The 288,358-nt window shown below is 41.3% G+C and overlaps 8 protein-coding genes and 2 long non-coding RNA genes across 12 annotated transcripts; 5 read left to right on the forward strand and 5 right to left on the reverse strand.

Annotated features, from left to right (window-relative positions):
• The first annotated feature begins 3,040 nt into the window (after positions 1 to 3,040).
• On the forward strand, positions 3,041 to 13,284 carry LOC124267926. The gene is made up of 3 exons (XR_006896155.1): positions 3,041 to 3,053; positions 5,717 to 5,721; positions 13,175 to 13,284. It is a non-coding gene; the product is annotated as an uncharacterized LOC124267926 (long non-coding RNA).
• A 25,806-nt stretch (positions 13,285 to 39,090) lies between these two features.
• Positions 39,091 to 70,976, forward strand: LOC124267962 (ras-responsive element-binding protein 1-like). The gene is given in 22 exon segments (XM_046702961.1): positions 39,091 to 39,193; positions 50,807 to 50,892; positions 52,207 to 52,530; positions 52,962 to 53,169; positions 53,746 to 54,248; positions 54,578 to 55,583; positions 57,320 to 57,449; positions 64,518 to 64,935; positions 65,290 to 65,351; positions 65,801 to 66,006; positions 66,180 to 66,489; positions 66,995 to 67,080; positions 67,527 to 67,606; positions 67,609 to 67,702; positions 68,085 to 68,137; positions 68,179 to 68,229; positions 68,384 to 68,827; positions 68,829 to 68,870; positions 68,905 to 69,046; positions 69,527 to 69,691; positions 70,092 to 70,144; positions 70,345 to 70,976. Coding segments are annotated over 22 exon segments (4,713 nt in total). The 5' UTR covers positions 39,091 to 39,117; the 3' UTR covers positions 70,519 to 70,976.
• Positions 70,977 to 85,649: 14,673 nt separating this feature from the next.
• LOC124267927 (GPI mannosyltransferase 1-like) lies at positions 85,650 to 92,404 on the reverse strand. The gene is given in 7 exon segments (XM_046702917.1): positions 85,650 to 87,125; positions 87,473 to 87,529; positions 87,531 to 87,575; positions 88,268 to 88,526; positions 88,917 to 89,497; positions 90,249 to 90,405; positions 92,280 to 92,404. Coding segments are annotated over 6 exon segments (1,269 nt in total). The 5' UTR covers positions 90,390 to 90,405; positions 92,280 to 92,404; the 3' UTR covers positions 85,650 to 86,939.
• Positions 92,405 to 92,591: 187 nt separating this feature from the next.
• On the forward strand, positions 92,592 to 98,321 carry LOC124267928 (protein asteroid homolog 1-like). Its single transcript, XM_046702918.1, is given in 4 exon segments — positions 92,592 to 92,664; positions 95,756 to 96,044; positions 96,046 to 96,489; positions 96,491 to 98,321. Coding segments are annotated over 3 exon segments (2,268 nt in total). The 5' UTR covers positions 92,592 to 92,664; positions 95,756 to 95,777; the 3' UTR covers positions 98,048 to 98,321.
• A 1,189-nt stretch (positions 98,322 to 99,510) lies between these two features.
• Positions 99,511 to 102,973, reverse strand: LOC124267963. The gene is made up of 2 exons (XM_046702962.1): positions 102,803 to 102,973; positions 99,511 to 102,097 (listed from the first exon to the last, which is right to left on the reverse strand). The coding sequence occupies exons 1-2, from the start codon at positions 102,909 to 102,911 to the stop codon at positions 100,458 to 100,460; spliced, it is 1,749 nt and encodes a 582-aa protein (XP_046558918.1). The 5' UTR covers positions 102,912 to 102,973; the 3' UTR covers positions 99,511 to 100,457.
• Positions 102,974 to 111,082: 8,109 nt separating this feature from the next.
• On the forward strand, positions 111,083 to 112,547 carry LOC124267959. The gene is made up of 3 exons (XR_006896165.1): positions 111,083 to 111,168; positions 111,962 to 112,084; positions 112,439 to 112,547. It is a non-coding gene; the product is annotated as an uncharacterized LOC124267959 (long non-coding RNA).
• Positions 112,548 to 124,945: 12,398 nt separating this feature from the next.
• LOC124267930 lies at positions 124,946 to 164,762 on the reverse strand. 2 transcript variants are annotated; one of them, XM_046702919.1, is made up of 5 exons: positions 164,631 to 164,762; positions 131,800 to 131,962; positions 127,532 to 127,676; positions 126,616 to 126,793; positions 124,946 to 126,180 (listed from the first exon to the last, which is right to left on the reverse strand). In XM_046702919.1, the coding sequence occupies exons 2-5, from the start codon at positions 131,895 to 131,897 to the stop codon at positions 125,552 to 125,554; spliced, it is 1,050 nt and encodes a 349-aa protein (XP_046558875.1). In that variant the 5' UTR covers positions 131,898 to 131,962; positions 164,631 to 164,762; the 3' UTR covers positions 124,946 to 125,551. The 2 variants fall into 2 exon arrangements, with proteins under 2 accessions (XP_046558875.1, XP_046558876.1); XM_046702920.1 differs by lacking the exon at positions 164,631 to 164,762 and adding an exon at positions 142,303 to 142,526.
• A 6,220-nt stretch (positions 164,763 to 170,982) lies between these two features.
• On the forward strand, positions 170,983 to 177,302 carry LOC124267960 (zinc metalloproteinase nas-15-like). 2 transcript variants are annotated; one of them, XM_046702959.1, is made up of 6 exons: positions 170,983 to 171,028; positions 171,989 to 172,018; positions 172,522 to 172,578; positions 174,808 to 174,963; positions 175,591 to 175,635; positions 177,062 to 177,302. In XM_046702959.1, the coding sequence occupies exons 1-6, from the start codon at positions 171,013 to 171,015 to the stop codon at positions 177,196 to 177,198; spliced, it is 441 nt and encodes a 146-aa protein (XP_046558915.1). In that variant the 5' UTR covers positions 170,983 to 171,012; the 3' UTR covers positions 177,199 to 177,302. The 2 variants fall into 2 exon arrangements, with proteins under 2 accessions (XP_046558915.1, XP_046558914.1); XM_046702958.1 differs by lacking the exon at positions 170,983 to 171,028 and adding an exon at positions 171,541 to 171,596.
• A 1,605-nt stretch (positions 177,303 to 178,907) lies between these two features.
• On the reverse strand, positions 178,908 to 183,333 carry LOC124267961. Its single transcript, XM_046702960.1, has 3 exons — positions 183,249 to 183,333; positions 180,916 to 181,207; positions 178,908 to 180,782 (listed from the first exon to the last, which is right to left on the reverse strand). Exons 2-3 carry the CDS (start codon positions 181,205 to 181,207, stop codon positions 179,110 to 179,112), a joined length of 1,965 nt encoding a protein of 654 aa, XP_046558916.1. The 5' UTR covers positions 183,249 to 183,333; the 3' UTR covers positions 178,908 to 179,109.
• Positions 183,334 to 186,779: 3,446 nt separating this feature from the next.
• LOC124267965 (low-density lipoprotein receptor class A domain-containing protein 3-like) lies at positions 186,780 to 193,330 on the reverse strand. The gene is made up of 5 exons (XM_046702963.1): positions 193,321 to 193,330; positions 193,031 to 193,156; positions 192,508 to 192,681; positions 190,028 to 190,117; positions 186,780 to 189,487 (listed from the first exon to the last, which is right to left on the reverse strand). Exons 1-5 carry the CDS (start codon positions 193,328 to 193,330, stop codon positions 189,468 to 189,470), a joined length of 420 nt encoding a protein of 139 aa, XP_046558919.1. The 3' UTR covers positions 186,780 to 189,467.
• Positions 193,331 to 288,358: the final 95,028 nt, after the last annotated feature.

Consider the following 288,358-nt stretch of genomic DNA (forward strand, 5'->3'; position numbering starts at 1 on the left):
AAGCAACACCTATTATTCTGTGAATTAAAAACACAGATATTTTCTGAATTAAACATTTTATATCTTGCTGTATACCATGATTTTTTGTGGACATATCAATGCACATGCAACCGCGTGCAATGCACGTGAACTGCCATACCCATAACATCGTTGAAATCAAGGTTGTACTGATAACATGTCACACTCACTCCTTTCAGTTTGGATTGAATATTCAGCACCATAATTGTTATGGCACGTAGTAAATTGTCAGAGGCTACATTGTGGCAAACTATTGTCATGAAAAATGCAGGAATGTCTCTTAGACAAATTCGACATCAAGTTGGGCGCAATCCTTCCACCATTTCAAGACTCTTGAACAAACACTGGGTTACCAATGATGTTAAAGATCTTCCAAGACCCGGCAGACCCCGCGAGACAACAATAAGAATGGACAGGGCATCGTTGAGACTTGTTAGGCGCCGTTCATGGGACTCAAGCCTATCATAAAGGCAACAAGCCTATCATAAAGGCAACAGTGGTTACAAGGGAGAGCCATTTCCTGCAGGACCATCAGGGCCGAAGACACATCAAGCGTATAAACCTGTCCCCAGCTCACAAAGCAGCACGACGAGTCAGGTGTAATCAACGTGTTCGCTGGAACATTCCGTCATGGCGGAGGGTTCACGTTTCCGATGAGAGTCGTTTCTTACTTCATGTGGTAGGTACAGACAAAGGTACACAGCTATGGTTCACCGCAATATCCAGGAGACGGTTCCCTTTCGGGATTTGTCAATCATGGTATGGGGATGCATTTCCTTGGGTTGCAAGATAGACCTTACCACCATAAGGTAACCTTAATGGGACTCGACATCGACAGGAGATCCTTGAGAGGGCTGTTGTTTCACTTTTTGATAACCATCCTCTAGCTACAAGACCCATCTATATGGATGACAATGTCAGACATCCTAGAGCACGTGCTGTCATCCAGTGCACCAGAATGCTGTTGACACCATCCTATGGCCTGCCACGAGTCCAATAAAGAAATTACAGATCTCAGTCCCACTGAGCATCTGTTTGCTCTAGCAAAATATGTTCAATGGAGATGACATAATGTGGTTGGTGAAGACGTGTAAACTATCGTGCAAGGAGGTCTTCACATTGAAATAGCCTAATGGAAAATGGTTGGAGACTTGTTAGAAGATTCTGGGTGGACTTCAGCACTAACAGAAACAGGTATTGCCTCAAGTGGAACAGCTAAATCTTTTATTTCAGCGTCTCATGTTACAAAGATATACTCATCAAATAGCTGCCATATCACTAGCAAAGCTTCAAAGTTATGCTTACATGTCCTCACTGGAACCGTATGTTCAACAATCATTTGAAAACTGGCTCCACAAATTGGATGTCAGAAAAGAGTCCAACATTCAAATACTGGGATTTGATTCTTCATCTCGACAGAATGCTACCAATCTTTGTGAGGTCCCATCGCGAAAGAACCATGTCTCTGTAAACCCAGATAATGGAACAAATTGTTCCTTGGTTCTTTGCTCTTGATCACACCGACTATGCACGCTGGCTGCCAGTTCACATCAGAGATATGAAAGCCCTTCCTGTTGACAGAAGAGAGTCCCTTCAGAGAGGTTGGGTTTTCAAAAAAACAACAAACACATTTTCTGCCATGCTTTTGGATCAAGCTCATGAACAAAGCAGCAAAGATGTAAAACACTCAGATGGTGCAGTTGGATTAACAGAAAATGTTGCCTTGACATCTGGACCAGAACAAACAAGAATTCTGCAAGTGTTTGAGAAGCAACATGACTAGGTGGATGCAAGAAGGAATGAACAAGATTTTGCTACGCAGCAGAAATTTAAGACTAAAGTCAACAACTTTTGTGGCACAGTTGCTTCGATGGGAAATCCCTTCCTGGAAGTGTCACCTGAACTGATGACCCTTGACGCGCATCACTGTGTTGGTGAAGCTGTCGTAGCATCTATGAAATCAATGGAGAAAACAGGAAAAGACAAATATGAGAAGTTTGTAAAGGATGTTTTTGTGGAAATTAAAGAGTCAATTCACAAGCCCATCAAGAAAAATCACCTCCCTTTTTTTCAAGCGACCACAAACAAAACCTCAGTCTAAACCAAACAGCAAACGAATGACCTGAAAAATGACTACAGTCTCTTCAGTCAGATGTTCATTGATTGTCAGGTACGTCAATCTGATTTAAATCAAATCTTTTCTCATGATAACCACCCGTGGCCACCATCCATATCAATTCATGGAAAATTTCATTTACCAAACTGCAAATCAGAGCACTTAGATTGTCTTGCATCACCTGGGTATGACTCTGTTCTTTGAGACAACATAAGAAAAGCGAAGACAAGGCAGTAGAAGAAAGTTTCCCGTCACACTAGACTACCTTTAATCTTTGCTTCTTTTCTAAAAACCCGTGAAGGTACGGGTTAGAATGAACCTTCAGTAACCCATGCTTGTCGTAAGAGGCGACTAACGGGATCGGATGGTCAGGCCACTGACTTGGTTGACACTTGTCATCGGTTCCCAATTGCGCAGATCGATGTTCATGCTGTTGATAACTGGATTGTCTGGTCCAGACTCGATTATTTACAGACCGCCGCCATATAGCTTGAATATTGCTAAGTGCGGCGTAAAACTAAACTCACTCACTCACTCTTTTCTAAAAGAATCAAAGGACAAAGAAGAACTCTTTGCATTCTTAACAGATAGTGTGTCTAGCAGCTTTTACCAACCAGGAAAGATGGTCTTCATAACAGCTGTGGAGTCAGTGGTGACAGTAGGAAGTGAAGAGGATATGCAGTGCACTAATCAGGAAGAGGCGGATACAAGAATCTGCCTTCGTGTCAAAGATGCTTTGCAAAAAGGTGCTACAAACATCATGGTTAGTAGTCGAAACTGGTTGAACTGAAGTCTGCTGTTCAGCTGTAGGTGTCATTTGGAAAAGGGAAAAACTTCAGATATTATCACATAAACAGACTATTCCAAGATCTTGGTTGTCGTAGATGAGTGGCGCTTCCCTTTTCCCATGCATTCACTGGTTCTGACACAACTTCACAGTTCAGTGGACAGGGCAAGAAAACTGCTTGGAATACTTGGATATACCATGAGGATGTGACTGAGAAATTTCCTTTTCCTGCACAGCATCCATTCCAACCTGTGGACAAAGACTCAGAGGTGTTTTCATCACTTGAGCTATTCACATGCATCATGTCTGACAGCACTACATCAGTGTACATAGTCAACGAACAGCGACAAGAGAAGTTCTGCCACGGCCACAAGATCAAGTTGATGCAGAGCCTCCCCCTTCCTCCCACACAGCAACTCAATGAATACCTGCTGCTTTGCATTTGGAACAGGATTCCTATGAATCAAATCCGGAGATTGATCCAAGGAATGGGGAAACGTCTTGAATCAGTTACTGAGGGCAAGTCAGTATTTGGACTTGCAAGACATTATTCTTCAATAATGTCATGATCTGTTAATTATTCATGTACCTAAAATATAGCCTAAGCCCACTATCGGTTTGCACTGGTTCTCGTTTGGCTAATAACAGAGTGGACGTCGGATGCAGTAAGTGGGGCAGTCGGGTAGCCCAGTGGTTAAAACGTTCGCTCGTCACGCCGAAGGCCCGGATTCGATTCCCCACACAAGTACAATATGTGAAGCCCATTTCCTGCTCCCCCGCTGTGATATTGCTGGAATATTGCTAAAGGGGGCGTAAAACCTAACTCAGACACACATTGATGCTTTACGCGATAAGCATGGCACTGATTTCGAATGCTGTCTACAATATTGTCTCACGTCACTGATTAAATAAACAATATGTATTGTTCATTTAAACACATGATCATGATGTAGTCGTCATCATGCAAAATACTCTTCTTTAAGAGAGATTTCTTGTGATTATGGAAAGGGTTTTGTCGCTATTATCTTTATAATCATCAGTACACTTAAGAAATGTGTAGCGCCTCAACAAATGTGTTCGGGATATATTACCTTACAATGGCGTATAATACATTTTGCTTACAACAATAAATAATTCATAACGACCGGTAATTATTTCCTTCACGGACACACATTAGTTGTTTCATGTGCTTTGTAATGGAAGTAAACTCAAGACCACCTCAAGGGATCCAACTGAAAAGCAAAGTTTATGTTTTCGCTTTATGCTGGATACAATCTTATGGTAGCAAAAAACCCACACAAAAACGAAAAGAACTAAAACAAGGAGTACTCCAGAAGATGTAAGTTATGGGTTACATATACAAACGACCATACTCACGTACAAAATCACTGTAATTGTATATTAGAAGGTTTATGTGACCATGAGCGCCACCTAACCTAAATAGAAGGTGAATAGTAACTGTATGCGGTGTTCACACATATAGTGCGTTTGGCTTAAAAGCGTACCGATGAATTGCTATATAACTCGAAAACTAATAAACATAATCATAATACTCAATGAAACGCTGATCATAATCAAAACATCAGACCAACTCTGTGATTTGTTTGCAGAATTTATGTCCTAAAATTATAAAAGTTGTTTAACAAACTATCATTAAAATATTGACACAGTTCACTATTTGTCACGAGGGAGGAGTGCAGAGAAAGGGACAGCCAGGTGTTCAGAGAAGCACGTGCACAAGTGCCGACGAAGTTATTGATTCATTAACCTGTGCTGTCTCCATCCTTTTTCGCACACCTGGCTGTCCCTTTCTCTGCACTCCTCCCTCGTAACAAATAGTGAACTGTGTCAGTCAATATTTTAATGATAGTTTGTGAAACAACTTTTTTATTTTTAGGACATAAATTCTGCAAACAAATCACAGAGTTGGTCTGCCGTTTTGATTATGATCAGTGTTTCATTGAGTATTTTATGTTTAGAGTCTTTGAAATGCATCCCCTACTTAGACGTGATACATATATAGATGTTTTTGAAAGGCATCCCCTACTTTGAGCCAAAAGGATTATACCGTGAAACACCGTCACATTCCCTGGGAGGAGTAGGGGATTCTCCTGTATTCACAAGGAACAGAACATGACGGCAGGTCGCCATTCTGTGGATTCTTGATATACGCTGCGTTTGGAATATGACGTCACGAGTATGCTAATCTGAAATCTCTCACACAGGTGGGGTATAAACGAAGAGTTGTGCGATAAGAGTGTGACTCGGCAATGCCAAAGTAGCGAAAGAATTCGTGGTGTTATTCCTCAAGAAAATAGATATAATGCTCCAGATAGACGAGAATAGAGCGAGGTGTGAGAGTGGGCTGCTTTCAAGACTACTGTAGCATTATCACACAGATAATGATGCATGTACATGGTAAACAACAGCGCCCATTCCATTCACGTGTACTGTGGCTGGGTAGCCCTGTGTTATTTTGCTGGGATAGAAGGAAAAGCGCCGTAAAATCCCACTCACTCATGCACTTGCTTAATAATCACCCCCTTACTGACGCCTCTACCTCTCATCAACAGCGGCTAATGCCATGCCCCTTTTCAGCCCCAGGACCTAAAATTATGGCACTTGGTGGTTCCTTAATAATTGAGGGTTGTTCATAGAAATATGTTTTTCAAGATTATATTTGAATTTATTTCGAGACGCGTAAACCCTATATATAACCTTCAAAACTCAGTTCGTAGAGAGGCATAGAGTGGCATGAAAGGGGCATAGATAGGCATGATACGGGCACGATAGAGGCCTGGTAGTCAGAATACATAAGTTATGTAAACAAAAGGAATCAAACCGGAATCGTCCTCGTAATAATAAAGCGCATTAACCAATGCACTACCCCGTTACAGCTCCCCACAGCGTACGTGACAAAAGGATAGCGGTGTGAGATGTGACGATGATTCATGCATGTGGAAAGTGGAGCTTCAACCAGGACATAACTGGAAGTTGGTTTCCTAACTCCCGCAACAACCTGCTTCGCTTGGCTAATTTCTCATTTGCTTCACTGGGTCTGGTGTCATATTCTCTTCCTCCTCTGTTAACTAACGGTACAGCGTGTCATCCTTTCAATGTTTGATGAACACGCGAACCACGGGAGATGGTGGTATCAGAGAGCGGGTTTTTGTCATGTCGGTTGAAAACTGATTGTCTATCAAATCTTCAAGAAGACACTGTGAGATATGATTATATATGACTGACCCTTTATTTCACATTTAATCATTGAATAATCGGGAAAACTGATCGTCAAATATAACATTAGGACAGACTTATGTGATGTGAGGTGTCTGTATTTTGTGTTTAATATTTATTGACATAACCATGTTGTGTTTTTTACCTTATGATATGATATACAAGTGTATTACAAGTATACAGTTATGTCGTGTTATTCATCACACATCACATACACCACATGATGACAGTAACTTCTATCGGACATTACAGCTGGGTGTTGATATGGTTGGAGTTTGGAGGGATTGGGAGGTCTCTTTCCTCAAACGTTGCCCCATTGCCCCATGAAATATCACAAGAAATGGACATAAAAAAATATGTTTTCAATTTCATGAAGTTCATTAAAGGAAACTACTCCCCCCGAATAAAGGCACATTTTACACGCATATTTCCTTTCCAAAACTATAAAAAAACCTGGATTATTAACATATTTGTATTTTCCCGATAACAATTTTGCAAGAGCGATGTCTGTCGCGTATAAACCCATCCCTTTATGTTATCTCAGGTATCCGATTTGCATATGAAAATAAATTCACTTTCTATTTTTTTCAACAGCGACAATTCATTTCAGAATTATACAGAGATAAGGCCATGATACCCAAAGCGCATCGATATCAGTTTCAAAACTTTCTATCGCGCGTCAATGTTTGTGAGCGTTGTTGCCCCGGCAACAAACAACACAGGTAAGTACCAGCATCAAGCGAGTCACCTTAATTACCCTCGGCACCCAATACACTGTTAGGCTTCCCGTTTTATCCATCAGCATTCCAAACAAATTCCACAAAGCGTTTTGTTCTATTCTTGAATAAACCTACAGGCTACCATATTGGGGTACCCCATTCCCTTTGTCGCACCATCACCGGTTGGAGCGCGTGTTGCGACGCGCAGACCTGAGCGCGCTGCATGGGACAGAGCTGGTTGACACCGATAGCGGTCTGGGTACAGATCACTTGTCGATAATTATGTTCAGTCACATAGGTGAGGGAAGAGCCATGTTACTTGGCTGACTCTGTTCAATTTGACCAGCAGCTGGAAACTTGTAAACACAAATTGGAATCAGTAGTAAAATGTTCATAAATGCACAAAACGTTACGTCAGAGAGAGAGAGAGAGAGAGAGAGAGAGAGAGAGAGAGAGAGAGAGAGAGAGAGAGAGAGAGAGAGAGAGAGAGAGAGAGAGTTTTGTTCCATGATTGTGTTTCCCCCGTCCCACCCCTTGTTCCATGATTGTGTTTCCCCCGTCCCACCCCATGCAGACCCTGTGCATTTCGTGGAATTCATGAAACCAGTTACCTCTCTATTCGCAAGTCAGTTTCGCTTCCTGGTGATAAATTTAGTAGTAGTGGTAGTAGTCGTCGTCGTAATAGTAGTAGTACAATTGGTAGTGGTAGTAGGGGTAGTGGTCGTAGTAGCAGCAGTACTAGTAACATTATTAGAAATGGTAGTAGTAGTAGTAGTAGTTATAGTAGTAGTAGTAGCAGTGGTAGTGGTAGTAGGGGTAGTGGTCGTAGTAGCAGCAGTACTAGTAACATTATAAGTACTGGTAGTAGTAGTAGTAGTAGTAGTAGTAGTAGTAGTAGTAGTGATGCTGGCAGTGCTGTTACTACAAACAACTACTACTCATCAACATCCTCATCTGCACCGTCCCGGCCATCAGTGGTGTGAATTAAGTGTGTTAATATCCCCGTCAGTAACTAATAATAATATGTGCTCTCAACATTTAAGTAAAGCCGTTATGTCGGCGCCGAGACTTCAAGGGATGATGTCCTTCACGGTTAATACAAATCAGTATGCAGAAAGGTATAATTAAATGCAACCTTTGTTTCTGAGCTAGTAATCGATTTGATGATTGAATTAGAAAATTAATAATTAAAAAGCATCCTTACTTAACATTTCAATTATCCCCACGAGACAAGAGATGTCTTGGATTACAGCTTCACTGTTCGAGTACATTTATATGACGGCTGCTTATGCCATTAATGATAAATATGTAGGTTGTCTCTTATTTCCCCGAATTATATATACTTGGTCCTTTCCGAGTTTTGTTGTGATGAGTGTACTGATAATTTACCTATAAACCTGAAATGACATTCCCTACAAAATATACATTTAAAACTTCCAGCATCAAAAGATTCGGCCTGTCTTTGATATACATGAAATATAAGTCACTGTTTTCAAATGCGTCAAGCACCCCAAATCTGCTTCTCGTCTGATCCCCTTACCTGTCGGCTGCTATAGGTAAGGAAATTGCATGCTGGGAGATGTTGCGCATGCCCAGAGGTAACGAGGAATGAAACTGATAGACAGTCGAAGCTAGCATTTGCCGACAGCATCATGTCGAGGCGTAAGCAGGCCAACCCGAGGCCTGTCAAGTCAGGTAATGTGTTTTATTCAGGTGTGTCATATTTTTACGATTGTTGTTGAATTTATCCGAGATGATGTTTTTGTTGATGATGTGGGTAGACAGGTCGTTCGATTCGTTGATTCATTTCATAGGGAAGTTGATGTGTGAACATCTTTGGGTACAGGCCAGAACTGGCCTCCGAAGTCAGGTAGACGGACTGAACTTGTCACAAAGTTTCTTCAAAGTGATTTATGAATGGATTTGTTCATGAAGTGATTGATTGATGGAGAGTGTGAATGTTATTTGCGATGAAAATGATGATCACGTCTATGTCGAAGCATCCCGAGCATGGATGTGTGAACGAAGGTGAGCGGTGTCGCGTTGCCAAGGTGATATCAACTCTCAGTCGGCCGGGTTGGGTATGCACCCCGCCCACCCCGGCAGTTCTCAGGGATGTGATGTATGGGTTTGGCCTTTGCGGTCAGTACCATTTATCACTTTTCACGTAAAGCACAAAGTCAATATTCACATCGCCATATTACAATACCCAGATCGGGGCTCCCCACTTTTACGATGTTTGCATCCTCCTTAATTTCCTGTGCTTTGAGTGACGGGCCCTTTCATCGCGCCATGCACTGCCCTGATTCATATTTCAGTGCAATATACGCTATCCATCTTCTGGCTCCATCTTATCAGACTGAGTCAAACAAAATTAAGATTTGCTAAGATGCTTTTTTAAATAAAACTTTTAATAAAAGTCGACATACCTAATATTGAGTTGGGAACGTGATTAGTTTTTTATTTGCGGGCCACCCTGATATGGACTGGGTAATGATGTGAGCTTCTATCTCACAGACAAGTTATTTCAGGAAGCTATGACAATCTTGGCATGTGTCCAGATTTTACCTTTTGTATAATGGTGTCTACCAGGCGTGGATGGCTATAGATGCATTTCGTGAGCCAATGACTGACTCCGCACTAGGCCTTTTCTCTAGGGCTCTTTATCATGTCATCATGATCTTCAAGGCTGCCATGAATATGTTCTTCAATCTTCTCAAATGTGGGGCTTCACATAGCTGTTATTGTTAATTTTGTTTTCTTTGTAATTGTTTTTGTTGTAAAACAATATTGATGAAATATTTGATTGCTTTATATTTATAAAATGAATTGTTGTATAATATAAAAAGCAAATCTTTGAACATTTTTTCTTTCATGCAGGAAATCAAATTGTTGAACTTTTGTCAAACATGATGTTACATTGAATTTCCTGTAAGAATTAAATTTTCCTAAATCTTTGTAATAGATGTGATTTTTTGTAAATATTAATATTGTAAGTATTTTTTTATTCATCTATTAGCTATAAAGATTTGTGAAAAATAAATATAACAGAAATATTTAGGCCAGATAAATGATTTGATCAGACCAGAAATAAATTTGAGATTAAGATGCTGTGGTGATATGATACGATCTCCCGGTCTCTCCAAACATACCTCTCGACCCCGGATGCTGACACATCTCTGTGTTGTTTACACATGTATATGCATAGTGTGCAAGCATTTAGGTTTTGCAAATCCACTCTGAGTATGTACAGAAATGGTTCCGATGTAACCTGATATGGAGTTTGACCCTCATCCTTTTAAATCATTTCAAGTACCAGTTTCTGGGTTGCAATAAAAACTACCTGAGATTTATGTGACCTGTCTCAGCTGATAGAGGCCAGAGAAGCTCAGCCCGAGATGGCTGAACATCACGCCTCTGCTCTCCAACCTCCATCTTGAAATTCACCATTAGAAATATAATTTATGTGGCTAACACTAAGGTTGTGCTCAGAGGCCAAGGCTTATATATGCTTGGAAATACTGAGAAAAAGGTCTATTTCTGGCACAGATAATCATGAACATAATTCTAGATGATTTTCTAATATGGAGGGGAGTTTAGTTAAGTATTTTTTTATCAGTTCATTTTTCTTAAGTCAGAACGTATTTGACCCAATTGATGTTTGTGTTTTGAGCTTTTATTTGACTTTAAGTATTCTATTACCTTCTCTTGAGAAAAAAAGACCTACGTTCTAGTGATCCAGACTTTGCTTTATTGATCTTGCAATGGAGTAATGAAGTGTTTTTTAAAATTCCTCCCCTATAAACCCTTTATTCATCTACTTTCACAAGTCATCAAGGAAGCAGAGAATGCCCTGTTTGTTGGTATCCTAGCAACAGCCAATCAGAATCAATAATGAAGCAGTTTATTATCAGAAGGAGGTTTGCATTTGATTTGGCCAAGTCTAGCCTCCACCATAAGCTGGGATATGCTTTGGGATGAGAAGGGAGGGGGGTTTAGGACAGGGAGGGTGCACTGAGGGGTAAGCTGTTAGTCAGGGCAGAAGATGGTACTTGTGGTGGGTTATAGCGGTAGTGGGTGGGTTTGCATACTGTTAATATTGTTATTAATTGTTGGAAGTGTCGAGCTGGGTTTGAGGACAGAAGGTGGGAAAGAGGAGGCTACAGCAATAGATGGTAGGCAGGTAGGACATTAATGTGGGTTGTGAGAGTGGGATGTGAATTGGAAGAGGTGGATGAGAGGGTGTGATGTGGATTGGAAGGGGTGGGTCATAGGGTGGGATATCGGTAGGAGGGGTGGGGTGAGAGGGTGGGATATGGATAGGAGCGATAGGGTAGGTTGAGAGGTTGGGTTGGTTGAGAGGGTGGGATGTTGATTAGAAGGGGTTGGTTGGAAGGGTGGTGTGTGGATTGGAGGGGTGGGAGTAAGTTGACAGGGTGGTGTGTGTGGAGGGTGGGAGTAAGTTGAGAGGGTGGTGTGTGGGTGGAGGGGTGGAGTAGGTTGAGAGGGTGGGATGTGGATTGTAGGGGTGGGGTAGGTTCAGAGGGTGGGATGTGGATTGGAGCCGGGTGGAGTAAGTTGAGAGGGTGGGTGTGGATTGGAGGGGTGGGGTAGGTTGAGAGGGTGGGATGTGGATTGGCCGGGTGTAGCTTGATAGGGTGGGATGTGGATTGGAGGGGTGGTGTAGGTTGAGAGGGTGGGATGTGGATTGGAGCGGGTGGGGTAGGTTGATAGGGTGGGATGTGGATTGGAGGGGTGGTGTAGGTTGAGAGGGTGGGATGTGGATTAGAGCGGGTGGGGTAGGTTGATGGGGTGGCATGTGGATTGGAGCGGGTTGGGTAGGTTGGGATGTGTGTTGGAAGGGATGGGGTGAGCAGAGAGGGTAGAAGTTGAGGAGGTTGTGTGTAGGGTAGGAGGTTTAATGGATGGTGTAGGTGAGCAGAAGGTCAGATGGTAGTGAGTTGAGTTAGGGGGAGGCTAATGGGATGTTAGGTAGTATGTTGGTTGCCGGTAGGGCTGAGAGGGTGTGATGGAGGGTTGAGTTGAGGGTAGGAAGTAGTGCTTTAGTTGAGGGATAAGTCTGACAAGGTGTGGTGGAGGGGTGAGTAGACTGACAGGGTAGGGGGTGGTTGAAGAAGGCAGCTGTATATAGTTGAATAATGTGCACCGAGTGTGCTGATCGATAAACCACTGAATAAACATCTTTGATGTGTTTGAAGTAGATTATGTAATCTGGTAGTTGGGAATAGTCGTTGGTCAGGCTGGAATGAACATATGGCAGGACTTTAGTAAAGAATTAGTGATTTCATTTGACCTCCGTTATGTCAGATATGTTTACTATGAACTAGGTTTCTATGCAATCTTATAATGCATTTTAGTGGGGTAGCCTCTGCCTAGTGCTGCACGAAAGACTTTCAGCCAGTATCCAATATTGGACAATATGCAGTATCAGTCAGTATGCTGTATCAGTCAGTATGCTGTATCAGCCAGTATCCAATATCAGACAGTATGCAGTATCAGCCAGTGTGCCGTATCAGCCAGTATGCCGTATCAGCCAGTATCCAATATCAGCCAGTATGTCGTATCAGCCAGTATGCTGTATCAGACAGTATCCAATATCAGTCAGTATGCCGTATCAGCCAGTATGCTGTATCAGCCAGTATACCGTATCAGACAGTATGCCGTATCAGCCAGTGTGCCGTATCAGCCAGTATGCTGTATCAGACAGTATGCCGTATCAGCCAGTGTGCCGTATCAGACAGTATGCTGTATCAGACAGTATGCAGTATCAGTATGTCAGTATCAGTCAGTATGCAGTATCAGCCAGTGTCCAATATCAGACAGTATGTCAGTTAGTCAGGTTGAAGGATGCTTTTAACCAAGTGGCTGAATTTCTGCAAAACACATAAGTTACCATGAATACTTATTAACTCTTCCACCTAATCCCCTGACACTGAAGACAACAGTTTCCATCCCATTCTACCCTACCTTCACCCTCTTGAAAAGAAAACAAGCCATCAACAAAAACCCACCGCAAACTATGACCAGGATGGCCAGATGTTTGGATAGGTTGACTAAGTGCCCTCTATTCCTGGCCTGTATTCCACATGGACACTGTGTGGAGCTAGTTCCAATTAACATTGGGAGGATTTATTGTTGAAACATTGAAACATCCAACTCACTCACTCATTCAACAATTACAACATAAAGTGAAATCAGTATGTGCAAATTAAGCATGACCTTTTTGAGGCCTGTGTATGATAATATTGAGATATACAATTAAACATTTTTAATTAGCATCAGGGGTGGAAAAAACCCATTACCAGACGTCCGAGTCCAGTGTTTTTTTCTGTTGGGCAAGCAAATTTGTATATTACACTGTACCGGTGTCCAGTTGACTTTCCAACGTTAATTATGTTGTTTATGTAAAAAATCAACAAGAAAACGGCCGGTATAGTGGAAAAATTATCAGGGCAAGTGATTTTACATGTGCCGTTGTACCGGAGTACACTAGCAATTTTGAAGTTATTTTTCACCCCTGAGCATCAAATGACTACCATACTAACACTTCAATGAATCCATAATTATGAAGACCACTGTCTTCAGCTTATGTAAGGAGGTAGAAGTTACTGCATGTAGTGGCCATATTGTGGCCACTGCGATCTGTCTGTAAAATTCCTAGAACTATGCTGCTTCCCAGTGTTGGCCATCTATGGCAAGATAGACGGCTGTAGGATGTTGTCCTACATAGATGCAGATGGCCTCGGAGAGATGGGATTGTGTGGAACACAGCACCTGGCCGTGGGTGTGCTTATCATGCTTGGTGGCGGGACTGATAATACCGCATACATCTGTGACTCTACACGCTGCAGCCGTCTATCAACTCTATCTTGTCCTTCGTCAGACAGCCAGGAGGCAGACCCATGTTGCTGGTTCTCAGACAAGTGGATATAATAAACCTTGTCTTTCTGTAAGCCTGGATGGAAGGGATGAATTGTTATGGGAGATGTTTTGTAGAGTGACGTCTGTCTGTTTAAAGGCTGTATGCAGATCTGTACACATTCAGCTGAATGAAATGATGTTCAGTTATGGATTGACAAGTAGTCCAAAGTTCTTAAAAAGTCATCATCTAGATTTTGTCAACTTCCAATAATATATTTATCTCTGACCAAACTCACTGATGGATAGAAAACAAAGAACACAATACAATAATCTTTAAAAACTTTACACCAGATTTCTCAAAAAGATGTTGGTTTGTTTGATTACGAAACATACTACCTGTCGACAGTAGTTTGAATTGAACATTTCTGGTAGGCTTGATAAGATAGTTTTGTGATGTTTTTTCCCACTTGTGACTTCATAAAGAAACAGCTTTATATGGGAAAAAACAAATACTGTGAGTTTTATGTTTTCTCTGGTTGTTGTCAGAAGATAACAGGTGCTGGTCAGTCATACAAGGCATCCATCATTACTTAAAACTGCCACCCGTGAAGATCCGGGTTAGAATTGGTCTTCAGTTACACATGCATATGCTTGTTGTAAGAGACAACTAACGGGATCTGGTGGTCAGGCTCGCTGACTTGGTTGACACATGTTATCGTATCCCACTTGCGTAGGTCGATGTTCATGCTGTTGATCACTGGATTGTCTGGTTGAGACTTGATTATTTACAGACTGGATATGGCTGGAATGTTGCTGAGTGTGGCATAAAACTAAACTCACTCACTCACTTAATGCTTCATCAGCACACTTTGTAACAAATTGATACAAATGTAACCAAGAACATATGCAACATAGTTCTTTTATGCCCCAGTTTATATATTAGATTAACCACCAACAGACTGACTGACAGAGGGATCAAATGCAAGCACTGAAACACTGTGTCACATGTTGTACCAAATTTGGCAGGGATTTATACCATGCCTCTGGTTATATATACTTTCCAGGTGTAAAGCATCAGGTTATTACACCTCAAATCCAGTTCCCTCTCCATAAAGGAAAGTCGAAACTTTGTTTTGTAACTCTTTCGCATAAATCTTTCTGTTCCGATAAAAATGTGTTTTTACAACCAAAATGGGATTTTCTTTATATGTTGTAAAAGCATTCCTATCAAAATGCTTTTTAAGGAAAGTAACTTAAAAATATACAATATCAAAGTTTCAGAAATAACTTTTGTGAAAACCACTGGCTACAGTGTCACTGAGTTATGGGTGATGACTGCATGAGTATATGTTTGGGGAAAAAATTGGGAAAATTTATGAGTGTGAAACACGGAAATATGTACCTAGGATGCATATTAGTTTCTGAGAGATACAACAGTGTTCTGAACTGGTCACCCCTTTATCATGACATGTTATTAAGAGTCAAACACCATCCTGATCCATCATTGTCCCATTGTTTGGGTAACAGTATTAACTTTCTATGCAAATAAGGCATATAATGTACCGGTACTTTGTTGAACTAGAAACTCATACTGTGACACCACCCCTTTTGAAAGGGAAGCTATACAAAAGATTACCGTTATCAATTAAAGGTGATTTGCAAGCTGGGCTGCGATTTTCAGCATATTATTCCTTCTTCCACTTCCTATTATGCTTTTGTGATGCATGGTTAAATAATCTGTATTGAGTCATCAGGGGTGGGGGAGAATACCTGTTGGGTATTATTGTTATGGTTGCTTGGCGTGAGGCATCTGATGTTAATGTATGAATATCATCCCTTAACGTGTAGCTAACAAAGCAGCTTTGAACAACATACGACTCTTTGGGAGGAGATGAAAAACCTTTTTCAGCAGTTTTCCTCCTCTTTATATGGCTATGAGTGATGTGTTTGCGTGATTTCACGGGTTGTATTTCACGTCATTGTTCTCCCAGCTAACCCATCAGTATTTAGAAATATTGACTTTGTAATAAGGAAGTTTTTAGTCTGCCAACTGCTATACCTTTCCTAATCGATACCGTCATCCAATCTTGGGTGGATGAATTGATCTTGAATACCTTAGCCTGGACTGGTTGTTAACAGCGCCTGATGAAACTTTGACCTCCTCTCCCCCATTTATTACTGCGTCGCTCATAATGTAAATATCAGCCAACACGTATATATACATCAGTAGGTTTCATCCTTTCACAGTGTGGAGCTATACATGCTGTCGTTGACTGTGTAAACGGAGTTGGTACATCATGGACTCTCTGAGTGTTCTGACTTCTGACTGGCGTCACGATATCGGCAACCAACGTATAGGGAGTAGAGTAAAACCTCACTCACACACCACTAGTTAGCCTTATTCACAGATAAACAATAACATCAAGATAATTAATTTTTTTACAATAAGTACAATTAAATATACATTTTTTGTTATGGCTCGGTGTTTGTTGAGAGATTGAACAGCAAGCAAATAAACAAATTGTATACCATAACAACATTAAATACATATATGATACCAACAATATAACACACTTTAAGATGTATGGCATGTATCCTCACCCCAGATATCTGGAAACCTTGGATTTAGACTTGTTATCTATTTTGTTAATATATTTCAAATTTCAATCCAAATTGCTTGTATTAATTTTGGTGAAATCATGATTGATCGACCCGACCCTTTGCACCAACCACTAGCATATTGCCTTTATTTTGCCTTGAAACAAACATTAGTTGATAACAGATAAATGAATCATAAAGGTCATACGTTAACTCATTGAGAGTCAAATTATTAGAATCATGAAAAGTGTATTCCAACGGAACATTTTTGCGATACAACATCAGGGGCGAGGGAAATCACAATGATGTCTGATGAAGCTGTGCTATATGTCTAAGTATATCCGGCAGTAGCTATCAGTTGTACCAAAATGGTACACTAGAGTTATTAATATTTTATATAGACATAGTAAACAGCTAAAATAACATGATATTGGAGTATAATGTTCCTGATATAGTCATGGATACGAAGAAGGGAAAACATGAAAGAGCAAATGTTCCTTCATTTATTTCCAGATTTTCACCCAAAGTGCAATATAAGGCAGGACGAGAAACCTGGAAAACAGTATAGGAACACTTTCGCACTTTCGTGTGTTCCTTTATTCATTTCCATTAACATATATATAATTGTTTCAGATACAATGTATATCAGCCCTTGTGATGAACATCGTTGTGTTATAGTATTATTTTTTTTTCAAATTAATCAGCAGTAGATTGGTTGAAAACATGTCCAGTTGATTGGTCATTTCAGCTTAGTTTTGTCTCAAATTTCAAATTTATACCGAGTATGTTTGTTATCCCTCTTTGGTTCACATGAACTCATTGAAGGGATACAATGTAGATTTGACTGAGAATAATGCATGAATAATATGCATTATGCAGTAGAGGGTGGCTGTTCTGGAGAATGTGTGAACGTTTGGTTGGTGTATTTGTTGTTGAACAATTCAGTAATATTCCTGCTTCAAGACAGGCGGCAGTAATTAAGTCTGAACCAGATAATCCAGTGATTGGCATCATGAGCAGTGATCTTCATCATTAGCATCTGATCATGAACCAGTGAGCCTGATTACCTGATCCCAGTACAGTCATCCCTCGCAATAACGCTCTTAGCGATACCGCGGATTCGGTTAAACCACGGGGTAATCCGTGGCTCCCATTAAAAAAAATGGCCATGTGATCACACATATTCACGTTGTCAAAAATAGCACATCAACAAATCCGCTGTTGAGCTCTGGTTAATCACGTTGGAAACTAGTGAAATTCAGTGCGGATTGCATTTAACAGTGTTTATCGCACATATCCATGGTTTTTCAGATGCTTAAAACATGCAGGGTTTTTTTCAATAATAAAAGATGAACAGCGAAACATTGTAATAACTTTATCATAAAGACATGTCATCAGCCGAGTACTTACAACGTTTACTATGATGCAACACACCGCGTAATTGCGCGGGTAAACACCACCATCCGAGAATGTATGATGTCAGAAAACACATTTTATTTGATTAAATTCAATCCCATTTTCATTCATTAAACTGTTTACAATAACAACGGAGCGAAATGGCATTACCTCATTCCATACAACGCCCGCTTACCACATTCGTGAGGGTCCATTTTTCGCGCCTACCGCGATAGCACCAATTTCACATTTTTCTCAGCAATCACTTGCAATCACAGCCTTGTCATCCATTGACCCCAAGACCCGCGTTATTGACTCATTGAAGTCATATTTGACAATTAATTGCCAACATTTTGTTTTTACAATCAAAGTGGCATGTACCCTGGGAAGTCAGCGGTGACTTGTCAAACTGTCTCCTACGTAAAATGTCTCCTACATAAAATGTATCCAGCCAGGTAACCCAAAGTGCTTAGCAATGCTAATTATTATGTTAAATATGTTCGTAGAAAACATGCATTATATTTATACGATAGCAATATATAAGATCTCTGTTAGAATAACTGCTTGACATATAAATTATTCTGATAATGAAATAGAAATTCTTTGATGTTATATTTTCGGATTGTTTTTAACTGAATCACTGGTACATTGGACCAAAACACTGATCTGTGCCCAGCTGGTTGCTATTTCCGGCTTAGTTGAATAACAGGTAGCATGACAGGAACAACAATTGAATTATTATGTCTTGTGATGTTTGATTGCAAGTTTCATGTACATACATCTATTTTCATTTACAAAGTTTTGTTTCTTTTTCACCTCCAACAATACGATATAGTTTTGACTGGGCACAATACACAAAATAGCAGTTTTGTTATGTCCATGGAAAATACGATTTTACTTGGCCTTTGTTCCACGTTATGTAATCGTTACTATAACGCGGGTGGTCATCCATGGACCCCAAGACCCGCGTTATGGTGAGGGATGACTGTAGTTGCCTCCAACAACATGTATGGGGAGTTTGAGGCCAGTTGTAGCCTGGATCTTCATGGGTATAATTTTGGTAGTGAAGGAAACTGACAACTGATTAGGATATTCAGAAATCTGTGTGTCTGGACAATATTTGATAAGACTCTGGTGCTTGCATAAGTGCGGTACGACTGTACTCCATACAAACTTCTTGCATAAATACAAATTTCTTTCAAATCAAAATTTCACATTTTCATATATTTTATATTTTCATAACTCGGGCACATTTCATGCATCATAATTTACAGCCTGAAATAGATTGTAATTGCACTGATTATTGCCTTTCTTAATTCAGTGATTTCTTATTGATTTGGCGTTTATCTGTATGGGTATGGTTTCTGCAATTGTGCTATCAGTTTAACACACCATAGAATAGCTGTTCCTCCATACAACAAGGTAATGTCAATACTGATACTATATTATCAAATACATCAATATGATAATTTACAATGACAGCTGGGTTTGTGATACATTGTCCTCCACGGCCTTTCGTTCCCCTAATGTTCCCTGGTATAATAGTATTGAGGGTAAAAACTACAACAATATGTTACATTGTCAAGGGGAAAAATAACATGGTCAATACCTCATAGATCATGGTGCTCTACAGTCATCTTTCTTCATGTGTTTTTGCTACCAAGAAGATCACAGGGATCCAGTCCTTTTTCATCTTGGCAGAATTATCATGTTTTGCTGAAAATATTATTATGATCATTCAGCTGTTATTCTGAAATATTCTAGTTACCTGAAAATTAATTTTCTATGCCTTGTCACATTCTTATAAGATTACCTTTTAGAAAGGATAAGTCGGATTGAATGTAAATATATGCCAGGCTCGTTTGCAGGTGTGTTGGTGGAGATTACAGGTAATTACACCTATATTCATACCTTGTTTAGTGTGACTTCAATATGCTATTACCTAACACTGACGGCTTAGATACTTGGCATCTCTGAGTTTGTACTGCTTGTTGATCAGGTTCATGCATGTCAGTGATGGGAGGCCAGTAGGAATGTTTTCTAGATACCAAGATCTTCTTTTAAATCCTAGAGGGTATTTTTCTGTTCAGATAATTAGCATATTTTATTCCTACGGAGTGAAATGGTATTTGAAGAAGCCAAAGGTTAGTGTCTTAAGATAGTTTAAAGTAAAAGCGATGATTGCTTAAAGAAAATACCAATGTTTTATTCTGAAATATTACTTGAATTATATTCAGGTAGAGTTGAAGATCATGAAACATCATACACTAATAGATTTGAATTGAATATGATAGAGCATAGCTTCTTTACTACAATGTGTTGAAAACACACACGCTCTTTTTGTGAAAAGAAGGCACAATTTGAGATGTGCTGTCCTTTGTTTGTGAAAACATGCTTCATTTATATGTTATAAGTTCTAAAATTGCTAAAATGAGTTTTGCTTTTTTGTACCTTGAGAACCAATGTCTCCTGTTCTGGGTTATTGACATAATGTTTTCAGGTAATATGGGTAATGTTTTGTTGTTACCTGTTTATTTTAGTGACTTTGGCTGATCATCATAAACCAGACATCTTAAGACTGACAGTAAACATCAATTATTGATTCTTTAAAATATAATTATAAGCTAACGGTTTTGACAGACCTTTTTTTCCGAACATTTGAAAACCCCTGGTATTTTTCTGTATGTTTATCCTAACACAGACTCCAGAGACAGTTGGTCTCCTCAGGTACTGCAAGGTGCTTGCAGTATAAAACCCAACTCACTCCTGTACTCATAAACACAATGAGGCACTAATTTTCCAACTGGAATTATATTGTTTTTCATAGATATAATTCCGTATAGACACTGTTCAGTGGGCGTATATTCTAGTCAGCTGATTGGAAGACCTCAATAAGGAGGGCCCTACATTACAGGGACTTTGATTGCTTCTTTAAGGCCCCATGTACATGTATGTAATATTTGTTGAACAAAATGAGTGAGACACACACACCCCACCCACACCCCCAAAAAACCGTCACCCACACCTGACTAGCCATAAGTTATGAATGGTCCTTTAGATAATTGAAAACAAATGTTACATTACTGTAAAAGTCATAAAATTTGCAAAATCAAGTGTGAGTGATTTTGAGCAATTTTGAGCATAATTTTGTGAAACAATAAATACTATATGCTACTCAAAAGACGATAAGGAAGTGCTTTGAGCATATCCCTGTGATGTGGAAAGGTGCTATATAAATGGCCTATTATTATTATTATTATTATAACATCTATTTTTTATCATATGTTTGTAATCTACCATATTAAACAATTCAGGTTCTTCCCTTGAGTAGTACAGTATGGCCAACATTCTCAGTGTCAGGGTATTAATGGTTAGAATCCGGATATTTATCATTGTTATTCACAATCTGACAATCATAAAATGTTTCTGTTTGTTTTATGTCTTGTTTTCTGTTTCTTTATACCACTGTTCCATGAACCAGCACCTGTTTCAAACTTGATGGAGAGAGACAAAAGCTGGTCCTAAAGTCCTTGATTCCAGTCCCAGTTTAGTGGGTTGGCTTGGGGTACATGAGGTGTTGTCACTGTTTGTGCAGAGAACGTCTGAAAAAGTTGTTGGTTTCTGGGTTACCAAGTTTTGCAAACCTAAACGTTTTATTGATGCACATAAAATAAATCCTCCTTGACAATCCCAGCACTTCAAACTTAATCCTGTGAACCACAGTTCAGATAACAATCAGTCTGTGAACCATTGAACCAGGTTGTTTAGATGTTTGTTGTATGGTGCCATCACCACCAGCAGTATTCCAGCGAAATGACAGAGGTCTGTAAGCAACCAAGCCTGAACCCAACATGTCCCGGGGATCATTTCACATGACAAGGATACCAACACGTGCAACAACAAAGTCAGGGAGCTTGACCATCTGACCCCATCAGTCTTATGAGAAGCATGGGTTGGTGAATTCTGATTCTGATCCAGATCTTCACAGAAGAGTGGTTGATAAATCTTATGGATGGTCAATAACATTTCCTCTGTATGGTGTTACCAGTTGTGCCAGACGAGCAGGGGCTGATGTTGGACCATGGAGTTACCAGGGGCTGATGTTGGACCATGGAGACGTCCCATCAGACGAGCAGGGGCTGATGTTGGACCATGGAGTTCCATCAGACGAGCAGGGGCTGATGTTGGACCATGGAGTTCCATCAGACGAGCAGGGGCTGATGTTGGACCATGGAGTTCCATCAGACGAGCAGGGGCTGATGTTGGACCATGGAGTTCCATCAGACGAGCAGGGGCTGATGTTGGACCAGTTCCATCAGACGGAGGGGTTCCATCCATCAGACGAGCAGGGGCTGATGTTGGACCATGGAGTTCCATCAGACGAGCAGGGGCTGATGTTGGACCATGGAGTTCCATCAGACGAGCAGGGGCTGATGTTGGACCATGGAGTTCCATCAGACGAGCAGGGACTGATGTTGGACCATGGAGTTCCATCAGCACCATGTTGTTACATTGTCTCGAGGAACATTACGTCATCTTCAGACCCAAAGGTGATTCTGGGTTAGAACTTGTCCCCAGTAGCCTGTGCTTGTCAAGAGGTGGCCAAATGTATTGGAATGTCAGAATCTGGGACTTGGTTGATCATTGTACCATGAGAGCATTGATCACTGCTTGTAATGTTGGTCACTGAATTGCCTGGTTCAGATTTCAACCAGCAACCACTCAGACATACACACATTGTCTTAAAGAAATATATTGAGTTCAAGTAGTTCAGTGTTCACATGCTTCTAATGCTACTATATTTTAGATAAAATATTTTTTCAATCAATTTACATGTAACAAGGATGAGATATTTTTGTTGTCAGATTTAAGTATCATAGTTTTATAGGTAAGGATAGGTGTTTTTGAGCAGTGACAACATAATCAGCAAGGCTTTGTTTCAGGAAATACCTCCTGCCTTGTAAAATAGCTCTATTTAAAAAATACCATGTCATATTAAATTTATATTCACCCAAAATCAACATTTGCCCATCACACTGATGGTGTGATTCCCCACTTTGGTCGACTGGGTGAAGCACACTCCTTGTTTATAGCTGTCAACATATCACTGGAATATTGCACAAAGAAGAATAAAACCCAACTCACTCACTCATTTAACAACTCATGAGGATCTTGATTAGCATCTTCAGCAGCCAATGCTTGTTGTAAGAGACGACTAACAGGATTGGGTGGTCAGGCTCGCTGATTTGGTTGACACACATCATTGTATCCCAATTAAGTCTCTGCTCATGCTGTTGATCACTGTACTGTAATGAACAACATAGATCCACTGTCATTCTGACCTGTTTGCCTTAAGTAGAGTCATTGTTACATCAAATCAGGGACATTGATAGCATTGATTAATGCCATCAAATCGGTGTCTGACATTGATCCCTCTAGCCATCAGGTTTGATTAATGCCTCATGCCATCAGGTTAACACCATTCCGAGTGTCTGTACTGCCTCATTGTATCCCTCTCGATGCCATCATCAGGTCTGTAACCTCATTGTATCCCTCTCGAGTGTCTGTACTGTACTGCCTCATTGTATCCCTCTCGATGCCATCAGGTTAACACCATTCCGAGTGTCTGTACTGCCTCATTGTATCCCTCTCGATGCCATCAGGTTAACACCATTTCGGTGTCTGGTGTCTCATTGTACTCGATGCCATCAGGTTAACACCATTCATTGTATGCCCATTGTATCCCTCTCGATGCCATCAGGTTAACACCATTTTGGGTGTCTGTACTGCCTCATTGTATCCCTCTCGATGCCATCAGGTTAACACCATTTCGGGTGTCTGTACTGCCTCATTGTATCCCTCTCGATCTCAGGTTGCCATCAGTACATATCCCTCTCGATCCATCAGGGTTGGTGTCTGAGCCTCATTGTTCCCTGATGCCATCAGGTTAACACCATTCCGAAAGTGTCTGTATTCATTATATCCCTCTCGATACCATCAGGACCAATATGCCTCATTGTATCCCTCTCGATGCCATCAGACATAGCTGAGGCAGTTTGCAAGTATTTACTCGTTTATCTCATTTACTTTATCTCGTTTAATCCAGTATTTCATTTAAAATGACGTTGCCATATCACCTGGGTGTATTCCCCACTGTGTTCTCTTGTTGACCACCAGATGGTATCAGTAAATTGTCAGTAAATCCTAGACTTTCAAAACATGTTTTAAATTTTTTATATTATTCTACTTTGCATCCTGAATGATTAATTTAAACTTTTCATGAAGTATATGTTCTGTTCTATATATTAGTTTATATATTTTTGTAAATGTTTTTAGAGACATTCCATATATGTACTATTAGTTTGTCCTGCAACTGCTGGAAAAGACATATGTGTTTATCAGTTATTAGAGTAAACTATGTTGTGTTATCAGCTGAGAGCCGGTGAAGTGGTTCGTGCATGTAGTACCCTACAACTGAGCCCTCTCTCACTCCCGTCCTCTTCCCACAATGCCTCTGATGTGCGTGAAGTGACTTGCTGTACCATCGGGAGGGGAGACCCACCCACCCGCAAACCCGCTTGTCACCGCGTGCTGTACGATGTGACTGGGCTGCACACTTTGTTGGTTGCCAGGGACTATAGTGTGGCAGTTGGTTGCCAGGGACTATACTGTGGTAGATTGATGAAAGGTGATTATGGATTCAGGGTTGTAGCTCCATGCAGACCAAGCCCAGGTTGAGGAAGTATGCTTGGTGCACCCTTATAAGTCTGGCTGGTTATACACCTGGACTTTGGTCACAATATATCGAAGTGCATTTGCATGATGGTATTGAGGGTTGAAGAGGACTGTTGTACATATGTCTTCCCCATCCACTCCACAACAGTTTTTATCAGTTCATTGGGTGGAGTTTATTTTCTTAACATTGATCAGTTGGTCATATGTCATTTTTTTGAGACAATTTATTTGTTTGATTTTGTGTTAACACAGACTTTTGTGATAGCTACGCCAAACAAAAAGGAAAAGGACTGGGACAATAAATTTTGTTAGCTTTAACAAATGTTAATGTCCCTGATTAATTTTGTAACATTTCACAATAACAACTGGTTTCCCTTGCATGAATGCCCCTTTTGCCAATTCCTTGAGTTCAGTTCTTCTGTTCTTTCCTTGAGTTTTAATCCTGATTTTTTTTATAATTTTGTCCAAATTAACATGGACTTTCTGTATATATTTGTTTTGTTTTGAACTCATTGACACCAGTAGACAAGAGGGGTACCCCATGGGGGAGGTAGCCTTGTACTCACTCACTCACTCACTCTATAGGTTATTTTATTATTCAAAACTGGCTTCTGGATAAGGTATCTTACAGTGACATCAAGTGATATCTCCCTTGTAGCATCACAATGCTATGCAGACCTGTATGACATCATCCAGACCATTGTGACATCATCTGTTTCTATAATGTCACAATCAAATGCCATTGTTTGTCCATCATGGGAGGCAGTTAGCTCTGTTTCTTACACTCAGGTCACAAGTTATTACTGTTAGTGAACTACCAAAGTTGGAAGAATAAATAGAAACACACGATCACATCTTTTGAGGTCAAACATATCAGCAAAGTTTTATGCTCCTTAGTGTTTGAAACTTAAAATGACTCATTGATATAATTATCATTTGATATCAAAAGACACAGGGGTGAAATTCTCTTTATGGCATCTTTTAGAATTGAACAACCTCTTTGTAAATCCTGTATCTAATATATCAACAATAGCTGTGGCCTTCTCAAGGAATGCTCCCAGTCTGTTCTCTGTAGCCTGACACTTTTATTCTGAGTCTCTATAGATAAAGTTGAATATAGGGCCATTGATACTCCTCTATGGATAATGCTTACAGATAATTAGAGGTGATGTTATATACGTCTGATTCTGTCTTGTTAGATATAAACTCAAGCATAGCATGTTTAAACTAATCAAAACTAACACGTCAAAAGCCATTAAATGATAAAAAATAGCGTCTCTCGTAAAGTCATCATTGTTGGAACACCTCCTTGTAGGGAAGTACAAAGAAATGTTGGTGGCAACTGATACTCCATACAATGAGATAGCTGCACTCCAATATTCAATGGATGATATATGTTTATTTTCCATTTATCATGTTTATTCATGCTATACTCTACACAACTGTCTGTGTTATTCCATGGCAAGTTTTGTCAATGCAGTTACGCATTGCCCTCAAGAGTCACAAATGACTAACGTATCCTCTTGTGTTCTGAATAGAAAGCGAGTAGGTTGGGGTGAAGCTTCTTTCATCAGATATTTGGCAGTGACAGCCTTGTAGCTGATAAGTCCTCCTGTGTCCTCTGTCCGTCCTCAAACATCATGTGTGTTGTCAGATCATCCAGCAGGAGCCGCACCACGGCAAAACGTGGGTCACAAGTTCAATCCAGAATCAATGCTTACTACCCGTTAGATACCCCTCAGCTGAAAAAAAAAAATCAATCGATTTTGAGTAATGATGTCTGCGATTTTTAAGCGTCGGGGTCATGGTTATCCAGCAAGGAGCGGGCTTGACGATTTATGATGGCTTTTCTGCGTGCGTATGAAGCAAGAAAGGGTTGTGAGAAAATTGTCTTGTGTTTGTCGAGTATCCTAACAACAGGTATGCAGGATGTAGTTTCAAGTTTAACTTACTGTCAGCTCTGATTTTATTAGAGTGGGGTGTTTGATCAGGTTTTATTTACCGGTGCTTGTGTTGACTGCAAGCTTGGTGGGCGATGGGAGAATGTATTTATTGCGGGACCTAGCTGGGCAAATATTGCCAGTTCAATACATCTTTAGCTATAGCCTCACATAACTAGGTAGTTTAGGTTGGGATGGGGACCAGGGACCAACGTGCCTAGACATCTCTCAGGGCTGAGCCTTATAATCAGTCAGCTGACATTTGGTAACCCATAGCTAAGACCATTTCAGGATGCAAGGGTACAATGCTCACCCATGATAAATGTAATCTGTCCATGAGCCATACAGTACACTTGATCCTCTGTCTCAGGGCTGTTCTACATGGCTGCCATCTTTATCCAAAGGTTTGGGTGGGAGTGATAGAAGGGGGTGGAGGATGGGGGGTTGGGGTGGTGGTGATAGAAGAGGGTGGAGGTTGGGGTGGGAGTGATAGAAGGGGATGGAGGATGGGAGGTTGGGGTGGTAGCGATAGTAGTGATAGAAGAGGGTGGAGGATGGGAGGTTGGGGTGGGAGTGATAGAAGAGGATGGGAGGTTGGGGTGGGAGTGATAGAATGAGGTGGAGGATGGAAGGTTGGGGTGGGAGTGATAGAAAAGGGTGGAGGATGGGAGGCTTGGGTGGGAGTGATAGATAAGGTTGGAGGATGGGAGGTTGGAGTAGGAGTGATATAAGAGGGTCGAACATTGGAGGTTGGGGTAGGAGTGGGAGTGATAGAATGAGGTGGAGAATGGGAGGTTGGGGTGGGAGTGATAGAAAAGGGTGGAGGATGGGAGGCTTGGGTGGGAGTGATAGATAAGGGTGGAGGATGGGAGGTTGGGGTGGGAGTGGAGGATGGGAGGTTGGGGGTAGGAGTGATAGAAGAGGGTGGAGGATGGGAGGTTGGGTTGGGAGTGATAGAAAAGGGTCGGAATTGAAAAAAGGGTGTCAGAGTGAGATGAAGAAGGGGATGGGGATGAAATCATGTGGGGTGGGGGTGGTAGAGGAGGGTGGATGTTGGGATGATGGTGGGCTTGGGGTTGGGATGATGGATGGAGGTGGAGGTGGATGAAAGTAGGGGTGGGGTTTACGTGATTGAAGGGGGTGGGGTTTACGTGATTGAAGGGGGTGGGATTTTGATGATAGAAGAGAGTAGATTTGTTATGATAGAAAGGGTTAGGGAATGATAGAAATGATGTGTGGTGGGCTGTGAGAGAAAAGGGTAGAAGTTCTGATAATGGTATGTGTCTAGGTTTGGATGATAGTAGGGATGGAGTTTAGATGTTAGTAGGGGTGGAGTTTGGATGATAGTAAGGATGGAGTTTGGATGATAGTAGGGGTGAAGTTTGGATGATAGTAGGGGTGGAGTTTGGATGATAGTAGGGGTGGAGTTTGGATGACATATGGGGTGGAGTTTGGATGATAGTAGGGATGGAGTTTGGATGATATATGGGGTGGAGTTTGGATGATAGTAGGGTTGGAGTTTGGATGATATTGGGGGTAGAGTTTGGATGATAGTAGGGGTGGAGTTTGATGATATTGGGGTGGAGTTTGGATGATAGTAGGGGTGGAGTTAGGATGGTAGTAGGGTGGAGTTTGGATGATATTGGGGTGGAGTTGGGATGATAGTAGGGTGGAGTTTGGATGATAGTAAGGGTGGAGTTGGATGATAGTAGGGGTGGAGTTTGGATGATATTGGGGGTGGAGTTTGGATGATAGTATGGGGTAGAGTTTGGATGATAGTAGGGTGGAGTTTGGATGGTAGTGGACGGAGTTTGGATGATATTGGGTGGAGTTGGGATGATAGTAGGGGTGGAGTTTGGATGATAGTAGGGGGTGGAGTTTGATGATATTGGGGGGAGTTTGGATGATAGTATGGGGTGGAGTTTGGATGATAGTAGGGGGTGGAGTTTGGATGATATTGGGGGTGGAGTTTGGATGATAGTATGGGGGTAGAGTTTGGATGATAGTAGGGGTGGAGTTTGGATGGTAGTAGGGGTGGAGTTTGGATGATATTGGGGGTGGAGTTGGGATGATAGTAGGGGGTGGACTGTTTACCCGAGAAGATCTTTAGCCAGTGACATAAACATGTATAAAGGCATATGCTGACTTACAAATCAATCTCCCTGATGTCACTTTCTGAATGTTACCATGCATAGCAGCCTCTGTGAAGTTTTCTCTTTGCAGTTCAAGCTGTGGTTAACATGTTTCTTAAAGCAATTAAATTGATTATTAAAACCACTATTCTGAATTTCCATCCCAAACTATGTCCAACATTATGTTTCACAAGTATGCCAAATCACCAGCCACCGTCTTTGTTCTAAAGCATGATACAAAAACTTTATAAAGTTTCATACATGCATTGTTTCCCCATAATTGAGTCTTTGAAGAAGCAAGCGTGTAGAGATATATTATCTGGATATGAAGCAGTCACTAGGACAAATAGCAGGGCAGCGAGAAGCCGGGAGATCAGAACTTAATACCCTGGTTGGAAGATGTCTGAACCAGTCATGCCTAGGCTGTATCTAGAACCGTGAGATTAGGGCTCGCCAAAGTCTACCCGCCGACCCAACGCGTATTGGCAAGCGGCTGTCGGGTAGGCCTCAGCTTATACACGAAGGCTGAGAGGATTTTACCATGTCCATCAGCAAAGATTAACCGTACACAATATATTACATACACGGTTCTTTGTCATGGGATGGCTTGTTATCAGAGTCTCCAGGCAGCACTGGCAAATGTTCAATAGACGGTAATGAAAGGCGGACTATTGATGGAGGTGCCCCAACTTAAGGAGGCAGTTGTATGGTGGAACAAAGCCGTGGTCGGGTTCATCGCATACACATGCATGTGTGGTGTATACTAGCACCCAGACGAGCCATGATGACGGCAATTAGGCCTGGGAGCTGCATTCTACCCAGGGCAGATAATCTTTCCATGGCCACGGAAGCCGGTTTTGCTTCAGCGAGCACAATGCGATCCGTTAACCGGGTAGCAGTTACATCGATGAGAAAGCCAGCCTCAACATGAAATCACTATAAATACCGCCACAACAAAGATGTTTTCTTCGCGGTTTATTTCCCCATTGACAAAAGTAACGGGACTTTTCATATAAAGCGCAGCCTGGTGAATAAAGTTTTTACTGCCAGAGCTGTGTACACATCGACAAAAAGATGGGTTTTCGAGTCACAGTTAGATGTTTCATGAATCCCATTTTAATCAAGGTGGTCTGGAGTTGTTTGTTATCAGTAAATCACAAATCCCTGCGTATTATTTAACTTGTATCATGCTATCTGTACGTCCCTCCTGTCATGCCTGACAGCAATTATGTCCTTATCTTCAGGATGATTTCTTCAGTAAAAAACCTCAGCCATATTTCAAAGGTTGAGTTTCAATTGAGGTGGGTGTGCGGTTTGTTTTAAGCATTCAGCTGCGTTCTTGTCATTATTGAATGGATCAAGGATTGAAAAGTAGAAATGAGACAATGGAGCGTCGTTTTTTTAAAATTATGAAGCGGACAGACAGAATGTCAAATATCTTGCTTTGGGTTGAAATGGTCTTGTCAGAAGGAGTATACAAACAAAACTATGCCATTTTACAGCAGAGTGTAATTTTGTCATCTTGTCAGCTGTCCTGGCTGCCTCTCTGTCACGGTAGAGCTTATTTATGTAGGCTTATTATAAGTTCTTACTTTTATTATTGTGCAATGAAAGATATGAGAACATGAATATGAGGAATTTTAGACATGTTGATTTTTAAATAAAGGAAAAAAAAATTCTTAATTTTGTTTGAAAGTGGTTTCATTTTGACCATGATATGCCTGAACAATTATTTTCTGTAGCATGATCTTATATTCACTGAACATGAATGATGAGATTATACTTTATTGAATTTTGTCCTGTATGTTGTAAGAGATTTCTGTGTTCCGTGTGCTGCTTGCACTTACATGAAATTAAGAAGATGTTTTTTGCAAAGATACACATGAATATGTGTATAGACTGTTATTTCAGTTTTGTAGAAGCTTTAAAGTTTCATTACCACCATCACACACAGATGGTAAGGTTAATGACTTTCTGATCCATACAAGCGCATGCACTAGTTCAATCTATAATTCAACAGAGAGGAATTATATATTCCCCGTCTTGACAAATAGCCACCCTGGGAGGTCCAGGGTGCCGAGATTCTGATCTTTGTTTGCGTGCAGCATGGAGGCAGAGGAGACATCTTGCTTCTCTTGGTGTGCCCTTCTCCGTTAGCATCTCAAGTGTGAGTTACAAGATGGTGGAGATGCACCCTGCCACCTGGTGGCTGCTCAGGCGAGACTAGACACGACAAATGAAGATGGATGGATAGATGGGGAGGGGGGTGAGACAGGTCTTGCTCAACTATCTCCTGGTCAGATAGGCCTTTAGGCAGTCTGGGCTGGGGTAGATTCTGCACTTGGATGCTTCTGCATGAAGTGATGGGAGGCTGTCGACTGCTACATACAGGCCTGCTTGGATGGACTTGTGGACAGTTTTGGCTCTAATAGAGTCATATTTTAAAATATGAGTAATGGAAGAACCTGGTTTAACCTTTCTTGTTCACTGTTCAACAAAGGCATTTTGTGGTGTCATTGTTGCAACAGAGTACGCTGAGCAAAGTGGCAGTCTCAGCTGATTTGAAGTTGTTTAAGATTGGTGAATTCAACAGCTAACACAAACTCTACAATGTATCTCTACCTGACAATTAATTATCTAGTTGCAGACAAGGCTATATTTACACCAAGTCCTAAGCTTTAAAATTGGCCCCACATTTTAAACAGTGCTGAACGTTCAGGCCTGAGATGGTGTGTGGAAGTTATGACTTAATACTAACGACACTGGGTCTAGCTCCGCACAGACATCTTAATCCTCTTGACAGTCTAGAAGAGCAGTGACCCACGCTCTGTGAGTTTTTCAGTTCGGGCTGGTACACGTCTTGGTAGTTTTGAATGGAGGAGAGATGATCTGAATAGGTGTGATGTTGGGATGAGAGTGGTGAATTGTTACAGCAACAGCTATGTAAGACTAACATATTGTCCGGAAATAAACTTACACATAAATAAGGTTGAACACAAATAATTGTGAGAAGGAGCCCTAAGGTATTAGGGAACACTTAAGTGTCTCTTAATTCAAGGAGCAGAAGAGGGGAAGAGTATGGCTACAAGAGCTGAAGAGGTGATGAGTAGAGGTGAAAAGAAGATGTGTATGGACTGCTAGGGGTGTCTGTATATAGTATATCAGCAGGTGCCCCTACCCTCCATAAACCTTTAGATATATAGTATATCAGCAGGTGCCCCTACCCTCCATGAACCTTCAGATATATAGTATATCAGCAGGTGCCCCTACTCTCCATGAACCTTCAGATATATAGTATATCAGCAGGTGCCCCTACCCTCCATGAACCTTCAGATATATAGTATATCAGCAGGTGCCCCTACTCTCCATGAACCCAGATATATAGTATATCAAAGCAGGTGCCCCTACCCTCCATGAACCTTCAGATATATAGTATATCAGCAGGTGCCCCTACCCTCCATGAACCTTCAGATATATAGTATATCAGCAGGTGCCCCTACCCTCCATGAACCTTCACATATATAGTATATCAGCAGGTGCCCCTACCCTCCATGAACCTTCAGATATATAGTATATCAGCAGGTGCCCCTACCCTCCATGAACCTTCACATATACTGAGGGGAAAAATAGGGATCACATGAAAGCACAAGTGTTCCCTTATATTTTTCCAGGTTTCTTCACAATGTGATATAACGCTATGTGATACAAAGCTTGTGAAGAAACCTTTGAGAAAATTAAAGGAACACTTGTCTTTTCATCTGATCTTTTACTTGTTTCCCTCAGTATATATAGTATATCAACAGGTGCCCCTACCCTCCATGAACCTTCAGATATAAAGTATATCAGCAGGTGCCCAGATGAGTATAGGCTCTTAGAGCTGAGATGGGATGTGTATAGCTGCTAGAGCTGAAACATGGAGATAGGAATGAAACTCAATGTTTGTATGTTTGGGTCTGTAACTTTGAAGGTTGATAGAACTGTTGACATACTATACACATGTGCACCATACAATGATTGTAGAAATGCATGTGCTATGGTCAAAGGTGAGCATCACATGCAGTAACCGTCATTGAGGAAATATCAAGTTTCAGGAAACTGTTCTTACTGGTCGATTACTTGTAAAATCTGAAGGGGAAGTGGTGGGGAGAGGGATTGGTAATGGTGGGGAGAGGGATTGGTAATGGTGGGGATTGGGAAGTGGTGGGAGAGATTGGGATTGGTAATGGTGAGGGAGGATTGGTGGTGGGAGGGAGGGATGAATGGTGGGGAGAGGGATTGGTAATGGTGGTAATGGTGGGGGGAGGGATTGGTAATGGTGGGGAGAGGGATTGGGTAATGGTGGGGAAGTGGTGGGAGAGGGATTGGTAATGGTGGGGAGAGGGATTGGTAATGGTGGGGAAGTGGTGGGGAGAGGGATTGGTAATGGTGGGGAGAGGGATTGGTAATGGTGGGGGAGAGGGATTGGTAATGGTGGGGAAGTGGTGGGGAGAGGGATTGGTAATGGTGGGAGAGGGATTGGTAATGGTGGGGAAGTGGTGGGGAGAGGATTGGTAATGGTGGGGAGAGGAAGTGGTGGGGGGAGAGGGATTGGTAATGGTGGGGAGAGGATTGGTAATGGTGGGGAAGTGGTGGGGAGAGGGATTGGTAATGGTGGGAGAGGGATTGGTAATGGTGGTGGAGAGGGATTGGTAATGGTGGGGTGGTGGGGGATTGGTAATGGTGGGAAATGGTGGGAGAGGGATTGGTAATGGTGGGGAGAGGGATTGGTAATGGTGGGGAAGTGGTGGGAGGGATTTGGGATTGGTAAGGGATTGGTGGTGGGGAGAGGGATTGGTGGTGGGGAGAGGGATTGGTAATGGTGGGGAGAGTGGTGGTAATGGTGGGGAAGTGGTGGGGAGAGGGATTGGAATGGTGGTGGGGAGAGAGGGATGGTGGGTAAGTGGTGGGGAGAGGGATTGGTAATGGTGGGGAAGTGGTGGGGAGAGGGATTGGTAATGGTGGGGAAGTGGTGGGAGAGGGATTGGTAATGGTGGGGAAGGTGGTGGTGGGGGAGAGGGATTGGTAATGGTGGGGGAGTGGATTGGTGGTGGGGAGAGGGATTGGTAATGGTGGGGAAGGGATTGGTGGGGGAGAGGGATTGGTAATGGTGGGGAAGTGGTGGGGGTGGGGAAGTGGTAATGGTGGGGAAGTGGTGGGGAGAGGGATTGGTAATGGTGGGGAGAGGGATTGGTAATGGTGGGAAGTGGTGGGGAGAGGGATTGGTAATGGTAGGGAGAGTGATTGGGGAGAGGGAGTTGGTAATGGTGGGGAGAGGATTGGTAATGGTGGGGAGAGGGATTGGTAATGGTGGGGAAGGGTCTGGAGAGGGTGGATGTGGATAATGAGGAGAGGGTAGTTGGAGAAGGATTGGAGGGGAGGGGTGGGTAATAAAGGGAGGTGGATGCAGGGGGTGGGTAATAGGAGAGGGGTGGGTAATGAGAAGGGAGGGGACAGGGTGGGGAGATGTAGGGGTGGGTGGAGAAGTAAAGAGGTGGGTAATCAAAGGGGGAGAGGGGGACAGTGGAGGAAGGAGGGAGGGATGTAGGGTGGGTAATGAAAAGGAAGGAGATAGGGGTGGTAATAAGGGGAAGGGTACTGAGGGAGATGTAGTGGGGAGAGGGGTGGGTAATGAAAAGGGATGTAGGGGTGGTTAATGAGAAGGAGGTGGGAGATAGGGGTGGTAGATAGGAGGAGAGAAGGAGGGGTAATGGGGAGATGTAGTGGGGGGGGAGAAGGGTGGTTAATAGAGGTGGGTAATGAGAAGGAGAGGGGTAATGGGGAAAGAGGGGTGTCTGTAATGGGGTGTGTGGGTAATGAGGGAGATGTTGGGGAGAGGGGGTAATGGGGGAAAGAGGGGGTGTCTGTAATGGGGTGTGTGGGTAATGAGGGAGATGTTGGGGAGAGGGGACTGGACAACAATAATGATATGCCTGGCGCCTCCAAACACCACATGAATGTAGGGATGCAGGATTAAAGATTAAACATTTCATGAATGGATTATGTCAGGCAGTCAGTCGAGATGAAATCTACATCAAAGTTGATTTACATTTGATTTGAGTGTGGCATAACAGGAAGTACTGTTTCAGGATGCATCACTGAACTTCAGCGATATACAAATATCTGACGTCTGGATGTTCTGTACTCTACTCAAAAAACATTGAAGAACTCGTTTATTTCATCTGACTATAGATAATCTGCCATGACATGACAGAAAAACAATAGAAATATGAAAAAATCAGGTGTTTGTAGCTTCTTTAAAGTAGTATATTTTGCACTCATTTGATGTTAGCCATGGAGATTGTCTTCCCTTGTGATACCCTCAAGGCGTACAAGAAATCATAACAATGTGGTAATGCTGGTCAACCTCAGGGTAATGAGGTGTGGTCAGCTGATCACAGCTTGGCGATCAGCAAGATAAGATTAGACAATAAGTGTTTAACTTCCTTGATTCAACTGACTTACTGAATGTACATAAAGAGCCATTCCAGGAACCAGTATCGTATTTACGAATCCAGTGATGAATTGATTCATTGTTTATTAATAAGTTAATGTGATGAGTTTACACGGAAGGAGAATGGTGAAGATCGTTTGTTTTTAAGACAGCTAGGTATTAAGCATGATTGATATCGACATGTGTCACCGTGAAGAAACAAATGGATCAGGCACATGCATGGCTGTGTTGTTCATTTCATGGATTTACGATTAATTTCTTCAATGTTTGAATTGTATATAGAAACAACATTAGTGACTGTTCCTTGTCTCATGTACTCAACATGTTACTTAGTATTGCGTAATGCTCACAGCTTATATTTGGTGGTGCTCAAGATGTTTGCAACCCTGCTTTCAGTTTTCTGATTGCCCAGGGGAATGGCCTCATCTGCAGCCTACCTTGGCTTCAGTCTGAAGTTCGGTACAATTCATGCAGTGCATATCTGAGCCAATTTTCAGACATTGAACCCTCATGATTGTATAAATTCATGTTATGATTGATTGTTTAACCCCACAGACAGCTAAATTCCATCTTTGTGACATCGGTCTGTAAATTACCAAATCTGGACCAGACAATCCAGTGATTGACATCATGATCAATGCAGTAGGATATGTTGAAATGCATTGACCATGTAGTCAGTGTGCCTGACCACCATTCTAAATAAACTTAGGCTCAGTATTATTCGTTACACTGCTATACTGAGTCTTAACAAACCCTAGTAGAAGGTCATGTCAGCTAACCTTTGAGCGACCTATGACCGTCCAATCAAACGTGAGACTGCCAAACGGATTTAACCAATCAGACAACAGCTACTATTTAGGGTTTGGCGGGACTTACAAAATTGATTTTCTCTTCCCCGCTGACACTGATCTATCAACAAACGAAAATCCGCACAAAAAAACAGATATTTGACAAGCAGTATATATGCTTAGGTGTGTCTGATGATATGGTTACTATTAGCTTATATTTCCGCAAGATGACATCCTGAAATAGATAAAATAACTGAGGTATATTGAGAGGTCCATTTCAGCACCTGAACTTGGCAACTTGCAGTCTTTCTTAACCTTTCTCATATTACAGATCAAATATAAATAACAAACGCATAAACCAACATTTATACTTTATTATATTTTTACAATTAATGGAAAATGGCAAAATACCAAATTGAGTTTGAGTTTAGTTTAAACATATTTTATTCACAATGTGAAAAGGATGGGGACAAGTTCTGACAACTTATGAACCCCTCTCGTAAGATATTGACAATAACTAATTACATCACAAGCAATTATTAGAAACAGAGACAGAGAAAGATTGACGTGGGTATAATGTATTTGGTTACTCAAAAGAAAATTAGGATACCCAACTGAGATGAACACAGGCAAGTTCATAACTCAATGACACAAAAAGTTATCTGTAGCTCTGTGGTGTGTTTCATGGTATGTTTCAAGCAAGCATCGAGACAGTTGAGACAGTATTCATTATCCAACAGGTCGAATCAATACATCTTCAGGGGTGGTTTCGGTCTTGGTAACTGGTGTGTAAAGGAAGAGACTTAACATACTTGATACAATAACAGGTATGTTTAATTAATGCATGCTCACAAAACCATCACACATGTTAATTGTCAACATGATCAGTGCTCAATAGTGTTTGAACTCTGGGATAGCTTAAGAAAACTATTCCTCACACAATCAGTGAAGAGACTACTTGCCCTAAGCCTACTGATGCATGTAGCAAAAACCTTAAAGAATATATTCACATATTTCATAGTGTGTGACTAATTGAAGAAAAGGTTCATTTAGAAAGACTACCATATGAAGTAGGCGAAGGAAAATAGTCTTGACAAATCAGTAGTAGGAAAAACTAAGGACTAGTTATATAACTGTGTGAAGGGATCAGATGGAATTTGAAGGATCCCTACAAAATATGGGTCTCTTGGTAAGGGACATGAAAGATTACTCCCATATTTGTGGAGGGTTCTGTTAAAGTGGACATTTTATTCAAAACAAAGTGATTTTGTATTATGTCTTTTCAGGAAGGGTCATGAAAAAAATTGTACATGGTCATCCAGCAAATTCAAACTTCTTTACTTCCAGAGACATTCCTCCCCCACCCCTCCATTCCCCTGAAAAAGTGGCCAACCAGGTTTATTTTAATAAATTAGATGTATGAAAATGCAATTACATATTAGTTGAAGACGACAATGGGGCTTTTATAGTTTGTGACACATTCATTGTCTCCAAAGCCATGTCCAAGTGAGCAGCTGAATGAGATGAGCTCATGCAGGAGGATGTGTTTTATCGTGGTATGTGCATTTAGAAGCATGATGCATGCATCTCCTGACGGAAGTTTCAAAGCAGACATGGCAAAACACGCAAGCGACAGTTTGGTGTTGCAGACAGCAATGTATGTTAGCTGATGTAGGGTTTACGATGCTGAGGGTATGAACTACGTGTCAGAGGCAGGAAGTGCTTGTACACAGAGTACCGGTGATAATCTAGACGCAGCGGCCCAAGTTGTCGGTGTTGCACGAGGAGGGAAGATGATGAATTAGGATGATGAGGCCAAGGCAGCTAGGGGGAGCGCACGCATCATGACAGTACACCCTGAGGCAGCTTCTGGTCGGGTGAAGGAAGTCACTGGAGTCAGGGATATGAATCTGCTGCTTCTGCTGCTGTCAGACTGATAACAGTTTATGATGTCTGCCTTCAGCCTGGAGCTGCCAGCAGGCGTCTGATGCGTGAGGATGTCGGGAGTGATGAGAGGAGAAGTGTAGATGGCTCGGGGCACTTTAGGTGGTGACACAGACAGGGTGTAGATCCTCAGAGGAAAGGACAGAGGGTCAGATAGTGTACAGATTGAACATATGTACCAGAGGAGGAGAGTAGATTCAGTTGAAGGAAGATTGCCCGATTGGAGAAACTGGACACTTGAAACGGAACAAGAAGGTCGATGCTTACTGTAGATACAGTATGGACTGTTCTCATTAGATAAACTGGAAGTTTGTACAAGAACTAGGAGGGGACTTGCTGGGATGCAGAATGATGGAAGATTGAGAAACTGGACATTTGTGCTTCCAGGTGTGATCAGGAGAAACATGCTGTAGATTACACACCGGTTGAAGAAGGGGAACTGAGTTGACGGGATTCAAACTGTGGATCAGGAGAAACATGCCTCTTACTGTAGATTACACACCGGTTGAAGAAGGGGAACTGAGTTGATGGGATTCAAACTGTGGATGTATGGATCATTTGGTGAAAGAGATGATGAAAGCCTTATTATATGTGGACTAGGGTGGATCTGATGAAATATTGAAAACAAAAAACTAAAAAAACTTGTGTAATATACAGAGGACAACAGACATTGTGACATTGTAGACACAGCTGGATGAACTGACGTTGAAATGGGATATGTATGATGCACTGTTCTCTGAATAGATAAACCAAGGTGAGAACGTCACTTTACAAGCTGACTTTTTTTAAAGGAAAGATGATAGGGTACAGCTTCATCACATCAGCTACAGAAATGTGAAAAGCAGTCTTTTGAAACGTTCAGTCCGACTTATTCCATCATTGAATCAGAGATGCAGTTCAATGGACTCCAGTGTGCATTGAAACTCCAGGGCATGGCTTTGTGTTCTGGTTTCTGAGCTGCTTTATGAATGTTGTGGGAATTTGAAGGGATGTTTCTGTCACTATTATGAGAAGGGTGCAGTCAAGGTGAGGTCATTGGTGTCTACATCCTTGCTGTACAAGTCCGGGTCTTTCACTTGTCATCCCACTCTTTTCCTCAAGCTCTTCACAGAGAGAAGTTTGTATAAGTGTCTCAGCAGTTGCTGTGTTGTGGTGGAATTGAATCAATTTCAAATACAGCAATATTAGATTAACAGTGACAGTGAATGTTGCAACATATTATCTGTCTCCGGAGACACATGACAAACTTGACACAGTGATGTGACCTGCTCCCCTTGACTTCATCTGTAAGTGATCACTGCAGCATCCCTGTGTGTAGTGACAGTAACCTGGGAGCATGAAGGTAGCTACAGCACAGATACAGATGCATGTCCCCACCAAGAGGAGTCCACGGTTGAGATGGAGATACACAGGTAGGGGGATGTTGACCACACCAGGGTGCCACTCGGCACAAGGGACGGGTTGGGTCACACCCGGGTTTGTGTTTGTCTGCAGGTGTTGTCATATCTTCCTTGTTCCTTCTCACTGTTATACAGGTCACTTTCCCATGTACAACACTCACCCCTTCCATCATCAACACTCCCAGCAACCTCCTCCCTGCCCTTCCCCCTTCCCCTAGTTCCGCTCATCCCCACCCTAGTCCCCTCATCCTCATCCCCACCCCTAGTTTCCCTCATCCCCACCCCTAGTTTCCCTCATCCCCACCCTTAGTTTCCCTCATCACCACCCATAGTCCCCTCATCCCCACCCTTAGTACCCCTCATCCCCACCCTTTGTTCCCTCATCCCCACCCTTAGTTCCCTCTCATCCCCTTTGTTCCCTCATCCCAACTCTTAGTTCCCCCCATCCCCAGTCCCCCTCATCCCCACCCCCTAGTCCCTCATACCCACCCCTAGTCTCTTCATCCCCCTAGTCTCCTCATCCCCCACCCTAGTGCCCTCATCTACATCCCCATCTTTGCTTAGTCCCATCATACCCACCCTATCCCTCACCCCCAGTCCTAGTCTTCATCCCCACCCCTAGTCCCCTCATACCCACCCCTAGTCTCTTCATACCCACCCCTAGTCTCTTCATCCCCACCCACCCCTAGTCCCCTCATACCCACCCTAGTCCCATCATACCCACCCCTAGTCTCTTCATCCCCATCCCTAGTCCCCATATACCCCCCCTAGTCTCTTCATACCCACCCCTAGTCTCTTCATCCCCACCCCTAGTGCCATCATCTACACCTCATCTTTGCCCATAGTCCCTCATACCCACCCCTAGTCTCTTCATTCCCACCCCTAGTCTCTTCATACCCACCCCTAGTCTCTTCATACCCACCCCTAGTCTCTTTTCATACCCACCCCTACCCACCCCCTATTCATACCCACCCCTAGTCTCTTCATACCCACCCCTAGTCTCTTCATACCCACCCCTAGTCTCCTTCATACCCACCCCTAGTCTCTTCATACCCACCCCTAGTCTCTTCATACCCACCCTAGTCTCTTCATACCCACCCCTAGTCTCTCTCATACCCACCCCTAGTCTCTTCTTCATACCCACACCTAGTCTCTCTTCATACCCACCCTAGTCCCCTCATACCTCCCCTAGTCCCCATCCCCCCCCTAGTGCCCTCATCTCATCTACACCTCATCTCTGCCCATAGTCCCATCATACCCATCCCTAGTCCCTTCATCCCCACCCCTAGTGCCTTCATCTCCACCTTATCTTTGCCCCTAGTCCCATCATCCACAAACTAGTCCCCTCATCCCCCCCTATATCCCCCTCACCACACCCTAGTCCCTCATCCCCATCCCTAGTCACCTAATCCCCACCCCTAGCCCCCTTCATCCCCACCCCCATCCTCTTCACACCCTAGTGGCCACCCTCATTCCCCTCCACACCCATGTGTATTGATGGCTGATGGTTCACGAGGAGAGCCCATGTATTTGACATCCTCCATCAACCCATGCATGGTCCTGTCACAGTTACCTACTCCACATCCCCTTGCTCTGCAGCTAGACAGACTCCAGTAGTCAACAAACATCTCCGATTTCACCCTTCTATCTCCATCATGATTCAACACTTTTACCGCCCCCCACCCCACATTCCACTCCACCTGATAACACCCTACACATCCTGTATACTTCAAGCTGTCAGTCACAGTTCTTGTAAGAGCCTATATTCAAGTGATGATACACCAGTCTGTCTGCACCTTTACCTAAGACGATGCGGACATAATGGATGTTGTGTTTATCCACACATAACACCACTTGACAATGAGGAATGCACTCCATCCTGAAACCACTCTCACAGGCAACAAGACTCTCCTACCCATACTAAACCCCTCCCCCATCTCACCATCTCTCTATATAGATGACAACAACCACACCCATCCAACCACGACTCTGGTCAATATGATTGGTTATGGCAAGTTCCTTCTGTACCCCTACTAGTATATACCTTAATTGATTTGTTACTTACCTGTACATATATGACTTTTTAATGTAAAAAAAAATATATATTTTTATATTGCACAATCTTAAAGTTTGTGAGTTGATATTTTTAAAAACGTCACCAAATGGCCTGATATATGTCGTGGAATCTTTCTGTGCCTGGATATGGGAGTGGGGATGAAATATCTGACTGCATGACATCATGCATCACTGCAATACCTGACACAGGTGAGCATTGTGGATGCCAGCCCCACCCACTACCTTTGTTCTGACTGCTGGCTCGAGTGTTTGACTTGTGGATGGAGGGATGTGTGTGCTGACTCTTATCATGTTTATGGCCCCCTCAAGGGTGTTGAAACTATATGTGCACTGCCCTGGATGCTCAAGAGGATCCTGTGTACTGAGTTATGCTGGTATTGTTATGATGCCTATGGATTTATAATCCAGTTGACAGTTCTACCTACTGTAGTGGATGTGCCCTCCTTTAGCATCAGGTTTATGAAGGAAATTATCCCAAGGTGCAATATGCTTTGTAAAGAGAAGCATATAATATTTACAAATAAAAGATAAAACCAAAAATATACCATATTATAAATATATAATTAAATATAAAAATAATTATTCTACATTATTAAAATGAACACAGTTGGTAATGATAATGAGAAAAAAGGGGACTGAATTGATAAACCTTTTGCCTGAGGCATTTGTTCGACAATTAGCAATCCTTTTAATGTAATGATTAATGAGGATTAATTTAATGACGGACAACTGGTAGTACACTTTCAGGTAGTAGAGGGTATCTTTCTGTTGTATGATCTGCAGATTTGAGGTAGTGTCCTGGTAACTCCATAAATATCCTCCCTTATTTACTTGAATTGCGATCCGTATACAACTATATATATATTATGGGCGTGGTGGGCGAAGCTGGCTAAGGCGCCAGGCTAGTGATCCAACGAGCATGAGGTGCGGGATCGAGCCCACCTGTGGCCAGGTGTAAAAACCTTGGAGTCAACTTTGTGTGCAGACTCTTTCAGAGTTGTCACAACCCCTAGTGTACAGTACACAACCCTGTGCATTTAAAAGAACCCACGAATCCATTGATATATGACCAGATGGTGGCCACATGAATATGTGCAAACACCTAGTTGCGGGTACAGCAACGTGCAGTGAACTTGGACAAAGTACTGTGACTATGTGTCCCAGTCCACCCAGGTGTGATTGGGTACCTCGTAAGGATGGGAAAGCCGCAATAAGTTGGTGAGCCTAGTGGCAGCAAGAGTTGTATGCTCTCCAGGGAGCTGAGATTGATAATAAGATGTGCTGTTGAGATTGACATCCAGTGATCAAGGGAAAAAAATACCCGTGCCTTGAGCATGCACTAGTGCGTGGATACGTATGTATATTATCCTCCTGTGACTGAGGGTTATAGGTATGTATATTATCCTCCTGTGACTGAGGGTTATACGTATGTATATTATCCTCCTGTGACTGAGGGTTATACGTATGTATATTATGACTATATGTATGTATATTATCCTCCTGTGACTGAGGGTTATATGTATGTATATTATCCTCCTGTGACTGAGGGTTATATGTATGTATATTATCCTCCTCCTGTGACTGAGGGTTATATATGTATATTATCCTCCTGTGACTGAGGGTTATATGTATGTATATTATCCTCCTGTGACTGAGGGTTATACGTATGTATATTATCCTCCTGTGACTGAGGGTTATACGTATGTATATTATCCTCCTGTGACTGAGGGTTATATGTATGTATATTATCCTCCTCCTGTGACTGAGGGTTATCACGTGATGTATATTATCCTCCTGTTATATTATCCTCCTGTGACTGAGGGTTATAATGTTATGTATATTATCCTCCTGTGACTGAGGGTTATGTTATGTATATTATCCTCCTGTGACTGAGGGTTATCGTATGTATATTATCCTCCTCCTGTGACTGAGGGTTATAATATGTATATATTATCCTCCTGTGACTGAGGGTTATCGTTATGTATATTATCCTCCTCCTGTGACTGAGGGGGTTATATTATCCTCCTGTGACTGAGGGTTATGTATATTATCCTCCTCCTGTGACTGAGGGTTATATGTATGTATATTATCCTCCTCCTGTGACTGAGGGTTATAATGTATGTATATTATCCTCCTCCTGTGACTGAGGGTTATAGGGTTGTATGTATATTATCCTCCTCCTGTGACTGAGGGTTATCATGTATGTATATTATCCTCCTCCTGTGACTGAGGGTTATACATGTATGTATATTATCCTCCTCCTGTGACTGAGGGGTAAGTACATTATCCTCATGTGACTGAGGGTTATACGTATGTATATTATCCTCCTGTGACTGAGGGTTATACGTATGTATATTATCCTCCTCCTGTGACTGAGGGTTATATGTATGTATTATCCTCCTGTGACTGAGGGTTATAATGTATGTATATTATCCCTCCTGTGACTGAGGGTTATACATGATGTATATTATCCTCCTCCTGTGACTGAGGGTTATCGCATATATGTATATTATCCTCCTGTGACTGAGGGTTATACGTATGTATATTATCCTCCTGTGACTGAGGGTTATATGTATGTATATTATCCTCCTCCTGTGACTGAGGGTTATATGTATGTATATTATCCTCCTCCTGTGACTGAGGGTTATACATATGTATATTATCCTCCTGTGACTGAGGGTTATATGTATGTATATTATCCTCCTCCTGTGACTGAGGGTTATACGTATGTATATTATCCTCCTGTGACTGAGGGTTATATGTATGTATATTATCCTCCTCCTGTGACTGAGGGTTATATGTATGTATATTATCCTCCTCCTGTGACTGAGGGTTATACGTATGTGTATTATCCTCCTGTGACTGAGGGCTATACATATGTATATTATCCTCCTGTGACTGAGGGTTATATGTATGTATATTATCCTCCTCCTGTGACTGAGGGTTATATGTATGTATATTATCCTCCTCCTGTGACTGAGGGTTATATGTATGTACATTATCCTCCTCCTGTGACTGAGGGTTATATGTATGTATATTATCCTCCTCCTGTGACTGAGGGTTATATGTATGTATATTATCCTCCTCCTGTGACTGAGGGTTATACGTATGTGTATTATCCTCCTGTGACTGAGGGTTATATGTATGTATATTATCCTCCTCCTGTGACTGAGGGTTATACGTATGTATATTATCCTCCTCCTGTGACTGAGGGTTATACGTATGTATATTATCCTCCTGTGACTGAGGGTTATACGTATGTATATTATCCTCCTCCTGTGACTGAGGGTTATATGTATGTATATTATCCTCCTCCTGTAATTGAGGGTTATACGTATGTATATTATCCTCCTGTGACTGAGGGTTATGCGTATGTATATTATCCTCCTCCTGTGACTGAGGGTTATATGTATGTATATTATCCTCCTCCTGTAATTGAGGGTTATACGTATGTATATTATCCTCCTCCTGTGACTGAGGGTTATATGTATATTGTCCTCCTCAAGTGTCTGTGTTACAAAGGAAATAGTAAGCAATACCATACATTGTATACAATTGTATGCATTGCACAGCCCTTGCAAGAAGCTCTGACTCAAAGCAAGTGTATACTGGTGATAGTGTTTCCTGGAGAATGCTTTCTGTGGTGACTTCAGTGTAGATGTGTAAGTCCTACAGCAGTGTCACCGGGGACAACAGGAAGTGTATAGATGGGATTTCACTGCTGTCACTGACTGTAGCCACTCACAAATAAATTGATCAATTATGACTCTGTAATAGTTTCTATTGTCAATACGAGAGGTTAAACATTACACTTTCTTAGAAAAACACAATGTTCTTCCTGTCTGTTTGTCCACAAACTCTTAATGAGAAGAGTGAGTGAGTGAGTATGATTTTACGCTGCCTTAACAACATTCCAGCAATATCATGACGGATGTATGATATGCTGTACAGAAAAAAGTGGAATAATAAGAAAAAAAGAATGGTAAAAAACAAAAAAAACAAACCCAAAATCATGATGGGGGACACAAGAAATGGGCTTCACACATTGTACCCATGTGGGGAATCAAACCAGGGCCTTTTGGAGTGACAAGTGAACGCTTTAACCACAAGGCTACCCCACCACCCCCTTGATGAGAAGAATCTGACTGTTGTTTTTAAATATTACTGATATGTGACTGATGTGGAACTGCTAGAAAATATATTGCTTAGTTGTAGTTGAGGAGGTGTGAAATTGGGTTCTAGAATATTGCACCAATATAGCAGCATGCATACAAGTGTGTGTGCGCATGTGGACTACTAGTTATATAGTGCTCAGATACCATTTATTGTGGATACCCTACTGTATCCTGTTTCTTTCCTTGTTTTGTCCATTAATGTACCATCCTTTAAGCCTGGTAGTAGGATTGCCATTCTCTGAGTAGATACAGAATACATGTACTTCATAGTCAAGTGTCCATCACTGACTGTTATGTAGCTGATTAAAAAATATCACAAAAAAGATCTTGTTAATGTGGACAGTTACTTTTAACAGTGATTTTAACAGTGATCTTCATGGGTACTTAGGGGCAGTGGGGTAGCCTAGTGATTAAAGCATTTGCTTGTCACGCCGAAGACATGGGTTTGATTCCCACATGGGTACAATGTGTGAAGCCCATTTCTGGTGCCCCCTGGTGTGATATTGCTGGAATATTGCTAGAAGTGGCATAAAACTAAACTCACTTGTGGGTACTTGTGATTGACATGTAGTCATTGTATGGTATAAAGTTTTCTATATCTGAGCAGTTGCAGAAACTGCAGTACTGTTATGTTAAATCTCTTAAAACCAGACTCTGATATGTATCGGTGTGTCTGGTACAGCAGTATGTCACTACAATACAACAGTACCATTGTTGATACTAGTATCAATACCTATGCATCATGAAATTACTCATCCATTGTACCACAACCAAAGTATCACACTACACGTTGGCGACTAAATATCAGACCGGAGTGTGGGTCAGTCCCCAACACATCCCAACACATACATCTCCTGCTCTGACATGCTGATGTACACCCCATTACATGCATGAGTGCTTGTCTGGCGACGTTTTTACACTCCAGCAGGTGCTTGTGTTATCTTGTATCATAGAATAGGTTAACAGACTGATGTATTTATGATAAATCAGCATCTGTGGGTAATTAGCGATGATCTGTCATCGGTTCCCAATTGCGCAGTCGAATGCTGTTGATCACTGGATGGTCCAGATGATCATTTACAGACCGCGATGACAAATGCTGAGCGGCGGACATTCATGTCGATGATGATGACAAAGCGAGGGACATCCATCATGTGGTATTAGCGTATAAGGTCTTTCGTTGACTTGAACAGTGAGGATGACATCCATCAGTTGCTAGATACTTGATGTCAGTAGCATTCTATGATTTTGATCAGTTGAAGCCTGTAAGGTGACAGTTCCTGAGTATTGCTACAGTTCTGGTTTAAGGGGCATACAACGTGGCTCAAAGCTTCCTGTCAGCCTCAGTATTACTACAGTTCTGGTCCCCACATGGGCACACAACCTGTGAAGCTGCCATTTCTGGTCAGCCTCAGTATTGCTACAGTTCTGGTTTAAGGGGCATACAACCTGACTCACCCCAACCTTCCTGTCAGCCTCAGTATTGCTACAGTTCTGGTTTAAGGGGCATACAACCTGACTCAATCCAACCATTCCTGGAATCAGCCTGCTTTGGTATCTGCCAGCTCATGAATTAAAGATTTGAAGACGGAAACAGTTGTAATCTGGAGTGTCATGATATGTTAAACTTTCAGCGAATTGCAATTGTTTGCACTACGTTATCAGGGTGTCAATAGGAGATCCAAAATGCCAGTTTATTGTTGACAGTTAGTTTAATAATTGATAGTTACAATAGTTGCAATTTGTCATAAATAAAACACGTCGTGTAAATTTCAAACATGACTTATGGTTGGCATGGCTAACTAAGCAGATTAGAGTTACTTCCCCCTGGGCACATTGGAGTAGTTGTCAGGCCACATTGGATAAAGATGTGAAAGGGAGAAAATATAGTTGTGACATAGTAACTATCCTCCAGTTGTCCCTTCACACAGTCAGCTGGTGGTATCAGGTGTGTATCAGTTATTTATAAGTAATAAGTAAAACTGAATGTGTGGTACGTCAGCAAATGAAATTAGAATGGTTGTGATTGTTTGAGATACCGTCTGTGTGAAGTCTAATTGGTTGGAATTGTTTTGAGATACCGTCTGTGTGAAGTCTAATTGGTTGGAATTGTTTTGAGATACCATTGTTTCAAATGAAGTCACGTTGACCCTGATTGTTTATCAGATATGGACAAAATGTTTAGTTTGTTATGATTGTTATGATGAATCGGTCTAAAGCAGGCCGCAACTTCAAAGATGAATAATAATAGTAGGTCTTTAATAACAATGAGAAATATCATATACTAAACAAATGTGTCTCTAATGATAATGTACTGTGTTTGAATTCTTTATCAGGAAAAACTATTACGCTGTGTAATAAGCTCAGCAAGGTGAACCTGAGCAGTGATCTTGGGAGAGGTATATGTGAGCCCATCTATTCATCAAGTTGGTATGTCACTCAGTCCCAGGCTGCTGTAGCTGATGTTTGTCCCCGGGGTGCGAACCCCTCCTCAGTCTGGACTGCTGTCATGGATGCATCAATCACAACATCGCTGACGGAGCTTTTTGTCTCTGTACCGTTTGATCATCAGCGATTAGTCTTTTGGTGTCATCTCTCAGTTCAGCAGAAACAGTTTTTATGTAGCTTTGTGTATGATGATTCATCAAAAAGGAAGAGGTTTGAAGGATAATATGATCCTTGAGTGATGGGACTGCTGGGTGCTGGGACAGAGATTGTGTGTTGAGGAGGATGTGTCGGTGGAGGGCGATATGACAATATTGACATAGGAAATGATACGTGTTGTATTTCAACATCCAGATCATATGGAGTACAGCAAATGACTGGTTTCGGGGATGCATCTCGTGGGTAGTTATCTCAAGACACACTGATGCAGAATCGTGTACCATCAGAGTTTACATGGTTTCTGTGCCTTGAGATTAACTACCCACAAGTGATCATGTCAATCATGAAATTGTCTGATCCAGACTCAGTTATGACACAGAAACCATGTAAACGCTGATGGTACTCCCAATGAATCTGCCAGATTGACACGTTTCTGCATCAGTGTATCTCAGCTGTCACTTGAATAGGGTGTTATGTTAATTTGTTTGTCTCAGTGTTGTTTAATACTGCACTCAGCAAAAGTTACATGTCAGTGCTCCGTAAGTAATGCTCTGTATGTAACTGAGTCTGGATCAGACAATTTTGTGATTGACATCACGAACATTGATCTACCCAGTTGGGACGAAATGACATGAATCAACCAGCTCAGCGAGCCCAGTCATGTTAAGATGCTTCTGACAACAAGCATGGGTTGCTTCACACTAGCATGGACCTTCATGTGTTGAGAAGGGTGATAATGAATGTGGGATGTCGTTATTAGATGTATCATACCAGCTGTCAGATATAAGCTTATTGGATGTGAGTGATGGATGGCTGCAAGAAGGGGGTGATGGAGAGTCTCACGCCCTGATGCTTGATGGAGATGAATGTAGAGTTATGATGGATGCCCTTACAAAGGGTAGGAGGAAGAGATCAACTTGAAAGCAGGCTCAATCTAAGTCAGTCAATTAGTAGATGATCGGGAATGTTTCCTTGTTGTCAGGATGAGAGGCTGTTTGACCAGGTGTTGGTACATCCAAAGATAAATCCCTGCAACGTTGATGTTGAGTCAGCCAGATAACAACATTTCACTCCCTACATCATACACTCTTTATAGGTCAACTGTATGATGTATGATTTTGTGTGTGCGCTTGTGTGTGCAGGGTTCATGGATGTAACGATACAGTGGTTGTTTATATGCAGTGGTATACAGCTGTTTATATGCAGTGGTATACGGCTGTTTATATGCAGTGGTATATGGTTGTTTATATGCAGTGGTAAATGGTTTTTTATATGCAGTGGTATATGGTTGTTTATATACAGTGGTATATGGTTGTTTATATGCAGTGGTATGGTTGTTTATATGCAGTGGTATACAGTTGTTTATATGCAGTGGTATATGGTTGTTTATATATGTGGTTGGTATATGCAGTGGTATTGGTTTTATATGCAGTGGTATATGGTTGTTTATATGCAGTGGTATATGGTTGTTTATATGCAGTGGTATATGGTTGTTTATATACAGTGGTATATGGTTGTTTATATGCAGTGGTACACGGTTGTTTATATGCAGTGGTATATGGTTGTTTATATGCAGTGGTATATGGTTGTTTATATGCAGTGGTATGTGGTTGTGTATATGCAGTGGTATATGGTTGTTTATATGCAGTGGTATGTGGTTGTTTATATGCAGTGGTTTTTGTATGTGGTATATGTGGTTATTTATCACGGTTGTTTATATGCAGTGGTATATATGGTTGTTTATATGCAGTGGTATACAGTTGTTGTTGTTTATATACAGGTTGCTTATATGCAGTCATATGTGGTTGTGTATATGCAGTGGTATGGTTGTTTATATGCAGTGGTATTGTTTTATATGCAGTGGTATATGGTTTGTTTATATACAGTTGTTTTTTATGCAGGTATAACGGTTGTTTTTATGTGCAGTGCAGTAGTATGGTTCAGTGGTTTATATACAGTGGTATATGGTTGTATTTTTTATATACATGCAGTGGTATATGGTTGTTTATATACAGTGGTATATGTTTTTTTATGTGCAGTGGTAAATGGTTTTTTATATGCAGTGGTATATGGTTGTTTATATACAGTGGTATATGGTTGTTTATATGCAGTGGTACACGGTTGTTTATATGCAGTGGTATATGGTTCTTTATAGGCAGTGGTATATGGATGTTTATATACACTGGTATATGGTTGTTTATATGCAGTGGTATATGGTTGTTTATATGCAGTGGTTGGTATATGGTTGTTTATATGCAGTGGTATATGGTTGTTTATATGCAGTGGTATATGGTTGTTTATATACAGTGGTACATGTTTTTTTATGTGCAGTGATAGATGGTTCTTTATATGCAGTGGTATACTGTTCTTTATGTGCAGTGGTATATGGTTGTTTATGTGCAATGGTATATGGTGGTTTATATGCAGTGAGTGAGTTTAGTTTTACACCGCACTCAGCAATATTCCAGCGATATGGCAGCGGTCTGTAAATAATCGAGTCTGGACCAGACAATCCAGTTATCAACAGCATGAGCATCGATCTGCTCACTTAGGAACCGATGACATGTGTCAACCAAGTCAGCGAGCCTGACCACCCAATCCCGTTAGTCGCCTTTTGTGGCAAGCATGGGTTGCTGAAGACCTATATTCTACCCTGGATATTCACGAGTCTTTATATGCAGTGTTATACAGTTGTTTATATGCAGTGGTATATGGTTACTTATATGCGGTGGTATACAGTTGTTTTTATGCAGTGTTTTTTTCTTTTCAGTGTGTGCTGATAGGGTTGGCCAGAACGAAGAGGAAGAGTCTGTTGATCCAGTTGTCCTGGCAACCGACAAACTCCAGAACGATCAGGTATTCACCCGAGGAAATGATTCTCATAAAACCATATATCAAACACTTCCGAGTACAAATTGGAATCCTTCTATTTGGCTTTGTCTTAATTGACAGTTTATGTAAAGAACACTTGATGTAAAGCACTTGTCACGTATTCCACACAACAATCAATACTTACAAAGAATGTGATATATTGGATATTGACTTTTATCAGATAGGGAAGTAATACTTAGTGCATACAGACGAAGTACTGTCCATGATTTCCTTCTGTAAAACCACTTCTAGAACAGAAGGAACCGACCAGTATCACTTTTGTAACGTGTACATAACTCTATTATACAGAGAACTGTTTCATCTACGTGACCAGTTGAACATTTAGCTTTATTGATAAGTAAATGAAGACAGATGAACTCAGGATTAGGAAAGTAACAATAAATAGAACTAAAGATGTATTGCAACGTTTCTGCCCTGAGGCTGATTATTCAACAGGAATTGAAAAGCGCTGATGGTATTCTATCACTAGTATGCATAACTATCAATAGTTTCAATAGTTCCTGAAGGTCATGAATATAACATCAATAATGTATGAGAACATTCAGATTTACAATCAAATCCTGCTGCGTACTGAGTTGCAAGCGATAAGATAATTTCAGGTTTGAGTATTGAGAGGGACGATAATGACCAACTGTATTTACATTTTCAGCAGTACTAGTTTTCATTTCTATTACATTGACTTGTATGCTTAACTAGCCGTAATGTCAGTGTATGAAATAGGCCCGTCCGACTGCACGAGACGGTCTAGATTTCTGACGTACGGTCTAAATTTACAGCTAGCCAGCCCGATGGTCTGGTAAATTATTTAGATGTTCCATACATTTGAGTAAATTCACCATATTTGGTCTGGTTAAATCCATTTTGAAGTTACCAGCCCTGATGTCTGGCTGGATTTTTGGCTTATTTCCTACACTGGTAATGTAATACTACCTCATAATAATTGCAATGGTTGACACGGGGTGAGGGTCATTCTGTCAGTTTGGTTGACAATAATCATTTTGCTATCAACTGGCAATGTTGCAGGTTCACTGACATTCAACAGTTTGATAGCTGACTTCCTTCTGGATAACATGGGGACTTAAAATGTCATCAGAGACAAGAACATTCCGCTGTGCAGCAAAAGCTCTCTGGCACACGCAAACTGTTCAAACAAAACATGAAAGACAGCATGTCTTAAACTGAAGCCTTTCTAACAAAGTAACATAACTACTTTTAAGATATACCAAAACTTTCATTTTCTTCACCTTATAACTTAAATGACAATCGTAAATCTTGCAGAGTTCAGAGTACGATGGTGAGAACCCTCTGACAATCAACACTGACTTTCAAGACGAAGACGACGAGAATCCTCACACAAGCAACACAGACTTCCACGATGAGGAGATTGTGAATGAACTGTCCAATCAGCTCAGTCCACATGTTTCGCCAACCAGTATTAACCACCTCGAGTCACACAGCGGCCCTCCCAGCGAGGCAGGGTCGTCACGTCCTCCGTCCCCAAGCAATCCGTCCAGCTTATATTCCCCCAGCCAAAGCTACCCTGTGTTCCCGTCATCTTCCCGGCCCCAAAAGAGGGGGGCAAAGGTCAGCGAAGAACAGAAGGTCAGAAGCATTCTCTTCTCATCCAATCTTGTGTGAAATGATGTCTTGATCACTGTCATATATCTTCTAAATAATAATGTAATAGTGTCATTTTTGTATAGATCTTTACACCATTGTCAAACCAGGTGAAGTACGAGACAAAACAATTATGGATGACAACTTCTTTATTACACTCTAGTAGACCTGGCATAGATCCTTCTTGAAAACTGTATAAGCCTCTAAATATTCCAGAAGTATTTCTATTACAGTATTACAGGTAATAATGAATTTGTTATCCATTTGTCTCCTTTACCATAAACTGAGATGTAAGTTTGACTAAAGTGCTGAACATTTCTTTCTACATCGCACAGACAGTGGAATAGCTGCAATACTGTTCACACCAATGCTAAGCCTCCCTCCCTCCCTCACTCACTCGCTGCCTCTCCTTCCAGATTCTCCCGGTAGCAGGTAAAGATGGCCTTGCCAAGTTCGTGTGCCCCGTGTGCAAGGATGAGATGAGCACACTACATGATCTCACCGTCCACATCCGCCAACACAACTCCACCGCCATCAGCTCCAACTCCGCCAACAGTTGCACCATCTGCGGCAAGATCCTCAGTTCCCAGAGCTCACTGGACAGGCACATGTTGGTCCACTCAGGTAAATAGAATTAACAACATCAATCACATAGTCAGAAGACATATGATTCCATTCTTCAATCTGAGCGCATCGTGAGCAAGTGTTGATGTATGTTTGTTTGATGTTTAATGCTGCCGTCGGCAATATTTGGCTATATGGCAGCAGTCTGGTACTGACAATGCAGTTGATAACATGAGCATCGCTCTACGCATTTGGGAGGTGATGACGTGTCAACAAAGTCCGCAAGCCTGACCACCCAATCCTGTATGTCCCCTCTTATGAGTGAGTGAGTTTGGTATTACGCCGCTTTTACCACTATTCCAGCAATATGACGGCGGGGGACACCAGAAATGAGGTTCACACATTGTGCCCATGTGGGGAATGGAACCTGGGTGTTGGGCGTGACGAGCGAACCCTTTAACCATCAGGCACAAACCTGCACCGCCCGCACGCACGCACGCACACACACTTATGACAAGCATGGGTGGCTGAAGACCAATTCTATCCCAAGTGTTCATGATTCTCAGGCATAGTGATGTTTTAGAGTTTCTGCAGTTTCACAATGTAGATGTGTTTCAACGTAGTTTTCCCTTCCAGGTGAACGTCCATTCTCTTGCCGAGTATGCAAAATGTCATTCACTACCAACGGCAACATGCACAGGCACATGCGCATCCACAGCAAGGAAGCAGAGCTCGGGATGATGCATGGTGTCAAGTCTGGCTCTCGCCGTGGCAAGGGAGGATGGCGCCCTAAGACAGTTGTGCACCCTTCTATGCAAGACCTTGATCTCAGTACTAGTGAAGCTGCCTCAAGATTTCTTGAACGGCCGCCCCCTCAGTTTGCATTTCACATGGCACCCTCCGACATGCCGCCATTTGGTGGTAACAAGAGACCCTCAGAAGAGTCCCAGTGGGACCACCAGTTGTCTCTGAAGATGCCGATGATGTCTGGTGTTGCACTGCATCCTCCGTCCTTGTCAATGACAACCCTTCCTACAGTGCAGCAACAGCAACAGCAGCAGCAGCAGCCCCAGCCCCAGCCCCAGCCCCACCACCAGCCCCAGCGGCAGACTATAGAAAGCACCATTGGCCAGATTCCAGTAAGTGCTACAATGTTCTTGGTGTAAATGAAACTTTGTGATAGAAGTTATGCCAATTTGAAAAGTGTTGCACAATGTCATTGAATTGTAATACAGAATACTGTTTGTCAAAGTTTCAGTACTTGTAAGAAGACATATTTTGACATATTGTCTTTTTATATCATTATTTTGATTTATTGTATTCTCAACATATATGTAGGAATAACTGACACATTATGTGTGCATTTAGCACAAATGATAACATATGAAGGACTATTTACTAACGAAGAAGTTGATGATGATGATGATGATGATGATGATGATGATGATGATGATGATGATGTTTGCAGCTTCAATCTGGCAACGTATGCATGAAGGAGGAAGATGAGCCAGCCTTCCCAGTCATTCCTCAGCCAAACTCTCGGACCCTCATCTACCACAAGATGCTTGACCCAAATGGGGTCAAGGTCAAAGACGAACCCAACACATCCTCCACACCAAATCAAGACACAAATGAGGCTGGAATCTCTGTTGGGTTTTATGATTTGGACTTTGTTGACTTCACAAGCAACAAGTTTCCCCTGATAGCCAAAGCATGGTGCGAGCACTGTACCCGTCAGCCAAGTAGCAAATACCATCGATTTGACTGCACTGTGTGCAAGAAGGCTTTCCCTTGTAAGGCTGCCCTGCTCCTGCACACTCCTGTCCACACTGGGAAACAGTTGACTTCCTGCCCGTTCTGTGACTGTGAGTTCGTGGAACAGGATATCATGCAGACACACATGGTGAAACACATGTCGGAGCGGGGTCTTGAAGACACTCAGGCTGTCAACCCTCACTCTGTCTCACAGCAAGACTTTCTGGCACAGTTCAGCCTGGCCCCGAGGCAGCTAGTTAAGGGCAAAGAATCTCATGCCAAGAAAATTGCAAAGATTGAAAAGAGAGAAAACAATGAATATTTCCCAACACTTGGTCATGCTTTTGTACCATCTGTCATGCCCAAACCTCAAGTGTCATTGGACACCAAAGCCAAACTAGCTAAAGAAGTCGAGGATCTGAAACGTATCTACCCACAAGCTATGTTCGTACCCGACAGGTTCATTTTCTCCCCGGTGAACCAATGTCTGCACTCCCAACAACTGGGTCAGTCAATTCTTGCCGTCCCCCAACAGCCAAGAAGTCACAGCCCCACCCCCATGAGTTCAGTCACCCCACCCCCAGTGGAGTCCAAGCAATCCGAGTCCCCTTTCATTGAAGCGAGCCCTGTGACAACACCTCCACTCTGGGAGGAAGGTCAAGGAAGGTTCCCCTGCAGATACTGTGATCTTGCCTTCAACAACCAGAGAAGCCTGAAGGGTAAGTGAGCCTACCGATGCTTTTGTCAATTTTTATTTATGGAAACATGAAATATCAATGGCCAGTATGTTACATGTTGAAGAATTTCTCAACTTAGGATAGGATGATGTCAGATAATAATCATAGCAATCACAGCTCAACTCATTGTCCAAGATAATCCCCATGGAGTTACTGAAGATAAAACTGTATGGGGGATCGAGTTCCATTTCCCCTGAGCAAGTAACAACAATATTGGAATTCTCACCAAAATGTCACTCCATTTGATGAAACCATGGTTGGCCAAGTCATCTATGGTGCAACAATTCACTGTATTCACTTCCTAAACATGTCAGAAGGCTCTGATTTGGAACTCGAATTATAATTCAACTTAAAAAATGTTGTCTTGGCTTGCCAGCACGACATCTTGAAAAACCTCTGTGGCCTGAGCCACTCTCCTCTTATCGCCTCCTGCTGATAGAGCTGGAATACTGTTCTCAGTGGTGTGAAACCAATACTCACTTACTAACAGCAGTTGAAATCATGGAGTTGATGATGCATACTATTTTATCATTAGAAATATATCAACTTCCCAATACAAGTTGTAAATTTCCCTTAAAATCAATGCACCTGTAAACCCGCATACCAGAGTTTTAAATGTGTGTTGGCTGCAGAACATGTTCTTCATGGAGAGTGGTAATTTACTGTGTTCATTTTTAACTTTGCGGAAGGAGAAAGTCAGGTAAGTGTGTTCGGTGTCTGCACCTTGGCCATGTTTATTCTGTGTAAGTGTGCATGTTGTGCATCTGTTGGTACACCACCCCTATATTCCTCGGATTATACTTTTTTTTATCATTTTACCTTTTTTGTCATTTCAGTTGTGTTTCTTCTTTTAGATTTACTGTGTAGCATGTGCACTGGTCATGAAAAGAATAGCTAGTTGTTAGGAATACATTTGCTTCTTGGATCTACTTTATGTATTAGGTTGATTATCATTTGCATTGGAGTGTATGGTTTGCTTTGCCTGTACGATGTATCCTGGAGTAGACTTGGTGGTGTCTGGTGGTTAAAGCTTTGGCTCCTCACACTAAAGACCCTGGGGTCCCTTCCACAAAGCGATCATAGTGCTACAACCATCATATTTCTGTACTTCACATAGACTTGTGATAGTCATACAGGCAGAATCGCTTTCTGGAATGAGGCCAGGGATACAATGAGTGATGCTATTCTCAGTGTCTCATGCACTCCTTCGCCCAAAGCTGAATAAAAACTCAAAATAATCACAAGTTCACAATTGTTTGTTTTTTAAACTCCCATTTGAAAATGTAGATATTGCACAATATTCTCTGTGTAGTAGTAGATGCATGTATCAAAGAGGACTTGTTCTCAACTACAGTTGATGTTTGACATACCGTTCCATAAATGACTTGTCCCCAGGAATGTCAACTGTCAGTTGTTAGGGAAACCATACAATAATGACATTTGTGTTATATTTTGTGATTAAATTAAACAATCAATATGAACTTATGAATACAGATAAGTGATTTTATACAGAACGTAATGCAGGTCATAACTAATGTTTCAAATTTTCAGAGCAAATGTTTAGAACAATGAGGGTTTTAATGTATTGAGAGTAGCACTGATCCTGATTGCAATGAGGTAATTGGCTGGTACATGACCACTAATGTGGGTGCTCTCCTTGTACAGGACATACACGTTACACACCTGGGTCTGGCTTCTACAAAATGCAACCTGTGCAGCTACTCCAAGCGCCGACAAGAGCACCCTCATCCGACACCTGCGCATTACACAACGGAGAGCTGACCCTTCCAGTGCCTCATCTGTGACTTTGCCTTCACCACAAAAGCTAACTGTGAGGAGGCATGTCAGGTGAGAAGATTTTTCAGACTTACCAGGCCACAGTAAGCAGGCTTTTATTGTCAGTCCTGAGACTCTGCAAAATAGCTGCAACTGGACCATTTCCCACCCTTCACCAGTTAGGCCGCACCAATTTTATTTCTTGTTTTATGGCTTTTTTCCTAAGAAAACCTAAAGGCAGGAGGGAAAAAGTCTAACAATATAAAAATAAAATAAAAACAAAAAGTAATGTTCTTTTTAAGTATTAAAAGTATTTTACTTTTGGCAATTTATGAAGTGTATATGGGGCAAAAACAATCTAAAAAAGATTTTCTTGAAAGTTTACATTTTTGGCCAATAAAACATTAGGATTTAATTTTTGAGCAGGGAAAATTAATAAAAAAATTATTTTTCCTTATCCTGACTCATGCTCTTTTGCTTGTCTTCTTCTTCTTGCGAACATAGTGGAACACTTGTATCTCCTTATTTGAAGCTCCCTTCAAAATAAAATCACTAATTGGTACTCACCACGAGTTGCTCCCCTTTGTCTCCCCTGGCGGGAAAAGGTGTCGCCACCCTCTGGCCATGTGCTTCACTCTCTCCTTCTTCGCCCAGTGAGCAGGATGTGAGAGCGCCTTGTGTCTCCTTACACACATATCCTTTGATAATCTCTTAGTTTTACCTCTCATAGGTTACTATAGAGGTATAGCTAGTATCCTTTATTATTTGTATTGATTAATTATCGTATTTCTACTGTTTATTCACTTGTATTCGTGATTGTTCAGCTAGCTTTACGTTCATGAAAATCTGTACGATTTGTAGATTACGTTTTTCTGCCTCCGATCCACATGTAATATGCCCTAGTTGTTCTACGCGTGTCGTTTAATTCACGTTGCAGTTACTGCATTAATTTATCTCATTCTGCATTTAATAAATATCATCTTTAAGGCGTCTTAAGGCGTGCTGCAGATAGATCACGCAAACAAAGGGCAAAACATGGCAGAGAGTCCAGATATTCCTTCCAGTCAGCTGCTAGCGATCGACTCTCTCCCGCCTGGTGTTCTGCTAGAGACCCCGCGCAGAGGAACGTGGGACGCCAGTCCGTTACCTCGAAGAAAGCGACCGGCCTCCCAGACATCCCGCCATTGCAGACTAAGTCTAAGAGGGCCTCATCGTCCGTCTCAACGCAGATTGAGGACACCCAGGGCAGCGCAGACTTCAAAGGAAATCTCACGAAGACAGCAAGAACTTTCTCAGCCCGAGATCGCTCCAGCAGCAGAGTTGGGCCTCTCACGATGATCAGCCGATAATCATCCCCGACTTACGGCAGAAGAAGCTGACGGTGTCAGCGACTGTGACTTCTGCAGAGATCTCCATGCAGCCTGATGCCTCTACACCGCATCGTCAGACGTCATTGATGTGAACCCCATCGCTTAGAAAGGCGCCCGACTTGACTTCGTCACAGATCATCCCAGAAGACATGATGCGCAGATTATGAACATCATGGAGGACCACTACAAACCGCGCAAGCGAAAGGGTCCGAGAGTTTCGCCGAAGGCTCCAACGTGAACAGCACCCCAGAGGCACCCCCGTCCAACGTAGCAGCCAAGACGATGTCACCTTCGCGAAGGAAGTCCCGCACCACCTTGACGAAGGACCTAGATGTACAGCCTTCGCGAAGGCCAGCCGCTGGCGGGGAGAGATCATCACCATCTTCGATTTCATCTCTAGATATGGACTCAGACCATCAGACATCACGGAAGCCTTCGCGAAGGTCATATCATCGATCCCCCGGACCGGACGCAAATGAAGCTTCGCGAAGGCATTCGCGAAGGACATATGATTCCAGATCTTCATCATCTAGAAGAACATCGAGGGACTGCGAAGAGCTTGAAGCTATCAACATTCACCTCACAAGTCTCTCGAGAAGATCATCCCATAGACGATCTCCACTCCGCTCATCACCAGGTCGATCACCCATCAGATCTCCACATAGAAGCACAAGTCAACTAGATCGCCACAAACCTCATCAGATATACAGACAGCTACACGCAGTCCCGAAGAGCATCTACAATTTATTAATGATGATGGTTTTGAGGATGATGGAGGAATCATATTTTCTGATGCAGAGATACGGTATTGGATGGTCAATAACCTAGATCTCACATCACCATCTAAAAGTGGCAATACAGCTCAGACGTATTTGATGAAGGAAGATGATCCAGATGCAATCACTCTACCCCGATCGACCGATTAGCGGCAGTGCCACAGAATCTAGATGCAGCTTTCCAGAAAGCTCACGAAAGTTCAGATACCACATCTGCCCAACTTTCAAGCCAAAGAAGTTCTCCACGCGATAACATGGACTCCTTCTACAAGGCCCAGGACATCGATGAGAACTATAAGATCATCAGCGATGTAAAGAACAAGATTTACAAGATGGATGATCGCAAGTTGGCTCATATAGAAACCATGACGAGGCATTATGTTCTTTGGGTTAAATAGATCTAGGACGATCAATGAGACTCTTATTACTAGATTCCGGGATTCCACGACGGAAGATGATAGAATGATTTATTCTGCCTTACTTATGCAAAGAAAGATCAGCAGTTTTTAACGGATCATCTTACATCTGTTTCAGCAGCACTGACCTTAGCTCGTCGTCAAGGCCTCCTCGCCTCCTGTAATTGGGGGGAGAACTTTACAGCCCCACTTTATACAGCCCCGTGGTCGACAACATCCATCTTTGACGGAGAAATCGACAAGGTCGCCAAGGAAGTCTCTAAGGATTCCAGGGAAGTCCTTATGATTAGATCGATGGACACACTAGCCAGCGTCATTCGTCAGACTTCACAAAGATACTCAGGCAGATCTAAGTTCACGGGCCTACAAAGAGCAAGAGACAGGAAGATAGCCAGCTCTAGAGGTAAAGATTCTTTTAAATTACGCCAATATGGCAACTATAGAGGAGGATCAGGAAGAGGCAGGACACCCAGAGGTTCCCGCAATTATAGACGCTGAAACACAGGTTCGGAACGACTGGAGTCTTCCACCCCCAGCCGTTCCAGTACAACCAGCTCAAGTGGGTGGACGCCTCCAACTACACTGGGAAAACTGGGGAATACTGCAAGATCCTTACGTCTCCAACATTATTCAACACGGATTTCGTATCCCTCTACAGGCCAAGCCTCCGCTGACAATCAAACCCCCCAAGTTCGATTTACAAGCGCAACAACTACCAAAGATAAAAGAGGCTGTTTCATCACTCCTATCCAAGCAGGCCATAGAAGTAATAGATCAAGCAAACGTCGAACCAGGTTTCTACTCCCCAGTTTTCCTAGTTCCCAAGAAAAACTCCACGGAGAAATACAGACTCATCTACAACATGAGCTTTTTCAACAAGAACTATCCACGCGAAACCACCGAAGTTTCGCGATGATACATTTACCTCAGTTACGCCAGATGATTCGGTCCTATGGACTACATGGGCAGCATAGATCTACAGGATGCCTACTTGCACATCCCCATTCATCCCGATTCCAGGAAATACCTACGATTTACTCTAGAAGGGCTACATTACCAGTGGAAAGTACTCCCATTCGAATATCATCAGCCCCTGGCTATTCCACGAGGATAGCGAAACCGATTATCAAATTTCTACATCGTCAAAGGGCTACGCAGGCGCGTTTTACCTCGACGGACGGGATACAAGTAGATCAAGATCCACTGCGTCTCAAACTACAGTTAAATTACATCATAAAGCTACTAACACAACTAGGTTGGTTAGTAAACTTACGCAAGTCGGACCTAGTACCATCGCAAGACCTACAGTTCCTAGGTATTCGATTCATCACAAATCGCGAACCGTATTATGGTACCAGAAGACCGTTGGCTCAAGATACAACAGACCATTCCACCAGCTCTACTCTCTCCGTTACCACCACTCGCCAATGGCAGAGCCTACTAGGTCTTCTCACATCAGCCCAAGACATGACTGTCACAGGCAGATTACAGTTCACGCCCCCTACAGGTCCTCATCAACGACATCTCAGCGATGTACAACCATTCAGTCTACCGAAACATCTCAGACCACATCTACTATGGTGGACCAAGAAATCGAATGTCTGCGAAGGGATTTGTTTAGCAGAGCAGGAATACAAAACCCATCTGTATGTAGATAGCGTCACTCCAAGGTTGGGGAGCTCATCTCACCAACCACACGATATCAGGGTTATGGAATCAGCAAGAATGCAAACTCCATATAAACAGTCTAGAAATGAAAGCTGTAATCAACGCCATTCTACATTGGAGCACATTTCTACAAAATGGCAGCCTAATGATCCATACAGACAATTCGACAGTGGCGTTTCTACATAAACAAGCAAGGCTCAACGAGATCGATGAACCTTTTGAACCTAAGCTTTCAACTGTTCGATTTAATACAAGATCTAAATCTACATGTCAGAGCAGTGCACATTCGAGAGCCAGAAATATACTAGCAGAAGCTCTCGGCCTCATCTACCATCACCGACAGAGTGGATGATCAACAGGGAAATTTTTGCACAGATAATCAAGCAATTAGGAGCTAATAGACCTATTTCGCCACGCGATTCAACAATCAGCTACCGACATTCGTGTCACCAGTCCCAGACCCCAAGCTTGGGCAACGGACGCTCTAAGTCTATCATGGAAGGCCTCAGTGCATGCAGCGTTTCGCGCCAGCAATAATACCTCAAGTATTACAGAAAATCAGACAAACACAGAGCCTACAACTCACTTTGGTCAGCCCTACTGGTCGGCCAGAGCGTGGTTTCCATACTAATTCAAGAAATCGGGTCAACCAACACTGGAGCTACCCAAGCGCCGCAAACCTGTTAATTCATCCTCACACCAAACAAGTGTGCGGAAACCCAGCAATGTTCCAACTACGCGTATGGACTGTATACAAATGTGTTTAAACAAGAGAGGATATTCTGCCAGGGCGGCAAAAGCAGTCACGCTTTTGCCTTACGTTACTCAACTCGTAACTTATACGACGACAAGTGGCACAGTTTCGGAAAATTATGCAACAAAGAAAGGGTTTACAGCAAGAGAGGCTTCACAACCTCAAGTGGCAGACTATTTGTGTTACCTACGCCAAAACAAACATTTAAAAGGTTCAACGATATCAACATATATCTTGCAGCGCTTAGCTCTGTAATCACCATGAGAACGGGTGTCAAATTGACAAGATCTCCAGAGTTACTGGCCTTACTACTGAGCGTTCGATTGGAGGACCAAAAGCGGAAGTTCCACGCCCCAGCTTGGGATCTGAATGTAGTGTTACAACACCTCACGAAAGTGAGGTCTATGAACCTTTGGAATCGACAAACTTTGAATTTCTCTCACAGAAAACATTGTTTCTGCTATCGCTAGCCACAGCAGCAAGAATGTCTGAAATTCACGCTCTGGATTACGAGGATACAGTTTGATGACAATCATAACACAGCGCACCTCGGATTAAGATGGGATTTCATTGCAAAAATCAACTGCCAGGTCAACCAGACAGATTATTCCACATTCGGCGCTATCCTCTATTCTCGGATCACAAGATACACAAGACCTATCACTGTGTCCGGTAAGAGCTCAAAGTTTATTTCTGACGATCCAAAACAAGGAGAAGATTTCTCAAACGTTTATTCATCCCATTATAAGCCTCTGAATCAAACAGAAGTGTCACGGACCACAATATCTATTTGGATAAGGACTGTCATTCTCCGTGCCTACAAGGCAGCAGGCTTGGACCCACCAACAGCATCAAATCCACATGAGATCAGGGCACTGGCCTCTACCCTCGCCCTACACGGTAACTGTTCCTTGAACACGATTATGGAAGGATGCTATTGGAAATCTAACATGGTATTTGCTAATCACTACCTAAGAGACATCACTACAGAAGATGTCTCTGGCATTCACCATTCGGACCACTGGTCCTCGCTCAGCAACTGACAGTCCCTCAGAGGGCGTTAAAATATTAGCCTCACAAGATTAATATGTATTTTATACACACTCATCTAGCTTATAACTCTAAGGAGTTTTAGGGCTATGTATATATGTTCAGCTTAAGTATTCAACCTTAAGCATATACTTGGATATAGTCAATTTCAGTGCCTCTATCAGAGTCACCTATATATATATATATATAATTTATATGTATTGTTCAATATATTCATAATGTAATTTCCTTTAATGGCTTTATATAACCTATGGTTTTCTTTATACAGGAAACATCCTAAATCTAAGGCTTCATGAAGTTCCCGTAGGGAGATATTACAGTATATCTATACAAAATCACTAATTATAAATCCAAAGTATTCTGTTACCCACCTCCGTTCCATTAGGATGCTACAAACAAAAGAGCATGAGTCAGGATAAGGAAAAATATGTAATTTTTAGAGTAAAATTGATATTTTATACTTATCCTGACTCATGAGGTTAGCTCCCTCCCATCCTCCCACATAACACTTTGGATTTCCCTGTAAATTCAAGTGTTGGGCTCGCTAAATCAGGAGAGAGTGGAGCACATGGCCAGAGGGTGGCGACACCTTTTCCCGCCAGGGGAGACAAAGGGGAGCAACTCGTGGTGAGTACCAATTAGTGATTTTATTTTGAAGGGAGCTTCAAATAAGGAGATACAAGTGTTCCACTATGTTCGCAAGAAGAAGAAGACAAGCAAAAGAGCATGAGTCAGGATAAGTATAAAATATCAATTTTACTCTAAAAATTACATGTTTGTATACTTGAAAAAAACACGATCGGCAGATCCATAAAAAAAGAAATAAATTTGGTCTGGTCTTATTACATTAAACTCCACTTTTTATTGTATGGATTGTTTTCGGCACGATATGGCTGAGATATTGCCGATGTGACGTTAAATAGTAACTCACTCACTCACTATTACATTAAACAATGATACATTGATTCATCCCTACCACCACAATCTGAATTACTTAGTAGTGAAGAAATATGAACCTTATTTCTGGTGTCTCTGCTCCAGGATATTTTAGTATTGCTAACATCAGTGTGAAACGATGAGAACTCATTTAATCACTGACTCACTCACTCTCATGACAGAAAGAAGCATGGCAAGCTAATGAAGGAAGACATTGAGCAGTCCATTGGCTACAACAAGTATGTAATGGACACAGCGTCAAGCATGGACGCCTTCCACTCCCCCGACACGGTCTGCAAGTACTGTGGCATTGACTTCAAGTTCTTCCGAGCCCTCAAGCACCACCTCCGGTCTCACAGCAGCTGCCGACAGAAGCCCTTCCTCTGCCAGAGATGTGATGTTGGCTTCTCCACCAAGGCGAACTGTGTCCGCCACATCCAGAAGCAGCACCTGGAGGTGGGCCAACACCAGATCGAGGGCTTGATCCACGTCAATGAGCCTTCCATGATGGATGACATGGAGAGAGTGACCAGCGACAGTCAGGAGTCGGCCAGCCCAGCTAGTCTCTCCAGTAGTGGTAACTTCCAGGTAAGGAAACGAGATGTTGGGTATACTTGAAGGTACAGCTGGCTAAGGCATCTGTTTGTACAGTCAGGCAGACTTTCATGCCCCACACTGTTCAGTGCCATGTTTGACCAGAAATAGTACTGCGAAAGTGATGTAGGACATCCATACTGACAAGCCTATTAAAATTAAATCTCCCAAAATATCTGTTGTCCTTACTCAAGGCTTTAGCCGACAACATTTCAGAAAACATGTATGTCAAGGTTATTTATCTGTCGTGCGACAATGACTCACTAGTGTAAAGTTATTGAATATTTTCAAGATATATTTGTGTGTGTGATGCTACGATTGTGATGCTGACCTACCTGTGTGTTGTAGGTTTCCCCCAGTCCCCCCGCAGCACACAAGGTGGAGCCGTCCTCCCCCACTCCTCCATGCTGGTGAAGCTGGAGCCACACCTCACCTGCACCCAGCCTCTAGACTTCAGTCTGATGAACTCTCCCTTCACCCCCACCCGGGGGCTCAGTGCATGGCTGACCAGCCTATGGATCTGTCTGTCAAGAAGAGGTCACCTTCACCAAATGCATCTGGGAGTTACGTCTTATGATTCAGTGCTCAAAACTTGCCTCCACATTAAGTATCACTTTTGTTAGACCTGCCTGAGGACCTGAGGAGATGTAGACCTTATCGACACTCACTGCAACATTAAATGAAATTCACTCACTCAAACTCATAACATAAATGGCAGGACATACTACAAAAAATACTGGGTTTTTTGTATTCCATCTTGATGCTCTGCAATATTTTTATAATTCCATCTTGACACTTCGTAATAATTCTATTTGCAGCACTTAAAATCAGCCCTGCAAAGTGGTGAGCTCCCCAACAGGTTCTTGCAGTTTTCCCCTCCAGCATCCGACCACAGTCAGAAGGACGAGTTGGATGAGGATGACTTTGTCCTTGTCAGCGACAACAACAACAACAACGACAAGCACAGCTGGGAGATATCTCCACTGTCCATGAAGGAGAAACGTAACAGGGAGGCCAAGAAGATGGCGTTCATGGCCAAATACAGGATGCACTCCCCCAACTCAGGTACAGCTGCTCATGCCAAAAGATGGATTTTTTTCTTAACATCCGTATCTTTACCTGACCTGATTTACAGGTTGCTGTGATAAAGCTGAAATATTGCTGAATACAGCGTCATGGTTACCATAGCGACTGCATGACGTGAACATCTACTATAAGGAATAATGTCATGTTTCTAGGTGGGGATTCTGTGTCCGACCTTGCCTCAGTCCACAAGATCCTCAACAACACAGGAGCCTACAAGTTCAACATGTTCCTTGGAACCAGCTGTGATGCCGAGGAGGAGGACAAAATGTCAGCCTTCAGGAAGCAGCTAATAAACACTGCAATCCACAAACACACATCCCCATGTGACTCTCCCTCCTCCGAAGCCAACAGGGGTTCCCCTGACAAGGGCTCGGCTGAGTCGGATGTACAACTCCTGGCTCAGTCATACAGGGAAGACGTCAGGAGCAACATGAAAGAACAGCAGCAGCAACAGCAGGAGGGGCGAGGAGGGCGATGAAGAGAGAATGTGGTTGACGAGGAAGAGGAAGATGAAAATGGGGAGGAGTCAGGCTTTATTGATGACCAGGAAGAAATGGATTCCAGCAAGCATGGCATGGATCTCGATGTAGGTTCAGGTTGAATTCATGCTAGCATGATTTCATCAACTGTTGTTTGTGCTAGATCTGAAACATCAATGCCTGTTTCATTTATCTGCTGAAGCAGATTCTGTCATGTGTTAAAGGCAGTATAAGCAGTGGAACAAAAAGTCACTCACTTACTATGAAATAGTTTTGGTCATGCATGTTTAGTTAACTTTGGAGCTTTCTGTAAAACCTAAAGACTATTGTAAATATTCTGTTCCCTTAGTCTGTTCTTCAAACTTAGAAATTTGTCATGGCTTCTTGAAGTGCTGAAGGTTTTAACTTTTCCCCAGGAGGAACATGATCTAAGCAATGGACTGTTCCTGAAACACCAGTGAAGAAGAAGCGTGAATTCCCTCACGCAGACTCCCCCACAAGTTGGCATGTCCTTACTGCCCCCGGTCATTTCCATGGGTCAGCTCACTCAACAGGCACCTACTCACACACACAGGTGAGGAATCCTTCTGTGTAAACTGTGTAAAAAGCACTTGCTCACAAACACACAAAAGTTAGGGATTCTTGTTAACAATGTAACAGGGTCCTGCTCAAACTCAGATAAGGAATCCTTGTTAACAATGCAAAAAGTCTGTGCTCACATCAACAAGTTAGGGATCCACGTTAACAGGGTATCAAGCACCTGCTTTCACAGAGATAACAAGTACCTGCTCACACAGTCCTTGTTAACAGTGTAACTAGCACCTGCCCACACACAGATAAGAAATCCTTGTTAACTAGGTAACATGTACCAACACACAAACACAAATTAGGGTCATTTGTTAGTGTAACAAGCACCTACTCACACACGTGTGGAATTCTTGGTATCTGTGTGACAAGCACCTGCTCACACTCTCCCAGACTACACAGTTCAGTGTCTGTTTTACTATGTTGATCCTCCAGGCCAGAAACCATTCAAGTGTCCTCGATGTCCAGTAACCTTCTCCACCAAGTCCAACCGAGAGCGACACCTCATCGCGCAAACCACGGAGTGAACATGTTGGACCCAGCCTCCCGACAGACCATGGACAGACCATACAAGTGTCACCTTTGTGTCTTCAGCTCCTTCTCAACTGAAAGTAGGTCCAGGAGTAGCTAGATTTGCATTTACATGTAGGAAAAACATGAATTGTATGCATAAAAACACCTATACTGTTTGTATTCTGAGGGGCTTGTTGGCTACATATGTGTCCAGGAACCTCAGATCTGCCATTTTTGCCCAGTATGAACCATAATTATATTGTCTATATGTATTTTTGACTCAGTAAATTGAAATTGCCATACAGATGAAGCTGAGCTTAACATTGATGGCTCTGAAGTCATGTCAGTCAGCAGATGGGTTAGCAGTTAAGAGATTAATTGTAAGAAGCTGGTACATAGTCAGGTGAGCTACAGTGCCTGTGGCATAACTTGCTATTTTAGGTGTTTTGACAAGACACCTCATTGAAGGTCTTGTTCCAGGCAACTTGTTGAAGCACTATCAGGAAAGACACAGCGGAGTGAAGCCCGAGCCAGTGCGGAGGGATACCCTATAGAGGGAATGGAAGTGAAGTAGGCAAAGGTATCGACGAGCGATGATAGCTTCTCTGGCGATGACACAAACATGGTGAGGAGCATATTCAGATAATGCAAAGTATTGATTATTGTTGTCTATTTAACATGGTTCATTCTTGGCATCATTGAAAGATATCAACTCACAGCAAGACTATATTGTCTGTTAATTTGAATTGATCAGAAACTATGTCAAAATAATTTTCCAGATCTCTGTCAAGTCCAATGATGCAATGCCAGGTCCAAGTCCTGGTGACAGCGGTTCCGATCTGGACCAATCAAAAGCTGACATGTCCGACTACAGTTCATTCATCCAACAGTACACTTCAGCAGAACTCGAAGGTCAAGTTCAAGGTGATGATGAGGATGATGATGAAGACATCATTGCCTCAGCAGGATCTGGTGAGCGACAAACAAACCCAGAGCGAGACAATTACAATGTGGACAAAATCAAACATTGCTGGAAATGTGGAAAGTCCTTCCCATCACGTAAGATGCTAGTTCGTCATCTGAAGGAACATAATATCGACCTGCCCTTCAAGTGCTATCTCTGTGATGCCTCATTCGACCACAGGAAGGAGTGCCTGCTGCACCAGGAGAAGCACCACACCCGGGACTGGAGCGTCCTGAGGGGAGAAAAGAACAGCGTGGGCTGACATTGACTGCTTTGCCTCCAAGATGGATGTGGTGGTGGGCGTCACTGCGGGCTGGGAATGGAATCCTGGTGGAGGACAATGACGAGGAAGATGGTGGCGAGGAACCCATTGAGTCTGTCACATCCGACTACAACCAGAGGAAGGTCTACTGCTCTCTGTGTCCTAAACGCTTCTGGTCATTGCAGGATCTCCGGCGACACATGCGCTCTCATACAGGTGAGTCCTCTCAAGCTTTGTAATACAGACATTGGTGGAGGCCTGATGGTTGGAATCTGTAGAGATTTGCTTTGGTACATTTAAGAGTTGAATGTAATACATTGACACATATGCTTATTTTCTGAAGTATTATAAACATTAAGCTTTAACAGGTTAATATTACTTTGTTGCTTATGCAAGGTAACATAAGTTTGACATCTACCATAGATAAATTTCCTGTGGTACTACAATTATCAATTTAAATACAGATATTAAGTAGTATCTGTTGTAGCAAAGTACCACCAATCTTGATTCAGGAAATTTGTTAAGTTGAATATGCCATTCATAATATGTTCTTGTATACCATCCTGTGCTTATCTTCATATAGAAGTGAGGAGTTATCTCCCTTGAAGGTACTTATTATACCAGTACTATTCAATATACACTGGCCTATATATTAGGTATGTACCACCCTGTGACATGAGTCTTGTGCTGCTGTAGGGGAGCGCCCCTTTGAGTGTGACGTGTGTCAGAAGAGGTTCACTTTGAAGCACAGTATGATGCGACATCGCAAGAAGCACCTGCCTGGCTCCCTCTCCCGCTCTCTCTCCCCTGCATTCAGTGATGATGAGGACATTGTCCATAATGAGGAAACTGTTCTGCCTGGTCAGTGTTTATGTGGATTACCAACTCATTCTTTGTAAATTGTGCCCCACTGTAAATCATTGTGCCCACTGTATGTCATTGTGCCCCCATTTTGTGTCTCTGCTACCATGACTGTGTGTCATCTAGACTCCTGCTCACTAGCTTAACTTTCAAACTTAGGACTTTTCTACAATTCCAGTTTTCTGAAATCAAGAGGTATTTTACCATTGCAGTTAAGCATTGCATTCAACACATTGACAGAGCTGTTCCTCACTGTGTTATCAGTGCAATAAAGCTCACCACTTTAAGTCTCTATATGTTTAATTGTTTACATTCCAATTTGGAAGTATTTGCTGAGCTAGTGGACATATATCTTGGAAGTAATAAAAGCCATTATATTTCAGGGCCTGAACAATTAGAGGGAGAAGTGCTCTCCGTTACCATCTGACCACAAACACAAGGAGAGATAACCCTGTCGTACATGTTTCCAGGAGTTACACCTTGGATAAGATGATGAAAGAAGTTCAGAATTTGTGAATAATGAAAATATCTAACAGATGTATTTCTTATCTCATCCTTTGTTACAATGTAGTTTGTTCATAACCTTGATTCTGAGATAAAGTTTCTCAATGCCTCTTTTACAACTGTCATTGTTTACACTGTCTCTGCTACAGGTGTTTGTACCTGAGAGGACCTCCGCCAGCATGGTGCCCCAGATGAATGGGGGGAGTGATGACCATGACAGGGATGATGACATTTTGCACAACCTCCTGGGAGTGGACGAGTCAACCATCAACACTATGCTGGACTCGGCTGATTCTGCAGCCAAGATGCTGGGCTTCAAATAAAATAACATGGACGTGAAGATGCTCCATGTCCAAATATGGAGGAAGGTGTGTCCCTGTGTCATTGTGTGATGTCCTTGAACCTTGTCTGAACTGGCTGAAGTCTGGTTGGGAGGCAGATAACACAAGTTTCATATAACGGATGGCGTCAGGATCCAGTAAATATGCAAATGAGGTCTTCCAGCAGGAACTACGTCCATCCAACGATTCAATGTCTGCTTTATGCAATGTGTCTGCATTGGGGTTTTCTGAGTTGTGGGTGATTTTGTAGACAAACCTGGCTGCAACTCCTATGGGACTATTTGACAGTTGAGCCGCTTTACTCAAGAACTGTATACAAATGTAGTTCTTTGGGTGAAAATATGACTTAAACATTAATCATTGCCTTCATCTGTTTCTATAAAGTCACCATAAAAATTCCAATGCCTGATCTTGGACACATATTTTACGGAGAAGGTTGATCTCTGTATGTCTGGTTGTGAGCCCATGATCTTAATGATTTGTCGAAGCCTGTTTTTGTGACTTATGGTAGCTGTGCTGAGCTGGTGCTATACTATAGGTTACAACACCTTGCTGTCAGCTGACTGACTCGAATGATAATGCCATAATCTACCCTGTTGAATATAGAAGTATTGCTGGCATAATTAAACTGTGGTGAAGATTGAGTGATCAAGGGTTGCCCTTGATATTGCCACCAGTGTACATAGTGAGAGCTGGACATGTGGTGCCATCTTGGAACATCACAAACTTCCATATCCCAGAGGGAATTGTTTAGCGTTAGACCAACTGTGTCCAGATCCCCTACTGATCCCCTACTGACGTTCTATATTTAAACCAAAGCCAGGATATGTATATCTTGCAATATGCAAATATTATCAGCAGTATGCTTTTTACATACATAGTATTTTTGCTTGTACAAGTTGACTTTAGCTGTTTGTGTTTGGGAGGAATGTGTCTTGGAGTAAAAGCTAAATTATTAAAACCAGCATTATGATGTGGTTACAACGGTTATATCGTGGTTGTGTGTGCAGCATTACAAAGTTGTTACAATGTAGTACTGCTGTTGATACAGTTTGTTACTTTATATCTGTTTACTTTTCGGGACAGTATCCTACTTAAGTGGACTTGTCACGTGTGTATATATTTGTATAAACTTGTGAAACATTCCTTGTTTACTACTGGTATAGTGTATATTGTGTTATTATGGTCCTTGTCTCATGTGAATATGCCTTAAATTCGTCCAATTAGAGATAATCATTGAAGAAGTTGTTAATTTATAGACTTGATAATTTCCCAAGGAATATATATTTATTTGGTTATTATCATCATACAGACATCATTCCACAGATTGTGATTTTATTACTGTAAATATTTATTTTATATTTTCATATTTAATGAAATTTGTCATTTTTACAAATATTTTTGTATTCATTACACATATGTTGATGATGCTGAGAGCATCTGGATGTGTCCATGCTAGAGAAATGATCTGAAGAGTAGACTAGGTTGTCAAAGTGCCTTGAGACGTACAGCTGTTTCCCTATACTGTTGCTGTGTTGCTTACACAGAGCAAGACCCTCAGCTGCTTGTCGTTTATTCTGTTTAAGATTGTCTTGAAACATATACATATCTAGTAGGGATTTAGTGCTATAAAGTTATCCCGTCAAATTTCAAATTGATTGACTGTTCCAAGTTTTGCTCTGGTATACAATACATGTGTAGTATGAGAAATGCTTTACATATTTCATATGTAAACTTACCTAGATGTTTTGATTAGCTTCAAAATAGCCTAAAATGGATAGTATGAATTTTCTTGATTTATTTGTTTGAACTACAAGTTTAGGAATTGCTCTAATCATATTTGATGAGTTCAAGCATTATTTGTTCTGCTTCCAGAATTAGTAGTATTGCCACAGAGTATGATTTGCGAATTAGCGTAGTGTAGGATCAGGCCCAAGTATTTCATCAGCATTACAGGAGTATTCACACATGGTTTATAGTTTTAATATTGCTCATATTTTGGGGATGTCAAACTCAGTTTTGCAATAATTTCCTCTTTTTTTCATCCCACTTTCCTAACATTTTCAACTAGTATTACAGTTTTTTACTCCTCCGACGGTCGTTACAGACAAAACTAGATTTAGATGTTTTGCGTTCTATAAATGGCTTGAAGATAGTATTGGAATATGCATAATGTATGGGAGTGTGTTTAACTTATTACACAAGTGTTCAGTGCCTATTGTGTGGCAGCAGATAAGCTTTGTATTGTCAGCATTTACAGCATAAATGAAATTGTTCAATCATAATGAAATATATTTTTTGTTTTATAGAATACTTTTTGATTGAGAAATTCATGTCAATATTTTGCAATATGTGTTTGATCTGTTGTGTATTTGTTGTGTTTTTTTAATGAATTTAGAGATCTGAGACTTAGTATTTGGCAAATGTTCAGTGTCGCCAGTAGACTGTTACTAACGTGTTATACCACCCTGTTATAGCTCAGTCTGTTCTTATATAGCCTGAATTTTAAAAATTGACAGAATGGCTGAGCTGTTTTCTTTCATTTCATATCAAGTAATTTTGTCATGAAATATTTAATTTTCTTTTTAATAACAATTTCCTTAAGAAGTTGAAATTGACAAAAAGTTCTGATTGTGTTAGTGCTTCAATTACAGAATGAACATATGTTGCTGGCTGGAGTGATAGGTTTAAATGATGCATACAGTTGTACAGTATTTGTTATAAGGGTTTATGTACAGTAAATAACTCCAATTGTGTGTCCACTCTTGCCAGGAGCGCAGTTGCCTCAGTCGTCTAAGGTGCCGTGATTTGCTGTGCCGAGATAAACCAGAAACGTACAGTCTTGAGTTCAAATCCCGGTCTGATGTCTAGGTAACCATGCTCAAGGGTTTCACCCCATGGTATTCAACTCGGCGTCAGTTATGGCTTTCCTCTCACATCAAGGCGACATGCTTTAATTTGACAAGAATAATGTTCAACGCAGCATTACACCCAACTCACACAGCAACTGTGATCTGTAAACTGTATGGTATTCCCATTGCAGTTCCACTGTATGATGTGAACAGACTACATCTGACATGTGAGTGGAGGTTGACTGGTGTGTGGGGTGGTATAACAGTAATAGTGTCCTGCTGAGGTTACTGTTCATTGGCTGAGTGTTGGTAGTGTTCTGTCACTACTGTTACCACATACAGCCAACTGAACTATGATTATATAGCACTTTACACACCTATAGATGCTTTATGTTCAGGTTTAATTTAACACATACTAAGAAAGTTGGAAGGTATGATTCTCAACTATTGGTATATGCTAGTGGACTGTTAATGGATAAGGGTAGTATCGCCATGCAACTTAAAATGAAATAAATGACAATTTGACGATGATAGGAACAGTGAAAGCTAAACTATGAAAATAGAAATCAATCACATAATTCATTAAATTGACTTTTTTAAGCTTATTGTGTATAAGGATTGTTTAGTATGCAAATTGAAGTTCATACAGAAGTGGAGGATATGATATTCAGTCACAAAAATTGAAGCCAAGATCTGTTTTATTAAGTGAGGATCAATCTTGACAGTTGTAGTAAAGTGTTCAGTATATCAAGGATATAATCAACTGGACTGTCCAGTGTCAATCACATATCTGTGTTTTGTCTGAAGGATATGTGGGATATAAATCAGTTATCTACCTTCCAGTGAATCAGTGCCAAGCCGTCAACCAAATATGCAACATCTTTATGCCATCATGTGATCTGATCATGTGAGATATTGCCACTATGTATTGTCATAATTCTTTCATTTTTGTCAAATATTTGTGACCAAATCTCCATTAATTCATTTTCATAATCAGGGTTTGAAAAATAACCACAAGATAAGCTAATACCTGAACCTTCTGCATTCAGACCTGTGAACAGTTTTACAAACCAAAGGCCATAAGTATTTTTCTCATTAATTTATGAATAAAACAGAACATTCCCCAGTGATGTATCACTTCAGAGATCTAAATCAGTTTTTAAGATGATTATACAAATTATCTATAATACATTTACTTTTGATTTTCTTTCAACCTACTGACCAAACTTTTCATTGTCCAGCTCTGTAAACCAAATATTCCCATATCACTGGCCTTAGTCATGTGGGCCCGATAACTGCAGGGGAGTTAACTCCTAACATTATATGAGAGAGACTGTTAGGGAGTTTCACGGTGACATATATGACCCTCACAATCAGCACTATATGTGGCTGACACATAACTGATACTGCGCAGGTACCGATTGAGGTATGTTGAAAAATCAGCCCAAATATATGCAATCAGTAAGATTTGACTTTTGAAAGTATTATGCAAACTATACTGCTCAACTTTTGATAAGAATACACAATGTACTGAGATACTTCATGCTACATCATCTATATTTGTACCTTGATGGTGTTGAGTGCTGCTTACAATATATAACACTGGATTGCCAAAACCTGATTGGTCAAAAGTTGATTGGTCAAAAGTTGATTATTTATGGACCTGTCATATAGGTGGAATTCTGCGGTATCTTGTGTTAACAACAACAAAACATGAACAGATGTAAGTGGGTTGCTAACAGAAAATAGTTGGCGTATCTCAGTAAGTTGAATAGTGTATTTAGGCATTTTGTTGTTTATACGGTGATTTTAATAAATGTACATTGTGATATTAAATCTGTGATTTAGGGCAAAGTGAAACCATAATTAATCTCAAGCATGTTTTGTCAACATTATTACCACATACTAAAACCACTTGTTTATGGCTTTTAAAGGTCGTACAGTATTTTAGCTGATTCACGTACAGTAAACTTCTAAAATGAGTGTTCATCTGTTATTCATACTAGGTATTGATAACCTTCCTTAAGTATTCACACCAAAGATATTACTAGAAAACAGTATTAACATTGACCGATGTCAAGTTGTGAAATCAAACTGGGTGCCGTTGTACAAAGCGATCTTAGCACTAAGGTGATCGTAACTCCCTTACCTCCCATCGTAACTCCCATACCTCCCATCGTAACTCCCGTAATTTACGACAGTCGTAGTGCTATTGTTGCTTTGTACAACACCACCCTGATACTTAATGCTTACTACATATACGTCAAAGTATTTCCTATCTCGGTGGGGCGGTGGGGTAGCCTAATGATTAAAGCATTGGCTCATCACGCCGAAGACCCGGGTTCGAATCCCCACATGGGTACAATGTGTGAAGCCCATTTCTGGTGTCCCCCTCCGTGATGTTGCTGGAATATTGCTAAAAGCGGCGTAAAACCAAACTCAGTCAGTCCTATCTCGGTCTACAATGTTCATGAAGTGTATGTTATAAAGGTCGGCACTGTACAGAGTGTCGACAGCAGGTACTTGTACAGGTTCATGTATCCTCAACACAAAATGTTGGATAGAAAAAATATTTTGGGGATATTTTTTTAATGGAGACTTAGCACACAATTTCATAGAAATGTCCCCTAAGATGTCGATGATCCCTTTCTTCAGTATATATAAACCTATACTTTACTGTTCAGTATATGTACTATTCCATGTTAAAGCACAGGTAAGAATTTCTTTTATTGTTAACATCTCAATGTAAGAATCAAGTGTCTAGTTCTGTACAGATTGGTTTCTTTGTGACAGTGTGCATTAACAGTTTGCTTTCATTCTAAAGCTTTATGAATCTATTGAATGTGAAGAAACGGACAAGATTGACATGTACAGAATTTTGTTCGTTCATCAGCAGTGTGAGGCAGCAATTTAGTGGTGTTGGTTGTAGAACTGAAAGATGCTTGTACCAGCTGTAGGCAGGCGTGGAGATGCACAGTTATCTCCCTTCCTCTGTCTGGCAAGCTGCAACTAAGGGCGTCCATCCACCTGCACTCGTCAGGTAGTGATAAATACAATAATCTATCTACAACATAATACCATGATGATGTCTGACCTATTTACATAGTCTTTGCCAAAAGAAACAGAATTTAATGTTTGAATTTAAAATTTCTTTAAAAATTGAAGATTGAGTAGATTTAAGGATTTCAACTTTTTTATTCTTTCAGTTGCTATGGCTTGGTAAAGCGCTAGTACCTTGTTGAGCATGTCTATGCACAGGTTGCATTTTGAAACAATACAGAAGTTGAAAACGTAAGCAAACAATGGGATTAATCTTTTGTTGTAAGAGTAATACATTGAGAAATTCCTGCTATCATCTGTTTTAATAATGTGTTTGTAGTTGTTCATTGACTAGGTTGTTTTTTTCACTTCAATGGAAAGTTTGGTTTGATTAGTTTATTGTTTGTAGCAGGTTTAAATTGTGCAGTCTCCATGATGTGTGTGTTCCTGCCTACCTGCTGTCTGACCATATCGGTGTGATACAATTCTATGCTGTAACACTGTCATATCTCATAGTCCAGTATAGTATAAATGATCATCAGCATTATTGAACCAAACCATAACACCACCAGTGTTGAAATGATGGTCAAGGCAAAACCTTACGTAGTACCAACATAGAATTATTTAACCACGTTTTCTGCTTTTGAATACTGTTCTTCATCTTACGTAGAGGTGTAGTTGTGTGTGTGTTAGATTAACTTAATTTATGTGTATCATTCTGCTGAGTGACCTGTTATTTATTTGTTGGTTGACTAGTCTAGACACAGTATTGTTCCTACGTTGGCTGTAGAGTTAACCAGTGACTGTCATGTTACAGGGAGAGACATTCATAGACACCTGCAGCCTCTGTCTATGCAGGTAGAGCAATGGCTTTTCCAGAACCAGACTTCAGGTGTTACCATGGATACAGGCACTTGATGCTTAAATACTGACCAGATAATACTGTAATGAAGACATAGATAGTGTGATCTCAGGCTGACTTTTTCATGCGTACAGATTGTGAAATCAATCCTAATGACCAAATTTTGATGATGTTTTACACCTTAAAGACAAATTTCAGATACATGGGGACCTTGTAAATATATATATATAAATATCTCTCATTATATAATTTAGGTCATATAAATACTTTTATATTATATTTGCCAGCCGTTTTGGTTCTTTTTCCATTCTGTTTCTCTTTATTATTTGCATCAAGTGCCTCAAGCCAGGTATTGGTCCTGATGGACAATTATATTTGTTCCAAAGCAACATATTTTGTAGATCTTTTGCCACCGCTGTTTTATACTATGAGCTTGACAACATTCCAAGGACAGCAGGATCAGACCATGATGTGTCATATTGTACTGATCACCTACTATTGATGACATGTCTGGAGATGTTGAGTAGGAACATGGAGTAAAGCGACAATTGTTGACTAATGGTCATGCAGGTAGATTATATTGTATTTGAATCACATTCCAAACTATTGTTAGGGTTTATTCTGATTTTTTACTTTTAAAAATTATATCAGTTTTTACACTGATGAGATTCTGTTCCTTCCTGTGTGTATGTTGATGACGTGTGTTACTCCATGGATTGGATCTTCTCTCACAGCAGTATTTTGTACTGTGTTATGCCTGAAATAGACCAATGTTACATTGGAAAAGTGTTCAACCTGTCTTTGTCCAAATCCATTGTCTCTAAAATATCCCAAATCATGAAGTAAATTCTTAATACAACACATTTGCATTTGTTATTTCTTGCTATCAATAGGCTTGTGAAGATCCGGGCTAGAATTGGTCTTCAGCAACCCATGCTTGTGGTAAGAGGCGACCAACTGGATCAGGTGGTCAGGCTCTCTGACTTGATTGACACATGTCATCGTATATATATCTACCATTTGCATTGATCGTTGCTCATGCTGTTGATCACTGGATTGTCTGGTCCAGACTCGATTATTTACAGATCGGTGCCATAATGCGGTGTTAAAGAACACACAAACAATCAAAATCCCGTCAATATGCTGACAAGGAGGGGGCGTCACATGCCAAATGGTCTGATATGACCGTATTTGCTGTATAGAGTTGCATTCTTTGGTGATGACACAACCTTATGATCGCTACCATATAGCTTTAATATTGCTGAGTGCTGTGTTAAACAACAAAACAACAAAGCCCTGTTTATGGTTGTTGGTCTGTGAGCACCATACAAGGCTGGTGTGTTTCACCAAAGTTTTAAACATCTGAGATATCAGTTGGAGTGAGTGAGTTTAGGTTTACGCTGCACTCAGCAATATTCCAGCTATATGGCGGCAGTGGTCTGTAAGTCTGTTGGAGCTTTCCTCTCCATATACTTGGAATATTGTTCAAAGCATTTATGAACCCAACTCACTCACTCACTCACTTTGTCCACACTCACTCACTCACTTTGTCCACCACATATATTTATATTATTTGATTTATTAGGATCTGTCAATCCTTCACAACTCAAATTAAAAAAATAATTTTTTCTTTGATTCTGAACCTTTGGGGAGGAATTTCGGGCACTGCATAGGCAGATCCAGAGTGGGAGTGCAGGGGTGCGCACACACACAGCCCCCCTTTGTCCTGAAATGACCATTGAAACACCAGTGAAAAGGAAGTGTGACCCCCACCCCACCCCTTCTCAATAGTGTGCAAACACCCTCCTCCCCCCTCTCTCTCTCAGTCTCTCTCTCTGCCCTTTTTCTCAAAAAGCTGCATCTGTACCTGCACTGATAGATACAGGTGTTCTTTTTAATGACTCCTTCAAAATGTATGACTACACCACGTATAGTATGAGCAGAAATTATTGAGAGTTTTAGGAATATGTTTAATTGGTTGTCTAGTATAAACAACCTTGACCAGCTATCAAGTGCTTGGTTTCACCAAGAGAGACAACTCCGTTAATCCTTTTTCATTAGTTTGTGAAGAGTTATCCCCCTTTGTTTACTTGCTCGCAGACGCCAGTTTCAGTGATACTCAGTATGGATGATTTAGAGAAGAGGAAGTTGATTATATAACAAGGACATCAGATCAGCTAAAGTGATTTCAAGTAGAACAGGCATCCCTTTGTCCACTGTTTATCGTGTTTTGAAAAATATTGCAAATGGATATGGCATTGAGCACCAGGGGAGGCGCAGGTAGGCCCAGAAAATTGACTGTTGGTGACAGGAGGCGGCTTTGTATTCTTGTTTCTAAAAACAAACGAAGGAGTTTAGAAAACGTAAGGCTGGATATGATTGATAGAGGAACTGTGTCTGTCTGTAAGGAAACAATTAGAACTGAGCTGCATGCAATGGGTTGGCAGAAAAGTCGAGGAATTCCATCACCGATCATGAAACCTGAACGAAAGAAGCGAAGGTTGAACTGGTGCTTACAGCATAGAAATGTTAACTGGGACAATGTGATTTTCTCAGATGAAAGTTTTGTGTGGCTGTTTCCTAAAACACTGAAATTCTTGACCAAACAAACTGAAAAACCTTTGTATCGGCGCCCAAAGTACAGTCCGAAATTTAACGTGTGGGGTGGCATATCTGTGTTAGGGGCAACGCCCCTCTGTGTATTTGAAGGGAATATGAACAGTAAGCGGTACACAGATATTCTCGAGGGACATTTACTTCCATCTGCTCACGTGTTCTATGGAAATTTTTGGATTTTCCAGCACGACAACGACCTAAAACATCGTTCAAAGCATTCACAGGCCTGGTTTCGGACCCAACATATGACATTATTACATTTTTTTTTTATTATTAGCCCTGACCTAAATCCAATAGAAAATGTTTTGGGACTTATGAAGAAAACTGTCAATAAGAAAAATCTGACAAATATTGCTGAAATGAAAGAAGAGGTGGTCCGATATTGGGACAGCATGGACCACGACTTTCTAATTTCTTTGATTCGTAGTATACCCCGCAGCATTGAAGCCTGCATTGCTACCCATGGTGACTTGACAAAATACTAACTGTTCACCTGTCTTTGAATCTGGAGTTATGTTCTGCTAATATTCACATTTAATACGTGAGTAACGAGTGAATTTTTTTTTAAAATTACAATCTTTAAATTCTCAATAATTTCTGGTTGTACTGTATCGTCCCCACTGCAGGTTCGCATGGTTTCAGTAGCTACAGAGGTTGTTGTGTAGCCTTGTGGTTAAAGTGTTCGTTCGTCACCGCAAAGGCCCGAGTACGATTTCCCCACATAATTGCCACGTGTCAGCCCATTTCTGTTGCCCCACCGCCGTGAAACTGATGGAATTGTGCGAAAAGCATCGTTAAACCCAATTATCAGTATCTACACCGGCTTTTGTTCAGAAAGCACTCCATGGTTGACCATGGTAAAGAGGCGCACTGAGTACAGTGATGTTTGTTCAGTGAGAACATCGTCCAGAGCTGACAGTCATAGTGACACGTCTCTAGAGGCAAACAGACCATCGCGCCAACGGGTATTGCTGACCTCTATGTCCAGGTACAGTCTTCTCCATACAACGACTATGCATATACAGGGACACTCTAGGCTACTTGGGTTTCCCGAACTTTCCCCATTGTCGGAATGATTGTGCAGATATTGGATGACTTTTCACGAGAGGTAAATATAGCAGGTGCTTTAGAAGAGAACAGGAGAGGTCTTTACACACAATTAGGTCTATCGTGTCAGATTTGAAGAGGAATCGAATGGTGTATTATATACATGAAATAGCTGTGCGATATTGCTGGAAACCCTGCTCTTCAGACTTTTCTGTTAGAACGATGCATTTAGTAAAGATTTGTCCAGTTTAGTAAGCTCAGCTAGCAATAACATGTTTGTTTTGCAGAAAATGATTCTAAAGGCTGAGCTCAGAAGTCGACTCAAAATCTTTTGGCACAGACTGAACATTATCTGTGACATTAGGACTCGGTGAACAGGGTTTCCTCTGTATCTAGTATTGTATGATATGTAGATAGTCACACTTTGATCTCATGTTGACATTTTGACGTCAGGTTTTTCTACTGTTGTATTTCCTGTATCTTGGGCATATAGATACTTTCTTCCATCCTTGTAGTCTAGTCTGAGACTGACCTCTTGATGTGCCCCTGCATGTGTGTGTTCATGCCCCTATATTGTTGACCCAGCGTCATGATTAGCATGGAATAAGAATTATATAATACATGTACAGGAAATCTGTACATTCAAGGCCAAATCATATTTATTAATGGGTTTCATGCCAGTTTAAAAGAAAAATGTTATCCAAGATGCAACTGTCATTGGATGTGATTGGATATGGTATGATGTCAGGTAGAACACAGTGTTTCATCAAGTAAAGAAAGGCAACACACAAATATATGTTTCTGTATGTAATAACGTATGACAGTGTTAGGTGGTATGCGGGTCAGGGGATGAAAATCGAACAGTTGATGCATCCTGGCCTAGTACTGATGTTTGTTATGCTGGTATCCATATTGTCTGTTATATACTGCAGCAGCTGAACGATAGAGTTAAGATGCAATATGCTTCACCTGGGATTACCACAGGCTTTTGTTTCGTGCCACATATGTCACAGATGATGTAGGATTCTGTAACCAAGGCTCCTGATTGTACTGAGAAACAAATGTTGCTCACAGAAAATAATTTATGTTTTAAGATTTGAAAACTTCGGCTAATTTTGATGCCTGAATTGTTTGCTTGTTGATTTTTTAAAACATTATGTGTTAAGTCACCAATATGAAACATGTGGGTTTGACATTTGCATGAATATTGTGTTCATTTTTGTTAAATTAGGATAATATTTGACATAAATACTTCTACAATTGCAATTGCATACTGAATTAGTGCCTAAACATAGCAACAGTATGTGGACATGATGTATTAATTCTGATGAGCAAACCAAACTTTGTTGTGGCCTTATTTTTTTAATGTTGTCTAACACAATCAATGTAGCATCAATAGTAAGATATGAATGTTCACCAGCTGTTCAGTGTTGAAACATGAGTCTGTAAAGATTGAAGTATATGCTAAAATACCTGTATCAGATCATGGTAATGGTATGGATAGTTGTAAAATACTGACTTTTTAAGAACATCCTACTTTGATCAACACAGCTTCACAAAATATACATTGTGACTCCGACAGATAGTGTAATATAGCTCTACATGTTTTGTTTTCATGTATGTATATTGTCATCTATAGGAGCAGTTTATTTCTGATAAGAACCTTTATTCCGTGTTTTAGATGTACCCAGACTTGCCAACCCCTTTTAAAGAAAATAGTAAGATCAGCTAAAAAAAAATAGTAACGCAGGTGCATTTGATCGTAAGGTATGTTTATGTCAAGAAATAGAGGAAAAACATTGCTGGTTAAAATCTTAATATAGTGACTTATTAGTAAAATGTGGCGCCGATCTAATTAACGGTTTTTAAAGTCTTTCACTTTGAAATAAACTTTACCAGCACTGTAAGATGCAAAGATTATTTATTTATAATGTTTATGATGCGACTTCTGTTTTTCGGTACTTTATGTACTGTAAATGACTCTATAAATAGCATGGGCATGCCTATATCTAGTATTCTACCATTTATTTGTAGAAGTCGTAAGGAATTTCAGTATGATCGTAAGGTCGTAATTAAGCACCAAAAATAGTAAGCCTTACGCCCAAATCGTAGGGATAGGCAAGTCTGTGTACCCGATCCCCTTCTCTATCCCACATCAGATGTGCTTCAGGGGGACAACTCAACCAGTCACTGCTGTGTTGCCACAAAGTATCATTACATCAATATCGCAATACAACACTGACCCTCCAGCAGCAGCTTGCTGTGATCTGTCTGATATGGCCGTCCCAGTGTGAAACTGGTCATGTTTTACTTTGTGATCCCGTGGGACCCTTGTATTGAAGGAACCCAGTTGTCTAAGGGGTGATTTCCAAGTGTTACAAATACTTGACATAGTGATGCAGCAAGAGACAGTGTTGGGGAACCATGGCCAACCTAACTGCCAGTCTGAACACACTTTGTTATCTGCTCACTCAAGACTTATTGACCAGGCTTGTAATGATGATACTAATTACACCTGAAGTGTGTGATAGCATGGTCTCTCTGCATTTACTACTCACAACAGTTAAACAAATGACTTTAATCAATTAGTTATGGCTGTAAAAAGATTAACCAGACCAATTATATATTTTTGACAGTGGGTAAACTGTTATCAGTGATCAGAACAAACTTCCCTTCTCTGTGAGCAAGCACCACTTTTCTGGGCAAGGCAGTTAGAAATTTGTGATGTTTTAGCATAGGATTAGCATATATGAAAAAATATCTGCACCTATTACTAATTAGATGATGAGGCATTTTGCTACCTTAGGATTTTAGAATTACCAAATGATAGAAGAATAAACATGAAGATGAGAGATCAACTTGAGAGTTACCAGGAGTTACACTGGACACATACCAGCATGGCAGGAAAAATAAACTCACTCACTCACTCTAACCGCTGACCAACAACACTCAGTTTGATATTTTACTGTCAATAATTTAAGCACATTACACTCAGACATATGGTGCACAAGAAGTTCCAGTGGGATAATCTCCTAGAGAACACTGTAAGAAACCTGATATAATGTATAGAGCTTGCCATAGCGTGTGTTTGAATGATTGTGACATGAGGCTGACGACTGTAGTATCTGGAAATGATGACCTCTAAGTGCAGATACGATGAATAATCTCTGCAGCAGAGTGGAGACAGAGGGGAATCACTCCATATCGATGTTTAACACAAATACCATGTCTGGACGGTTGGTGGCCAGTGTATCAAAAGCCCAGTTGTTTCTTCATCAATCTTACGTGAATGTTATAGATGATTGTTTGTACCACTTACCATGGTTACTGAATAAATATATTCATATTTTACAGGAAGGTTGTGTGTGTCTTCATTGATATTGGACTGAAGATATGTTTATGAACAGATCGCATGTATGTACAGTGGAACAAACAAACACCTGTAGGGTGAAGCATGAGCAGCCATAACATGGGTCTTGGGGTCCATGGATGAACCCCCTGCATTATGAGACACCCACGTTATACAAAACACAGAATAAAGGCTCAGTAGAATCATATTTTCCACATGAAAAACATAACTGCTATTTTGTATTTTGTTCCCAGTCAAATCTATGTGGTATTGTAAGTGGTGAACAAACAAGGTACAGTTGTAACCAGAGAGAATTTCCCTGTCATGGATATTGTACTTACCCCTTCTACACAGACTTGTATCTGTGTGTGAAGTATCTGTTGTCTCATTTGAATTTCTTCATGCATGTAATCAAAGAGTCACATTTAGTTCCCCACATCCTGGCAAACAGCACAAAAATAGGAGCACTTCAGCTTCATAATATTGTCCAGAAATATGTATGCTTTTAAACAACAAATGGTTCCTGAACAGTTGTCTGTTTCAGGTCAATTTGATAATAAAATCATAATACACATCCAGGTTAGTATAGGTCTCCTTAAACCTGGGAAGGCGGAATTCACTTTATGGATTGGGTGGTCAGATTGGGTGATTGTTTCTTGGAAATCTTTGTACCCAACAACATTTGTCATCAATCAAATGTCACTCACTGGTCAAAGCTAAGAGTGATGCGTAAGACTTTAGAGAACAAGCAAAGAAGAAGGACAACAGTAATAATAATAGGCATAATTATACTGCACAAAGCCCACACACTAAAGCATGTTCAAAGTGGTACGGTATTATCGATTTCCATACTGAGCTGCCTGAATAGTCGCTTGCCTCAGGTGACATGATATGCGCTACAACTGTGTTTCAGTGAGGACCTTGTCTGTGTGCATCTCACAGAACCACAGTGCAACAACTACTGGCAAACAAGGATAAGTTGGACCGGCACAGAGAACACGTTTACGAGAAGTAGCCGGTGCACGGCAATGAGCAAGCCCATTTGGGTTGTGAAAGGTAGAGCAGATGTAGGCTAGTGCATGTGCATTGCATGACGATGAAATTGATATTGCACGTAGCTGCTTACACCTTGCTCATAAGACTCTCACGTCGGCGTAGCAAGTCCCACTACACTTGATCATGGACAGCCTGGGGCCCCTTTGCTACCAATGGCAAGCGCCAGTGGGCGGCACTCATACATGCTAATACGGGTCAATTGTCAGATCGGTGCTCAACTTATCCTTGTTCGCCAGTAGTCTCCCAAGCATCATGAAAGTCCCATGTCAATGATCACAGTCACATGCTCATGTAATGTCTTCTATCTTTATTCTTAACTTCAAAGGAATGCAGACTTAATGATGCTGAATGTTAAGTAGGTGACACTGTCATGATTACACCTAGCACAAAACACAAACATAATAAGTAAAATAAATAGTGATTTACATTATATATGTAAAAGTTCAAATAATGTTATAACACATATTTTAGATAACAGAAGAAGTTCAATACAATCAATCAGTGAACTGAACTCTAAAATCTCTCTGTGTTTAAAATTTACATCTTCATAACGAAAAAGAATGACCTAGAAACAAGTAAGATGTGCCATACATCTTCCATATCTTCATACATCCAGACATAGAGAAGGGCAAATAACATTCTTTTGCAGGCTGATATGTTTCGTTATTTTGATACAACACGTTTTAGAGCTGACATAATAGTTGTCCGGTCTTCTAGGTGCTGATCAGATAATGCAGTACACGGTTATAACAAACATATAACTTAACATCAGTCACAACTAACCATTTCAAAAGCCTGACAGCCTTACGACGTATTTCTTTATGAAAGTTACGGTACTAACAAATCCTGCATAACAAACTAATGGCTTCAAAGAACTGATATCTAAATTTTGAATTCAAACAAATATATATCCTTCTCTTAAAAACACGTGTTTGTGTATTCACAGAGAGAGATAGGTCCCTTCCAGTTTTAATGAAACACATATCCCAAATAATGCCAGTACCTTAGCCTGCATAGAAAGGATCTTGAAATGAATGGCAGTAGCCATACCCCGGGAACTGAAACACACCCATCTAAATTATCGGCAAATATTGTAAATCCAAACAAGATAAGTCCTGTCAGCAAATACATGTACTGTAAAGTTCTCAAGTGTTGTTATACAATTAAGCATGATCTTATGAATACTAGTGAGCAGTGATTTGTTTTCAATAAGCAATGTGTCTGTGTCAGTTGCCTGACATTTTAACTATGTAGTTGAGCACTGCCCATAATCATTCGACAAGTTTCAAGAACAAGAAGCTGACACACATGGTAGGTGACTGTCGTAACCGTGACCAGACTTCCAGAAACACAGGTCAGGCAGTAAATTATATTGTTTATTGGCAGCTTTGTTGTGTGAAGTATGCCCCTAATGAACCAGTCATCAAACTACAATCCAGTGTGACCAGATAAAATGGTGTCATTTTTTGAAGTCATCAAGTGGCACTAATACATTTTGCTTTAAGTTGTTCATGATTTACGGTATTTGACCTCCCCTCTGAGTGTTTGACAAGCAGACTGGGGTCAATACAAACAGATGCAATCATTGAACTTTCATGGGAACTTTGGTTTTAGTCCTAGTTTGACTGTTTACAGGCCTGTAGCATGTGATGAGGATGTAGAGGATGTAGGTGTTGATGGTGAAGAATGACAGTCCAGCAGCCCAGATGTACAGGAAGGTGTTCATGCCTTCAAACTCCAGGTAGTATGCTGGTAAAAGCCAAATACCCTGAAAATAAAGTCACAATTATCAAACTTAATATACCATGCAAATGCTTCAGTGATGGCTCAGTGAAAACTGTACTATATGTACTTGTGTAGTAGAGTTGATGAAACGTCACAAAGTCTGCTGAGTATTACCACCAGACATTAACCACTAAAAATGGTGAACAAACAACAACAGTTTAAATATTTTCTTTGATACATGTATATCACAAGGATAATTTATGTATTTTGTAAGCCAACATTTAAACACTTAGAAATGCATGCCTCATAGTCACACTATCTGATACAATACATAACAAAAAAACACCACCCCAGAAAACAGCATGAGATAGTAATACTAGATGACAGTACCTGGCCAAGGAACCAGAGAGTGGTCAGCACGACTCCCCTGGACACGGAGATGTTGATGGAGGGGGAGAATAAGTGGAACTAGACATAGATACCACAGGAAGTACTGAAACCATAGATAAGGTAGGTTATAATCAGTATTTCATGACTGTCATTAGGTGATATAACACAAATTTGTATATGAGTGAGTGTGTATGTGGTTCTATGCTGATTTTAGCATATTTGAGTTAAATCATGAGGGACACCAAGAAGGAACTTCACACAAGTACCCATCTGGAGAACTGAACTAAGTCCGTAGGGTGTACAGTCAACTCCATAACCACTATGCTAATATACTGACCCTCTGTTTATGCTGTTATTTCTTCACAGACATCCTTTATTTAACTAATGGTCAAATTTTGTTAACAGTTGCAACTAAATGCTTTCAAATTTCCTTGATAAATGTGTTTACAGACATTCCACAAATCTGGTTTGTTATCATAAACTCTGTTCAACCAGTGAACACTGATTTGTAAATATACATGTTACTGATTTTTTTAGGAACAAAGATACATTAATACATAGCTGTGAAAGTCTTCTCACTTGTGACGTACACACTTTATTGAGAGCTACAAAACAAGTGCTATATACCGGTAGCTGTGAAAGTCTTCTCACCTGTGACGTACACACTTTATTGAGAGCTACAAAACAAGTGCTATATACCGGTAGCTGTGAAAGTCTTCTCACCTGTGACGTACACACTTTATTGAGAGCTACAAAACAAGTGCTATATACCGGTAGCTGTGAAAGTCTTCTCACCTGTGACGTACACACTTTATTGAGAGCTACAAAAGCAAATGTAATGAGGAACCAGCAGAAGGGTGGGTCTTTATAAAACTTGATGGCGAATGTGAGAACGAGGAGAAGCTGTGGTAGGAAGGCAAGGATCTTGATCCACGTGGATGAAGGAGCCACACCCATCAGATACAGCATGTAAAAGTACGGTGAGAAGTTGTGGCGTGTGTCTTGCCGAACCACATGATATAGGTAGGTCTCATACAGGAACTCCCAGCCATACCTGCACAGAGGCAAGACGAAAAACAGTGCATGGTTGACTGTTTCAGCAAAAAAAGCATGATCAGTATACTATAATTATGTTTACTAGCATAGACTCTATGTAAACACGTAGATTTTTGTTCTTTATTCAAGTTATGGAACCACTTCTGTAGGTGTGTAATGGATGCAAAATACTATATATAACTGAGAATTGGTTCTAATAATTTCCCAGTAGAATACGGAAAGTTTGAGCCATTCAACATGTTAAAACCAAAACGATTTTAGACTTGTAGATTTCACAGATACAAATTTAGCTGATTTCTTTTGCTCTGTTTGGATCCCCCTTCGCAGCCATGGTATAGTTGTCTACACAATGAATAGATATTAAAGACAAGCAGATTACATGACCCACCACAAGTAGAACACTGCAGTCAGTCCTCCCAGCACAACAGCTCCCACTAACGCAAACACCAGTCTGTTGATATTGGGGACCAAGTCCAGTAGCACCTCCTTCAACACAAATACATCATCTTTTGTCCTTTTCTTCAGCTGAGTAAATTTGGATCTTGGAAATCTCTGAACCTTGTCTTTTTCAAAATCCTTTCCCAGTAACAAGTACAATGGCAGCGCATATGTGACAGGGTAGATTTTAAAGTGAACTGCTAAGGCGTAGGACACTGCAGACAAGAAAATATGGCGGTTTTCTAACAGCTGAAGAGTTGCAAGCACGAGAAAGGACATAATACTCTCTGCATTTCCTCGACTAGACACAGCCATCGGGAGGGGGTTGAACAACCAGAGACAGGTACAGATAACTGCTGTCTTGTGACTGTGGCCTTTGGAGGATACGATGGAATATGTCAGAGCTCCAGTCAACACATCAAATATGATGAAAAGTATTTTCCCAAAGCTGTGAAACCATTTGTTGGGTAGGAGCATGAAGGCTAACAATGGGGTGTAGCGGTAGGTGGCTCGTTCATATGGGGATTGTCCCTGAAACAGGAGCAAAACAAAGATGTATGGTTCAAGGGAGATAACTTGTGACATGCAAACGTGTATTCTGAATAGCATATTTACTTTTCCTAATGGATCAGTCACATCTTCTCTAACCAAATGGTAAAGGAGGAGTGAGTGAGTATGTTTTTACTCTGCTTTTAGTAATATTCCAGCAATAATATGATGGCAGGGGACACCAGAAATGGGCTTCACACGTTGTACCCATGTGAGGAAACAAACCCGGGCCTGAAGTGTGACGAGCAGACATTTTAATAATCAGGCTACCCACAGCCCCGGTAAAGGATGAGTTAAGATCAGGTTCCCTTTTGGCTCAAATGAAAATGCGTAAAAGTCAGATATCTTTGAAATATAAGCATGAAGACCTTCCAACACATAACCAAGGTTTGACAGTCTTATTCCTTCAACATGCAAGTCTTTGACTTTTATATCTTCAAATACATCAATACAACTAAACTGAATAGAAAAGGTGAACTGTTCGCACTTCATGAGAAAATGCAAGTCTGACGTCTCTGTCCCAACATTCAAAAGTAACCAATACATCAATAGCAGATAAAATTATGACATCCTTACTCTATAGTATTTGAAATTCAGACGGACCATCATGCAGTCCTTGTAACAGTACTCATGTTACAATAAAGGGGGGTCGACATATGGAGATCAAATACTGTAATATTAGTGTATTTTTTCCATAATGTTTTTTTTTTATGAAAAATTTACACACATTTACCTCATTAACAAAAGATGCTGCATCATCGAAAACAAAGTAGTCGACATCTGTAAATTTGACCTCCATGGTGCGGTCCTGCCATTCTCCATACATCAAGAGAGCAAGTCTTGCTACTAGGCCGAGGATACAGTACTTCCACATCCTTGCTTGGAGGAATCTAGCAATGGAAATACAGTCAGCATGGATATCTTAACTGCATATCTTTACTGACTACAAACACCTGGCAACATACTTGTGACTGACATTGCAATTGCAGACTCAATCAGGCAAATGTTTGGGCCATTGGCTCGTTTAAATTTCTGCAAAGTGTGAACACTTACAATTCTTGAGTGACATTCCTTTGAGAGTCATGGTTTTTGTGTGAACTCCCAGAATATTTCAAGGGCTTGGACAAAGGGAGATAATTTCAGAAGAAACTGAATCATAATTATCTCCCCTTTATCTCCAACCCTGGAGAATGTGGTTTCTTAGCATGCATGACTACCACATCAGTGAAAAGGTAGTGGCTTAGATATAATTTCTGTGAAAGATATAAAAGTAATTTTTGAGGCTGTACAAAATTGTGAGGAAAATTTTATTGAAAATTTTGAATTGACTTTATCTTCAATGAAACATTCTGGTCAACCTATAATCTGTAGTTTGTGAGGTGAGGTGAAATTGGGTTTAACGTCGTGCTTGAGAATATTTCGCTCATATGACGACGTGCATGCATGTGTATGTGTATGTGCGGCTGCTTGTACTAGCTCAGACTGAAGTTGGTTTTATAGTGATAGCCTACTGAGATACCATGCCGCAGTGAAGCATGAATACCCCACTGAGACACATTATACTGACTCCGAGCCGACCAGTCCTTGATGTACCCATTAATGCCGAGTGCCAGGCAGGCACCAACAAGTACCATATTTTAACATCTTTTGGTATGACGCGGTCGGGGATCGAACCCGCGACCTTCCGCTCTCCGGGCAGACGCTCTAACCACTACACCATGGAGGCAGTTTGTAGTTTGTAATCCACTATTATATATGTAAACCTTTCCATTTGGGTACAAAAATCTGTAGAAAACATCTGTATCGAAATGTCACATCAGATTATGCAGGAAGGTGCTATACATAAAACATAGAGGGACGGGGCACAGAGGCGTGCAGCATTGCGTCCTTGTCAATTCATCTCAAACTTTGCCTTCACATGGATAAGTGATTTGTTACACCTCTGTAAACTAATTTGTTTGTTTGCAAAAGTTTGAAAAGCTTTTAATTAATTTCAAAGTACTGGATAGAAACAATATCAAATTATCATGATTTGTTTGATAAGTATTTGGTCTCATTTAACAACTATAAGGTTTTTGAGTTTTATTAATTTTCTCCTCTTTTCCAGAGGTTTTACCAAATAATGTAAGTCTACATCAATAAACACCAAGGAAGTATAATATAACACACATTCTTGGTGTTACAAAGCAGTTGCACTACATTTTATTATTACTGTTTTTCAAACACATGTGAATGTAATGAGCATAAGGTCAGTGCTCGGTACCTTGCAACGGTCAGCATTATAGATATTGTAGTATAGTTGTAACTTGTATAATCAAGAAGATCTGTGGTATGCGCTGCTACTTTTTATTTTCAAATGTTTATTCTTCTACCCTTGGGTAAGAGATCCGCCCGTAACCCCCGCTTGAAATGTATTCTATGTATTATGATTATTTAATGCAAGGGGTTAGGGTTTACATTTAGCATTATGTTAGGGTTTAGGGTAGGCTTTCTATAAAAATCATCTATTCTTACTGTAAATCTTAGGCATAGAATGATGAAAAAACGGGGGTTACGGGCGGAACTCTTTCCTAGCCTTGCATCCACATTATCAAACAAGCCGCTATGAAATTAAACAGAACTGGATAGTTGAGACGGAATCCTTTCAGCGTTCATGTTCATTGATTCATTGTGCTGATGTTTATGATCGAACGCAAGAATCAAGATTTCTATTGAAAACTAGAAGGTTGGAGTTCTCATTAAAAGAAGGACAATACATGCATACAGGATTCCAACCACTGTGATTCTCGATGAGTCAAAGCCGTAATTCAAAATAGTATATATGATTTCATGATTCCTGCAAAGTGCTGAGATTGTTTAATTTTGCCGCCATGTTGGATTCTAGGTAAATCTCAAACCAAATGAAATAGAATTGTTTGACGTACACAACCTTATATCTAATCATATAGAATAGTGTGTATAAATTAAAAAATATAATAACCACGTTTCTATCCTTCCTATTTAGGAAATATGGTTTCTATGACATGAAGAAGTATTCAAGTCATTGACAATGTTTTTAAAGAGTTTCAAGGGAGAGCACTCTCAGCACTACTTCTTGAACGGCTGAAGATGTGACATGTGGATGGCCACTGACAAGATTTTGTCCCTATGTACGTATTCTTCTACTTTCTTATAAAGTCTAAGACAATACAAGTTAGACTCGCGTCATTGGCTTTAGGGTAGCCACCTACAGGCATTAACTATTTACCATATGTCAGACGGTAACTTCAGTTCACCAGAGGTTAACCGCAAATACATTCATTCGTTTGCTTGAATGCTCAGTATCTGGGAGTTCAGTCATCAAATGGCATGGTCACCAGACGTACTGTTTCGATAGTATGTAAGCTGTGACCACTCTCTACTGATATTATGATGAAGTTGAGGTGTGACAATGAATGTGACTGAACAGTACATCAGTAATATACCTGTGGTCATCTTTTGTTACAGATTTGAATATATATCTCAATCTCCGAGTGTACTTTACCGGTATTACCGTAAGTTTGAAAAAACCTAAGATTTTAGTATTTAGAAGGGGTGGACCGACATCTGCGCATGAAAAATGGATTTTTCAAGGAATGTCTATAAATGTGTTTAATTCCTAAACATACCTTGGTTTGGTATTTTCTCACACAATGAAGTTCAAGAAATCCACATAATATCTGTCTTTATGTGGTAAAAAAATCTTTGATTCTAATATTTTCTGTTTGTTCTAAACTTGGAAATGTTCCCCCAAATGTCATTTTTAAACTTTACGATTCTCAAATACAACCAATTTTGCATTATGGTTCAGAAATATGGGGATTCTAAAGATACAATTGTTCAGAAAAAATCTATCTTATGGCATGTAAAATATACCTTAGGATAGGATCCTGTACTCTGTTTTCTATGATTTAGTAGTAGATATAATTAATGTGGTAGACATCTACTACATTTAGCTTCACAAATTATATACCTTAAATTCTGGTTAAAGTTTTAGATATGTATGAACATAGGTTTAGTCTCTATTCGCCTACATCTCAATTCGCCTACAAAAACAATGTAGGCGAATTGGGATTAGAGAATGCACCCCTACTCTTATAATGAACCTGACTCACTGAGTCTTGATCGACTGTTGTTATAAGGATATGTAGTTGAGTAAAGAGGATTAGTGCATCCACTGAGAAGTTAAAACAGGGTTAAAATAAAATGACAGGGATTAATGCATGCGATGATGAGATGTAGTTAATTTCTCACTGTGAAGTACTAAGTTGTTATAAGGATATGTAGTTGAGTAAAGAGGATTAAATTAGAAGTTCAAACAAGGTTATAATATAATGAACAAGCTTAAACTTAACCCTTTAAAATGGAGCGTTCGCCAAGCACTGACAGGTACAACATGATGGCCACAAGTATCGACTGAATGTTGTGAGACAGGTCGCCACATACTGGAAGTGCGTCATAAATAAATGTAAAGGTAACTGCAGTACCATTGGCGACCACGTATATCTTCGGTCACAGAGCACAACCACCCTCCTCTGGTGAACTTAAAGGATATTGTGCTTACAACTGTCGATGTCAATCTCTCCCCTTCTATAGTGCAAACAGACTACGAAGCTGCTGCCATTGGTGCCATCGAGACAGTGTTCCCAGATGCTGATATCCATGGATGCTTTTTCCATTATACACAAGCTGTTTGGAGACAAGTTTCCGAGAAAGGCATAGTCAACGACTACAGGAACAATCCAGCTTTCAACTCCCATGTGCGACGGGCTGCTTCTCTTCCCCTCCTCCCGGTGGATCAGGTCCATGATGTGTGGATGGATACATTGACCGCGTCTCCAGATGTTGAGGGTATTGCTGCCTTCAACGACTACATGACCTCTACCTGGGTAGACTACAATGCAAGATTCCTGCCTCGTATCTGGATGAAAATACAGGACCCAGAACCAACAATCATTTGGAGGGTTTTCACAACGGCTTCAAGAAACTCGTCAGAAAGCATTACCCGAACATTGCTATAAAGATATTGGAAACAGCGAACAGACTGGCACGCAGACATATCGATCATGGAGCAGCTGTCCGCCCCAAATCAAGGATCTACCGAAACCTGGAGAGTCGCTTGGACAGGCTTAGAGAGCAACTTGCTTCTAGGAGAAGATCACCCCTTCAATTCCTCGACGCAACTGGTCACCTTATCAAGTTGAAGTGAGAATGGACAATGTCACGATTGTGATCGGAAAATGACAAATAACAGAATAAATAAGTAACAGACAAATAACAGAAATAAATTCTTTAAAAAACCTTTCTTTTTGTTCTTCAACTACTTCAACTAGAAGATGATGTGATGATATGATGTGATAAATAAATTATCATTGCACTGTGATCAGAAAATGACAATTAACAGAAATAAATAAATTCTTTTTGTCCTTCAACTACTTCAACTAGAAGAGTCCACTTTTAGATCATAGGGGTGCCACTAGTTCACCATTGCGTAATCAACAGTCAACAGACCATGACATGTTGTTTTAAGACTAGGCGAATTGGGATGTAGGCAAAATGAGAACATCTACCTTAAATAGCCAACAATATGCTCTTACGCTTAGACAATGTAGGTAAGATAGCATGGACTTATATGTTATGTAAAACAGGTATAGAGAATGAAATCCACTTTGTGTTTACATGTCATACCCTTGATAACCTGAGAATTCTGTAAAAAAGTACTTAAGTAAACCACCAGAAATTGCATTCCCTTCTTTAATGACCTGTAGAAATAATTCCAATATTTTACAGCTCTCGTTATATTTATTAAAGCATGCAACAATCTTAAATAACGTACTGAAAAATATTGTATATCCAAATTGATGTAGTACTGCATGTAACATCAAATCGTGTACGTTACTGTATATTTTAATTATTACTCTGTATTTGGGCCGGAGGCCTAAAATACAATAAACTACTTCTTCTTCTCCAAGTGTAATGAATGGAGGGTAGGTGATTAGGGGCCATGATAACACCAGGTAATGAACCAGTCGAGCCAGAGACCAACAGTGTGTTTAGAAAACTTGATAAATAAATGTCATTACTCTATTAGGTAACATGTCATCCTTGCAGTGTCATTTTGGAATTTGTGTATATTGTTCACTAAAATACCTTCAGCATGCTGTTATATTGTACGGGATTGGTCTGATTGATATTTAAGAAAGTCTTGTTCTGTAATTTCAGCTACATCAGTTTCCAGTCAGCAATGGGCATCCGAGGCTTCACAACGTTCGTTGATGGCAACAACACTCGTCTCCTACAGGATCATAACCTACACAGCACAAGAGTGGTGATAGATGGAAACAACTTCTACCACTTCCTGTACCAGTATTTACACGTCAAACACTGTTATGGAGGAGACTATGATGTTTTCTATAAGAAGGTTAAAGACATATTTCAAATATTTGAAGATTGTGACATCAAACCATTTGTTGTTTTTGATGGAGGATATGACACAGATGGGAAGAAGTTAAAAAACAACACTCTCTCGAGCCAAAAACAGGATACATCTTGCTGGATTTATTTCTCATGGAGGAAGAGGGAAGATAATGCCAATATTGGCATATGAGACGTTCAAGACTGTGTTGGATGACATGGGAGTCCCCTATGTAGTGTGCGACTTCGAAGCTGATACTCAGATTGTCAAGCTAGCCAACCACTGGCAGTGTCCTGTTATGAGCAATGATAGTGATTTTTGTGTGTTTGACCTCAAAGGTGGCTTCATACTCTTTGACTATGTAGACTTTCGATTAGTCTCACCCACAGACCCAGACTCTGGCAAAACTTTCTACTGCTTATCTGTCCAGCTGTATCATATTGACAATTTTGCTAAAGAATTTCCAGGGTTTGATAAAGCTTTGTTACCCGTTGTTGCAGTCCTTCTAGGAAATGACTTCATTGAGTCGTCACTATTTGAAACCTTTTTTCTCCTCCCTGAAATCTGCCTGTTTTAAATCTCTGCCACTGAAACATCGAAGGCTAGTAGCCATTTTGGATTGGTGTGAGGACTTCAGATCCTGGGAGGAAGCAGTGGAGAAGATCCTCACATATGTACCGAAAGAATCAAGAGAAAGTACGAGACTTAACATTCACAGATGTATCCGAATCTATACTGACTTGGAGGAGTCGTTCAGTTTGAGTGACTTCTTTGATAGCGACACTGACACTGCCTTGCATCAGAGGACTGATGAGATAAAGACTTACAATGGCAGCCAATTTCCATCCTGGTTCATCAGTGCCCATCGATCAGGTGCAATTCATTCGTTTTGTCTCAACACTATGTCGCTTCATCGGAATTTTCTACTGACTCAGGTGGAAAAGTTAAATGTAGCTTCTGCATACTCCACGTCTGAATGGATTAGACAGGTGGCATATGGTATTCTGCTGAAGGATGATGCCTGTGCTCACATAGATAATCAGGCTGGTGCAAGCATGGCTACACATGTCTTAGAGTACACACGAGACGAGAGTAAGAACCTGAAGAAGACTCTCCTTGAACCTATCAGCTCTTTACCTAGTTTCGGGCAACTTCCAGGACTATCTGAACTTGCAGGTATTTCTACCAGGCAGCGTGTGGATCTGATACTTGAGGCTCTTTCTGTTCCGAAGTCTTTCCTGGAATCGTGGTCACCTTCTTTGCAGCTTCTTGCATGTGTGATTGTGTTCTGGGTCAATCAGTCTAGACCTAAAGTCACAAGGCATCATTATCACGCTATACTTGTCTGCGTTATACTCCTACAGTCAAAGTCAAGGATTCGTCAACTTAAGCAGGATTCTAGACATTACAAACAAGAGACAGACAATGTCACAAAGGATGATATATCAAATTCATCATCAACTTCTCTAAGTGATCCTTATACACAATCCAAACACTCCAGCCATGAAGCAGATCCCACTGCCTCGCTGATATGTGTAAAGTCAGCCTGTGAGAAGGCGACCGAGTCACAACTGACACAGTTTCTGCAGAAGACTGACAAACACCATGCCAAATTTGCTCCTGTTACACATGCTAGCCCAGTGGACGCTTCCATCACTCATGGTTCATCTCAGCTGCAGGCCTGCCTCTTTGACTGTCTCCATCTCAACCAGCTGCTGCAGAGGCCTCTGGAACACCCCCAACCTCACCAATTCTTCAGTGGAGTCTTCCTCTACAACTTCACTAAAGAACTGAGGTCAAGGTCGAAGCCTCTTGCCTATATTTATGACATTCTTGTACCCAAATCACCCATGTCAGCTGCATTTGCTCAGATGGAATCTTTATTTTCTGAACACATTGGGCAAGATTGTTTCCAGGAAACTGGAACAGGTAAGAAAAACTCCAAGAAGAAGGGTAAAAAAAAGGGTGACAAGAAAAAGAAGGCTGAATATGCCAAGTCTGATGTGTGTTCTGAGAACTCTGACAGTGATCTACCAGAGATGGTGCAAGCATCATGTGAGGTGGACAATAGGTTCAGCTGTCTCCGAATAGACGATTGATTAATGGAGGACGAGTGGGTTGTCGACAAACTTGTAATTCCTCTTGTATATTAAGGACTGGTTGAGATTAATCTTGAACTCTTTGCAAATAGTGTTCAGTGAAAAATGTTTAATTTTTTGGCGCTTTTCTGGTGCATTCAGTTTGATGAACATGAACATTGATCACTACTCTTTGTATAAAAGACCCGTGAAGATCCGGGGTAGAATAGGTCTTCAGCAACCCATGCTTGCCACAAAAGGCGATTATGCTTGTTGTAAGAGGCGACTAACGGGATCGGGTGGTCATGCTCGCTAACTTGGTTGACACATGGCATCGGTTCCCATTTTGGCAGATCGATGCTCATACTGTTGATCACTGGATTGTCTGGTTAAGACTCGATTATTTACAGACCGCAGCCATATAGCTGGAATATTGCTGAGTGTGGCGTAAAACTAAACTCACTCACTCACTCAGTATAAAAAATGGTTATTTCATTTGGATGGATATTTGTGAGGCCAAATCTCGATTGTTTTGCTGATTACATGTATAAGATTCCTGATGGCTGTGAACATTTGAGATGGTCCCTATCGACTTGCATGACAGTATAATGATACAAAGTATGTTATTGTGCAGGTGATGAGTGAGTCATCTTGGAGCATGTTTTTCCCCTTCAGCTGTTGACTTTTTTCACATATTGTACATATACCTTCATGTAAACAACCCTTTGGGAACTAGACCACTGAGATGTGTATTGTTTCAGAAACAATGGCAACCTTCAGTTTGGTGCTACAGAATTGTTGTTGTTACCGATATTAGGTTATATATACCAATCTTATTATGTTTTTAGAAAATGTTCTTGTGTAAATAAATAAAACTGCACAGACACATGTCTTAGTTTTGCTATTGTGATGTGTACACAAAGAACGTAATTAAACACCCCTGTATTTTTGCAACGATAGGTTTTCCACACATACATAAAACTTCTCGTAGTGACCACAATGAAAAAACATGGAGTTTCTCTAACCCGTATGATCCTTTGACTCATAAAAATACAACAAAATGATTGAAATCCATGTTGATTTTATGCTGATAATTGCTCAGGGGTGGAAATAACTTTAAACTTGTTAGTGTACTCCGGTACAGTGGCACATGTAAAATCACTTGCCCTGATAATTTTTCCACTATACTGGCTGATTTTCCTGTTGATTTTTTAAATAAACAACACAATTAACACTGGAAAGTCAACTGGACACCGGTACAGTGTGATATACAAATTTGCTTGCCCGACAGAAAAAAACACTGGACTGGGGCGTCGGGCAATGGGTTATTTCCACCCCTGGTGCTCATTTAAAAAACCCACTGATTTTCATACAACACCATGTCTGTACAAGTATAGCCCTGGAATGTTTAATGTTGAATTTATTGGTGAATGTGAACATTCAAAATGTCATTTTGCGTGTCTTGCACGATTCAAGGTCAATACCGAGTGTAAGCTCCATGTGACTGACAGCCAGCACTCTCTGCCTCATACCCCTGTGTTGGGCAAGGTTCTGTACAGGAGGACCCCTTCGTTGCACACGACAACCAATCCCAGATATGCTCCATGAAGTTGAGCAGCGTACAGTTGTACACACATATATAGAAATCCACAAGATAATAACACAACACGAATTTCCCTCCATGTTTCACCTTTATCTCCCTGTTGTCTTTTCTGATAAGGTAAACTTGAACATGGAGGAGGGAAGTGTTGTCGGGCACCTTTACTTTGCTCTGACAGGTTACCAAAACGTCATGTGTGTCGTAAGAGGTGACGAGATAGGGACCGAGCGGACCGCATTTGCAACTTATCCTATTCCCTGGTTATCAAAGATTAATTGTGATGTCTAATTTGAGAATGACATACGTGAAGAGTGAGTGAGTAACTGTTGCTTTAAGGTGCATCAGCATTGTTGGAGTTGTTGGCGGCTGTGAAGAGCAGTCAAGGCTGGTATGACACATACAGGTGGTGCAGGACGAGGGAGTATTTCACAGTGTCAATATACTTGCACCTGTTCCTTCCCAACCTGTACCTTCACCAGGCGTCTGATTTTGAGCTCAGTTTAATATTTGAGTGAGAACCATTAACGTGTATGTGTGAATAGTTCGAGCAAACAGCACTTTGATGTTCCACATGAACCCAAGCTGGTTGCAGATACAACTGGAGTGGTACTGTACACGGAGCGTTTGTACAATATCCACTTATACCGTACATGGCAATTAATCGCCATGGCCATTGTCTCCAGGAACACACGAAGATCCTTGAATCTCATCTAGGTCAGTGGTTGACTTGGTAGAGACACTGTGTATGACACTACGTTTCAATAAGCAGTAAAACTTTGTGGATAGATTGCTATGGCACAAATACCTTTCCCTGACTGTTAAGGCTGATATTCAGTTAATGTTTTTGAATGTCTTTATATATCCTGTATTGCGAAGACACACGTATATCCGGCCACTCTCATCTACGCACACTCCGTATGGATCCTCGGCGCCATCTTGTAACGTTAGAATGTCCCGGACAAACTGACCCGCCTCAGTGAGATGTAGAACTCGGCGTTGCAAGTTGTCAGTAACCAGGATGTCCCCAGTGTCGGTGCTTGTGATACCACATGGCCACCCCATCGCCGTGTCTCCTGTAGGGCGGTAGTTGAACACTACATCTCCCTCGGGGGTCAGACACATCACCGAGTTGGACTCGCCGTCAGACACCAGGATGTTACCTGTCCTGGTGGTGCAGAGGAAGGTAGGGTATTTCAAGATGTCCTGACCATTGTGCAGTGGACTGACAGACGTCAACACGTTTCCCGTCATATCCAGGATATCAACACAGGGAGGAGACCGGGAACCAGCTGCTAGTGTTGTTGGAGTTAGAGCAGTTATTCCCATGTATTGTTTGCTGGTCGTGATGGTTGACAGCAGGTCCAGGTCAGGGTTTACCTCGACTGTTACAATCTGTTTCGTATCTGGCACTGATACAGCTACACACGTGTGTGTCAGAACTGTCAGACCCCAGGGGCCACTGCCAAGATCCAGCACCCCGTGACTTGGCAGGCTCTTCCTTGTATAGAAGGACTTGACACTGTTGTTGTCATAGTCTGTGACCACTACTGTATCTGTGCTGTTCACCACGAGTACCGCCACATCAGTAGGCCCTGCTGCACACTCGCTGTCTGATAGTCTCACGTTCATGCAGTCGTGTAGCTCGTGAGTGGTGTTCACGCCAAGCACATCCTCGTACATAACATCTAGGACGCCCAGGAGACTGTTGTCTTGTGACCTGTCCTGTCTAAACATCACTCTAGCTATCCTTCCTCTCTCCTTCAGGTCAGCGTCTACGACAGCCTCCACATCACCGGCCTCACATCCCTGGTACATCTCATACACATCCGTGTCACACTCCGATTGTAGAGCCTGGTCTATCAGCTCCGTCTGTTGTTGGTACATCTGTACTGACATCTCAGCTAACTTTACGCCTGCCTTCAGTTGTTCGATGTGCTTGTCTGACATCTCTTTTAGTTCATCTAGAAGCCTCCGTTCCCTGAGTTTTATTTGCTGTATTAAATCAATACTGGCAGACTTGATGTCTGCTTCTATTTGGAAATACCGAGCTGTTTCTTCATTGACGTTCGCCTTTTGCTTTGGTAATTGTGAGTTTGTCTCATTTTGCAACTGTTGTAAATGTCTTTTCATCTTGCTCAGTTCCAGTTTCATTTCCGGAATCTCGGACTCGATCGAGACAACTGACACGCATCTCCTGTGGTAGAAAGTGCAACATTTATGGCACATTGCAATTTTGCAATCTTTACAGAAAGCTTCAAGATATTCTTTCTGATGTTCCTGACATATGACCTTTCTTTGCCTCGTGACCTTGACATCTGCTGACAGGTTAGATAACTCGTGATGGCGGGAAGCTGGATTACGTTTATGCATCCTTGCACACCTCTCGCATATTGCATCTCCACAGACAGAACACCAAACAGCAGCTAGAGTTGTCTCCCCTTCCTCTCTACAATAGCCGCAATTTGTGGTATCTGAAACATTTTAGAATAAGGCACGCTTCGTGATTGTTTATTCCCGAATGTTTGACGTTAATTTACGAGACATTTCACAGTTACAGGTTTTGCTGAATATTTGCTGCTTCCACAAATTGCACTTGAATGTTAAGACTGCCGCGTCAAATACTCAGTAACACCTCCACACACTGAAAAATATTAACTAATACAAACAACAATACGCAAACTACAAAACATATCGGTAATTCTCTACAGGACTCTCGATCTTGTGGTGACCATACGGTGTGGCCCAGTCACAATACATAATGAAATCGATTAACAAAATGGCGTGGCAGCAGCTGCTGGGAAACTTTAGCACTTCAACGGAACTGTGATAAAATTGTATCAGTGTATAAAAGTGTATCAGCGAGGAAGGGAATTGTGCTGAAAATATTCCTATCCTTGTCTTGACTTCATGACGTGCAAAAGGTATCATGAAAAGTGGGTAGATACGGCAACGAAAAAGTGGCGTATCTCGTAAGATAACCTCTGAATGCGAAAGAGACATTTGTTTATTAAGCTGCAACGTAGTGTCCATACACATCGAAACTCTTTAACACCTGGTTTTTCATTTCATAACGCTGTACACAATTACTGTCTATCAGTTTGTGGTGAGTGTATCTGGGACAATGTCTCTATAAGTAGCATGTACATTTCCTATAGTACTGGCTGTATCTTATCTACCTGTAGAATCCGGATCATACGAGTCCAAGAGTCCCTGGATGAGAAAGATAGGTTTGACGTCATCAGCCCAGTCCTCCACGGGTCTCTCTGGGGCAGACACTTTCGTCATCTTGCTGCAGAATGGACACAGCAGGGACTTGGCACTGATGGCTTCTGGTCTGGTTTTGGTGTAGTTGACGATACATTTCCGACAGAAGGTGTGATTACACACAAGTGTACAGGGCTTGTCAAACACCTCTGTACATCTGACACACGTCAGGCACTGCTCGGTTCCTTCTGGTGCCGTGGTCGCCATCTGTGATGTCACACAAATCATAAATCATGCATTATAACTGTATACGTATATATACTAGGCACATAAAGAAACTGTGCATACAAAAATTGAAAATCTAAATTAATCAAACCTGTGTAGACACATAAGGATTTAAACTCAGAGTTTAGTGACATGTATCCAACATGCATGCACGTGCCACGTTCCGTGACGTCAGTGGGTTCGTCCTTGAGACGTGCAATACGTTGTTGCACGTGCATTCCGGGAAAGAGAAACAGAGCAAATGAATGCACACACTACTGTCACTTTGGAAAGCTCAACCCCTGCCCTTGCGATCGTTCAAAAAATTAAACGGCTATTGAAACGCATAGCATGCCAAGGCTCACGTCTGCACAACGTCATGAGGCCATTGGGATGGTCCGTGGGGGAATGTCTCAACGACAAGTGGCTGCACATTTCCACTGCCACCGGAACACCATTTCTGCACTGGTGAATACAAATGACGTCATCGATCGGCCACGTTCTGGACGTCCACGTGTAACAACGCCAAGACAGGACATATGGATAAGGGTGACCCATCTTCGCCACAGGCTTCAGACTGCAGTGGTGACTGCCCGAACCATCCCAGGACTTCGCCGTATCCACCCCAACACAGTTCGACAACGTTTACGTCATCACGGGATCAGACCACGACGTCCCGCCATACGGCCTATCCTTACACAACGTCATTGACAATCTCTTGATTTCTTGCAACACCACAACGTTGACTTACTGCCTTGGCCTGCAAATTCACCGGATCTCTCCCCGATAGAGCATGTTTGGGACGACATGGCTCGACGTCTACGCCGTCTTCCTCATCCGCCAGATAACGTCCTTGACCTTGCAACAGAACTTGAGAGAATCTGGCGTGACATCCCACAAGCCTTCCTTGCACGTTTGATAGGCTCTATGCGTCGTCGATGCACTGCTGTTCTCAATGCCGATGGTGGACATACCCGTTATTGAGCTTGTGACATGGTCGTTTGACCCCTATCCCGGTTGTGGACTCGTCCATTAAAGTTTATGTGTACCTTTGACATTGTTATCGTACTTATCAACTGGGATAATATTTTGACAATGCACAGTTTCTTTATGTGGCTAGTGTATATACAGCAATATGTCCTAATTTGACATAACACGACACGGTCCTTATGTGACCACCGAAACCACTATATGGTCCAATTGAAGTCCTTATTTGACTTCTTACAATTATGCCCTGATTTGGCTCTATAAGAGACAGTCGCCGACAGCGTGGCTGCTCTATCGAAAAACAAAACGAATTTCTGCCTAGTTCAGTGACAATGTACACTGTCGCAAGCTTTGGTGCATTCTGCACGTGGTTCACGAACGGCTATCCACCGTTTTTCAAGTGGTGCGTTCATGCGAATTTTTGGGTTTGTTCGGACCTTCTGTCCATTGGTTGAAGCACTGTACAACTTAGACAAGGGTAACATCAAACTACATGTTCTAGTTATATCGCCAGCGTTGTTAAGGTACGAGGGTCTGGGAATCACTTCATGTAGAGCGTATATACACGTATAGACCTACATGGAGTCAACGAACTTAGGGTACGTGCTCAACTCTCTCAAATCGGTGTACCAGATACAACCATCACAAGAGAGTTTGGCATGAAATGTATGTGGACCCGGTTTTTTGTAAATATCTCTTCATCCAATGACCCAATCGATCTCAAACTGTGCATTTACCTTTATGACCCAACACTGCCGCTGTTACAGGTCACTGGCTCCCTCCCTCTGCAAGCAGTTTGCGTTCTGCTGTTTATTTTGTTGACAGTTACATAGACAGATTGTTTAATACAAATGCATAAAATCGGTGATTTACAATGTGATTAGATTGTCTGACAAAACATCCACTTGCACAGTTTGAGATCGATTGGGTCATTGGATGAAGAGATATTTACAAAAAACCGGGTCCACATGCATTCCATGCCAAACTATAGGGTACGTGCTCAACTCTCTCAAATCGGTGTACCAGATACAACCATCACAAGAGAGCTACCATTCTGGTTTCAGAACACACCAGCTTCCACGATACCGTATAGCACACATGTTGATAACATCCTACTGACCTGTAGATGTAATCACAAATGTTTCCACGCGGCGTGACTGTTGTCAGTATCCCACAGATACCCGTCTTCTCTGTAGACAACAGTTCACCTTATAGCGGGTACCTGATATATGTAGGTCAGATCTCAGGAACTTACCCAGCCGTGAATACACGTTTGTTAGCACCCCAGTGCACACTGCTGAAGGTGAAACCGGTGGGTGTCACTGTTATACAGAGTATAATGGTATATGGAGGCTGTAAAAGTTATACTATACAATAGAAAACAGTATACCAGGAGGACTTCCTTAAGGGGCATTTATGATAGGGGGAACATTTTTTATATGGATAGACAATTTCTTAATTGCAATAGAGGCTTCTATTTATTGTAATGCCTTATCTCTGCCTCTGTGCCACCTTCTCTCTGCCTCTGTAATGCGTTATCTCTGCCTCTGTAATGCGTTATCTCTGTCTCTATAATGCGTTATGTCTGTCTCTGTAATGCGTTATGTCTGTCTCTGTAATGCGTTATCTCTGCCTCTGTAATGCCTTATCTCTGCCTCTGTAATGCGTTATCTCTGCCTCTGTGACACCTTGTCTCTGCCTCTGTAATGCGTTATCTCTGTCTCTGTAATGCGTTATCTCTGTCTCTTTAATGCATTATCTCTGCCTCTGTAATGCGTTATCTCTGCCTCTGTAATGCGTTATATCTGCCTCTGTAATGCGTTATCTCTGCCTCTGTAATGCCTCTGTAATGCGTTATCTCTGCCACTGTAATGTTATCTCTGCCTCTGTAATGCGTTATCTCTGCCTCTGTAATGCGTTATCTCTGCCTCTGTAATGCGTTATCTCTGCCTCTGTAATGCGTTATCTCTGTCTCTGTAATGCGTTATGTCTGTCTCTGTAATGCGTTATGTCTGTCTCTGTAATGCGTTATGTCTGTCTCTACAATGTGTTATCTCTGTCTCTGTAATGCTTTATCTCTGCCTCTGTAATGCGTTATCTCTGCCTCTGTAATGCGTTATCTCTGTCTCTGTAATGCGTTATCTCTGCCTCTGTAATGCGTTATCTCTGCCTCTGTAATGCGTTATCTCTGCCTCTGTAATGCGTTATCTCTGCCTCTGTAATGCGTTATCTCTGCCTCTGTAATGCGTTATCTCTGCCTCTGTAATGCGTTATCTCTGCCTCTGTAATGCGTTATCTCTGTCTCTGTAATGCGTTATCTCTGCCTCTGTAATGCGTTATCTCTGTCTCTGTAATGCGTTATCTCTGTCTCTGTAATGCGTTATCTCTGCCTCTGTAATGCGTTATCTCTGCCTCTGTAATGCGTTATGCTCTGTATCTTATGTCTGTCTCTGTAATGCGTTATCTCTGCCTCTGTAATGCGTTATCTCTGTCTCTGTAATGCGTTATCTCTGCCTCTGTAATGCGTTATCTCTGCCTCTGTAATGCGTTATCTCTGCCTCTGTAATGCGTTATCTCTGCCTCTGTAATGCGTTATCTCTGCCTCTGTAATGCGTTATCTCTGCCTCTGTAATGCCGTTATCTCTGCCTCTGTAATGCCTTATCTCTGCTCTCTGTAATGCGTTATCTCTGCCTCTCTCTGCCTCTGTAATGCGTTTTATCTCTGCCTCTGTAATGCGTTATCTCTGCCTCTGTAATGCGTTATCTCTCTGTGCTCTATCATGCCTGTGAAATGCGTTATCTCTGCCTCTGTAATGCGTTATCTCTGCCTCTGTAATGCCGTTATCTCTGCCTCTGTAATGCTCTGTAATGCGTTATCTCTGCCTCTGTAATGCTGCCTCTTAATGCTCATTCTGCCTCTGTAATGCGTTATCTCTGCCTCTGTAAATGTCTGCCTCTGTAATGCGTTATCTCTGCCTCTGTAATGCGTTATCTCTGCCTCTGTAATGCACCTTTATCTCTGTCTCTGTAATGCGTTATTCTGTCTCTGTAATGCGTTATCTCTGCCTCTGTAATGCGTTATCTCTGTCTCTGTAATATCGTCTGCCTCTGCCTCTGTAATGCGTTATCTCTGCCTCTGTAATGCGTTATCTCTGTCTGCCTCTGTAATGCGTTATCTCTGCCTCTGTAATGCGTTATCTCTGTCTCTGTAATGCGTTATGTCTGTCTCTGTAATGCGTTATCTCTGTCTCTGTAATGCGTTATCTCTGTCTCTGTAATGCGTTATCTCTCTGTCTCTGTAATGCGTTATCTCTGCCTCTGTAATGCGTTATCTCTGCCTCTGTGCCTTACTCTGTAATGCGTTATCTCTGCCTCTGTAATGCGTTATCTCTGCCTCTGTAATGCTCTTATTCTCTGCCTCTGTAATGCGTTATCTCTGCCTCTGTAATGCGTTATCTGCCTCTCTGTAATGCGTTATCTCTGCCTCTGTAATGCCTTTATCTCTCTCTCTGTGAATGCCTCTGTAATGCCTTATCTCTGCCTCTGAATGCCTCTATCTCTGCCTCTCTGCCTCTGTAATGCCTTATCTCTGCCTCTGTAATGCCTTATCTCTGCCTCTGTAATGCGTTATCTCTGTCTCTGTTATCTCTGCTGTATGTTATATTCTGCCTCTGCCGTTATCTCTGCCTCTGTGTCGTTATCTGCCTCTCTGTAATGCGTTATCTCTGCCTCTGTGTGCTGTTATCTCTGCTGCGTAATGCGTTATCTCTGTAATGCTGTTATCTCTGCCTCTGTAATGCGCCTGTAATGCTCTTATCTCTGCCTCTCTGTAATGCATTATCTCTGCCTCTGTAATGCCTTATCTCTGACTCTGAAATGCGTTATCTCTGCCTCTGTAATGCCTTATCTCTGCCTCTGTTATGCGTTATCTCTGCCTCTGTAATGCCTTATCTCTGCCTCTGTAATGCGTTATCTCTGTACTCTGAAATGCGTTATCTCTGTCTCTGTAATCTGTTATCTCTGCCTCTGATAATGCCTTATCTCTGCCTCTATCTCTGCCTTATCTCTGCCTCATGCCTCTGTTATCTCTGACTCTGTAATGCCTTATCTCTGCCTGTGTAATGCGTTATCTCTGCCTCTGTATCTGACTGTAGATGCGTTATCTCTGCCTCTGTAATGCCTTATCTCTGCCTCTGAAATGCGTTATCTCTGCCTCTGTAATGCGTTATCTCTGCCTCTGTAATAATGCCTTATCTCTGCCTCTGTAATGCGTTATCTCTGCCTCTAATGCGTTATTTCTGCCTCTGTAATGCCTTATATCTGCCTCTGTTATGCCTTATCTCTCTGTGAAATGCGTTATCTCTGCCTCTGTAATGCGTTATCTCTGCCTCTGTAAATGCTGTAATGCGTTATCTCTGCCTCTGTAATGCCTTATCTCTGCCTCTGTAATGCGTTATCTCTGCCTCTGTAATGCGTTATCTCTGCCTCTGTAATGCCTTATCTCTGCCTCTGTAATGCGTTATCTCTGCCTCTGTAATGCGTTATCTCTGCCTCTGTAATGCGTTATCTCTGTCTCTGTAATGCGTTATCTCTGCCTCTGTTATGCGTTATATCTGCCTCTGTAATGCGTTATCTATATATTTTGATGCTTTATCCGTGTCTATGCTGACTTACACCGCTGTCTCTCTGATACCTTATCTCTGTTTATGCTTGGTCTCATTATCTGTCACTCAAACCCTTTTAACTGTATTTACGGGTGAAATAATAACCGCCAAGCGAGTGGTTCGCAGTGATAACCGCCTCGAGGGAACATGGTTTAAACATATTTATTTCATGAAATAGCAAAGACAGAATTTTCATGAACTGGATTGGTCAACAAGCTCAAAAGAACTTATATGAAGACCGCTCCAATATACATAGATATATGAAACTGTATCATGACAAGAAAAGATGATATCTAAAATGAAAGTAGATGGTATGACATGTAGTCGGAAACTTAAAATCATGATGGTTGTATACATTCATGGCATCTGCAGTCGGGATCCATAGTAGTATAGCTTTGAGAATTAAAGGTTTTAGTGTATGGCTTGCTCAGTTAAAGCGCCTAGTTTCAATTATAAATAGATGGACTGATTTTAAGATATGTGATTGAATTTGTGGGTCCATGGAAGACGTTCCGTATAAGATTGTTTCTAATGAAAAGCCATTGGTATAATAAAATGTATTTATTCTTACAGCATCAAATCTGGGACATACAAAGAAATAATGACGTGCATCTTCAGTAGGGTGGCCAAACAAACAATCTGCTCTCTCTGATATATGTCTGTTGTGTTTGTCAGCGTTGAGATCGCTACATCCTAACCTTAAGCGACAGTGGAGGATTTGACAAACTCTTGAACCTATATTTGGATCGAAATGAATGTCTTTAGCTCTATGACTTAAAGCAGATTTAAAATCATTGATGTCTGTAAGAGATTTAATATTTTGCGGTAAAGCATTCCATAAACTTACAGCGTCCGGTAGAAATGAATTGTCATATAGAGCAGTGCGGCAGGAAATAGTTTGCAAATGCGATGCGTTACGTAAGGGATAGTTACTGACTTGAGAGACGAAGGGAGGGGCGAGTTCGTTTAGATAGTGGGGTAATCTGTTATGATACATTTTGAAAAATGTGATTAGTTTAGCTATTCTTCTTCTTTCGCGAAGAGAAACAGAGGATGTTTCAGCGTAGATTTTATCGTGACTGGTGCAGCGAACATCTCCACATATCGTACGTATGTGTGTATAGCCTGATTGGTGTTCAAATTGCATGTGGTCAGTGATAGCAGCTGTGTATTGAATATTGTCATTAGCAGACAGACAGGCAGACACACAGGTGTCAATAAAACAATACATTGAGTTTTGTCTGTGACAACGACATATCTATATCACAGTTAAAAATTTTGTCAAAGCTAAATAATGACATTGCTTTTAAGTATCGAACTGAGAAAGTGACTCGGTAAGAAGAACGTGTGGTGAAATAGACAAATGAAATTATATAAACAGTTAATTTACTGTCATAACATATAAAAAAGCTCGCGCCTGTGAGATATCAACAAAACATTAGAAAAATAGCTCACACCAAAGCCTTCACCGAGTATTCACCGGACAACCCGCTTCCAAGCTGCGCGAACCTATTTCACTGCGCACGTGCTATGAGCGCAGCCCAGCTGTTGAAACCTGTTTTCACCCGAAAAGTCGGGGGAAAATTAGTGAATCGTTTGAACTCCGATTTCGCGCGGTTTTTCATCGCGTTATTTTTCAACTTTATAAGTTGAATTTGCATTTTTGACGATTTGTTTCGGTAAGTCCATACCGAAAGGTATCAGAATCTGCAAAGTTGTGTTTTACGTTGCATGTGACCTTTAAGGTTGTTATTTCGCATATACCACAAGGTCAAAACATTCTTATTTTAGTTGAAATATTATTAACTGCAATATGCAGATATTATAATAAAATAAAAAAATGAATGGTTTTGTATTTATTTATTGAAGATGTTTCCAATAAAAACATTGAGGTAGAGGCATCGGGTTGTCAACCCGGATCTGCAAAGGGAAAAGTTCTTCTGGAGGTGTGATACCGGAGCCGAGAGTTGGTCAGATAACACACACGCACACGTTCAGGTGCAACTCAGCACAGCCAGGTGAGATGATCACAGCTTGTCAGGCGCTGTTCCATCAGCGGTTTGTCATCCCCCGGTGTGAAGCGGGAAAATAGCACAATATTGCGTGATGGTTTCTTACTAAACAATTCCGTGATCGATAAAAAACGTCCGATTTCAGATCCTGTTGGGTACAGAGGTTTCAGGACCATATGTCTTACTTATGTTTCGTGCACTTATCCCAATTTCGAGTTATTTAATCATTTGTCGTTCTCATTTGAACCCAAACGGACTATAAGTGTGCGAAATACGTTCCTGCACCAGAATCTCGTGCAAGTCGAGCTCTAAACAATCACGCAATGTAAAACCACGTGATTTAAACTGCCATTTAAACTGCGACGACTCTGGTACAGGCCGGAGTGGATTTTGAAGCAAACTGGTCATCTGGTAAGTATCGTGCCCTACATAGCATTTGTCTATGTCTGTGTTTGTACTCAGAAAAGCTATACTCATTACCGCCTATCTAGCGGTTCCTTTTTCGAAAATATTAGGATATTGGTAGTCACATTAAGCAGTTAAATTCACAAATAATGAAGTAATCTAAATTAAATTGAATTGCGTGTAATGTATTGATGCATGATGTGTCTTATATGTAGATGACTACCTCGTACCACTGTCCTATTCTGATTAACGCTAAGGGACCCTTCATAATTTATGGGTGTGGGTGTGGGTTATGGTTATGGGGGTGCATGTAAACTGTGAATGCTCCCCCCTAAACTACATGTATATGGGAAAGACTTCCTCCCGTAACCCCCGTATTCTTTTTTAATCATTCTATGCCTAAGAATATAAGCCTATGGGGTTTTTTTATGAAAAGAAACCAACCCTAAACCTAATCCTAAACCCTACCCCGTCGAAATAATCCTAATAATACATTCAAGCGTGGGTTACGGCTTAAAAAGATAACACTTTATATATAAAGTGGCCCCTCACCACCCCCGCCTGCTTGTCATGTACAAAATTGCTGACCACGCCCACCCAGCCCAACCCGTAGTGCATGTGTACAAAACTGATGACACACGCACACGCACGCACGCACGCACGCACGCACGCACACAAAACAAACCTCCCCAGAACAAAACGGGTGACACGCCCCCACCCCCCCCAAAAAAAATCTTAACCCCACCCCTTAATTTGAGAATTTATCTGATTGTTCATTGTTTTTATACAACTGTTGCAGGTGTAGGTGTACAAGAGAGTAAATGAGGAACAAATGAAGATGGTCAGCAGCATTGTCACCAGTAAGAAGCCAAAAACCGAGGAAGTACGATGCAAAGCGGAACACAAGGATCAACTCCAGAAGGTATGTTTTCTCTCTCCAAGTGGAAACATGATTTTATGGAAAATTTTACAACGTTCTCATTACTAACTCTTCTAATGAAATTTAACGTTATTGGTCAGGGGGAAATGCACTGCTCATAGGCCAGTGGCCCACCTACCGAACTGTTATTCCATTGGTCAAGAGTTTGTACTAACCCCAAGTGTATTGGTATTTGAGATTTTCATGAAAAATATGCTTGATATTGATGAATGTAATTTGTTGGTAACCGTTCACGTTCTAGGAAGGTATCATCAAATTAACCATTGTTGTAACTCAAATTATTCATTACAAAGCTATCTATGAGGATCCTGTCTAAACATCTATTTCATTTTTCAGATGATTCAAGTGACCCTGAGGAGAATGGAAAAGGGGGAAGAGGTCCCGCCGGTTCCAATTTATTAACTGCAGTGTGCAGATATTGTAAATAAATCAATCATTTTGAATGGCTCTGTATTTGTTTATTTATTGAAGATGTTTCCAACAAAAACATTGAGGTAGAGGCATAGGGTTGTCAAACCCAATCTGCCAAGGGAAAAGTTCTTCTCGAGGTGCGATACCGGGATTCCCGGTATAGCACCAGGAGTTGGTCAGATAACCGCCCTAGGGATTATATGGTAACCAACCTCTGGGGAAGGTTGGTTATCTGATAACCAACCCCTTGAGAGGTCGTTCACAAAAATTAATAACCCCAGATATTGACCCGATAATCAACCCACGTGGTATATCTTGAACTAGTATTGTAAGAAGAAGTACATCTATAAAGTAGATCTGCTCAGCACAGATCCCCAACACGTCTTACTTTTTTTACATGGATGGCCTTGAACTTATTGTCAAGGGAGAATCAACACTGCAAACAAAAATCTCCTTATGAATCCTTATCCAATATAAAGTGTCTGTTCGTCGAGCCTAAAAATGGATTGTGTTTACCTCCCACTATTGTCTTCTTCTGAAAATAAATGTTCTGTACAGACTATGTGAGTTAAGCATTGTGAATGGGGCTTGTACTATCTATTTGTATGTGTTCCATTTCGAGAGGTAATGATATTGTGACTTGCAATCACTTGCAGGTACTCGTTAAAATGTTATATAGACTGGAGAACTGTACATGATGCACACATCTGAGATATACTCATGCCAATAATGGTTGTCACCCCCTTCATTTTTTTTAATTGGAGAGGGGTTGTGGGGTGGGGTTGTGAGGTGTGTTTGGTGTTGGGGTGGGGAGGGAGGGGGTGACAGCTTTTCTTCTATGGCGATTAAAACAATATCATCTTCACAGAGTCGAGAGATGTTAAAATGGAGTCCAACTTCAGTTTTTTCCCCGAGATGCTGTGCTGTATAAGCAAAGGATCCTCTTTTCTTTATTGACCATTGGAAAAGTATATTTGGTAATCTGTTGGTAATCTGTTTGGCTGATTTAATATAAAAACGGAACGCTCTAATCCTCTGCTTTGTAAGACAAGTTGCCCAGCCCATTTCGCCGTGGATAGCGAAAGTGGATGTATTGCGCGGCACTCCAAGGAAAAAACGACAGGCTCTGTTCTGTATACTGCTGATATCACGGTGTCCGTACATCCCCCAGATAGGCGCACAGTATAACACGGGGTCCGTACATCCCCCAGATAGGCTCACAGTATAACACGGTGTCCGTACATCCCCCAGATAGGCTCACAGTATAACACGGTGTCCGTACATCCCCCAGATAGGCTCACAGTATAACACGGTGTCCGTACATCCCCCAGATAGGCGCACAGTAAAACACGGTGTCAGTACATCCCCCAGATAGGCGCACAGTATAACACGGTGTCCGTACATCTCCCAGATAGGCGCACAGTATAACACGGTGTCTGTACATCCCCCAGATAGGCGCACAGTATAACACGGTGTCCGTACATCCCCCAGATAGGCTCACAGTATAACAGTATAGGTTGTACAGTAGATTCGTACAGTTTTCTGTAGACGTCATAAGCCATGTCACCACACTGTTTATACTTTGTAATCAGGAGAGATAGCGCTCTACTTGCACTCTTGGCAATTTCCTTCACTGCATATTTCAAACTCAAATGTTCATGGAACCACAGTCCTAGATATTTGTAAGTATCAGCGTAGTCAAGGCTCATATTACAACAGTTGAACTGAAACTGGAACGAGAAAACCCATCTTTCCTGAAATGCACAATCTTAGATTTATTGATATTTATTGACAGTCTCCACTTGTAACACCAACTTGTAACAATGTTCAACATTCCCCGAAGCTTTTCTTCTGTGGGGACGATTAAAACAATATCATCAGCATATAGTAAAATTGACACAAACATATCACTGGTACACCATCATTAAGCTCGTCGATCTCTTGAGCCAGGTCAGTTATGTAGAGAGAAAACAGAGTTGGCGACATCATGCAACCTTGCTTCACACCTGTGTTTACTGTAAACAAAGGAGTAAGGTGTTTATTAACTCTAACAGTACTGGTAGTGTTCCTATACACCGACTGTATGGAGGCAAATATCTTCCCACCAATACCAGCTTTCCGTAGCTTCAACCAGAGGCAGTTCCTGTCCACGTTGTCGAAAGCTTTCTTAAAATCAATAAAACACGTAAAACTTCCACACTTAGAGTCCAGCCGCGACTTCAATATGGTATACAGAGAGTATATGTGGTCGAAACAGCTTCTTTCCTTCCTAAAACCATTCTGAGCATCTGATAGCAAGTTACTTGAATCTAGCCACTTTGATATGCGTTGGTTTAAGATTTCACAGTATATTTTACATGGCACGGAAATGAGAGATATTCCACGGTATGACGAAGGTTGACGAAGATCTGTATCACTCTTGACAATCGGGTTGATAATCGACTGAGTCCAGCTTGTGGGCGTTGTTCCTGTATCGAAACAGATTGTAAAGAGTTTAAACAAAAAGGTCAGTAATGCTGCATTTTTCAATGCATCAGCTGTTAAATCATCAATACCGGCTGCTTTCCCATTCTTAGCACGGTGTACCGCTCTCGTGACCTCCTACCGGGTAAAAGGGCCGTTAAGCGTAACGTCCTCGTGCTGCTGCTCCCCGTTACCGTTACTCAGCCGTTCAAGCTCGTGCATCACGTGCGTCATGTGATCTTCGTCATACGGTTGATCGTTGTTTCCCGATTCCATTTTTTTTCAAAGTCACTGTTCCACCTCTTTAGAACACTATTAACACCACAGACAACTGTACCGTCCTCTAAAATCACTTCCTCTGGAATAACACATTTTCTTTCATTTGCGATACCAATGTTTCCTATTAACTTCCAAAAGTCTGTATCTGCTTGATTTAATTTCTGTAGTAAATTGTTCTATTTCTCTGATTGGTGCCTCCTCTTGTATTTTCTATTCATTCTGTCGAATACCTTTCTCTCTACACAATACTGGCGTCTCAGTTTGGATCTAGTGTTACCTCCGCCTTTACACTTGAGCCAAGCACGTTCACAATTGCTGGCAATGTTCCACTGTTGTTGCAGCTCACTGTTCCAATAAGGTTTCCTGAAAGATCTTCTTTTTGTGTTATCAGATTTACGTTTCGACACACCACACTTATCCTCAACTTCACTGTGATCAAATTCACAAATTCGGAGTATGCTTCATTTATGTGCACACTATCTGACACACACTCTTCTATACGTTCAATGGTAGCACGAACCTTGTCACGTGACGCATCGTCTGCTAGGAAGTCATCCGGGAACTTTCTACGATGATAACGTTTTCTATCATCACGTGGTGAGGGGGGACAGTCTTGCCTCTGAGCATCTGGGGTAACGGGCATGAGGGAAGACAGGTCTGAGGTAAAAGACAGAATGGAATGGTCTGGGATCGAGACGGGCACATTCATACCATAATTATCAATGATAGATGACATTGCTAAAACTTCAAAAATTGAATATAAAGATAATTGCTCGTAAGGCACTACAACATAATCAACAACCCACCTCCCATTGGGACTAATACAAGTAGAATCATTTGCATTAAAACGACCATTTAACATACAGAAATTAATGTCAATCAAGAAATCGATCAATAGTTCACCATGTATATTTATGGTAGTGTCCACATTCGTACTCTCAGGAACAGAGTCCACACCCCGGATGTAGTCTGATAGGTCACCGGTCCGGGCATTGAAGTCCCCACACAACTGAACTAGACCGAGGCTCTGGTATACATATACTTGGTGTAACAGCGTGTTGAAGAACTCCTCAGGGTCCCTCTGGTGGGAGGACCCTCTTGGTGACAAGTAACACACACATATATATACCTTGAAGTCACTGGTACGTGATGTAAATTCTAACCACATAATATCATCATAAGAATCATCAACAATTTTACATGTAAATAATCTTAAAATTGAGTCTTTAATGAGTACACCGACTCCTCCTGGGCCACGTTTAGCTCTGTTATGTAAGTTCTGTCTGCTATTACAGTAGTGTGTATAACCTTCGAGGCGCATTACCTCATCACCTTAAGAAATGTCTCACATAATGCTATGACGTCATGATTTCCGGATGTCACAGCAAAAGATCTGAAATCTGAGTTCTAGGAATCACAGTTACTCCATCCACGACAGTTCCAGCAGCAAACCCTCCACATACATCCCTATTGTTTGTTTGGAATTGACTTGGTACCGCGTAGACGAAAGTCCTTCTCTTTGACTTGGTTCAACGAGCTGGCCGCCATTACTGAATTGACAAAATCTTCGTCTTCTTGTTTGTCTTCGCGGGCTTTTTTACCTTCATTGTGGGGTTCAACTGGCATTTTTCTTTTCTGACCTACTCCTTGGTCCATCTTCATAGTTTTCGTTACGAAAATAAGTTAATATTGGACTTGTAAAACTGTGTAAAATTTCAAACAGTCGGAGAGCAAATTTTCCGTGACCACTCACACCCGCGCACATACCATTATCATCAAGGGTACAGCTTAATTAAACCTTATGCAACCAACCATAACATGTGTTATGTCTTATGGGAAGATACCCTTAAGGATGCAGGCTAGGGGAAACTCCAGAATACCCATAGAATAGACAAAGCTCAGTCAGAATACAAACGTAGACTTAAGAAAATCTGGAGTTCGGAGTTCTCGACGCTCGCAGAAACGTCAAAGCGATAAATACTTATGCTGTTCCCATCTGTTCTGTTGGTTTTGCTGAAACTTCAGGGTATTGACACCCTCTCTCGAAGAATCATGTCAGCCAGTGTCATGCCCCACCAACTCAACTGTTTGTCCAGCTGTTTATATATGTATCAGTTAATGGCTAAGGACGCGGCTTGATGGAGGTGGCGTGTATCAGTTAATGTCATCACAGGCCTTATCGTTTGCACCTTTGTACACATTTATCTGTCTTATGTCATGCCCCCCTCTTGTGACTGACTGACTGAGTTATATGGTTTTACGCCGCATTTAGCAATATTCCAGCTACATCACGGCGGGGAACACCAGAAATGGGCTTCATCACATTGTACCCATGTTTGGGATTCAGATCCTTATGGGTCTTTCGGCGTGACGAGCCAACGCGCTGTTTTTAGCAATACCACTAGGCTACACCAGAAACCGCCCCCTCTTGTGAAGAATGTCAAACTTTAATGATCAGTTTAAAGCAAGCGAACTGCCATATCAAATCGCCCCAGGAAGAATGTCAACTTTAATGATTTTCAGTGTCTGTCTTTATCAAATCGCCCCAGGCTCGTATGTGCAGCGTGTCTTTATCGGGAAGAACAGCAGCAGAAGACAGATTGGCGGGACCGCCCGGCATGTTGTACGAAGCGGCCGTACAATGCCTTTACAAGAAACACGTGGCCTGCAGGCATTGGGACAACCACATTAACCTTGTTTGTTGTTTACGCCACCCCCTCGCTATAACACGGTCCCAATGTCCCCGCTATAACATATGGTGTGTAATATATCTCATGTGCACCATGCAATCCAATGATTTACACTGGCATTGACCTGAGAAGTTGGGATACAGTAACATGCATCACCAATGGACCATTAGATTCGACCCACTTGCTGACGTCCACCCGTATGGTCAGAGGCTATTGTTACAACTGTATATCCTTAAAGGTCACATGCAACAAAAATAAAACATAATTAAAACACAATTATCACTAATTCATGACATATAATATACATTGCTGATTATGAAAAACATATAAACAAAATTATAAGCGTACAATCGCAAATCAAAAGTGCAATATTTTGTACTGGGTTTACTTCCCTCGAAACGAAGCAGCTGGGATACCGGGATACAGAGCGGAGTCAGTAGCGGCTGGTGTGCCTCACGGCTTGTGTGTGTGTATATACAGATGTTGGGTTTTGTAAATACATGTACATGCTCATTTTTGTGTATAACATTTTGCAATCAACAGACATCACAACATGTCATGTGCACAATGCGTTTTGTTTATGGTGTAAAGCCTGATAGGTGCAGTTCTTGCATGTGGTCAGTGATCGAAGTTGTGTATTGAATTTTGTCATTCACCAGACACACAGGTGTCAATAAACGACAAGTTTTCCATATCTATATCACATTTGTCTGTCAAAGCTAAATAATGACATTGCTTTTAAGTATCGACCTGTGTTGACGTGTGGTGAAATAGACTGAAATTATATGAACAGTTAAAAGATAATACTGTCTAACATATAAAGAGTCGCGCCTGTGAAATATCAACAAAACATTATGTCACATCAAAGTAGTATTCACCTCCAGCGAAGGTTTTATCTTGAAATGTACGCCTCACTGGTTGACACATTTGATCTAGATCCTAACAAGGTTCCTGTAATGACGACTATTTGTTTTATAATCCTGCTCACGACATCCGGACATCCCCTTCCAAGCTGCGCAAACCTATTTCACTGTGCATTTGCTATGAGCGCAGCGCAGCCCAGCTGTTGAAACCACTTTTCACCCCAAGCGCTGGGGTGAATTTAGTGAATGGTTTGAACTCCGTTTTCGCGGGGTTTTTTTTCATCGCGTTATTTTTCAACTTTATAAGTTGAATTTGCATTTTTGATGATTTGTATCTGTAAGTCCATACCGAAAGGTATCAGAATCTGCAAAGTTGTGTTTTACGTTGCATGTGACCTATAAATATCCCGACTTTCTTTTCCAGATACGGGGGTCTATCAAAACGTTTTGAGCCTAAAGGCTAAGATACCTCCTGACATGTGCATGATAAAAATAACTGTATGATATTGAAGAATGGTTTATATCATTCACATAAACGTAATATTGACATGCACATGAAGCTAGTTTCCGGGGTCACGTGACATTTTATGACAAGTATACCCTCTTTTTGAAACGGCAGAAACGGATCAGATTGAGTACATGTGGAGCAGTCATAAAGTTTTTGTTTTTCGAGGGCCATCCGGCGAAGCACTTTGAAGAGCTATTGACAACAGTACGAGTGCCCCATAAGAATTATTTAAAGCTCAAAACGTTTTGATAGCCACTCGTAGAAGTAATCCTAGAACTGAATACAAAATGCCATTCGAAAAACTTCTAATCGGGGTCTCTTTTTTCAAACAAATATCTTGAAAGAACTGCGCCAGATGGTGCGCAGGATCATCGCTGTAGAGATGGACTCAAATAACACGTCGCTATTTAATGCAATCGTAGCCTGTGTCAGAATAAATTTAAAATAAATATATAAGGAAGGATCTCATGTGTTACCCTCGTCACAACGGGACCAAATTCGCGTTGACAATAAATAACTAAACAGAATGTTCCTGTTTTTGAAAAACCGAAATAAGTTCTTTTTATCAGTGTATATAGATAATAATTAGCTGAATACTTTACATACAGAGTAATGGAAATATTGCATGACTTTCATCATATGTGATATGCGCAGTATTGAATTAATATAGTTATCATAATCCTTATTTCTCATCTGAAATAGCGACATTTTCGTGGGAGTACAAGAGATCCAGTTGATTGGGCATTTCACTGCACGAATTCCACACAATGACGGATTCTTTGTTACCACAGATCATTCGAGTAGGAACAGTTGTTGTTTTCTGGTGCTTGAAAAAGAGAACACAAATCTACATATGAACTACAATCCGGCACACTGCAAATTACTCTCGAGGTTTCCGAGACTGAGAGCCAGCGATGGTCACTGAACACCAGCCATATCGGAAATAGAGACAAGCATAACAGTTGAAGATCTTGACAATAACACAGTCAGGGTGGGAAGGATATGAATGTGGACAATAACAGCCAACACATCACTGGACACTGATTTAATAATCTCACAGGTGACTAGTAAGTTTCTGTATTGACCCTCCGTAGAGTGAGTGAGTGGGTGATTGAGTGCGAGTGACCACGTAGAGTGAGTGTGTGCGTGAGTGCGTAAATGTGTCAGTAAGTGAGTGAGTGAGTGTGTGTGTCAGTCACTGACCGGGTAAAAGATTAGACAAGAATAAAATTGACATGGTATATCTTAAAAGTTACCCTTGAGCAATAGGACACAACTGTAGAATGGCAAACAAACGAAACGATGTAATTTAAACTGTGTACACGTCAGTGAGATGAATGAAAGTGTTGTGACTCTCAAGTCAAGGTCCACGTACTTTGTGTCATCAGTTTCGACTTGGATACAGTCCTACATCTTCATGTCAAACACCGGAGGTACCCACGCGGTTGAAGGAATGACTCGAAATTCATACCTTTCAAGCAAACGATCAATTGTCAAGATAGTTACCTAATCATTTTAAGAAGTGAAATCTCAATCGATGTATAATATTTACTCTCATCTGCAGACTTGTAACAACTAATACCATACAGCCACACCGTGTGAGGAGTAAACTATGTAATCTAGGTGTTAATAAAAACATTATCAGATGGGTTAAAGAATTCAGGGTACATAGAACTCAGTATGTCAGTGCCAATGGCTATCAATCTTCTTTTCTCTCAACCTCTACTGGAGATCCACATGGCTGTGTTCCTTCATCCGTACTCTTCGTTTTGTATACCAATGACTGTTACTTGTCAATATATGACTTGTTTACTGTGAAATTTGCAGATGACGCCACTGTTACTGGCCTAATTTCTGATTCTGAACATTATTATCGTCAAGGCATTGACAAAACCGTAATGACAGTTTTTTATCAAACCTTTATTCAAAGTGTGTTGACCTACAATTTTCTATGTTGGTATGGGGATCTGTCTCATCTTAACAAAAACAGACTTTTCAAAATTGTTAATGCTGCTTGCAAAATTTCTGGAGTGTATTTCGAGTATAGTCAAAAAGACAGCTAAAATTAGATTTGATAATTGACATATTTGATCTCACCATTTTGAACTACTTCCTTCTGGACGCTGCTGTCGATTACCTTCCCTCAAAACAGAGCTCGACAGTCTTTCATACCATCAAGTATTCGTGAATGCAACAAATATTTTGAATCACCATCATGTGATTAGAACTAGAATTATTCAGCCTCTTTACCTATGTGGTTAATTGAATTATATCATGTCAGTTTTATTTGTAAATAGCATTCGTTTTGAGCATGTAATTATTGTGTATATTTTTGTGAACTGTGTATATATTTATTTTGAGACAGTTTGGATGTATGAGAATTTCCTCCGGGATAATAAAGTTATATCTTTTTCTTAATATTAGACGTTAACGGCCGCTCATGCTTAGCACATGGCAGACAATCCGTCAACGTCAATAATTCGAGTTATCTCCCCTTTTCGAGTCCTCGAGTCCTTGAAAATGGACTCGAGTAAACCCGACTCGTCCTCGAGTACTCGAGTACCCGTGGAAGCCCTATCGCCATTATGTTCACATATATCATGGTGATGACGAGACAGAAGAGTTATTGCGCTGTGAAGCCAAATCGATTAACCTTCGCCATAGGGGTCGAGAGAAATGTGTCCCTGGACAATGACATGTCCGGTCTGAAGCCACACACTGCGACGGGACACACACCGAAGTAGAAATCTTTGACCATCTATCACCGGTGCCAGTGTGATATGATTTCATATTGATTTCTCCCTGGGGACGCGTGACCCTGACTTGGCTATATGTCTCCTGGAAGTGATTCAGGAGGTGGTTGTCAGACGTTTTCAGAGAGAACATAGGGCGATATTTACAAACGGCATGACACCAAGTGATGCCTGTACGATTTATCTATTTTTATGCGACCTTCGACAAACTGAAGGTGACCCTCTCTACCTCAGAGCGCCTTTTCTACATGTTATCCTCAGTCGCTGTAGACGATATTTAGAGAATAACCAACGAGGTACGAGTGATTACGGGAAATATGCCCGAGTTGAAATAATGTTCACAGTGCCGAGCCTCGCCAGAGTCACTGAACATTATTTTAACGAGGGCATATTTCCCGTAATCACTCGTACCGAGTTGGTTATTCTATTTATTACCCATAATGTAATTTAAAAAGAAGAACCAAGAAATTAAAACCACCCGGAGACAGGACTTGTGACCTCAAACAGCTGATTCGTATTCATGCGCGTATTAAACCTAACTTCGCCAGCGGTAATAACATAACTACGCTATGGAAAATAGTACATCATAAAATCGCTTTAAAATACAACAAAAATATTATGTCTGGAATAATTAATTAACATTTGTTAATATGATAAAAATGATATAATAAAATATATCATTGAGCTTAATAACAGCTAAACATTTATTTGATCAAGTCAGTGCGACGGAACATCGTTCATTCACGACTGACGTGTTTTCTAGTGACGGGTGACGGTGTAGTGTTGAAACACACTCTGGCAAATACCTGTCAATTTTGGGAAAGTCAACGGTTAAAAGTTGGGAAATCTAAAAGACAACCATCCCACGAATACATATAGAAAACAGTTTTCTGTCAAGAAACTCAACAAGTTTGAATATTAAACAACATTTTGTTCTGTGGAAGGCGTGTTACACTCACGTCACAGTAGAGTACAGCAGTTCCAAGAAGGATAACTCTAGTCGGAATCCGAGTCTATGAAATGTGTAAATCTCCGCATCGGATACTGGGACAAACCTCTCGGATTGATTAGGAATGCATGGATATAAAAAGTCATCTTGAAGAAGACCATTTTGCACTGATTCCGGTAAGAAAGGAGCTGTTTTCTGGTTCGGTGGCATGGACGCCGTGTCCGACTCACTTGTTACACTTTCAGATAACATCTTTAGTCGGTATCTTGCTTTTTCTATTTCCCCGAATTCAGTTTTAACAACAAACAGGTTTTGGGAATTCAAGGGCTGTAAAATTCTTATCACTCTTCCTATTTGGTCACCGTCAACCTTAACTAGATCAGTGACCTTGATCGGGGTTTAGTCTAATGGCGGCATGTTTGTTTACAAACAATGCAAACGATTGTGTTTTTTGTTTTTTTAAAAGATTATATCATTTAAAAAGACTACTATTCATAACGCAATTTTATTGCAATGTAATAACGTCTAATAAAAAGATTATTCATATTCTTTAACTTTTATGTTTTCTTTTTTAAATCTCGGAATGTGTAAGTACAGCACGTTCTAATTATATTATCAATGAAACGGTAAAAGTTGTCAATGAACTTGGATCATGAAAAGTAGTTCCGTCAACCAATCATATTTCTTCTCTGCTTAGCTGACCAATCGCCGTTGAGAATCACCGAAAAGCACATGTGCGATTATCACAAAACTAATCACCTGTGTATCCTAGCCCGTATGGGTAATAAACGTTGTAAACTGGTCTTCAGGATACAGAGAATCCATTAGCACAGTTGGACCCACTATATTGATGAATGAGGTAGAGTTCTGGGATTTCATTTAAAACTGTTCTGAAACCTGAAAAGGATGCAGAGAATCATTGCTACTCGACAGAATAAATAATTAATCCATGTGGCCAGAATGATAAAACATGATGGCAATTCTATATCGACATTCAAGCCTCGGTACCCTCTGTCTCAACAGCTTATGGTTCTTGGAGACTATTTACTCTCACTTTCAGCGTCACGTTCCTTAGAGAGGAAGAGTTATATATCACATTTCCTGTTGTGTTCACTGCAAAGGTTGTCAACCCCGGAATGATCACGGGGCGTGTGTATATGTATGTGTGCGTGCGTGCGTATGTGCGTATGTGCTGTGTACAAACGTACGTGTACGTGTACCCTGGGAGTTCGCTTTATCCGTAACTGGCAATAAAGTGTCTGGTTCACTGATCATCACCTGTGAGTGTTCTACGCAGACGCAGTCAATATGGAGCGTGGTGTTAGAGGTCGATAGCATGAGGAACGGTCCGTACATAGAGTACAGTATTGATTGAATAAATTTCCTGGCTGTATCCAGGAATAGTCGCTATTTTACAACTTGCATGCACTGGTTAAGTCAAACACATTGGTGACAGTTCGAATCTCCCTGATTGTTTACCCGCGTCGTTTGTCTGGATGTCACCAATGATTACCCACAGTACCTCGGGATTTCCTCCCACAGGTTTACACATCATGATGTTGTGTTGGAGTGGACGTACTCTCTCAGTATTGTTATTAAAATCCACCAGCGTGAAGCATTGACGTTCTGCATATCATATGTACTGTTAATTTAAGGGAAATCATCGCGAGTCATCAAGGTTATCTAGCCAAGTTACAACCCTATCCACAACAAGTAAGGAATGATACTAAAAGTAAAGCCTCATTTTGGGATTATGCAGCTCTTAGAATGAACGCTTGATGACTACCTTTAATTCATGGGAAAGTACGTTATTCTCAGGGCATGCGCTAGTAAATGTTATCAGCATTCTGGCTTTTTGTCAGGCATCATGTCAAACAATACGTACTACCAAACACAAACAAATGTCAGAAGAAAACGAACAACTTCGTAAAAATGCATTCCATTTATAAGTAACATTGTATAGAATCATCGGGTGAGAGTTATTTCCAAACTAAAAATGTGATAAAGGAACGACGAAAACAAACCTCTTCGATAATAACGTAAATAATAAACAAAACTTGCAACTCCTTTAACTCTGAACGGAATGCGTCAGGGGAAGTAACTCTCACTCTAAGATTTACACACTGGAAGACATTGCACTTCCCACCACCGAAATTAGTGATCACAGACAAAGTTGAACATTAAATTAGATTAGGTTACCGTTCACACACAATCGTCTAGTAATCTGATTTTCTATTACAGTTTTGTACCCGCTCAGAAGGGATGCTAATTGGTTCCCCCCAGCCTCAGTTATCGATCTGAGTGTTGTCCCTGTGTCCCCCCAGCCTCAGTTATCGATCTGAGTGTTGTCCTTGTGTTCACCATTATCGTCGCCTTGCACACACAGCAATCTATCTGCTGACGGCACTCACGCTCCCCCGTCGTCTTGCGCTCTCCCATATTTCATCCTGTTCTGACAAAGTCTTTGATAAATGTAAATGATTATAAACACCAGGGACCATCGTTGCAGACGTCTTACGAGCCCTCGACGTTGTCAGTATGTGCTTAAAGGCAAAGCTGTTTGTGGTATCTTAAACTCGTCAGCGATATGCACAGAAGGTACTTCGGTGTCGTCATCACTACCGTCGAAGTTGGACGCCTCGGCAACAGCTTGCGCCTCCTCGCGTTCTTTAGCTTCTTGTGGTGATATCGTCACTTTTAGCACCGTCCCACACAGATTGTCTAACACGTTTGGATGTGGCTTGTGTATGCGCTCAGCGGTGTCTCTGATATTGCTGGTATATGAATCTATGAACTTTGATACGTAGGAAGGTGACCCACGGGGGTCGTGACCTCCTTTTTCAGCTGGAGGGTGCCAAAACTGCGCTTGACCTTCAGGGAGAGGTTTGACCTTGTTGAGCCTCATCTCCTCATGCAACCACGCTGTTAGTTCTTCGGAGAAATATTTCTGGAACGTTTGTTGGATCTTCCTCTTGGACCTCACTAGCTTCATCTTGGAGACTGTGTTTTCGTGGAGGAAGACCTTGATAGCCTTCCATACACCGTGGAAGATTGGGCTGTGGTTGAGGCATATGACCAGACCGAGACGCTCCGGGTAGTGGTTGGCCATTATATGGGTCACGCCGTATCCTAACCTAGGGTTGCATGACTGCATTGTCATCCCTGGAAGGAAGTAAATGTTAACTATTAAAAATCCCATGTCATATACAGCCATAAGCAGAGACAGATACTAGGGCCGCATGATGTGATAAACAATATGATTATATTTGAAATGGATACGTAGGCCCATTCTCTGGACCCAAAATTATTTTTGGCGTCAATTTTCGGACTCTTAATTATCTCTTAGATAAGCATGCTACTTTCATTCATGTAACTTCAGCACTCAAATTTAAAACCGATTTAGTTCATGACATGAATGTGTAAACTTTAGGGTCTTAAATACTGTGTGAGAAAACCTGTTCCCATTTCAAGTGGTAGCACAATACATTGAACAAAGGCAAAAACTCTATAATAGCTACTACAAGAGGAAAGAAATAGAAAATGAACAAGACGATCGGAACAATGAGCCAACAATTATGAATGACTATTCCAAGTTACCTGTACAATCAATGATAAACACCCAGGTGGATATCCCAGGCTGCATCGTCAACTTAGCGTTCTCTATGAGGTAGGTCACGTGACTGACGGAGTCCTCCACTGTGTTCCGGTGAGTTGAAGCCTGGGAAAAGCTTGAGTAGATAACAGGACGGCCCATCTCATCATGACCGATCTGGCGCTGGAACCACACAGGAAGTACGGTCAACGAACATAACGAGATAATAACAATATAATGTTGTCAAAGATTGTTATTTGCATCGTGGTTCCCCTAAACCCTCCTGTCCCTGATCCCTGCCTCGACACCCTGATCTCCCCCTCTTCCCATTTTCTTTGCTTCTTTATCAGAAAAAAACAACAGCATGTTTAAACCTGAATTCGAGGCACGGGTGGCCCATTCGTGTGGGCAGTCTTCCTTCACTCTGCACAGTTGTGCCCCTTGGGTGTGCCAGAACACTACGCCTGATTCGCCCTGTCTATATTCCTGGATTTGTCAGTAACATACCCAGAGATGTTACAAGCAAGGTAGTAATTATAAACCCCTGTTTTTGCTATTGTGTGTGTCAAACTGTCCAATGTTGTGCATTAATGTCAGACGAAAACCCTTTATGTCAGCCTCTCGTGATTTCAGATAATGACACTTTAGGAAACTACATTATTCATTATCATATTTGTTGTATGGTTACAATCTCCTGCAATATCTCAAAATGTAAGGTTACATCCAAAATATCTATTTGTTTCAATGTTTCCAAAGTGCATCGAGATGCCCCTTTGTCTGTTTGATATATTCAACAAACATCACTACTAATCATAAGGACATCCCGAGCGAACACAAAATCCCCAGACTCATCACAAAAATATTGGCACTAATTTGAAGGGAATGGAGTATTGGACAGATTGGTAGTTCTAGGAGACTGACCATGGAATGGAAGCCAGGCCTGTCATGGCACCAGCGACAGTTGAGGTGCAGAGGGCGGTTCTGTCTTCGGTACTCCACTGTCTCCTTCAGCAGGCTCTCAGCATCATCCAGGCTCCAGTCACGTGACTTCAAGTAGCGCGCGATTCTGCAAAACCATTTAAAAATACTGTAATCTAAATATATTTTAACATGTTATTAGGCTCATATGCTTTCCGACTACAGATGTTCGAGTTCTCGCGGCGACTTTCTACATGTGAGTGAGTGTGTTTTCAAGGATAAAACGAATCCATAATGAAAACTGCATGCAGAATTCTTGATAGTTATTATTGGACCGGTCAGCGGTGCATTAAAGACGCTGTACTCAATCAACATATGAACTGGGTCGAGAATAAACACCACATTCTGTCATAAACTGGTAAAACACTGGAATCATTTGATCGAGACTGCATTTACAGACAACAGTCAAGGTTACGAGTACAACCTGGTATAGCCTGGCAAACAAACAACCTGGTATAGCCTGGCAAACAAACAACCTGGTATAGCCTGGCAAACAAACATATTTTTGGAATGAAACCTGGATGCGTGACGGGTGCTGCCGATACAACAGGATGTGTTGACCATTCCCTTGACGCCTTGTATCCGTGATCTATTTGTACCATGGGCATCACTATTTACCTTTTACGTCCTATGTAGTCTGTGTTGGTATGTATACGGGGCTTTATTCTTTAGCGTTAACCTTTGGAATTTGAAGCGAAAGCTGAATAATCAATACTAACATATGCAGCACAATTATGGCCAGTGACAGATGAAATTAATGGTTCAAATATGGTGGATTTCATGAATCAAATTACATCTGGCTATGCAGACCAGCCCCCGACAGGTGTCTGTCAAGCCGAGTATTGATTGTAGATGGGGATGTTGACTTCACTGATGGCCCCAAACGTCAGACAACAGATGGTGGTGGTCGAATACCAAACCAGTCGCCTCACTTTCTCTTCTTCTAGACCTCATTCCTCTCGGAGTCTTCTAATACCACTTCTTCCGCTATTTGATGCCTCATCTATCCCTGTACCTACTTCCCCTCCCTTTAAGTGGGCGGTGGGGTAGCCTTATGGTTAAAGCGTTCGCTCGCCACGATGAAGATCGTGTTCCCCACATGGATACAATGAAGCCCATTTCTGGTGTCCCCCGCCGTAAAATTGCTGGAATATTACTAAAAGCGGCGTAAAACTAAACTACCTCCCTCACTTTCTTTAACTGCCAATCTTTCTATCACCTTCAACGCTATCGCCTCCATGTATTCGTCATGCATCCACTTGGGATGCTGCTGTTTTGTCAGTTATACACTGCAGTAGATGTCATGTATTCGTCATGCCTCCACTTGGGATGCTGCTCTTTTGTCAGTTATACACTGCAGTAGATGTCATGCATTCGACATGCCTCCACATACGTACTTGTCTCCTCCATAGATCTCATAGTATACCTCCCCATCCACTGGGGCCCCACCTTTACCTGTTCCTCTACCCACCTCTGCGGCCGTTCCTCCCTCTAATTCCGTTGCATCCATATACCTTATCAAATAGTAGATGTGTGTATTGGTAACATGTTGACAGGTGTTAAACGGTCATAGTGGTGTTTGATGTACAACTTCATCAAACAATAGATATGTGTATGGGTATGACAGTATACATCAAGTACTGACCTACTACCACACGTATGAACATCGACACCGCTTCACAATCATAACATCTGCATGAATTTAATTAAATACCGACATCAAGGATTAAAAGTTGACAATGCCCCTATGTATCTGTTGCAATATATAGTGATACATATACCAGTATGAGAAACGTGCTTAACAATGATTTTCTCCAAAACATTTAAACGTTATCCCATCGAGAGCACGATCTCTTCTGATCTCGTGCAGTTGGACAAGTAAGTGTTTTGTTAAAGTCTGTAGACAATATTTTTCTTGCATACATTGAGTGGTAGTTGGATGTTTTTCAGGATTTGACAAACGGAACTGACAGTCACGTGTATGCAGTCTCTATAATCATAATTCATCTTCTGAAAGGTGCACGTCAATAGTGATCAAAACATGTGATAACCGAAACCGATCTATTTGACGGGTTAGATGTTGCGCAGTTTCCATTTCAAAAGATTGAATACAATGTTGAAAACCGCTTTGGTCTGAACTCATTGTTTCAATCCTGAAAGCTCTGGTTGTCAGATTCAAGCAAAATATTTATCGACCAAAGCTCAAAGCGACTGGTTTTAATCTTAAATCTATCAAATCCCACGACCCAGAGATAAGTATTGCCGAGACACGCCGTGATGCCTTCAGACATACTTAGAGCAAAGGAAGTCTTCCCTGATCCCGAAACTAATCAAGACACTGAGTGGAGGAGAGAAAGAGAAACTCAAACGGTACTCGCGCGGACCTCGGAGGAGACAACATCTGTTGATCCAATCAGTTGTCGGTATTAGGTGACGTGCAAGATTAAAGATTAGTTTTGAATGACGTGGTCTACACAAACTGAACTATTTGCACCAAATAATATATGGAAATAAATGGTAATCAGTAGTGTTACACATGTCTGTTCGAACATGAATATACATAGGAACATATCTGCTATGACGACAAAACAAAACATCCTGAATTTAGGATTATTTAGCCCATGTCATTGGTGTCTATAAGCATTGAGTGTGCCATATATTTTAGAATGGACAAAATACATTTCATTTTAGTTCTTTAATAGAATCCCTTGAGAAGACATTTTGTTCCTTAACATCAATCAAATAACACGTCCGTCTAACATTAGCACGGTGGGACTATGAATTCTTTAATGCAATTTGAATTTAATGTGGAAAATAATTTTCCGTTAATAAAGCAAAAGGTTTCACCAAATAAGACGGTTTCCATATACTGCTCTATAGTTAACTATTTCGGTGGATGTGTAATCACAAGCACATCGTTAGTCATTTCCCCCAAAGCTCCCGTTGATCGTGAAATTAAAGGTATGGGCATCCTAGTAGATACAGGTGATAATTACTGGAGTCTGGCTGTATCCTTCGTCCAAGTCGTCAGTGAATAACGAGTCTGTTATTACGAATTATCATTCTGGCTAACCGAGTGGATGACTCGTGGATGAACTGATGGTCTGTTTAAAGCTAGCATGAGATTTGTCGTGAGATTTGGTCAGTCTCGTAGACAACTACATGACTGCTCAGTTTGCGTGAAATCTCATTAGAGATGTAAGAATCGGACGTGTGTATGAATATTGTAATTTATGTAATAAGATGTTCCACAGTGTTTTGTTAACGACCAATCCGTGTGCTTTTCCGCACACAAACAGAAGTGACTATGTATTTATGCTATTGACGATAAACTGAGAATGTTCAGACAAATACAGAAGACTGCACGAAACAAGGAATGATACACTGAGACGAGACCTCACCTGTTAGCTGTAATAATAATTGTGCCTTGTAAATATGAAAGCTTTTGAGGCACTATAGTATTTCTATTGTAAGGGTGGAAAATGAAAGCATGAGAACATATTTTTTCATAGATTTGTGGTTATTGGTGTACCAAAAACCCAAATATGGACAGATGTTGCAAGAAATCAATTTTTCATGCAGAAGGCGTATCAGACACCATAAATCCATATCTACCGTCATACCGTAGTCATTCATAAAACTGACAGACTAAATGACGTTAAGAACATAGACAAAACATACAGCCTCGTGTAACATTGCTGTAACATTGCAACAACCTTCACTCTTAAACGCCATCGCCACTGAAAATACAATCTCGAATATCCACAAAACAGATTTCATTGGACGTAAAAGGCAAAATAGCGGCGACATTTGTATGCATTGATAACTGAAAATCATGTTTTCGCAAAAAGAACTTACCAATAAAGAATGTAACTTTATCGTAAAATTAACGGTATTGTGAGTTTGTATGGTCTATGGTCTAACGTGTTTACTGGATACAAAACCGTGCCTAATCTACTTTCAATCTATTTAATATTTTATACTTGATATGTTATGTCTTGATGTGCTGCTTTGGAAACATTTTAACATCAGTAACAAAGCACAACCACAAATACATGTGTGGAAATGTTTTCATTTAAGAGCTTGCATAGCCGACTGTTTCAATATTCGAAATATTCCTCGTGAAATACAAGAGCATGCAGCTACACGATGGAACATGATTAGAATACTAAGAACTGTAATTAAGTTGGCATACCACAGGGTGAACTTACGTCTCTGAATCAGTATGGAATTCTGGTTCATCAGTTAGAGGTTCTACACTCTGCATCCGGGTCTTCAGCTGAGTGATAAGATTATCCTTGTCCGCCATTTTGGATGTCTGACGGCAACGACCTTCACCGCTGTAATCCGAGACTTTGTTAATGGCGCGGATGTCTGTAAGACAAGGCAACATGTCTTTATAAACAACTCGATACTGATGATTTATGTAACACTTCGGAAGAAAAACTTCAGTGAAAGTATCACCACTCAAGAACGGTCATATAGACGTTATCAAATTTATGGACAATCGTTATTTCCATCTGCGGGCCATATTTATGTTCATGACCCGATTTTGGATTAAAGTAGTTCCAAGCTAAAAGCATATGGAGACACCACTGTTGTTTATCATCTGCTGCAGGATGTATGTCGAACTGTTTTCAAACCAAACATTACATCTCCAGCTGTGGCTCCAGGCGGACAAGTCGATGTTAAATTTTAAACTATATTCCGATGGCGTGTGAGAAAGTCCGCAGCTGATGCAGACTGAATTGGTGATAATCCTTGTCCAACATGGACGCCACCCTCCACGTGGCAGGGTAAGGGTGTGTGTGTGTGTGTGTGTGTGTGTGTGTGTGTGTGTGTGTGTGTGTGTGTGTGTGTGTGTGTGTGTGTGTGTGTGTGTGTGTGTGTGTGTGTGTGTGTGTGTGTGTGTGTGTGTGTGTTTTTGTTTGTTTGTTTGTGTGTGTGTGTGTGTGTGTGTGTTGATTTGGATGGGCGTTAACCCATTCTATATTGTTAATATTGTTACCAATTGTGATATTTCTAAACAATTACCCCAACAATAAGGGTGTTTTCGGAGGGCTATTACATAGGGGTGATATGGTGACAAGCCACACTTATGAGTGCAACATGTCGGATAGGTAGGTGTTGTTTGTGTCCCAGCACTTCGTGGTTGAAGCCAGGAATATGTGATGGAGAAAATATCAACTGGTGGCCACGGGGTAGCTCTGGGCTCTGTTTCATAGATTGACGTTATCATCCCGACATGCGGGGTAAAGTAACACCGATGTCTCGTTCAGTCCTGGCTAAGTCGGCACATGGCTGAAGGTCTTAGAAGGTGGAGGCGTTGATGAAACAAATCAAGATTTCACGTACCATGAAGACCTAATGATTCAGGTACACAGCTGATAATGATTTTATTCTAAATCCATTTCACGTTGTAACCATGGCAACGTCTAATTTTGCATCGATATAATGTCACATCCCCTGTTACAGTATTCGCACCCACTCCAGACACCCTGTAGTAACCCAGCACATTCCAGACACCCGGTAGTAACCCAGCACATTCCAGACACCCGCCCAGCACATTCCAGACACCCGGTAGTAACCCAGCACATTCCAGACACCCGGTAGTAACCCAGCACACTCCAGATACCAGTAGTAACCCAGCACACTCCAGACACCAGGTAGTAACCCAGCACATTCCTGACACCCGGTAGTAACCCAGCACATTCCAGACACCCGCCCGGCACATTCCAGACACCCGGTAGTAACCCAGCACATTCCAGACACCCGGTAGTAACCCAGCACATTCCAGACACCCGGTAGTAACCCAGCACATTCCAGACACCCGGTAGTAACCCAGCACATTCCAGACACCCGGTAGTAACCCAGCACATTCCAGACACCCGGTAGTAATCCAGCACATTCCAGACACCCGGTAGTAACCAAGCACATTCCAGACACCCGCACAGCACATTCCAGACACCCGGTAGTAACCCAGCACACTCCAGACATCCGGTAGTAACCCAGCACATTCCAGACACCCGGTAGTAACCCAGCACATTCCAGACACCCGGTAGTAACCCAGCACACTCCAGACACCCGGTAGTAACCCAGCACATTCCAGACACCCGGTAGGAACCCAGCACACTCCAGACATCCGGTAGTAACCCAGCACATTCCAGACACCCGCCCAGCACATTCCAGACACCCGGTAGTAACCCAGCACACTCCAGACATCCGGTAGTAACCCAGCACATTCCAGACACCCGGTAGTAACCCAGCACATTCCAGACACCAGGTAGTAACCCAGCACATTCCAGACACCCGGTAGTAACCCAGCACATTCCAGACACCAGGTAGTAACCCAGCACATTCCAGACACCCGGTAGTAACCCAGCACACTCCAGACACCCGGTAGTAACCCAGCACACTCCAGACACCCGGTAGTAACCCAGCACATTCCAGACACCCGGTAGTAACCCAGCACACTCCAGACACCCGGTAGTAACCCAGCACATTCCAGACACCCGGTAGGAACCCAGCACACTCCAGACACCCGGTAGTAACCCAGCACATTCCAGACACCCGCCCAGCACATTCCAGACACCCGGTAGTAACCCAGCACACTCCAGACATCCGGTAGTAGCCCAGCACATTCCAGACACCCGGTAGTAACCCAGCACATTCCAGACACCAGGTAGTAACCCAGCACATTCCAGACACCCGGTAGTAACCCAGCACACTCCAGACACCCGGTAGTAACCCAGCACACTCCAGACACCCGGGAGTAACCCAGCACATTCCAGACACCCGGTAGTAACCCAGCACACTCCAGACACCAGATAGTAACCCAGCGAACTCCAGACACCCGGTAGTAACCCAGCACATTCCAGACACCAGGTAGTAACCCAGCGAATTCCAGACACCCTGTAGTAACCCAGCACATTCCAGACACCCGGTAGTAACCCAGCACATTCCAGACACCCGGTAGTAACCCAGCACATTCCTGACACCCGGTAGTAACCCAGCACATTCCAGACACCCGGTAGTAACCCAGCACACTCCAGACACCCGATAGTAACCCAGCACATTCCAGACATCCGGTAGTAACCCAGCACACTCCAGACACCCGGTAGTAACCCAGCACATTCCAGACACCCGGTAGTAACTCAGCACATTCCAGACACCCGGTAGTAACCCAGCACATTCCAGACACCCGGTAGGAACCCAGCACACTCCAGACATCCGGTAGTAGCCCAGCACATTCCAGACACCCGGTAGTAACCCAGCACATTCCAGACACCAGGTAGTAACCCAGCACATTCCAGACACCCGGTAGTAACCCAGCACACTCCAGACACCCGGTAGTAACCCAGCACACTCCAGACACCCGGGAGTAACCCAGCACATTCAGACACCCGGTAGTAACCCAGCACACTCCAGACACCAGATAGTAACCCAGCGAACTCCAGACACCCGGTAGTAACCCAGCACATTCCAGACACCGGGTAGTAACCCAGCGAATTCCAGACACCCTGTAGTAACCCAGCACATTCCAGACACCCGGTAGTAACCCAGCACATTCCAGACACCCGGTAGTAACCCAGCACATTCCTGACACCCGGTAGTAACCCAGCACATTCCAGACACCCGGTAGTAACCCAGCACACTCCAGACACCCGATAGTAACCCAGCACATTCCAGACATCCGGTAGTAACCCAGCACACTCCAGACACCCGGTAGTAACCCAGCACATTCCAGACACCCGGTAGTAACTCAGCACATTCCAGACACCCGGTAGTAACCCAGCACATTCCAGACACCTGAGAGAGTAACCCAGCACACTCCAGACACCCGCCCAGCACATTCCAGACACCCGGTAGTAACCAAGCACACTCCAGACACCCGGTAGTAACCCAGCACACTCCAGACACCCGGTAGTAACCCAGCACATTCCAGACACCCGGTAGTAACCAAGCACAGTCCAGACACCCGGTAGTAACCCAGCACACTCCAGACACCCTGTAGTAACCCAGCACACTCCAGACACCCGGTAGTAACCCAGCACATTCCAGACACCCGGTAGTAACCTAGCACACCCCAGACACCCGGTAGTAACGCAGCACATTCCAGACACCCGGTAGTAACCAGCACATTCCAGACATCCGGTAGTAACCCAGCACATTCCAGACATCCGGTAGTAACCCAGCACACTCCAGACATCCGGTAGTAACCCAGCACATTCCAGACACCCGGGAGTAACCCAGCACATTCCAGACACCCGGTAGTAACCCAGCACATTCCAGACACCTGGTAGTAACCCAGCACCTCCAGACACCAGGAGTAACCCAGCACATTCAGACACCCGGTAGTAACCCAGCACATTCCAGACACCCGGTAGTAACCAAGCACATTCCAGACACCCGGTAGTAACCCAGCACACTCCAGACACCCGGTAGTAACCCAGCACACTCCAGACACCCTGTAGTAACCCAGCACACTCCAGACACCAGATAGTAACCCAGCACACTCCAGACACCAGATAGTAACCCAGCACACTCCAGACACCCGGTAGTAACCCAGCACACTCCAGACAGCAGATAGTAACCCAGCGAACTCCAGACACCCGGTAGTAACCCAGCACATTCCAGACATCCGGTAGTAACCCAGCACATCAGACACCGGTAGTAACCCAGCACACTCCAGACACCCGGTAGTAACCCAGCACATTCCAGACATCCGGTAGTAACCCAGCACATTCCAGACATCCGGTAGTAACCCAGCACATTCCAGACATCCGGTAGTAACCCAGCACACTCCAGACATCCGGTAGTAACCCAGCACATTCCAGACACCCGGTAGTAACCCAGCACATTCCAGACACCCGGTAGTAACCCAGCACATTAGCACTGTACGGAGAGTCAGTTACCTGCTCCTGTCTCCTATTACATACTGAATATAGGATGTCACTCACAAAATGACCACACTCGATTATCCGGTGAAATAGATTCGGTAGTAATCGATAAAACAGCGCGATTTCCATAAAATGTCGTTCCTTCCTGTTATGAAACTGTAGAGGTAACTACATCAGCAACTGTATATCGACCGCTGCATCGACTACCAGGTGAGAGTTGGTCACAGTGACTAGTGCCAGCTGGTGTCGGATCGTTGACAGAGTGAATACGTCATGTGTTGCTGCAACCACGAACCGCGTGGCCGTGTCCACGTGCTGGAGATGTTACAATGGTGTCTTTTCAATTTTCCTGTAACTTACGTGAAAGTATGTCAGTCTAGTCGTCATCGATCGTTAATAAAAATTCATGTATGTGATAAAATGTATGAGAAGGTCAGATGAATATTATCCCCCTACACACAACACATATAGCGCACGAACACACACACACACATACACACACACACACACACACACACAGACACCCACCACCCACACATACACTCGCTCCCTATATACCCCTACAGACCCCACCACGGACCACCACCACACATACACTCGCACACACATACATACCCCCTAAAAGTACCCCTCCCCTCAGACACCCCACCACCGACCACCACCCACACATACACTCGCACACATATACATACCCCTACAAGTACCCTCTCCCCTCAGACACCCCACCACCGACCACCACCCCACATACACTCGCACACACATACATACCCCTACAAGTACCCCTCCCCTCAGACACCCCACCACCGACCACCACCCACACATACACTCGCACACACATACATACCCTGACAAGCACTACCTCCCCTCAGAACCCACCCGTCCACCACCACCACCCACACATGCACCCGCACATACCCCTACAAGTCCCCCCCTCCCTCAGACACCCCACTACCGACCACCACCCACCCACACACCTACAAGCCCTCAGAGCCCCACCCCGCACACACACTCTCCGTACACACTCATTAACGTTGAGTCCTAGTGACGCTCCAGGTTTATCAATACACTATTCGTGCTGGTAGTTTAATTTTCTCAAAGCGTGAATGTGCCTCGCTGTATGAGGCTTCTTTCCACGTTATATATGACATGATGTGATATAACAAAGAGTCGCAGAAGAAAATACAATCTCATATATGTATGCATTGCTTTTTTCACATTAGATAGCTTAATCTCCTAATCTAAATACAGCGTTAAAAATAAGCCATACACATATAACTGCACAACACGCAGAGCGTACGTCAACGTTTGAAATAAACGACATCACACATCAGAGACAGGATTCAGGAAACGAGAAAGATGAGATCAAGTTTGCATAGATTTGTAGTGGTGGGAGGAAGTTCAGTCTACTGTCTACTTAGACTACAGTAGACACCCTGGATACGCCTAGTGTGATTACACTGCTGGATGTGGTGTGTGAAGGAGGTCTACTAGACTGTAGACACCCTGTATACGCCTAGTGTGATTACACTGCTGGATGTGGTGTGTGAATGAGGTCTACTAGACTGTAGACACTCTAGATACGCCTAGTAAGATTACCCTGCTGGCTGTGGTGTGTGAAGGAGGTCTACTAGACTGTAGACACCCTGGATACGCCTAGTGTGAATACCCTCCTGGTTGTGGTGTGTGAATGAGGTCTACTAGACTGTAGACACCCTGGATACGTCTAGTCTGATTACCCTGCTGGTTATGATGTGTGAAGGAGGTCTACTAGACTGTAGACACTCTAGATACGCCTAGTGTGATTACCCTGCTGGCTGTGGTGTGTGAAGGAGGTCTACTAGACTGTAGACACCCTGGATACGCCTAGTGTGAATACCCTGCTGGTTGTGGTGTGTGAAGGAGGTCTACTAGACTGTAGACACCCTGGATATGCCTAGTCTGATTACCCTGCTGGTTGTGATGTGTGAAGGAGGTCTACTAGACTGTAGACACTCTAGATACCCCGAGTGTGATTACCCTGCTGGTTGTGGTGTGTGAAGGAGGTCTACTAGACTGTAGACACCCTCGACACGCCTAGTGTGATTACCCTGCTGGTTGTGGTGTGTGAATGAGGTCTACTAGACTGTAGACACCCTGGATACGCCTAGTGTGAATACCCTGCTGGTTGTGTGTAAAGGAGGTCTACTAGACTGTAGACACCCTGGATACGCCTAGTGTGATTACCCTGCTGGTTGTGTGTAAAGGAGGCCTACTAGACTGTAGACACCCTGGATACGCCTAGTGTGAATACCCTGCTGGTTGTGTGTGAAGGAGGTCTACTAAACTGTAGACACCCTGGGTACGCCTAGTGTGATTACCCTGCTGGTTGTGGTGTGTGAAGGAGGTCTACTAGACTGTAGACACCCTGGATACGCCTAGTGTGATTACCCTGCTGGTTGTGGTGTGTGAAGGAGGTCTACTAGACTGTAGACACCATGGATACGCCTAGTGTGATTACCCTGCTGGTTGTGGTGTGTGAATGAGGTCTACTAGACTGCAGACACCCTGGATACGCCTAGTGTGATTACCCTGCTGGTTGTGGTGTGTGAAGGAGGTCTACTAGACTGTAGACACCCTGGATACGCCTAGTGTGATTACCCTGCTGGTTGTGTGTAAAGGAGGTCTACTAGACTGTAGACACCCTGGATACGCCTAGTGTGATTACCCTGCTGGTTGTGTGTAAAGGAGGTCTACTAGACTGTAGACACTCTAGATACGCCTAGTGTGATTACCCTGCTGGTTGTGGTGTGTGAATGAGGTCTACTAGACTGCAGACACCCTGGATACGCCTAGTGTGATTACCCTGCTGGTTGTGGTGTGTGAAGGAGGTCTACTAGACTGTAGACACCCTGGAAACGCCTAGTATGAATACCCTGCTGGTTGTGTGTGAAGGAGGTCTACTAAACTGTAGACACCCTGGGTACGCCTAGTGTGATTACCCTGCTGGTTGTGGTGTGTGAAGGACGTCTACTCATCAGTATTACAGTTATATCAGGGCGTAAGGGAGTGGTCATCAATATTACAGTTATATCAGTGTGAATGCAGTGGTCATCAATATTACAGTAATATCAGGGCGTAAGGCAGTGGTCATCAATATTACAGTTATATCAGGGTGAATGCAGTGGTCATCAATATTACAGTTATATCAGGGCATAAGGCAGTGGTCAGCAATATTACAGTTATGTCAGGGCGTAAGGCAGTGGTCATCAATATTACAGTTATGTCAGGGCGTAAGGCAGTGGTCATCAATATTACAGTTATATCAGGGCGTAAGGCAGTGGTCATCAATATTACAGTTATGTCAGGGTGTAAGGCAGTGGTCATCAATATAACAGTTATGTCAGGGCGTAAGACAGTGGTCATCAATATTACAGTTATGTCAGGGTGAATGCAGTGGTCATCAATATTACAGTTATGTCAGGGCGTAAGGCAGTGGTCATCAATATTACAGTTATGTCAGGGTGAATGCAGTGGTCATCAATATAACAGTTATGTCAGGGCGTAAGACAGTGGTCATCAATATTACAGTTATGTCAGGGTGAATGCAGTGGTCATCAATATTACAGTTATGTCAGGGCGTAAGGCAGTGGTCATCAATATTACAGTTATGTCAGGGTGAATGCAGTGGTCATCAATATTACAGTAATATCAGGGCGTAAGGCAGTGGTCATCAATATTACAGTTATATCAGGGTGAATGCAGTGGTCATCAATATTACAGTTATATCAGGGCATAAGGCAGTGGTCATCAATATTACAGTTATGTCAGGGTGAATGCAGTGGTCATCAATATTACAGTTATGTCAGGGCGTAAGGCAGTGGTCATCAATATTACAGTTATGTCAGTGTGAATGCAGTGGTCATCAATATTACAGTAATATCAGGGCGTAAGGCAGTGGTCATCAATATTACAGTTATATCAGGGTGAATGCAGTGGTCATCAATATTACAGTTATATCAGGGCATAAGGCAGTGGTCAGCAATATTACAGTTATATCAGGGTGAATGCAGTGGTCATCAATATTACAGTTATGTCAGGGTAAGGCAGTGGTCATCAATATTACAGTTATATCAGGGCGTAAGGCAGTGGTCATCAATATTACAGTTATGTCAGGGTGTAAGGCAGTGGTCATCAATATAACAGTTATGTCAGGGCGTAAGACAGTGGTCATCAATATTACAGTTATGTCAGGGTGAATGCAGTGGTCATCAATATTACAGTTATGTCAGGGCGTAAGACAGTGGTCATCAATATTACAGTTATGTCAGGGTGAATGCAGTGGTCAGCAATATAACAGTTATGTCAGGGCGTAAGACAGTGGTCATCAATATTACAGTTATGTCAGGGTGAATGCAGTGGTCATCAATATTACAGTTATGTCAGGGCGTAAGGCAGTGGTCATCAATATTACAGTTATGTCAGGGTGAATGCAGTGGTCATCAATATTACAGTAATATCAGGGCGTAAGGCAGTGGTCATCAATATTATAGTTATATCAGGGTGAATGCAGTGGTCATCAATATTACAGTTATATCAGGGCATAAGGCAGTGGTCATCAATATTACAGTTATATCAGGGTGAATGCAGTGGTCATCAATATTACAGTTATGTCAGGGCGTAAGGCAGTGGTCATCAATATTACAGTTATATCAGGGCGTAAGGCAGTGGTCATCAATATTACAGTTATGTCAGGGTGTAAGGCAGTGGTCATCAATATAACAGTTATGTCAGGGCGTAAGACAGTGGTCTTCAATATTACAGTTATGTCAGGGTGAATGCAGTGGTCATCAATATTACAGTTATGTCAGGGCGTAAGGCAGTGGTCATCAATATTACAGTTATGTCAGGGTGAATGCAGTGGTCATCAATATTAACAGTTATGTCAGGGCGTAAGGCAGTGGTCATCAATATTACAGTTATGTCAGGGCGTAAGGCAGTGGTCATCAATATTACAGTTATGTCAGGGTGAATGCAGTGGTCATCAATATTACAGTTATGTCAGGGCGTAAGGCAGTGGTCATCAACATTACAGTTATGTCAGGGTGAATGCAGTGGTCATCAATATTACAGTTATATCAGGGCGTAAGGCAGTGGTCATCAATATTACAGTTATGTCAGGGCGTAAGGCAGTGGTCATCAATATTACAGTTTTGTCAGGGCGTAAGGCAGTGGTCATCAATATTACAGTTATGTCAGGGCGTAAGGCAGTGGTCATCAATATTACAGTTATATCAGGGTGAATGCAGTGGTCATCAATATTACAGTTATGTCAGGGCGCACTCAAGTAGTCAGCTGTGTCACGAGTTATGTCAGGGCGGAAGCAGTCATCGCTGAAGTATTGTTCAGCAAGAATGCTTTATCTCCGCCCACATGTTGGACTATTTTCATCAGCCACCGTAATTAACGTAGTTGAGTGTGTGAGTTACATATGTTACAGATGAACAGCATCAAATACAATGCATTAATATTGAATATTGGGTACATATATTAGAGATAATAAAGCAATAAAACGAGTTGGAAATAGAGGAGAGTTCAATGTCATGTGTTAGATACACTTCCGGTCAAATTATGTACAAATAATTGGTTTATATGAAGTGGCAAGTCAGCAGATTTTAGATAAGTGTTAGAGTTGGCCACAGATGTTGATCAGGAGTAAATGAAATAGACAGACATGTTATTAGCATGTCTCCTGCAAACGAACTGCACTGACCAGATTTTGTCAATGAACATGAGACTATTATCCCAAAGCACAAGCATACTATTGTACATACTCACAGGTCGACTGACCACACAGTCATAGGTAAGCCTTTCTGTGTATGCCAACAAACACAAGTGAGATCTAGCAGAATGAGTCACAGTGCTTAGATGCAGCGAAGATAAAGTGGAGGCAGTTCCCACCAACTTGGGCGATATCCAACGCCTGCAGTTGTGCATGTATCAGCATTCAGTAACTGTCTGAGCAAGTCCGTCGGTTGTTGACTGAAGGAAACATCATGACCTTCAACTGTCGGGGTCACCTTATTCCCGTGTCCAGGAAATTGGAATATGATCAGCATTGACCAATCGGCTGATCGCAGAACGAATGCAGGCGTAGACAACACGTACACAAGGTCCCCGAGTATATTGTATGAATGGGGGCGTATGAATAGAGAGATGGGGTGTGGGGGTAGGGGCGAGGAGGCCGGTTGACATGAGAGGAATGAATACATGGGACATACACCGGGAGGAGGGACATGTGACAGGAGGACAGGCAGATGGTGGGGGTGGGGAACATGCAAGAGAGGAAACTACATGTATCAGATACAGGTTGGAGAGTAGAGACAACGTGTTGGGTCACGTTAAGGAAGGAATGGCTAAACAATAACTACGGATCTTCCTTGTTACATGCTCCTGGCTGGTTTCAATGGTGGATATGACAAAGAATCATAAAATATGGAAATAAAAAGTCTCAAATATATATTTAATGCTCACTTTTATATACTTCCCACCTTCCCTCCAACCACAGTTCAAGCGCCTCAGTCAGCAGATGCCGACAAGCACTTGATACACAGTAGAGTAGAGTAGTGTAGACTAAAGAGAAATATGGACTGTTTAAGTAAACATATTTAGCTGAGACTATTCCCCGGGTCTTTGAGGGACCTCAAATCGATTTGTGACCGAGTCTAGAGTCGCAGGGTGATTATTAATCAATAACGATGTGTTCCGACCTGTGTTAATTCAGAGCCTACGGCCGATAAAGTGAATCGTTCAGACATAATTCAAACAACATTGATTTCAGGGCCACTTACTATGTGCGAATTTAACAGTTAGTTTTCAATATTGTTGTTTTCTGCAGATGCACTGACACTGAAGCCCACCACACTGCTGATTTGTGTTATTCAGTGGAAAACAACCCGCTCGTATTCTCCATGTTTGGAATGTGGGGTCGTGAATTGTCAGTTGCATATTAACTGAATGCGACAACCAATCTGTAACATTTTCAAGAAGGTAGCATCACTTGTTCATTATGTACTTCAGGATTCTAATGAGCTCTGAAGATCCATGATAGAATTGATAGTAAGAGACGGCTAACGGGATCGGGTGATCAGGCTCGCTGACTTGGTTAATGCATATCGCAAGTGGGTAGATCGGTGATCATGAAGACAGTCACTGGATTGTCTGGTCCAGACTTGAATATTTACAGACCGCTGTCACATATACACACATACATGAAATTTTGCTGAGTTTGAATGAACTAACCCTGATTAAACACAAATATTTATCAATTGGGAGAGAACAATGTCGTTCTATGAACGTATGAAGATAATCTGATTGCAAGGACCACCTCGGCCGCATCATACCAAATACGTTAAAAGATGGCACTTGTTACTCAGCTGAAACGAGGCTTAGGTGACGAAACAAGGTATGATCGGCACTGATTCATTATGATGTGTCTGGTGTCCATGGTGACCTGTGGCAGCTCAGTGGACTAGCATTATACAGGCCCGAGCCAGTACAAGCACACGCGCACACACACTTACACACGCGCACGCACGCGCGCGCAACACACACACACATGCATGTCGTAGTGAAATAATCGTGAAAGCCCCGTTCATCCCCACTTCATTTCATCTCCACCAGATTGCAGAAAGTCTTGAGTCCAGATTATCGAGGTCTGTATTGAGAGTGTTATATTTTATATTCAACATAAGGAACATCAATACATTTCACGTTGATTGTGTTTTATAAATTCGCTATATGAACAAACACCACCTGAGCCTCTGTTCCCGTAACTTGACGATAATCAATACCGACAAGCTGAATTCTCAGGCCAGTTGACAAGCTGGTGTTGCATTTACAATGCAAATTCAACTCATCTTCAGCGGTTCTCAAATTTGAAGCACAATCTCAAGTAAATGCGATTTGATCGTGTTTCCGTTTAGCTTGGTGAAGCTGTAGTGGAAAGGTTTCCGTGTGACTATACACACATTACAGCAGGCGGCAGTGGGTGATGTCTAGATGGTGATTCGTCCTCGATACCTGCTGAATCATTAACTGGATCAAAAACATATCAACATTGGACAGTTGACACCCACGGTATTGGAGTAACAGTGAAGGGGTAGTTCTCTACTGTTTAACGTTGTGACGTACACACGGCTATGACACGTTGGCTGTTTGAATGTCATCAAAATATGGTGGAACATTTGGTCATAAAGCGTTCAACAGCATGAAGCACAAAATATCACGTGTTTTGGAAAGTAAATACAGACATTGCTGAGCAGGATAACGCATAAATGCAAGTTTAATTACAAATCACGCGACTCACAAATCAGCTCGGTTAACGTGCCATGAGAGGGCTTAATGTTGGACAATTCGGGAGAAGCTGCTACATGACCCCTGCACTGTTGTCGTCTTACATGGACATGAGTGCTATAGACTGTTACTAGGGGATGCTGCGTGTGACGTCACACAGAGATGACGTTTAAATCAGGTCACCTGATCTCCCCAACAGAGTCTCTACAAGCAGACAGATGTTCAGAGTGTTAGCTCATCTTTCAGGAATCAACTGCACACCACAGATGTTCCAGCTAGACAACCATACACAGGACGAATTCTGATGCACTTCAACGTGCTGAAGTGACATTTCAACAACTTCTTACGTAGCATGTGTTGATGTCATGGACGCACCCCACTCCAAGACTTGAGCCTGATCGATCACGTGAGGGATGAGCTGGGAAGACGAGTGCCACAGAAGATAAATCCATCCTAGATCTTTCAAGTACTTGGGACTTGCTGACCAATGGCGACGACTTTCGGTAAGAGCGTTCCTAAAGGCTCTCCTCTCTACGGGGAGACATGTTGCCGCCTGTGATGCAATTCTATTTATAATATATAATGCACACACAACGTCCATTTGGAGATTCATATGAACAACTTTCAAGTTTTTCAGTTGGCTGACTATATTTCACTGTATACCGGAGATTTGGACACCAGGTGAAGAGAGCACCAGCCCGCAGCGTTATAGCATAGTGTCCGGTTCCATCGACACAGGGTTTCATAAATATGTAACAACAGCTTCGTCATGCCTACCACTGCTGCAACTACTACTACTACTACTACTACTACTACTACTACTACTACTACTACAGACACATCATCATCATCATCATCACCACCGTTACCGTCATTATCATCAGACGTAAGGAAGTGTGCATTGACGTAACAGCATGAAGCTGCCAGATGAGGTGACGTGAAATGTGGCCGGAAGTATTCGCCTTTATGCCGAGTTCATGTTATTAACCATTGGTTTATTTGCCAGGTGGACGCCATACATCTGCCTAACAATGACGACAATTCAGTGAATCACCCATATTCACTTAATTTGCGCGATCTGTTCCCGTCAGGGATTACCATCTGGGGTATACCTAGGTGTATATGCAGTCGTTAAGACTTCGTCATATTTAACGTCTTCATTTAGAAGGTTGTGTTCATTTTAGTCTCAAACACCAAATGATGCAGTAATCTGAGGCACAGTTAACACTGGGCAGAGTTGAGTCCCTTGTCTAAAACTACACAGAATACCATAAAACACTGTACAGAACACCAAAAAAACTTTACAGAATACCATAAAACACTACACAGAATAACACAAAACACTATACAGAATAACACAAAACACTAAACAGATTACCATAAAACACAATACCATAAAACACTATACAGAATACCATAAAACACTATACAGAATAACACAAAACACTATACAGATTACCACAAAACACTATACAGAATACCATAAAACACTATACAGAATACCATAAAACACTATACAGATTACCATAAAACACTATACAGAATACCATAAAACACTATACAGAATACCATAAAACACTATACGGAATACCATAAAACACTATACAGAATACCATAAAACACTATACAGAATACCATAAAACACTATACAGAATACCATAAAACACTATACGGAATACCATAAAACACTATACAGAATACCATACCGTAAACACTATACGGAATACCATAAAACACTATACAGAATACCATAAAACACTATACAGAATACCACAAAACACTATACAGAATACCATAAAACACTATACAGGAATACCATAAAACACTATACAGAATGCCGTAAAACACTATACAGGAATACCATAAAACACTATACAGAATACCATAAAACACTATACAGAATACCATAAAACACTATACAGAATACCATAAAACACTATACAGAATACCATAAAACACTATACAGAATACCATAAAACACTATACAGAATACCACAAAACACTATACAGAATACCATAAAACACTATACAGAATACCATAAAACACTATACAGAATACCATAAAACACTATACAGAATACCATAAAACACTATACAGAATACCATAAAACACTATACAGAATACCATAAAACACTATACAGAATACCATAAAACACTATACAGAATACCATAACACTAACACCATAAAAGAATACCATTCTAAAACACTATTATACAGAATACCATAAACACTATACATGGAATTCCATGAAAAGACACTATACAGAATACCATAAACACTATACAGAATACCATAAAAAACACTATACAGAATACCATAAAACACTATACAGAATACCATACAAACACTATACAGAATACCATAAAACACTATACAGAATACCACATAAAACACTATACAGAATACCATAAAACACTATACAGAATACCATAAAACACTATACAGAATACAATAAAACACTATACAGAATACCATAAAACACTATACAGAATACCATAAAACACTAGAATACCAAAACACTATACAGAATACCATAAAACACTATACAGAATACCATAAAACACTATACAGAATACCATGAAAACACTATAATGAAATACCATGAAACACTATACAGAATACCATAAAACACTAACACCCAAAACACTATACAGAATAAATACCTAAAACACTATACAGAATACCATAAAACACTATACAGAATACCATAAAACACTATACAGAATACCATAAAACACTATACGGAATACCATAAAACACTATACAGAATACCATAAAACACTATACAGAATACCATAAAACACTATACAGAATACCATAAAACACTATACAGAATACCATAAAACACTATACAGAATACCATAAAACACTATACAGAATACCATAAAACACTATACGGAATACCATAAAACACTATACAGAATACCATAAAACACTATACGGAATACCATAAAACACTATACAGAATACCATAAAACACTATACGGAATACCATAAAACACTATACAGAATACCATAAAACACTATACAGAATACCATAAAACACTATACAGAATACCATAAAACACTATACAGAATACCATAAAACACTATACAGAATACCATAAAACACTATACAGAATACCATAAAAACACTATACAGAATACCATAAAACACTATACAGAATACCATAAAAACTATACGGAATACCATAAAACACTATACAGAATACCATACTATACACGGAATACCACAAAACACTATACAGAATACCATAAAAACACTATACAGAATACCAAAAACACTATACAGAATACCATAAAACACTATACAGAATACCATAAACACTATACAGAATACCATAAAACACTACCAAAAACTATACAGAATGCCATAAAACACTATACAGAATACCATAAAACACTATACAGAATACCATAAAACACTATACAGAATACCATAAAACACTATACAGAATACCATAAAACACTATACAGAATACCATAAAACACTATACAGATTACCATAAAACTATACAGGAATACCATAAAACACTATAATGGAATACCATAAAACACTATACAGAATACCATAAAACACTATACAGAATACCATAAAACACTATACAGAATACCATAAAACACTATACAGAATACCATAAAACACTATACAGAATACCATAAAACACTATACAGAATACCATAAAACACTATACAGAATACCATAAAACACTATACAGAATACCATAAAACACTATACAGAATACCATAAAACACTATACAGAATACCATAAAACACTATACAGAATACCATAAAACACTATACAGAATACCATAAAACACTATACAGAATACCATAAAAACTATACAGAATACCGAATAAACACTATACAGAATACCATAAAACACTATACAGAATACCATAAAAACACTATACAGAATACCATAAAACACTATACAGAATACCATAAAACACTATACAGAATACCATAAAACACTATACAGAATACCATAAAACACTATACGGAATACCATAAACACTATACAGAATACCATAAAACACTATACAGAATACCATAAAACACTATACAGAATACCATAAAACACTATACAGAATACCATAAAACACTATACAGAATACCACAAAACACTATACAGAATACCATAAAACACTATACAGAATACCATAAAACACTATACAGAATACCATAAAACACTATACAGAATACCATAAAACACTATACCATAAAATACAGAATACCATAAAACACTATACAGAATACCATGAAACACTATACACATATACAGAATACCATAAAACACTATACAGAATACCATAAAACACTATACAGAATACCATAAAACACTATACAGAATAATATCAAACACTATACGGAAACCATATACAGAATACCATAAAACACTATACAGAATACCATAAAACACTATACACACCATAAAACACTATACAGAATACCATAAAACACTATATACGGAATACCATAAAACACTATACAGAATACCATAAAAACACTATACAGAATACCATAAAACACTATACAGAATACCATAAAACACTATACAGAATACCATAAAAACTATACAGAATACCATAAAACACTATACAGAATACCATAAAACACTATACAGAATACCATAAAACACTATACAGAATACCATAAAACACTATACAGAATACCATAAAACACTATACAGAATAGAATAAAACACTATACAGAATACCTAAAATACACAGAATACCATAAAACACTATACAGAATACCATAAAACACTATACAGAATACCATAAAACACTATACAGAATACCATAAAACACTATACAGAATACCATAAAACACTATACAGAATACCATAAAACACTATACAGAATACCATAAAACACTATACAGAATACCATAAAACACTATACAGAATACCATAAAACACTATACAGAATACCATAAAACACTATACAGAATACCATAAAACACTATACAGAATACCATAAAACACTATACAGAATACCATAAAACACTATACAGAATACCATAAAACACTATACGGAATACCATAAAACACTATACAGAATACCATAAAACACTATACAGAATACCATAAAACACTATACAGAATACCATAAAACACAATACCATAAAACACTATACAGAATACCATAAAACACTATACAGAATACCGTAAAACACTATACAGAATACCATAAAACACTATACAGAATACCATAAAACACTATACAGAATACCATAAAACACTATACAGAATACCATAAAACACTATACAGAATACCATAAAACACTATACAGAATACCATAAAACACTATACAGAATACCATAAAACACTATACAGAATACCACAAAACACTATACAGAATACCATAAAACACCATACGGAATATCATAAAACACTATACGGAATACCATGAAGCACTATACAGATTACCATAAAACACTATACAGAATACCATAAAACACTATACAGAATACCATAAAACACAATACCATAAAACACTATACAGAATACCACAAAACACTATACAGAATACCATAAAACACAATACCATAAAACACTATACAGAATACCAGAAAACACTATACAGAATACCATAAAACACTATACAGAATACCATAAAACACTATACAGAATACCACAAAACACTATACAGAATACCATAAAACACAATACCATGAAACACTATACAGAATACCTCAAAACACTATTCAGAATACCATAAAACACAATACCATAAAACACAATACCATGAAACACTATACAGAATACCATAAAACACTATACTATGGAATACCATAAAACACTATACAGAATACCATAAAACACTATACAGAATACCACAAAACACTATACAGAATACCATAAAACACTATACAGAATACCATAAAACACTATACAGAATACCATAAAACACTATACAGAATACCATAAAACACCATACCATAAAACACTATACAGAATACCATAAAACACTATACAGAATACCACAAAACACTATACAGAATACCATAAAACACTATACAGAATACCACAAAACACTATACAGAATACCATAAAACACTATACAGAATACCATAAAACACAATACCATAAAACACTATTCAGAATACCATAAAACACAATACCATAAAACACAATGCCATAAAACACTATACAGAATACCATTAAACACAATACCATAAAACACTACAAATTGAATACCATAAACATCATGCGTAACACTATTTAGAAAACTATAGGGCACACTATATAAGAGTTCACGGCGCAATTGTGATTATAGATAACCGGTTTAACTACGTAGATTTTGTTTTGTCATGTCACGTTCAGACTGTTAGTGACAAAAGCCAGCTAGTTCTGTTCATGCGCTAATTGTGCGGGCATTGATCATGTTGTTTGGTGCGTCCCCACAACGGCTGTGGAAGTCGAGATGATATTCACAATCTGACTCATCCGAGTAATTATCCCACCACGGTGACACGTGTGACAGCCCCCGCCTTGTGTATATTATGTATATATAATGACAAAGCCACCGCCATGTTTTAGCAAGAAAAGACACTAACGAGTGTAGCCCCGACCTTGCTAATAGCATGTGCATATACTGCCCGCACTGCTCGGCCAGCCATATGATACTCTATGACACATTATACCGCCAGCCATATTATACTCTATGACACAGAATACAGCCAGCCATATGATACTCTATGACACAGAATACCGCCAGCCATATGATACTCTATGACACGGTATACCGCCAGCCATATGATACTCTATGACACATTATACCGCCAGCCATATGATACTCTATGACACATTATACCGCCAGCCATATGATGCTCTATGACACGGTATACCGCCAGCCATATGATACTCTATGACACATTATACCGCCAGCCATATGATACTCTATGACACGGTATACCGCCAGCCATATGATACTCTATGACACGGTATACCGCCAGCCATATGATACTCTATGACACGGTATACCGCCAGCCATATGATACTCTATGACACGGTATACAGCCAGCCATATGATACTCCATGACACGGTATACAGCCAGCCATATGATACTCTATGACACGGTATACAGCCAGCCATATGATACTCTATGACACAGAATACAGCCAGCCATATGATACTCTATGACACAGAATACCGCCAGCCATATGATACTCTATGACACATTATACCGCCAGCCATATGATACTCTATGACACATTATACCGCCAGCCATATGATACTCTATGACACATTATACCGCCAGCCATATGATACTCTATGACACGGTATACCGCCAGCCATATGATACTCTATGACACGGTATACCGCCAGCCATATGATACTCTATGACACGGTATACCGCCAGCCAGCCATATGATACTCTATGACACATTATACCGCCAGCCATATGATACTCTATGACACATTATACCGCCAGCCATATGATACTCTATGACACATGATATACACCGCCAGCCATATGATACTCTATGACACATTATACCGCCAGCCATATGATACTCTATGACACATTATACCGCCAGCCATATGATACTCTATGACACATTATACCGCCAGCCATATGATACTCTATGACACAGTATACCGCCAGCCATATGATACTCTATGACACAGAATACCGCCAGCCATATGATACTCTATGACACATTATACCGCCAGCCATATGATACTCTATGACACGGTATACCGCCAGCCATATGATACTCTATGACATGGTATACCGCCAGCCATATGATACTCTATGACACGGTATACCGCCAGCCATATGATACTCTATGACACGGTATACCGCCAGCCATATGATGCTCTTATACAAATGATCATTTCCACATGCTTCAACGTAAATCGATATTTGTCAGTCTTCAATATATGCCCAAGTAGGTTATCCCTGTTACATGTAGACGGATATTGTTTACGTATGAACGTATTAACCGCACTGGCAATGTCCTACGCGCGATATTAGACCAGTTGATGACTGTATTCTCGCTGTGACAGTTTCTTCTGTCGTTAATGACATGCATCTCCGCCATTGCGCAAATATCTGCATACTGTTTCGGCTTTGATCATTATTTGATCAGTTGCTTCAGCGTATCAGTGTATAATGGCAGCAGTACTTACTATTATGTTAGGATATCAATAACTCATGAAAGATAAAAGTTTACAGACATTTTTAGGTGGAAATCATCACCCTAGGTTTAATATTTACTTGCGTTTGTTGTTTAACGCCGCATTTGCGATTTGTAAGAATCCAATCTGACCAGACAATCAAGTGATTGACATAATGAGCATCGATTACCACACCGTTGGGATACGACAACATATATCAGCCATGTCAGTGAACCTGTCCACCCGTCTAGTATAGGTGCCTTACGACCTGGGTGGGTGGACGAAGAAACTGCTAACCAGGAATCTTCACTGGACTATTCAAGCTCTTGACAATTTGTAACAGGAATGTCAGAAGGTTTGCACATTGCTTTACCCATGCACGTGGAATTTACTAACGTGCTAATTGCCGGGCGACCAGAAATCGAGGGTACAAAAACTCATATCGTGTTCCAAGTGCATGCTCTACCGTCCGGAAATAAGAATCCAAACCTCGATACTGCTGTGACACGGTATACACGTCATATGATACAAACTGGCTCGTTGATCTCCATTTGACGAGGGACATTTACTTCACAAACTCCACCAAGTCCATCAATTTTGTTTCAATGCGAGACCGAGGGCCACTATGCTATATGTAGCTTACGGGAACCTGACTGCCATTTGATACAGACAGATACCTTGTCGAGGCGCTTCCCATTGATATATCTCTCTATTACTAGAACGGTTTATGGGGAGTGACGTAATACTGAATTAGTGAATAACCACTATTCCTGCTATACACCGAATATTCGTAGCTTGTGTCCCAACTTGTGACCCGGGAACACCCAGATGTGCTCGCTTGACTATGGGGGTAGAAATCACCAACTCGCAAATTGCACCTCATTTTCTGTCACTGTAATGCTCTCCCCATGATCTTTAATGCACTCCATGGCTCTATAAGGCTCCCAAGTCTCTCTGTAGCACCTAAGACTTTCCAGGGCTCTCTAATGTTTCTACAAGACTCTCAGAGACGCAGCAGGGCTCTCCCTGGTAGCTAAGGTTGTCTCAGGTTTCAGGATTCTCTAGAGCTCTCAGCTCTAATGTTCGGGACTTTCATTGATTCAATACAGACTGTACTGATCTGTACAGTTGCACACTGACATGTACTGAGATGTACTAAGATGTACTGAGCTGTAATGGATCTGAAATGCATACTCTATGACACGGTATACCGCCACCCATATGATACTCCATGACACGGTATACCGCCACCCATATGATACTCTATGACACGGTATACCGCCAGCCATATGATGCTGTATTCGGTACTCTGTGACACAGTATGCAGCAGATCACTATCAGACTATATTACCAACTATTATATATGGCACACAGTATAACACACTATAATTGATGTACTCTCGCCCTCGTTTACTGATCAAATGGCAATAATACATGACTAACGCCTTGTTTTAACTGCATGAACAAAATCATGGACAAGTTGGGGCTTAACACTGATATGCTGTTACACTGACGTGGAAATACTTTCAAGATCTAATCAATAATATGTTATACCACGACAACTTTGGTAAAACGGCTAAGCGACAAATAACTTCCGTAAAAACACCAAGTCACACGAATCGTTGTACACGATCTTCAATACGAGAGCCATCGTTGGTTATACAAATGATCATTTCCACATACTTAAACGTAAATCGATATTTGTCAGTCTTCAATATATGCCCAAGTAGGTTATCCCTGTTACATGTAGACGGATATTGTTTACTTATGAACGTACTAACCGCGCTGGCAATGTGCTTCGCGCGATATAAGAGCAGTTGATGATTGTATTCTTACTGTGACGGTTTCTTCTGTCGTTAATGACATGCATCTCCGTCATTGCGCAAATATCTGCATACTGTTTCGGCTTTGATCATTATTTGATCAGTTGCTTCAGCGTATCAGTGTATAATGGCAGCAGTACTTACTATTATGTTAGGATATCAATAACTCATGAAAGATAAAAGTTTACAGACAGTTCGATTCTCAGGTTGTTAAACACGGTCATATTCAATCATTTTTAGATGGAAATCATCACCTTAGGTTTAATATTTACTTGCGTTTGTTATTTAAAGCCGCATTTGCGATTTGTAAGAATCCAATCTGACCAGACAATCAAGTGATTGACATAATGAGCATCGATTTACACCGTTGGGATACGACAACATATATCAGCCATGTCAGTGAACCGGTCCACCCGTCTGGCTAGGTGCCTTACGACCTGGGTGGGTGAAGAAACTGCTAACCAGGAATCTTCACTGGACTATTCAAGCTCTTGACAATTTGTAATAGGAATGTCAGAAGGTTTGCCCTTGCTTTACCCATGCACGTGGAATTTACTAAAGTGCTAACTGCCGGCGACCAGAAATCGAGGTACAAAAAACTCATATCGGGTTACAAGTGCGCATGCGTACCGTCCGGAAATAAGAATGTAAACCTCGAATTGTTGTGTTGGTAACACAAATTGATACAAACTGGCTCGTTAATCTCCATTTGACGAGGGACATTTACTTCACAAACTCCACCAAGTCCATCAATTTTGTTTCAATGCGAGACCGAGGGCCACTGTGTGCTATGTGTAGCTTACGGGAACCTGACTGCTGTTTGGGCAGACAGATACCTTGTCGAGGCGCTTCCATTGTTATATCTCTCTATTACTGGAACAGTTTATGGGAGTGACGTAATACTGAATTAGTGAATAACCACTATTCCTGCTATACACCGAATATTCGTAGCTGGTGTCCCAACTTGTGACCCGGGAACACCCAGATGTGCTCGCTTGACTATGGGGGTAGAATCACCGACTCGCAAATTGCACCTCATTTTCTGTCACTGTAATGCCTTCCCCATGCTCTTTAATGCACTCCATGGCTCTATAAGGCTCCCAAGTCTCACTGTAGCACCTAAGACTTTCCAGGGCTCTCTAATGTTTCTAAATGACTCTCAAAGACGCAGCGGGGCTCTCTAATGTTTCTACAAGACTCTCAGAGACGCAGCAGGGCTCTCTAATGTTTCTACAAGACTCTCAAAGAGGCAGTAGGGCTCTCTAATGTTTCTACAAGACTCTCAAAGAGGCAGTAGGGCTCTCTAATGTTTCTACAAGACTCTCAAAGAGGCAGTAGGGCTCTCTAATGTTTCTACAAGCAAAGGGCAGTAGGGCTCTCTAATGTTTCTACAAGACTCTCAAAGAGGCAGTAGGGCTCTCTAATGTTTCTACAAGACTCTCAAAGAGGCAGTAGGGCTCTCTAATGTTTCTACAAGACTCTCAAAGAGGCAGCAGGGCTCTCTAATGTTTCTACAAGACTCTCAAAGAGGCAGTAGGGCTCTCTAATGTTTCTACAAGACTCTCAAAGAGGCAGTAGGGCTCTCTAATGTTTCTACAAGACTCTCAGAGACGCAGCAGGGCTCTCTAATGTTTCTACAAGACTCTCAAAGAGGCAGTAGGGCTCTCTAATGTTTCTACAAGACTCTCAAAGAGGCAGCAGGGCTCTCTAATGTTTCTCCAAGACTCTCAGAGACGCAGCAGGGCTCCCCCTGGTAGCTAAGGTTGCCTCATGTTTCAGGATTCTCTAGAGCTCTCAGCTCTAATGTTCGGGACTTTCATTGATTCAATACAGACTGTACTGATCTGTACAGTTGCACACTGAGATGTACTGAGCTGTACTGAGCTGTACTGAGCTGTACGGATCTGTAATGCTTCCACCAAGACGGAGGAAGCATTATTTACGACCCTCAGGCCACCTGTTCATTAAATGTTACGTTCATCGTTGTCAATGTGAGGAGATACCGCTCCCGGAAAAGCAATTTATTGAACAAAGGAAGTGAATCCGTCTCTTGTTCCTGTATATCACAGGTAGTCGATACTGCTCCGCAAGGAATACAAGTATCAAGGTGACCCAAGTACACCGACCAATGAAAGTGAAACAGATGGCCCGGTGCTGAGGAGTCGAGCAGATTTGCGTCTGGCCTTGATGTCCTGAAGGCTAATCCCATGGACGTACAATCGTTCAATCCTTTAAAGAGGCAAGTCTAGATAAACGGACAGGACGCCAGTCTGGTAGAGGGATATTATATTTTTTTATAGAAATTATCATTTGAACCTTTAATTCTTACCTCAGAGACTTGTGCAAGTCTAACCTGTATCCTTTACTTGTCCCAGGATCCGACCCGAAGCTTACATGCTGAAACACTCCTCAACATGGCGTTTAGCCCGATTCACTTTGATGACCAAGGACTCAGATTGCAGTGGTCTACGCACTGATTGTCTACATAGAGTCATCTACATCTACAAGCTGGTGCCCTTTAATCGCTGACTCATCAGTATAGCATGTCTGCTGTCCGCAATGAACAATTTGTCATAACAGTAGCGTAAGTTATTGAAATTATGGCCCATGGAAAACTCAATTTTTGCTGCAACACCTTGACTGAGTTTTACAATGGGTCATGGGGGCGGATATCATGTGGCATACTCCTGTCTGGGGCTTACTCGAGGATGTACCGTGTATATGCACAGATGTCTGGTGGTTAAGACGCGCCTGTACATTGTATATTAATCTGTCTCACAGTCCCTGAACCACATTATTATCCCCACAGCCTAGCCTTCCCTGCAGTGCTAAAGCCCTAAATAAAGCAAGTCTAGATATCCCCAGGTTCAGGTTCTGAATCTCTGGTCTACTGGGGCTCCTTTTCAATTTAAATGGGCTTGTTTGTTACTATCAAACTTATATATATTCAGGATAGAATATATATTCTAATTGTATATGCGCACATCTCTGGAGACGTACACGCTGATGCGGCGCGCACGCTGCAGGCGCGGATCTCTTGTGACGTTCACGCAGATGTAATTTGGTACGTGTGTGATCTACAGCAGAAACCACGCGTTCATGCCTATGGTGACATAGTGGATATCTGGAGTCGTTTAGTTGATCTCAGGTATCATATCAATTGCAGCATGTACTCTGGTGACATATCCGCCGACACACCGAAAGGACAAGCCAGTCGAGGTCATCCCTTACACCAGGGGCAACTGTTTTGTCTTTTGAATATTTTGTACAGGCAAGAGGAGCAGTGGGGTAGCCTAGTGTTTAAAGCGCTCGCTCGTTAACCCGAAGACACGGGTTCGATTCCTCACTTGGGTACAATGTGTGAAGCCCATTTCTGGTGTCCCCCACGCTGATACCGCTGGAATATTTCTAAAACCAGCGTAAAACACACTCACTCACTCACTGTAAAGACAAACATCCGACACGACACACCTGCAATGTCAGGAAAGGTTGTACTTTTATAGCCAACTTGTATCCCACACTCAACATACGTCAATAGCGTGTTTCTGATTCATACAGAATAACATGTGTGTACAAGTAATCGATACAAAGCCAGCTGATAATGTAACGATCAATTTGTACAATAGGCTACCTGTAGGTATATACATATGTTGTGTGACCATGAAGTGATGCAGTGTGTAAGGGTGTGGCCAGATGAACAGATGAATGCTGTTGACGTCGTGCGACGTGACAGACGGTGGTCAGAGATTAGATCTAGCCTGGATACCCCTGATGAATCCCCTGGTCGCAGGATATACAGTTTGACAGGAAGGCAGATATACGGGATATTGACGGATGAATCCCATGGTTGCAGGATATACAGTTTGACAGGAAGGCAGATATACGGGATATTGACGGATGAATCCCATGGTTGCAGGATATACAGTTTGACAGGAAGGCAGATATACGGGATATTGGCGGATGAATCCCATGGTTGCAGGATATACAGTTTGAAATGGAGGCAGATATACGGGATATTGACGGATGAATTCCATGGTTGCAGGATATACAGTTTGACAGGAAGGCAGATATACGGGATATTGACAGATGAATTCCATGGTTGCAGGATATACAGTTTGACAGGAAGGCAGATATACGGGATATTGACGGATGAATCCCATGGTTGCAGGATATACAGTTTGACAGGAAGGCAGATATACGGGATATTGACGGATGAATCCCATGGTTGCAGGATATACAGTTTGACAGGAAGGCAGATATACGGGATATTGACGGATGAATCCCATGGTTGCAGGATATACAGTTTGACAGGAAGGCAGATATACCGGATATTGGCGGATGAATCCCATGGTTGCAGGATATACAGTTTGAAATGGAGGCAGATATACGGGATATTGACGGATGATTGACGGATGAATTCCATGGTTGCAGGATATACAGTTTGACAGGAAGGCAGATATACGGGATATTGACAGATGAATTCCATGGTTGCAGGATATACAGTTTGACAGGAAGGCAGATATACGGGATATTGACGGATGAATTCCATGGTTGCAGGATATACAGTTTGACAGGAAGGCAGATATACGGGATATTGGCGGATGAATTCCATGGTTGCAGGAAATACAGTTTGACATGGAGTTAGATATACGGGATATTGATGGATCAATCCCATGGTTGCAGGATATACAGTGTTACATGGAGGTAGATATACGGGATCCTTCCAAACAGACAACAGAAAGGCAAACGGACAGTGCGTCAGCTGATTTGAGGGAAAACTAAGATATGACAAAGCGTATAGCATGATTGTAAATACAAGTAATTCTCTTATTTCAGCTAATTGGATCCAACAATGACATCGCGCTCGACGTCGAAATATATATTTGTTTGTAATTAAATCTACCTTACTGTAAGGGGAAACATAAGGTCGCGTTATATAGCTGGTTGTATCATACTCCCGGCATCGGCTGCGCTGAAGCTCGACGTCGAAATATATATTTGTTTGTAATTAAATCTACCTTACTGTAAGGGGAAACATAAGGTCGCGTTATATAGCTGGTTGTATCATACTCCCGGCATCGGCTGCGCTGAAGCCAGTGCTTCATGCAGATCAGGGTCAACTGTCCAGGCGTGAAATGTTAAACACAGAATAAACCGTCTTTGTGGTAGCTGCTGGATGAGCAGAACATATCTATGGTCCATTTTGTTGAATTATCTCATGTGATTTGTTGGACTGCGGAGAGAAATAAAGAAAACCCGGTAGAATCTGATGGAGATGAAATTCTGAAGCATCAGCAGAATATTGTCTGGTGTTGAAATGTCCTTGGCAGCGGTTATACATGGGCGGGCTGGAGGAAGGCCAGATTGTACTGTAGACGCCAGTCTATGGCGTGGTTGGTGGTAGTGGTGGACACACAGCAGTGGTCGTGTAGTGGTAGCAGTAGTAGATGCAGCAGCAGTAGTCGATGCAGGTGTAGTGGTAGTATTAGTAGAGAGGAAATAGTACTAGTAGTAATAGCAGCAGTTACAGTATCAGTAGTAGCTCTGGTTGTGGTAGTTATAATAGAAGAAATGCTGCAGCAGTAGTACCTGTTGTAGTAACAGCAGCAGCAGTATCAGTAGTACTGAGTAGTAGTAGACCACCTACAAATAGTAGTAGTAGTAGTAGTAGTAGTAGTAGTAGTAGTAGTAGTAGTAGTAGTAGTAGTAGTAGTAGTAGTAGTAGTAGTAGTGGTAGTAGTAGTAGTAGTGGTAGTAGTAGTGGTAGTAGTAGTAGTGGTAGTGGTAGTGGTAGTGGTGGTAGTAGTAGTAGTGGTAGTAGTAGTGGTGGTGGTAGTGGTGGTAGTAGTGGTAGTAGTAGTGGTGGTAGTAGTATTAGTGGTGGTGGTAGTAGTAGTAGTGGTGGTAGTAGTAGTAGTAGTAGTGGTAGTGGTGGTGGTAGTAGTAGTGGTGGTGGTAGTGGTAGTGGTAGTAGTAGTGGTAGTAGTGGTGGAAATGGCGGTGATGGTGGTAGTAGTAGTAGTGGTGGTAGTAGTAGTAGTGGTGGTGTGGTGGTAGTGGTAGTGGTGGTGGTAGTAGTAGTAGTAGTAGTAGTGGTGGTAGTGGTAGTAGTAGTAGTGGTAGTGGTGGTAGTAGTAGTAGTGGTGGTAGTAGTGTAGTAGTAGTGTAGTGGTAGTGGTAGTAGTGGTAGTAGTAGTAGTGGTAGTAGTAGTGAGTAGTGGTGTAGTAGTGAGTAGAAATGGTGGTGGTAGTGGTAGTGGTAGTGGTGGTGGTAGTAGTAGTGGTGGTAGTAGTAGTGGTGGTAGTGGTGGTAGTGGTAGTGGTAGTAGTGGTGTAGTAGTGGTAGTAGTAGTAGTAGTGGTGGTAGTAGTGGTAGTGGTGGTGGTGGTGGTAGTGGTGGTGAGTAGTGTAGTGGTGGTAGTAGTAGTAGTGGTGGTGGTAGTAGTGGTAGTGTAGTGAGTGGTGGTAGTAGTAGTAGTGTAGTAGTGTAGTAGTGGTGTAGTAGTAGTGTAGTAGTAGTAGTGGTGAGTAGTGATAGTGATGGTAGTAGTAGTGAGTAGTGGTAGTAGTGGTAGCAGTAGTAGTGGTGGTAGCAGTGGTAGTAGTAGTGGTAGTAGTAGTAGCAGTAACAGTAGTGGTAGTGGCAGCAGCAGTAGCAGAAGTAGTATTAAGTAGTAGTAGTAGTAGTAGCAGCAGCAGAAGTAGGAGTTGTAGCAGTTGTTGTAGTGGTGGTAGTAGTCGCAGCAGTAGCAGCAGTAGTAGTAGTAGTAGTAGTAGTAGTAGTGGTGGTAGTGGTGGTAGTAGTAGTCGCAGCAGCAGTGGTATTATTAAGTAGTAACAGAAGTAGTAGTTGTAGCAGTAGTTGTTCTGACACTTTCTTGATTTATTACTCACATTTAGAAAATAAGGTAATGCAACCACAAACATATTATAAGAATGAATCATTCATGATCGTCATTGAAGCAGCTCGCGCCAGCACTACATTACACTACAACACTCCACTGAGGCATCCAGACACGATAATTACAACAAAGGTTGAATGGAGGGTTATTTGCTATTTGTAGCTATTTGCATTTAACCCTTCAGGATGTAAAGCATCTCTGCTGTGTCATATGTGAATGTATGAAACAGTATACACATTGATTTGCATAAGAAAGGCATCTTGCAAGGATGAGTGAGTGAATGAGTGAGTGAGGTGGATTTAACGCCTCGCTTACCAATATTCCAACAACATAACTGGGATGTGGGGGGAGACGATAAGGGCAATGATGGCAAAGAGAAGAATGTAAAAACTCGCAGCTACCAAGACGACGACTTAGGATAGAGAATATGTTCCAGTGGATGATGTTGGGCATCGAACCCGGACCGTAGACGTGAGGAGCGAACGCTTTAACCATTCGGTTACACCTCCTCCACAATTTAGCAACAGCAGTAATACGTGCACTACAAACATGAACTTAGGTCTCTCACGACTCGTTAAACTGGGCCACATAGATTTCTTTATGCTTACATTAATGTCACATGTAGATATATGTACCCCAACCGTCCTCGGTTAAACGTATAAACTTCGCTTCCTTGTTAGCATGATTGGTGGAATATTGCGTTTAGTCTTTACTCTGAAGTAGCCAATAGGACAGATAACGTACAGGAGGAATCACACGACCCCAGTAAACGTGTCGTACCATAGACACAACGGCAGGGAGGTAACTACAACTAAAACAGAGAGACAATTTACGATGACATCACACAGGAAAACCACATCACTCCGAGTCTGGGGATCACTCTTGTACTTTGATGATATTCGGCCTACAGACAGCAGGCAATGTGACAGTACTCGAGTTGATCGGTATATAATGGGACTCTATTCGGCATAATGCGACAGTATTCGGTATAACGGCCGCATCTGGAAGAGGCTGGGGGGTGAGGGGGTGCAGGGTGGGGATGGTTGTGACTGTTTGGCTTGATCTGACTGGATACGTTAGAATATGATAGTTTTCAGATCAACCTTTTTCTGTGTAATGTGAGATTACCAGGGAAACGGTTGATACATACAGTAGGCGTTGTAAAATCTGCAGACAGGTGAACATACAGGTGCACATACAGGTGAACATACAGGTGCACATACAGGTGAACAGACAACCTGTAACAATAGCGGGACAGTGCATGATATAATAAGGTGTTACCGCAGTAAGTGACATGATAAGGCGGTAATTGTGATAGCGGTACAACACGTGATCTAATAAGGCGTTACTTATAATAGCGAGAAAATGTATGATATAATAAGGCATTACTTGATATAACGGGACAACACGTGATATAATAAGGCAGTACTTGATATAGCGGGACAACACGTGATATAATAAGGTAGTATTTGATATAGCGGGACAACACGTGATATAATAAGGTAGTACTTGATATAGCGGGACAACACGTGATATAATAAGGCAGTCCTGGCTATATAATACTTGATATAGCGGGACAACACGTGATATAATAAGGCAGTACTTGTTACAGAGAGACAGTACTCATTATTATGACACAATGCATGATAAGCGACGACAGTACTAAATAGAGCGTGACGGTCCTTGATGTACCGTGGTAAATAGTATCTGTATAGCGAGGTAGTCCTCGATATAACGAACCTTTGGTATACTCAGTAAAATATTGCCAGTAATCGTACTGTCCAAGATAAGGTCATGATGTAAGTGATTCGGTTTAACAACCAGTATTACCTGTAGTGAGCCAGTATCCGGTATAATGATCCAGTATTAGATATAAGGAACAGGTGCTTGCTGAAAGGAGCGAGTATTCACTACGATGAATGAGTATTCGGTGTAAGAACCGGTAACGAACCGGTATTCGCCGTAATGAGACAGTTCGTTATAATGAGTCTGTAGTACTATTATGAGTCAGTAATCACAATATTAACCTGTAACCGTCATAATTAACCAGCAGTTGGTGTAATCATTCTGTATTGGGCATCATAATCCAGTATCCGGTATAATCAACAGGTATTTCCCATAATTATTACAGGTTTTCTTTAGTGAATCAATATTCATCACAATGAACCTTCATAATAGGAACAGACATAAGGCGTATTTAATTGGTATACATAGCTTGCCTTCAATGGTGCCATCGGTTGTCCGCATTGGGTATTGTGGAACAGTGTCCGGCATGGCGGACCAACTGCAGTAAGGGTGTACATGAATATTCAGTGTATGACAGCTGTGATATGAGTCGATCATCGGATACATATATATGAAAGTGTAGGCCAACTACACGGAAGATATGTTATTCACTGTAACTGATTATTACACAACATCAAACCTGATAAATGTACATATTTTATGTGTACAGTTACAGATACGTCATAGACACCAAGTCCACATGCACTACATACCCAAGGATATAGATTTCACGGTGAGTTCGAATAATTTACAGGTTCAGAGTAAATAAAAATCAACAATTACAATAGATTCAAAGGACGAAGCCGCAGCTTGTTAAATCCAGTTATAACTCAGAAAACAAAGATATACTTTCTTTGAAGGTCTTTCACTGACTATGATCGCTAAAATGGCACGTTATAACCTTGATTTGAGTTATACAGTATATACATGAACGTGGGTATTACTATATCATACTATCAAGCCATATGTAAGGAGTACTTTGCCGAACTATGGTCACCTCGACACTGGTGTGTAGCATATGTACACTCGTACACGTCAGCGCTCCTTCAAACACGGCGTTACAACTCTGCCACAACAACAAAACAACACAACAAAACAGCACAACAAAACAGCACAACAATACAGAAACAAAACCAAGACTCGTGTGTAGAAATTGTGTCCTACCTGCAATGTAGATTCCAAGTTATCCGGCCCGGAGTGGAGAGAGAGAATGCGTATGTTTGAGTCACGGCAGTGGGAGAGTGACAGCCATGGACACACCTGTTACAGCTGGATCAATACGAGCCAGTTGTCGCTACAGCTCCGGCAGAAAGCTGTGTACGACTTATGCTATCTCAGTGACATGTGCAAACCAAACGACCTCGAAGTAATTCAGCGATTATAACGTCATTGGAATCAATTTATGAAATTGACGTGTTATATACACGTAGACAATTTTGTTTCGTAGACAAATCTACATTGTCTGCAACCGATAAAACAATATCGGATAATGCGTAGACATACAAATGGGTTAGGGATATTGGAGAAGTTGGGTATCACGGATGTGACTTATATGACATATTTTCAGCTATAAGAGAAGAGATCGGGAAAGCCGAGAAGGGTAATAAACAGAACATCGTACCCCCGGTAATATCTGAGTATAACACTACATCGCCATCACCCGGAATTTAGATTAACTCTACAGATAATCCGTAATTCTATATAGTGATCTGTTATTCCCTGACGGCGATATGAACGGTGGCTATATGGCTGTATGTCGTGGTATCCGTGTTTTGACGGGGCTAGAAATTTAATTTCACACATCTACTTAATTTCATTTTACACATCTACTTAATGATTAAATACGTGTTGTATGTTGGTATGTTACTTTCTCCCTATATATAGATAGTGTGATAGCCTTGGAGACACATCAGATATAAACGAAGTGTCAGGTATCAAATAAGGAGGCGAGCCTGGTGTATTTTGATGTCGAGATTACGAAAGAAGATAGATAGCCCACACACCAGGGACTAATCATAATGCAATATTCTGAAATGTGATAGTGGAATACTCAATAACACAACACATCTCCTCGAAGTGAGGCTCGTTCTGTACGTGCTTGCGGCGTTAGTAAGATATTAATCATTTTCTCTGTAGCGTACTTACAAAGCGAAACGATGGAAGGTTGATTTACCTAGATTATAAACGTAAAACAGCTGGTTATAAGAGGTGAGGTGAGGTGAAATTGGGTTTTACGTCGTGCTTGAGAATATTTCGCTCATATGACGACGTGCATGCGTGTGTATGTGTATGTGCGGCTGCTTGTACTAGCCCAGACTGAAGCTGGTTTTATAGTGCTAGCCCACTGAGATACCATGCCGCAGTGAAGCATGAATACCCCACGCTGGTTATAAGATACCCATATGTACGTAGTATGGTGAGTTTGTTCATGCGAGGGGCGGTGGGGTAGCCTAGTGGTAGCCTAGACCCGGGTTCGAATCCCCACATGGGTACAATGTGTGAAGCCCATTTCTGGTGTCCCCCGCCGTGATGTTGCTGGAATATATTGCTAAAAGCGGCGTAAAACCAAACTCAGTCAGTCAGTTGTTCATGCGAGGTGAAGGTCGGTTCAGTGTTATGAAGAGCTGCGAGTAGTCAGATCTGCTTATAGAAGGTTCCAATCCAACATTCGCTCTGATATGATCCTTGGGTTGTCCACACTGCTGGGTTTCACTAGTGTTGTAGACAACCTCACTTTATTTACCGAATTGACATGATTCATATAGATCAAATATTACTGAAAGCAACGTTCAACGAAATTCTCTCACTCATCTCTGTACAGGAAACATTTATACATGTTTGCCATAAAAGTTTCAAAATCCAGTTTCAAGTTACAGTGCTATAGGTTGTTACCAGTTTGTGTGGACATTCTAAATAATATTTGAATATTGTTAATAGACAGGATAATTATGAAGGAAAAGTACTTTTTGAGGGTAACTCCCTGTTTGTCAATATAGCTAGTTGTTTTAACAATTTAACCCAACAGTATTTACAATTTAACATTCTAGAGGCAGTGTATGAGATGACTGCACATGCCAACAATCACGTATTGGGAACAGATAGCCCAGCCCTTCAAGGCGCCGCAATTCGCTGTACAGAGTTGTGTCCCTTTGGCACACAAGAACCTATGATTGCCGGTTCGAATCCCGGTTCGTCCCGATTATTATGTTTCTGTGTTTATCAACATCCTACCCGTGCTGGTGGGGTTTTACTGCAGTGTTACATGTGTGACGCCTGTATCACCTGGGGCTTCCCTCCTACATTAAGCTGACTCGTCTTGCCGCACCTGGAATATAGTATTACGGGGCTAAACCCAACTCACTCACTCACTCTCACTCACTCACCAGGCGGAATGGTGGCTGTGTGATATAACCAAGAAAACAGTCTCTGTTCAGGGTGGAGTCATACAAGACTGATATCAATACCAACAGCTGGGACTAGCTTCAGTGTTACCTGAAATACAGCCAGCGACGTACACTTTAGCTCTTTAAACACCACTTTTAAAAACTAATTATACCATCTTACAAAATGTCTACTGTCTCCAGTAAGTTTGTCTCTGTCATTGATACCCCGTCCTGTAAATGGCTGATGTGTATTGTCCTTTCATCATAAGTTTCAGCCCTCTGTCCTTTTATCATTAGTTTCAGCCCTCTGTCCTTTCATCATAAGTTTCAGCCCTCTGTTTGACGTCAGTATTCACAACTAAAGGTTTCAGTCCTCTGTGTGACGTCAGTATTCACAACTATACATGCTAGTTTGTTGTTTAACACAGCAATCTCTCAGCTGTCTGATCGCCGTCTGTGAATAATCGAGTCTGGACCAGACAATCTAGTGACTGACATAATAAAGCTCAAACTACGCAATCGGTATTCGACGATATTCATCAACCAAGTCAACGAGCCTGACCACGAGTCACGGTAGATCATTAAACCACGATGGAGAATGAAACGTTAACTTTTAATTATTCAGGTAGAACATTAATGGATTCCAAACAGATTATATGAATATTAATAGATATTGATATATTTGGAATGGGTATAAATATGAAAAATGCATATATATATATATGCAATGCGCAAAACCATCACCCTATACAAAGAGATAGGAAAATACATAAATACGCGTATCGTATTGTCTGATATAAACAATGGCAGTCACACACACGTGATTGTGAATTAACAAGGGTCCGGCCTTGACCTGAGATAGCCTTCTAGGCAGATATATGCAGGCTAAAGGCTGCGTGCTACACTCCAACAGGGAGAGAGTTTCGCCATTAGGCGTGTTTAGCAATAACCCAGAAACATTGCAGCAATATTGCAATAGGAAAACAAAATTAATTGGAATCACAGATCGTACGCATAATGGTAATGGCATCCTGCACCATTGATGCCTGTGCCAGCCCGCATGACGCACTGTGGGTTATAGGGACGTGTAATACTATACGACTGTCATAGGTTTTAATTGCAGAGAGTCACACTGCAACATATATGGTTACAGTAAATTAAATAATGAACATGACTAATAACCAACTGTTATGTTTGTCATGGCCAGTTGGTGTATATTTTAGTCGAAATGCGTATAACAAACTACGCATGTCACGAACTAACGTTAGTGGTCCCCTTGGGTTCGTCATAACCATTGTGCACTGTACCCTGCATTTCGTTACTGGTGAGTGAGTGAGTGAGTTGGGATTTACGCCGGTTTTAGCAATATTCCAGTAATATCACGGCAGGGGACACCATAAATCGGCTTCACACATTGTGCCCATGTGGGGAATCAAACCCAGGTCTCAAGCTTGACGAGAGGACGCCTTAACCACTAGGCTACCCTGCTGCCCTATTTGGTTACTAAGTGGGCAGATAAACGCCGATCTAATGCCAGCCTTAGGCTGTGGTGGGGCGAGAGCATGACACTAAACTATCAGTTAGATAAGTTAGATAACACATGGCGTCAACACTGTAAAGGTATAGTAGTGTACATTACAACCTCGCCGACCCTCGTGAGTCGGGGGATTCTGTTTGGAACTTGTTCACAATATAAAATCACTCTGTTAAATGATTCTTTAATCCGGACATACCCTAATCCGCACTACTGGAAACATCAATGTCCTATTTGACGGAGCTTGACTGTCGTATTATTTTTTTTATATTTGCACGAAACCTTAAAATGCACAACGAAATTATGATAGTCCTGTGATTATAGTGGTTGCCAGACCTCGGGGTCTCGTTCGATTCCAAAGCAAAGAATAATTATTTCGTCGTTTAGTGGAGTCAAGCGCCTGTTTGAAACACATGTCTTCAAGTGGCTAAGTGTCAACACACCACGTTAATTGATGGCAGTACAATGGAGCTGATTAGTCTGGCGCTATCGGCTGTGTGGTGATATATCCTGTCATCCTTGTCCAGCTGTAGTAGAACAGGGATGTGGCTGGAGACCGCGACAACCCATATTCACTGACTGTAGATAAATAATTATGTAAATATTGAAATAATTTCTGCGCTGAAAAGATTGATTGAACTGTTAAATATTTCGTCTTCGTGGTGTAAAATATCATTCAGTCATTCATTCATTTATCAAAGAACATGATGTATTTTACCCCCGCTTCCAGGAAATTGTCTGAAGCGCTCGTATAATCTCTATGTGGCATGCCTGATACTGGAGTTACGACCAAATTTTTTCAAACCACATTTGTTAAAACATTTTGTATGCTTCCTTGTCTGATGTGTTTAGTTTCAGTAAAATATTTCGTTTACTGATGGAAATAACAAAATGTACAAATCGTAGATACAAATATAGAGATGCAACATATTCGCCGAATCCTTTCGAACAGTCTGAAGATAAATAGTTTTTATAGTGACATCTTTAGATGATAGAAACATGATGTATGCTGTGGACAACTCATTTTAAACAATTGCAACCCCTACTCGGTCACTAACTAACTATATGGTGTCCGACCACAGTATCGTACAGTGCCTATAGGGTGTTCATCCTTTTATATATCGTACAGTGCCTATAGGGTGTTCATCCTGTTATATATCGTACAGTGCCTATAGGGTGTTCATCCTGTTATATATCGTACAGTGCCTATAGGGTGTTCATCCTGTTATATATCGTACAGTGCCTATACGGTGTTCATCCTGTTATATATCGTACAGTGCCTATAGGGTGTTCATCCTGTTATATATCGTACAGTGCCTATAGGGTGTTCATCCTGTTATATATCGTACAGTGCCTATAGGGTGTTCATCCTGTTGTATATTGTGCACACATTGTATCCCCATTGCGTAGATCGATACTTGTGTTTTTGATCACTAGATTGTCTGATGCAGACTCGATTAATTGTACAGAGCCTTTTTTAGGGTGTTCATCCTGTTATATATCGTTACAGTACCTATACGGTGTTCATCCTGTTGTATAGAAAGATCGATATGTGTTTTGATCACTAGATTGTCTGACCCTACCCTAGTACTATATAAAAGGGTAGGGTCTATATACCTATATGTCTTTCTAACGCTGTTTCTAAGCATGACACGCCCCTGTGCAGACCGCCGCCATATAGCTGGAATAAGTTACAAGTACGATTGCTGTTACTGAGTGGTGAATATTACCACCATTGTCTTTTCTGTTATAAAAACTGCTCTTGCATTATCCTTCTCCTGAACTTGTACTGCCGCTCTATCATAGTGATGACATTTGTACTGTTTGTATTGATTTGTGACTTAGTTAATTACATCACATCTTGTGTTGTCTGTAGTCACACCTAGTTCTTTTATGGACTGATTCCGGCTAACTACATGTACTGGGTTTCAGTTTAGGAATCAACACTCATACCCCAGTGCCATAAGGTGTCCATAGTGATGATACTATGTCCATAAAGTATGGTGTTTGTTTGTTTGTTTGTTCGATCATTCATTTGTGCAGAGTTTATGTGTGATGTATGTGTATATGTGTATGTACTAAACAGCTAAACGGGGTGTTTGGATGGTGAGCAATATTGGGAGGACTTATGCTTTCTTGTTGTCATCTTTACTAGCAAACCAGCTGTATATCTGATGTCACACTGAATTTCGTATTATACACATATCTCGCAACTTTTGAGAAACAATTTAACCTGGGGCCATATTTATAAAGATTCTTAGGGTGCTTATTAAGAATTCTTAACTGTAAGAATTTTTGTGAGAGTTACTCCTAAGACTTAGTCAAAACGTTACTCTATTAACGTTTATACATAAGAGTTAACTTTTAACTGAGGCCGAATTTAGGAATTATAAGACGAAAACTACGAAAGTTCTAAGAATCTTTATAAATACGGTCCTTGATCTTTTTACTAAGATTTCAAAGCACGTCACACGACACTTACCAACTTCACCCCAGAAGTTCCATACTCTTGTTTTACCCTTCCTGTTAGTTTTAGTTAATGTCATCCACTATATATAGTTCCTTGACCTATATCAAAGGAACCATAAGATCTTACAGAGATTGCTGTCGGGACGTGGTTGTCCTGTGCATGACTTTTTTCACAGGTAAGCGATATTCGACCTCTGGTATAAATAAGGAATATTCGACCTGTGACGTAAATAAATGAAACTCGTTCAAAAGCAATGCGAAAGAGCACCCATACTATCAAGTGCAGATGATGTTACTGTTTTGTCCTTACTTGTTAAGAACGGTATAATGTGTGAAGCCCATTTCTAGTGCCCCCAGCCGTGATATTGTTGGAATATTCCTCAAAGCGGCATAAAACCATACTCACTCACCTAGTCGTACTTATTTATCGTCTTACCCAGCAATACTTTAGCTAATGGACGGCGATCAGTGTAAAGAATCGAGATCCACCCCAAGTTATGTGACATGTATTAGAACACACAGAAACACTACTATAGCCATCCCACGACATGCTACCAGGACAGTATAGTAGATAGGTCTCCCAAGTGGGCGACAAGACATGTTGTTTAGTTCATATCATTATCTCAGGTGTAATCAGCAACGCGTGGGGCTATCTGTGCACGTGGGCTGGACGTAGGCCGGTATTTAGTGGCTTAGATGATAAGGCTATCCACACTGCCAGTATGATTTCCAAACAACTTGCAGGTAATGTCTATTGATAGAGCTTATATATATGTGCGTATACTATTGAAATCGCACTAGCTCAATTTCGGGTTTGGTACTGTAAAATATGCATTATTTCTAAATCTTTGTTGGGCTGCAAACAGTGGACATTACCTGTATCAGAGTCACGCCGATCGCAAATATCCATTAATGTTTGAGATGTGTCAAGTGAAGTGTGGGGGGGTCATCACACAGTTACCTCCCTTCCGTTACAACGCGATCTTTCAATCGGACACACTCGGTTAATTCCGCTACCTTACTCTCAGAAGCAGAGAAGTGGACACGGTGCAGACAATCACTGTACACAGTTGAAAGAAAGAAACCTCCGCATGTTTTGGAATATCTTTATATTTATGTACGGTTGATTTTTTCAGTCGTCTGCCTCCTGGTTGGTCACGTGATATGTGAGTTCCATTTCATTTATGGTAGTATTGTATACATACAAACAAAAGTCTGTTATTGCCTCTTACTACATGGTAATACTTACCAGTGTGAGTGTGCTTAAATGAATGTATAGATAACTGAAAATGTACCCCGCAAAGCAGTAGAAACAGCACACAAAACACACATTTAAACCTTGTGATGGGAGGTATTCTATGCCTTTGGTTTTTCACGCCGACTTACGGTGTTCGAATCCCCAGACAGGTGCAGTGTGTTCCTTGTGTTCCCATGATAATTGCTGATCGCGGCATCAAAACATACGTTGTCATTGTAACGTTGTTTAATGATGTTTACCTGCACAGCTTTCATACAATATGACAATACTTGGCGTTGAGTTACACCTTCAATGGAATTATAACAGGTTGATGTGTTTTGTGAAATCTGTGGGTGTTTCTAAACGCCTTAATAGTGACGTATCGTCCTTGTCTTTGTTGGCAACATTTGAAGCATCTGTTTTACACAACAGGTATGAACAGTCGAGATGACAATATGGCTGTAGAACCTCATTTCTCAACCACTACAGGTAAGACCATCCAATGTAGATGTACACACAACACACATTATATATATACACACAACACACATTATATATATACACACAACACACATTATATATATACACACAACACACATTATATATATACACACAACACACATTATATATATACACACAACACACATTATATATATACACACAACACACATTATATATATACACACAACACACATTATATATATACACACAACACACATTATATATATACACACAACACACATTATATATATACACACAACACACATTATATATATACACACAACACACATCATATATATACACATAACACACATTATATATATACACACAACACACATTATATATATACACACAACACACATTATATATATACACACAACACACATTATATATACACACACACATTACACATATATATATACATATATGTACACACATTATATATGTACACACAACACACATTATATATATACACACAACACACATTATATATATACACACAACACACATTATATATGTACACACAACACACATTATATATACACACACAACACACATTATATATATACACACATAACACATTATATATAACACACATTATATATAACACACATTATATATATACACACACACATTATATATATATACACATAACACACATTATATATATACACATAACACACATTATCTTACCTTCATGTAAAATACTTTAATTTCAATGCTCAATGACGCTATAACAAGTTTCCGTGTCACCCCTCCCAGGAGGGTGACAACCGGAAAAATATTACCCGCTGTCACGGTAACCGCCGAACTCCCCGCCGAGAAGCTGTATCGCTAACAATCGTATGACGTCATAATATGACGCATGCAGTGCACGGAGTTGGAAAACCCTTCGTTTAGCTGTTTTTTAGTCCTCTATTTGCACGTTTATTTTACCGACTTTTACTGCTTTATCTAAACTATTGTATACATTGCAGTGTTTACACACCCAACTTACACATAATTAACCATTTTATAGCAGTTTTAAGCTTGTCAGAATATGTTTCACTGATTTTGAAAATCCATTTTAGGGACAGTCGCCATTTTGTTTACATGTCATGTAGTCAGTAGCGAGCTTATCGATCTTCAAAATAAAATAAAATGATATTTTGTACATTTAACTTGGCGATAAGATAAATACGTTGCACACTTCTCCCTCGGGTAATACGGTCAGATGTACACATCTTTGTAGCAGTGTTATTCCTCGCCTACCGGCTCTGGTAACACTGCTTCAAAGATACGTGCATCAGACCGTATTACTCTCGAGAGAAGCATACAACTTATAATGTATATGTATACACTCAACACACAAACCACACACACTACACATTATATATCAGAGGCGGATACAGCTTTTTGAGAAAGGGGGTGCACACTCTTGAAAAAAAAAGGGGGGGGGGGGTTGCACACTTCATTTTCACCCGTATTCATGGGTCATTTAATAAACTTTCAGGACAAAAGGGGGGTGCGCACCCCTTCAAAACACACACCCCCCTCCCCCTTTCTGGCTATGTATATGTACAGTCAGGATACACGACACAGCCACTACACACGTTTACACAACACATGGGCGGTGGGGTAGCCTAGTGGTTAAAGCGTTCGCTCGTCATGCTGAAGACCCGGGTTCGATTCCCCACATGGGTACAATGTGTGAAGCCCATTTCTGGTGTTCCCCGCAGTAATATTGCTAAAAGCGGCGTAAAAATATACTCACTCACTCATTACACAACACATGTGTTACATATGGATTGATATAACATACAGCTTGTTCAGCCGTTTGTGCCAATTGACCTCCCGGGTCATGCATATGTAGAGTAGCTCAGGTCAAGCTGAACAAGCTGTACAAGATCCTGCTGGAATATGGACCTGCTGGAATAGGTCACCTGCCATACACTGGAAGACAGGACAAGCACTACGCTGTAGAAACCTGTCTTTGGGTCATTGTAAGTGAAGTTAATGGACAGAAATGGAAACAGGAATATACAGTTGAAAAATACAGTTCATGCATTGTAGAACATGGCGTGACGTCACAGGTAGCCTGGTATTGACGTTAACCCAAACGGTCAGTGTTTGACACATTACACCGACTTATACTGACTTTTGTTAGACACAATTGTCATATCAACCATATAAACTTGCTAATTCAATTATTTACAAGTTAAAATTTCCATCTCGTAGTTTTAGCAACGACAACACCGACGACGACGCCAACACCTACTCCCCTAGTCTGTGAGGACAAGCTATCAACATGCAGCATCTACAAGTCTGCCTGCGAGGCGGACACACAACAGAAGTGGGCGGAGAAGTACTGCGCCAAGACTTGCCACCTGTGTAGTAAGTCAGCTCACTACATGCATACACTGATACTCCTGGTATATACATTGTCATTTCATATCTGGTCTCAGTAGGTAATGTGTCAAATACAGAGATAGTATGATGCGCCAAAATCAGGTACCGAAAGTAGAATGACGTTCTAATGAAGACAGGCGCTGTATGACGACAACAGTGGCTAGTAATTGTGCGAGTGTGTTGATCAACTACTGCGAAGGCTTCAAAGCTGCAGCTTGTGGTTTGGCTTCTGCCTCAACATCAGTGATCAGAGCACGCAGGCCAGATGCTTGGGGCATCTCTTCAGTGAGAAATGTCAATTTATTTTAAATGTCTTGAAAAGGGTTTCTAGAAGCGAATTTTTCCAAAGAGGTTAACTGCACTGCCAAAGTGTTGCCAAGTCTACAGAAAGCATGGCATTAGGAGGGAGGTTGGACAAAACACGCACTGGCATTATAGCGGAGGTGGCATTATAACATGGTTCAAACATAGAGGAGGAAAGCTAGTCTGGTAACCCTTGAAATGATACTATTTCTGCTATATGTTGTGATTCTCTGTCACTGGCGGTTGTAGTACTCTCCCCCTTCTCTCTTCGCTTAAGGTAATTTTACATCATCATGGTTCTACCTTCAGACGAGACGACAGTAGCGGTGACACTGCCAACAAGGCCATTTACTGGTAGGCATTCAGTCGGATGTTTCTACGTCATATATCTAACACTGTCAAAACAGTACATCAACATGCATTCATCTATTCAGGGGTGCGCGCGTGGTTGAGTGGTAAAGCGTTTGCTTGTCACCTAGGTTGGATTCCCCGCGCGGAGCTACATCTGTGTTCCCAATGATGGTGACAGCATAGTGTGTATTGTTCAAAATGTGTAATATTGATACAATAGTGGATGAGTGAGTGGGTATAGTTTTACGCCGCTGTAGCTATATTCCAAGACGGGGGACACCATAAATGGGTTTCACACATTGAGACCAATGTGGGGAATCAAACCTGGGTCTTCGGCAGAACATGCGAACGCTTTACCCATCAGGCTACCCCATAGTGGAGATCAGACCTTAGTTTGCAGTGTACATAATGTATGGTGTATAACGAATAGCGAGGAATGGCGTAATGAGCAGTGTGTGGCCAGCGTGGTGTGTTGTTTATAATGCATGACGTTTAGTGTGATATTTAGTGTGTGGAGCTTAGTGTACATTCTGTTGTGTGAGTTATATTGCCCTTGAGCGTGTAGTGTATAGTATACTGTTTAAAAAAGTAGGGGAACTTCATTTTTAATTTACGATTGAAAACATTTGGAGATGTATCAGAGTCAATCAATGTTGATATGATAATAATTACATGTTTTGAGAGTGCATCACCACTTGCACTTCCTAATGACCACAGTTGTTTGTACAGTAATCGTTCTTGAAAGATGATTGGTGTATGTCGTGAAATTTGCATGTGTACGATTTTCATTTTCAAAGCAAAAAACGGCTTGAAACAAACACTAACAACTGTGTGATGCAAGATGATTGTCATAATTAATGGTCTGCAGTGATTTATCGACCTTCTTGAAAACCGTTAAAATCAAGAATGACACCCAATGCACGTGTATGGGGCGACTGCGTGTGCACGTGCATTACCTGCGTTCGTAAGACGTCTGCCTTTGAAAAGTTGATTAACGCTTATACTTTCTGTCCAAATTAAAAGTTCATGTTCCCCTATTTTTTAAAAAGAGTATATATATATATAGTGTGTGTTGTGTTGAGGGTATTATTTTGTGATTAGTGTGTGGTATGTATTGCTCTGTATGACATGAAGGTTATATAATGTATGACATATAGTGTGTAGTGTATAATATAATGTGTACTGTTGAGTAGATGATGTGTAACGTGTCGTCTACTCTCATGTATGACATATAGTGTGTACTGTATAATATAATGTGTACTATTGAGTAGATGATGTGTACTGTAGAGTAGATGATGTGTAACGTGTCGTCTACTCTCATGTATGACATATAGTGTGTACTGTGTAATATAATGTGTACTATTGAGTAGATGATGTGTAACGTGTCGTTGTCCTTCAGTGTTGTAATGTCACCCTGATTCACTGCCAGGTCCAACAGTGTATCACACGCTGCCGGCGACTTGTGTCGACAAATGGAGCAACTGTGACTCCTACCCTCACTCATGCGCGCCGGTGTACAAAGACTGGGCTTCCGTCAACTGTGCGCGATTCTGCTCCTTATGTTGAGTACAGGAATCCATTCCGTGTAGAAAATGTCGCTTTGTGTGTGCACTGTGAGATGGTCTGATGTACCACACAAGGGTACTATTAAATGACGTCAGATGGCATCACATTATGGTCCAATTTATTCCTATAAACAAGGCTCTTATTAGTGAGTATATTTTTCTCACTTCTACTCAAGATGAGACCCCGTTCAGAGCGGCGTTAAACGTAACACATAGGTTTCTGCATCGCCTAAGGGAGACAACTATGCACAGTGCACCGTGGTCTCCATGGTGATAGAGGTGAGCATGACGTGTTTTATATGTTTGTAGTGCATTAAGTCACTATAGCAATAGTTCTCACTGATGTACATTGCTGATGACGAGTTCTTAAAGGGTTATAGCAGATTTCTTAACTAAGCTTAGATACAAAAAGTTAAATGACGTGCATTATTACATGAATTGTGCAATGTGCAATGACAATATGAATTATTTCTCATATAGTTAATTACTGGTCCAGTTACAAACGATAAATTGGCAAGGCACCCGACTTAGAAACGTGTAGGCGTTAAAACACTGACGGAACTGGAATTAAAGGTAGCGTGAACACCGGCTACATGTACGTGAGTCCCGTATATACTTGATCAAAATGAGTTGACAGATGGAATATTCACTTCCCACCAGAGTTGTACTTGTATAGTGACCGCCCTGGTCTGTATGTTAACGTGAAGGAGTTCAATTAACACCTCGTTTCAGCAAGGCTTCATGCATATAACATCAGATAGCATTATCATAACTTGTCTGTCCTACGTTATACATATTAGTGTTAAATACACAGATTTGCATCAAAAGAATTTCTCATAATAATTGATTCAGATCTACTTTCGTTATGGAGATGTGAAGCATCGGAAGATATGGCTAATGATAAGCATTTTATGGGCGTTTCAACAAGAGTAAGCTGTCATAGCTCCGTGCACAAGGCGTTGACATCAAGCAGATGCAAAGAATAATGTCCGAAACCACACTCTTATAGTGAAGTATCAAAATGCCAGCAGACAAAGTCAGCAATCTAACCCACTCAGTCATCCCCATTTCCACGGAAATGGAAGTCTGACAACTGGCAGTCTGGTCGGTTGTGCTGGCGTTTTGGTTCTCTCTCTTGAGCGGGAGCTCCAATTCCAAATCTAGGATGACTCAACCCAAAATAGCCCAGGACTCTGCACAATGAAATCTGCAATATCAACCCTTCATATATCACTAAATGGTGATGTTGATGGGCTGTGTTATAGATTCTTAGTCTCATTTGTATGAAATTCCAGCATTAAATACAGCGATAACCATATTCAACCAACGGCAGGTGAGGAGAAGCACCCCATATAGGCCTGGTCTGAATACCAAGGCCAAGAATGAAACTATGATCTTCACACGAATATGAAGTAAAGGATGACATGGAGAGGGAAGTGAAGATCTCTGTTTATGTTCACGCTGTACCTGACCGACGTGGAACTATGCTGCTTATTGTGAAAGAACAGAGTGTATTCGGTTACAGGGATGTGTGTGAGTAGCTGCTTGTACGGACAGACTTTATGGCCCACGATATTCAACATGACCTGACAGACACACTATACATACTTCTCACTATAGCTACACGCTATACTGACACCGACCGACACTAATATAGATTTCAAAACTACGATACTGTATTGAGAATTTATTGTTCAAAACGTGATCACAGGCAAGGAAAGAACCGTATATTGTCTTCCAAAAGTATCCCTCAGGTTCCCTCAGGATCCAACACAGTCAGCGGCCCTTTGGGACAACAGAAGAAGTTGAAAACTAGCCTATATCGGATTTATCGAAGTTGTTTTTCTCAGTATCATGCCCACAACACGTTTGTATGCTCACTCGTTTATTTTTTTTTTCACTGAGGTCATTCCTATTTACATCTTGGCTTGGTGCGTTTTATGAATTTGTAGACTTTGACAGAATGGCGGTTGGTGACGTACAGACGCCTCCGTTTATCAAAGTACAGGCCATATGGGAAGGTGATTCCATCCTTTGATGTCAGTACATCTCTTAGCCATGTTCCGGAAATACTCAGCTGAACCACTTTGTTTGATGTGTCGTCAACAAGTAGAATGTCACCTGTGTTTGCTTCAGTGATACCACATGGATTCATTGCCCGGGGCTGTCCTGTGGATGTATAGTTGAACAAAACGTCCCCATTTTGTGTCATACATAGCACGTGGCCACTGTGGGCGTGACTACAAGACACCAAGATGTGACCTTGACCGCTGGTAGAGAGGAATAGAGGATCTGATACAAGTCCACCTGCACATGTTACAGGATTTAGGGACTTCAACACATTCCCTGTCATATCGAGGATGTCCACACGGGGAGGAGATACGGATCCTGCTACCAGGGATGTCGGTGTCAGAGCTGCAAGACCAAAGTATTTCTTCCTTGTAGAAATGTAGGACTGGAGAACCAGATGAGGTTTCACTTCAACAACTATTATTTCCGTCGTCTCGGGAGTGGTCACGGCTATTTGATGGGCAGTTAGTTTAGCAATCCGTCGAGGGGAGCTCGGAACAGACAGCCTGCTTTGACACGGCTGGTTATCGCTTCTGTAGAAGGATTTGAGGCACCTGCTGTTGTTATCAGTGACGACTATGACGTCTCCATCGCCTTCATTGAAAACTACCACGTCATAAACATGGGGTATACCTGTCTCATCTTCTGTGTGTATGTCCACTGTGTCATGTAGCACTGGTGTAGACTCGGAATCAAACACATCTTCATATATGGTGTCAATTTCACCTAGGCTTACCTCGTCTATGTTGTTACTGATCTCTTTACAGTCGTGGATAAAACATACTTTGTCTCTCAGTCCATGTTTTATATCTGAATCCGGGTCGTATTCAGTGGGACACTCCTCTGACTCGCACCACAGGTACATCTCAAAGGTGTCCATTTCATTTCCAGACTCCAGAGCTCTGTCTATCATCACAGAATGATGACATATCATCTGCTTGGCCATCTCTTCAGACTTTATCTCAGCTTTCAGTCTCTCCATCTGTTTCTCAGTAGCCTCATCCAGTTGAGCCAGGAGTTGTCGTTCCTTCTTCTTAACGGCTTCTATCACAGTCTGGATTGCCGACTGGATCTGACTCTGAACGGTGGGTTTGTGTTCCAATACCTCACTATACTTGGTTTCTAAATCCGACAGCAGTCTGTCTTTTGCTTCTAAATCACATGCTAGTCTTTCCTTTACTCCTGTAACACAGGTGATCATTTTTGGCATAACAGACTGAAAGGGAACAACAGTCACACACTTTCTGTGGTACAAGATGCAACAGGATTGACACTGTAGTTTCTTACAGTCCGTGCAGTAAAACTGCATGCTTTGATCCGGGTGTTCCTTACAGAAAGCTTTGTGTCTGAGTTTGACCTCTGTGGACAGGTTAGTTACGTCATGGTGACGCGTGGCTGGAATACGTCTGTGTGCCTTAAGGCATCCTTCACAGAGACTGCTCTCACAGTCAGTACACCAAGCAGTAGCTTGGGGAGCCTCTCCTGCATCACCGCAGAGGATGCACTTCGGAGAATCTACAAGGACATGCATATAATATTACAAACGGATTCTTCTTTAACATTTCAACCTAAATACACTGAAATTACCAGGGAAATTAAAGAACATAGATCCTGTGCATTTCAACATGTTTAACCAATTCGTCAATACCTTTCGTCTTTGGATTGAACGAATCCAGGAGACCCTGTATTAAAAAGCTGGGTTTCACCTCCTGTGCCCAATCTTCAACTGGTTTGTGTGAGGAGGTTACTTTTGTCATCTTACGGCAGAATGGACAGATGAGAGACTTGGCACTGATGGCTTCTGGTCTGGTTTGAGTGTACCTGACGACACACTTCCGACAGAAGGTGTGATAACATACAAGGGTACAGGGGCCGTCGAAGACGTCCATGCAGATGCTGCAAGTCAAAAAGTTGTCTTTCAGTTGCTGCTGCGTCGTCATCTGAAATGATCAAATTCAAACATATGAATAACTTGATATCGTATATCTTTTCATCTATAAGTATTCATTATCAGTTATCATTGAAATATGGGCAATGTGTTCAGGATCATAAATGTGTGTCTCTGTGTTTGTGACAATAATAAAGCTAGTGTTACAACAGATGTGTATATTGGTACCTGGCCAGGTAAAACCTCATTTAATGATACGGGTCGCGTACCGATCTGTCGAATTTCTGATTTCGGAGTAGTAAGGATTAATTATAAAAAACATTGGATCATACCAAAAAAAAGACGCAAGGGGTGGTTTGACTCTCTATATTTTTTTTTACTTTTGTACAAAATTGAAATTGATGCATTAAATAAAATGCATTCATAAGGAGAAATATATAGTTCGTGATGTTCAAACGTCTCGAGTAGTAATTTAGACTTGATGCATAAACCTGGGAGTATAATAATGTAAGGTATACAAAGTCGCACGGTAGGGATTAAACTAAGGAGTCTCTCTAATCTCAAATATCTTTGTTATAAAAATTGCTTAACACAAGGTAAGTTTTTCATTTTTGTTAGCTAGTGGTCCTACAAACTTAACAAAAAAATGGGTGCTTTGCATAATATTCTGGTAGATACTTTTTTGTCTGCTATCCTCATACCTAGGACATACAAGATGGACATGGAACTCGTCTTCATCTGTGTTTCTACAGAACGGGCAGAGCGATGCATCAGGGTCAGAGTTTTTAGCCCGCCGGGAATTTTGTATACAGAAATTATGAGCACTACATCTGAACTTCGAAAGAGCTCTGCGGAGCTTACCTATATCCTGTGCAAGGCACGTCCGTCCAAAGCCATAACTAAATAGTAATTTCCTAACATATGATACCCAGTTCGATGTCAGCAATCAGAAAGTCTTCACCGGAATCTGTTCTTGTTCATTAAAAAAACCCATGTAGTCTAATCCAATACAAGCCGACCCCTTAATTAATGAACTTAGACTCTCCCAGTGTGTTAACACAGTCTGAAATTCGACCGATTAGCACAGAACCACTCGAGCATGATTCAACGGATCGGCACTGCTGGCTGTTAAAAAATCGACGGATAAGGCCGTAATCATTGACACGTTGGCTTTCTGAGGAAATTGTTTGAAACAGTAGAGACAGAATTGCCGGGAAGACTGAAGACAGCGATCTTCGAAGACGTAATGTGTTTCGTCATACAAAAGTTGTTAAACAAGGTATTGAAGAGAAAAAAAGTGGTCAATTCATGAGTCACAGTTCTGAGAATGTTCAAGAAAATGGTGTCACAAAAATAATTGCTTCATCATACCAAACCAAAGTCGGGTTGTGGAAGGGGTTTGGTGTGAATCCCATGGTTTTATGAGCTGTTAGGTACATGGGTGTGTCTGTGCGTGTGTGCGCACGTGTGTGATGTGTGTGACTGAGTGTGTGTGTCTCTCTGTGACTGAACCTATTCATGCCAGTTTTACAGTGCTAGCCCACTAAGATACCGTGCTCCAGTTTAACATGGATACGTAACAAAACACCCAGTGTCCTGACTCGGAGCCAACATGTCGTCGTTGTAACACCTTCATATCGGGGGCCAGACAGAGTGTCACATGGTCAGGGATCGAACCACAGATCTTCCACTGTTTGGGAAGGCGCTCCACCCACTAGACCACGGAGGCGGTCTCAAGGTACCGTGATGTCTGACACGGGCAATCAAATGTGGATCGGATGACTGATTGTTATTGATTGATACAATAACATCCCATTACTCAATGTTAATGATAATTAATGGAAACGCCCAGGGCAATCGGATGTATGTAACTGAATTATTGATTGATGCATGTTATGAGAAGGAGTCATGACCTGAGTGTTGTCTCTGAGGGCTTAGTATCAGAGCTGCAGAAGTAGCAGTAATGTCAGACAATGCTGTCCAATAGGAACATACTGGACAATACAAGAAAAACACATGTGACTCCAAACAGGAACAAGGAGACCATCACGTTCGTGTAATGTTGACCCCAGACAAGAAAATCAAGACAGTACCTTTAGTATTGTCGAATGTCTCCATCAACCTTGCCGCTGGACCGACAGTCGTCGTCGACACGGTGCTGTCATAGGCGGGGTTGTAACTGACAGCTGTTGCTTATAAACGCTATTACCCAACTACGTGTATTGTGTACAACTTGCTGAGGTAGCTGGCAACACATGTTACAATATCGATATATAATCTATTATAACGTTTGTATGGTGTTATCCCTAAGTAACTATGGCACGTGGTACGGACATTTTGTCGGAAGTTAGGAGTACAGAACAATGAGAACTTTTATAACTTATTATGAATTCAAGTTTCGAGTTCATACAAAAGTGCTGACATTTTGCGCAATCCGCAGGGGATAATAGCAGCAAACCATGATAAAAAAGGACGAAGATGGTATGTGTTCATGAATCGAGCAATGATGATAACAGATCTTCGCTGAACTGAATTAACTCATTCCTTGACCACGTTCCGATTCCCTGAGTATGTGAATCAGTCGTAAAATATCTTAAAGTGTCCTATGTTCCGCATTAGAACGTAAGAGCACGACCAAGACAGGAGTAGACCTGCAACTGTCACTGTACATTGATGTGTGTTCAATATGTCTTCATATCTGAGACTTCATATCTATGTAACTATAGATATATCTATGCATGACACAGTAACCCTCTGTTGCATGGCTGGCGAACTGTCTGAATTGCTGCCGTTTCCTGTGAAGACGTCCGTATTTATTTGCGGTTCATGGGTTCGAATCTCATGTTCACACTGATCCATGTTTCCATAATATGCCATGTGTTTTATAAACACGAAGCCATACAACATACAAGAATGCTGATAAAAATCAACGGACTTCGTCATAAAATCAAAATTGCGTGGTCCCTGCAAATTCTGTTAAGTCTTTACCTCCGGCAAGAACTAAGAGGAAGCACTTTAGTGCCGTAATCCATTTACCTGGAACTTGATGTTTTATCTGACATCTTGAATCAATATTTTACCTATCAGAGGTTTTCCAAAGCGGTTTCCAAGAGTTAAACAATATGGAACGAATGCTTTTACCAAAAAGAATCTAACGAATTATTTTTCCCACAGAAGAAGAAACACATGTATCCGCATAATAATTAAGTACGTTTTTAGTACCATGCCACGTGGCATTTACCTTCCTCTACGTCCACTGGCCGAGAAGCTGTTTCTACTAAAAGCCGTCTAAAGTGGGAGTCAGATGCGCCATACTAGTGAACGAGCTATCACATGCTTGATAACCTACTCGAACGGCAGGGATCGTTACAATATATTGACCAATGAGCGTCCAGACCTGCGCACACCCATCGTAAGGAGACGTAATATGGCTGACGTAACACCGCCAGTTGACTCCTTACTGTACAGGAACATTCATGAAGTACCAGACACATACATGATTAATTATATATCAGGCATTGATAGCAGACTGGAGTCAGTGAAATCTTTTATCACACAATACATGCCTCTTTTGAATTGTTTCCAATGTTTTTCTCTATAGCTACCGTTCGCTAGACTTGCCTAACGCTATCATCCCGATAGATCAAATCATATGAAATGCAGACATTCGCTAGTCATAGTGTAAAGTGAAGGACACATCACTTCACTAACGACAAGATATCTCGATTGTCGCTTGTACGACTTTTATAGCTACATGCTTCACGTTACAACTAAACCTTTTAAAATGCATCTATTGAATGTCTGATGTTCCTGCAGTAGCTCTTAATATCTATAAAGTTTAATTTCTAGGGTTAGCTTGATGCGCACTGAACCTAACAAATACATCCTTTTGAAGAAGAGAAACCAATTACATTCTGCAGTTTGCTATATTTCTGCTAAAGAACACATTCTTTTCATTTCGCTGTTGGGTGTTGAAAGCGTACGTTTGGTAACTGTTAATCCCTCTTCGAAAAAGCAATCACTGTTCATAGATTTTTGTCTTTCACAGCTCCAGGTTCCCCAGGACGACGGAAGTTATGATTGTCACTGACAGTTCTAACGAACTTTCTTTATTACGTATCGGTGTAGAGAAGCACTTCAAGCTAATTGCCAAGCTCTCCAGTGAGCCGGACAGAGATTACATCTGCCTCTTTGTTGCATATCACTGCTTGTGATCATACAACATTGAGCGAACTATTTTGGAAATGTGATCAAAATCAATCATATTAACTCATATTACGCATGGCGTCTTAGATATTGTCAAGAAAGTCGATTACATTGAGAATGTTTACACAGTTCTTCCACCCTCTAGCAAAGTAGAGCTGAATTTATTTGGATAGAAGCCGGAGATTGCAAGCTTACACTGTTATCAATAAAATGTGAATAGAACCGACTTGGTCACCTTGGGCCACGGCAAGGCGTATATGTACGCCGGACTTGGTCTGTACACACTGGCCTGCTGCAAGGTTGTTTGCTTTGTGGGGGACTGTTATTGTAGATACATCTAGCCCCCCAGTTGGGATATTTTATATGGTATTTCTTATTCTATATTGTATAACACTAGAATGAAATGAAATAAGGCTCAGTATAAACTCCAGATATTTAAGTGTCATTACCGATTGAGATCTATTTTTGCAGGCAAGTCAATATTTATTCACGATGACATTATGGCGTAATTGAATTGTGTAATAGTCCTTTCAGCTCTGAGTTATTTAGGGAATCTTTTACGATGAAAAGTAATTTAATATTGATTAATAAGTCAGCGAAGAACAAAATGTGTCCTGATTTATGAATTCCTGTTTATGTGGAGTTATAGCTGTTATAAACGGTAATGTGTCGCCTGGAAGCAGAAAATATTACATATATTACATTCACGTATTTGTCACATAAATCTGTTTTATCTCTTTTCCACATTTTCTTCCATGCGTTGTTGAACATAATATTTTGTCAAAGCAATGTCTAAACCCATCACGCCACATTTAATAATACTCTGGAGTCTTATCGCCTAATGGATTCCAGGAACATCTGAGAATTCTACGCTTAAGCAGAATGTAATGAGCTTATCGGTAATGCTGGAAATTCAAATAATGTATTTTTTTACAAACAGAACACCTCAATTTCCCCAGCATGTTAAATATTAAAGGTGATTAAGCCAGTGGAAGACGCCAGTGAGTAAATAACCCGATGTCGTTTTTCTCCGAGGTTGGATCTGAACATTAGAAGATATGAATTCCTTGACTAATGCCAGGAAGAAAGTTCATGTTCGTCACGATGTATTTTCTGGTATGTCTAATGTGATCGAAAAGTGATAATGTTGAAATCTGTCAGGAACAGGAAGCTCGGGGACCAGAAAGAAACAAAATGGTGTCATGGTGTTTTATGTTCCTAGTTTCAAGGAGGTACTTTATTCCATGTACACGGTATCAACACAGTGATATGACGGGGATATCTTCAGACCAGATCAGCGCCAGGAACATTCCTGCTGACTCGAAACCGAATACTCCACCATCGAGCAATTGCGTGTTTTATAGTCCATTTCATGTCTGGTCGTTTTGACAAAAGAATGTTGAACTCAACACCGTACATATACTCATCGTCATTTATTTGCGATAACATGAGGAATACGACATTCCCAAACTAACTTATCTTGTACACGGGTCACATACACCACAAAATCACACACTCACGTAACCATCACTAAATATATAGTTACCGTATTTACTGTATTACACACACAGTGGGTACTCTGCGACAGACAAATCTCCCTGAATTCCACGAATACTTCTGCTACATCTGTTATCCCTCAGCTATATGGAATCACCGAGACTACACACACGAATAACCTAATGCAAGACTGGGCTTTGGAAGTTGGTATCAATCTCTAGAACATGGATCATATAAATTGGCGACATTTAAAATATATATCATCCTAAAGCATACGATGTGTTCTCGTATATGTACATCCATCTTGTTGAATAATCATGATATTAATGCTCAATGTATATATAACATAACATGGATTAGCGTATCTATCATTTCATGCTGACAAAACATTATATCAAGGTTTTAATGTTGAATGATGTACGGTTTATCAAGGTTCAACTAATGGAAGATACAACATTCCAACAAATGATCAATACATGTTATAACATTTCAGTCAAGGTGTGAATGATCAAGGACAAATGTTTATATCCTATAACACCGTGTCATGTTAACGTGTGTGTGTTATAAAACTAGACCAATGTCCAATGATAGTATGCTATAACACTGTTTAACGGTCCTGTGATATACATGTAACACCGTAATGTGTTTAACATTTATATCATATAACGGTAGATCAACGATTTATGATATAACATTATATGAAGAGTTCCACATTTATACAATGACATTATAGAAAGGTTCAGGTTCCACATGATATAGCACTGTTTCACGGCTCTATGCATTAATGGTAGATCACATATGACGAATATCATCAACGCCAGATAACTTTACATCTACAGTTCACTAATCCAAACCATTCTTCCAGCACATTCATACTAGCATTTATTTATATAAAAATAGAGAAATATTGCCTATAAAAGCTGTTATACATATATCTTGCCATTATTCATGGATGTGAATAATATTAGGTGCCTATAGATTACAGTGCGCTTGGACAATGTACTGTATATATCACTTGTACATACCAACAAAGACGTTTTGCACATTTGAGACTGTACCACATATTAATTATGGGCTTGATAATGAACGATACATATAGAATATACCTGTATCAAAAACTATACTTATTTGACAGCGTTTACATAAAACAAGAATTCTCTTGTTTGTCAGATATCGCCGTATAATGCAAATACTTTTTAAAGATATGAAAAAAGGGTCCTGTGAAGGGAACGTTTGGTCGAAGACTTACCAGTGTGTCGCAATCTGCGATCAATTTGTTTTGAAAGATTACGGTCAAGTAAATGAGGTGGTAACCACGTGATATTGGTACAGTGCAGTAATGGTTGATGTTTGTGCCGCTTATGCCGTTTGTTTGATCAGTCAACTATTGCTTCCTGCCAAATGTCTACTGACAGTTTATTACTGTGTGTATGTAAATAGGGTTTCTATGTGATTATTAACATCAAATAATGAACTGTAAAGTCTGGAGATGATCATACGCAATACAACTTGGTCTCATTACACAGTTACCCTAAATACATACACTGTTCACATGGGAATTGCTAAAATGACAGTCCACATGTTTGAAACATTAAGCATGAAATGATTGATACATCAAACATCAAACACGAAGAGTTTGACAGATCAAACACGCTAAATGTTTGAAACATTAAACATGGAATGTTTAGAATATCAAGCATGCACTGTTTTAAGGTTAAAATTATTTAAAACACCAAACACGTGAGTTCTTCCAAACATCAATAAAACAATAACCAACGTTTACTTCTTATAGCAAACAATCCCTATATCATACAGAAACCATTTATGATCAATTAATTAGCCTCAGTGTGTAAATATCGACATGCCACGATCATGGTCTCAATGAAAGTATCACAAGACTCCTGGTGTGATCTCTTCAACATTGTTACCCTGTGTTCAAACAGCGCACACTCGGTCCTCAACGCTCTTCATACCACAGAAAATACATGATCCGTTGGTCCTCGTAAAGCTGGAACTGCCAGATGTCTATGCAGTGATGCAATGCCTCAAAAACGTGGCTTCAGTGTTTTGTGCCTCCCACTCCGGAAACAAATTCCGTTTTTATATTCACCAGTGAATCATATATCATTATGCAATACTATGTAAGTTTTCTAAAGGTTTTTTTTCAGTAATAGCTATACAAAATACAAGACATGGTGACATATACCTATGCAAACTATGTATTGACAAACGCTAGACATTATTGCCATTGGTAATGGTGTCATATATTTGAGTTTCTTTTGAAACGTTTCGGTTTTTATCTAGTGACCATGAATGAGAGAATCTACATATGGTATCCAGAAGGTTTGTAAACAAATGTTTTTCTAGTTTCTGTTTCATCGCATTCTATAAATCGTAGCCAAGCATCCCTAAGAACCAAATTATATGAACCACGGTAATATATAGATGGATGGACCAATTTTGTCCGTCGTGGAAAGAGTGGAAATGTGAGTAGGAAAGCTTAATGCTTCTTCCTTGGAATTCGAGGTAGATCACAAATAAGGCAAGACGACTTTAAAAGTTCTCCAAGAAACGCCAAGCCATTTGGCAGAGGTGGATATGCACTGGCGTCAAAACTCAGGTTCATCAACTGCAAGGAAAGTTATTGTTTATGAGACGCTGCGCAAACATGCAGTTAGCAAATATTAGCATGTAAGCATCTGCTCATGTAAATCGTGATTATGTCTTCCAACAATAGCGGACGACAGGATTAGCATAGTCTGATTAACAGGCAATAAATATTAATGTACAAGAGATACGAAAACAATCTTTTCGATGTTACAGTTTATGAGATATGTATTAAATGAAAACCAAAAGTAACAAAAACGCTATCATATATAACGATGTATATTTTGAATGTAATATATAATATATATTTGTTGTGAATGTAAAAGTTCCTATTTGTGAATGCATATATGCGTATATATATAGACAGAAAATATTACATAACACTTATTGTATTCTTGCGTGTTTTCCTTTCCTCCTTCATCCTATTCCTGTAGTCTAAGGTAAAAGGTATGGATCGTACACCCTATTGTTGTTACGTTATATTTGATATTTAAGACGGAAAGTCGTATTTCAGTCTGCTATGATATCATACAAGTCAGCATTATCAATGGTCTGCTCTCACCAGAATGGTCAACGTGTCTCAGTTTGGACCGAGATCGATGTTGTTGCCTCCGTGTACGCTGCTGAGGTCGTATAACAGCATACATATACGCTGAAATATACGTTCAGGTTGTAGTTGCAGCAACTATTGTCATCAGGAGTAATAGCGGCGGGTACTAGTCAGAGAGAGACAGAGAGAGAGAGAGGTGTATGGCCAGACAAGAGGTCAAGATTGTCAACAGTGCTGTCTGGGGACGATCACGCTGCTGCCTCTAGGGTATGGGTGAGGTATAATGGTGAGTACAACAGGTATGTTAATGATAATAGTGATAGTGAAGCGGATAGCTGACGTAATTCCTGGAGTAGACAGTTATCCAAAGGACATTGCTGAAGGGCTATGCAAGGACACAGCTGACTATATAGTCGGGAGGAACTGGACCAGGAGGAACTGCTGAAGCGGAAGGTGCAGGCAGAAGGAAGTTGTGAGCAAGGTTACCTTGAGGACATTGCTGAAGCGAAGGCAGATAAGCATAAGGTGGTGTTTTGAGAAAAGATATAATTTTATTCTATTGAGCATTGCTCAAGCGAAGGTAGATATGCAGTAGATGGTGTTTATGGAAACGATAGAACAGTTATATTTATTGGACATTGCTGAAGCGAAGGCAGGTAAGCAGAACGTGGTAATTTGTCAAAGGGAAAATGTTTGTGTCCTTTTGGCATTGCTGGAGCAAAGGTAGGTGCAGTGGCGGTATTTTGGGAGAACGTAGATCTTATGTCTGTTATGCATTACCGAATCGAAAATTGATATGCAGAAGGCGGTATTTGGAAGAAGTTAGACTTTTTATTTGTTGGGACTTGCTCAAGCGCGGTGCGGAGGGCGCTGGAATTTAGGAGAGAAGCAGCAGTGTCATTGGTGAAACAATGTTAGAGGGTCATGTAGCACTCATGTAGCACAGTGCAAAGGGTCAACTGAACAAGGAAGGATGGCTGAAAAGTTCTGAGCCTAATTACGATGCCAACTATGTGTTTATGGTGTTGTGTGCTCATTGTTGACATCAAATAAACCTCTCCGATAACAAACTTGTGCCAACCTTACTGGAGAGACTGGTGCTCAGTACTGTAGAAGGCTTCGTGGTGGTGGTGTTGAGGGTCCTCCTCAGCAGAACTGACCACATTTTCATTTGCATTATGCCAGACAGTGTTTTCCTAAATTTCATTAAGCGGTTGAGATGTTTAATGAGTTCAAGCCTCCGTCATGTATTGCTGTCAGTTTGTGATTTGTTTACGCCGTTATGTTTTGATCGTCTCACGAGTTCCTTTAGCATATCTACATAATATTGGTCATTGTAGGACGTAGTCCACAAGAAGGATTAATTTTTAATCGGGGTTGCAAATCCAGACTTTATGACTATGTGACGTGTGGTGAGTATTATCACCAGGTCTTAGATCATGTTTCTTCCCCTCCTGAACTCCACTTCCTCCACAGAGGAAGATAATCTACTGACGGTGACAGCATGTCCGCATGGATGTTGAACATTTTCTTTCAGTTGGCGATAGATGATAGCAGCCAGCTGTGTCCACTTGCAAAGAGAATACACTTCCATGCCTGGTTGAGACTTTGGTTCACATACAGACTGTAAGCACGGGATGCATGGTACTTATGATATATAAACTGTGTGGGTTAGGCTCAGATCATTGTAGTCACCCCTCCTACGAGAGGACATGCACTCCATGGTATTATATTAGGAGTGGCAATTTGTTGTTTGTGAGAGACCTATCAAAAGTATATTTGGCAATAGTTCCAGAGGTAAAGATGGCCTATGATTAGAGTATAGTGTGAATTGATGAAGGGATAAAGGGGCCTTCTACGGTGTGCTAACGAATAGTCTGGGGATAAGTGTCATTTTGGAGTTGTTTTTCAATGATTTGTGTCAAAACAAACTTGTAGAGAAACGACATGGGGTGACATGGCATTGGTGAGGCTGTATGCAAGAAGACATAGCCGGAGAGGAAACTGTGTGTTTTAGGAAGTGAGAACAGTGTGCATTGTCAAGGAAGATGACCAACAAAGTGTTTTGGGAGAATAAAAAGAACTACTTGCAAAAACACATAGTCAAGAAAAAGGTGTTTCTGCAAAAATGTAACAAAACATATTTACAGGAAATAAGAGCTCTAGAAAAGTAACACATTGTGTCTCATAATGATGGATTTATATGCTAAGGTATTTAACATGAAACTACATAACAATGAACACAAACAATATAACCTATTCCTCATTAATTCTACCCATCCAATAACTGATCATATATTTAATTCAATGTTACCGAATAAATATCTTAACAATCTTATGTTTCAAGATGCGCTTCAGAATATTCATTTTTGTACTTGATCATTGATCGATGATGTCAGAAATAACTAACTTTAAGATATTGCTTCAAGTTTGACATCAAAGACATAATATTAACTTCATGTTATATTTATAAACGAAGAGCGGGTTCTCACCATATTTTTTAACATAAGGTCCATTAGCAAAATCATCCATATCTTCCTCCAGATAGTGTTGCTGTCTCCGCCGCCTAAGCATTCGGCAACAAAAGGCGATAATACCCACGACAATACTCCCTCCAACAACTGAGATGAGTACTGCAAAGTTTTCACCCGGAAAGGGGTCGTATGCTGAAAGTAATCAATTTGGTAGGCATTAAAACTTGCACATTAAAGACACACACTGGAAGTGTTTACATCTGAACATGATGTAGAATTCCTTTTCGGCGTGTTTATACTTGTTCCGAGATCAGCTTACTAGATGGTTCAGTGAGGGATGATTAATGAATAGTTTCGTTTTCAGATAAAGATGATTAATTGTTGTTCTGTTCTATGAATACAGTTCATATGCTACATCCTCGCATCTTGACAAACCGTGGATAGATTAGACAGGAATATGTGCATGATTACAAAGACCGTCACACACTCATGACAGAGCATAGCGATCAATATTTTGGCACAAATCTTTCAGCAGACTTACTTATACAATAGGCAGTGGAATTCTCTGACTCATCCGAGCGATCAAAACAGTTGTTTGTCCCGTCACACAGTAAATCCTTAGAGATGCAGTACTTGTTGTGACACAAAAAGTCGTCACATTTGTGAGCTGAAAAAAGATACCATTTTGAAATCACTGACAAATAAACTTTCTACCTGTTTGGTGGAGAGGAACCAATAACGCTTGGCAAATGCAAGGCTTTAATCATGATATCTCATGTGGAACAGGGTCTGAGTGCACAACTCAAACAGCCATGCAATTACTGCAATTACTTGACTGCATAGCGTGCACCTTGTTGATGGAAGGTCAATTCAATTCAATTCAATATTTTATTCCGACAAATCACCATTGGTGGTACGGGAACAGTACAAATTAATTCATAACATAAATGATGAATTAATATGATCACTTGGTAACAGTGAATATATTAGTGCATTTATCCTTTTATAGTGTAATTGATAATTATTATAAATCTTGAAATATTCTTCACAAGTGGATAATCCTCTAAGGTAAACAGTAGTTTAAATTTTGCGAGATTCGGCCTTTTACTGTAATAAGTCGGGATATATTGGAATCTTATGTTGTCAAAAAACCCGAACATTTCAATAGATAGTGGAATTCGTCGGCTATCGCCGGTGAATTAAAAAGATTACAATTTCTGTTTATTCTTCGTATATTTTTCCAGCGGCCAGTCTCTATTGGTAAATGATGGGTTCGATGTCCGAGATGACATAAGGGGCCGAGAGACGTAGACAGGTAATAGAAGGTACTTTTCAAAAGACGGCAGATCTTTGAACAGTTTATAATAATTACCCTTTGAACTTTGTGAATATCTTCCCTCCATTTCTGTATAAAATGATCTTTAAGAGTTGATTCAACAATTGAGACTAGCCACTGTTTACAAACACAACTAGGGTTATCAAATACATAAGTTAAGCAACAACTGTTTAAAGTACTTTTTGTGTGAGAAATCCATACGTTATTATTATTTTGAAGAGTTGAAGGACACGCGATCATAACCTATACGGGGAAGATGCGGTTTATAAATTATACCAACATGTGATCATCCTTTTAGCTATTGTAATGCTCACAGGGAAACGACCCAGTTCGCCGTAAACCATGAAGTTAGCTATAGGGGGTTGATAATCGTAAGCCTGTAGCAAACTTAAGAAATTTAAGATGAAACTTTTCAATATTTACAGTATTTTCATGCCCCCATATTTCGCTGCCATATAAGGCAATAGGTAGTATTAAAATATCAAACAGATCAATTACAGTATCTTGATTTTTTCAGTAATGCAAACATGGCTTTCTTAGAGCTAGACAATAAATCATTGATTCCGAAATTAAATCCCCTATTGCGGTGAAAGGTGATGCCAAGATACGTTTAATTATTTACAATTTCAATTGGTTTAGCGTCAGACTGAAAAGATAGCTTAGATTTGTTACCGACACCTCCTCCAAATATAATAATCTTAGTTTTTGCTATGTTAGCACGGTTGTTCCATGTATCACAATATGTTTTGAATACATCAAGGGAATTCTGAAGTTCTTTCTGGGTTTCCCCTAGAAGTATCGCATCATCTGCATATAGCAAAATCATGAATTTGATACACATGTACACAAAATCATCATACACACAATTGACGTCGACGCTCTCAAGAAAAACATCCAAATCACTGAGAAAAAAAAGAAAAAAAAAATAGTGGTGAGAGATTTTCCCCATGTCGAACACCAGAATAACTAAGGAAGAAATTGGAAATTGGGTTGTCAACCATAACATAAGATTTTATATTACTATACATACGCTGAAACACCAGATGATAAAATCAGATTGAAAAACGAAACATAAAAGTAGCCAAGGATATTAAATGAATCAATGAAGGAGTCATTTTCAATCAAATCAAGGCCTGAGAAACATGTGGGCACGCGACATTGTTACTATATATACTGTATTTATATACATTTACCGTTAATTTGTGGGTGAGGCAATGGGTCTTTTGTCCCTTCGAATCGGTTTGCATCTATACACCGTTGACACCAAAAGCAGCCCATATTGAACATGTGTGTCCACACCAGTTATTAATTAGGATTAATACGCTTACAGGTATATATGAAAAAAACGAAAAAACGAGATTATTTGGTGACAAATTTCCCAACCATAAATGTCAGAGCATTAACCTAGTTGTGTTAAGGAGATCAGTAGATGGCCTTTTCTAAGCTTCATTTATATGTTAGACAGAAATTACTAGCCTCCCACATGGCTGATATTGTCGCCTACGTCGAGTTAATTCAAGGCAGTGTGTCGTTCTGACCTTAAGACCTCGACTGGTTGTTTTCGAAGGGGGCAACAGCATGATATAGGACTATCGTGTCTAGTTTTCATCTTGTTTAATATTGTTTTTGCTTCAAGGATTCAAAACAATCTACTGCATCATAATCAAATGCTGTTTTTTTGTTTTCTTTTAAAAATGAATTGAAATATTACTTTACCGTTTCACTATACCAACAGGATGACTCGGTTCCCCTTGGACAATAATGGTTTTATTTTACGTAGCGACAGGTTTACTTCTTGTACAAACGGGTGAGGGTGCGATAAGGGTTATAGATCAAAGAAAAGCAACTGTTTTTTAATCCATATCACTCAGTAATGCGTATTACACATGGATTATGTTAAAATACCAGCACACAGAGAATCAATGTGCCCCTTCAGTACATCGGCCCAGTCTGTGCTATACCATTATCGTGGACTGAAATGTTGGAGCTATTCCAACTGTACGGGACAGATAAGCCACAACCAAATGAACGACTATCGAGCATGCGCTGAGATGCAGTTAAGAACGACTATCTACGTTAGATAGAAATATAATACTACAATCAATGAGACATACTGTGTGGTTGGTATATTAGCTTTATCCCTGGTCCTTCTATTTAGAACACGTGTATTATGCAAATGAGTTGCATTTGTTGCAGTGTGACTTTAAATTCAGGAAAGGCCGAATTTCTGTGTTTTGTCTCACTATGAACTAGATGAATGTTTTATGCGATACCCTAAAGAGTGTCATGATTGCTGGCACACCCGTGAGATCCACTATAAATTGGTTTTGGAATTTACGAACAGGCCATTTTTACAGATGAACAAAAGAAGGACATTATTACATAGCTTGACAGCGTATTGCACAGGCTTGATACACAGACCGTACACAGGAACGTCGCCAACGGGGAAGTCCCCCCGGAACACAGCACACAACAGCTAGTCACTATATGCACAGGCTTGATACACGGACCGTACACAGGAACGTCGCCAACGGGGAAGTCCCCCCGGAACACAGCACACAACAGCTGGTCACTATGTAGCAGTGGCCTGCCCTTCAGTTGTATATTCGGGGACTTGCAATATCGAAGGTATACAGACATATATTGTTGAAACATACCCAAAACTGGAAAACAATAACACGTACACGTTTTGATTAATTGTTCTTGTATTATCTATAATGATAATAATGCTATTTATTTTTTCAAGTGAAGGTTTTAATGAACAACCTTTGTATCGACCTAATTTGAAGAGTGTTGAGGTGAACAGCCTCCCTGTATGAAGTCGGCTGGCCCGGAAAGTGAAACAGAAGGTTCGATCCTTTTATTACCGTCTACCCCACGTTTTCTGGGTCAGAACCACAAGCATGGGGAAGAGGGTAATAAAAGGATCGCGCCACACTATCATATTGTTGATATACCGTTTGTACGAACGTTGAACATCCCCGACAAGGTGTTGGAGAGTCTCATTAAATTCATTGCATAATCTACACTTCATAATTACATTTTGATGCGAAATCACACCAGTCTGTTTCAAATGGGCTGTGACTAGTCGTCACATTCTTCGACACGTTTGTGTGGGTTGCTGTCGAAAGTGCGTCCAGGGAGAGGTCCCATTAGACAATTATCAAGGCCTTTATTCTACAGTTTCCTCGAATTCATGTTCCAACTGTCGCTTAGTTGTACTTCTGTTTACTGTTAATTTTTTTAAAGCATATCCCAAAATCTCCCGCTACATTTGTTGCATCTTAATAATAAAGTATTATTATTCATTACATGTGTAACTGTGTACATCTCCCACCTTGTATTATTTACACAGGTACACAGGGCGGGATATGCTGACATGTTCGTGGACATCTGGTATCATGATTACTTTATATTGATTCAAGCTAATAAACATAACAGTAGACGCAACTCAAGCCTTCCACATTCATAGGAGATCTGTCGAGATGTACACAGGTGGCTTGGTCATGTGTTTGAGTAGAAAGCGAAGAGTGCCGTTTGCACGAAACGTTCACTATTTACAGAGGTAATATGTTCGTGAACATCGAGTTCTTGACATCTGAGATGGCACACGTGACGATCTCATTGGACACAAAATAAACTGTTGTCAGCTGTTTTTGGTTGCAGCAGCCGTAACATTCCGTTCCTACCAAGAACTATCATTCATCATTCATTATCAAGTAATTTGCATTATAGATATACACCTACGCTTAAATGCACTACAAATATACACCAACGTTTACTTGCATTATAGATATACACCAGCGTTTATTTGCATTATAGATATACACCAGCGGTTACTTGTATTACAAATATACACCAGCGTTTACTTGCATTATATATGCCAACGTTTACTTGCATTATAGATATACACCACCTGTTACTTGTATTACAAATATACACCTACGTTTGAATATACGCCAAAGTTTACTTGCACTATATATATACGCCAACGTTTACTTGTATTATATATATACACCACCTGTTACTTGTATTACCAATATACACCAATTTTTACTTGTATTATAGATATACACCAGCGGTTACTTGCATTATAGATATACACCACCTGTTACTTGTATTACAAATATACACCACCTGTTACTTGTATTACAAATATACACCTACGTTTACTTGTATTATAGACATAAACCAACGCTTACCTGTATTATAAATATACACCAGCGTTTACTTGTATGATATATATATATATATACACCAGCGGTTACTTGTATGATATATATACACCAGCGGTTACTTGTATTACAAATATACACCACCTGTTACTTGTAGTATAGATATACACCAGCAGTTACTTGTATTACAAATATACACCACCTGTTACTTGTATTGTAGATATACAACAGCGGTTATTTGCATTATAGATATACACCAACGTTTACTTGTATTATATATATATACACCACCTGATACTTGTATTATAAATATACACCAGTGGTTAATTGTAATACAGATATACATCACCTGTTACTTGTATTACAGATATACACCACTTGTTACTTGTATAGAGGATGCTAAACGACCTTCCATGTAATACCATTTCTATTAAATGAGTTAATGATTTGGTATCAAACGAGTGAAAGCGAGTTTGATGCTAAATCTTTCTCGAGTTAATAGAAATGGTATTTCACGGAAGCGAGTTAAGTATTCTGTTTATTACTCTCCAATATAAATTGATAGAAACTGCTTACAGTGTGATGACTCCCTCAACTTTCCACAAGTCAAGCAAGGTCTAATACCATTGTGACAGAGGTATTAGCATTGTGGCGTCACAACTGTAAATCGTTTTGACGTCATACGTCTAGCGGTATTACACAAGTGCAATATTTCGGTAAAAATATTACACTGCAGTATCTTCAACGGGCGAGTAATACATTATAGATACGCACGACATGTTACTTGTATTAAATATATACACCACCTGTACCTTGTATTACAGATATACACCACCTGTTGCTTGTATTATAGATATACACCACCTGTTACTTGTATTATAAATATACACCAACTGTTACAAGTATTACAGATATACACCACCTGTTGCTTGTATTATAGATATTCACCACCTGTTACTTGTATTACATATATACGCCACCTGTACCTTGTACTACATATATACACCACCTGTTACTAGTATTACAGATATACACCACCTGTTACTTGTATTACAGATATACACCACTTGTTGCTTGTATTACAGATATTCACCACCTGTTACTTGTAATACATATATACGCCACCTGTACCTTGTATTACAGATATACACCACCTGTTGCTTGTATTATAGATATACACCACCTGAAACTAGTGTTACATATATACACCACCTGTTGCTTGTACTACAGATATATATCACCTGTTGCTTGTATTACAGATATACACCACCTGTTGCTTGTATTACAGATATACACCACCTGTTACTAGTAATACAGATATACAACACCTGTTGCTTGTATTATAGATATACACCACCTGTTGCTTGTATTATAGATATACACTGTTGCCTGATATACACCACCTGTATTATGGACCTGTTACTTGTATATAGATATACACCACCTGTTGCTTGTATTATTGAAACTAGTGTTACATATATACACCACCTGTTGCTTGTACTACAGATATATATCACCTGTTGCTTGTATTACAGATATACACCACCTGTTACTAGTAATACAGATATACGCCACCTGTTACTAGTAATACAGATATGCAACACCTGTTGCTTGTATTATAGATATACACCACCTGTTACTTGTATTAAAGATATACACCACCTGTTGCTTGTATTATAGATATACACCACCTGTTGCTTGTATTATAGATATACACCACCTGTTGCTTGTATTATAGATATACACCACCTGTTGCTTGTATTACAGATATACACCACCTGTTGCTTGTATTATAGATATACACCACCTGTTACTTGTATTGCTTGTATTATATACACCACCTGTTGCTTGTATTACAGATATACACCACCTGTTGTATTATAGATATACACCACCTGTTGCTTGATATTATAGATACCACCTTGTATTACAGATATACTTGTATTATAGATATACACCACCCTGTTACTTGTATTACAGATATACACCACCTGTTGCTTGTATTATAGATATACACCACCTGTTGCTTGTATTACAGATATACACCACCTGATATACACCTCACCTGTTGCTTGTATTATAGATATACACCACCTGTTACTTGTATTACAGATATACACCACCTGTTGCTTGTATTACAGATATACACCACCTGTTGCTTGTATTATAGATATACACCACCTGTTACTTGTATTACAGATATGTACAGATATACACCACCTGTTACTTGTATACAGATATACACCACCTGTTGCTTGTATTATAGATATACACCACCTGTTGCTTGTATTATAGATATACACCACCTGTTACTTGTATTATAGATATACACCACCTGTTGCTTGTATTACAGATATACACCACCTGTTACTTGTATTACAGATATACACCACCTGTTACTTGTATTATGTTGCTATATACACCACCTGTTGCTTGTATTATAGATATACACCACCTGTTGCTTGTATTACAGATATACACCACCTGTTGCTTGTATTACAGATATGCACCACCTGATATACACCACCTGTTACTTGTATTACAGATATACACCACCTGTTACTAGTATTACAGATATACACCACCTGTTGCTTGTATTATAGATATACACCACCTGTTACTAGTATTACAGATATACGTTTACTTGTATTATAGATATAAACCACCTGTTACTAGGATTACAGCTATAAAACACCTGTTACTAGTATGACAGATATCCACCACCTGTAACTAGTATTACAGATATACGTTTACTTGTATTATAGATATACACCACCTCTTACTTGTATTATAGATATACACCACCTCTTACTTGTATTAAAACATATATACACCACCTGTTACTTGTACTACAGATATACACCACCTGTTACTTGTATTATTACATATATACACCACCTGTACCTTGTATTATAGATATACACTGACAGATATACAACAGCTTGTACTTGTATTTGCTTTACCACTCGTTGCCGTCAGTGCGGCGTTAACCACAGACTGTTACACAGTTTGGTCGACTGTGTACACACTGCCACATGGCGGACAATCTCTTCCTGATTATCGATGTACCCTTGTTCCTTCACACGTACCTGACCAGGTGCTAACTGAACTACATAGAACACTAATTAACCACAGAAATGATGGCGCCAGCATCATTACATTACCTACATCACCGACCACGGTGCTACCAACCCGACTGAAATGACTAGCGAATCTGCGGAATTAACACCTTGAGCCAAGCCTCCGTGTGTGCAGCTTGACAATGGTCGGCACTGGGACTACATCAATACACGGTAGCTGATACTACCCATTTAAACCCAGACAACGACTAACCCTGGGATTTACCTTCAAACAAACATTGTACTTTCAAAGCACAACCTACTTTCCAGCCGATCGGATCTTTCCGCTGCTGTTGTGGATTTATAGTGTTGTAAAATGCAAAATACATTAACACTGTATTTCCAGACACTGGTCAGCTCACATTAACCCACGTATGTCGTGTTTGGGTCAGTTTGATTGCGGCACAAACCAATTCTGAACACTTATTCACAAGGAGATAAGGGATGAAACTTGATTTTCGGAACAATGCTTTGCCTGGTTTTATACATCACGACTGATTGATTCCCTACAACTTATGAACCTAATCCGATCAATCAAAGTTAAGGCAATTATACGGTATAGTGGGTCTCTGAAGTTAAACCCTGGTACAAGTCAAGTGAATAGACAGCTTATTGTTACGTCCAGTGAAGGTCCAGTGAATACGGAGTTTATTGTTACGTCCAGTGAAAGTCCAGTGAATAGGGAGTATATTGTTACGTCCAGTGAAAGTCCAGTGAGTAGGAAGTTTATTGTTACCTTCCAGTGAAGGTCCAGTGGATAAGTAGGTTATTGTTACGTCCAGTGAAGGTCCGGTGAATAGGTACTTTATTGTTACGTCCAGTAAATAGGTAGAGTATTGTTACGCCCAGTGAAGGCCCAGTGAATACGTAGGTTATTGTTACGTCCAGTGAAAGTCCAGTGAGTAGGAAGTTTATTGTTACGTCCAGTGAATGTCCAGTGAATAGACAGCTTATTGTTACGTCCAGTGAAGGTCCAGTGAATTACGTCCAGTGAATGTCCAGTGAATAGGTAGCTTATTGTTACGTCCAGTGAAGGTCCAGTGAATAGGTACTTTATTGTTACGTCCAGTAAATAGGTAGTGTATTGTTACGCCCAGTGAAGGCCCAGAGAATAGGTAAGTTATTGTTACGTCCAGTGAAGGCCCAGAGATTAGGTAGGTTATTGTTACGTCCAGTGAATAGGTAGTTTATTGTTACGTCCAGTGAAGGTCCAGTGAGTAGGTAGGTTATTGTTACGTCCAGTGAATAGGTAGTTTATTGTTACGTCCAGTGAAGGTCCAGTGAGTAGGTAGGTTATTGTTACGTCCAGTGAATAGGGAGTATATTGTTACGTCCAGTGAAGGTCCAGTGAGTAGGTAGGTTATTGTTACGTCCAGTGAATAGGTAGTTTATTGTTACGTCCAGTGAAGGTCCAGTGAGTAGGTAGGTTATTGTTACGTCCAGTGAATAGGTAGTTTATTGTTACGCCCAGTGAAGGTCCAGTGAGTAGGTAGGTTATTGTTACGTCCAGTGAAGGTCCAGTGAGTAGGTAGTTTATTAGGTAGTATTGTTACGTCCAGTGAAGGTCCAGTGAGTAGGTAGGTTATTGTTACGTCCAGTGAATAGGGAGTGTATTGTTACGTCCAGTGAAGGTCCAGTGAGTAGGAAGTTTATTGTTACGTCCAGTGAATAGGTAGTTTATTGTTACGTCCAGTGAAGGTCCAGTGAGTAGGTAGGTTATTGTTACGTCCAGTGAAGGTCCAGTGAGTAGGTAGGTTATTGTTACGTCCAGTGAATAGGTAGTTTATTGTTACGTCCAGTGAATAGGTAGAGTTATTGTTACGTCCAGTGAATAGGTAGTTTATTGTTACGTCCAGTGAAGGTCCAGTGAGTAGGTAGTTTATTGTTACGTCCAGTGAATAGGTAGTTTATTGTTACGTCCAGTGAAGGTCAAGTGAGTAGGTAGGTTATTGTTACGTCCAGTGAATAGGTAGTTTATTGTTCCGTCCAGTGAAGGTCCGGTGAGTAGGTAGGTTATTGTTACGTCCAGTGAAGGTCCAGAGAATAGGTAAGTTATTGTTACGTCCAGTGAAGGCCCAGGGATTAGGTAGGTTATTGTAACGTCCAGTGAGTAGGAAGTTTCTTGTTACGCCCAGTGAGTAGGAAGTTTATTGTTACGCCCAGTGAAGGCCCTGTGAATACGGAGTTTATTGTAACGCCCTGTGAAGGCCCAGTGAGTAGGAAGTTTATTGTTACGTCCAGTGAAGGTCAAGAGAATAGGTAGGTTATTGTTACGTCCAGTGAAGGTCAAGAGAATAGGTAGGTTATTGTTACGTCCAGTGAAGGTCCAGAGAATAGGTAAGTTATTGTTACGTCCAGTGAAGGTCCTGAGAATAGGTAAGTTATTGTTACGTCCAGTGAAGGCCCAGAGATTAGGTAGGTTATTGTAACGTCCAGTGAATAGGTAGTTTCTTGTTACGTCCAGTGAAGGTCCGGTGAGTAGGTTGTTTAGGGTTCCGTTCACTTTACGTGCTTGGTAGGGTCTTCGGTCTATGTAGTGTTTGTATCCAATTCAAGTCCAGACTGTCTAACTATTGTAATGGGACTTATTTGTGGTTATTTAGAGATTTCCAAACTTGAAATAGACAGGCTAAGGTTTGTCTGGCGAGATAACAGGGCAGTTAAAGATGTACACTGACCCTGGGTCTGGTGCCCATGTCTAGGTCAGGACATTAGAGTACCGTATATTTGCCTTAAGGACCATTACTCACTGAGCCGGTGTTGTTTTACGCCGCAGTGGGTAATATCACACCTCTTTGTTATAAACACGTGGTGTCATCACCGATTTTCAACGATATATTTATCTGATTTTCGAATTTAGTCTTGTTTTCATGTCCAATTGAATGTATGTCGGTGCATTATAGAGACTGGTTGTTCTCTGGAATCACATTCAATATAAGAACTTGAAATTGTTTCAAACCTAGTTTCCTTTCATGAACTCGTTGGTGACACTGTACAAGACTGTCTTACTTAGATAGCTACACACACAGATCAGTGTCAGTGGTGTTCTACTCACCAAGGGATGTGACGATGTGTCGGCGTTCCTCCTGTCATACAGCTTCACCGACACCAGACAGCTCATCAGTGACATATCGGACGCGTGGAACATCCAGTGGTCAGTGCTACCCGTGGACAAATTCACCTCACATCTGTCCATATACGCTGTGGCGCCCTTGCCCACGATTTCCGCGCCCTCTATATCATTGATGTCCTGGTTGCAGTCCGGACCGGGCAGGGTGACTGGAAATAAAGATGGAAATACTAATAAATATGACGAACATTATATGCTTATGATATAGTAAGAATTCCAACTATATCATAAGCATGGATTACAATATTATCAAATAGTGATGATGCAATTTTAAAGGTGAGCGTATCCTGCCCCATCGGTACCTGTGCGGAGTGCTGCAAGTCTGTCTGTGTCTCTCGTAAGTCATAATGCAGATATACAGTACATCCAGACACTGTAGAGATGATACATTCCGGCATCAACTATTGAACAAGTACCAGAGTAACGGGCATCATCTAAAATCATTGTGTGGAGTTGCGCCCCTTTGGCGTTCCAGGACCCTATGATCGTGGATTCAATTTTCAGATACGACATAGTTTGTAGCATCACCTTCTCCCATATCAACCTGTGACTTCATGATAACACTGAAACCTTTTAAAAGCGACGTTAACACAAATCACTCACTCACACTTCCTCCCACATCAAGCTGTGATATCATGATATCACTGGAACCCTGTTCAGAACGATGAAAATACGTTACTCACTTACACTAATGGAACAGACTGACCGAAAGAAACGAGTTACCCAGCTTCCATTTCCGAAACAAAGTATAATAAATATTCTGCTGAGCGTAATAGTGCATAGACATAATACAAATTCCTACCTCCATTTGCCATAATGAAAATCACATTCCCAAGAAAATTTCACATTTCCAAGTGTTCAAACCTCGAAGTCTGACCGTCTCTGTCAGTCAAGTCTTGTTGACGTAAACCTATACACGCTTGATTGTACCCTATAGATATAACCAGCATGGCGACCACCAGGCTGGGAACAGTTCCTGTTTCAAGGAAGAGTTGAATATCTAATGAAATCTGTGATAGAATTTCTCCTCATCACTGCTCCGAATACACGCAAACCTCTGGAAACCTTCAGTTAAAAATGGTTCTGTGTTGCGTTTTGTTTGTTTACCAGTTTAATGTAATTTGGTAATATTTGTATGTTATTGCAGTTTAGCGACATCAACAGTACTCGAGTATGGACCAAACACACCAGATGATGATAGTGAGATACCACCTAGGACGATATATATCAATAGTACTCGGGTATGGACCAAACACACCAGATGATGATAGTGAGATACCACCTAGGACGATATATATCAATTGTACTCGGGTATGGACCAAACACACCAGATGATGATAGTGAGATACCACCTGGGACGATATATATCAACTGTACTCGGGTATGGACCAAACCCACACCAGATGATGATAGTGAGATACCACCTGGGACGATATATATCAACAGTACTCGGGTATGGACCAAACACACCAGATGATGATAGTGAGATACCACCTAGGACGATATATATCAACTGTACTCGGGTATGGACCAAACACACCAGATGATGATAGTGAGATACCACCTGGGACGATATATATCAATTGTACTCGGGTATGGACCAAACACACCAGATGATGATAGTGAGATACCACCTGGGACGATATATATCAACAGTACTCGGGTATGGACCAAACACACCAGATGATGATAGTGAGATACCACCTGGGACGATATATATCAACAGTACTCTGGTATGGACCAAACACACAAGATGATGATAGTGAGATACCATCTGGGACGATATATATCAACAGTACTCGGGTATGGACCAAACACACCAGATGATGATAGTGAGATACCACCTGGGACGATATATATCAATAGTACTCGGGTATGGACCAAACACACCAGATGATGATAGTGAGATACCACCTGGGACGATATATATCAATTGTACTCGGGTATGGACCAAACACACCAGATGATGATAGTGAGATACCACCTGGGACGATATATATCAACTGTACTCGGGTATGGACCAAACACACCAGATGATGATAGTGAGATACCACCTGGGACGATATATATCAATTGTACGTACGAATCACAAAATCAAAGCATCTAAGGGACTTAACTCTGCCCAGTAAATTGTGGATCTTTCGAACACTGCCATCTGTGTTTTTACCCTCTCAGGAAATCCATATAGGTGGGGTCATGCACAATACACAACACTAGTACAATCTGTGAAGCCCATTTCTGGTGTCCCCCGCCGAGATATTGCTGGAATATTGCTATACGCTACGTAAAGCCATACTACTTCACTCATTGTTTCTGAAATCTTCAACTGTGCTTCTTTATTTCTGGAATAACGGTGAACTACTCATCCATTATCTGTGCTGACATGTACACTGCTACCAGATGTTCTATAAAGCCAACTATGTAATACAGTAAGGGATGTAGGTTTCTTCAACACGTTCAGAGGTCACTGGCGGTTAGGTGCCTGACTCTGTGTGAGTGGGTTCCAATCCCGGATGGGACTCAACCCAACAAAAGTACTAGACTCTGCACTTTACTGAGAAAGTGTAATCCAAAATATAACGTGCGTTACATTTGAACACTTTGTAAACGGCATTGTGTATTCATTGAATTGCATGTCTGTTAAAAACTGCGATATAAACTGGTGCCACGTTTAGAGCTGTGGGCTCGAATCCCATTTATGAACACCCACAACTTGGCACTTTGCCATTTACCCAGCACATAAAAACCTTCTCTTTATAAACCTACTCATTATATATTTATACTTTCCACAATCAGTTCATCGACCGACCAGCCATTTAGTTTATTAACCTTTAATTAATTTGAAATGCATTTATAGTGCTACTTTATAATTATTTTCATATTCTCGTCTATGGTAATTGAACGCACTTCTTAAGATTGACATTTTTAAAGATATACTAAACGAATGTCATTAAATATACCTACACACTAAGGGTATTAACTATGCTAGTATGGGAATAAAACAGGGGAATCTTTGATATACAAGGGATGCAACTCTCCACAAGAGGGAGACCTATTACTACCCATTTACGTTGCATTATGTGGAAATATGACACTGAAGATCACTGAAAAACGAAATATCCCGACATATATGTTCATTGAGTCATCTGATAACCCATTGTCACAATATAACATACTAAAACTGCATCACCGTATGCAATATATATCGCATGTTTCCATGTTTTGTCCGATAGGCATCCTTTGGAAGTTGACGAATGATCCAATACCAGCAAATGTTGGATAACAAGCTACTTACCCGACTATTATAAGGACGTTTCACTGTCGATCCTTGTACCCTTCATTGACCAGCATCTGTACTAGAATATGGATGGCGTTGCCACCACCAAAATGTGTCGACTTTGTGATTACAGGCACATGTGTATGATGTTGGTGATGAACGTTATCACATCCCACGTGGTGCGACGTGCAGGTCAACGTGTATCACAAACAACTGTCGTGACAAACGTGTCATGACACCTGGAGGAATCTGCTTCATTCACATGTATGATTACAAACTTATACAAGAATGACAACCATATGTAGGATCACTGAAACAGCTTACAAGATGCACGTGGACAGATTGCATGTATTTTGAACGTTTCTTTTCCCTCGAAAATCTAAAACACTTGCCAAATTACACGCAAGATTAAGGTAACTCGCGAAGATCAGGGTTAGAACTGGTCTTCAGTAACCCATGAGGACTAACAGGATCGGGTGGTCCGACTGGCTGACTTGGTTGACACATGTCATCGTATCCCAATTGCGTAGATCGATGCCCATGCTGTCAGCAACCATGCTTGCCGTAAGAGGCGACTAACGGGATCGGGTGGTCAGGCTTACTGACTTGGTTGACACATGTAATCACCTAGGTGTTGTTCATACTGTTGATCACTGGATTGTCTGGTCCAGACTTGACTATTTACAGACCGGCGCCATAAAGCTGGAATATTGCTGAGTGCTGCGTTAAACAACAAGCCAGTCTAAATCTAATCAGACAATGTGCCCCAACCCGGACCACCAAGATTATTGTAACTTGCTGCTGATGCTGCTGGTGTGGTGATGGCGACTGAAAATGTTAAGCATGTCTAAAATCAAGTCACGTGGGAGGGTGACCTACCCAGCTCAACAATGGGAAGTACTTTCATTGTGATGCTGAACAAATCGCTTGCAACAGATATGTCATGTGGACCTGAAAGGTATCTTATCACATTTATTGCCAAGCGACGCCGATGGCTGATCTACGGCGATGGAATCAGTCACGTGATATACTCGCGATAATGATCGACAAACATGACTGTTTTCATTTTGCTTCTTACACTAACATGTCTGTTGGCTCTTTGTTATGATACTTCAAACTATCCAGCTCTATGAACACAGTTCTGACGTGAATCTATCCCTTTTGAAATATATATTTTCTCTGTTCCTCGCTACAGCTCGTAACAGGTAGCAAGTGTTCCACTCGGGACATGAATTTGATATGAATTGAAGCCTGTTTAATATCCTGGAACTAGGAATCGCGTAATGGCCCTCAATGACCCCATATGCCTCATCATAAACAAGGGGCGGTGGGGTAGCCTAGTGGTTAAAGCGTTGGCTTGTCACGCTGAAGACCCGGGTTCGATTCCCCACATGGGTACAATGTGTGAAGCCCATTTCTGATGTCCCCAGCCGTGACTTTGCCTGAATATTGATAAAAGCGGCGTAAAACTAAACTCACTCATTCACCATGAGGCCGACTGATAATATCATAAACATAATTCAAGGCTGTTCCACGTGTATATAGCGGGGCAAGGTTGCCATCAGTATGGGAGACTGTGGAGTCTGTGCCTGGATGTATGTGTTTGGGGATTACGTTCCTCGAATAACACAGCCGTGATATTCTGACAGCCATGACAGGTATCCCCTCCTCTAACACTCATTTATCTCCATCTATAAACAATCAGGCTAATCGTGTTTATAATGTACATATCCATCTTGACACTATATACATTTAATTGATAAACAAGAGCTTCCTTCATAGATGAAATACAAATAGCGTAACGCATAATGTACACACAAACATGTGATGTGATCTAAACCATTAAGGTGCCTCTCCATGTAACCTTTCAACTTTCCACATCTCAAACGTCCCTTTTATCTACGCATATAAATAAACGTAAATCATGTGTGAATTTTAAATCACGCATTGAAGGGAGACATTTGGTATACTCCATAACCGTTAAAAATGCCGAAAGGTCAAAGAGTCAGTTTCTGAAACAGATACCGAATCATAACCTGTAGGTTACTTTGTACATTTAATCACAAATATTTTCTTCAGATTCGTGTATGATACGTTTCGTTGGTCGATGTTCCAGTACATACACGCATGTGGATACGGTGGCATTGCTCATACAATATAACCATGAGTTGAGATCGTACACATAAACCTTGTTGTTGGAAAGTAAAGATGCCGAGACATGTGGGAAGTCTAACGGTCCTCAATATAATTTGATCTGGGAAGCTGTACATGTTGGGAATGAAGCGAAATATTGGTCTGTATGTGTTTCCACCAACAGATGATGGATGGGTGGATGGATGGATGTAGTGGGTGAGTGGGCTTGTATCAGACCGTAACTGTAAGTTAGATAAAACAGAAGTCATGGTCTTCAGAAATGGTGGTACATTGAGACATTATGAAAAATGGTTCTTTAGTGGCTTTCAGATAAAGGTTACTATTTGTTATAATTATTTGGGTATTTTGTTCTAAAATAGACTGGAACTTGGTCAAAGTTAGATATCAAAGGTAATAAGGCTATATTTTTCATCAAAACGTTACTATTAAGTTCCTGGGTTTGGCAGCAAATTGTTTGGCATTAAAATTGAACCTGTATTATTGTTTCAGAGAAATGCAATACTATAATCATTTATACTAATATCTGTAAGTGTGTGCTAGGGGTTAGCAAATATAATTCTAGTAATTCTGTTGGCAGAGTGTGGTAAACATCAATTTGTGTGTAGATTATCATGTGAAATGTGTTAAGTATTGGAGCAAACTTTTGAGGATGGATAATAGTAAGTATCCCAGGCAGAGTTATCTTTTAATAAAACGACTTGACGAATCTGGCAGGGCAACATGGGCACGTGGTGTTAGACAATTACTTTTCAGTTTCGGATTTGGTGATGTGTGGCTGTTTCAGGATATTGGTAATATGAATATGTTTTTAATGCTATTTTAGCAACGCATATGTGAATACGAAAAGCAAGCTTTATGGGTGTCAACGTTTTATTGTGAATAGCACGACGTTTCGGAGTGTAAGCTTCATCAGATGATGAAGGAGCAAGCATACACTCCGAAACGTAGATGATGAAGGAGCAAGCATACACTCAGTCAGGAAGCGGTTTCTAAGGTGTAACGTCCTCAGGTGACGGTCTTTCTGGGCAGTTGTCACCCGGGGTCTGCCTTTCTGGGGCCTGTCTGAGGTCTGGCGAGTCTGTTGGTAACGCCGACGAAGGTTCCTGACGGTCACGACGGAGCAATTGAAGGTTCTTGCAACGTGACTCGTTGTAGCGCCCATTTGCAGCATTCCGATGGCCCTCTTTCGCTGTGCTGAAGTTAACCTCGGCATTGTAAAGTGGTTTTCTGCTGAAGTACGATCTGCTCTGTGCTGTGAGGTGGTTTTATACCATGCATGCACGTGCATTTTACCCTTACTTGCAAAACACGTGCATTTTGCTATTTTCGATGCAAAGTTGTCAAGAGGTGTGTTTGAGGGGTGACGTTGGTCAGAATTGAACCCTTGTTGTTGGCAATAACTATGGGGCAATTTGCACTTGATTATATTTTCTTATGTTAATATTATGAAAAATTTGCAAGAGAAAGTTTCTTTTGCCCATCAGTATAGAATATTATATTATGAATATTAGAAACTGGGAGTTTAGGAGATATTTATGTTTGCTTATGTTAGACGAATTACCTATTCAAACAACTATTGGTCGTAGGCAGGGTATAAATAAATGTTTGTGTTTCTGGAAGAATTGTAATGACAATGTAGTTGAAGATGTTATACACTTTTTGTTTGTCTGCCCAATGTATAATTTGATAAGGAGTAAATATATATCATCTAGATTTTCTGATAACCCTACTTTTAACTCTTATACTAGTATGCAGTAACGATCATGAAATTATTCTAACTGTAGCAAAATAAATTATATATTGCTTGTCTTTCCGCATTGTATAATCATTGTCACTTTCATTATATCATTATAATGTTCAATGATGGGCCGATGGCCTAAAAACGAATAAATTATTCTAAGTGGGAATATGTCGGCAACAACGTTTTCCACTTTGATGAAACCCAGGAAACGCTGTAAAGTAAAGAATTACAGATTTTGTCTTGTAAATTGAGACGTGACATGAAACAGACGCAGCGCCATTGTTGAACCTTTAAAAACCATTTTCAATCGCATCTACAAAATGCAGATTAACAATATGACAGAGAGGAGCAGTTTGCTATCATAAATCGTGCTTAACTTAACAGTTTAAGAAATTCACATGTATTATGTATACATCACTGCCAACGTAAACTAAATAATTGCATCTAGGGATCCGGTTGCTGTGGAACGCCGTAAAATGCTTGAGACAAATTCCAGAAGTATGCATACATGAATATCTGACCGGACTGTCTTGACAAGCGGAGTTGGGGAGACGGATGATCTACAGCTACACGCTTCCACGCTATGACCATACTCCATACAACACCATGTACGACATACCTCAGGACAAAGTTTAGTATCTGAAAGCGCGTTAAAATTTAACGGCGATATTTCCTCCACTTTAGCGACAAGTATCAATACAGATTGCATTCTTCATGATCAGCTGATAGTACACGAACCATGGTTAAAGTGAATATCATATTACGATTTCATAAAGTATTTTTGTGTTTACATGGTACATATACCACAATCAACCGCTACAGTAACGACTAAATTCAAACCGAAATATCATCAGAATCGCTTCAAAGATTCGTGTTCACGATCTAAGGTATGGGAAACGCTAGATGTGTTGCTAAAAGGCCAAGGTCGTGGTTATCAAGCGCTATCAGTGTTAATTTAAACATTTATGGAAATGTTCATTGAAAAAAACCCACGTCTCGGTGTTTACGGGAGTGCGACCAATGTAACCCTGATGATGATAGCCCACGTTATGCTGTTTTTATGGTATGCAATACAATGAAAGGATCCTAATGGGTAAACAACCTGATTGGTCCGCGGCAGTGTAATGGACACAATATATTATTAATGTTGCTGCTACATTTCAGTCAAACAACCGGCTCGCAATAATACATGACAAATACGTATGATACTCTGTAGAGTATTAAGGATGTACGCCCTTGTTGTCAACAGAACTAGTCATACAACCTTGTCGCAGAGAAGGTAAAATGGTCGTCCATTGAAACACAAAAGTTTAACTATTCCATTATCATTTGAAATCCGGGGCGGTGGGATATTCTGGTGGTTAAAGCGTTCGCTCGTCACGCTGAAGACCCGGGTTCGAATCCCCACATGGGTACAATGTGTGAAGCCCATTTCTGGTGTCCCCCGCCGTGATATTGCTGGAATATTGCTAAAAGCGGTGTAAAACCAAACTCACTCACTCATTTGAAATATCTGCTAAAAGTATATCTATGTACGTTGCCGACACTATCATGAACCTGTGTTGATGAATCGCTATGAAGTAGATGTTCGCAGAAAGATGAGCCGGTGGTATAGAAACACACGCAGATGCAAGTCTATTGTTGGCCTATAACCAGTCAATTCAGGGAATTGCATCAGACATCATTTCCATCAATGATCCATCAAATTTAAATGACATGAACCTGACAACATTTCTAGGACTTTGTTGTTATCTTGAATGTTGAAATACTGATCACGGAACCTTTGAGCAAGAGTGGTATAACGCTCTGAATAGGATTCGCATGCACCGTTTGTACATTGGAAAGGTTGTGAAATAATTACACCTAAGGGTGTAAGCTGCTAGAATATTGCTCGGCATAAAAGAAACTTTGACATTTGGAATGTAGAAGCCATCCTTCTTGTCGTACAGTCTTGTGTTTTGTCGCTCTGGATGTGTATGCGGAGATCTGAATGTGTATGCGGAGATCTGAATGTGTATGCGGAGATCTGAATGTGTATGCGGAGATCTGAATGTGTATGCGGAGATCTGAATATGAAACACATTAGGCTGTTTCACTGGTGTCGTATTCCTAGTCTTGATGGGTTATTCAGCGAAAGGGATATTCTCTCACATATCTGCAGCTTAGTTGTCGGTTTGGGCCAACTATTCTTCATCAGTCATCGGCTCTGTATGTGACATTATTTGATGTTTCGAATGATGGACACTGCGACCCAACTGTTACATAACGCACATAACGTCACTTGACCACACCACAAACCTTAGTGGATTCGAATCCCGATTACCAGGTTTGTTAGCACCACATCAGTGCTCTTGGCAGTCTCCAAAGTGGCCTACATCACCACAGGTTTACATCACCACAGGTTTACATCACCCAGGCTTACATCACCACAGGTTTACATCTACAGAAAGCTGTCACGTGATATAATTGGAATAAAGCTCCGTTAAGCACAACTCACTCACTCACTCACCCTCGCCTCGGACGTTACGTGACAGTGCACGAGAAATCGAAAGCCGAACTAATAAAGCTGATGTTCACAACCCTGTCGTGATCATCACATCACCCTAAGCTTCTTATGTGATCATCCACCGTTTTAAAAAACCCCATAATCTCAAAATCTATTTCCATCAGCGTGGAGAGCTAATGACTGTGTGAAATGGGCTTCACGAATAAAAACGCAGACATTTTTATCATAAGTATTGATCAGAATCTGAAGAAACTATAAAACCTGGGCAAAGTGCAAACAGTGTGTATCATATCTGAACACCGCTGGTCCACGTCAGCTCTTGTCTACAGTGTCTATTATCAGTGTGGCGTTTCTGTCATGACAGAATGAAACATTTGCGTCCTTGACATTTAAAGAAGTACCTGCTTTTATGGATAACATTTTAATAGTTTAGATTCCGTCTTCATGTACACTATCTAGATCATTTGGGTTAAAGCGTTTCTCGTCACTGACGTCCTCACACAATTTCCGTGATGTCACGGCCAACATGCATCTGGATTGTCCTCACACAATTTCCGTGATGTCACGGCCAACATGCATCGGGATTGTCCTCACACAATTTCTGTGATGTCACGGCCAACATGCATCAGGATTGTCCTCATACAATTTCCGTGATGTCACGGCCAACATGCATCGGGATTGTCCTCACACAATTTCCGTGATGTCACGGCCAACATGCATCGGGATTGTCCTCACACAATTTCCTGTGATGTCACGGCCAACATGCATCGGGATTGTCCTCATACAATTTCCGTGATGTCACGCTAACAACATGCATCTGGATTGTCCTCACACAATTTCCGTGATGTCACGGCCAACATGCATCGGGATTGTCCTCACACAATTTCCGTGATGTCACGGCCAACATGCATCGGGATTGTCCTCACAATTTCCGTGATGTCACGGCCAACATGCATCGGGATTGTCCTCACACAATTTCCGTGATGTCACGGCCAACATGCATCGGGATTGTCCTCACACAATTTCCGTGATGTCACGGCCAACATGCATCGGGATTGTCCTCACACAATTTCCGTGATGTCACGGCCAACATGCATCGGGATTGTCCTCACACAATTTCCGTGATGTCACGGCCAACATGCATCTGGATTGTCCTCACACAATTTCCGTGATGTCACGGCCAACATGCATCGGGATTGTCCTCATACAATTTCCGTGATGTCACGGCCAACATGCATCAGGATTGTCCTCACACAATTTCCGAGATGTCACAGCATCTGAATGCATCTGAACAAATCTATACATTATGCATTACTGTCATGGTCCCTCGTCACGGTCAGTTTCATGTCGTGATGGTTGACACTTCCCATACTATCATGATAAACACGTGTTCAGAGCTCGTGGAACCTCCGCCCTTGGCCAGTCAGCATCATGACTTTGCCCGACGTAGTTACCCGCTGTGTCACTTAAGACTTTCCTACCCTTACGGAACCTGATATATTGTGTGGCGTAAAGCTCATTCTAGATCATCCAGTCGACAGTCTCTCCATTGAGTGCAGTAACGGAAATTTATACTCAAGAAAATTGCCACTAGAAAGTAGTAAGCACAACCGATAAAATAAGAACTGAATATAATAAACACCCATAATCACATAATACTTAACAAGAAATAAATGCGTTATTCATAAACCAGAAACTATGAACACTCATACATAGCAGAAGAAACTTTATTTCAGTAATGAAATTAATAAAAACACACTCAAGAAGACTCCCTCCCTTTTGTGCCTAGATTAATCTCATGAATCATTAAACCAACATGCGCAAAGGGCCCTTCAGATAATCAAGAACAAAGACAACTGTGGTAATGGAAGGGTTCTAACACGGACATCTGCCCCACTCAGACATGACGCTACTTAAGCTGTAGATAAGAAACCTACATTCCTTTTATCGGTTTTGATACATCAGAGACCCCGTGGTAAATATTTACCATGTTCAATGTACTCACAGTGCAGGTTTCCTGTAGTCGCGCTTCTCCATCCATGACCTCTATATGTGTAGGTTATGTGATGTGTTATCCCTTGCATTAACGTCACCATGTGAGGCGCCAGTCCTAAATAACTTAACACCATGTGCAAAGTAACCTTGATCCCTTTTAAGTAACCCAGAATCCGCGTTCGTATGTCTCTAAATTGTCTTTGAGCTTATGCTTCAAGTCTATAAATAATCTATGGGATGTTCTCTCGGCCTCAGTTGATGTACACCGTGAATGACGCGGATGTAGCTTACGATGTTGGGGATGTGACGGCCGTCGTTGAGGTTTACCATCTGGATGAGATCTACAAGCACGGATTGGTGCTGAATGCCATGTACTGATCCAGACCAATCTGAGATTCGAACCCACGACTAAACAGTCTGGCTCGCAAAGGGATGCAACTCCACAACGAACAAGATAATAATCAGTTAGGATATTGGATTCAAACCAACGACGACCGGAACTTTCCAGTGGACGGAACCAGACATTTAGAGGATACTGTGCCTAAGGGGATAATGGTAGTACACACTCGGGACTCCATTCACATACATGTATACATAACGTGACAGGCACAATCCGGTGTGACACTCCACTGCGTCAATGTGTGTTTGGGTGGAGTCTCTGTCCTAGCACATCACTGACAGTATGGGAGAAGCTTGAAGACTTCTATCTCAGACGTTTGGAAGAAACATTAACTGTCATCATTATGCTGGTCTGATATCGTCTTGTCAGTTCAAGGCCATGCGAATAAGGTTGAAAAAAATCAATGTATTTCCGCTGGATGGGCTTTGAATAATATATTTTTACAGCCCAGATGAAATGTTATATTTCATATTAGAGTAGATATGTATTTTGATGGACAAAGACGAGTTGATACACTAATTAATTACTCGTCACCGTCATGTATATGAAGCAGAGTCCGAGGTAAACCGTCGACAATGTTGGCAATACTACAGCTCGAAGGGTATAGTATAGGAATTGGCACTATTGAATAACACATATTTGGATTCGGAATCGCATTTCGGTGTGAGATGGGAACGTATAAACGACATGTCTATCCAACCGATCCCGTCTACCGAGTCATACACTCATTAGAATAATGTAATATTGTGTGCATCGTGTATTTATATTTGTAGAGTAATTTGAATTCTACCATGACTTATGTAAATACTGGATTGTGATTGGTTAATTAAAGTCATTCAGAGGTATATAACCACGTTATCTACCTCTGATTTTCCATCCCAGTATGTTTATCTCCTAAATGTATGAATATACACGCATTGAAACAACTCTGACCTGGCGTTTAACATTTACCAGAAGCACCGTGACTGACAGTCTGTACGAGATGTAATTGATAATTTCTGATCCTCTTATAGACAACTGCATAATACTGAAAGATTCAGTTGTGGACATGACCTGGTATCATGATGTTATATTTACAAACTTGGGTCATGTGAGGAAGTAGTTTCCCTTTGAAAAGTCAGTACCGAGAGGTATGGCATTTAGCAAATGGACAAACTTGAAGAGTCTGTAGTGACAAGTACCCACGTGTGGAGGTACGGTGCAATGTGGAAAGGCTAACAATTAATTGGTAAGACATGGACTACTGTGTGGCGCCGGGAAACACACACTTACTCCATTATTCCAATGGATTGAGTGACGAGGGCCACCAGTTGATCAGGACATGCCTACACTTTTCACTTACACGTATGTTATCACTAAATTTCAGTCAAACAATGTTCACCTCTGATCTGTCCAATGTTCACCTCTGATCTGCCCAGTTTTCACCTCTGATCTGTCCAATGGGTCCCGTTTCAACTGACAATCGAGACTGGTTATTCTCTGGCTTTGACGTTGTATATTTTTGTAAACTTGAATTTATTTAGGAAAACCGGGGGAGATGTAAGAAATGAGGAGTAATCTTGGAGACGTATATAGTGCATGTACAGATATAGAAGGGAGGAAGCGAGGGCACGTTGACCTAGGTTCTACCACCATGCTGGGTGGTCAGAATATAGTACTGTTCCTCCTTGTCTCGTATATAGCTCTTAGCTCGTATATGTTATCATTTAGAGGGACAGAGAGTAAACTACGACGTGACGTGGACGCTATATGGATGTGTTATAGAATGATATATATCCACTCGGTTCCATTCTCTAACCAGTAATCACTTTAGCTATTAGCACAGCATATCCAGTATCAACAGCTATTGAATCATTGCAGTTGGCTCAGCTTTACTTGGGGATACCAAGCAAATGATTCAATCATAATATCTCATATGAATGTAATAAACCTTAGAAAAGCACCCTGGGTATTGATAAATCTTGGTCATAAATATCGCGTATATGCAAATACTGCCCGTGTATCAAATATTGCTTTACACTCGACGGTAACACATTTAACGCTTCTGATGACATTACAACGCTTGAAAGGACGGTATTGATTTCGTGACATGTGTACCAGGCCAAACAGGGAGTTTCTGTCTAAATTCTATAGGCATGTGTACTCACACTTTTTGGATGATTTCCCTCTCGCAATGGATGAAAGGCCGAGCAGCATGAGGGTGATTTGAACTGCTTTTGAAACAGTTACTGCCATTTTCCATCATAAACACCGAGCGATACACAGGTTTGTGACGTCGCATACATCGCCACACAACGGGAGAGTTACCAACGTACTCAGTCAAATACAGACCTCTTGCATGCAATCACAGCTGAAGCATTGATTGTTCGACCACCGAAGGCGATAACATGTACATATCAGCACACACAAGGTTATAACTCCACACAAATCGTGCCAATAGTGGAATGGATTTCAAAACTCCGACATGCATTTCATTTTCACGTGTTATCTGTAAATCCGTAACACAGGCCGCAACGTTCTTCGGGCTTCGTTCAAATGCTTGAATTGAACAACCTGTTGAATAGCGTCGTATGGGAAGCGTTTAGGTATCCATGGTAACTCGCCAAACATCCCTACGATCTCTCTCAGTGATTATGCTTAACTTCTATACAGGCGTATGGCATCCAGCAATGGCTATTGTCCTCTCACATCTCATTTCGTTTTGTCGTGGTATTGAACAGTCTCTCCCTGAAGTGACGGTCAACACGTCCAAGCCAGTGTAGTTCCATCTCTGTGATGTTACCATCACAGGCGTCAAGCGTCACCTGAATCACACGTACAGCGTCTGTCTCCGATGCCAGATATATTCACACGCGATCAGCGCAGGGTAAAAACATCAATAATAACTACGTATTTGTTATGATGTAAATTCCACTGTCACATGGAGTTTCGTGAATCATGCAATTACTATCGCGTGGCTCCACGAGGTCACAGACAGGCGACGGGCATATGCCGCCATGTACAAGGAAGTATACATATACTAATACCAATGCGACGTGGATTTTGTGATACGGTCTTGAGTTATTACAAACCTTATGTTCAGAGTCCAACAAAACGCCCATCAGTTCCGCATCACAATAATCCCCCAACAACCTCCGGAAACAGTGATTAGCTGTTACCGAAGGACACACTTGCATCAAGGTTCAGTCTGACTGCTGTAGGCCACACTGGGGGACTAGAAGTAGGTCTCAGGACACGCCTTTACTGGAATTACTCCGATAAGTGTTATCCGACGTGTCTCCGCTATCGGAAACGTGCCCAGGTGGAGGTTGGGAACCGCTGCGGGATGTAATCTGTTGCGTCTGGAAGATCCACTTGTTGATAACTCCTTAGAACAATCCAATAATCTATCAGCCACGTGTTCAGAACCTGCAGCAAATCAGGTATTGACAAGGCTAATAGCCGGTAACGCACTTAAAACCTGAAGCATACAAAATTCATTTGTCGCCTTGGTCCGTGTCAGTTTACGTTTGCATGCCTAGACTTCATGTATCATCGCTACAACAGGCGCACAGACCATCGATTGTGCTGTGCTTGTTGCTGATTGTAGTCGCAATTGATAGACTTGGTTCGTGGCTAAACTCCGAGAGCTTCCCACTACCAATCCATTGTCACCTGACCACGTTATGGTAGCTCGGCGGTAGGCCGCTTCATAATGACCGGCAGTACTGCAGGGAGTCCCAGATATGGTTGGTCGTTTTATCAGTGCTCGCTCGAGAGGCTTATCACAGGCCGAGGGAACGTCAGACTGAGGCAATGGCTTCTGTCAGAGAATCACAGGAGAGTCTTCATCAGTTCTCACAGCATGTTGAGATTGGAACTATCCGGGAGACGTTGACCAACATGGTGGCTTTAACACAGCCAGATAATGAGCTGCTTAAATTAAAAGGTTCCAATCTAAGCCCTATTGGTGCGTTCATTAGAACGGAGTGTGAAACCTGTCAATTACCAGTCTGTCCCTTTTCGCCATTCAGTCAATCAAACACCCTTTTCGTAAGGCAGAAATACAGTCAATCTTGACTGTGCACGAGAAGAATCCTTGAGAAGTTGGACGACTCAAGTGGCAGGAGGGATCCTTGATCAATCTGAAGCCCCAAGACCGTTTCCGACTTGCCGATAGGTGGCATTTGATCCGTCATAGCGCGGGGAAGGTGGAGACCTGACTGTATATTTACACACGGGGAAGGTGGAGACCTGACCGTATATTTACACACGGGGAAGGTGGAGACCTGACCGTATATTTACACACGGGGAAGGTGGAGACCTGACCGTATATTTACACACGGGGAAGGTGGAGACCTGACCGTATATTTACACACGGGGAAGGTGGAGACCTGACCGTATATTTACACACGGGGAAGGTGGAGACCTGACCGTATATTTACACACGGGGAAGGTGGAGACCTGACTGTATATTTACACACGGGGAAGGTGGAGACCTGACCGTATATTTACACACGGGGAAGGTGGAGACCTGACTGTATATTTACACGCGGGGAAGGTGGAGACCTGACTGTATATTTACACGCGGGGAAGGTGGAGACCTGACCGTATATTTACACGCGGGGAAGGTGGAGACCTGACTGTATATTTACACACGGGGAAGGTGGAGACCTGACTGTATATTTACACACGGGGAAGGTGGAGACCTGACTGTATATTTACACACACTGTATATTTACACGGGGAAGGTGGAGACCTGACTGTATATTTACACGCGGGGAAGGTGGAGACCTGACTGTATATTTACACACGGGGAAGGTGGAGACCTGACTGTATATTTACACACAGGGAAGGTGGAGACCTGACACGCGGGAAGGTGGAGACCTGACTGTATATTTACACGCGGGGAAGGTGGAGACCTGACCTGACCGGGAATATATTTACACACGGGGAAGGTGGAGACCTGACCGTATATTTACACACGGGGAAGGTGGAGACCTGACTGTATATTTACAAGCGGGAAGGTGGAGACCTGACTGTATATTTACACGCGGGGAAGGTGGAGACCTGACTGTATATTTACACACGGGGAAGGTGGAGACCTGACTGTATATTTACACACGGGGAAGGTGGAGACCTGACTGTATATTTACACGCGGGGAAGGTGGAGACCTGACTGTATATTTACACACGGGGAAGGTGGAGACCTGACTGTATATTTACACACGAAACCGGCTTCTTTCTGTGAGTCAACTCAAGAACCACATTCAGCAACACTGGCTGGACAGTATTTAACGTGTTGAGATACAACGTTAATTATTTAGAGATAAAGTAAATTGGCTTACGAAATCAGTGTTTTAGTTAATACGCTTCCCCATAAGGACTCTTTGTGGTACAAAATTAGGCGTCTCTGTGTTTAATTCCTATTTACTTCCTCATCATTTATAACATCCTGTGTGTTCTCTCTAAACCCGTGTATTGGGATCATATATATTTCCTTCCTCATCCTAACATCCTGTGTGTTCTCTCTAAACCCGTGTATTGGGATCATATATATTTCCTTCCTCATCCTAACATCCTGTGTGTTCTCTCTAAACCCGTGTATTGGGATCATATATATTTCCTTCCTCATCCTAACATCCTGTGTGTGTGTATTGGGATCATATATTTCCTTCCTCATCCTAACATCCTGTGTGTTCTCTCTAAACACGTGTATTGGGATCATATATATTTCCTTCCTCATCCTAACATCCGTGTATTGGGATCATATATATTTCCTTCCTCACCTCATCCTAACATCCTGTGTGTTTCTCTCTAAACCCGTGTATTGGGATCATATATATTTCCTTCCTCATCCTAACATCCTGTGTGTTCTCTCTAAACCCGTGTATTGGGGATCATATATATTTCCTTCCTCATCCTAACATCCTGTGTGTTCTCTCTAAACCCGTGTATTGGGATCATATATATTTCCTTCCTCATCCTAACATCCTGTGTGTTCTCTCTAAACCCGTGTATTGGGATCATATATATTTCCTTCCTCATCCTAACATCCTGTGTGTTCTCTCTAAACACGTGTATTGGGGTCATATATATTTCCTTCCTCATCCTAACATCCTACGTGTTCTCTCTAAACCCGTGTATTGGGGTCATATATATTTCTGTTTTTGGTGTTGACTGAAGTGAAACGGTTCACGAACTTGACATTAATTTTGTAAACGAAAATTTCAATCGAACTGATTCCTTTTAAAAATGATCATTAATGTTTATGCTTGATATTATTAATAATTAATGTTTAATCTCTCATGGATCGACGTGTTGACTACCCGCAGTCCTTAGTTGAAGTAATGGACACGCAGATTCATCGATTACATTAATATATTAATTTTATTATTATAATTTCCTTCAGTAGAATACTTGTTACAGACAATAACATGTGTTTGATCCTCATTTGTTTTACTGAGTTTGCCTATACCATTTATCAGTGAGTGAGTTTGGTTTTACGCCGCTTTTAGCAATATTCAAGCAATATCACGGCGGGGACACCGGAAATGGGCTTCACACATTGTACCCATGTGTGGAATCGAACCCGAGTCTTCGGCGCGACGAGCGAACCCTATAACCGTTAGGCTACCACAACTCCCCACACATTTGATCAAGCTGCAGCAGGCGAGGAACAGTACACGCATTCAGCTGTATAATAGTGAACATACAGCCTTCTGTAAATGTTTTAAGCTACAAACAAAAATAGAATGAAGGATCTAGTATTTTTCGCTCCAGCAACTTTCCGTATTTTTGTCGAAACGCCCACAACGAACTACTGTTATAACGAATAGTTTACTTAATGTTGTACTAGTAGCGATGTGGTTGGACACACCTTGGGTTCTTGCTGTACCAAGTTAGTCTTCAATGAATACCTGCGACCACACCCTTCTTTTGAGACACCAGGAAATCATATATCATATGAGACACCAGGAAATCATATATCATATGAGACACCAGGAAATCATATATCATATGAGACACCAGGAAATCATATATCATATGAGACACCAGGAAATCATGTATCATATGAGACACCAGGAAATCATGTATCATATGAGACACCAGGAAATCATGTATCATATGAGACACCAGGAAATCATATATTATATGAGACACCAGGAAATCATATATCATATGAGCTATCTGGGAATACACTTTCTCAGGAAAGTGTAGATTGTAGTATTTTTTTTACACTTGTCAGAGGTCTATCTGGATTACAAGTTGATTGACTTTACTTGTGGAAGCTGCGGTGGCAGAGTTGGGGTAAGATAGCAGGGTAGGACGGTTCCAACTCCCCCATCACCTTCATCACCCCACCATCCAACAAAAAAACGAATCCAAAAAACAACCATGAAAACTACTAGAACCTGTACTTTACTGGGAAAGTGTGAACCCAAATATACCATATGTTGCCACTCACTGTGTGTTCAAAGGATGTCATAGTTTGGGTATTAAAGACGCACATTGTGAAAAGACCGTAGAGAACAAATCGACAGTAATTACAATTCATCAGCACAAGGTCGAGGTGCTCCTGCGTTTTGCTAATGAAGAATTCGAATAGAAAAAAAGCTAACACTTTATCACGCCAGTTTGTTGTCTCGCCGATAGAATGCAGAACATTGATTATCTTTTTGCATTAACGCTTCCAATATTCCTTATGGTTTAATAGATAAGACAAGGCTTATTGACTATTCGCCGGAATGTATTAACGAGGGTGAACCGTGGCGTCCACTGCTGCAGGCGTGTTGCCATTTTAATGTAAATACCGCAGATACACATTGAAATTGTTAAAGAGAAAAGGAAGATAGATAGATAGATAGCTTGATAGACAGCCTGAGAGAGAGAGAGAGAGAGAGAGAGAGAGAGAGAGAGAGAGAGAGAGAGAGAGAGAGAGAGAGAGAGAGAGAGAGAGAGAGAGAGAGAGAGAGAGAGAGAGAGAGAGAGAGAGAGAGAGAGAGAGAGAGAGAGAGAGGGGGGTCAACAGATTTACCAGTAAGAGTGAGAGAGGGCGGCAGGGAAGAGAGACCAGAGGAGAGAGAGGGGGAGAAAGAGAACTTAGGTGAGCATGTTCTCTCTATACACATATCATGGGTGGTGCTCGACAGGTAAGCTACAGGTAGCATATAGCATTGTTTCAGGAATCAATGGCGCTGTAGATGCCTTTTGTGAAGACTTACAAATGGCGTACTAAATGCCGTAGCGGAAGGCGTTGTTTGGCAAGGTAGTCCACGGGAGATACGGAAATGGTAAACAACTCTGGCAGGTCGTAAAAATCTGTCCGCTACCGATGACTGATTGCTATGGTAGAGCCTATTTTCGAAACTATTGGAAATTGAGAGAGAGATTTAATCGAAGCGTTTTTTCCCAATTTAATTAATATTTGTAATTGCCAAAGTCGGAAAAAAGTTTATGTGAACCCCAAAACGGGCTTATGAGTTATTAGCTACGAATGTAGTGGATGTTTATCATGTTCATCAGTAACGGATATTCACAATGTCTATTAGTTGACCAAATGAGCACCAACGTCTATTTGTCATACGATGCCTTAATTGGTTTACCGGGATATCTACATTACATACATGATTACAATCAAGCTTCACATGGTAGCTTGTAAAACAGCATTAACCAGCCGCATATGGCTGGGGCAGAGAGAGGGAATTCATATACTATGAACTTGATGCGCTGACATCGGATCCCTTTACGTCTTTACATAGCCAATTATATGAAGCTGTGGCAGAGGAAAGGACAAGTTAGCGAAACTATACTTTTCGGAATTGGTTACTGAAGAACGTAAGTAAATGTTAATACACAAATCAAGAGAAGAGGGATGAATACTTAGCTCAATGTCTTTCAAAATACTGGATAAAAAATCCTCCTCCTCCTCCTCCTCCTCCTCCTCCTCCTCCTCCTCCTCATCATCATCATCATCATCATCATCATCATCACATATTGTATTCCTGATACTACATCATTCATTCTGCATTATTGATGTATTCGGTTACATGTATTTTAATAAATAGTTTTGTATTAGGAGTTCAGTAACGTTTTTCTTTCACACACGTGACATTTGCATGTTTCTGTAACTCATCCATCCAATAGTCGCCCACTAGAAGCATCCAAATACACAATGTGCTTAATGTGCTTAATCTTGTATCTAGCGGTACTTCGTCTACGTGTGCCCGATACCTAATCAACGTGTTGATTTCTCAATACCACGTCCAGTGTGTTCCCACACTGCATGGGACTGTCGGTCATGGAGCTCTCTCGAGGGGGCGTATTTCCATGACGAGCGAGCAGCGGGTTGAATTAGGTTGTCGTCCCCAACGTCGCCCCTAGCAGCGTTATGATGATGTGTGTCACAACCACCACCTGGTCACTAACCGCTGGCTACTTGTCGTGAAGACCAGTGATAACCGTTAAAGTAATCAATTTCCTGTTGTCTCGAAAATTAGGCTCTACCATAGCAATCAGTCATCGGTAGCGGAGCCATTTATACGACCTGCCAGAGTTGTTTACCATTTCTGTATCTTCCGTGGACTACCTTGTCAAACAACGGCTTCCGCAACGTAATTCAGTACGTCATTTGTAAGTCTTCACAAAAGGCATCTACAATGCCATCAGCATGCGATTATTTCCCAAAACATTCATGCCCTATGCTATATCTATGGCGTACCTATCGACCATCACCCATGATCTGTGTATAGAGAGAATATGCTTTCCTCCCGTCTCTCTCCCATTTCTCTATGTCCGGCTATTGGTCTCTCTCCTTAGCATCTTTTGACCAATATCTCTCCCATTCTGTCGCCTTCTTTCGTACATTCCAAATAACATTTTACAAACAGTATCTCTGTATACACTCATCTACAAGTAGGATCTTACAAACGGTATCTCTGTATACACGCGTCTACAAGTAGGATTTTACAAACAGTATCTCTGTATATACGCGTCTACAAGTAGGATTTCATAAACAGTATCTCTGTATACACGCGTCTACAAGTAGGATTTTACAAACAGTATCTCTGTATATACGCGTCTACAAGTAGGATTTTATAAACAGTATCTCTGTATACACGCGTCTACAAGTAGGATTTTACAAACAGTATCTCTGTATATACGCGTCTACAAGTAGGATTTTACAAACAGTATCTCTGTAAACACGCGTCTACAAGTAGGATTTTACAAAACAGTATCTCTGCATATACGCGTCTACAAGTAGGATTTTACAAACCGTATCTCTGTATACACGCGTATACAAGTAGGATTTTACAAACAGTATCTCTTGTATACACTCGTCTACAAGTAGGGTTTTACAAACAGTATCTCTTCATATACGCGTCTACAAGTAGGATTTTACAAACAGTATCTCTGTATACACGCGTCTACAAGTAGGATTTATAAACAGTATCTCTTGTATACACACGTCTACAAGTAGGATTTTATAAACAATATCTCTGTATACACTCGTCTACAAGTAGGATTTTACAAACAGTATCTCTGTATATACGCGTCTACAAGTAGGATTTTACAAACCGTATCTCTGTATACACGCGTCTACAAGTAGGATTTTACAAACCGTATCTCTGTATACACGCGTCTACAAGTAGGATTTTACAAACAGTATCTCTGCATATACGCGTCTACAAGTAGGATTTTACAAACCGTATCTCTTGTATACACTCGTCTACAAGTAGGGTTTTACAAACAGTATCTCTGCATATACGCGTCTACAAGTAGGATTTTACAAACAGTATCTCTGTATACACACGTCTACAAGTAGGATTTCATAAACAGTATCTCTGTATACACGCGTCTACAAGTAGGATTTTACAACAGTATCTCTGTATATACGCGTCTACAAGTAGGATTTTACAAACAGTATCTCTGTATACACGCGTCTACAAGTAGGATTTTACAAACAGTATCTCTGTATATACGCGTCTACAAGTAGGATTTTACAAACAGTATCTCTGTATACACGCGTCTACAAGTAGGATTTTACAAACAGTATCTCTGCATATACGCGTCTACAAGTAGGATTTTACAAACCGTATCTCTGTATACACGCGTATACAAGTAGGATTTTACAAACAGTATCTCTTGTATACACTCGTCTACAAGTAGGATTTTACAAACAGTATCTCTTCATATACGCGTCTACAAGTAGGATTTTACAAACAGTATCTCTGTATACACGCGTCTACAAGTAGGATTTATAAACAGTATCTCTTGTATACACACGTCTACAAGTAGGATTTTATAAACAATATCTGTATACACTCGTCTACAAGTAGGATTTTACAAACAGTATCTCTGTATACACGCGTCTACAAGTAGGATTTTACAAACCGTATCTCTGTATACACGCGTCTACAAGTAAGGATTTTACAAACAGTATCTCTGTATACACGCGTCTACAAGTAGGATTTTACAAACAGTATCTCTGCATATACGCGTCTACAAGTAGGATTTTACAAACCGTATCTCTTGTATACACTCGTCTACAAGTAGGGTTTTACAAACAGTATCTCTGTATATACGCGTCTACAAGTAGGATTTTACAAACAGTATCTCTGTATACACGCGTCTACAAGTAGGATTTTACAAACAGTATCTCTGTATACACGCGTCTACAAGTAGGATTTCACAAACAGTATCTCTGTATACACGCGTCTACAAGTAGGATTTTATAAACACGCTCTTGTATACACACGTCTACAAAGTAGGATTTTACAAACAATATCTCTGTATACACATGTCCGTCTACAAGTAGGATTTTACAAACAATATCTCTGTATACACGCGTCTACAAGTAGGATTTTACAAACAATATCTCTGTATACACGCGTCTACAAGTAGGATTTTACAAACAGTATCTCTGTATACACGCGTCTACAAGTAGGATTTTACAAACAATATCTCTGTATACACGCGTCTACAAGTAGGATTTTACAAACAGTATCTCTTGTATACACGCGTCTACAAGTAGGATTTTACAAACAATATCTCTGTATACACCCGTCTACAAGTAGGATTTTACAAACAGTATCTCTCTGTATATACACGCGTACAAACTACAAAGATTTTACAAAGGTATCTCTGTTTCTACAAGTAGGGATTTTACAAACAGTATCTCTGTATACGCGTCTACAAGTAAGTACAAACAGTATCTCTGTATACGCGGACAATATCTCTGTATACACGCGTCTACAAGTAGGATTTTACAAACAGTATCTCTGTATACGCGTCTACAAGTAGGATTTTACAAACAATATCTCTGTATACACGCGTCTACAAGTAGGATTTTACAAACCGCGTCTACAAGTAGGATTTTATAAACAATATCTCTGTATACACGCGTCTACAAGTAGGATTTTACAAACAGTATCTCTGTATACACGCGTCTACAAGTAGGATTTTACAAACAGTATCTCTGTATACACGCGTCTACAAGTAGGATTTTACAAACAGTATCTCTGTATACACGCGTCTACAAGTAGGATTTTACAAACAGTATCTCTTGTATACACGCGTCTACAAGTAGGATTTTACAATCTCTCTGTATATCTCTACAAGTAGGTATACACGTCTACAAGTAGGATTTTACAAACAATATCTCTGTATACACCCGTCTACAAGTAGGATTTTACAAACAATATCTCTCTATATACGCGTCTACAAGTAGGATTTTACAAACAATATCTTTGTATACACGCGTCTACAAGTAGGATTTTACAAACAGTATCTCTGTATACACGCGTCTACAAGTAGGATTTTATAAACAGTATCTCTGTATACACGCGTCTACAAGTAGGATTTTACAAACAGTATCTCTGTATACACCCGTCTACAAGTAGGATTTTACAAACAATATCTCTGTTTACACGCGTCTACAAGTAGGATTTTACAAACAGTATCTCTGTATACACGCGTCTACAAGTAGGATTTTACAAACAATATCTCTGTATACACGCGTCTACAAGTAGGATTTTATAAACAGTATCTCTTGTATACACGCGTCTACAAGTAGGATTTTACAAACAATATCTCTGTATACACCCGTCTACAAGTAGGATTTTATAAACAGTATCTCTGTATACACGCGTCTACAAGTAGGATTTTACAAACAATATCTCTGTATACACCCGTCTACAAGTAGGATTTTACAAACAATATCTCTGCATATACGCGTCTACAAGTAGGATTTTACAAACAATATCTCTGTATACGCACGTCTACAAGTAGGATTTTACAAACAGTATCTCTGTATACACACGTCTACAAGTAGGATTTTATAAACAATATCTCTGTATACACTCGTCTACAAGTAGGATTTTACAAACCGTATCTTTGTATACACCCGTCTACAAGTAGGATTTTACAAACAATATCTCTCTATACACGCGTCTACAAGTAGGATTTTACACACAGTATCTATATATACGCGTCTACAAGTAGGATTTTACAAACAGTATCTCTGTATATACGCGTCTACAAGTGGGATTTTACAACTAGTATCTATATATACGCGTCTACAAGTAGGATTTTACAAAGAGTATCTCTGTATACACACGTCTACAAGTAGGATTTTACAAACAGTATCTCTGTATACACGCGTCTACAAGTAGGATTTTACAAACAGTATCTCTGTATACACGCGTCTACAAGTAGGATTTCACAAAGATTATCGACTGACTATTATTCTGTTGCGTTTTTGTGGGTGCTGACTGGATCTCCGATTGTACTGATCATGGATGTATTTGTCAAATGGGAAACGAGTTCTCGTGAACATGACAGTAACGCGGAACATATAAGGACCCGTTTACTATTTCGAGGAAGCTATTCAGGAATCCAATATTACCTATAGACTGAGTCTGCCCGACATCCGTGACAGACCATCAAGAATAAACTGGGCTCATATTATCCGGAATAGTTTGTACCCAGGGCTTCCTTCGTCAGACTGTAGGCGATATATGTCACAGCGACTCATTGAGAAATATAGACCAATATGGCACCAGTGACTGTATGACGTTCGTGTGCAGTGATAAATGTACAGGTGCCTAGTCTGAAGGTTTATGAAAAGATGGAAGCAATTATGCTTTTAATGATCTCGGCCTAATAATTATGTAATGTCGAAACTTTTTACGGTAAACCTCTCCCTTAAAGGTCACATGCAACGTAAAACACAACTTTGCAGATTCTGATACCTTTCGGTATGGACTTGCCGAAACAAATCATCAAAAATGCAAATTCAACTTATAAAGTTGAAAAATAACGCGATGAAAAAAACCGCGCGAAATCGTAGTTCAAACGATTCACTAATTTCCCCCAGCGTTTGGGGAATTCAAGTGGTTTCAACAGCTGGGCTGCGCTCATAGCACGTGCGCAGTGAAATAGGTTCGCGCAACTTGGAAGCGGGTTGTCCGGTGAATACTCGGTGAAGGCTTTGGTGTGAGCTATTTTTCTAATGTTTTGTTGATATCGCACAGGCGCGAGCTTTTTATATGTTATGACAGTAAATTAACTGTTTATATAATTTCATTTGTCTATTTCACCACACGTTCTCCTTACCGAGTCACTTTCTCAGTTCGATACTTAAAAGCAATGCCACTATTTAGCGTTGACAGAATTTCTAACTGTGATATAAATATGTCGTTGTCACAGACAAAACTCAGTGTTTTGTTTTATTGACACCTGTGTGTCTGCCTGCCTGTCTGCTAATGACAATATTCAATGCACAACTGCGATCACTGACCACATGCAATTTGAACTTAACACCAATCAGGCTATACACCATAAACAAAATGCATTGATTTATGGCCCGAGTTCGGTCTCTGTTAGATTATGTTATTACACAGACAGGCAGGTGTGATACTTGAACACATGACATGTGATGATGTCTGTTGATTGCAAAATGTTATACACAAAAAATGAGCATGTATTTACAAAACCCAACATCTCTATATATACACACACAATGAGCCGTGAGGTCATCTGCAAATGAACCAGCCGTTACACTTGAGTGCACACCCACCCGCTCTGACTGGGTTCGGTATCCCGGCTTCTTCATTTATTGGGAAGCAAACCCAAGTACACAATATTGCACTTTTGATTTGCGATTGTAGGCTTATAATTTTGTTTATATGTTTTTTCATAACCAGCAATGTATATTATATGTCATGAATAAGTGATAATTGTGTTTTAATTATGTTTGATTTTTTGGTTGCATGTGACCTTTAATTCATTTATGCGTAAACTTTGCTTTCCGAACAGAATCGACATTTTCATTACCTCCGATACCATGTGTTATATCCTTTCGTTATCTCATCGGCGAGTGTGGAACATTCGGCCAGCCTGCCTATGTTCGGCCCTTACGAGTCAACTTAGGGTCACTGCATGACGTTATTGGGCAGGTCGTGTCACATTACACGTTCTGGAAGGGGAAATATACACCTGAGAGCCACCATTTGTTTTGAATGAACATGTTCTATGAAATTGCAGTGTCTATTTCACAATGATTGAGGAACCCTGTGAAGGTGAAGCCCGGGAGAGTGTACGGCCTATGCATGGGACACACATAAATACAGGACTGGATCTCAGAACTGACAGGCGGAAATAGCGGCCAACAACCTATTTCTTAACTTAATTTATTTCCTCGCATATACACTCTTCAAAAAAGAAACGCATTGGTGAATTGGAGAATATTTGTGTGTGATTGTAATCAGCTTCAGAGCTAAAACGCGACAATTTTAACTTTTCCCCTGTCCTAGGCGCGTTTGAAGTAATTTCGCCAAAACGTCACCAAGAAAACAAGCAAAGCAAAATGCACGTCCAAGTAAGCGGAAAAGCATGCGGTATCGATCACTATAAAAAGGCAAAAAATTGCATTTAATTTTGTCATCCGTTTTTGCCTGGAAAACAGGCAATGCTCATGTCAAGACTGAGTGCCTTCAATCAAAACATCGCCATAGGCTGCCTTGAAGCTGGGGAGTCGCAGTCTGCAGTTGCCCGTCATTTCAACGTTCATCACAGCACCATATCTCGCCCTTCGGATCGTTTCCTGCAGTCCAATTCCGCCGAAGATCGCCCGAGAAGAGGCCGTCCATGACTTACCACCCAAGCCCAGGACTGCTACATCCGGGCTGCTCACTTGCGTCATCGTCTTGCAACAGCCGTGGAGACGGCACAACGCATCCATGGTTTGAGAAGAATTTTCGACCAAACTGTCAGGAATCCATTGCGTGAAGTGGGGATTCGATCATGAAGGCCAGTTGTCGCCCCTGAGAGACTTCCATCGGCGCAATCGCTTGCGGTGGTGTCGTAGAGTCCGGGGCTGGAACCTCAGAAAGTGGAGGTGTGTCTGGTTCTGGCGACTTCTTCACCGGCGAGATGGAAAACAGCGTGTTTACCGTCGGAGGAATGAAGGTTTTGCCCCTAATTGCATTCGACAGGTCGACAAAGTCGGTGGGGACAGTGTCATGGTGTGGGGTGCGATATCCAGCACACAAAGATCGGATTTAGTGGTGGTTCAGGGGAATTTGACAGCAAATCAGTTCATCAACGAGGTCCTTGCATGTCACATGCTTCCGATTATGGACCAACAGAGGGAGTTGTTGCAGCATGACAACGCTACTTCACATACATCACGCGTCATGGTCCGCTACCTTGCCAATTCTAACTTCAATGTCTTGCCATGACCTTCCCGATCACCAGATCTAAACCCGATAGAACACCTATGGGATGAACTCGATCGTCAACGTCAAAACATTCTGTTGGCGAACTCTTTGTCCACAGACGTGTGAATTTTTACGTTTTTACCATTGAAATTACATGAAATAATTGCTCTTAAACCAATAAATTATTCTGAAAATGGCTGATGTGTTTCTTTTTTTAAAGAGTGTACAAAAAACATTGACAGAGATCGAATATACTTAGTTAATACACGTTCTTTATTCAGACAATTCATTCATTATATTTCAATCTATAAACTTGTTGCATCGGCAGGAACATATTGCACAACATAAAGTTTCAATGCCAGTGAATGCTTCTTCGCCATTATGTGCCGAAACAGGTCCCATTGTGCTAACAAACCCCACTGTGCTAACAGGCCCCACTGTTTACAAACAGTATCCTGTATACACGCGTCTACAAGTAGGATTTTACAAACAGTATCTCTGTATACACGCGTCTACCAAACAGGTCCCACTGTGCTAACAGGCCCCACTGTGCTAACAGGTCCCACTGTGCTAACAGGCCCCACTGTGCTAACAGGCCATATATGACAAATGAAGGTATCACTAAAACTCCGTGATGACACAAGGTGTTAGTCGCTGTCTGTGTTTTGCTTCATGTGTTGTTTCTTTCTATATGTCTGACGTGAGCACGCATATAACAATTTGTATCTACATTAATGTTTTCGTTGTACATATGTTATCAGTTTCCCTGTTCCCTGTCTCCATACACGTGCTGTAAAATATACATCAGGGACTTTGAGAGCTTGAGGGGCCGGTGGGTTAGCCTAGCGGTTTAAGAGTTTTCTTGTCACGTTAAAGACCCAGGTTCGATTCCCCACAAGGGCACAATGTGCGAAGCCCATTTCTGGTGTACCCGCCGTGATATTGCTGGAATATTGCTAAAAGCGGTGTAAAATCCAACTCACTCACTCACTCACTCAATTGAGAGCTTGGGTTTCCAGTTGTTACAGGCGCCGCAGTTTGTGTGCGTCTTATTGGATTTCCAGAAACCTACAGCTGAAATGGTGGGTTCCAATCCAAATTCGGTCCGATTACGTTTGTCGTTTGGTCAGCACCATACTCGTGCTATCAGTTGGTTTGCGCCAGATGGTAAAGGTCGGACACACTGCGGCCTTCCTCCCACACAACGCTGACGTGTAGGGATATACCTTGAATACTGTCTGTCGGTCCATGTGTTACAACACTTTGTATCTGTCTGTCGGTCCATATGTTACAACACTGTGTATCTGTGGGTCAATGTGTTACAACACTGTTTATCTGTCTGTCGGTCAATGTGTTACAACACTGGGTATCTGTCTGTTGGTCCATATATATCAGAACACTAAGTATCTGTCTGTCGGTCCATATGTCACAACACTGTGTATCTATCTGTCTGTCCATGTGTTACAACACTGGGTATCTGTCTGTCTGTCCATATATGTCACAACACTGGGTATCTGTCTGTCTGTCCACGTGTTACAACACTGGGTATCTGTCTGTCTGTCCATATATGTCACAACACTGTGTATCTGTCTGTCGGTCCATGTGTTACAACACTGTGTATCTGTCTGTCTGTCCATGTGTCACAACACTGTGTATCTGTCTGTCTGTCCATGTGTTACAACACTGTGTATCTGTCTGTCTGTCCATGTGTTACAACACTGGGTATCTGTCTGTCTGTCCATGTGTTACAACACTGGGTATCTGTCTGTCTGTCCATCTGTCTGTGTACAACACTGGGTATCTGTCTGTCTGTCCATGTGTTACAACACTGTGTATCTGTCTGTCTGTCCACGTGTTACAACACTGGGTATCTGTCTGTCTGTCCATGTGTTTACAACACATGTGGTATCTGTCTGTCTGTCCATGTGTTACAACACTGTGTATCTGTCTGTCGGTCCATGTGTTACAACACTGTGTATCTGTCTGTCCACGGTCCATATATATGTTACAACACTGTATCTGTCTGTCGGTCCATGTGTTACAACACTGTATCTGTCTGTCTGTCCTGTGTATCTATCTGTCGGTCCATGTGTTACAACACTGGGTATCTGTCTGTCTGTCCATGTGTTACAACACTGTGTATCTGTCTGTCGGTCCATGTGTTACAACACTGTGTATCTGTCTGTCGGTCCATGTGTTACAACACTGGGTATCTGTCTGTCGGTCCATGTGTTACAACACTGTGTATCTGTCTGTCGGTCCATGTGTTACTGTCGGTCTGTATGTCGGTCCACATGTTACAACTGTGTATCTGTCTGTCGGTCCATGTGTTACAACACTGTGTATCTGTCTGTCGGTCCATGTGTTACAACACTGTGTATCTGTCTGTCGGTCCATGTGTTACAACACTGGGTATCTGTCTGTCGGTCCATGTGTTACAACACTGGGTATCTGTCTGTCGGTCCATGTGTTACAACATTGTGTATCTGTCTGTCGGTCCATGTGTTACAACACTGTGTATCTGTCTGTCGGTCCATGTGTTACAACACTGTGTATCTGTCTGTCGGTCCATGTGTTACAACATTGTGTATCTGTCTGTCGGTCCATGTGTTACAACACTGTGTATCTGTCTGTCGGTCCATGTGTTACAACATTGTGTATCTGTCTGTCGGTCCATGTGTCACAACACTGTGTATCTGTCTGTCGGTCCATGTGTCACAACACTGTGTATCTGTCTGTCGGTCCATGTGTCACAACACTGTGTTATATGTCTGTCGGTCCATGTGTCACAACACTGTGTATCTGTCTGTCGGTCCATGTGTCACAACATTGTGTATCTGTCTGTCGGTCCATGTGTCACAACACTTTGTATCTGTCTGTCGGTCCATGTGTTACAACACTGTGTTTCTCGCTGACGATCCCCATAACACCAATCTTTGGATCTGCCTGACTGCCTTTATGACAGAGTATGGTATCTCAGTGATGTTGCATGTCTCACAATACCGACATAATCTATAGCTGCATCACAATCTGACAGAACACAGAGTTTGCTATGTGTTCAAGTGTAAGAAAGGTGACTGTTATGTCTGACGGTGCGCGAAAATGTGACAAATCATGGTGACGTCTATCTGACATTTGAAACCAAAACTGTCCTCTTCGAATGATTTTCTTCAGCTGATCCGCTTGGGTTTCAAATCCAGGTTTATCGAGAGCATCCTATCACTCCTCGTGATATAGATAATCAGCTCCTAGCAGGATTTGTTACAGGCCTTGCATAATCATTTAGCTCCCATCTAACACTCAGACTGGCAGTCGTCATAAGAATTCCGTCCTGAAAAGTTATCACAGTGGAGTTTGACGGGTCCTTCATCGATAACACATCCAATAGTTATCCGTACACAATTTCCAACTTGTTCATCACGCAACAACGGCATTTTGAACTGGTGTTTGTCTTGACGTTTTAATTACCTGGATGTTTTACTGCTATACTCTTCGCAGTCATGTGTTACGTTTTTCTAATCTTGGAAACAACAATATGGAAATGCATGTTTTCTTCAGTTGATTCACACGTTGGCTGTTTCCAGTTTGCAGGTAGATGTACATTTGTTTCAGGAGATATAAGATACTTATAGGAATCCTTTACAAGCAGGAACCCCAAATCTGGAAAGATCAAAATGAGAAGAAAATACATATTTGAAGTTGATAATTATGCATTTATGCACATACTATAATATTTTTTAAATCAGTATTAACATTCTAATTAAGGATCACCTTTTTTTAGATCAACAAATGATAAGTGATTTAACTTTTATCTGAAACGACGACCAAAGGTGGCAGTAAACACGACAAAAGTTAAAGCTGTTCAAAGAGGGATATGAAATGAGACACGTCGACATCGGAAACCATTCATTAAAAATGCAAACTCATTTTCAAACCTCCATGCTGTTTGATGTCTCGTTTTTTAGCTATAATCCTCATCACTCAGCTTCAGGGTTTGCAGGATTTCATCTTTGTGATGAGTTTATCTGTACAGTGAGATCTGGGACTTGTTTTACAACGACGGGAGCTGCTGGGTCATTCTGTTGGCCGCCCAACATGGACGCCTGGAAAGACGGTTTTGCATCAGGCTTAATGAGAACTGTCAGACTTAACATGAACGATGGTAATAGAATCATTAACGTCCAGGCTAATAATAAAATGGCATCAGATGACCACTCTATCTTCAGTGGAGATGGGATCATGTTAGGTGACCGTATTCTGGACCTGATTGGATCAATGCATGGACCAAGTCTTGTCTGACGGACAAGGTCGTTGTTCAAGAGAAGGCTGGACAAAGCTTCTGTCCACTGTTTGGACCACAGTGGTCAATGCCTTCGTCTCTCTGACTTAATAGGGTTTAGCCGTGATATCGCCAGACAGGACACAGGTTTGGCTATGAATGATATTTGTGTGAAATGTTTCTTTCTATTTAATGTTCCCAAGATGCATTGCTTATTCCTTCGTAATTTTCTCATATGGCTGCATGAAACTATAGTGATGTTGTTAAACACACAAGAACATGCAACTCATGTTTAATGTGAATCATACTGTTTACCTTATCCAGTTGGGCGCATGCAATATGGGGTACAATGACCAAGCTGTCTGAGTGTCGTTCTGTGGTTTGAGTATCCTCACACAGGCGTCCATTCAGAGATATAATGTTTTTCAAATATCATGTTTATTATGATATTGAGCATCAGTACAAAAACAGTCTTTACTATCCTCATAAACAGATTCCTCTTGGGGTAGAGGCTAAAGTAGCTGTAAAAGTCATCTGAATGGACCACTGAAAATTACTGATGACACCAGGTTTAAACGCCAAAGGTAAGCATTCACGCATTCACGTTACTTATACACAGCCCGTACTGCCATGCGACGGCGACGACGAGCTGAACACAAACCAGTCAATCAAGTGATCGATGAATATTTGCCTGAAAATGGGTGAAATGTAGACGCGGAAGGATGGAGCTGGCGTATTACTCGGCGGTAAGGGAATGGAGGTTAAATACTGGGAAGTTGAAGCAATCCTTCTTGTCATTCAGCCGTATGGACATATTTGGTGAGTTGGAAAATGTATGCAAAAATACATGTTAACCAGAGAGGTCTTCTCTCTTTTCCTTCTGGTGACTACATCAGTAGCTAGGAGGAGTACGTAGTATTGATCAATATGAGATCGCCGATATATCTGAAGCTTAACAAAACGTCTTCAACAACTTTCCGTGCTTTGATTTAGCGATTATGAGGAGTAAATTATATTCATGTACACAAAAGACCAGATGAGTAATTAGGTGAACATTGTTGATGCGTACATGTCTACTTTATTTCACATAGTGTCTCGGTAAACATCTGATGATCACCGTGACGATAGAGGTAACAACTGGTCTTCAGCAACCCATGTTGGTGTACAAGGCGACTAACGGTATCGGGGGGTAGACTCGATGACGAGGATAATGACCTCATAATATCAAAGATACATTTTCCCAGTGTTCTATAGGAATATTGCGAATCTGTTGCTGTGTCTGAGTATATAAGATATGTGGTCTCACTTCTAATTACTTCTTCTTCAAGGTGAAGAAAAAGTAGAAGAAGAAGAATAACTATTACTACAACTAATATAATCATTACAACTCCATCTCTTAAACTGCCAAAGCAACCCGTTTCTACTTCTAATTACCCCTTCTACAACAACAACAACAACTACTACTACTACTACTACTACTACTACTACTACTACTACTACTACTACTACTACTACTACTACTACAGCTACTACTACTACTACAGCTACTACCACTACTACAGCTACAACAACAACAACTGTTTTTACTTCTAATTACCCTTTCTACAACAAGTACTACTACTACTACTACCACTACTACTACTACAGCTACTACTACTACTACAGCTACTACCACTGCTACAGCTACAACAACAACAACAATTGTTTTTACTTCTAATTACCCTTTCTACAACAACAACAAGTACTACTACTACTACAACATCTACTACTACTGCTGGTGCTACTACTACTACAGTGTGCTACTTTCAGTTCTACTTTTCTAAGTACTCCAACAACGTGGTCCCATATGCTACTGCTACAAGTGACGGGGGCGTACATAATGAAATCGCTTTAACTTCCTTTTCCATTTATCTGAGTAGTCACTCTAGCACGAACGTCTCCGAGTTTGACAGAAGAACCCGTATTGGCCTGTAAGCAGCGACACCCTGCTGTAGAACTCTGAATGATAACCATTATTATAACGGCCATTGCCAAGTGTGCGAATCCCACTCTAAATGATTCGAGTCGCCTCCAGCAGTTCGCCTAAAGATGCAGCACTAGCGTCCTCGCTGTTTCCGACAACGTCACCAATTTGTCGGCACCACGCTAGCAACGTGCATGTCTCAGCGTTACATTAGGTTCCGTCAAAGCGTCTTTGCTTTCTGATAATCGATTATTCGGTCAAAGCGGTAGGACAAACTGTACTAGGTCTATAAATATCTGTCGTTGTCAATCCTTCGGCCGTACAGTTCACCTGCAGGCTAAATGAGGTTTTAACTATAACGGTGCAGCGGCCATCACGCAACAATGTTCTAATGCTGAAAACATCCAACAATAGCCTTCTTCTGTTTCAGCAAAACAGGTAAAATGTCATTTTTGATATAGAAGTTATAAAAGTGACAGTCCTATTCAAATGCCATCCATATCACACTAACTCTTCATGGCGTGTAGGAAAGAAATGGCAAGAGAAAGAGAAACATTATATGTGTCATTGCTGTGCACGTCGATACAACCAGGATGGCCGCTAATACATTTTGTCTGTTGTTTTTTTATCTCATAGTTATTATTCCAGATTATTCAAGATGGATCCAAGACGATGTGGTAATGCATAAAGAGAAGAAACAGTTAATCTGTTTCATATGTTGCTTCAGAAGTGGCCGGATGTCAAGAGATTGACACATAGAAATTGCACCCTTGTACCATCAGTAAACTGTAATGGAATTACTTTGTATAGAATGCTGGCAGGTCGCTGGAAGTTTACAAGGCAGTTAATTGTTGTATGTTCGTGAGAACTTGTAGACACAATGCCAGCAAGTGTGCTTGTGCTGTGTCAACACACCACGGAGGTGGTCATCATGTCGAGAATATTTTATACCGAAACCATGGCCACAATACTAGTTATTTATAAAACAGATCACGAGGCGTCAGGCTAAAGGTTCAGAACACAGACAACACAAGGATTCATATAACATAATAAAACAATAGCAAGTATTGTTCAGTGAGCCAAATATAGAACTAATTCATGACAATCCCGATCAAATGTTTACATGCATGTAAAGAATCATGATTATAATGATAAAAATCAAACTGAAAATGTTGATTGTAAAATGAACTATTCATTGAAATGAACACTACCCCAAAATTCCGCAATCGTAATATGAAACGTCAAAGAAACTGAATAAACAGCCGTGATTATGTGATGAACAGGATATTTGATTTGGTGTAAAATGGTAAAAATAGTGGAATTTATAAAAATAAGTCATTGAAAAACAAAGGTGATCTTAAATATCATCATTATTGATATGTTTATGAACAATATTACATTGAAATAGCATTAATGTACATTTTATAAGTGCTTATGCATATGTCATTTACAGTTACTTGCATTGGTACTCGAAATCGCCTATGTCACTAGGTTTTGTCTCGACTGCATGTTTATACAATTTTACAAAGTAAATATCGATGTGCAAATTATACTGGGATTCAAAGCACAATGATCAAATTATTATCCACGTTTCTTGTTTATTACAGCATATTTCTTAATACACATACAGGAGACACTAAACTCACATGATATTAAGTATCATTTTTATCTTCAATTATGTTAATTATGGTGGCCGAGAAGGGCCATCGCTTTCTCGCCTAAAATACAGCCGCAAGTAGTTAGCCAGTTTTCCTTTAGAGACGATATTTCTGCTAACATGTGATAATGATGTCATCGAGATAACGTGTCTATTAAGTCACCTTTGAACACCCAAAACACATATTTGAAATATTTTCGATTTTTAAAATCTATAAAAGAAGTTCTTAAAATTTACGAAAATCTAAGCAAGAATCTCAGGTCCTTTTCAGACGCCGACTGAGAAGATGAAGACACCGAGGATGCAGCAGGCCACCTGGGCAATGGGTCCAGACACGTAGTCAATGTTTGCGACATCGTATACCACCAGCAGTCTAACAAGACAAGCGATTTTAGATTAGCCAACGTCTAGCACTGCATACGGTCCAACCTCTCATGTTTGGCAAAGCTGCCCCGCAAGTGTTCAGAGGCAAGTGTCATGGTGACTGTTGTTGTAGTGTCGTCAAATATCATGCTGACTGTTGTCACGGTGTCAAATATCATGCTGACTGTTGTCACGGTGTCAAATATCATGCTGACTGTTGTCACGGTGTCAAATATCATGCTGACTGTTGTCACGGTGTCAAATATCACGGTGACAGTTCTCACGGTGTCAAATATAATGCTGACTGTTGTCACGGTGTCAAATATCACGGTGACAGTTGTCACGGTGTCAAATATCATGCTGACTGTTGTCACGGTGTCAAATATCATGCTGACTGTTGTCACGGTGTCAAATATCACGATGACAGTTGTCACGGTGTCAAATATCACGGTGACAGTTGTCACGGTGTCAAATATCACGGTGACAGTTGTCGCATTGTCAAATGTCACAATAAATGCTGTTGCGGTGTCATCAAATGTCAATTTGATTGTTGTCTCAGTGTCATCAAATATCACTTTAACTGTTGTTGTGGTCTTCAAATATCATGATGAATGCTGTCGTGGTGTCAAATGCTCCCCAACACTGAACTTCTTTGATTTCTTGAAACCACAGTCAACATTTATTGTGAGTCAGTCAATCGTCAATAAGATGCTGTGAAGTCAAATCGTCCAACGTCAATAAGATGCTGTGAAGTCAAATCGTCCAACGTCAATAAGATGCTATGAAGTCAAATCGTTCAACATCAATAAGATACTATGAAGTCAAATTGTTCAACGTCAATAAGATGCTATGAAGTCAAATTGTTCAACGTCAATAAGATGCTATGAAGTCAAATTGTTCAACGTCAATTAAATGCTATGAAGTCAAATCGTCCAACGTTTTCTCAAACTCCCGTGATACTGAATCGAGACGTGTTAGTTCTACACTGAAGGAGAATTATAATAGGACTACACAATTTTAGCCGTCACTGTAAAGAACAACTCGGCTGCCAATACTACATTATAAACAATCCTACATATCCTACGAACACGGCAACGGTCTGATAAACATGGTTCTGTACATCCGGGATTCGACCACAGGAGTTTTGCATCCCCCAGGGTCTCACCTATGTATTAGCATTGGGACAATGAATGGATTTTAGAAATATATGTTATTTGAAATAGGAAATACTACGAATCAACTGACCACGTTCCACTGTCTTAAACCTGCCATCTTTCACATTAATACCGAGCAGGAGACACAATACGAGATACAGGGTTCGTGTTATGTGCGATACTCGTTATCAATGTCAGTTATTCCGGTATCTGGTTAAAGAACACCACGTGGCACCGTATAGCTGTCTGCCTGCTGTATATAGATGTCAGTAATTAAAGAAATAATCAAGGTTTGGCCATCCTTTAAGTAACAGATACATGTATGTGTTGTTGCATCAGACAATAACCATTCGTCCAAGCAGGTAATAGCGTAACGCTGAAGAGTGCTTATGAGCAACATGATGTCTGTTGTGTTGATTCCCCAATAAACCATGGACACTGGTCAAGGGGTTCTCCCAGGCAGACAATCGTCTGATCTTCTCATTAATACCGAGGGTTCACATCTGTGCAGACTGTCTGAAGAGTCTTAATGTTGAAACTAAAGAGACTGGGTTTGTGTTTGTGCAGACAGCAGAAAGTAAAGGGTTTAAGCTTGCACATGTAATTCGATAGAGCCTAATAAATGAGTCACGGAGGTTGATCTACACAGAGAGAGCTGGAGACCTTACAGAGAGGTTATACTCCCGTTGCAAATAACAACAACTCACATTCTAAATGTAGGCAATGGAGGATTTATAGATAAAGCAAATTGACAATAATTGGGCTTTTCTTGTAATTTATCGAACATTAATGACCAGAAATATAGACATTTAAGGGTTTTAGAGTTTCACTTCGGGCAAGGCAATCGTTTCGTGCCACCAGGAATGCTCTGTGGCATCGGTTGCGTCTGGCTGTTTGGCCTCATCATGATGAACGTTTGCTGGGGGGTCTGGGACGACTTCAAGTTAAACGTACATAATCTCCAACCTACGATAGAAAAGTGACAGTTGATTCTAGTCGCTTGTAGCCAGTTGTCTACTGACGTACACTCCAACGTGAGTGATGTAAGTTTATTTTTGAAAGCTGACTTAATTGCGAAACGAATCTTCATCCCAATACTGGCCAGGCGGGGAATACGTGGAGCCAGGCTGTTTGATGAATTACTACTTCTTGATTTTATTTTATTTTCTGTCCCTCAAACCGCTTTGCCCTATATTCCAATATTTGCTGCTATTTTTATACAGGTCAACGCTCATCTGGAACAGTATTTACTCGGCTGTGTACAAACGTTTGATGCACCTTGATCCCCAGGTTATATTCTGTGTCCTATTTAAACCTTTCAGTGTCAACTAAAGGAAAATAGCTAACATCGACATATGTTCCAAACCTAGACAACAGAAAATGTTAGGTGCTCCTCGTAGATCTTGCACCAACATAACTTTTGACATTTGACAATGAGCTTACATAAAACACGAAGAGAAGCGAATTGTTACTGTGCATAAGAATGCCTTAATTACACATGCTATTATGTTTTATCATGCTTTCGTCACAGACGTTCGGTAAGATTTTCGAGGTGTGCAGCGAGTTGGGATGCGTCTGCAGCTAAATGCACACACATCGAACTTCTCCTCATTTCAACATCACACGGATTACAACGTTGCCTCAGTATCTAGTTAGTGAGGTTAACCAGTTTCCTCTTCTACAACATGCAGTGTCCTGAGAAACAGACCTCACTCTTCTGTGTACTCTGCAGAACTGTTGCCTGGAATATCCGTCTCTCCACACCAGATCCGGGTAATACCAGAACGCATTAAAGAAGGATGTTACCCTGTCTCGTGCTCTGCTCTATCTGAGGGATAGAAGGTGGACTGGTCTGTGTCTTTATGGGGAATGCCATTCACGGTATCTCAGGGGCTTGGCACTTTAAATCTGACATAACTCCGGACTAGCGCCGGCAATTACACGCACACGAAAACACCTTCCCATATACATTCGATAACCTGGAACGCGATGCGTGAGACCCCACATAACCTCACCTTTCTAAAAGAGGGGGATATAATGAGAGATGACGTCCCATCTCCGAGAGGCGTTATTGTCACCCATAAAGTGACACCGATTTCATAAGGCATAAAAACAAATAGTCAATCCTACATAACCTTCCGTATTCCCCTCCGGCGCATATTAAACTATATTTGGTAACATGATGCATGCAAATAGTTCCAGTCATGTTCACCTACTTCCTCTCTCTCACTCTGTGTGTGTGTCTGTGATTGTGCGTCTGTGATTGTGTGTGTGTGTGCAAATGTATGTGGGTGTGTTTGTATGTGTGTATGAATGTGAGGATCACATGTGTCGCACCAAGACACATTCCAGTGATATGATATCTTTGTTACCTGTACACAATCGAGTATGGACCAGACAATCCTGTTATTGATATTATGGAGTGACATGACTCAGTCTCAATAAACAAAATTACCGAGCCTGACCACTCTATCCGTGAAGTCGCATTTTAAAGCCACCACAGGTTGCTGGGGACCATTTCTGACCACGGGGCCCCCAGGGCTGGTTTCCTCTTTTATTCATGTACATTTCTTCTGCCAAAACTGTCCTGAAATGCAGGAATAGTGATGGTTCGCTGGTTTACAATATATCCCATATACCATTTAGCCAGGATTGATTTAAGCTAATAGCAAGCCATCATTCAAGAAATGATGTAAACGTGGAATGTGCAAGTGTGCTAATAAAACTCGGAAACAACTTTCCATAAGCGTTTCATGTAATGTATTTGTTCTCATAACAAATTGCTCAAGGACATTCAGATCTCATAAAAACATTAAGATACCCATGAGTGATCGCCGCCATTACCCCGCCGATTGTGGTTCTAGCGAAGCCAGTAATTAAACGACCTGGATCCTGATGACATTCCCAGTAAATTCCCGCTATCTAAACTACCAGCTGGACCCTAACCCGATAAGACATCGGATCTTCGATTGCAAACATTGGACATAAATCAGGAAGTAACGTTTTAGTGCCAACCAGGACAACACAAGGAAGACTATATTGTGTTAATGTGGCGTGGCTGCTCTGGGCGGATTGTGGCGCGTCATTCTCTGATGGTTTCGTATTCCACGAGATCATTCCAGTGTCCTGCCAACTCGTGGAAAGTTGAGTATTTATTGTTGAGGTAGTTGGGTAAGTCCGTTAATTGCTTCAAGGCATCAGTGGAGCAGGGTTGATGGCCCCTGCCAGACAGTAGTTATTCTTCTTAATGGCAAACTGTTGAACTATGAGCTGTTCCAAGGAATCCCCTTCTCCACTTACAAGTGTCAATATAGTACGTCTACGGACGTAACTGCTGCCGTTCGCGCGAGAGCCTTGCACAGTTTTTCTGTTATGAGACCTAAAACGTGCAGGAATACCCAGTTGGGTATGACCATCTTCCTCTCAACCAGCTGTATCGGAACAATGATGTTTATCATAATAATAAATTCTTATAGTCAGCATAATTTAAGTAATAGACTACTGGCACGACGAAGACATTGTTTGCTTCGACTCACTACATAGGTGTAATGTGCCAAACCATCCTTCCTTGTGTTCATGGAATATTGTTAACAATCGTCGTAGAATTGAATACGGAATCAAAACCATTATTACAATCAGAGTTGGCATGAAACGTGTTTGGATTAGCTATCTAGGTTTAGAGATGACAAAACTGTATGGATGATCAACTTCCTTATTTGAACATAGGAATGGTGCTGACTAATCTAGATAGACTTTGAGTGGCATTCTAGAAGTTGGTGGTATATAGATGACAAAACTTTATGGATGATCAACTTCGTTATTAATTTTTAACAATGGCGACGTTTCGGTATAGATTCTTATACCGTTTTCAAGCATATGGCTCAAGCTATATAGTGATAGTTATTATCAGCTGATTCAATACAACAGATAGGTCGCCAATGTATCGTGTTTGATGTCATTGTCGATTAGAACTAAATATTGCCATTTCGCTGTAGTTTAATGGGTAAAACAGACACGTTCATAGTTACACTGAGTATGAGATTCCCCTCTCTATATTCACGAATGTTGTAATGTGTCTTATTAATATGATTCTGGTGATGTACATCTTGGTCTTAAGACGTTCCTGTAAATGCCACGAAACATATTAGATATAAAAAGTTTCGAAATTGTTTTTAACACAACGTTCTCTTGGTGAATAATTTATACTCCTCTATTTATTGTATTTGTGTATTTATGTGCAATAAATATTCAGTGAACTGGAGCAATTTGTCGTTTTTATTACAGATTTCCAAATGAAACTCACAGTAAGCACAACAATAAGCTAGTAAGTATAAATATAGATTATAATGCTCCAACTTACCATTTAAGACGGATTTGGTATGATTTACAACTGAGTACAAATATGTTCTGACAAATAATATATTCATCAACCTATTCAGAAGCATAACAGTTTTCTGATTATTGATCCAACCATCTCATATTTGCTTTAATGGCATCGTTACCGTGTTGCAAGGAAATTATACAATGTTGAAGATATATAATTGATTAAGGAGATCAGTGAGACTGCCTTCTGAAAAGTCAGAGTTACACAAACTATCTGAGGCGTCGCAATTCGCTGTTTCTTCCCTTGACTATGTCAGAAATCTCTGATCGTGGATTCGAATCCCAGATTTCCTATTTATGCTTTCCTGCTCGTGGATGCTCTTAGACTTTAATATCCTCTACCACATTAAACTGAGAAACTGTGACATCTCTAGGGCCAGCGCCGCCTGGATATCCTCTCCCACATTAAACTGGCACGTTGTGACATCTCTAGGATCTGTGACACTTGGATGTCCTCTCCCACATTCAAATGACACAATGTGACATCTCTAGGACCTGTGACACTTGCATATCCTCTTCTACATTAAGCTGACAAAATATCAATTTAACTGTTGACGTGTCCTCAAATGTCATGATGGCTTATGCCGCATTGTCTTCAGATATCACGGTGACTTTAGCTTATTTCAACTAACCCCAATGCATAATCTGTATTATCTATATTAGTTGCTACCTACATATTACCAAATGACGTATGTGAGGAGGGGTAAACCAGTGTATACTGCCCAATGTTTGGGCGTGAGTGAGTGTGTTAGTTCTACACTGAAGGAGAATTATAATAGGACTACACAATTTTAGCCGTCACTGTAAAGAACAACTCGGCTGCCAATACTATATTATAAACAATCCTACATATCCTACGAACACGGCAACGGTCTGATAAACATGGTTCTGTACATCCGGGATTCGACCACAGGAGTTTTGCATTCCCCAGGGTCTCACCTATGTATTAGCATTGGGACAATGAATGGATTTTAGAAATATATGTTATTTGAAATAGGAAATACTACAAACCAACTGACCACGTTCCACTGTCTTAAACCTGCCATCTTTCACATTAATACCGAGCAGGAGACACAATACGAGATACAGGGTTCGTGTTATGTGCGATACTCGTTATCAATGTCAGTTATTCCGGTATCTGGTTAAAGAACACCACGTGGCACCGTATAGCTGTCTGCCTGAGGTATATAGATGTCAGTAATAAAAGAAATAATCAAGGTTTGGCCATCCTTTAAGTAACAGATACATGTATGTGTTGTCGCATCAGACAATAACCATTCGTCCAAGCAAGCAATAGCGTAACGCTGAAGAGTGCTTATGAGCAACATGATGTCTGTTGTGTTGATTCCCCAATAAACCATGGACACTGGTCAAGGGGTTCTCCCAGGCAGACAATCGTCTGATCTTCTCATTAATACCGAGGGTTCACATCTGTGCAGACTGTCTGAAGAGTCTTAATGTTGAAACTAAAGAGACTGAGTTTGTGTTTGTGCAGACAGCAGAAAGTAAAGGGTTTAGGCTTGCACATGCAATTCGATAGAGCCTAATAAATGAGTCACGGAGGTTGATCTACAGAGAGAGAGCTGGAGACCTTACAGCGAGGTTATACACTCGTTGCAAATAACAACAACTCACATTCTAAATGTAGGCAATGGAGGATTTACAGATAAAGCAAATTGACAATAATTGGGCTTTTCTTGTAATTTATCGAACATTAATGACCAGAAATATAGACATTTAAGGGTTTTAGAGTTTCACTTTGGGCAAAGCCACCAGGAATGCTCTCTGGCACCGGTTGCATCTGGGTGTTTGGCCTCATCACGGTGAACGTTTGCTGGGGGTGGGTGGGGGGTGAGGTGGGGTCTGTGTGTCTGGGACGACTTCAAGTTAAACGTACATAATCTCCAACCTACGATAGAAAAGTGACAGTTGATTCTAGTCGCTTGTAGCCAGTTGTCTACTGACGTACACTCCAACGTGAGTGATGTAAGTTTATTTTTGAAAGCTGACTTAATTGCGAGACGAATCTTCATCGTAATATTATAGGCTTGATATTATGGTACTTGCTACAATAATAGATGTACAATTGACATTATTAATAGCAGGTGATTAAGAGGTAATAAGATATAAATTATGAGAGGATTTAATAATATATTTAAGATATGAAGTGATTAATAACGTTGTAAGGTAGGAAGTGAGTAGCGGAGGTAATAAACATGAAAGTAGGTCGTTGGAGTTGATGGGTGCAAGGTGAGGTGACTCATAGCTTAGGTAAGGGGAAAACAACTACACTATCAAGATGGAGCAGCGTGGCCGGGGACCTTGGTACCAGTTCTTGGTATTCTACAAGTCATATATGGTTAGGGGAGAGAAACTCTGAGATTCCTGGAATCGACCTCACAGTCTTACAAATATGGTATTGGGGGTACGAAATAGAGGTGTGGGAGAGTAATAGATAGTCAGCTTATGGGTTATTGACCAATAGAAAAAATGGAAAAGGGTGTTGGCTGTGACGTAGGAAGCCAGCTTTAAGCTGGAGCAAGGCTCAGAGACGGGAGTCTGGTGCGGGCCTACTCTTGATGTTTGGTCACTAGGAATCGTCTCAGAAATTATCTTGAAGCACCAGCATTTGGCTTAAGACTGAAGCTTTGCGGCTGAAGTCCTATAGAGTGACTATAGAGTAAGTTGACCAGCAACACAGTGTTGATAAAACTATTGAACGAAGCTCATCGTCTTGTGATTGCTGGAGGAACTACGGTAAAGTTCCAAGGGCCCCGGGGTACTGACACTGTACCTCTCGCACATCCCTTATCGTCAGGACCGAAGTACGGGGGTATACCGTAGTTCAGGTAAAGACACGCCATCCCAGGTGTGGGATACTGACAGGTAAATACCACCTACCTGCCAGGTAAAAGTGCTTGTCGGAACGCCTTGGATATTAATACTGGCCAGGCGGGGAATACGTGGAGCCAGGCAGTTTGATGAATTACTACTTCTTGATTTCATTTTATTTTCTGTCCCTCCAAGCGCTTTGCTCTATATTCTAATATTTGCTGGTATTTATATACAGGTCAACGCTCATCTGAAACAGTATTTACTGGGCTGTGTGCAAGCGTTTGATGCACCTTGATTCTCAGGTTATATTCTGTGTCCTATTTAAACCTTTCAGTGTCAACTAAAAGAAAATAACTAACATCGATATAATGTTCCAAAGCTAGACAACAGAAAATGTTAGGTGCTGCTCGTAGATCTTGCACCAACATAAATTCCAATATTGATATGTGTAAGGACATCTGTACATTGTCATATTACCTCAATGGCAGTGTAATACCGAGGGTGTAGCAGCGTCACTGTCTTGCATGGGATGTAATTGTCGAGCTTATTCAACGAATGGTGTTTAATGGGGCGATAAAACTACAAGGCCTAAGCTGACATGTACTATACTACCTAGTGTTATAGGACAATGAGGTACCATTAAACATGACAACACAAAAAAGTGTTGGCTTTATTGTATTATTGTGGGAGAGCAGGATGTTCTTTTGTTCTTAACTCAGAAGGCAAGCTATTCATTGATCTCTGATTGGTCAGTTTAATGTTGTCCGTTTTTTCTTCTGTACTAACATCAGCACTGTTTAATCAGTCTGCCTCATACAGCTGCGCGAGGAAGGCATCTAAACAGATTTCCTAATATTTTGACGGACAGAGTTCTCCTTCAGCTCTACATCTACTGTCTGTTTACCATGTCACATGCTGTTTGACGATCATGTAAGGTAGACACTGCTCACTGTCACCTGAGTACCATATATTTGGTAGGTATTTTATCCTTCTACTGTGTATATATTTCATGTACGAGGGGTATTATTGTCACATATATGTGTGGAGAATTATGTATTTTCTAGCATGATTATAGTTGTGATATGTTCCTGCTGCATAATCTATATAATGCCTTTTGTGAACTGGATATATTTATCATTTATATGTCCTATTGGAATTGATGCAGTTTGAGTAATTTGTATCACATTAAATATATTTTGACAGATATATATTTATTATCAGTGATTGTAATGTGCAATGCCCTAGACTACTGTAGTTTAGATGTGTTATGACTTTTTTATTGATTGTTTATTATTATGTTACAGGGTGGACAACAAAATATGTATCTGAGCTCAATAAATTGTGGCGTAAGTCACAGCTCACACCCCAGCAGGCGTTGGTCTTCCTTTGAACATTACATCCCTAACCGCTGCAATTGTACTTCTCATTTCAACATGACACAACGTTGCCTCCAACCGAGTATCTAGGTAGTGAGGTTAACCAGTTCCCTCCTATACAACATATAGTTTCCTGTGAACCTCACTCTTCTGTGTACTCTATAGAGGTGTTGCCCGGAATGTCCGTCTCTCCACACCAGAACCGGGTAATACCAGAAAGCATTAAACAACGGTTGTTACCCTGTCTCGTGCTCTGCTCTATTTAAGGGTAACATAAAGACTGGTCTGTGTCTTTATGGGAGTGCCATTCATGGTATCTCAGGGCTGGGACCTGTAAATCTGACATAACTCCGGACTAGCGCCGGCAATTACACACACACGAAAACACCTTCCCATATACATTCGATAATCTGGAACGCGATGCGTGAGACCCTACATAACCTCACCTTTCTAAAAGAGGGGGATATAATGAGAGATGACGTCCCATCACTGAAACGCGTTATTGTCACCCATAAAGTTGCACAAATTTCATAAGGCATAAAAAACAAATAGTCAATCCTACATAATCTTCTGTACTACCATCCAGCGCATATTAAACTATATTTGGTTGTAGGATACATGCAAATAGTTCCAGTCATGTGATTATGTATGTGTAAGTGTATGTGTATGTATGTGTGTGCAAATGTATGTGGGTGTGTTTGTATGTGTTAAGAATGTGAGGATCACACGTGTCGCACCAAGAACCATTCCAGTGATATGATATCTTTGTTACCTGTACACAATCGAGTATGGACCAGACAATCCTGTTATTGATATCATGGAGTGACATGACTCAGTCTCAATAAACAAAATTACCGAGCCTGACCACTCTATCCTTTAAGTCGCCTCTTAAAGCCACCACAGGTTGCTGGGGACCATTTATGACCACGGGGCCCCAGGGCTGGTTTCCTATTTTATTCATGTACATTTCTTCTGCCAATAACTGTCCTGAAATGCAGGGGTAGTGATGGTTCACTGGTTTACAGTATATCCCATATACCATTTAGCCAGGATTGATTTAAGCTAATAGCAAGCCATCAATCAAGAAATGATGTAAACGCGGAATGTGTAACTGCACTAATAAAACTCGGAAACAACTTTCTATAAGCGTTTCATGTAATGTATTTGTTCTCATAACAAATTGCCCAAGGACATTCATATCTAATAAAAACATTGATATACCCATGAGTGATTGCCGCCATTACCCCGCCGATTGTGGTTCGGGCGAAGCCAGTAATTAAACGACCTGGATCCTGATGACATTCCTAGTAAATTCCCGCTATCTAAACTACCATCTGCACCCTAACCCGATAAGACATCGGATCTTCGATTGCAAACATTGGACATAAATCAGGAAGTAACGTTTTAGTGCCAACCAGGACAACAAAAGGAAGACTATATTGTGTAAATGTGGCGTGGCTGCTCTGGGCGGATTGTCATTCTCTGATGGTTTCGTATTCCACGAGATCATTCCAGTGTCCTGCCAACTCGTGGAAAGTAGTTCGGTAAGTCCGTGAATTGCTTCAAGGCATCAGTGGAGCAGGGCTGATGGCCCCTGCCAGACAGTAGTTATTCTTCTTAATGGCAAACTGTTGAACTATGAGCTGTTCCAAACAATCCCCTTCTCCACTTACATGTACAGTAGAGCTCTTAAATAGGCACATCCTGATGACAAAAGATGGTGGCTTTAACATCGTTGTGGGCAATCCGATTTTTGCAGAAAGCTCGTATGAGATCTTTACTTTTTAGTTTTTTGATGTCAGGTCCCAGTTGGAGATCGTATTTGAACTGTGAGTATTGTTTTAGATGTTTTGATGTATTGATATCGTTGCGCCAGCTTTGGTGTCCTATATCTGTAAGTCGTTGTTGGAAGATAGACATGAATAACTTTCCATTATATACAGTGTCAATATAATACGTCTACGGACGTAACTGCTGGCGTTCGCGCGATAGCATTGTACAGTTTTTCTGTTATGAGACCTAAAACGTGCAGGAATACCTTGTTGGGTATGACCATCTTCCTCTCAACCAGCTGTATCGGCACAATGATGTTAAATCATAATAATAAATTCTTATAGTCAGCATAATTAAAATAATAGACTACTGGCACGACGGAGACATTGATTGCTTCGACTCATTACATAGGTGTAATGTGCCAAACCATCCTTCCTTGTGTTCATGGAACATTGTTAACAATCGTCGTAGAATTGAATACGGAATCAAAACCATCAGAGTTGCGTCCTTTGGAGACGCCGGTAACCAACGACTGTGGTCATAAATCGTGGTTCGATTAGCTATCTAGGTTTTGAGATGACAAAACTGTATGGATGATCAACTTCTTTATTTTAACAATGGCGACGTTTCGGTATAGATTCTTATACCCTTTTCAAGCATATGGCTCAAGCTATATAGTGTCACATATGCTTGAAAACGGTATAAGAATCTGTACAGAAACCAACTTCTAGAATGCCACCCAAACTCTATCTAGGTTAAAAGCACCATACCCGTATTAGATGCTTTCACCAACCTGGTACCCGTGAAGGTCCGGATTAGAATATTGATCTTCAGTAACCTATGCTTGCCGTAAGAGGCGACTAACGGGATCGGGTGGTCAGGCTCGCTGACTTGGTTGACACATGCCATCGGTTCCCAATTGCGCAGATCGATGCTCATGCTGATCACTGGATTTTCTGGTCTCGATTGACTCGATTATTTACAGACCGCCGCCATATAGCTGGAATATTACCGAGTGCGGCGTAAAACTAAACTCACTCATTAACCAGTCTGGTGAACGTGTGAGACCTGCATTTAACTGATATAACTGAAAACTGCTCAAAGCGGCGTTACGCTATACTCGTTCGAAACAATGTGTACTAAACTATACACTCGTTCAACCAGATAAGTTAAAAACTTGCAACTATATCATTTTCATAACAAAGGATCTTCTCAAGGACCCATTAAACATTTCCCCTACAACATCCTATGAATAGCGATGATTGTAGATGTCAGCGAGAAGGTGAAGTCAAGCGTTCTTCCGAGCATTACAGGAACATAGGATACAATATGTACAAAACAAGGAGTGTGAGAGTTTAGTTTTACGCCGCCTTTAGCCTTCCAGTAATATCAAGGCGGGGGTCACCGGAAATGGGCGTCACTCATTGTAACCATGTGGGGGATCGAACCCGGGCCTTCAGCGTGACGAGCGAACGCTTTAACCACTAGACTACCTCATCGCCCCGCAAAACAAGAAACTGCAACGGACGTCGATTTGGTCAGCAACAGGTCAGTGAAAGTGGTCCCCAGTAAATGCTGTCTTGCAACACCCCCATACATGCTAATGCGTGGGTTTCGGACATCTTCATCACCGTGGGGCGAGACGACGTCATTAACGGCCGCCGACTCCATCCACGTGCCTGTGTGTTATAGGAGCTGACAGCGACTGCCCCTCGACCTGAACTTGGCCAAAATGTGATGAGAGTCCGGGATTGGTGGCACTATCACAGACTAATTTCAACGTGGCGAGACCCAGCTAACTGACCAGGAGATGGCCACTAGGAATGTAGAGTAGGTCATTGGCAAGTCTATATGTGATTAGAGCAATCGCAATTAACCCTATGAGCAAATATATGTGGTCATAAAATGAGATGGTTTCTTCCATTTTGTACAACCTTATATAATTATTATTAGCTGAATCAATACAGATAGGTCGCCAATGTATCGTGTCTGATGTCTTTGTTGATTAGAACTAAATATTGTCACTTGGCTGTAGTTTAATAGATAGAACAGACACGTTCATAGTTACACTGAGTATGAGATTCCTCTTTCTATATTCACGAATGTTATAATATCCTATTAATATGATTCTGGTGATGTACATCCTGGTCTGTAGACGTTCCTGTAAATGCCACGAAACATATTAGGTACAGAAATTGATTTTTAAACATTCCACACAACATTCTCTTGGTGAAGAATGTGTACTTCTCTACTTATTGTATTTACGTATTTATGTGCAATAAATATTAAGTAAACTGGAGCAATTTGTCGTTTCGTCAGAATAACAGAGTTCTATTTTCTCCAAATGAAATTCTACAATAAGCACAACAATAAGCTAGTAAGTATAAATATAGATTATAATGCTCCAACTTACCATTTAAGACGGATTTGGTATGATTTACAACTGAGTACAAATATGTTCTGACAAATAATATATTCATCAACCTATTCAGAAGCATAACAGTTTTCTGATTATTGATCCAACCATCTCATATTTGCTTTAATGGCATCGTTACCGTGTTGCAAGGAAATTATACAATGTTGAAGATACATAATTGATACCGAACTCTCATTGAAACGTTGACTGATCAAGTTACTTTATACTTGTTCCTTCAGATATATTTTTAATGTAAGATATGTATACACTTATAGCATGTCTTTTTGTATCTCAAAAAGTGCATTCTGTAATTCGTTTGTTTATTACTTAATACCTGAACTTTTAAAGAGGTTAGTGTACATATTAAGTAAATACACATTTTTGAATTCATATGCGCCCTTGCTGTCTTGCTGCATCCCTCCCGGCCAAATCCAAACCTGTGAATTATGATCTGACATCGTTCAATAATGGTCAAAATAACTAATTTACGTCACTTCTATACCATAAATAAAGGAAATCAGTGAGACTGCCTCATGAAAAGTTAGAGTTACACAAACTATCTGACTCGTTGCAATTCGCTGTTTCTTCCCTTGTTGATTCCAGAAATCTCTGATCGTGGGTTCGAATCCCCGTTTTCCTATTTATGCTTCCCTGCTCGTCGATGCTTAGACTGTAATATCCTCTACCACATTAAACTGACAAACTGTGACATCTCTAGGACCTGCACCACTTGGATATCCTCTACCACATTAAACTGACACGATGTGACATCTCTAGGACCTGCACCACTTGGATATCCTTCCCCACATTAAACTGACACGCTGTGACATCTCTGGGACCTGGGCCACTTGGAGATATTCTTCAACATAAAACTCACAAACTGTGTCAACCTTAGGACGTGGGTCACTTGGATATCCTCTACCACATTAAACTGACAAACTGTGACCTATCTAGGACCTGCCCCACTTGGATATCCTCATCAACATTAAATTGACAAGTTGTGACATCTCTGGAACCTGCACCACTTGGATATCCTCATCAACATTAAACTGACACGCTGTGACATCTCTGGAACCTGCTCCACTTGGATATCCTCTACTATATTAAACTGACAAACTCTGACATCTCTACGACCTACGCCTCTTGGATATCCTCATCAACATTAAATTGACAAGTTGTGACATCTCTGGGACCTGCGCCACTTGGAGATCCTCTTCAACATAAAACTGAGAAACTGTGTCATCCCTAGGACGTAGGTCACTTCTATACCCTCTCCCACATTAAACTGACAAACTCTGACATCTCTAGGACCTGCGCCACTTGGATATCCTCTCCCACATTAAACTGACACGCTGTGACATCTCTGGGACCTGCGCCACTTGGAGATCCTCTCCCACATTAAACTGAGAAACTGTGACATATCTAGGACCTGCACCACTTGGATATCCTCTCCCACATTAAACTGACACGCTGTGACATCTCTAGGACCTGCACCACTTGGATATCCTCTACCACATTAAACTGACACGCTGTGACATCTCTAGGACCTGCGCCTCTTGGATATCCTCCCCCACATTAAACTGACACGCTGTGACATCTCTGGGACCTGCGCCACATTTGGATATCCTCTGCAACATTAAACTGACAAACTCTGACATCTCTAGGACCTGCGCCTCCTTGATATCCTCTACCACATTAAACTGACACGCTGTGACATCTCTAGGACCTGCGCCTCTTGGATATCCTCCCCCACATTAAACTGACACGCTGTGACATCTCTGGGACCTGCGCCACTTGGAGATCCTCTTCAACATAAAACTGACAAACTGTGTGATCCCTAGGACCTGGGCCACTTGGATATCCTCTACTACATTAAACTGAGAAACTGTGACATCCCTACGACATGGGCCTCTTGGATATCCTCTACTATGTACATTAGACTGACAAAATATCACTTTAACGGTCGTCGCGGTGTCCAATGCATAGTCTGCATTATCTATATTAGTTATTACCTACACAACTTATAAGCTGCATTACCGATTTGAGGAGGGGCAAACCATTGTATATTGCTCAATGTAACGTTGGAGCGTGAGTGAGTGTGTCAGTTCTACATTCTTAAGGATAGCAGCAAAAGGATAGAATCACCAAACTTTAGCCATCACTGTAACTCAATGACCACTCGACTATCAGAAACGGGACTCGACCACAGTGTTTTTTGCATCCCTCAGCGTCTCACCTATAAACATGGGGGAAATGAACGAAGTTAGGAAATATTTTTCGCCTGATATGTTATTGGGAATTAGAAATACTACAAACCAACTGACCACGTTCCCTGTCTCACCAATCAAGGTTAACATTAATAACGAAGAAGGGACAAGATACGAGATACTGAGCTCGTATTATGCCCGATGCGGGTTATCAATGTCAGTTATTCCGGTATCTGGTTTAAAGAACACCACGTGGCACCGTATTGCTGCCTGCGGTATATAGAAGTCATCAATAAAAGAAATAATCAAGGTTTGGCCATCCTTAACGTAACAGATACATGTATGTGTTGTCGCATCAGACAATAACCATTCGTCCAAGCAAGCAATAGCGTAACGCTGAAGAGTGCTTATGAGCAACATGATGTCTGTTGTGTTGATTCCCCAATAAACCATGGACACTGGTCAAGGGGTTCTCCCAGGCAGACAATCGTCTGATCTTCTCATTAATACCGAGGGTTCACATCTGTGTAGACTGTCTGAAGAGTCTGAATGTTGAAACTAAAGAGACTGAGTTTGTGTTTGTGCAGACAGCAGAAAGTAAAGGGTTTAGGCTTGCACATGCAATTCGATAGAGCCTAATAAATGAGTCACGGAGGTTGATCTACACAGAGAGAGCTGGAGACCTTACAACGAGGTTATACTCCCGTTGCAAATAACAACTCACATTCTAAATGTAGGCAATGGAGGATGTATAGATAAAGCAAATTGACAATAATTGGGTTTTCTTGTAATTTATCGAACATTAATGACCAGAAATATAGACAAGTAAGGGTTTTAGAGTTTCACTTGGGGCAAGGCAATCGTTTCGTGCCACCAGGAATGCTCTGTGGCATCGGTTGCGTCTGGCTGTTTGGCCTCATCACGGTGAACGTTTGCTGGGGGGTCTGGGACGACTTCAAGTTAAACGGACATAATCTCCAACCTATGATAGCAAAGTGACAGTTGATTATGGTCGCTTGTAGCCAGTTGTCTCCTGACGTACATTCCAACGTGAGTGATGTAAGTTTATTACTGAAAGCTGACTTAATTGCGAGACGAATCTCCATCCCAATACTGGCCAGGCGGGGAATACGTGGAGCCAGGCAGTTTGATGAATTACCACTTCTTGATTTCATTTTATTTTCTGTCCCTCCAAGCGGTTTTCTCCTATATTCCAATATTTGCTAGTATTTTTATACAGATCAACGCTCATCTGAAACAGTATTTACTGGACTGTGTACAAACGTTTGATGCACCTTGATCCTCAGGTTATAGTCTGTGTCCTATTTAAACCTTTCAGTGTCAACGTTCCAGATTATCGAATGTATATGGGAAGGTGTTTCGTGTGTGTATATTTGCCGGTGATAGTCAGATTTACTCTGCCAGCACCCTGAGAGACCATGAATCGTATTCCCCACAGACCAATCCTTATGTTACCCGTTAAATGGAGCAGAGCACGAGACAGGGTAACCAACTTTCCAGTTAAACGTACGTAATCTCCAACCTACGATAGAAAAGTGACAGTTGATTATGGTCGCTTGTAGCCAGTTAGTTGACACTGAAAGGTTTAAATAGGACACAGACTATAACCTGAGGATCAAGGTGCATCAAACGTTTGTACACAGTCCAGTAAATACTGTTTCAGATGAGCGTTGATCTGTATAAAAATACTAGCAAATATTGGAATATAGGAGAAAACCGCTTGGAGGGACAGAAAATAAAATGAAATCAAGAAGTGGTAATTCATCAAACTGCCTGGCTCCACGTATTCCCCGCCTGGCCAGTATTTGGATGGAGATTCGTCTCGCAATTAAGTCAGCTTTCAGTAATAAACTTACATCACTCACGTTGGAATGTACGTCAGGAGACAACTGGCTACAAGCGACCATAATCAACTGTCACTTTTCTATCGTAGGTTGGAGATTACGTACGTTTAACTGGAAAGTTGGTTACCCTGTCTCGTGCTCTGCTCCATTTAACGGGTAACATAAGGATTGGTCTGTGGGGAATACGATTCATGGTCTCTCAGGGTGCTGGCAGAGTAAATCTGACTATCACCGGCAAATATACACACACGAAACACCTTCCCATATACATTCGATAATCTGGAACGCGATGCGTGAGACCCCACATAACCTCACTTTTCTAAAAGAGAGGGATCTAATAAGAGATGACGTCCCATCACTGAAACGCGTTATTGTCACCCATGAAGTTGCACAATAAAAAAACAAATCGTCAATCCTACACAACCTTCTGTAATACCATCCAGCGCATATTAAACAATATTTGGTTATAGGATACATGCAAATAGTTCCAGTCATGTGATTGTGTATGTGTATGTCTGTGTGTGTGTGTGTGTGTGTGTGTGTGTGCAAATGTATGTGGGTGTGTTTGTATGTGTGTATGAATGTGAGGATCACATGTGTCGCACCAAGAAACATTCCAGTGATATGATATCTTTGTTACCTGTACACAATCGAGTATGGACCAGACAATCCTGTAATTGATATTATGGAGTGAAATGACTCTCAATAAACAAAATTACCGATCTTGACCACTCTATCTGTGAAGTCGCCTCTTATAACCACCACAGGTTGCTGGGGACCATTTTTGATCATAGGGTCTCCAGGGCTGGTTTCCTATTTGTTCATGTACATTTCTTCTGCCACTAACTGTCCTGAAATGCAGGAATAGTGATGGTTCACTGACAGAAATGCTTCTTACAATATATCCCATATACCATTGAGCCATGATTTTGCAATCAACAGACATCACAACATGTCATGTGTTCAAGTATCACACCTGCCTGTCTGTGTAATTACATAATGTGACAGAGACCGAACTCGGGCCATGAATCAATGAGTTTTGTTTATGGTGTATAGCCTGATTGAAGTTAAGTTCAAACTGCATGTCGTCAGTGATCGCAGTTGTGTATTGAATATTGTCATTAGCAGACAGGCAGGCAGACACACAGGTGTCAATAAAACAAGGCATTGAGTTTTGTCTGTGACAACGACATATCTATATCACAGTTAGAAATTCTGTCAACGCTAAATAATGACATTATTTATTATTATTAAGTATCGAACTGAGAAAGTGACTCGGTAAGAAGAACGTGTGGTGAAATAGACAAATGAAATTATATAAACAGTTTATTTACTGTCATAACATATAAAAAGCTCGCGCCTGTTAGATATCAACAAAACATTAGGATAATATCTCACACCAAAGCCTTCACCGAGTATTCACCGGACAGCCCGCTTCCAAGTTGCGCGAACCTATTTCACTGCGCAAGTGCTATGAGCGCAGCCCAGCTGTTGAAACCAGTTTTCCCCCGAAAAGTCGGGGGAAAATTAGTGAATCGTTTGAACTCCGATTTCGCGCGGATTTTTTCATCGCGTTATTTTTCTACTTTATAAGTTGAATTTGCATTTTTGATGATTTGTTTCGGTAAGTATATACCGAAAGGTATCAGAATCTGCAAAGTTGTGTTTTACGTTGCATGTGACCTTTAAGCTAATAGCAAGCCATCAATCAAAAAATGATGTAAACGCGGAATGTGTAACTGCACTAATAAAACTCGGAAACAACTTTCCATAAGCGTTTCATGTAATGTATTTGTTCTCATAACAAATTGCTCAAGGACATTCAGATCTCATAAAAACATTGATATACCCATGAGTGATTGCTGCCATTACCCCGCCGATTGTGGTTCTAGCGAAGCCAGTAATTAAACGACCTGGATCCTGATGACATTCCCAGTAAATTCCCGCTATCTAAACTACCAGCTGGACCCTAAACCGATAAGACATCGGATCTTCGATTGCAAACATTGGACATAAATCAGGAAGTAACGTTTTAGTGCCAACCAGGACAACACAAGGAAGACTATATTGTGTTAATGTGGCGTGGCTGCTCTGGGCGGATTGTGGCGTGTCATTCTCTGATGGTTTCGTATTCCACGAGATCATTCCAGTGTCCTGCCAACTCGTGGAAAGTTGGATATTTATTGTTGAGATAGTTAGGTAAGTCCGTGAATTGCTTCAAGGCATCAGTGGAGCAGGGTTGATGGCCCCTGCCAGACTGTAGTTATTCTTCTTAATGGCAAACTGTTGAACTATGAGCTGTTCCAAGGAATCCCCTTCTTCACTTACAAGTGTCAATATAGACAGACAGACAGACAGACAGACAGACAGACAGACAGACAGACAGACAGACAGACAGACAGACAGACAGACAGACAGACAGACAGACAGACAGACAGACAGAGTTTATTTTGTAATGTCGGCCTAATGGCCGAGAATACAGTTTCATAATATAAGGTACAGATGGACAGTGGTCATTCTCATTAACTACATTGTAGCTTTATATCTGCAAGTATTTGGTGTATAAATAAAGCAGTAATGTATATAATACGTGGATGTTTAGAGCTTAAAATATTATGGAGTTCGAGTGGGCCCTTGTATACACTCCTAAGTTGGATGAGATATTTTTCGCGGAAGTGTTGGTACTGTTTACAGGAAAAGAAAATATGTTCTTCGTCTTCAATTTGTAGGGAATTGCAGAATGTACAATAGAGCTCTTCAATAGGCACATCCTGATGACAAAAGATGTTGGCTTTAAAATCGTTGTGGGCAATCCGAAATTTGCAGAGAGCTCGTATGAGATCTTTACTTTTTAGTTTTTTGATGTCAGGTCCCAGTTGGAGATCGTATTTGAACTGTGAGTATTGTTTTAGATGTTTTGATGTATTGATATCGTTGCGCCAGCTTTGGTGTCCTATATCTGTAAGTCGTTGTTGGAAGATAGACATGAATAACTTTCCATTATATACAGTGTCAATATAATACGTCTACGGACGTATCTGCTGCCGTTCGCACGATAGCATTGTACAGTTTTTTCTGTTATGAGACCTAAAACGTGCAGGAATACCCAGTTGAGTATGACTATCTTCCTCTCAGTCAGCTGTATCGGAACAATGATGTTTAATCATAATAATAAATACTTATAGCCAGCATAATTTAAGTAATATACTACTGGCACGACGGAGACATTGATTGCTTCGACTCACTACATAGGTGTAATGTGCCAAACCATCCTTCCTTGTGTTCATGGAACATTGTTAACAATCGTCGTAGAATTGAATACGGAATCAAAACCATTATTGCAATCAGAGTGGTTGGATTAGCTATCTAGGTTAAGAGATGACAAAACTGTATTGATGATCAACTTCCTTATTTTAACAATGGCGACGTTTCGGAATAGGTTCTTATACCCTTTTCAAGCATATGGCTCAAACATATAGTGTCACATATGCTTGAAAACGGTATAAGAATCTGTACCGAAACGTCCCCATTGTTAAAAATTAATAAAGAAGTTGATCATCCATAAAGTTTTGTCATCTCTATGCCACCAACTTCAAGAATGCCACTCAAACTCTATCTAGGTTAGTCAGCACCATACCCGTATTAGATGCTTTCACCAACCTTGTACCCGTGAACATCCGGGTTAGAATATTGATCTTCAGTAACCCATGCTTGTCGTAAGAGGCGACTAACGGGATCGGGTGGTCAGGCTCGCTGACTTGGTTGACACATGCCATCGGTTCCCAATTGCGCAGATCGATGCTCATGCTGCTGATTACTGGATTTGTCCGAGCATTACAGGAACATAGAGACATATGTACGAAACAGGGAACTGCAACGGACGTGGATTTGGTCAGCAAATGGTCGGTGAAAGTGGCCCCCAGTAAATGCTGTCTTGCAACACCCCTTCATTCTAAAGCGTGAGTTTCGGACATCTTCATCACCGTGGGGCGAGACGACGTTATTAACGGCCGCCGACTCCATTCACGTGCCTGTGTGTTATAGGAGCTGACAGCGACTGCCCCTCGACCTGAACTCGGCCAAAATGTGATGAGAGTCCGGGATTGGTGGCACTATCACAGACTAATTTCAACGTGGCGGGACCCAGCTAACTGACCAGGAGATGGCCACTAGGAATGTAGAGTAGGTCATTGGCAAGTCTATATGTGATTAGAGCAATCACAATTAACCCTATGTGCAAATATATGTGGTCATTAAATTAGATGGTTTCTTCCATTTTGTATAGCCGTATATAGTTATTATCAGCTGAATCAATACAACAGATAGGTTGCCAATGTATCATGTCTGATGTCTTTGTCGATTAGAACTAAATATTGCCATTTCGCTGCAGTTTAATGGGAAAAATAGACACGTTCATAGTTACACTGAGTATGAGATTCCTCTTTCTATATTCACGAATGTTGTAATGTGTGTTATTAATATGATTCTGGTGTTGTACATCTTGGTCGGTAGACATTCCTGTAAATGCCACGAAACATTAGATACAAAAAGTTTCGAAATTGATTTTTAAACATTTAACACAACGTTCTCTTGTTGAATAATGTATACTCCCCTATTTATTGTATTTATGTATATATGTATTTATGTGCAATAAATATTCAGTTAACTGGAGCAATTTGTCGTTTCGTCAGAATAACAGATTTCCAAAGCATTCGCCAAATGAAACAATACGAACATAATATGCTATTAATGCTCCAACTTACCATTTAAGGTCGGAATTGTTATGATTTACAACCGAGCACAAATATGTTCTGACAAATAATATATTCATCAACCTATTAGAAGCAAAACAGTTTCAGGATTATTGATTCAACCATCTCACCTTTGCTTTAATGGCATCGTTACCGTGTTGCAAGGAAATTATACAATGTTGAAGATACATAATTGATACAAAACGTTTACTGATCGGTTTACTTTATACTTGGTCTTTCAGATATACTTTTAAAGTAAGATATTTATACACTTGTAGTATGTCTTTTTGTATCTCAAAAGGTGCATTCTGTCATTCTTCTTTTATTACTTCATTCCTGAACTTTAAACAGATTTGGAAAAGGTTAGTGTACATTAAATAAATAAGAATTTGTAAATTTGTATACGCTCTTGTTGTCTTGCTGCTCCACTTGGATATCCTCTCCCACATTAAACTGACACACTGTGACATCTCTCAGACCTGCCACACTTGGATATCCTCTACCACATTAAACTGACAAACTGTGACATCTCTCAGACCTGCCACACTTGGATATCCTCTACCACATTAAACTGACAAACTGTGACATCTCTCAGACCTGCCACACTTGGATATCCTCTACCACATTAAACTGACAAACTGTGACATCTCTCAGACCTGCCACACTTGGATATCCTATCCTCTACCACAGAAACTGGACAAACTGACAAACTGTGACATCTCTCAGACCTGTCACACTTGGATATCCTCTACCACATTAAACTGACAAACTGTGACATCTCTCAGACCTGCCACACTTGGATATCCTCTACCACATTAAACTGACAAACTGTGACATCTCTCAGACCTGCCACACTTGGATATCCTCTACCACATTAAACTGACAAACTGTGACATCTCTCAGACCTGCCACACTTGGATATCCTCTACCACATTAAACTGACACACTGTGACATCTCTCAGACCTGCCACACTTGGATATCCTCTACCACATTAAACTGACAAACTGTGACATCTCTCAGACCTGCGACACTTGGATATCCTCTACCACATTAACCTTTTTTATGCCAATGTTCCCATATGGGAATATGTCATAAAAGACTTTGTAACTTTTTTTATACGTGAAGATAAATTAATACATTTTTAACCATATTGATCTTAAGATAATTGCCAAAGTTCTAACATTTCTAAATCCTATTTTGTTTTTTGTAAAGAATTGACAAGGGTCCAAAAATGACCCCCAAACGTGTATTCAACCGGAAACGGTCTATAAAAAATGATAAATACAATTGCATTATTTTAAAACTTTTTTCACATGTCCTAATAAACAAATGATGTAGGTATATAATGGCAAAAGAAAATTTATCATTGTAGCAGGAATTGAGGTCAAAATTTTGAATTGAACTTAAATGTTCCCGTATGGGAGCATTGGCAGGATCATCGTTAAAATCAAATTATTTACATAAACTGCATTAATAGATAAGAAAAACAATGAATGATCTGTTCAATTCTTTATTTCAAATAATATAATAATAATTATATAATTATTATTCTATAGCGTCTAACTTCCATCCATACATGTTGCTCGGTGGCGCTTTGTACAGGAGTTATAAGAAAATGTCATTCAAAATAACTAGTCAAAGGCTTTCTTGGAGAGGTGTGTCTAATAGAGTCTGAAAATGAGATTTGTCACAATCCTTATAGGAATAGGTAGATCGTTCCACAGTAGGTGAGCTGAGGCAGAGAAGGCTCGATCACCCATTGATGATTTCATGATTGGGACTGATAGGCGAAGATGGTCGACAGAACGGAGAGTACGGGTTGGTTGGTATGTGCTGACAGGGCTTTTGACACGATGATTCATCATAGACACACTTTTGGGGTAGAAGAAGTATCTTGTACTGAATCCTGAAATTCATGGGCAGCCAGTGGAGGGCCTTCAGGATAGGTGTTATCGGTGATGTGATGAGAGTCTGCATAAGAAGTTTTGCCGTTTCATGGTCAAGAAGATGGCAGATTTTAGCTATGTTGTGAATGAAGACGATGGAAGTTTTGCTAAAGTTCTTGACATGATTTTCAAGGAACATGCAGGATTGAAATATGATTCCAAGATTTCTTGCAGATGGAGTCGTTCCGACTTTGCTGTTGCCAAGGTTAAGTGACAAACCTGCAGTCACTTTAAAAAGCTGCAGTTTAGAACCTAGAAATTCTGTTTTACTGTCATTTAATTTAAGAAAATTCAGTCATCTAGGATCTAGCCTCACTCACAGAGGCTTCAATTTGACTGATTCCAGAAGCGGTTTCAGATGGCTTTATAGACCTGTAGATCTGATTGTCATCAGTATAGGGTTGAAATATCAAACCGTGTTTCCTGATTATATGACCTATTGCAAGGATATATCTGCTGAAAAACAAAGGCCCCAGACCTGAACCATGTGGAACACCAACGTTAACTGTTGTCGGAAGTGAGGTAACATTGCCAATCTTGACAACCTGGGTTCTGGCGGACAGATTCGGTCAAGCAAGAAACAACCTTTCCTGAAACACCGAGTCTTTGCTCCAAGAGAGAAAGCAGTATCGTCGTATGGTCTATGGTGTCGAGGCCTGATGATAAATCAAGAAGGACCAGCAGAGTGACTTTCTACTGGTCCATTACCCTGATGACGTCGTTATGGACACGAACAAGCGCAGTCTCTGCCATGCTTAGATTTATAAGCACCCTGGAAGGCTTCAAGCAGGTCGTTATTGAGTGGGTGTCTTTCTAGCCTTCGTGAAACAATTTGCTCCAAACATTTAGAAATGAAAGACAGATTAGATACTGGCCGGTAGTTGTTTTAAGTCATCCAGATTTAAATTTGCCTTTTCAATGAGAGGAGTGACGACTGCCTGTTCGAAAACTTTCGGAACCGTGGCATCCACCAATGGGCTGTTGACAACATTGGATAATGGACTGATGAGAGAATCTAAGTTTGCTTTAAACAGCCATGTTTCTATGACATCCAAGCTACAAGAAGTTGCTTTAACTTTGAATGTAACATATCTTATTTCTCCTGGATAGGTTAAGGAGAGTTCACACAAATACGTACCACTGAAACATGACTCTTTGAAAACCTGATTCTGCAGAGTATCTCTAATGTCAAGTTCTTGACATATATGCCATATCTTGGCATGGAAAAAATCTGCAAATCTGTTGGCTTGAGATAAATTGTCGGTATGTTCTGGAGGAGTCCAATTTATATCCCACTTCAAGAGACAGTTCAACCAGGAATATAATTCCTTGAAATTACTGCAGTTGCGTTCTATCGAGGTGCATAAAAATGCTCATTTGGCTGCTGCCAAACCTTTATTGACATTATTCCTGGCAGTTTTGAAGAACTGGCGATGAATTTATAAGTTTGAACAACGCTATTGTTTTGAAGCTGCACGGCATATCGTGTTTCTGCTTGTAGATGTCATCGTTATACCAGCCACAATGAGGACGAATGGCAACAGAACTATACATCAGAGGAGCATGCTTATCCAATATTGCGATAAGCAAGTAGTAAACACATCAGTCTCATCATCAACTCTACAAGAATCAGAAAGTGACTGAAGCAGCTCAGAAGATCCATTGCAATTAGAAAACTGCCTAATGTCTATATCTCGAGTCTTCCTGTAACTAATTTCTTTTCTCACTTGCTTAGGTTTAGTTAGTTTGACAGAGCACTGAATTAGTGAATGACCAGATATATGCTTGCCAGTCACATCAACGACATCCAGATTATCACAACTATCTTTGGCTATGACTAAGTCTAGTGTATGACCTCATCGATGAGTTGGACCAGACACGTACTGTAGGAGATTTAAAAACACACAGAATCGACATGGATACTGAAATACCCCATTAGAACCACATGGCCTGGTTCAAGGGCAATTGTGACAAGTCTGGGCCAACATTCACAAACACGTACACGATTTGGGTCGCTGAAGCTTTTCGAAGAAAACCCATTCCAGGTACGTTAGTGGAGGTAGCATTCACTACCAATCTAGTGCAAGTTATATACCAACTCATCATCGTAATTTATGTGATTGTCTAACAAACATTTCATTACCTAGCTCTTCCCGGAACATTCCTGCATCACCGATTTATGTGTTAAAGACAATTTTGTTCATTAAATTTCAAGAAATACAATGGGATCTAGTACCGGTATGATAATGGTTAAACTCACAAACTGTGACATCTCAAGGACCTGCGCCACTTGGATATCCTCTACCACATTAAACTGTTAAACTGTGATATCTCTAAGACCTGCGACACTTGGATATCCTCTACCACATTAAACTCACAAACTGTGACATGAGAAGCGGCGCTGACCCCATCGTTGTCCTGGTCACTATTGCGATGCATCACAGTTTGCTGTTAAGCTGGCGAGTAACGTGATACCAATAATCAGATTCCATTATACACACAGTGGTGAAAACTATAGGAAAGACCGGAAATCAGTGATAACACCAGGCGGTAAAAGGGCAAGCGTGTTCTCCTCCACCATCACTGCAAATAGATGTTTACTAACTCGACTGAGAGCGTTTAATGTGAGCATATGTCTATCATCAGACTATGTCTGTCTTCTAACCATTATGCAATGGACGTAATAATGTTTAAGAAACGAAGACACACAAAATACATGAAAGGCAAAGTAACACTACTTGACTTGAGGGATATCTGACATAGGGGGACCGTTCAAGCTGCACACCAATGTCAAGATGAGGAGTGGTGAAAGGTTTCCACAACTCCGGCAACATATTGCCATGATTAGAGTTATATTATAATAACACTGGAGATATGTAGAAAAGAGGGAGTATATACCAACAGAGAGAACGGATTCTATTAGGCGCAAAATGCAAAATAGTTGTGAAAGCTGTTTGACTGTGTCATTTGAATGACACCATGTGGTCCTGTAAAGGGTAGCCCTGTCGAGATGTATACACGTAGAAGTTATAACACGTTCATATACGCTCAACATGTCCTTTGTCCTCATTTGAATTATGGAGTATGGATTTACACCGCTTTTGGCAATAGTCCAGCAATATCAAGGCGGGGACACCAGAAATGGGCTTCATGCTTTGTATCCATGTGGTGAATCGAACCCGGGTCTTCGGTGTGACGAGCGAACGCTTTAACCACTGGGCTACCCTACCGCCTCTGTCTCCATTTGAATAATGCCAGTTCATTTGTGGACATTGTATCATGTGTAGCACGAAATATGACCACGGGAAATACCTCCTGAACGCCCACTGTAGGTTTACGATTGTTCTTTCAGTGAGGACATGGACGTCAAGATCAGAAGCAACGTCAGCTCCACGTGGAAGACTTCGGGCCTCGGGGTGATCAAATTAGGTGGCGACCCATTTATGAAGCCAGGTTAATACAAATCTAGCTTATGACAGATGCTGTTTCTGTCACGACATGAGCGAGTAATTAAAAGATGAGATCGATCCAAATGGCCCCAAGTTAATGGCGATCGCCACATGTTCCGTGCAGGCAGGCTAGGTAATGGTAATGGTTGTGGGCATGGCGTGCATGGTGTAAATAGGACATACACATGACGTGTGTTTCGTTATATAACCTAGGCAACCCTGTTTTCAAGGTATGACGATTTCGTAACATTTCGTGAAACTAGTGCACTTGGGCGTCATCTGAGATGCTTAAAACCATGTACCATTATCTCAAATATATAATACCCAGCCTTCATTATCCGCAGACAGAGACGGACACATCAGATGCTAATGAACGTTTGATGCTTCAGTTAATGTGGACATGTGTTCTATTTCACAAAGGCTTGTAACGCTAAAACTGGCATCAATGTCCATACAGTCAATGGCGGGGTATTAGCACTGTATAGAAGGATAGTGCTAACACGCCTTCATTATATGACCCTTGATGCTAGGTTTTAGCGTTGCAAACCCTGTGTTCTATCTGTGGCGTTGATGCTAGGTTTTAGCGTTGCAAACCCCTGTGTTCTATCTGTGGCATTGTTGCTGTTCTATCTGTGGCATTGATGCTAGGTTTTCCAGCGTTGCAAACCCTGGTTTTGCTAGGTTTTAGCGTTGCAAACCCCCTGTGTTCTATCTGTGGCATTGATGCCTAACGTTGTGTGTTCAATCTGTGGCATTGATGCTAGGTTTTAGCGCTGCAAACCCTGTGTTCTATCGCCGGGTTTGCAAACCCTGTGTTCTATCTGTGGCATTGATGCTAGATTCTAACGTTGCCAACCCCTGTGTTCTATCTGTGGCATTGATGCTAGGTTTTAGCGTTGCAAACCCCTGTGTTCTATCTGTGGCATTGATGCTAGGTTTTAGCGTTGCAAACCCCTGTGTTCTATCTGTGGCATTGATGCTAGGTTTTAGCGCTGCAAACCCCTGTGTTCTATCTGTGGCATTGATGCTAGGTTTTAGCGTTGCAAACCCCTGTGTTCTATCTGTGGCAGCGTTGCAAACCCCTGATGCTAGGTTCTAGCGTTGCAAACCCCTGTGTTCTATCTGTGGCATTGATGCTAGGTTTTAGCGTTGCAAACCCCTGTGTTCTATCTGTGGCATTGATGCTAGGTTTTAGCGTTGCAAACCCCTGTGTTCTATCTGTGGCATTGATGCTAGGTTTTAGCGTTGCAAACCCCTGTGCGATTCACGTTTGCTGTGGCATTGATGCTAGGTTTTAGCGTTGCAAACCCCTGTGTTCTATCTGTGGCATTGATGCTAGGTTTTAGCGTTGCAAACCCCTGTGTTCTATCTGTGGCATTGATGCTAGGCATTTTAGCGTTGCAAACCCCTGTGTTCTATCTGTGTGATGCTATCTGCAAACCCCTGTGTTCTATCTGTGGCATTGATGCTAGGTTTTAGCGTTGCAAACCCCTGTGTTCTATCTGTGGCATTGATGCTGGGTTTTAGCGTTGCAAACCCCTGTGTGTTCTATCTGTGGCATTGATGCTGTGGCATTGGCTAGATTTAGCGTTGCAAACCCTGTGTTCTATCTGTGGCATTGATGCTAGGTTCTAGCGTTGCAAACCCCTGTGTTCTATCTGTGGCATTGATGCTAGATTTTAGCGTTGCAAACCTATCTGTGTGATCTATCTAGCGTTGTGGCTATTGATGCTAGGTTTTATCTGTGCTGCAAACGTTGCAAACCCCTGTGTTCTATCTGTGGCATTTGTTCGAATGGATATACCTTGTTAGGTGTCATAGGAGTTATGGCTGGGCTGGATGGCATGACAAGCGTCACTACCGAACAGTACAAGGCGGGTTAAGAATATAATTCGCATTTTTTAAGTAATATAAATGACTTGACAGCTACATGTCGGAACAATGTAGATGGCCCACGGCGTCTTTGGCACTCATTGTCCATAAAGCGTTTCATTGTATTAATACAAATCAATTATGATCATTCCTAAACAAGTGAGTGAGTGGGTATGGCTTTACACTACTTTCAGCAATATTCCAGCAATATCATGTCCTGAAATACACTTCACACATTGTACCCATGTGGGAATCGAACCCGGGTCGAGCGAACACCTTAATTAACCACTAGGCTCCCCACCACTCCCTAATTCTTCTCAAGTTACGCACAGGACCCGGGGTCCATAGTAGAACTCCATCACTGTAACTGATCCGTGAAGACCCGGGTTAGAATTGGTCTTCACTGACTGACTGACTCAGAAATGGGCTTCACACGTTGTGCCCCTGTGGGGAATCGAACCCGGGTCTTCGACGTGACGAGCCAACGCTTTAACCACTAGGCTACCCTACCGCCCCTGGTCTTCACTAATCCATGCTTGTCGTAAAAAGTAACTAACGGGATCGGGTGGTCAGGCTCCCTGACATGGTTGATTGCGTGCCATCGAACTCCAAGCACTCGTTTGTCTGCTCCAGTCAGCCGCTACGCTCGATATCGCAGATTTGGTTCTTCCAGAACAAACACACCAGGAAGTCAAACACATACCCAGGCCAATAACCTGGTCATAACGCCCAAACAGTGGACAGAAGTACGACACTGGAACAAACATGGCAATATGAATAATGCGCAATATATGAGTTACGATATCAAATCAAGGCGTGCAATTTTAGCAAGATTCTCTAAGACCCTATCCATTAACAAATCTCTTTATAATTATAACGATTATGATGATGATTATGATTCCAAACACGCGTGCAGTATACGCGCTTCCACCAAAATTAGATCCGGACTATATCTGGCAGCCGCTCACGGCGATGCTGACATCTCCGCTGACGTTGTACATAAGCTCGTCGCCACAGATTTCCCCAAGGAAACAACGTCAAAAGTCCGTTGTATGCGAAGCGTAATGTTCCACGTTCCAAACCATGTATTGGATAAAGTACAAGAATTTCGGTAAACATCAATGCTGCAATACACCTCTTATTGCCGACAGACGTCCCTTGTGAACCTTGTTGCTGGCAGGTGTAAGGTGACGTTGACAGGCGATACAGACTCATGCCGGCTTACATTTCGTTCTAACTAACTGTACGTACAAACCAACGGTATATATGGGTTGCTGAAGACCAATTCTGACCCAGATAATTATGGTAGAATAAGGACATTTTGGGCTAATACTCCGTTCATCCAACCTACGAATAGTTCCACTTATACTGGTCCCGACAGACTTACATTGCAAAATGTTAACACTGTTTTATAAATTGCAAAAGAGATTTGTCTTTAGTTTTTGCTGCAGAATCTCTGTACTAGGACGACCCGTGAAGATCCGGGGTAGAATAGGTCTTCAGCAACCTATGCTTGCCATAAAAGGCGACTATGCTTGTCGTAAGAGGCGACTAACGGGATCGGGTTGTCAGCCTCGCTGACTTGGTTGACACATGTTATCGGTTCCCAATTGCGCAGATCGATGCTCATGCTGTTGATCACTGGATTGTCTGGTCCAGACTCGATTATTTACAGACCGCCACCATATAGCTGGAATATTGCTGAGTGCAGCGTAAAACTAAACTCACTCACTCATTCACTGTACTAGGAAACAGCGGTAATCGAAACTGAACATATTGTTTGGCGTTTCAGCGAAATCAGTGAACGCGCGATCGTGTCCATAGATTGTCCTGTTCATCAATAGATCATCTGGACAAGATTCCATTGTTCACATTCCACCCCGAATGGATTCACATGCCACCCCGAATAGATTCACACACCACCCGCTTATGGATTCACACGCCACCCGTATGGATTCACATACCACCCCGTATGGATTCACTTACCACCCCGTATGGATTCACATGCCACCCCATATGGTATGGATTCACATGGCCACCCCTGTATGGATTCACACGCCACCCGTATGGATTCACATGCCACCTCGTATGGATTCACACGCAACCCGTATGGATTCACATACCACCCTGTATGGATCCGAATGGAATCACGCCACCCCGTATGGATTCACATGCATACACCCACCCGTATGGATTCACCTGCCACCCCGTATTCACATACCACCCCTTATGGATTCACACGCCACCCCGTATGGATTCACATGCCACCCGAATGGATTCACTACCCCATATGGATTCCAGTATATGGATTCACATGCCACCCGTATGGATTCACATCACCCCGGTATGGATTCACACGCCGATTCACACGCCACCCGTATGGATTCACGACACCCGATATGGCCACCCCGTATGGATTCACATGCCACCCCTGTATGGATTCACACGCCACCCGTATGGATTCACATGCCACCCCGTATGGATTCACGCCACCCCGTATGGATTCACACGCCACCCCGTATGGATTCACATGCCACCCCGTATGGATTCACATGCCACCCCGTATGGATTCACATGCCACCCCGTATGGATTCACATGCCACCCCGTATGGATTCACATGCACCCCGTATGGAAGTCGTACAGCTATGAGGCGTCAGACACCACATACTTGCTGTTGTTCATGTAGGCGGCGGTGGGGCACGACATGTGTACTTTGTTTGACGAGCACATGCCGTCATCATTATAGTGTGCTGATAGCTTAAAACAAATTCAGATATGTTTTGCCTTTACGCTCAATGAAATCTATTTGGGAAATATTCGATACTGACTATTCTCTGGCGGGGAAGATGTATATTTAAATATTCATGTTTATATATTCAGCTTTATCAGTACAGACAGAAATAACATAGGCACTTTATGTGAAATATCTCCTTAATAATAGTCTCCTTGTCTCACACTATTTTCAGATAACTCTGAAGTTAAAACGAATTGCTTGACTTTTATCAAATTGTGTGGGTGACGTCAAAGTGTTCAGTACCTCAGTCGAATAAACTCAACATGTTTTAAAGTTACCTTATGTTTATATTTACGTTGTCAACGCACTGGTTTGTCCCTTCTGTCGTGTGTTTATGGCCCTATCTCAAACCTGAGCAAGCTGGGTTTGGATGTTTTGAAGTGTCAACAGCACCCACCAGCGCACACAGGATTGACAGTGTACAACGTTTGTTACTCCCATGAACTTCACTTACCTCATCACACAAGTGGAGCGGCGCGGTAGCCTAGTGGTTAAAGCGTTCGGTCTTCACGTTGAAGACCCGGGTTCAATTCCCCATATGGGTACAATGTGTGCCCATTTCTGGTGTCCCCAGCAGTAATATTGCTGAAATATTGATAAAAGCGGCGTAAAACCATACTCATTCACACAGTCACACATCACACAAGTACTTGTATAGAACCAGACGGGAAAAGAACGTTAGTCAGAAACACTGAAACTGCCCTTAAAAAGTGTTCCATCTTGACTCGCCTTTGTCACATGTCCTAATCCATCATTGACATTCGTTATGAAAACATAACAGACCAGGCCCACGTGATTGTACTGTGATAGCAAATTACTGAAGAAGTACTGGTTCGCGTAATTATCTTATTTGTTCTATATCTCATGTCTTGTGTCTTCTGCGGCTCATAAACCCTCCTGATTTATGAATTTTGCATGTACTTATTTATCCAGCTGAATCATTACAGCTTTCACGAAAGACTCAGCGCTATTGAATGTAGGATATGATAGAATTTTCTCAGGTTGTGTGGAATGTTATCTTTTTGTCCTCACGGACTAAATCGATTTTACTCAAAACACGATTTTATCTGTATTAAAACGCAATGAAACAACCTGACATGTGTAAGGTATGCATTGAACTTTAAACCATGGGAAAAATAATAGTATGGTTTAAGTCCGAATCCTACCATTCACTCCCGTGAAGTTACAGTATTTGCCGAGTACGTTATGTACCATGACTATCAGATTGAGGAAAAACCTGCAATGAATAATGATCATTTATTATAGTCAATATATTATTAATGTCGTAAGAAGTTTCATAACAATTCTGTATCATATTGTCGCGAGTTAGTGGATTTTATCACATAATGTTTACTATGCAACACTGCATCTCATGTAATACCTGCCAGCAGCCCTGTGTGGCAATTACCGTTAGCTTCTGTATCCAATACACTGATGAGGCGACTTCGACACAATGAGTATTCAGGACATCTGTGCTGGTCGATGGACACTCAAGACCATACAGTGATTGGTAGGATGGGTTTAAACCTGTTTCCCACAAACGCGACTGCTGGAATCCATAGCTGTCAATCACGCTTGTACATTCACGTGAATGAGACGACTCACGTGACCCTGTTTTCCCGGAAGATCACCAATACTCCAACCACTGAGTGTCTAAGAAGCTATTTTCATGGTATTTTGAAGACAAGAGGAGCACGTCACACATATGACAATATAATTACGGCACAGATAACGGTAATAACAGGACTGCTTTGTAGAAGTCGATTATCTTGATATTTGATTTCTTATTGTGCTGCTGAATACATCTTGTAACTGACATTTCCAATGAATGATGTGACTCTAAGTTGTCGCTGGTAATATGCGGGTAATTGTGATTCAAAATAAAGGAGTTCATTGATAGCTATCACTATTTCCATGTTTACAAGTTGAATGTCAGAAATCTGATGGCTATTGCTCATATTCCTTACATATGTTCTGACTCAAGTTTCATGCTGCGGCCTCTCATGTAGTGAGACATTCGTATGTATTGCACCAAGTCAGGTTATGAACTCAGATTGTTAGCCCTTTGGTTGATAGTCAATAACTTTCCGTAGTTTCATTTGGAATATACTTTTACAAGACCCTGAACATATGAATGAGTGAATGGAGAAAATGTCGCTTTAAACAGTAAAACAAATTCTTCCGTGACTTCAGAGTAAAACTGTTTTCACTGAGGCATACACCTTTTGATCACATTCATGCCACTGTACCATTTTTGTGCATCATGTGAGACTATACCATATGTGTGTATCATGGTGAGACTGTACCATCTATGTGTACCCTGGTTAGACTGTACCATCTGTGTGTATCATGTGAGAATGTACCACCTATGTGTATCATGGTGAGACTGTACCATCTGTGTGTATCATGGTGAGAATGTACCATCTGTGTGTATCGTGGTGTGACTGTACCATCTGTGTGTATCATGGTGAGACTGTACCATCTGTGTGTACCATGGTGAGACTGTACCATATGTGTGTATCATGGTGAGACTGTACCATCTGTGTGCATCATGATGAGACTGTACCATCTGTGTGTATCATGGTGAGACTGTACCATATGTGTGTATCATGGTGAGAATGTACCATCTGTGTGTATGGTGGTGTGACTGTACCATCTGTGTGTATCATGGTGTGACTGAACCATCTGATTGTACCTTGGTTAGACTGTACCATCTGTGTGTATCATGGTGAGACTGTACCATCTGTGTGTATCATGGTGAGACTGTACCATCTGTGTGTACCTTGGTTACACTGTACCATCTGTGTGTATCATGGTGAGACTGTACCATCTGTGTGTATCATGGTGAGACTGTACCCTCTGTGTTTATCGTTAGACTGTACCATCTTTGTGTATCATGGTGAGACTGTACCATCTGTGTGTATCATGGTGAGACTGTACAATATGTGTTTCATCGTGCCACAGTGCCATCTTTGTGTATCATGGTGAGAATGTACCATCTGTGTGTATCGTGGTGAGACTGTACAATATGTGTATCATCGTGCCACAGTGCCATCTTTGTGTATCATGGTGCCACCGTACCATCTGTTTGTCATTGTACCATTTGTGTGTACCATCATGGTGTCACCGTACCATCTGTGTGTCATTGTACCATCTGTGTGTACTATCATGGTGCCACCGTACCATCTGTTTGTCATTGTACCATCTGTGTGTACCATCATGGTGTCACCGTACCATCTGTGTGTCATTGTACCATCTGTGTGTACCATCATGGTGTCACCGTACCATCTGTGTGTCATTGTACCATCTGTGTGTACTATCATGGTGTCACCGTACCATCTGTTTGTCATTGTACCATCTGTGTGTACTATCATGGTGTCACCGTACCATCTGTGTGTCATTGTACCATCTGTGTGTACCATCATGGTGTCACTGTGCTATCTGTGTGTTTCGTTATTATCCTTCTTGCCATCATTCCACCGCGCCATCTGTGTATCATCAAGTGTGTTCGTTGGGTAATAGTATCTCAATCTGCCCACACATTAATATAGAAACTAATTTCCGGTATTTCCACTTAACAAGTGCCATAGATTTACATACGTTATGCTTGTATTACAATCAACTCCCACATGTCTGCTGTACACAAAGCGTGTGAAGAACATGGAACATTAAATTTAATCTTTTTCGTGTAAGCCAGCTGCCTTTTCAAACAAACTCCTCTGTTGTTGCCACAAAAATCTATTTATCAGACCGTGAGAAATTTGATGTTGATGTAAGCTTTATTTGAAAGTTGATGTAAATATTTACCGAGTGCACAGTGAACGTCATATCCAGTTGGTTTGTAATCAGTATGTCTGGAACTACAGAAACACAAACTTCCTCCCTGTTACATTATTCATGATGTGTGTGTATATATAAATATTTATCTCCATCTGTTGGAAAAAGGCAATGGTGCACCGGTTAGCTTGTTTCGTCCAATCACATTGTCAAAAGTTTCATGGGAACAGAATCATGTTTGTGGGCTTGGATACGTCAATGATAATTGTTTGATCGGCATTCTAGAAGTTGTTGAGTCAAAAATGAAACATACAATTTTATGTTGTCATCCATAACGTTGTATTTTTCATTTTAACTTCGATGCTTGTTACGAGTCTTTTCTAGGATTTCATGATTAATATTTTCCGTGACGCTTTAGATGTTCTGGGTCGTACGATGGAAGGACATCTGAGTCAAAACCACAAGCATCGTGAAAGACGGTAAAAGAAGGATCGAGCTCACCCATCATGTTAAAATCCAGTGTTTGTGCCAAGGCTAAAATGACAAAATGATGGACAGTTTTATAAATATCATCGCACAAGTTACATTTCAAATCGACATTTTGAAGCAAAATCACAAATTGACGGTTTCGCATGGGAGGTATTCCTGAGGAACAAAGAGAAAGCCTTCTGTGTCACTTTTCAGGCCAACTGACTTCATCCAAGCGAATGACTCTGAAGGGCTGCTGATCTCTTCAACACACTGCACATTAACTTGATGCAGTGGGCGTGTCAGAGAGCCTTCCTTTAAGGAACTGAGCCGAATGATATGACACGCTCTTCAGCTGACATCCATTGTGTACCGTCCAGCAGTAGAGAACCATCAACACAATCATCAGTAACATTGAGATTATTCCAACATTATTGACTTGTTTATGAAACTGTGGGATGACTTCACATGAGAATCACCAGACAAATGAATGCGTGCAAAAGGCCACATTACATGCCATACAGAGCCTCCACGTTGCTCACAATACATGCCATACAGTGCCTCCGCATTGCTCACAATACATGCCACACAGAGCTTCCACTTTAGTCACAATACATGCCATACAGAGCCTCCACGTTGCTCACAATACATGCCATACAGTGCCTCCGCATTGCTCACAATACATGCCACACAGAGCTTCCACTTTAGTCACAATACATGCCATACAGAGCCTCCACGTTGCTCACAATACATGCCATACAGAGCCTCCGCGTTGCTCACAATACATGCCATACAGAGCCTCCACATGTTGCTCACAATACATGCCATACAGAGCCTCCACGTTTGCTCACAATACATGCCATACAGAGCCTCCGCATTGCTCACAATACATGCCATACAGAGCCTCCACGTTAGTCACAATACATGCCATACAGAGCCTCCGCGTTGCTCACAATACATGCCATACAGAGCCTCCACGTTAGTCACAATACATGCCATTGCTCACAATACATGCCATACAGAGCCTCCACTTTAGTCACAATACATGCCATACAGAGCCTCCACGTTGCTCACAATACATACCATACAGAGCCTCAACGTTAGTCACAATACATGCCATACAGAGCCTCAAACGTTAGTCACAATACATGCCACACAGAGCTTCCACTTTAGTCACAATACATGCCATAAAGAGCCCCACGTTGCTCACACTACATCCAATACAGAGCCTCAACGTTAGTCACAATACATGCCACACAGAGCCTCCGCATTACTCACAATACATGCCATACAGAGCCTCCACGTTGCTCACAATACATGCCATACAGAGCCTCCACGTTGCTCACAATACATGCCATACAGAGCCTCCACGTTAGTCACAATACATGCCATACAGAGCCTCCGCGTTAGTCACAATACATGCCATACAGAGCCTCCACGTTAGTCACAATACATGCCATACAGTCACAATACATGCCATACAGAGCCTCCACGTTAGTCACAATACATGCCATACAGAGCCTCCACGTTAGTCACAATACATGCCATACAGAGCCTCCACGTTAGTCACAATACATGCCATACAGAGCCTCCACGTTAGTCACAATACATGCCATACAGAGCCTCCACGTTAGTCACAATACATGCCATACAGAGCCTCAATACACGTTAGTCACAATACATGCCATACAGAGCCTCCACGTTAGTCACAATGCATGCCACATACTCCACAGAGCCAATACGTTATGCACATGCCACAACGTTAGAGATACAGCCTCCACGTTAGTCACAATACATGCTATACAGAGCCTCCACGTTAGTCACAATACATGCCAATACAGAGCCTCCACGTTAGTCACAATACATTCTATACAGAGCCTCAACGTTAGTCACAATACTTCCAATACATCCACGTTAGTCACAATACACATACAGAGCCTCAGAACGTTAGTCACAATACATACAGAGCCTCCACGTTAGTTATGCTCACAAGCCTACATGCCATACAGAGCCTCACGTTAGTCACAATACATGCCATACAGAGCCTCAACGTTAGTCACAATACATGCTATACAGAGCCTCCACGTTAGTCACAATACATACAGAGCCTCCACCCATACAGAGCCTCCACGTTAGTCACAATACATGCCATACAGAGCCTCCACGTTAGTCACAATACATGCAATACAGAGCCTCCACGTTAGTCACAATACATGCTATACAGAGCCTCAACGTTAGTCCTCCACATGCCATACAGAGTCCACGTTAGTACAATACTATACAGGGCCTCCACGTTAGTCACAATACATGCCATACAGAGCCTCCACGTTAGTCACAATACAAGCAATACAGAGCCTCCACGTTAGTCACAAGCATGCCATACACAGCCACATTGCTATTGCCTCCATTTTCAATACAGAGCCTCCACGTTAGTCAAAAATACAAACCATACAGAGCCTAGTCACATTAGTCACAATACAAGCTATAGAGCCTACACAAGAGATGGTAAGATTGTTACACAATTCATTGCTATTGCCTATTTATGTGTGATGTACTCGATACACTGACAGTGCCATAATCAGTTCCATTAGGCTACACCACCGTTCCAAAACATGGGTATACAGAATGTCAAGTCACAAGAATAAAAATGCGAAATTTCTCAGTTCAATATCGTGTATGGCCGCCCCGCGCATTCACCACTGCCAAACGCCGTCTCCTCATCGACTGCCTGGTGCTTGTGAACACGTGGTTGGGGATTCTGCGCCATTGCTCTTGCAAGGCAGCGCCAAGTTCCTGCAAATTCTGAGGTTGGTTCCTAAGACCACGAAGCCTTCTCCCAAGTGCATCCCAAACGTGCTCTATTGGATTAAGGTCAGGGGACCTCGATGGCCAGTCCATGACGTTGATTCCAGCGTTTTGAAGGAAATTTCGTGTCAACATCGCGGTATGCGGCCGAGCATTATCATGCTGGAACTGTAGACCTGGGCCATGAGCCGCCATGAAAGGAACGAGTTCAGGGGTGAGCACCTGGTCGCGGTAAGCAGCAGCTGTGAGGTTTCCACGGATGACCAGAAGTCGGGAACGGTTGTTCCCACAGAAAGCACCCCACACCATGCAACTTCCGCCCCCGAATCTGTCGACTTCCTGTACACAACATTGGGCATACCGTTCACGACGTCGTCTCCAGACTCTATGCCTGCCGTCCGCGAATCTGAGGGTAAACCTGGATTCATCGCTAAAGACGACTCGATTCCAGTCTCTCTGGGTCCATCGGAGGTGACGTTGGGCCCACAGCAGACGTTGACGTTGATGAAACGGCGTCAATATTGGCCCACGATATGGACGTCGAGAATGGAGATTGGCAGGCCGCAACCGATTTCGAATGGTCTGTGAGGACAGTCGACCTCTAAACATCTGCCCCTGGTACGTGTAGCCGGCAGAAATCTGTCACGTGACGTAGGACGATTAGACGGTCTTCAGCTCGTGACGTCACACGTGGACGACCCGACCTTGGGCGATCAGAAGTGGTGCCAGTTTGTTGTAGACGACCTCGCAAGTCATACACAGTACGACGGCTGCATCCCATTGCTCTTGCGACGTCAATAACTGATCATCCCGCTTGCAACATGCCAGCGGCACGTTCACGTTGCACATTTGACAATCGTGGCATTTCAAGTACCGTTAGAACTGTGGTTTAAAAGTGTTTTTCAATTCTTGAGGCCAATGCAAACACGTGCATATAAAGACAAACTTCGATGCGAAGATCACCAGATGATCACGTGCAAAACCTGATTTGGCACTAACTCTCATTTTGCACGCCGGACATGGAGATGATCACGTGGGCTCTGATAACGTTTTTCTAGAGGCCGAAAGACAGGGATCCCGTTTCGCTCTGATACCCACAGATCTATCATGGCCAGAGTACATGATCCAAAATCATTCATTATTTTCATATTACATTCTGGCCTGCCAAAGTTTCTTTTTGATGATCAGTATATTTCTTCATGTGTATTGTTATGGGGAGAGTTTACCCTGATGATGCAAATGCCTTTGGGACAGGTTCTCTGGCAAAGGATGTACACCCAGATGATCAAATACACCTGATAAACCACACACTCTGGCCTGGCCAGCCGTACACCCAGATGATCACGTACCGCTCTGATATCCCACACACTCTGGCCTGGCCAGCCGTACACCCAGATGATCACGTACCGCTCTGATATCCCACACACTCTGGCCTGGCCAGCCGTACACCCAGATGATCACGTACCGCTCTGATATCCCACACACTCTGGCCTGGCCAGCCGTACACCCAGATGATCCCACACACTCTGGCCTGGCCACGTACCGCGCTCTGATATCCCACACACACTCTGGTCTGGGCCAGCCGTACACCCAGATGATCACGTACCGCTCTGATATCCCACACACTCTGGCCTGGCCAGCCGTACACCCAGATGATCACGTACCGCTCTGATATCCCACACACTCTGGCCTGGCCAGCCGTACACCCAGATGATCACGTACCGCTCTGATATCCCACACACTCTGGCCTGGCCAGCCGTACACCCAGATGATCACGTGCCGCTCTGATATCCCACACACTCTGGCCTGGCCAGCCGTACACCCAGATGATCACGTACCTCTCTGATATCCCACACACTCTGGCCTGGCCAGCCGTACACCCAGATGATCACGTACCTCTCTGATATCCCACACACTCTGGCCTGGCCAGCCGTACACCCAGATGATCACGTACCGCTCTGATATCCCACACACTCTGGCCTGGCCAGCCGTACACCCAGATGATCACGTACCGCTACTGATATCCCACACACTCTGGCCTGGCCAGCCGTACACCCAGATGATCACGTACCGCTCTGATATCCCACACACTCTGGCCTGGCCAGCCGTACACCCAGATGATCATGTACCTCTCTGATATCCCACACACTCTGGCCTGGCCAGCCGTACACCCAGATGATCACGTACCTCTCTGACACTTGATCAAATGTTATTGTGAGTGATGGTCTGTTTTCTATAATGTATTCCATTTGGATTCTAAAAAGCATTGTGTCAAAATGAAAAACTGAGTTTTGAAGTTTCCCCAGGGAGGAATCAACGCCTATAAGGTATCTTTTAATATTGATTTGAAATTAAAACATGACGTTTGTGGTAAGAATAGGTTGATAGATATTGGTGGGCATGACTCTCCTTAAAATTACATTATGAGAAATAACTGTATGCCTCCTTTAGACCGCCTTACTCGGACTTTATATAAAGAAAGGAACGTGATGGAAGATATCGTTAACGTGTCGAGTTTACATCGGGCTAGGAAAACCCTCATCAAACTGTCTTTACTTAACACGCACACTGACCAATTCGATTTTTCACTAATGACACTCCTTATTAAGTTTCCTTCGACTTTCAAAGAGTTGCAGCAAAAAACGTTACTTCACTGGTAATAGCATGTTTTAGAATCAATGGAAATTAGATTTGGAAATTTCATGACATGTTCTTAAGTTTTTAGCCTGCTCTCCTGCGTTGACGTCGCCTAGTTCTTCTAGTAGTCATGCACAGGGCAGTCGGTCGGGGTGCCCTGAGACATGAAGCTATCGTCTAATAATATGTTCCTGAAAAGCTTCACGTCACCGAGGAGTAGATATGACCTCATTCAAGTACATGCAGTGTGTTTGTCTTAAGAAAAGGAACAACACTGGACTATTGTATTGTAGTTTGTAATACTTTACTTCAGATTATATGAACACAACGTGCCTTTCACTTTCTATAAATCGACCAGTGAAGATCCGGGTTAGAATTGATCTTCATTAACCCATGCTTGTCATAAGAGGCGACTAACGGGATAGGGTGGTCAGGCTCACTGACTTGGTTGACACATGTCATCGTATCCCATTTGCGTAAATCGATGCTCATGCTGTGGATCACTGGATTGTCTGGACCATATACCCGATTATTTATAGCAGAAATATTACTGAGATGGCGTAAAACTAAACTCACTCACTCACTTTCTATAATTGTGGCAGCTGCATTACAAATGCGATAGATCGAGTGATGTAACACATGAAATGCACCCTTACACTTAAATACTGGTGACGTCAACTGGTTACTACTATTTGATCGGTGCATTGACATGCATGGTTCATTAAAACAATCTGACACGTGCCTCTGGTTACGTGGTCAATTTTCAACACCATTTGTCATGCATGACGTGTCCTTGGACACCCTTCACTCCCTGTGGTCTTATGATATTACATTCGGCGGCGCTATGATGACGGCTTTACACCGTTGCTGCAAGTTCGTTTGTGTTTTACATGACCGAACTTTTATCTCAAATGGAAACAAACGCGTTTATTAGGAAATGAGAACAAGCCGCCCTAAAGATTAGAATAAAACAAGAAAAAAGTGTCATTAAGGTTGGTTGATCAGAGTTTAAATCGTTCGAACACATTCTGCTGTGGCAGTGGTGCTACGCAGGCCGTAAGAAATCGGCGTCGGAGATGTATAATAATAATATAGAAGTTGTAAATCCATACCATACGTTGTTATGTCATGTGATCTTGGTAACCGGAACTGGTTTCAGCGCAAAGTAGCTACTTACAGTTGTCACATCTCTGGTCCAGAAGGAGAGCGTTGGTGGGATGTGTATTGCCTCCATCTTGTTTCCCTTCTCTTCATCAGGTATGTGATGACCCAGGCTAGATGAATGTTTGGCAGTTTGTTTGCATGTGTGAGTTACGTCCGGCGCTGGACACAGGAGATAGGTGACATTACCTTGTTCCCATTTTGGGAATCGAACACGGACCTTTGACGTGGCGGGCGAACGCTTCAAACTCTAGGCGACTAACAGGAAGTAGTCAATGCTGTAATAGAGCAGGGAAACACTGTCAGATAATACTCAGTGATTCATCACGAGAAGGACCCTGAGGACTTCTTCACAATCCATGATCGGCGAGGAAACTGCAGTGAAAGTAATGTGTGATTCTCCGGTGCAATAAACTACACGTTCTTCTGTGTTGTTTACACCCATATAATGTGCAATAAACTACACGTTCATCTCTGTCGTTCAAAACCATTTAACGTGCAGTTTAAGGGATAATTGTTTAGACACGGGATGCATTTCAAACATATCTTCTTTCCAAGTGACCCTGGGGGGATTCTTCGAAATATGACGCATTTAACTATCAATTACACAGCAAAACAATGTGCAATATTCACCTACACGTGTTCCTTGGGGAAATCAAATGTTGCTAAAACGTTCAAAATATTTATTTTCCATCTAACTTGATTAGTATTTTTTGTTATTGTTGCTGGATAACCTACTTCAGTGACAGTTGTATTCTTTGTACCAGGATACTCTGACCCAGTATCACACTGACATTATCTTGACAATCAGTCTCGAAGGACCACTGAGGTAAATAGAGGAAAATACACACAATTTGAAGGTGAAATTCATGGAAACGATTTTTTAGCGTTTGATGTTTTCTCCGTAAACCGATGAGTCCCATATGGTTGTGGCCATGGCCAAAACGGCTCTGAAGGGCATTACTGCAGGATTACAGGGCAGTCGAGCAGTATTTAATACTTTAGTTTTGAACTGTCCCAGAATGGTCATTACATGTGTTGTTTTGGAAAGATATTATTCACGACAAATTTAAGAAATGCGTAGTTTTCTCCCATGAGGGGCCTATGTTTAACTCAGCGAAACTGCAGCGAAGATAACACTGCTCAGAAATAATGGTTTTTTTTACAAGAACCTGTTGTACAAACCCATATATCAACATAGATGTGATAATGAAGTTTAAACAAGACAACATACTCCGCATAGATATAAGGGGCGGTGGGGTAGTCCAATGGTTAAAGCGTTGGCTCGTAACGCTGAAGACCCAGGTTCGATTCCCCACATGGGTGTAATGTGTAAAGCCCATTTCTGGTATCCCCGCGGTGATATTGCTGGAATATTGTTAAAAGCGGCGTTAAACCATATTCACTCACTCACTCCACATAGATCCAGTATTGTGACTATAAACCTTTCAGCATGTCAGTCAGCATGGGCTGTGTACTCCTAAGGAAGCTGAGAATACAATTGAAGAGCTCGTCTGATACGTTGATCGGTGTAATAAACTGGCATCTCGAGCGTGCTTGAGTTGTTTTGACACATCACGCATGTATGTTATGTACATTATTATCAATATTATTATTGTTGTCGGTGACGTCTTTCGACCTACATCTCTTCTGGCGTCCTTCCCACCTTATGCTAACACTTGGTGATAGCTAAAATATTGTTCACAGATCACTCACTCATTCGAATAACCTGGCTCCATAAAGGTTATTTACTACAAGAGTAATATTAACCAAGGTGCGTGCTGAATGAAATGAATCAATTACTTGGCCAGAAGTTTTAAAGAACTACTAGTTCCCAAACCAACACAATTCTACACACAAAAGTTCCAAAGAGGCAATTTGCATATAGTTCCAGATCTAAGACAGCTGGCTGGTACAGGTAACACACTCATTAATTTACTTCAATATTAACTTCGATTATGGACATTCCTGTGAAGGACGATATAACATCCTTCGCACATCAACTCCCATGCTGCCAGGAACACGATTCACTTCAGCAGGGGAGACAGCCATTAAGAGGATGCAAATGTCACGCCGCGCCATGCTTACTTAAGCCTCTGTTTACCCACAGCCCATGGGAGTCAGGGTGATATGTTCTTACAGACAGCGAGAAAATAGAAGACCAATCAAGCGAATTATGGCCAGCTACATGGCAAGTATAATGGGTAATTAGTCGTTACCAACTTTATGGCTGCATGCGGTAATTACCTCCAACAGCTGCTCATAAAGCTGACTAAACTTTACTTCTCAAAGTGAACGAGGCAATGTGGCACCTTTAACACGCTGACCATATTAATCATATAAAACCCGTTGGGCTGGAAATGGAAATGGTTTCTATAATGGGAGTTCATGATGCCAGTTTCTTGGCGCTGTATCCCCCGTGTAGTAAGAAGACGACACATGACTCAGCCTGTGTTATTCAAACAAGTCGAAACGACCAGTTAACAAAGAGTTTGAAGTATTTCAGACAACTTTATTCCCGAAACTAAGGTTTGTTTGTTTGTTTGTCGTTTATCGTCGCCTTCTGCAACATTCCAGCTATATGTTGGCAGTCGAGTCGAGTCTGGACCAGACAATATAGTGATCAACAACATGAGCATCGATATATGCATCTGAGGTACGATGACATGTGTAAACCCTTACCACCCGATCCCCTTAGTTGCCTCTTCCGAGAAAAATGGGCTGCTGCTAACGTGGATCTGCGCGGGTTCCGTAACAATTTGAAGTAAATGATTGTGGGAAACCGAATCATTCAGCATCCTTTTCTTCTTCATCCTGATTCAGTCTCCATTTTCTTCAAAGGCCCAGTTTTGGGCTTGCGAAATCTGTACATTTTAATCTTTATAACATTACTTTACAAACAATTGTTGTATTGTGCAAACTGCGTGACGTGCAGGTAGAACATTGAGTGAGTGAGTGAGTGAGGTTAGCTTTACGCCGCACTCAGCAATATTCCAGCTATATGGCGGCGCTCTGTAAATAATCGAGTCTGAACCGGACAATCCAGTGACCAACAGCATTAGCATCGATCTGCGCAACTGGGATCCGATGACATGTGTCAACCAAGTCAGCGAGCCTGACCACCCGATCCCGTTAGTCGCTTCTTACGACAAGCATGGGTTGCTGAAGATCAATATTCTAACCCGGACCTTGACGGGTCAGCACGGGGACAGCACGACATGTTTCAGTGATCCACTCACGTAACTGTCACCAATAGTTTGCTTGTGCGCCCAATGGAATTTGTTTATTAGCGACTAGTTATTCTCTGGCCAATGATGTTATATGTTTCATATGGATAGAAATAATTAATTGATATCATGCAACAGGATCTGCTTCTAAATCCATGGCGATCAGGTTTAGGTCG

The sequence above is a fragment of the Haliotis rubra genome, unplaced genomic scaffold (genome assembly GCF_003918875.1).
Source record: "Haliotis rubra isolate DU_JTF1 unplaced genomic scaffold, ASM391887v1 Scf135, whole genome shotgun sequence".
Classification (NCBI taxonomy): Eukaryota; Metazoa; Mollusca; class Gastropoda; order Lepetellida; family Haliotidae; genus Haliotis; species Haliotis rubra.

Coding starts and splice junctions, on each gene's coding strand:
- LOC124267961 (XM_046702960.1), bottom strand. CDS start 181,207: ATGACGACGCAGCAGCAACTGAAAGACAACTTTTTGACTTGCAGCATC. Junction 180,783..180,915: donor GTTCAATCCAAAGACGAAAG/GTATTGACGAAT, acceptor ATGTCCTTGTAG/ATTCTCCGAAGTGCATCCTC.
- LOC124267930 (XM_046702919.1), bottom strand. CDS start 131,897: ATGGCGGACAAGGATAATCTTATCACTCAGCTGAAGACCCGGATGCAG. Junction 127,677..131,799: donor TTCCATACTGATTCAGAGAC/GTAAGTTCACCC, acceptor ATGGTTTTGCAG/AATCGCGCGCTACTTGAAGT. Junction 126,181..126,615: donor GTTTATCATTGATTGTACAG/GTAACTTGGAAT, acceptor ACTTCCTTCCAG/GGATGACAATGCAGTCATGC.
- LOC124267965 (XM_046702963.1), bottom strand. Junction 190,118..192,507: donor ACCTTATGTTAAAAAATATG/GTGAGAACCCGC, acceptor CGTATATTTCAG/CGTATATGTATGCTGTTATA. Junction 189,488..190,027: donor GAGACACGTTGACCATTCTG/GTGAGAGCAGAC, acceptor CTTTCCTTGCAG/TTGATGAACCTGAGTTTTGA.
- LOC124267960 (XM_046702958.1), top strand. CDS start 171,575: ATGATTTCCAAACAACTTGCAG. Junction 172,019..172,521: donor CCTGGTTGGTCACGTGATAT/GTGAGTTCCATT, acceptor TTTACACAACAG/GTATGAACAGTCGAGATGAC. Junction 175,636..177,061: donor GCCAACAAGGCCATTTACTG/GTAGGCATTCAG, acceptor ATTCACTGCCAG/GTCCAACAGTGTATCACACG.
- LOC124267963 (XM_046702962.1), bottom strand. CDS start 102,911: ATGACGAAAGTGTCTGCCCCAGAGAGACCCGTGGAGGACTGGGCTGAT. Junction 102,098..102,802: donor GTATGATCCGGATTCTACAG/GTAGATAAGATA, acceptor AAAATGTTTCAG/ATACCACAAATTGCGGCTAT.